The sequence below is a fragment of the Haliotis rufescens genome, unplaced genomic scaffold, assembly GCF_023055435.1.
Source record: "Haliotis rufescens isolate VD_foot unplaced genomic scaffold, xgHalRufe1.0.p SCAF_11, whole genome shotgun sequence".
Lineage (NCBI taxonomy): Eukaryota > Metazoa > Mollusca > Gastropoda > Lepetellida > Haliotidae > Haliotis > Haliotis rufescens.
The window spans coordinates 13,241,278-13,453,018 of record NW_025963791.1 but is presented as its reverse complement, the minus strand read 5'-3'; the positions used below and the strand labels follow the sequence as shown (position 1 = coordinate 13,453,018).

Here is a 211,741-nt window from a genome sequence, read left to right as displayed (position 1 = left end):
ATAAAATTCCACTTAGATAAATATTATAACATGCTAGCCATTTCAGCTTACCAGTGCTAAACGAAGATCACGTGATTCATGCGATGTGTTGGGATTGGCATTTGGTGAGATGTCAACGCATCTGACATTGAATATGATACATCAATTCAATGTAAACATATTCAGTATGAGGCACGTTGTTACTATTAATCCCTATTTTTTAAACCAATAATTAATCTACTGATACCACAAAATGAATAATTGACAGGAAACATTCGATTTTATTATGTAAAGTAATTGTTAATTTCATAAATAGTTACTGATATAAAACATTCGATTCCTAGATATCAATATAGATGAATTTATTGTGATAAACAATGTATTCGGTGATATGTTAATATGTATTTTACAATATTAAAGCGGATTCATAATGCTTGAAAATCTTAAGTATTTTTTGTCACAAATTCCATCTGTCTATATGTTATTAAATCGCAACATATCTTGAAATGTAATGTCAATAATATTCACACATGTACAAATTAAGAAAGAATTCCATACATTTAAATGCGTGATAGACGTGACAGAAAACAATATTGTGTACCAGTAGATTATTTAATATGTAATTTTGCAAGAATTTAATTTTTGATATTACAAAGTAGATTTTAAGATATCAATAAATGCGTTTAGAATTTGTGATATTTTAAAAATGATTTAACAATATGAAAACACAAATTTGTGATATGCTTTAAATTTTGATATCACTTATTAATTTATTTATACCTTAAAAATATATCTGACAACTGTATTTGTGGTATCAGTGAGGGACCGACCACTCGAAAAAAATGTTTGTCCCAGGAAATGCTTGAACAAAATCATGCTTCAGACAATTTAAAAAAGGAACTCCTTGCCACAAATAAAATACATTTTTGCAAGATATTGGTTATTTTTGGTTTGTTTGTTTTTTAAATATTTAGGTAGATAGTTTAATTAAAAAAAGGTCTGGTTTTGCAGCTGAAAACAAATCTAGTGGTCTGTCCACAAGTACATTTATTGGTATCTAAAAAAATTGTTTATGTTAACAATAAATTAATTATATTTAAAAAATCTCACCCGGGTGATTTCAGAGATATCAAGATGAAAGTTACAAATATCCAAGGTTTGATATCAACGAGTCTTGATAGATTTGAATTTGGAAGACATAGGGTACAGATTCTAGTTATCATCCCAGATCTATCTTGCTCCTGTTTCAGTTTATAAACAGTACTAACCAGTGTCTTGAGCGTCAAAACTACAGCTGACCAGCTTCAGTGCAAAAGAGACTATTGGCGTCATATGATTGTGACGCCATCGTAATCGATGATGCCAGAGTGGTCTGCAAAGCACTGTGGTTTAATTTCATTTTAGCGATATCTCACCCAAGCGATGTCTCCTGTGGAAGTTTTGGATGATAAATATCATTCTTCCAACTTATTCTGTTTGTAAACATACAACCAGTTCCTTTAGTGTAAAAACTACAGCTTCAGTGGAAGAAATATTTTTATGTCATTTGATTGTGACGTCATTGTAACAATGACGTCAAAATGGCCTGCAAAGCATTGTGATGCAATTTCATTGACGCGATATCGCCAAGGAGACATCCTTGATCTCACCGAGCGATTATCCTCTGATCCTGTGGAAGACAGTTTTGAATTATAAATGCATTTTACCTTCAGTGCCGATTGCCTGCATGATGTTTAATACATTTTCAGTGCACATTGCATACAATGTGGTCTTGATGTCCATTCTACATGAAAATGAACTTGTCCATTCAGAGTATACTCAAACATAAGAAGAGTGTCACTCATGCATGTAATACATTCATGTGAAAGTAAATCATATTGTCACTTGATCTATTAAAAATATCCAATAATTCTTCGTTTGAAGCCGCGTTTGAAGTGGTGTGTACGTTGAGATGCATATTTTACGAGAGCTCATATATTTTCTAGGGTTAAAAACATACATTTATTACTTCGCTCGCTGCTGGTTCGGTTAGATTACCGAGTGACCCTAAACATATACAATACACAGAAGAAGCCTCACAATACTATAGTCAACATGTCATGTCATAAGGGATTAACTATATTCATGTGAAAACAGCGAGTGTTCTTTAACTTCTTTTGAGTAGTATATATTGTAATCTCTTCTTCTCATATGTTTTGATAACGTTTGGACTTGTTTCACTTGAAGTCTTTTGCGTTTCTTTTCATCTTGAGTACTGTTCCTTTTTTACCGATGAGAATCCAGTGACAAAAATAAAAACAACAGGGACATGTCGTTTATCATGTCTTTTTTTCTCTTTGTTGGGTTTGGATTGGGATGGGGGTCAGGGGGAATCAGGGGAGGGTCACCAACAAATATGGCAGCCTCTAGAGGAGGGTTATAAAACATAATACACTTATTTGTGGAAGGACATAAAGAATGGACAGTTTATATGTGCACTTTGTATTTTCAGATGAGTGTTTTCATGGTAAAAGTGTACAATACATTGGAAGGGTCATACGAAAATATGACAAGCATTAAGGGAGGGTAATTATTTTCAGTACATTAACGCATACAAAACCTGTGAATTACATTCATCTTCACAGATGTTTTGATAACAAGATTGATTAGCAAAATGCATGATGACGTGAGATTCCGATTGGCACTTTGGAACCACCATGAAAACGTCTCTTGAACAAAACAAGCATCTTGAAGGCTGACGTGCTAGACTAACACTTCGTCTTTGAAAACATTTCTTCAAAATAATTGTATTTATTTTATTATTTTTTCAAAAGAGGCCTTCCTCCTCTACTGTTTTGTGTAATCAAGAAACTAGACTTGGCTTAGTTTGATCTAGACTTGCCTTGGCTTTTAGTATAAAAGCAGAGGAGGAAAGGTCCTTTTGAAAAAAAAGCACCAAACAATTATTCCAAAGAAACGTTTTTTTCTATCTCTCTCTCTCTCTCTCTCTCTCTCTCTCTCTCTCTCTCTCTATATATATATATATATATATATATATATATGTCCACAGTGCCCACACAAACACCGCTTTACCCTGACCAAGGTCCGGCAGCGAGTGCAAAAAATCTTGAGAGAAACAAGCTGGCACCGCTCCTTAAATTCTTGAAGCTCGACCATACTCACTGCATACGTTGTTAGTACTCCTTGTGTGCTGCAGGGCTTCTGTTTTCTAACATATAGTTGCTGAAATGAATATATTTGAAAGAAAAAGAAACACTTGTTAATTAATCTTAATATAATATGATAAAAAGAGACAACTATTATAGTCTTGAGTAGGATTATTGGATGTATTTGTTTCAGGGTCTGCATGTACGTATGATTTGTTATTGTTCTCGCACTCAGCAATATTCCAGCTATATGACGGTGGTCTGTAAATAATCGAGTCTGGGCCAGACTATCCAGTGATTAATATCATTCATGAGCATCGATCCACGCAATTGGGATCGATGACTTGCATCAACCATGTCAAGCGAGACTGACCATCCGATCCCGTTAGTCGCCTCTTACGACAAGCATAGTCGCCTTTTACGGCAAGCATGAGTTGCTGTGAAGATCTATTAATTTTTGTATGACAGACCAGGGCTAATAGTTGACACAAAACTAAATATGTAAGCAGTGAAGAATACGGTATTCGGTATATTACTATGTCCATCCTCATGGTTTATTCTCTCTGCAGTGATTTATTGTACGATATACAACTCCCATCCGTCGTTTATTCGTTAAATATAAGAACTCATAATGTGACAAGTTAGTTATCAGGTGATAAGAGAGGATTTTATGCAAGCGTTTATATTGTTGCAAACGTGCAGTGAATAAAAAGTAAAAGATCTAATTATGTCAATACTATTCGGGTAAAACGTAGAAGGAAGGAAGTACATGTATCCTGTTAGTATTTTCATCTTTGTAATATCCGAGAGAACGACATGCGCCATCCGGGATATTGCTCGATATTGGTAACAACATGACTGAACGAAGCTGGGTCACACACATGGAAGACCAGGCCTCCTTTGTGTGTAGCCCACTAACTGGACAAGCATGTCACATTTCTAGAGATCGCCCAACCCTTGATTTCCAAGGGAGGCTGCAATATAATTTACCACTAGGATTTTACATTAAAAATACATATTACATTATTATTTTGTTGAACTATACTGTAGTTGTTACAGTACTATTCATTCACACTTGTCTGGAATGACTCATGATCCTTGTGAAAAGATTCAATAATTTATGCTATATTTCATCCGGGTTCTATTTTATATGCGTGCTTGATCACGTTTACCAGAGCAGACGTGCAAGAACAATATGCTATGTGGATATATGTAAAATTGAAACGGTTGTCCGCCTCGATCTATGCGTGTCATTCGTGCCAGTGAAATATGTGATATAATTTCTGTTGCCCTGGTAAAAGCAAGATCCACGAGGAGCTGGTTAGATATCATGTGATCACACCAGCCAATCGGAGCCGCATACATAAGTCACGTGGACATGACCTTGGACAAAGCCTTGCGCGCCTGTCTGCAGCCTTTACCACACAGGATCTAGTAGTGTTAAAATCATTCGACACAATGGCAGAAGGAGAGGCATACAGTCAGCAGGATTATGCGAATTTTGATGGTCAAAATGGGGACCAGTATGAAGAAAGTTCAGGGGCATATGTACAGGAAAAAATGGAAGGCCAGGAAACAACAGAAGATCAAGGCTCCGGCGATGATGAATCTAAAGACGATGGGAACGAAGACGCAAGGTTCGTTGTTTATTTGATTTGCCGCATTATCAATACCCGAAATTACATTTTAACCAAGTTCGCTTTACTTATGGTGCTGTATTTCGTGTCAGATTCCTTGATCGCATCTTTCTTGCGGTTTTACGAGCGGAGCCGGTCCGATCTCGCTCTAGACAACTGGCGTCCAATATGGCGGCCGGCTTTGCCATGTGCTTTCATTGTCGCAAACCGGTGACCTACTTTTTGAGTTGAATTTGCTAGCAGTAAATGCTAAGTCATGTAGTGCAGCAACAACACTACTGCTGAAAATACAACTCCAGTGAAACGGATTTTTATGAAATAAGGCGGTTACAGATCTACATTTAACATGGCAAATGCAACCACTTCGTTATCGACAAGACTAGGCTATTGCGTTCTAGGCCACCGGGGTTGTTTTTCATGCACATTATGTAAGCGTATTGGTTGGTATGCGCTTTAACAATCGTGGTACACAGTTCCCCAATTGTAAAAGGTTAACCGTACTGGCGACAATGATCTGTTTTGAAACATAATTTTCGTAAAGACATTTTTGCAGCTAGCCTAGAATGTTCCAACTGATGAAGGCCTGCTATCTCTGAATGGGATAGTATGTATCTTGGCCTAATCTCTGAATGGATAAGACTAGGCTTACCTCTTATCTAAGACCTGCTAATAGCTTATTTTCGGTTGTAGCTGTACAGTCATGCCTCAGAATTAAAAAATAATTAGAATGTTCAATAGTAAAATGTTTTTATTTTTTTAAGGGTTATTTGCGTTTCACAGATATGGGGGTGGGATGGGACAAAACCCATCAGTAAACTGGGATATCATATTGTGATCAAGAGTAAGAGTGAAAAAGCTATTTGTGTGCCTTTAAATGCTGGGTAGGGGGCATGGGTGGCCCAGATGTCTAAAGGTGTCGCAATTCGCTGTGCAGAGTTGCGTCCCTTGGGCACCCTAGAAACCTATGATTGTGGGTTTGAATCCCGGGTTGGCCCGACTATGCCCCGAACGTCTCAGACATGTATCTTGGGCTTTCCTCCCACATTAAGCTGGCACGCCGTGGAATACTGCTAAAAGCGGCGTTAAACCCAACTCGCTGTGCTGGATAATAATTCATTGCCTGATCCTTATCTAAGCATAAGTTTCTTAAAAGATATAAGCATACTCTAGATCGTTAACTGGTTCATGTGGAATGCAATGATTCAGTCAGTAACTAACACTTTTGAGTCTACACTAGGTGAACATGGCACTTGTCCCCAAATAAGTTCTTTGAATAAACACAAGCAGTCTGGAACTTAAGCCACTAGTCACAAGCCAAAGTCCCGTAAGATCAACTAACAGTCCCTACATAACGCTAAAATGTACAAAAAGGTATGCTCTACACCAAGATTGGGCTAGTTTACCCTGAGGTGTTTGGCACAGACTATACACTCAGCTAGTTTGAAATGAGATGTGTTCAGAATGACATGATTTAACCAAAGTCTTTAGTCTGAATTTGAAATTTATCATTCTCAAGGATGCCATCCATTCCTGTCATTTGATTGGCTGCCTTGAGCCACATGCTTGAGTTTGGTCAATCCTTATATGTAGATTGCAACAAACAGCTTCATTAGATACCAATTTGTATCCAAATACCCAAAATAGAAAACAATCTTTGGACATGTTACTCATACAAAGCTTCGACGAAAATGGAGGTATTTCCGGGCATCTTATGCTACTGGCCGGAAAGGCACAACTATTGAGAAATGTGTGATGGTAGATTTAAATTAAATTTTTAAAAATGATTTCTGATAAATGGAACAATGACAATAAAAAGGTATGTTGATATTATGAAATCTTTACAATTGCCGAAATTCACCAGTGTTTGCTTCCATGGTACTTAATCTGGTCATTAGGATTATTATTATTTTTGTTAAAAAGAAACTTATAAGATACTAATACTTTTATGTGATTGACATAACTCATATATATATATGAACAGTAGGGTTAGACCTTTCAAATGGTATTTGACATGTGGTTGGAAAAATAATTACAAGTTGATAATTTCCTTGATAAATGTAAGCTTCCTCTTTCACCCGAGTCTATTTGGTGACCAATTTGGTTTTCACTGTTTTAATTTTAGTTTTGGCAGCCATGTAATTTGTGTATACTATGCACCTCCACTATTAGACAGCCTTTCACTTCAGAGGTTATTATTCTCTCAAAGAATGAAGTAGACACATGTGTATACATTTTGTTCCTGTGATAAACCTGTAAATCAGTCAAAAGGTATCCCAGCAAAAATGAAGTAATTTGAATGGAATTATCGGGGGAAATTTAATCTGAAACTATGGTGCTAGGAATAAATTATTCTTAGTTGCGGTCTTCACAATAAATGTTTAAGAAAAAAAACGAGACTTTTATTGGCAATCAACCAATTAGCAATCACAGATTTGATTGATTATCAATAGATCCGAGAGACATGATTATCTATATTAATATGTAAAGCAATAACCAGCACCACTGATGAAACCCCATATTTCTTTGAAAAATTGCAAGTCAAGTTTAGAACTTAACGTTAGCCTGGGGCTACTACCCCCCTAGTGCAAATTTCTGTGGGCTAGTACAAATTACCCAGTAAAGCTTTTGAGTTAAAGTTCTAACTCTGCACATGATGAAAATTTGTTATGTGAATGTGTTTGTCGTGGGCTCCCACATGTTCTGTTTTCAGCTTTTTTTAATACTTTGTTCATGCTCCTAAATTCTTCCAAGTGTGACTGAATTATTCAAGAGGTTCTAATCTTGATTTTTTTCAATATGAGTATGACAGCCATATCTAAGAAACATTTTATGGCAATTGTTTGGCATATTTTTTTAATTACCATGTTGTAATTTGCTATGTGTATAGTTTGGCTTAACATATGTTTGCAATATTTCAAATTTTGTCCATGCACATAAATTCACCAAATGCTTATTTGCCTCTGTACACTTCTGATCCGTCTGAAAATACCAGTCTGAATGAGAACTCAGATGTTTTCTTTAGTATGATAGAACTTGGTGTGTCATCTCTAGGTGTAGAATTTAGGGTTCTGAGTGATCTTTATTAAAGTCAGGTCTAAATGGAATGGTAATTTGTATGATAGTTCTGCTTTATGTTCTTAAAAGGTGTTGGCATGACAAGTTTGTAAGAGTTGGCACACACCACATTTACAGCTAGAAATAATAATTAACAATTATTGGCCGGGCAGTATTGGGTTTTATGCAATATCCGTTTGTTTGGACAATAAAACATGATTGCCCGAATTGTGGTCAATAGTACTTTTATTACATAATTTAAAGTTTTTTCGAATTTCTAGAATAATTGAATCAGATGCCACAAGAAATCGCGAGGTGATGCACAACATGTTATGCATTACGCTCTGGTTGATTGAAAATATTTCTTTGTTTAGTCCATTGGCTTAATCACGCAGGGCAATATCACTTTTGATCACTGCATGGCAGGGTGATACAGCTCAAGCATGATAAGGTTTGGCTGTCTGGTAACTGGGAACACTATTTTGGTAATACATGTATGCTAAGTTTGTACAGTCATTCATCTGTATCATTACCCTAAATTTTAACATATCTTCTGGACATTTTAATGTCAAAGACAGACTGATCTGAGACTATTCTATTGTCAGTTTGTAATATTCACTATTTCTTCTTTTTTTTTCAGAAAAATATTTGTGGGCGGATTGAGTTGGGAAACCACATCAAGTAAGTTACCTGTGGAGGTTTGAAGGCATTAAGTCAATTTTTCATATGTTATAAGCAAGTTGCAAGAAGATTCCTGTACCACATTAACAGTATTTATTTAATATCATAACATCCAATGTTATTTTGTAAAGTGTTATTAACTGTATTCATTAGCATGGACTATATCTTTAAATTATTCTTTTGCAGAGGATTTAAAAGATTATTTTACAAAGTTCGGCGAAGTCGTCAGTTGCACATTGAAGACAGATCTAGAGACAAAACGATCCAGAGGTTTTGGATTTGTTGTGTTCAAGGATATAGATTGTTTAGAAAAGGTAAGTGTCAGCAATTTTGAAAACACATTTTTGGCCACTGTTCAGTAGACAATATGGGCTCTTTTGCGATGGTAACCCACACTAGTGTGATAGTATTAAACAAACTTTAAGGTTTGATAACTAGATTTTATCAATGTTATGGAAATGAATAAAGTATTGTCAAAGTCAGTCATTTTTCTCCCTGTTGCCACTCCAACCAAAGAGAAGTAACTCTAATCTGAAATTTGGCCTGACTTTCCTGACACAATTGTTATTTTAAACTATTTGCGACTTTTGAAACAATTCTGAATACCATCGACAATAAGCCATTTTTACATTCCTATCAAGTACACTTGTAATGCAAACAATTGCAACACATCAGTAGTTCCATATATATCATACCACTCCAACTGTTTAGTAATTTCTGCTCAATTTACTTGTCGCCTGAAATTGTCACTGAGGGTGAGCACTGGCATGTATTTTTCTCCTTATACATAGTTTTCAAGTCTTTAGGATTTTAGTGGTTTTTTTTTTTAAAAAAAAAGCTTAGTCTGGCATTGGAACATTATGGCTCAGACTTGAAACTTGAAAAAGTAAATTTCAATGTACTCTTGCAACAATGTTCTAAAATTCAGATTTAGAAACATTGTGGAAGTTACGTTATTTGTGCAGAGAAAAATTCAGAGCATTGTTGACAGCAACTAGAAATTTTGGATTTGACTTCACATGCAGGTGTTGAGCTAATATGCTTTGGCACTTCTTGAAGGAATTCAATCCTGATTGCAAGTGTATCACCAAGTTGTGGTGTTCTGATTAACATCCAAGATTGATAAATCCTTGTCCAAACAATCAATAGAACATGATATTCCATAATCCAACAAGCAACTTTGACCCCTCTAAACCCTGAGATAGTTTTGTATCTTACTTGAATAACAGAAAAAAATTGAATTAAGTGAGGCCAGGCTAGAGTTTTGAAATTGCAGAAGTATGCGTGTTTGGTGTGATAAAAATAACAAAATTATACTCACAAATGAATTACATTTACTATTTTACAAACCAATTCACAAAACTACAAATATGTTGTTTTTTGTCATAATGATGTGCACAAGTATATTCTGCTTTGCTCCAAGGAGCAGCATGAAGCAGTGTTATTTCATGGATATTTTGTTCTTATTTACTTCTTTTTTTACAGGCACTTATGGAGTCAGAACACAAACTTCATGGGAGAAATATTGACCCAAAGAAAGCAAATCCAAGGGCAAAGGCAAATAAGATATTTGTGGGAAGATTAGATCCAGCAGTTAAAGAGGATGACATCAAAGCATACTTTTCAAAGTTTGGAGAAGTAAGTTCATAATTTGTCTTTCGAAAATAATATCCCATCATAACCCTTGAATTTCTTTGTCATGTCAAGATCCTCAAGGCCCATTACCTGGAAAAGATTGTTCTAACTGAAGAGTATAATGATTACTTATGGATTGGTCTTAGTCATATGCATTAAGGGTGAATGCATTCTTTCTTATTGATTAAGCTATTGCCATGGGCATTTCTTAAAGGTAGCTGGATGCATAGGTCTTGCGGTTTTTAACTTGATACGCATTTTCCCAAACAGAAGGGGGGATGTCTCAAAACCAGAAGTGCTTATAATAGTAGCAAGAAGCACATGACTGAATTGGACTACATTTGAAATTATGGAACGACAAATATGAATATGAATAGATCTGTGAGGTCAGCTGTTACGAGACATGGTTCCTGACACATATTTCTGGTGGGAAGGTATGGGGCATTCCAGCGTTAGAAATTGGCACTAGTCCTATAGTCCTTACTAAACTGCCCGGGGCGGTCGGGTAGCCTAGTGGTTAAAGCGTTCGCTCGTCACGCCGAAGACCCGGGTTCGATTCCCGACATGGGTACAATGTGTGAAGCCCATTTCTGGTGTCCCCCGCCGTGATATTGCTGGAATATTGCTAAAAGCGGCGTAAAACCAAACTCACTCACTCACTACTAAACTGCCCAATGGTAAAGGTATCCTAAGGACTAGTAGAAATTTGCCCATTTTCAGGGTTTTGCTATATGTTATTATAAGGACCAGTGGACAAAAACTGTTTCTAACCCTGCATTCAGAAAAAGGTTTGGATGGACCTGGTTTTGATTTTACCTAAAGTGCAAATGCATTTCTTGTGTTTATTAAAGATGTACGACTAAGAAATAAGTCCCTTTTTTTAACATAGGTTGCAAAATTGGATCTGCCATACGACAAGATCAAAGAACAGAGGAGAGCTTTCTGCTTTGTTGAGTTTGATACAGAAGAGGCCCTTAAGCATTGCTTAGAAACAAATAAACACAAGATCGGAGATCAAGAGGTAAGGGTTCAGAAGAATTACATTCTTATGTCTTAAGTACTTTTTTTTAATAAACAGTCTATTTTCTATTACAGGTAAATGGCAAATTCATCTTAGATCTTCATTTCATCTTTCCTCCCATTGTTCATTAGAATTTAAAAAAAAGGGAAGACAATGGTATCGAGTTCCGGTTGGATGAAAAAGATCAAGTAACAGATTTGCCTTGCCTTCAGTTTTATGTGTAAAGGGTAAGACTGCTGCTTGGCAGTGTGTGTAATAGTAAGTGGTAAAGGCTCAAATAGTGATAGAGGTACCCAAATCTGACGATACCACTAAATGATCCTCGTTTTGTTCCGCTTTCCTGCAGGCGATGGAATTGGTGGGACAAAGGAGCCGAAATATTGCCAGTTGAGGTCTGATTCAGAGAGGTACCTCCGCATGTAACTCTCGCGGCAATGATAAATGTAAACTTGTTAAGCTGATTTTAGTTTACATTTATCGCCAGTTAAATATAGTTTAACCGCCCATCATTTGTGTTAAATTAATTATTTAATTGCATATTTTCCTTAATTTTTCAACAGGCTTCTTGACAGGGAAGTAATCTACAGTTTCATTTGCAGTATATTTGCTGGTTTTCAGGTTTGATAATTCAGTTTAATTTCATCTTTAATGATGGGCTTTTTCATTCCCCATCCCCTTTTGTCTTTAATCCTAACTGGTTAGCTGTGTTGGGGACTTTGGTGTATGTATTTCTTGTAAGCTGTGAGATTCTTTTTCAGGTGGATATCAAGCGTGCAACACCGACTGCTGGCAGGGGCAGAGGAGGCAGAGGCGGCTACGGAGGTGGGTGGGGATTTGGAGGCCGTGGAGGTGGCAGAGGTAGGGGACGATGTGAGCTGCATGGCCTGATGAAATAGTGGCTCCAGTAAAGGCACTACACTTTATCCAGTCATTGTACTCCTTTTCAAACGAAACACTCTAGAAGTCGCAACTTTTTTAATCATCCATTTTTCAGTAGACTTTTTTTCTTAAATACATAGTGTATATGCTATTTTTTTAATTGTTTTCCCCTCTTATAATGAGCAAACTGCTTCAAAATTGTATTTGTCGAGTCTGACAATTGTTTGTTGAAAAACACATTACAAACATTGAACATATGCCTGCAAACATACATATATTTTTTTTAAAGTTGGATAATGTTCCTTATTAAAGTTACATTCTACCTCATACACATAAGAGTACAAAAATGGCATGGGTAAGTGTTGGTACCTGTTTATTTGATGGGCAATTTTGGACCAAATGCATGTTAAATTGAAAGGTAAAGCCAGATCTTTATAAAAATTTGAGGAAATTTTGCATGTGCTGTTTGTGCAAAAAACATTGAAACAAACTGGTTTCTGTTGTGAAATTGTTTGCCATGTCAGGCCATTGTCTGCTCTGTGTCGTGTCTTGCCTTGTCATTGAGTGTCTGAATGTTCCCAATATTTACTTATGCATGGTGCACAATAGGTAAATGTGCTGCCATACAAACAGCTCAGACAAGCCAAACCTGTGGAATGTTTGCAGCATCACTGAATTGAGGCTGAGTATGGTACATTGTATTTTATGTATTTTTGCCTTTGTGATTTTACACCCATTATTGTAATCTAGTTCTTTAGCAAATACAATCAAAGTAAATGATAGTTGTTGTCCTTGCAGTCTGCTTTATTTGAGGCTTGTGAATAGCATTTAGAGGGCCAGCTGGTCCTGACACAAGGACCATCGGAATTCACATTTGTCGTGATGCCCTTGAGCAATTTTTGTTTAACAATATATTGTAGTATTTTGAAAATGTTATGGATCTTCTTGTAAATAACCTGATCTTGTAGGGGCTCGTATGGTGTTTATTGAAAAGTCCTTGTTACTTGCTTAAACAAAGTTGGGTTTTTCTTTGGTCGATAAAGTGAAAAACTTCAACGTGAAAGCAATAATTTTTAAAGTAAAGCTGCTCAGACAGTTAATATGGTGCCAACTACGAGTCCTGTCATTTGATTCCTTCCTTCATGATTGCATTGAATCTTCAGGTGGCTGGGGACAAGGCTGGCATCAGGCCTACAATCAGAACTACAACAACTACAATAACTACTACGGTAGTGGCTATGGTAGTGGCTATGGAGGATACGGTGGCTATGGTGGTTACCAGGGATATGATTACAACCAGGGATATGGCCCATGGGGAGGATATGATCAATATGGTGGATATGGAGGATACGGTGGTAAGTCTAATCTCAGCTTTATTTGAAGCAACGTGTCCAATGATCTGACGGAATCCATGCCATCAATCTGGTAGCCCTGTTTTTGCAACTTTGATTTTAATTTGAGAAACGTTACCTAGAGAAATTTTAACTTCATGTTAATCATGAAATAATGTTAAAGTTCAATTATTTAATAGGAGAATTTGTTTGGTTTGCAGCTTAACATTAAGTGCCACTTCGAATTGTTGAATCTACAGAATTCTGGATTATTTTTTGTGTGTGGAAAGTTCAATGCCCATCTGAATTTTGTCTGGCTACATGGTGGAGGTCATGAGTGAAATTATAAGGAATAGGCATGGTATCATGGCATGTTAGTGTGCTTTTAGACAATGGCAATATGTACCTGTCAGGATACAACTAATACTGCTTAGTGGAGTTGGGGAAATATTGAACTTAATGGATTATCTTTCCTGTGAAATCTACAGTCATGACTAATACATGCAAAACAAATATTAACCCCTGCATATGACACACCTTCATTACAGACATGTTACATCCTCACATACACCAATTGTTCATGTGGATTATATGAATTTTGGTTGAATGTGAATTATTTGCATCCATATGCACTACAATTTTGAATGTATTCTGCCACACTGAGGAATTAGTGTTGTTAAGGTTATCTGCACCTTGGTAGTAATGCTAGTTTTCTGTAATTTTGAAGGTTATGATTACGGAGGCTGGGGCTATAACCAGGACCAAGGTGAGTTGACTGCTGACTGGTTGTAGGTTAGGAGGAGACATGCTCGATTGTTTGACTGCTGTGTTGATAGCCAGCCAGGCACGTGCACTGTCTCAATCCTCAGTTCCATGATGGATCCCGGGGATGCTTCTCTAAAACCCCTTGCTTGTTTGTAGAAACATCTAACACATCTAGGAGCCAGGTTGTGTTATGTATTCATTTTTTTGTTATTTTTCCCCTCGACAGGTTGTGTACAGTGTAGACATTGAATGATCAACTGTAGTTGTCATGTGGTGTTTTGTCACTTTTGTGTTGGTGGATCGGTGTACGAGGAACACTCACCTCTCTCTACATCTATACTACACAGGGTTTACATCTTGTAGTGTCACTTGCATGGTAGTGAATGGGACAGTAGATGTGCACTTGATGTATTCACAAGGTCCAGTGAAAACTCTGATGGGCATTGACACGTCAGTTTGAATCTTTTTGGAACTTCGAAATGCCCAGTCTGGAAAGGTGTTTTGGTTGTTTGACAGTTTATGCACTTTTTGTTGCTTTTGTTCTGTGGCACATTTTTTCAGTTTCTATGTCATAGAGTGCATGCTCCTCTGGTTTTCAACTCCCAAGTTGGTAACACTTCTTGTAAGCAACTCAATACCCTCTGTTTCTTTATCAGGCCAGCAGAGTAACTATGGAAAGGCACCAAAGAGAGGGGGTGGGGGCTACCACCCATACAACCGATCATAAGCCGCATCAAAGTAAAATTCATGGTAGGTCTCTAGAGAAGTCCTAGTTGTTGACATTTGGCTCTAACTTCATTTGACAATGTACATGATGTCTTCAAAAATGATCAAAATTTTAGAGAATGCACCTAGATTTAGCAGCTCACGACGTTCAAAATCCATTTTGAAAATTGACCGTTTGACCAATATGAAGTAAAAGTAAAAGCAGTCTTTTATCTCTTTCACAGGGTCTCTTCAGTCTGCAAAGATGTCATCGTGCTCGTGTGTATCATAAGACAGTCATTCAAGCTTTTTATTTCATTATCACCAATTGTCATGGCCTTGATTATTTTTTTTCTCATTCCATGTATGTGAATAGATTTTACATGTCATCACAAATAAACAAAAACTCAATTTTAAAAAGTAGTTTTGTGATATGTTAATTGACAAAGACTGCTCCCTGTCTGGTAAAACTAACGTGGTTTCTCATCTGAGCTGCTTTCTCTAAGTTATCCAAGCTACGTAAGACCTCAGCTATGTATGGGTGGTATCCTGACTCCCTCTCGTGTCTAGGGTCAGAGTAGTTAATCTTTTTTTCTTGTATATGGGATTCTACAGGCTCTTGATGAGTATCCACATCTTTTCCAATCGACGACTGGGAAATGTTTTACAACAGGAGAGCAGTTTGCAAACTTGGTCTACTGCAGTAAACTTCCTCTGAAGAAAAAGCATGTGGATTTATAGATGCTGTCAAAATTAAAGATCCAGTAGTTACTGCAGTTTTCTTCCATAGACTTGCTTCGTGTCGAAATGGACTCGGGACAGGTGCAGATGACTTCATTCATGGACATTCGGCCTCTGCGCTTTTCAGACGGACTTTCACACAATGTTTATGAGCAGATGTGATTTATTGGACTTAATCCTGCATGTGTAATGGTTTATGGGGTTTCCACTAGTTAATTAAAATAAACGAACAATTTCTGATAAAGTATTAAATGCTGAAGTTGGATCGCCATGATCTTTGTAAAATTTATAAATTAACTTTTGGAAACCCTGACACAAGGAACAAAGCAACATTACCAACATGTTGAACTTGGGAGTTTTCACGTACCTTTTGCATGCATCTTGTGCACAAGCAACATAAAGCAAAACCTTAGCTGAAACAAAAACACAACTTATGGCTCATTCACAGATTTTCAAGCATTACCAAACAATGCTCGATGAGTTCATGCTTGAAATTAGTGTTAAGATACCAGAATTTCTTTTTTAGCTTGCTATGACCAAAGGTTCAAGTAAGCGAAACTTAAGGTGTATCTGTTGTCCATGTCACAGAAAGGAAGTTTTTCTCTGGACTGCCGTATTCGACGTAATAAGCACCCAGGGCTCTTATTAGAATATTATTTTGGTGGAAAAAAAACAGTTGAAGGATCGTTAATTTCATGGTTTATGCTGACAGCCTGAAATGTTAATGTACCACATATATTTTTCCAGAATTTAATTCCCAAAAATAAAGGGTGCATATAACACAAAAGTGCGTATTATACGCGAATAGGGGAAGGCAGGGTCGCTAATTGAGATTGTTTACTAGCCAATATATTGGCAAATCTCGACGTGGGCGCTTATTACGTAGAATACGATACATGTTCTACTAACTGGTTGTTCGTACACTTTAAAATGTCATCTGACATATGTTGGAAAGATATAATCCATTATCAATAGCCAGAAGGCATCTCCAATGCTACAGTTTGCTGGCTTTGTAGAAGCAGTTCATTGTCATTATTTTACAGTCTACAGCTGGTTTAGTGAAGAGTATGCATATAACCTTGCACAATCATTTCATCATACACATTTCATTTAACATTCCATTTTGTCATTTGGAATAACAAACAGTAATACTTTGCTGCACATGTTCTAGATGTATTTCTGCAAACAAGACCATCTGGATTACTTTACATGAACTTGAGTGCTTCTAAGACTGGTTTTGTGTTATTGTGGCTTCTTAAAAGGTGCAAGATGCTTTCTTAACCGCACACATTTGATGTATATTGGAGACTTTATACCTGATAACACTGAAGAGCCGAGACTAGGGCTTCAGCAAGCCATGCTTGTAATAGGCCACCAACAGGATCTGGTGGTAAGGCTTGCTGACTTGGTCGATGCATGTCATGTCACAATGGCATGGATCATTGCTCATTATGTCAATCACTGGATTGTCTGTTCCAGACTTAATTATTTACAGACTGCCGTCGTATAGCTGGAATATTGCTGAGTGCAGTATTTAGCAAAAATCATACCTGATATACCTACCTTTGCCATTTAAGGTCAAGGACACTTGGTATGAGACATAAAAAGGTACACAATAGACATTTATGGTGGGAATTTGAAACTTAATCAAAGGATGGTCAATGTTAATTAGGTGTTGAAAGCCTGCACATTATAACTTTATTTATGATGTGATGAAAAATGACACATGTGAGCTTTTTGGTATCTCGACCAGATTACATTCGTAAAAGGTCATGGTCACTTGTGGTCAGATAAAAAAATAATTCGTAACTCAAAATATAGAAAATGTGCTTTAGGTTTTATAATTTTCTGGAAGCTCATGTTTCCAAACTGGATGCGATGCCATTTTACCAGATACTTATGGCAGCTTGAGGAAGAGAACTACATCAGACAACATTATGTATCACAGATGAATGTAGATAGATGCTCAATTTCCATGTTACTACCAGGGGATGTTAAGTTTTCTACCTGATATTAGTGAGTTTTTATCTCCAAACAAAACTAAGATGCACTGAAAGTATATTCAACTTTTGAAAACTTAGTAATTTAAGAAAGTTTGCCAAAAACACTTTAATTTTCTTTGTATGATTTAAAAACTGTTTTCTCCTAATGACATAATCCCAGTTACCATATTTGCTGTATTTAGCACCCTAATAAGCTCCATTCTGACCAACAATGAGACTAATGTCAATCAAGCTTTGTAAGCACCTGTTACTTGGACAAGTTTACATGACAGTAATTGTCTTGTGCATTATACAATAGAATGGGATGGGTATTATAAATGCAAATGTTGATTTTAAAAAATTCCCTAAAGCAGACGGTTTTATTTGACCATGGACCATGAGACAAATTCATAAACAAAAAATATATTTATATTCAAAAAGCAAACCCTTCATCTTTCTGCAATATTTAACGATTTTTCCACTACAAGGCAAGAACAAGAGAATCTCTGAATACAATGTTTCTACACTCGATCTATCAGTCCAGAACAACTACAAACGATTTATTAACCAAGACAGTGTCTTCTTTTCACTACATGAACTAGTGAACTTTTTTATAACTTTGTTGTTTATTAGATTAATAAGAGAATATAAAGTACAAATGAACTGGTCCGGCGTTTGAGAAGCCAGGCTATTAAAGTACAAATGAACTCTAATAGCCTGGCTTCTTAGAAGCCCCAGACCAAACTAGAACTGAAACTTAGGAAACATAAGATTTGATTATTATATACCATATATGAATACATGAATCAGAATTACTTTGTGAAATGTGAAGTTTGAAATTGATTATCGATAATCCGTACCATACTTAACAGCAACACACATTGCCTGGTAAATTCAGTACATTTGAGCCTTACAGCCTTGTGTAAGGCTATAACCATGTCTCACCCCACTCATGCTCAAACGCCTAAGAGCTGCATATGATATATGTCCTCGGTCAATTGAACCAGATAATGCAAAATGAAAATAGTCCCAGACTATGCCCCTCACAAAAACCTGCTTGCTCTTCTATAAATCAACTGTTTTCAGCCCACCCTGGAACTCTCATGTAAAGTACACTGGTAAATAATTAGCCCAGGTTTTGACAAGTACATGCCCAATTATCCGTAGCAATTTTCTAAACGATTTTCAGTGCACCTGACTGATAAGGCAAGTGTCCCATACATTAAATATTTTTTTTAAAAATCCCTGTCCGGTTACGATGCAAATGCTACTATAATGATAAAACTCTAGTATATCAACAGTTTTTCAGTCAGTTTTTCAGTCAGTTTTTCTCTTTACCCATTATTGCTCAAGGTTGTTCTCTTCCACCTGATCTGATATTTAATTCATGTATGGTCTGTTTGTCAATTGTCTGACTGCCCCAAGTGCTTTTTACAGTAAAAATGGTATGTTAGGCTGCTATTTAGCCAAAAATTTATTCAAATTTGTAATTCTTTGAAGAAAAAAGGGGCTGTCGGGTAGCCTAGTGGTTGAAGCTTTCGCTCATCACGCCGAAGACATGGGTACAACGTGTGAAGCCCATTTGTGGTGTCACCGCCGTGATATGCTGGAATATTGCTAAAAGCGGCGTAAAACCTCACTCACTTAAAGAAAATTGAATTGCATTCTTCATAATCCATTTTGTTGTGCTTATCCTAGATCATTTGGCCATCATAGCTTTGCTACCCCCTGGCATATAATGTGGGGGGATCTAGCGATCAGCCATGTCTGTCCGTCAGTAATCATTTCCTTTTCCAGGGCAGAACTCGAAAACAATTCAGTGTATTTGATCGAAACTTGGCAAATCTATCAGTCACATACTGAAGTGGTGCCTTTTGATAATTTGGGATTTTTCGAATTTATATTTTTTAGAAATTTTATGGAAAAAAGTTTGACATAGACTCCATTGGGGATTGGGATCGTTTCTTGGGCAGAATTCGAAAACCATTCAGTATATTTGATCCGAACTTGAAAGATGTATCAGACACATGCTGAAGTGGTGCCTTTTGCTATTTTTTTAATATTATTTTTTTATATTTTTAATTCTTGATTTCTATTGAAACAATTTGGACTTAGTCTCAAAAGGGTGGGGGTAGGTGTCGTTTCTGTAGCACAACTTGAAAACTGACAGAATTTTCATCCAAACTTGGTACATGTATTAACCAAGGGCTGAAGTAGTTCATTTTGCTATTTAGGAATTTTAACAAAAAATAATTTTTCCTGTTTCCATGGCAACAAGTTTGACTTTGACTCTGTACATAGTGGTGTGTTTGTCTGGACCTTATATCTAAAACTAAAAGGTATTCTTTCTTGAAACTGCACACACAAAGACCAGGTTATCAACTGGTGCCTTTTGCTATTTAGGGATTTTTAGAATTACGATATGTCTGTTTCCATGGCAACAAGTTTGATTTTGACTGACATAGAAATACAAAGTTCTGAATCCCAATTCCAATTCCATAGTATTGTCTTTATAGCCCCAAAACTACTCTTGTATGTGGACAGACAGATTAGAAATTCTCTCATCAACTTGGACTTCAGGTGATTTGCTCTTTCGAACTTGTTGGGGCCGGGGGGAATTTGTCATCCTCTGATGACTCTCGTTTTATTCAGTTTGGAATGTTACAACTGAAAATAGCGGTCCAGTGACATGACACTTTAGTTCATTTTGTAAAACAGTGGTGATATGACCTGTCTTTTTGCATACTGTCTCAGACATAAAATTTCACTCAGTGAAATTCATTGTTAATAGTGCCGTCACTCAAAAAATATCAAGAGAAGATCCATGTGTAACCCAGGAGCATCATTTTGATTAGTTTGGTTTTTTTTGCAAATGAGCTTGAAAAATCTGTGGCTACCCGGTAATTAAGATGGAGATTATATCACTTACTAATCTGAAGTGGCTTATGGGTACTTTTCATAATAGAATGGAGATATGATAACTGGTCAGTAGAGGAGGATATGCAGATGGCATGGTGTGATCATGTGAAGACAAGCCATGCATATTGATGATACATGAAATGTTGATCTTTGATTGAAAGTTCGATCGTAATAAATGAAAGGAAATGATGTGTAGAGATTTCATTTGCAAATTGGTGTACTAGCTTCAGTGCATTGTTAAGATCCACATGAAGTACTAAATTTGATGCCACTTTGCACTGGCTTGTTGATTCAGTCTTCCTGGATTATGTTTTGCTAATAAAATGAAAACAACTTTTGAAGGCAAAAAGTCTTTATTACACAAAGATGGGTCTAATATGGTGAAATTGGATCATAAAGCTCTTTTGGCATTACCATGGTCGGTATGATGGAATTTGGTGCAGATCCACTTCACATTTTCAAATTGGTTCAGAGGCAGGAATATTCCAGAAATGGATTGTCCATCCCACTTTGATGTATCCACTTCATGTCACTATTCTTGATTAATCACAGTATGAACATGTTGCATCATCCAAACATGGAGTTGTGTAAAGATTCCAGCTCATATTCACGTTGCTTGGCTCGGGCCTGGAATGAAAGAGTGTCTGGTATCATGATTGGTGTTCACAAGAAGGGTCAAGAGAAGCACCCCGGGAGAGACCTCAGCTGGTTTATTTCCTGTTGTTCCTAACAGTTGGCATTGACATGAATAGAATAAAGCCATTGTTCTAATATGTTGCTTGTTAATATTTCATGCTGTTGAACCATAATTTATTGTCTGGTACTGTCCAGTGTGCTAGAACTTATTGTTGTGTATGTCTATTGATGTTTGTTTTATTACAAAGTATTTTCTAGGTTACTAAGGGAAGCGTATGCATTGCATCAATATGTTTCTACTCTTGATTGTAGAGTGAGCTATTGTTCACTTCAAAGCTGAAGGTTGACGAGAATGTGTCAAGTATCAACCATGAAGAGTAAGCCTGGCCTACCAGTGAGATTGTGGAAAACCAACCATGTGGACTGACTGTGTTGTCTGGCTCATAGACGTCATCATCCAGACACACCACAGACCTGCCCGTCCGCCTGCTGCAAGCTGCAGCCGACGATGACATGCTAATTCATTTTAAGGTGTTCTGCATCTCTTAACAGTAATTTGAATTCTCAGAACACTTACACATTGATGGCAAATTTAATCATTTGATGACTATGATAATAATAAGAATAATCTTGTTTGCTTTCATTAGCCACTGTATTGTAAAAATGATAACTGAATGTAATTATTGAAAAACATATTACTGTGCCAGTTGTATTATTAATGATGAGATTAAAGGTTCATTCCATATTTAATCTTAAGCAAGGTAATTGTCAGTGGCTCTAGATAGTTTCTTGAATGTCAACAGCTGACTACGCTGTGTGAAATTAACTTGTGGTATGTGGTCAAGGACATGTCTCCACAGAAGTATAGAGCCAACAAGCTACATATACATGCCAGACTCCGGGCAATCGCCTATGGAGAACAAATTGAGCAGCGCTCCTTACATCTGAATGCGCAATGTAGCAACAAGACGATCGCTTCGAGCTGGTTGATAAGCTCAAGCTCTGGAAGTTGGGAAAGTCCCACAGAACCAAACCCACTCTTACCTTGTGCTTCCTGTATTCCTCATAATCGGGGTCATCTGTCGGCAGTTCATGTCGACACACAGGGCAGGAATTAACCTGCAACACAAGGGCAGCATGTGATAATAAACACATCTGTTGAAAATAAATGATTAGAAGCTCGCTCTGTGACCCATCACTGATTGGTTTTTGATTGAAGGTCTACACAGTTTGAAAATACAAAAGAAAATCACAGAATTTTAAAATTTTAAATTTAGTGCCTACTTTATAAAATTGTTCAAAATTTGAATTCAGATTTTAATGTGTAAAGCCTAGCAGTGATGGGTCACATCTAACATTGACAGACATTCTGTTCTCAAATGTTTGTACTGTGTTGTAATTTGTTAAGAGGAATGTTCCAAGGTTCATATTTAACAAACAGTGCACTTTTCAAGGAGTTCAGAAATTAAATTTCAGCTTTCTTTACAGTGAGTACTCTAGTCGGAAATATAGAAACTAAGATATACTTGATATACAGTAATGACGTTTGTGCTTCACTACTTGAAGAAAACTGCTTTTCTTCACAGGGAGTACTCTAGTCGGAAATAACAAGCACATTAACATACAGTAAGGATGCTTTACTAAGCAAAGCTGTTTTAATAATTATTTTGTAATTTGTCATTTATGTAAAAATATCATTAATTTTCTATTGTAGCATATTAGTTTGGTGAAGGTATCACATTACATAAATGCAAATTATGTTAAGTTGTCATTTTTTTGTGTATATTTGTCAGTTAATCATAAAGGGATTTTAAAACAAAGAAATGGTTTTCTACATCTCAACTAAGTAAGATTGTGTTTCCATCAGTAAAGTCAGGCTACAATTAAATCTTAACTAATGTTGGATCTTGTACACACATTCCTGTCATGATTTTGTAATAAAGAACTTGAGTATCTGCAAAATATTGTCTGTTTCATTGGTAATATTGATTGGGGGCGGGCAGTGTTTGAGAGTGAAAATAGTTGGCTGTACCATCTTGAACATGATTAGGTGCCCATGCCTCCAGGTCATGGCAGAGATTTTTGAGGCACTTTAGATTGGTTGGTTTGTTGTTTAACGCCGCACTCAGCAATATTCCAGCTATATGACGGTGGTCTGTAAATAATCGATTCTGGACCAGACAATCCAGTGATTAATATCATGAGCATCCATCCACGCAATTGGGATTGATGACATGCATCAACCAAGTCAGCGAGCCTGACTACCTGGTCCGTTAGTCGTCTGTTACGACAAGCAGTCACCTTTTACGGCAAGCATGGGTTGCTGAAGACCTATTCTACCCCGGATCTTCCATGTCTTGGGCACTTTAGCCATATCCATAAATGATGTTGATTTCATATAAACGGTAAGCTTTATTGTGTCAATTGGCATTTTAGCAGCCATACTTTATTTAGTTACCGCTGCTGACAAGGCATGGATATATTTTATGTAAAGGATAATCAAGGCATCATGCTAAAAAAAAAACGAGGGTATTTCACCAAAAGTCATTTCAGTTTTTTATCCTGACAGTTTAAGAGTTAATCCATGCTGCTTCACTAAAATCCCCAATGTGATGAAAGGGTTTCCGAAATTCAGATCAACAACCCCAGATCGTAGCCTTTACGCAAAGTGTATGGTGCTAAATATGAACAATGTTTATTTCTATATACTGTTTGTGCATATATATATATGGGCAGCACAGAAACATGATGAAAAAAGCAAGGTTTAGTTCGTCATAGCTATAGCACATATAGCTATTGTGACTCAAAGATTAGTCATTTTCGTTTTTAACACAAAATGTACTGTCTCACACACATTTAAAAGATTGTCAATTCAAAATAAAGGTAGGGTAGTTCAGAATACAATTCAAAACAAAGTTGTCATAGAATTGAGCATGAAGCCCCATATTAAACTTACTCTCTGCAGCCAAGGGATGATGCATTTGGAGTGAAACTGATGTTGACATGGCAATGTCTTGGTCTCGTCCTCTTCGTCAAAGTCCGCAAGACACACGGAACACTTCATACACTGAGCTGACAGTAAAGACAAAGGATGTTATTAAAGGCATATTGAACCGACATTCAATTTAGTACAATTCAAAAAAATAATTTCCCTGTGGTTCATGTTTCTGTTTCAACGCCAAATAAAATATACTACTCCAAAGAAGTTAAGGATCACATGATTCTTCATATTACAACAGTTAATCTGTCATGTCAGTAACTTCTCTTGAGTAGTATATTTTCTTGTTTTTCTTGGCTTATGGGCACCATGTTCAGTTTAGTAGGATCACATGATTCTTCATATTACAACAGTTAATCTGTCATGTCAGTAACTTCTCTTGAGTAGTATATTTTCTTGTTTTTCTTGGCTTATGGGCACCATGTTCAGTTTAGTAGTGCTGTGAAAATGAATTCTGCTGAGATTTAGCTGTATTTCCTTTAAAGTGTATTTTAAAGGACAAAAATCCTCCACGTTCCTAACATTCTAGTATACTGCACAGCTGAAAACAAACTGAATGGTGCTGCACCTGCAATATTCCAGCTATATGACGGCAGTCTGAACCAGGCAATCCTGTGACTGATATGAGCAATAATTGGGATATGATGACCTGCATCAACAAATTCAGCGAGCCTGGCCAACCGATCCCATTACTTGCCTCTTCCAACAGGTATAGTCTCCTCTAAGGCAACCATGGGTTGCTGTAGACCTACTCGCAACCTGTAAATCTGTGAAGATCCAGATAGAGCGCCACAAGATGGTCCTTCTTCAACAGTTTATACCTCACAGATATTAATCTGATATTGTATATACCAGTGAAATAATACCACCAAGCTTTTGACAGACATTTCTATATACCAAAACCAAAGGGGAATTTAGTGCCATTATTGCATCTTCTTTTGTCACTTGTCACACTGAATTGGGATGTTTCAAGTGTCCATGGCTGTGATACTGCTGGAAAACAATACCCTCTCACTTCTGTGCTACAACATGCAATTTGGCAGTATTGCAAGAGATTCAAGAAGTTCTAATATGATTTTCTTTATATGATCCTTTTATGGTTACCAGTATTAAATAGCATTTAACCTTTGCATTTTGAAAATTTCTATTCTCTCAAAACGCATTCAAGGATTTGTAAACAAAACTCACTATGATGACATTTGATATCCAAGGTCCTTGGAAAATAATGTCATGTCTAATGTAGACATCATAATTTGTTCAAATTGTGTTGATGTTATTTTTTTTATTGAAAATGGTTTTAAGCATCTTATTCTCCAACACCACAGAAACCTGAAAGTAACACAAATAACAGGACACATTAGAGCCAAAAAATAATCTACCTGCTTGCGTTGGTCCTATAACTTTAGTCGGGAGGTTTTCAACAACTTTCTTAGCGGCTGGTGGAACTTTTCGCTCTCCTCCAAATAGTCTATAACAAATAAAACATGAACTAAATCAAGACATTTACTGATTGTGCCAAATATTACTATTTAGTGTCACGATATCCTTGCCTCACATATTGCTACATATCATAATACTTGAGTCACGATACAATACATATACTACTCAAAAGAACACCCAAAAGACTGTTTGATTGGTTCGATTCAGTGAGTGAGTGAGTTTGATTTTACGCTGTTTTTAGCAATATTCCAGCAATATCACGGCGGGGGACACCAGAAATGGGCTTCACACATTGTACCCATGTCGGGAATCGAACCCGGGTTTTCCAGCGTGACGAACGAATGCTTTAACCACCAGACTACCCGAAAGCCCCTGGTTCGATTCAGATTGGCATCATGTCACTTGGTTTCATGACGTGGACTAAGTAGACCCAAGTAGCTAGCTATCAGGACAGCTGATTGTAAAACTTAGTGATACAGAAACAAATATTTCCACATGGGAAGTCACATCGAGTATAGTATTGTCAGCTGTGAATAGTGATGCATCTTGCATCACTGAATTCTGAAAACCCTACTATTTCCAGTTCAGTCACTTATCTAGGATTCCAAACTAAATCCCATGGAAGGAAAACGTGTTCAAAATTGGGATTGTTTTAAGTTCTTATTTTCTTTAAACATTACGTAGTCACACTATTGTTGCAGTTGATTTTTATCCAGGAATTACCTGGCCATTCTGAACATAATTTAAACAAATAAAACTGACACAAACAACTACAGGTCATTATGCAAAATTATTGAGAAGTTGGAGAAATCACTTGAGAAACTCACAAATTCAAGTAATTTCTCCATTACTAAAATTCAGATGTATTTTTAACAATAATGTAAAACTAAGCATTTATGCCTCCATCTATTTATTGGTCCTGCTATCAGTGAAGCAGAAGACAACTATAAGCAGATAAATCCTAGTTTTTAATGTTGTAATAATAAGTTCGATTGTCCAATAAAGAATAAGAGGCTTTAATGCTTACTTTAACATTACTGCATGGAATGGAATGTTGATATACAATGTTAAAACACCACTGAAATTAAGCAAATATGAACTTTAAAAACCCAATTCTGAATTCTAATTTTCCAGTTATTAGTTTGGAATTAACCACTGTATTCACCTGTTGAAGTCCTCATCTGCAGCGTAGCCCGTGTCAAGCAACAATCTGGAACAAAAGGGATGCAGCTGTTAAATGTTTTCTAACAAAGAAAAATGAAGTTTGTTGTTTAATGCCACACTCAGCAATATTCCTGCTATATGATGGCAGTCTGTAAATTATCGACACTCGACCAGACTATTCAGTGATTGACATCATGAGCGTCCATCTGTGCAGCTGTGACATGATAACATTCAACCAAGTCAGCGAGTCTGACCACCCGATCCTGTTCATCGCCTCTTATGACAAGCATGGGATGATTGAAGAAAAATATGCAATCTGACAGATCTGTTGACCTCCGAGGGAGTTTAAACAGATATGCCAAACTATACACAGCCAGAATTGTAAAGATTTTTCAACAATACTTTCTGTTGAAATAAATACTGGTCTTTTAGCTTTTTCGCCTACAAAGATCTATAAATTGAAATTGGTGTGAATCTTAATCTCATTAAAATCAGATCATTTTCTCTGATACTATAAAATCTGAGGCTTTTTCGCCTACAAAGATCTATAAATTGAAATTGGTGTGAATCTTAATCTCATTAAAATCAGATCATTTTCTCTGATACTATAAAATCTGAGGACATAGAAGGATGCGTCATGTGAACCCTAAACGAACTTTGACTGCTCAATCTAAACGAATGATGCACAGGTTCTGGAGCCAATCAGATGTCAGCTTTCTAGAATGATTTGGCTTCCTCTTTTTATCACTTCAACTGGAAAATTTAATTTGTACAAATGAAATCACAAACAGAACACCAATTTATAGCAACAATAAAACAGGGGTAATAGCTAAAACTGCACCTCAGCAAGACGTCAACCAAGTGAAAATAGATCCTCACCCAAAATGAAAACGGCTACTATTACGAGGCGAAAACGGCACCTTATTTGTTATTTTACTTTGGTTTTTCAAAATAAGCAAAAATTAATTGGGGACATTTCGCTGAGATGCCATTTCAGCCTGCATCCTATGATGGTGCTGCTTTATATTTCTACTTTGTGTTTCTTTTAGATACAGAGATGAGGAGAGGTGAAATGAGTTTTGACATTGTGTTCAAGATTATTGCATTTATATAGCAACATGCATGTATGCATGTGTGTGGCTGCTTGTGCTAGTCCAGACAAATTCTAGTTTTATAGTGCAAGCTGACAGAGACACCATGCTGCAGTTTACCATGGATACCCCCTCAGACACAATAGACTGACTCCAAGCCGACCAGTCCTTGTTTTATACCCTAAATGCCAAGCTGAAGGCAGGGTAACAATAAGTACCAAGGCAAGCTGAAGGCAGGGTAACAACAAGTACCATCATTAAGCATCTTCTGGTATGACACGGCCAGGGATCAACCCACTGATCTTCCACTCTCTGGGAAGGCGCTCTATCCACTAGACCACAGAGCCGGTCTTGAGGCATGCTGGTTTGAATACCAAGAAATTAGAAGCCTCAAAGCTGATGTGACCTCTAATGGAGGTGTCCTCAGATCGTCTTGCAGGGAGGTATCATAACGGGAGGGGAGCACAAGATCTGATTTTATCTGATCTGATCTTCAGTTATTCGGTTTTAGACACAAATCCAAAGCCTAGTAATGGAATTTTAGTAATCTAATTCTCACAATATTATACACATATCAGGATATCTACAACACAACGTTTTGCTTATTACATTTTCATTGACCAATCTGTGGTTATCCCCTACCTGACATTATATGTATCTCATTTCCTACAATTGTTCAGTTCTTAGTCTTCAACACTCAGTCTGATGGGAGTATGGGGTGGCCCAGTGGTGAGAGTCACTTGTCACTCTTAGGACGAGGGTTAGATTCCCAATAGGGAGAAACCTAGTCTGTCATACAAACCCGAAAACAAATATATCAAATACAGCGAAACCTAACCGCGAGCCGCAACCTGCTCTGAAACACTGTTCGAACGTTTGTTGTGCACAACATTAGAAAGATACCTTGCTAAATGAAGAAGATGGTTTGGGCGTTCTCCGTCTCTTAGTGGCTCACAGTCGTGTTCGTCGTAATATGATGCCATTACTTTTGTTTCAGTCACATATACAACTAACGTCTATCTTGTAACGGGACGTAGGTGGTCGGTCTCGCCTAACAGTAACCAGCAGGTGCGTGGATCAGTGATCGTGCAGTTTTAACGGCTGTTGTTTACTTCCGCTAATGTCGCTTAAATCATAAAGAAAAACGAAATGGGATAAACAATTAACATCACATCATTATACACTGTAACGTTGGTAGCAAATTTTCCTAGCAACCCTAGCTATATTTTGACGAAAGAACGATTTCTAAGTATCCACAAAATGCCAAAGTGTACACAAATGATTCGCGTATGATGTAGGGTGGTCAAATGATCCAAGATGGCGGAAAAGCAGGAACCACGGGAAACGTCAAATGTTAAAACGCCTAGTTCTTCCCAGAGGAAAGGTAAAACTGATCAGTTTCCATCTTTATTGATTGGTTATTTTCTTCTCCTTTTGAATGATTATTTAAAATGAATGATATTGCTGACGTTAAACAGTCCAAATACATTTTCGTACCAGTGCCCCAAATTAACCCCTCCCCTCCCAAAAACAAGTTTTTGTGGGGGAACGTAAATGGGATATTTAGGGTTGATTTATGACCAGAAAGATGATAAGATCGATTTGTTCATTTAAACAGACACATGTCCCCACGTTGCAATGACAACAACAGTGTTTTGATCCTTGGGAGTTTCCGGAAACAAGCAGGCGAAGACTAGTTTTGTTTGGTTGACGCTGATAAAGTAGAAACTGAGTTTTTTAAAAATAGGACTACAGTTTCGTATGGGTAAATCATCACGTGTAGTATCGATGGTATCAGTTTGTATTCGTCAAATCTGTAGAATAAACATACAAGTGACATTTATCCGGATTAACAATCCCCATCGGCATCTACACACTGTTTTGTTTTTTTTCCCGGGTGCAGGCACCTCAGCATAACGTCACCGATTTTGTCCGCAAATATCATTGTCATCTTCAATGTCTCCTAGCATTTCACAACACTTGGGAGTAGTGCACTTTACCGGGCGCACTTTTCCAGATCCAATTAGCACTGTAGGGGCTCTCGAACGCGCTTCGCCGGCTCACAGGCTCTGCTAATTAATGCGTTAATCAGCCGACGCTCTACCACTGGACCACAGGCGCTTTCACATGTAATCAGTGCTTGTTTAACGGGTCATTAGAATCCCCATTAACATGCATGTGTAATTCAGTAAACAATGAATTGCGCATGCGTGTGACATGTGAATCCCTAAGAATCCGCTACCTTCTTTTGGCCTTTCTGTGACACTATGTCAAGGGTACTTAGAACTTAATACATGTGATGTTTTCACACTAGGTTTAGTAGTGCCTCCCAGTCAGAGTTGGCGAGTAATTTATTTTCATTTATTTTAGTACCAAGGTAAAAAAAAATTGGTCAGTGGTCAATGCTGTGACCACATGCCAAAACTTAAACAGCACCTGGTCTAGTCACTTTGTGAACACTTGACTTGAACATCAGGATTTGACCAGAGAAGGGAAGACCTTTCAAGTATGTATCAAATCAACTAAGGCTGATAAGAAAGAGAAATGTCAATCTAATTAAAATCAGATCTTAGTTCTCGCTACCGTTAAACAAAGATCTGAGGTCATCCCATTAGGGGTCACGTCAGAACGACCTTTCATCCGACCAATCAGAGCGTTGCTTAGCAGATCATGAAAGTGACAGTCGGAATGTGTTTTCTAATCATGCAACCTAGAAAACGTTAACACGGGTATTCCGAACGACAGTTACGGCCCGTACGACTGATTCTGTTAAAATTATCGTCTATCTCTCTCTTCCTTGGGAGAAACATTTGAACGGAGGAGGCGTTGTACAGTACGTGGGAAGCACTGCCATACAATCGCAACCATATATTAGACATTCCGGAATGTTTGTTTGTTCAGTTTTTAAAACTTTAATCGAGAACTGTGTCAACATTTTTTCAAGCGTTGTCTAAAATGGAAGTCGCCAGGTTGAAAGGAGTGCCGTAGAGCTCGAGAAAGCTGCTTTCTAGTTGGCTGATGTCGACTTCTTGTTAGTCGTTTCAGTGGGATGTCAAGGTTTGCGAAAGGTCGTTCTGACGTGAGCCGTAATGGGATGTCCTCAGATCTTTGTTTAGCGGCAGCGAGAACTTAGATTTGATTTTAATGAGATTGGAGAAATATCAATCCATGACAGTGACATGTCGCTAAAGTTCTCATCATATTGTTGTGTGTTGGCACTCTTGAGTAAATATGGGCAATCGGGTGGCCTTGTGGTTAAAGTGATTGCTTATCATGCCAAAGGCCAGGGTTCAATCTCTCCCCACCCTACCCCCAATGAAAAGCTGTTATGCATTGAGATAGTATGAAATGTATGCTGATTGCTTCATACAGAGATGGATATTGTAAAGGTTAAGACACAGATATACATGTGTAAAGTGTGTTGCAGTTATGCAGCAAGAGAGTGTACAAGATGGCCAAGATGTACCACCTTCAGATGTTGTGAAACTGTGCGAGGAGACATTTCAAAAGACAGCAGAATATCTCAGAGGGGAATTAGAAGGTAAGAGATTTTAGCACTAATTTATTAATCTTCTGAGAATTATATACACCTATAATAAAAATATTTTCTTATTTTCACTGTATAATACTGTGTTAACTAAGCCTGTTACGATTCACCCACGTATTCGGTAAATCAAACTGATCCATTCATGAATTGAATTTGTTATTCGTGGCCACTTACTAAGAATAAAATATTTATGAATATGCAATCATGTGCATTTACAAAAATGTGAAATATCCATAAGAACATATTACATGCATAGATTTCTTCAAAGACAATACCACACTTATAATATTTAATTTGACAGTATTGTAGTCACTGGTCATTGTAGCATTTGAGCAGATACTAGTACCTGGATAAGTGCAGTATATGAATGTATAATATATTAATAATTAACAAACCATGTCAAATATTTCATGTTATTGTTTCACTATATATAACAAATAATAAATCAACTGCTGACTTGTTATTGTATTCGTGATTTAATATTCATATTCGTTACCCTATATTCGTGATATGAAACATATTCGCCTCATAGTGTATTCGTTGCAGCCCTAGTGTTAACATTATGTTGTTATGGACTCCTACTTGGTGGCAGGTATATGTCAGGCTATGTCTACTTGCAGGAACTGTGGAAGACTACAAGCTCCTGGAAAAGATGAACAAAGTTACCATCTGCAAATACTCAGAAATGAAAAACATTGCTGTCAGCATTGGCTCCTCTCTTACAGAGCTTAATGACAAATGTGAGCAGCGTTAGAAATTGGCACTAGTCCTGTAGTCCTGTAAAACTGCCCAATAGTAATGTTATCATTATAAGGACTAGTGGACAAAAACTGTTAGTTTCTAACCCTGGTGTACTATATCTGATTGTGTTGAACACAAAGTATGCCTGAGGGAAATGAATGGATAACATATTCAGTCATTTCTTACTTTCAGTTTGTGGCCACTTCTTATAATGAAAGCCAGGGGCATGGATCCCTCGGTAATCGAATATACATGAATTTTGTGTAAGGAGTTATGTCCCTGGGAGTGCTGTCCATAGATTTTATCTGTCAACACTATACACTGGGCTAGGGAGTGTTGTTCATAGATTTGATCTGTCAACACTATACACTGGGCTAGGGAGTGCTGTTCATAGATTTGATCTGTCAACACTATTCCATCCTCATGGGTTTACACCAGACATCAGGTACACATTATGTACATTATACTGACATGCTGTGATATGACTGAAATACTGTCCAAAATGGTCAATACAGTGAGTCTGATGGGTTAACATGAAGTACTGATGGATGATCATGTATGAATAAAATAATATAATCAAGTATCACTTTCCTTAACATATACAATTTTTTTTTTTTTTCCGCCAATGCAAACTAAAGACATTAGGCTACCGTGAGCATGTAACACCGTCAGTGCCATGTCAACAAATCCGTACTGAAGTATGCAATATAATCCTGTTATTATACTATCTGGTTATAAAAAGTGTTCATTGTATATATGGACTCATGTTTGTAATCTTTTTTATTCAAAACCTCATTTAATATTGTTTACATTAATTCCGGCGAAATCGTGTCAAGTGACTCTCTGTTTACAGCAACCACAGTCAGGTCACCGATAATAATGCCTTGAAATTAGCTTTAGTTGACAGAATGGACACTTTGACTCATTATATGTCATATTTGTTGTAGTTTGAATATTATATTTCAACATTACGTTTTCACAAGTCTGTGGGAAGTCTCAACAGTGACAGTCAAATTGTTCAACTGTTCTAAAGTGCTACTCTTATAGTTATTATTAATTTAAATATATGTGGTAAAGCTGCAACTAAAATAAAACAATAAAGGAATATGTTACTTCTGATAAAATGATAGTTTCAAATGCAATTCTTCTGATCGTTGCATCACAATCCTTTGAAGTTGTCACCAGTGGATTGGTAGAAAATGTGTGTACACGTGATTGCTATTTCCGGCTGAGTTTGACGGAAACCAGACATGGTAATCGTGATTTTGGTATATGAAACGAAAGCTAGCAGAACAGGAAATACATTGAGATGGTAAATCATGTCTACTGATTTTTTATCTCCAATTTCACATTTTTATTGACCAATTTAAGTTTGTTATCACCTGAATTCCTGAAGGGATACGATAATATGATGTAGACTGATAGCGCTTGACCACCCTTGCAAGTCGTGTATACAATAATCAACAACAAAAACACATGTCAGTCTGGCTGCAAATCTATTATTTATATACTTTGTTATGATGTCCGGTCTCACGTTGTAATGTCCATCAAGTACTTTCTCAAAAATATCTGGTTGGCACATTTGAAAATGTCCGCTTTGCACTTTTTCAAATCAGACATTCTGCAATCACAAGACAGGTCCGGCGAACAGACCGATTTCCGGATCCCTGCCCTTACCCTTCGTTGAAGCTGTTTTGCAGGTCCACAAATCTACTGTTGCTTACCAGTATGTTTTTATACCTGTTTCATGTTTTCTGTGGCAGACAAAAGTCTTCAACCCTACCTTGAACAGGTGGATGAGATTGAGGAGAGTGTGGTGGCTCTGGAACAGGCAGCGTACAACCTGGACCAGTACTCAAAAAGACTAGGTAACCACAGACCACATTCACGTAGTTTTGTATAACGCATGTTCAATTACATTAAACTCCAATAGAATGTTTAATGTCACAAGCACTTTACTTTAAAATACATATTCCTCTCTCAGGATACAGTGTTAAGCTGGAAGTAATAAACATTACAAATTTCATTTATCCAAGGGAGATAATTCATGTCTATCAGGTTCGTTGCTCCCCATTGATACAATGTGTGATACCCATTTCTGGTGTCCCCCGTCGTGATATTGCTGGAATATTGTGGTGGACACCCCAACCCACTTACTCCCTACTGAAGCACACCCCGTTCTCTCTGTCTTGTGTTCTGATGTGAGTATGGGGTGGCCCAGTGGTGAGTGTTCTCTCTTGTCACTCACAGGACAAGGGTTTGATTCCCCATAGGGAGAAACCTAGTCTGTCATACAGACCCTCAAACAAATACATCCAACACAGCCCATGCAAGTCTATAATAGTTGGCAAGTCTAGATTATTGCAGTATCTGAAAATGAAGAGAGTGTCTGGGCTCCTTTTTATCATATTTTATCACTATAAATAAACAACTGTTTTTAACTGTAAAATATGTTCATTTCAGAGACTACACGTTAGTCTAAGAGAAACCCAACGTTGGTGTTACTCTCCACAGACTGTATCATCTCAGTGTGCTGTGATAACAAATTGATAAAAGTTGAAAACCCTTCGGCATGCCAAGGAGTCTTACACTTTTGTCAATGAGTGTTGATGTATTTTATATCAAATGACACATTCTAATTCTCATCCAACATTATTCTTCCAACTTTCCGTTTATAAAGACCCAGTGTCATTTGATTGTGACATCATGGTTCCTGGTGACATCAACATGGTCTGCAAAACATGGTGATGCAATTATCATCTCACCCAAGTGATATATCTCCTCACGAACTCGTCACTAAATGGCTGAAATAATGCCGATGTGACGTTAAATTTTAATTCACTCTCTCTCCTCATGAAGCCAGTTTGGGAAGATAAATAGAGATTACTATCGTAAATATCAAACATTTGGAATAAAGATTGTATAATGGCAGCCATTGGTGTCTGTCTACCGAAACACGGCAACACATCATGAACCTATCTGTGCATATTAGGAACATTAGTCAATGTGTTTAGTGAGAAAGAAGGCATTGCATTGATGTTTCGAGCTTGAACGTAATACCTGCTTGGCTACCTCATGTCATCGGGTTATGATACATTGATAAAACTAACCATATATGATAAATAATAATTATAGCATATCGAGCCCGCTAAGAGACCTTGCTTTCCCGCAAAACATCTAACAATATTGACATCTTTTTTGCATTTTTGTTTCATTCTGTCAGTAAATTAATTTGTTTCTTAATGAATAAGCTCAATTTCAAGTAGTTGCCTCTTCATTGTTGTAACCATGACAGATTTTGTTGTCAGTGTTCAACGCTCACATTGCTAAATTGTTGTGATTTATGCTACAGAGGAGAAGTTCAAGGCTTTGGAGAAGAGGTGATCAAGAGTCACCTGGAGGAAGACTGGCGCTGTCTGTTCGTGGTGTCCTGTCATGCAGGTGGACTCTCTGTACAGTAGCAAGGGAGATAACCATGGAGATATCCCGCTTTGTTGACCACAAGATGGACTGATGTGATGAAGATAATTTTGTGCTTTCATCATGTGACTATTTCAGTTGAGCCTTGTATGATAATGTAAACATTTTCTTACACGTTAAGAGGAACAAATATTATGAATTATGTAGGAGTAGCTTGTCGTTTGAAAGTGTTAGTTGTTTTCTTATGATAAGCATGGTGATAGAAAAGCTAACTGCCATTGGATATGTAAATCATGTTTATATGTACATGTGAGTGTGTTCTGTTGTAGGGACAATGTGTTTGTTTATGAATGGTATGTTGTTTTCCAGGAAAACAATACTTTTTAAGAGAGTGACCACATGTTTTCATGCTTGAAAAGTCAGTACATTTAAATCACAGTTCATTAAAGATGAAGCTTGCTTTTTGTTTATGAATTTGATCATAGAAAATTGTGTTTGATTGCCTTAATAAGTGTAGACACACTGTTACATTTGTAATGAGCAATGATTCCTTTCAAGAAAGCTTGTTGTAAATAAGTTTTGTACATCCAACAATCAAGCCAGATAGACACATTAAAAATGTTAAAAAACCACCTTATTCAAAATATAATCGTCAATAAGTCACGACTTGTATGCATTCCATTCTTCTGACTAGGGCTGGGATGGGTAACTCGGGTACTCGGGTCGGGTGGGTACTGAGTAGGACCCGGGGACCCACAGGACTACCCGGACCCGTGGTTAGTCACGTGATATATTGTTTAATGACAAAAGATTATCTAGAACTCTACGGCTACACCATAAGTGACTAATGTTTGCATTTTTTTTTTACTTTGCACACATTCCTTTTGACTTATGAATAAAGATAAAACTTCAGTCAACTTCAGTTTATGCATGACGTGTATCTAAATACATTTTGCGAGGGCTACGGTCAAACTATTCCCAGTCGGACATTTGGACCTATCTCTTGAGACCTCTAGTGGGTACCCGGGTAGGGTCAGATAATAGCGGGGTGGGTACCTGGGTAGTAAATTTGGACTTGTCCCAGCCCTACTTCTGACCCATGTGAATACACACGGCCAATATGTGGTGTAGTTGCTATTTTTAACCAACAAATCAATACACAGCCTGGTTCTAGGGAAAGGGAGGGAGTGCTCAGGCCAATGAATGCAGCTTACTGCACACAAATGGCAATGTTTCTAACTTGTCATGAGCAAAGTGAGCCATAGGCAGTGGTCAGTTTGCACAAAGTTCGGCACAGATAAGGGCTCACTTGACGACTTCTAGTTACGAAACAGCCTCATTTAATTCCTTACAAGAAATAGACATACATCTACTACTACACCAAATAGCGGCCATGTGAATGCACAGGTGATGAGAAAAGTAGTGCATACATATATACCTGTGACATTGATGATGAATGAAATCAGTTTTGTACACAATATTGTAAACTGATACAAAATGAGGGCGTGTGACTGCTGAGGCAGAGGAGTTATGTTGGAGATGAAGTTATCTCTGTCCATCCAAGTGAGACCTGGGCTGATGGAGAAACATTTTGTAAAGTAAGTGATAGCGATTTAACATAAAACTGGTACAATTTAAAACTGTTACTATTGTGCAATATTTTACCATGTTCTCATCCGATATTGAGAAAATAAACATCATTGAAAGATAGTCAAGTGTTTATTTCTTTCCAGGATGGATGCTGAAACAAACCGCCAGTGTGAAGATTCATAGTTTATGTGCCTTTGAATTGTTTGTTTGCTCTTGAATGCCGCACTCAGCAATATTCTAGCTGTATGAGGGGCGGTCGGGTAGCCAAGTGGTTAAAGCGTTCGCTCGTCACGCTGAAGACCCGGGTTTGATTCCCGACATGGGTACAATGTGTGAAGCCCATTTCCGCCGTGATATTGCTGGAATATTGCTAAAAGCAGCGTAAAGCCAAAACTCACTTACTCACTTTAGCTGTATGACGGCAGTCTGTAAATAATCATGTCTGGATCAGACAATCCAGTGATTGAGAACATGAGCATCAATCCACGCTATGGGGATATGATGACACTCATCAACTAAGTTGGCGAGCCTGACCACCTGACTTGATAGTAGCCTCTTACAGCGAGCATGGGTTGCTGAAGATCAATTCTAACCCGGACCTTCACAAGAATGTTTTGAAATACATAATAACCTGTGTACTTATATTGCATAAGCCTCCATTATTACTCCTGTCAATGGATGAGAGTGCACTCAATTTTCATTCCAAGCTCCCTGGGGAGTATACGACCCATGCTGCCTTGTCCAGGCACTAGATGTTTCAAAGTCACATTCCCATCTCATCCTAACGGGTACCCATTTTCACTGATGGACTGTATTTAAACACACACACACACACACACACACACATCAGTATGGTGACACATCACACCCAATTGATAGCTACCTAGTAGGATGACATTGTAATTTGAAGACTTATGCGATCAGTTGACCTGGGTAATTGTGGCATTCTTGTTCACACCGCAAGTTTCAAATGTCATGCATAAGGGTGAGAAACGTTTTTATGACAGGCGATTTATAAAGGCATTCTCTGCATGACAGAGGATGCGCACAGTGACTTACAGTATTACCCATGTCAATGGCTTAGTGTGCATGTACAACCCAAGCTGACTATAAGGGGCATTTCCATCTCATCCTACTGGGTACCCATTAATTGCTTGAACAGAGGCCCAGGTCGTACAGTGTCACTTGCCTCTGTTTCAGTGTGGGTCAGGACTGAACCCTGAAAAAGACTTAGCAATCATGTTTGCCAAACACAGTCACCCATGCACCTTGAGCGTACCCTCCTCCACCTTATTCCCAGAGTTAGGGGACCCGGGAAGATCCAGGGTAGAATAGCTCTTCAGCAACCCATGCTTGCCGTAAAAGGCGACTATGCGTGTCGTAAGAGGCGACTTACGGGATCGGGTGGTCAGGCTTGCTGACTTGGTTGATGCATGTCATCGGTCCCAATTGCGTGGATCGATGCTCATGATGTCAATCACTAGATTGTCTGGTCCAGACTCGATTATTTACAGACCGCCGTCATATAGCTGGAATAATGCTGAGTGCGGTGCAAAACATGTCCCAAAAACGTTTCAATGGTAAAATGCCACTATTTGCCATTATTTCTCCGCATCATTTGAGTCAAGACATGTCTAGACACTGTACAGTTTGTCTTCCATGTCTGCCATATGCATGTTAGAGAAGTAGAGAAGTAAGATGTGAGTTATCAAACTTGTCACCATTGGTCCTTGACAAACCTGACCCTATCTTGTGTACTTGAGTACCTGTCGGAGCCCTACAGAGTTGATCATCAGTGCTGCAAAATGAGAGGTGAAATGGGGTTTAACGTCGCGTCCAAGATTATTGCACTTATATAGCGACGTGCATGTCATGTGTGTGTTTGTGTGGCTGCTTGTACTAGTCCGGACTGATGCCGATTTATAGTGCTAGCTCACTGAGATACCATGCCGCAGTTTAACATGAATACCCCACTCAGACACAGTATACTGACTCCGAGCCGACCAGTCCTTGTTTTAGCTCCTTAATGCCGAGCGCCAGACAGGGTAACAACAAGTACCATCTTTTAACGTCTTTTGGTATGACGCGGTCGTGGAACGAACCCCAGACCTTCCTCTCTCCAGGCGGATGCTCTACCACTAGACCACGGAGGCGGTCCTGCAAAGTGAGAGTAACCAGCAACACGAGAGAGTACCGAGCAACACGCAAGAGATGTTATAATTTTATTCCACCATACACAATCCATCCAAGCGGAGTCTGCACACAGAGACTGAATGCTTCATCAACAACTACTGTAACAATACCACTCTTGAAACAATTCTCACTATACAATACTGTATCCACACAGAAACAAGGCAGGCTAATGAACAGTAGACCAACTCATTCGAGTTGAAAATGTTAACGTTATTTATTGCCAGTGAAGTAAAAATATGTTCTCATACTGCTAAACAAACTTGAGAAACTTGGTGCGTGTTCTGAGACAGTAGGTGTTGTGCATACGATGGAAGAATTCATTTCCATGTGACGTAGGGCATGTGGAGTTCTCTACGTGTATTCGTCAATGTGTCATGACTCGACACATGCGCCGTAGCAGTCGGTGAAAACACAGCAGACTGGCCCACGGGCACACCTTCCACCCTGTTGATGTTAAACACATTCTGCAGATCCACAGATCCAATTGGTGTGTTGTGTTTTTTCTTAACTTTGTTTCTCAGTAGTAAGTGGTCTAAAGTCGAATTAGTTCTACACGAGCAGACTCTAAACACACCACTTCTTATTCAACAACAGTAGTTAATACGTTTAGTCCAACCTATTCCTCCTGAAGCACATTAGTATCTAACTGAACACATATTGTCTTTACTATGTAAACTGGGAACTGACAGATTAATAATGTCTTAATTGATAAAGCTAATAGCAGTAACAACTGATAGACATCCAAATCATTCCCATCAACAATATTTGAAACTTGAACAACAAACTAAAACTTAACACTTCCACATTAGAGGATTGTTTTCATAGTTTGAAAATGACTTGGAAATGAAAAATATCTGAAAATATTATGCATAACAATTAACTATGACTGATGTTCAATTTTAACAAAAGTTGTGCAGAATATTCATTAATCATACAGAAAAGTTGTCTCACAACATATTTAAAATGATAAATATATCAAGCTTGTAATTCTCAATTTGTAACAAAATACAAGAACTAATTAATATCTATCTACGATTATAACAAATTGGCTTAAGGATAAATCACAGATGAAATCAACAAGTTGAAATATATTAAATTCAAAACAAAAAAGATTATTTCCTATAAATATCAACAAGAACATTGCTTTTTATGCTGTTAACAATCTTTATCACTAGCACGTTGTTGTCACTCCCTTCTTCAAACAGCAACAAGTCCATACTGTACAACACTTTCTCTACTGGTAAGTTGAGAATACATTTCAAATACAGATATATATTTCGTAAAATATTTTGCACATTTTGTTGATACCTGACAAATTTTTCATTTAGCCGACTTTCTAGGTCAATATTAAAAGGGGCAAGAAGTAAAATTGTGTCCTGGCACTATAGCTTGTCTTGATATGCGTAGTCAACAAAAATAGACACTAAAAATCTTTTTGCGGTCTGCATTGATGTTAAAATGTTAAAAGATTTCTGCTTAAATATCAAGGACTAAAAGCTAACACGAAATTCTAAGATTTAAACAAAATATGATCTTATCATAGGGGGAAACATACATGCCAAAGTTCAGCTCCCCCAGCCAAATATGCCCTTTGAGAGTATTTAATAGCATAGTAAAGTGAAGGTAAAAACAAATGCCAATTTTCATTAAATTTTTAACAAACTCTGATTTTTCAATATGGCTGCTGTGGCAGATTGGATTTGTACACTTGAACAAATTGGGGTGTCATCATTAGTGGGAAGAAGTACCGGTATGTGTAATTTCAGCTTCATTTGGTCAAGTGGTTTCTGAAATGTTTTGATGGACAACGGACAAACAGGCCCTGACATAAGCTCAAATGACCTCTAGTCAGGGAAACTAAACTGTGGTCTGATGTGTTGGTGGTTAAAATTAATATACCAAAGATATTATTTCCTACATGCCTGTTTATCCTTTTTCAGGTGTTTAAAAAACAGGTAATAACAGTTATAACAGATCTTCCTGCAAAAATTGTGTTAGATAAGTATACAAGATGAACACAATGTTAACTTATTGTTGTGCTTATGTAAAATTTAGAAAAGTCAAATTCAGAAAACAAGGAAAGACAATCACCCTAAGAACATTACTTCACACAGTTATTTGCTAATACCTCTAGTGTGCAATTAAGTGATCAATCTTTGAACCGTCCGGTAAGTGATTTGTGAGAGGCATTAATATCAGCATCTTGCAGTCGGAAAACACAAACCTCATCATGTAAGTGTGGTGGTCCAATAAAACCATGGCCCCCATAACACTTGCTCATGTGTATAGTTAATGTACAAGTTCTTTGCCATCCTGTTGCCAATGTAGACTGCACATGCATAAATCTCACTGAAGTCAGATTATGTACTCCGATACGATACCTCTCTGCGTGAAGTTCTGATAACCCTTCCATAGAAGGTCGTTACATTAGGTGAACTCTGAGTGAACTTTGACCTCCAAATCTAAATGAAGGATGTGTGGGTTTTGAGGTAATCAGATGTCAGCTGCCTGGATCAAGTTCGCTTCAATTCCCTACGACCTTGATTCAGAAATTTCGACTTGTGTTAAGAAAACCAACACAAAACAAAATTATTCCTTCGCTGGTGTAGACACCATGGCACCAGGTCTATAACATATCCACAACAATATCATCAAAATAATCATGCCGCCATTGTTATTCAGACCTGAATGTTTAACTCCATTTTCGATATACAGAAGTCCAACATGTGGGTCTGAATGCTCTACTGACATGTAGAGAATTTAGAAGCCTCAACGTTGTTTGGCAGATTAGAAAGTCAACCTGACTCGACTCAAGGTGTTGTCAGATGTTCATGCAGAGGTATCATATGGGAATATAACATCTAATTTGAATAAGACTGCACATCCTTGATCATTCCACTGGCACAACAGTGCTTTGTCAGGACTGGGCTAGGATGATAGGGGGCACCAAGACAGCGCATCGTATCTTACATATTGCCGATACAAGTCGTGATACACCAACAATCAAACCCAGGATGGCTAAAATTGTCCAGAATAACACATTTCCAGAAAAATAAGTCAGGGATAATTCTCCTTAAAATAAATATAGCCGCTGGTAAGAGGAACAGTCTGGAGTGAGTGAGTACGGTTTTACGCCGCTTTTAGCAATATTCCAGCAATATCACGGCGGGGGACACCAGAAATGGGCTTCGCACATTGTACCCATGTCGGGAATCGAACACAGGTCTTTGGCGTGACGAGCAAACGCTTTAACCACTAGGCTACCCGACTGCCCCTGGAACAGTCTGGAAGATGGCTTTTCTAGAATAACAGAGTTTCACTGTATTGAATTCTTTCAAGGTCTAGATAGATCTTGTTAACATCCTTTATTGGATATACTGCCTAACTTTATGGCCTTGAGCCTGTTTCAAAAAACCATCATAACATTTAGTCAAAAAGCAGAGGTTTGAAAGACTTCAATGGAACTTGTAAGCGCAGCCCTCGTGCACAAGCACTGTCCAGCTTTCACTAAAAAAAATTGTTCTGATAATCCCAAGTTAACAAAGTTTCAGTGCATAATTCTAGATAATTCTGTAATCTTAAATGTTTTAAGTGTTTTTACGTATTGGTCGTACGACGATACAGCCAATGCAGGATGATGTATGGTATCGGCAAGTGTACAGGTCGATGCTGCTGTATCAGTTCCCCGTAGAGGATATATGCATGGATATATATGTCATGTAGCACATGATAACCGTCTTGCATGGAGTAATGATTAATGATGGTAGTAATGGGTGATATACAACATGTGGGATGTAATACACATTCGTGCCGCTCGGTCAGCATAGATTGTTCATTCACCTCAACAAATAAATAGAAACACATGCAGTCCTCTACAGTAGACACTATCATAACACAATCATAATACACGATTATCTCAAACACTTGAGTAAAGGAACCACCCATTTCACATTCTGGGGAGCCTTGAGATCTAAAACAAATTAATTTGTTCAATAATGACTGAATAAAAATAATTTTGCCTATGAATCGTTACCTGGATATGCTGTATGCCCTAAAAGAGAATGTGTTATGGAATTAAAGGGAAGTTGTTGGCTTACCCTTTGAGAAAAAACAAAAATTTGTCTTACAGCAGTGACCGAAACCATTTTGTCTGTAAAACTCCCAGCCCTCACAGATCATAAAATGGTCAGTTCCTTTACTGAACAGAAGAGACTAATTACATTGGTAATTGTTGTACAATTACCGCATACATCTGCTCTGTTATCCCTCATAGGACACTATAAGCTATGTAAGCTATGGTAAGCTATTGTAAGCGATGGTAAGCTATGGTCGCAGTAGACCGGTAGAAAGGCTATCTTTGAGTGGTCCTAAAACACTTCCAGTTCTAATTATTTGTGTCCTGATTTTAGCTTTACTGAAATTCTTGTCAATGGCTGTTTAACTTATGGTCAAGGGTTCTGAACACTTTGAAAAACTATTTGATCACTGATTTTGATCCATTCTCAAGTCAAAGCTCTTACACACTAATCTAGGTAACTCATTATGTGTGATTATGGTTTAATGTCGCTTTTAGCAACATTCCTGCATTATCATGGCCGGGGACACCAGAAATATAGGTCTTCACATATTGCACCCATGTGGGGAATGGAACCCGGGCCTTTGACATGACAAGCAAACGCTTTAACCACTAATCTACCCCACCAACCATGAATCTTTGTAACTTAATATTCATGTACACCTGATGGTGTCTGTTCAACACTAGAGTTGGGGACACACGACCTTTAAGGCAAATACAGACCTGAAATAAGAATTGTATTGGAAAAACTCCAGCAGCTCAACATAATAATGTTTTGAGTCGATTCTAAATATACGATACTAAATACAGCCATCCAATCAAAATTCACTTGTGAGCGTAGTGAGTGCGAGAAAATCTGCGCAAAGTTACTGATAACACAGATGGAAATGGTGACATCATTTCCTAAATGAAGCCATGGTAATGAATGGATCAAGGGCATTAATCATAACAGAATGGATATATAATACCCTGGACAATCGAGGATGGTAACTCTGATGTAGGTGGCATGAACAGTTAGCAGAATGTGAGACAAAACAAACCCTAATGACATAAGAAGGCTTTGCCTGCTAACTCAGCCTTTGATGAATCTTAAAAGAGAAAGTTAAGAATTGTATACAAAGAAAGTGTTATCCCAAACATAGTATTTGCTAAGAATTGTATAATGTGCTAGTTTTTTTTCTGCATGCATTGGCAGCGGTGTCATTTAAAGAGACAGAATTGCACCTTTAAATGATAAGTAGTGTCCACATTATGCAATCCTGACAAGGTGACATCTCAAGATGTTGACAAAATGATGCATGGCTTTGAAAACATGAAGTATTTAAAAGTATCAAAAGTCAAAAAGATGTTATTGTCTAATTAGGTTTATAACTTTTTGTTAAGAAAAATTTGAATGTTGTTTTGGTTTTCTTTATATACTACTGACAAAAAATAGGGGAACATGCACTTTTTCATTTGTTAAACGTCGGGCAACTTGGGATAGTGATGTCTCTTCCTCTTTCGAACCCACAATTTGCCATTTTATTAGTTCATGTCTCGGAGGTATTTTAAGCATGTTCTTAGCTCAACTGCTTCAGTGATGGTGAAATTTCATTGTAATTTGTTGTTGAGTTCAGATGCAACGCCACGGTATTGTAAATGTAACCTAAACGATAAATTAAAATTATTAGTTCCCTTATTTGTTGTCGGTTGTGTAATGCAAAACTCATAACATGAGTCAAAGACCATCTTGATACAATGAAACTGGAAATCCCGAACAGCATATTCACAAGTTTGATATGCAAAACAACATCTCAAAATACCACCTAAAATAAGGTTGACAAATCCCAATGCTATGTGCTGAATGTGGTACATCTTGATTATTCCTTCACTTGAGCAAACTAGAATGTTCGAATGCACGTTCAATGTTAAAAAAAACAACTCATGAATGTACTCTCATGAAATTAATGCATTTTTTTCATGAATATGTGAAACACTGACAACATATATATTTGTGAAACTAAAGCTAGTACATGGCTTTGCCATGCTTTGCAGTGTGAGAGAGGAAGTGGCCACCAAGTGCATAAAATATTACACTGATATTAGTACTGGGCAAATATAAAACATCAAAGCCAGAGAATAACCAGTCTTGGTTATCCGAAACAGATTCTTTTGGGCGTAACAGAACAAACTAAACAAGTCTCCCTCTCAAAGAACCTAACTGACAGGCTGCCCTTCAGAAAATTGTCAAATGCACAGAAACAAGTTTGATAAACATCCACATAAAGATGATCAAGGTCATAGTGAATATAGATATAGCTTATTGAAAACAATATAACATTTTCCTTTAATCATTTGTTAATAAAACATAAACAAAAACAAAATAAATTAAACAAAATTAACATATTACACTATCCATTTTTCAAATATTAACAACTTATAATTGTTTATTTTTCATGTCAATAGATCATTAATATCCTTCAATAAATAACAAATCTAATCTGTTTCATGTCTTTTAGTGTAATTAGTTGCCTGAAAATGCGTAGGAAGCGTAGACATTCTGTTATGACCTTGACCTTGCTTGTGTGGCCTCAGTTTCACTCACATGAATTTTACATGAACACAGAGTGAGGACAGACCTGCTTGCCTGGACAGATGCGTGTCTGTTTGTGAATCACACAATGAGACAAGTCTTTAGGGTATGAGTGCTTGGCTTGACTATATACAGCAAGGTATTATGTCATTATTAACATATGAAGATGACAACACGCAGCCCCTTTGACTGAATACAAATGCATCCCTTGCGTGGACATACTGAACAAAAAACGTCCGGGATCGTGAATATTTTTTGGGATGACCTCACTTCTGTTGTGAAGACTGAGCCAACAATTTCCTAAAAATATTTCCCCCAAAATTCATGATCCCTAACTTTGTTTGCTCATTAAAAAAGATGCCTTAAAATGGTGAAACTAGAACATTTTATGTCTGCAAAGTCAATGCAACAGCACATTAACATTTTGTAAGCCATATCATTTCATTACCAATCAAACAGTATGTATTTTCAACTATTGTAGTGTTGATGTAAAATATGTTAACATCATGTCCAGGCAAGCAGGACATATGATTCATTCAATAAGATGAAGAAATGAAAACATAAGGGGCACATTAGGAGTCGAGTCGCGCCAATTCACTGGTGTATATTCCAATACTCTCCATGTCGTACAGTACAAAGTAGATTTGCTTCAGCGAGCTCGTCATCACTGTCATGAAGTAGTTGCTGATGGCGCGGAGAATGATCTGAGCTGCCGTCTGCTTCGGGAACCCAGCGCTAGGATACAAGAATGAGTACTGTGAGGGGAAAAAGTTTGTCTGTGGTTGGTGAGTGCAGTTGTATTTGCATTGTACATTCATGTGAATCACAGTGAAAAGCTACACCAGACATCTTACTTAAGTGCCATGAACTCTCAATCTCATTAAAATCAGATCTTAGTTCTCGCTTACTTAGCTGTAGTGAGAACTAGGATCTGATTTTAATGAGATTGCATGAACTCTTGGAAAACTGGCAACTCTAATGATGGATGTTAACTTTGGCAGTCCTTATGTTTATTTGTTCATTGTTTAATGCCGCACTCAACAAGTTTCCAGCTAAATGGTGATGGTCTATAAACAATCAAGTCTGAACCAGACAATCTAGTGATTGACATCATGAGAATTCATCTACACAACTGGGATAAGATGACATGCATCAACCAAGTCAGTGAGCCTGACCACCAGATCCCATTAGTCGCCTCTTTACGACAAGCATGAGTTGCTGAAGATCAATTCTAACAATGACATATATTGGAAGCATTTACCACTTTGGTAAAACCTACAAACATTAGCATGGTGCTGACAAACCAAGGATCATAACCTGGGCAAATCTGAGATTCAATCCCATGATTATTGGATCCTGGTATGGCTAAGTGAAGCAACTCCGACAGAATTGCAGAGTCTCAGATGACTGGGTCATACCCCCTACCCCTACAAAATAGCAGTGATGAATTGAGTGTTGAATACATTATCTTAGGGAAATGAAATCATGAGATGTAAAAGTGCAGAATGTAAAACAGTGGAGATGTAATAAAATTTAAAAAAACAGAAATCAAAAACTGTTCAGCTGTGATCAGTCCAAGCATGTCCTAAGGCATCCAAAGTGGCATCAAAACTGTTTCCATTTGTCTTGGAAAGTTTTTGGAGAGGCCATCAACATGGGAAGGTTTTTAGAGAGGCCATCTAATTCAGGATGGGTTGATTGCGGTCGTCATCAGAGAATGTGTTGAAAGAGGTCATAAGAATTGGAAGGCTTTCAGAGGGGCCATCAACATGAGAAGGTTTTGACCAATGAGAGATCAAGATCAGAAGGGCTTCTGAACCAAGTGTTAGTTGCAGTCGTCAGCAGATGAAAGGTCATCACAGTTGGGATACAATTGGGATACTGCATCAACCAAGTCAGCGAGCCCGACCACCCAATTCCTTTAGTCACCTTTTATGACATGGGATGCTTAAGACCTATTCTAAAACTGGATCTTCATGGGTCTCAACAGCAGGTGTTTAGACAGGTGTTAGTGCATGTTGGGTACCAACCCATCAGACGTTGTTCAAACAGGTCATCAACATCAGAAAGGATTGAGAGGTCATCAACACCAGAAGGTGTGGGGCAAGTGTTAGTGCATGTTGGGTGCCAACCTATCAGACGTTGTCCAAACAGGTCATCAACATCAGAAAGGATTGAGAGGTCATCAACACCAGAAGGGGTGGGGAAGGTGTTAGTGCATGTTAAGAACCAACCAAACAGTGTTAACAGTCTATGCTACAGGTATAGGTAACTGATGTGCCTTACCGCCCACTTCCAACAGAGGGGAAGGCCAGACTTTTCAGGTTTTTCTCATCAGCCAAAGTTAGACAGTTCTTGACTGCTTTTTCCAACAATTGCTGTGGGTTATCCATTTTCCATGTGGGGCCGTTACAATGGATAACATACTTTGCTGGGAAGTGGAAGCCTTGGCTGATCATAGCTGAACAAACAAACAACCAAAGTCAATCCATGATAACAACACCACACAGACAGCAGCATCAAGTTCTGCAGCCAACACTGACATTCTCCTGAGAAGCAGAAAGCAATGATGACAATTTCATTTCTGTCTGCTGGTTGCAGAACTAGATGCATTACCTGTGTTAGGTATCTCTAGGTTCATGTACAGACAAATGACAACAGTGGCAAGACAAGCATCTAGATATGCAATTAATAGGCCTTCCTCTTATACATGTTTTTTGCAAAAAGAAATCTCACAAGAAAGATATGGATAGCAACTCCTCGGATGCCCGAAAAACTTTGTTCACAATGAGTTGAAGAAAATGTCCTCTGAATGCTATCACATTAGAAAATGACTTATTTTCATAAATTCTATGAAAATAACTATGATTTGAAGACACTGATATATTCCATGCCTTGAGCATCATCCACTGTTGTGAGCCTGTAACATGACCAGATGAAGCCACTCACTTCCCACTCCCAATGGAAGGTATAGCTAAAGACTTGAGGTTTTTCTCATCAGCGAGAGTTAGAATGTTCTTGACAGCTTTCTCTAGCTGCTGTTGTGAGTTGGAAGAACCCCAAGACGGACTGTTCACATGGACAACATACTTGGCTGGGAAATTACGACCTGGGCACATTGCCGCTGAAATGTATAATGTTATTAAGCTGACAATGGTACTAAATTCACAATTCACACTGAATACCACATGACGTTCATTTAGGTTAGACATTCATCAGCTCCAGAATTGGATTTGCGATATTAAATGTGAACAACAGATAGTAAATTCCCACTTTAACAGAAATATCTCAGTGCTAATGCTATTGCAACTCTAATACTGAACACAAACATAACTGGATGTAGAGTTAAGATCACTTCTACAAAGTCGTCCAAGTCAGCAGAATGGCAAAATGAACCCTCTGATGGGTCATTGGCTTTAACCCCAGGACACCAGTAGACATGCTAACCCCCTACAGTATCAATGGGTCTAACCCAGGTCATGAGGATGACAATAATTACCCCCTGCAGTATCAATGGGTCTAACCCAGGTCACCAGTATGACAATACTAACCCCCTGCAGTATAAGTGGGTCTAACCAATGTCACCAGTATGACAACAATTACCTCCTGCAGTATCAATGGGACTAACCCAGGTCGCCTGTATGACAACAATTACCTCCTGCGGTATCAATGGGTCTAACACAGGTAACCAGTATGACAATTATTACCCCCTGCAGTATCAATGGGTCGAACCCAGGTCACCAGTATGACAATAATTACCTCCTGCAGTATCAATGGGTCGAACCCAGGTCACCAGTATGACAATAATAACCCTCTGCAGTATCAATGGTTCTAACCCAGGTCACCTGTATGACAATACTAACCCCCTGCAGTATCAATGGGTCTAACCCAGGTAACCAGTATGACAATACTAACCCCCTGCAGTATCAATGGGTCTAACCCAGGTCACCAGTATGACAATACTAACCCCCTGCAGTATCAATGGGTCTAACCCAGGTCACCTGTATGACAACAATTACCTCCTGCAGTATCAATGGGTCTAACCCAGGTCACCTGTATGACAACAATTACCCCCTGCAGTATCAATGGGTCTAACCCAGGTCACCTGTATGACAACAATTACCTCCTGCAGTATTCATGGGTCTAACCAAGGTCACCAGTATGTAAACAATTACCTCCTGCAGTATCAATGGGTCTAACCCAGGTCACCAGTATGACAATACTAACCCCCTGCAGTATCAATGGGTCTAACCCAGGTCACCAGTATGACAATACTAACCCTCTGCAGTATCAATGGGTCTAACCCAGGTCACCAGTATGACAATACTAACCCCCTGCAGTATCAATGGGTCTAACCCAGGTCACCAGTATGACAATACTAACCCTCTGCAGTATCAATGGGTCGAACCCAGGTAACCTGTATGACAATACTAACCCCCTGCAGTATCAATGGGTCTAACCCAGGTAACCAGTATGACAACAATTACCTCCTGCAGTATCAATGGGTCTAACCCAGGTAACCAGTATGACAACAATTACCCCCTGCAGTATCAATGGGTCGAACCCAGGTCACCTGTATGACAACAATTACCTCCTGCAGTATCCATGGGTCTAACCCAGGTCACCAGTATGACAATTATTACCCCCTGCAGTATCAATGGGTCTAACCCAGGTCACCTGTATGACAATTATTACCCCCTGCAGTATCAATGGGTCTAACCCAGGTCACCTGTATGACAATAATTACCCCCTGCAGTATCAATGGGTCTAACCCAGGTCACCAGTATGACAATAATTACCTCCTGCAATATCAATGGGTCCGTGCGCTGTTTGAAGGTTGTCGATCTCCTGCCGGAACTCCTTTCCTCCGGCCTTCTCCATTGCCTGACCTGAAGAACAAAGAAGACAGACATTGTATCTAACCCTAGCAGACACCTAATGTGTACAAGACAACAGACACATTTACCTAACCCAAGCATATCTGTATACAACACAACACACATACCACAGATACACGCACACCGACTCCTCTGGAAACTGTAGATAAGCTGTTCTTATAGATAAGCCGAGGTGTTAACTTGGTCCTTGAAATCTGTATCAAAATATTATGAGCGGTAGATAAACCGGACCCCCAACCTAAAACTACGTCTCGTCATGATCTGTCATCGGAAATAGAATATCAACAAGTCCGTATTGAATTACGCAAGTTAACGAGACAATACCAAGGTAATCTTTATCCCTGCATATAAAACAATGCCTAGCATAACAAGAAATATAATCAAAATGGTAAATTATCATGTCTGGTGATGTTTAATCGCAAATTTCACATTTTCATTGACAAAGTTTGTCATAGCGTTGTTCATTCACCTGAAGCAATATGATGTAGTTTTTTTACCAAGCCGACATAAGCCGACCCCTTTCTACAGAATCTTTTTCTGGTCCCAAAAACAACAACGTAGCCACTTAACGAAAGTAACTGTCAAGAATAATTCTCAAATATTTTCTACATAACTTCTGAAGACTAAAATGCAATGATTTGAACAAAATAGGATGTCATCATAATGCAAGACATACATGGCAAAAACCAGCTCCTTCATTTCAGAGAAGTTAATTAGCTTTTTCAAATTGGCTGCCATGGTGGCCGTATTGAAACTTGCATTCAAACCTTTTGAGCAAATTGGGGTGTCACATTTATTAGGTTTCAGCTTCATTGGTTAGGTAGTTTCTGAGAAGATGTTTATGACCTACGATGGACGAACAGGCCATGATATAAGATCGTTTGACTTTCAGGTGAGCTAAAACATCAATGATAGTGAATCTACACAGGCAAGTTGTACTCACCTACTTCCCCGCCCATGTGGTAGGTGGAGTTGGTAGGATGGACGATGGCATCAGCAGTCATCTTCACAATGTCGCCCTGGAGCACAGTCATCTACAAACAGAATTTGTTTGGGGTTTAACGCAACACTCAGCAATATTCCATCTATATGATAGCAGTCTGTAAATAATTTAATCTGGACAATCCAGTGATTGACATTATGAGCAAGTAATGATCCACACCATTAGGGTAAGATGTCATGAAATCAACAAAGGTTCTAAGGCCGAGATCCTGATCCATTCAATGACCTTTTACGACCAGCTTATTTCACTAGGGGCCTATTATAATTGAGAATCCTCACAGGGAATCTGCCATTGTATGCAGATCCCGACACAGCCAAGGGACATAACTATTCACAACCATTTTGGCACCCCAATTGCAGAAAGGAGTTTTAGTAAAACAGAAAGTTTAAGCAATACAGCCAGATGACAAAAGGGTGCTCTAAGACATGACTGCACTCAGTGTATGGAACCACCTACCATACATCTCCTTAGTCAAACAAGGTGCTATGATGCAGTGGACTTGTCTACATACAAGTCTACATCATATTACTACAAATCTTTGGACTTGATAAACTACACGAGTGGATTTCACTGTGGGCCCTACTTTCACTGCAACATCATTGGTTCCATCTTACCTTCTGTCCAAGGAAGAGCTTCTTCTCAGACAAGATGGTGAATCCACTGGCATCGGTGGTGCCGATCTTGGTGTTCGTGCTGTCCCCAGCATTCACCTGTCAAACCATGGGACCAACAGTCAAACATGGATCACTTACCCGTCAATACATATCAAAAACAGTCAAACACTTCATACATTCCGAAAATGATGTCAGCTGTCAAAGACTATTCAACAGCTGTCAATGCTCAAACAATCAATCATTCAACAGATGATACAAACTCTCAAACACTGCATCCTTCAACACATGATATCAAATCCATGAACAAACAACATGAGGTCTCCTCTTTCCCACCTTAAAAGGTGAATATCAAACTTCACAGAAAACCTTTTCAAAAATACCCATGCACTTGAACAAGATGTCATTTCATAATATACCATATAGTGTACATAGCGAATGAGGAAGCATTGAAAAATACTGACCTTGACCTTTCCTCCCTTGACCTTGCTTGGCTTGCCTTTGACTGAGACAACACTAAGTTTCTTTGGTGAAGGTTTCTTCGCCACTTTGGCACTAGAGGAGGGACTTGAGCTGTCAACTACTTTAGCTTTCTTGGGTTTGGGGGGAGCAACAGCAGCAGGTTTGGAGCCCAGGGGAAGAAGGGAGTTGGGGAACTTGTTCCCCTTCTTCCTCCCTATCAACTCGGGAAGTATCTTTGGTAAAACGCCTCCTGAGGCAATGGTGACGTGCTTCAGCAACTGTAAGGAGAGAGTCATTGGGTTACTAAAGTCAGATGAATTAAAGCTAGTCTCACGAAAGTACACTATCGATTGCAACTTGAAACAATCGATACTATTGGTGATAGTTTGTCTAACTATCGATAGTTTTGATGGTTTATTTGTTTGGTACATTAACTTTCTTAAAAAACATAGAAACAACTCCTATGATCATCTAACCTCTGTCGTGCTTTCGTTTGGATTGCACTACTTTGTCTGCTTGATTTAGAGTTACGTCCCTAAGCTACTCGTCGCTAGGCAACATTGACAAGATGGCGGACGCCACATGTCAGTTTTTGTCAACTTTGTTTCCTAATTGATATGTTGAATTGCATTTAGTCATTCAGTGAATGCCAATGTGACAATTAAAGAGTTTGACAGTTTGTATAGTCAAACACCAGTCATTCAATCACATTCATTCACATTGGTACTAAAACACTGCAGTAACCTAAGACTTTACCAGTTCCATAAAGTGAAATTTTGTATTAAAATGTTTTTGAGAGGTTAATTTGAACTTGTTTTCTTCTCATTTCTTGTTTTCTTTACAAATAGTATCAGAAAGTTATAATTATTTTGATGGTGTCAGTCAAAATGCTGAAATATATGCTGCTAAAGCCTGCTATAATTGCAAGTGAAAACTATCGCAATAGTATCGCAATACATAATGTAGTAGGGCCACTATCGCAATAGTATAGCAATAGTTGTTTTAACTATCGCAATAGTCAAAAATGCCTCAATAGTCACCCCTACCCTTATTTAATATGTGCCATATACACATCCTAAAATAGGCTCAAAGCACTACATTATTACCCCTGTCCATGGATCAGCGTGCACTTGATTTCATTCTCAGCTCCCTAGGGAGGATACAACCAAGCTGACTAGTTAGGCTGCAAAGACTAACAGTGACACTTCTCATCCTACTGGGAACCTTCCACCACTGGGTGAACAGAGGCATGTTTTGAACAAACTCACCAGGTGCAATTCTTCATCATTGGCAACTGCCAAGAGAATATGTCGGGGAGTTACCCGCCCTTTCCTGTTGTCCCGTGCTGCATTGCCTGCCAACTCCAGGATTTCAGCTGAAACAGAGATTCCAAGTATATACAGATTACAAAATAGGTGTGTGTGTGTGTGTGTGGTGTGGTGTGGTGTGGTGTGGTGTGGTGTGGTGTGGTGTGGTGTGGTGTGGTTTTGTTAAGGTGTGGTTTGGTGTGGTGTTGTGGTATATGTGTGCGTGTGTGTGTGTGTGTAAGAGAGAAAGAGAGATACCATTTATCTCAGGAAGTTGTCATAAATGCTTGACAGGTTTGAGTGCAGTAATCTGTTTCTTACACACCCTTAACTTGCAATGCTCTAGCAACAAAAATGTTTCTACTATATCAAATAACATTTATTAACACTCTGAACCACTAAAGTTTTGATGCAAACATATGTGAATTCGGCTGAAGCACGAGAAATATTATACTTACAACCAGGAAACCTATCTATCATAATCTGACCCTAGGTCACCACCATGGAGTAGCCGGCCTGGAATTCCATCTCACACATGTTTGGTGGCAGTTATCACAAATGGGTTTCTCACGGGTGTGTAAGAAATACACGGACTTATTCCTGCATGGTGTACAGGGGGGTAGCAGCCCCTACTTGTCAACATCCTAGGTTCCGTCCTGGAGTTACACCTTCATAACTTTGGCTGAAGGGGTCGCTGTCGGTACGAGTACAACAAATATGTACCCAGGGTTTGTTTAAGAGTACAGAAATATACCTAAGCCAAAATCAGAATTTACAGGAAGGTACCCGGTACACTAAACGCGGAGGAGTCCATATTCCTCAACTCAAAACCGAAACCAGTTCATGCTGTAGTTCCGGTTCACCTGATTACGAGAGCATGCTGGACAATGCTGTGCATTGCGGAACATTAGAGTAATGACGTACATCTCTGTGTATGCTCGTATTTTATATTGCACACTTGAATGCATATCATACAACAGTATGACAGTCAAATCCATTTATGGGAAGGAAATACTGAGAGTAAAATATATAACACATACTGCCATGAATTGTTTGATTACTTTGAAGTTAACAGACGTTTCGGTACAGATCCTTATACAGTTGTCAAGCAGGACAGTCTTGCTTGACGTCGCCTTTACAGTATTAAAGAAGTTGTTATCCATAAATTGTGTCTTCTTTGGCACACTGCCAGGTTGAATGTTTACCGCAGTTTGACATCCAAGACGTATCATGCATATGTAAGCGTTCAAGGAACTGGTTAAGCGCATTGCGCAATGCATCCTGCGACGGAATGGTTTCTTCCTAGGATTCCATTATTCTGATTTTGGTTTTGGTACATTTCTGTACACAAATGACCCCTTCACCCAAATTTGGTCCTCTGAGAGCACCACACCTGCTGGTATAGCGGCCATAAAATGTCCCATGATGGGATTCAAACCATGGACCTTCTGATCAGAGGTCAGACACCTTGTCCACATCACTGAAGATGCTAACCCCGCCAGCAAGCTGACAAGGTTAGGATGTCATCTGTTGGATGACTTCACACACTGCTACACAGGCACAATTTAACTTTGACTATCATATCTGCTCATCTACATTCCGAGTATTTATATGCCATTGTTCTTCACAACATGAAGGGCAATGCTGATTAACATTGGCAGAATTTAACATTTAATACACACCTAATATATCTGGACGAGTTGATATTTACTCTCCTTTTATAATTTTGCAATGCTATCACTCATATAACGACATCATAGTTTAGGTTGATATGTTGTACAATCCTGTAGTCATAGATTACACCGAATTGTAAATGTCTGAGAAATTAGTCTTTAATTCCACAATAAGTTTGTTGACGCCACGTTTTGATACACTGTTCAAAACAGCATTGAATTCAGCTCATTCGCTCGTGTTACTTAGATCACTTGCTCAGTCATCCTACTTTGGCCACAATATCGTCTGAAAACATATTGTTCCTGCAAGGTTTAATAAAAGGTCACTTTCATAATCAAACGAAGTTTATTTCTAAATAAATAAATATCATCATACTATTATTGAAATCCAGTGGAAGCCATTCTATCGACTGATAACACGAGCAAAAAGATTCAACTCAATGGTCTAAGGGAGATAACTCACATCTCCACAGGTCATGAGGATGTGTACCACTTTGGTGAAATTGTAATACATTTCAATCAACAAGTATCAATATGTAGTGATTAATAGATTGATAGATGCACGATGGAGGCATACATTATGTCTCAACCGTATTGTAAGATTCATTACTGCACATGCATCAGTGACCAATACAGTGTGCGATATTGTGTGTCCTGTTGCTATTTACCAGTAAGATACTCGATAACGGCAGCCATGTAGACGGGGGCTCCGGCCCCGATACGGAAGTGATGAGTGTCTCGCTTCAAGTAGCGGAGCATTCGGGCAACAGGGAAAAGGACCCCGGATCGAGCTGATCTCGACATTATCTTCTGTTTCTTTTTACCACCACGACCCGACATGTTGTCTGCTAGGCGAACCTCTCGGTGCGATGCTCTCACTATTATTAGCCGATTGTAGGGCTGGCACGGACACAGCTGGGATCTCGGTGCCGTCAGGTGCTCCTACCCCCTCCGAAAAAATCTCTTAAATGCGTATTTCTGTCTTTTGTATTACAAACCAATATCTTATACCAGTAATACTAATGCCCGATATCCCTCATCATTGAAAATTCGCTATCGGAAGCAAAGTTCCTGTTTGTATGTGTACATTAGTATTTTTATTTCCATAAACGAGGAGGAGCGATGTCAAATGTAACAGCCGGTTGCGATTTCTCGGTCACAGAAAGTGGGCGTGTCTCAACATGCACGGGAAGGGAAGTAACTATTAAACACATCAGCTATTTCACAATGAATATTTCAAATGGGTTTCGAAGAGTTACACATAGAATCTACATCTATAAAACTAGATCAACTAAATGACATGTAGTTTTCTTGTCAGCGTACACCTTTACAAACTAACAATTATAAGAGGATACCGTGGAGCAGTAACGGTTTAAAAAAAATTCCTATAACAAATATTTGGTTTGACAAAGAAGAGTCAATGATTTTGGTTACCTTTCCCAAGGTGACAATACATAGACAATTTCCTTGGTATTTTTAAACTAGAAACAATCTCAGTGTAAAAAAATCGCAATGCTGGTTGCCTGGTTGCACTAAGTTTGGATTAACAAATACCAGGTTATGGTGATTTCAAAACAATGTTATCCGAACCGAACAAAACTATTTGATGTACATATATATTTTAGCAATAGGACAATGGTCCTAATTGTGAACACTACCGACAATATTCATTTTACATATTAGTATAGTATTACGTAAACATTGTAGTTTTTGTTTCTAAAAAATGGTATTTTATACATTTCTGGGTCTCAATTTGAAAGTTTTAAAACACGCACGCACACGCACACGCGCGCGAGGACCCCGAGAAGGTGTGTTAAGATTCGGTAGGCAGTGCAGGGGTGCGCCCTCCATTTTTCTAACACACTCAACATTTAGACATTTTAAAGGTGATGAAGTATTAAACTGCCTATTTAAAAAGCCCAGATCCAAGTCTACTATAGAGGAATGAAGAGTATTTTTTAAAGCAAAATCACAAAAATGACCCCCTCCTTTGAAAAAACCCACACGTATCTACGCTAGATGAACACAACTACACATTGATACGTTATGTTTTAACGAATTCACAGTTTTATGTATATGTTTCATTCACTAATTATATACGTATCCATGGCAACCGGTCTAGGACTCTACGAATGTGCTATCAGACACCGAGCGTGACTGTCGTGCATGGATAACAACGAGCATGGATAACATGCTTGTGACGTTGGTTGTTATTACTTTAAAGAATCGGTGTATGGGTCATTTTCAAAATTGGTCCTTTTATGGTGAGTTGAGTAATTCCCACAAAACGACCATTTAGTGTTGAATTCGAAAAAAATATTTGATCACTATATACATTAATATAAAAGTAGTACACGATTGAATCACCTTTTACATAATTTAATCACATTAAAAGTTGTTCAAATAATTCCAAATACAGTAAATTGTCTTGTCAGGGAACTGTGACATCATTTTGAGCTTGCAGTTTTTCCTGTTAAATTTTATAACAGATATGGCTCATATATGATCGTTTCATTATACCTCGTGAATCATCTTGTATTACAGTCTATTTAAGGCATACATGTACAAATGCTTGCCCAAACAAACACTGTCAGTGGTGTAACAAATCATAAATAGCGGAAATAAAAGTAATCACCCTTTGAAAATGGAGAGGAAATTGAATGGTCCCTTCTCCTGGTCACCTCCTGTGCACGAGGAAAAGTAGCAGACGACATGAAAAGCAGGCAGCAGATCTATTGAAAAGAATTTGTAAACTTGCCTTGCAGGATATTTTGTCTGTTGTCTTTAGTGTAATATTGTTATGTATCACATCTTCTCTGATTCAACAGATTTTGTTTTTAGATGAGTAGATCTTGTTCATTTGTTTTCTTGAGCACATGTTTCTCTGCTGAGGCAGCAGTTGTTATTCTATAAGTGCATCAATATTCAAATATTTAATGTTCTCTTTTGGTTTAATGACAAATGCTGTTACACCATTGACCATAACATGATGAATAGTTCAAAATATTATGTAACTGATAAAATAGTTCAATTACGGTTAAATACACGTTTGATTCATTTCAAATATGATCAAGTCCCGAAAGAAAACAAAAATAATTTAAGCATTCAGCGATTTTGTAACTTACTTTGATTGATTTTGTTACACCATTGACACAACTCATGTTCCCACTGACACTTAAGCGATATTTGTTGATGTGGTCCTTCTAATTAAACAAATCTATGTATTTATTGTCATGGTAAATTGTTTGATAGGCATTACTTAGAAGTTGACGGATGACAAGGTAGCCACAATTTATGGATAACAACTTCTTTAATACTGTGAAAAGCGACGTTTCGGTATAGATCCTTCTACCGTTGTCAAGCAATACTGAATGAGGGACATAGTACGGAATATATATAGTAGGTGGAGGATTAACAGTAGCAACAATTGCATACATGAGTGGGAGTGAAGTCTGGGGTTTTACAGACTTTTCTATTATTGAAACACCCACTTATATGCTATATGGCGAGACAGGTCGCCTACCACTCGATATTATTGTTAAAAAACGAGTATTGGCCTTTTGGTGCAACCTGATATTGTCACAAAATGTAAATAAGCTCTCTGTTGTTATGTATAAGAATTTATATAAAAAAAACACTGTAGTAAAAATTTTCATTCACCTTGGTTGTTATATGTCAAAAACATTCTGTATAGCTGTGGTTTAAGTTATGTTTGGCACAATCAGACAGTAAACGGTAAAGAGTTATTATTAAATCTAGTGGAACACAGATTAAAGGACCATTTTCTAAAATTTCGAACAACTAATCATTTTCTACCTGTAGAAACAGGGAAGTGGAAAAATATACCATTTGGAAGACGACTATGTCATTTATGCAATTCCTCTGTGGGAGATGAATACCACTACCTGCTCAAATGTCCATATTTTTATAATGAACGAGAACAATATCTCCAAAAATATTACTATACTTATCCAAACTATTATAAGCTCCAACAGTTAATGACTTGCCCAAAGATTTCAACAGTAAGAAAATTGAGTAAATTTATCCATTGTATATTTAATGCTGTAAACATATATCAACAGCCTCTGTAATATATTTGCTACATATTGTAACTGTACACCATGTACCGCTGTGAGCGGTCTTTTTGGAATAAAGGGTGATGATGATGATAACATTGGTAGGTGTTGACAACAAAGGGATAATGCTGTCACAACACGGTGGACAGAACACATAGGTGGAAGCCAATAAACAGGATAAGTGATTATTGCTTGATGAGTTCATAGTATAGGCGGATGGGATGAAATAGCCTTGATCTCTGTTGATTGATGGCGGCGAATGTGGACTGCTTCTGTTAGTTTTCTTTTAGTGAAATCATGGAGGTTGTTGGCGAGGATTTCCATGATTTCACTAAAAGAAAACTAACATCCTCTAACATTCTCTATTTCATCCCATCCGCCTACTATGAACTCATCAAGCAATAATCACTTATCCACCTATGTATTCTCTGTCCATCGTCTTGTGACAGCATTATCCCCTTGTTGTCAACACCTACCAATGTTATCCCTCTCATGTATGCAATTGTCGTTACTGTTACTCTTCTACTGTTAATCCTCCACCTACTATATATATTCTGTACTATGTCCCTCATTCAGTATTGCTTGACAACGGTATAAGGATCTATACCGAAACGTTGCTTTTCACAGTATTAAAGAAGTTGTTATCCACAAATTGTGTCTACCTTGTCGTCATGGTAAAGCTTTCACAAACTGAAATAAAACATCATAAACATATATGCAAAAAGGTATTTATGATTACCTCACTACACTACTAAGTCCAATGACTTAATTTGTTATGCCATTGATATTATGAAATGTCTAACATACTCTTTTATGAAATGTAAAAAGTAACTGTGATTTAAATATTTTTCATGTATCACAGAAAATGGATTTTAATTATTTTTTGTAAGAAGAACATTAAAACACAATAAAACATATCTTTAATTAGTGTTGCACCAATGACAATTTGACGTCAAATTGTTTCATAGTAACATGAATTCCATTGTTATCAAAATTTAATAATGGGTCTTGGGTGTCACCGAAGTGGTAAACGTCTGAGACCTGCAAGGGGGCACGGGTGGCCCAGTCGTCTAAGGCGCCGCGATTCGCTGTGCAGAGTTGCGTCCCTTGGGCACGCCAGAAACCTATGATTATGGGTTCGAATCCCGGTTCGCCCCAATTATGTTTCTAGGTTTGTCAGCACCATACCCGTGCTCGTGGGTTTCACCGAAGTGGTAAACGTCTGAGACCTGCATCACTTCGGGCTTTCCTCCCACATTAAGCTGACACGCCGTGATATAACTGGAATCCTGTTTAAAGCGGCGTTAAACCCAAATCACTCACTCACTCTGAGACCTGCATTACTTCCACGTTAAGCTGACACTCCATGACATAACTCGAATACTGTTCAAATCGGTGGTAACCCAAACTCACTCACTAACACTCTTCTGTTTCTGTCTGTGTCCACTGGTCTGAGGTAGGTATTGCTGCACTTCTCTTTAAGACGTTGTATTGTTGTCTGCCAATGCGACTCATGGCATGTTTGACGCTGCGTGAAAGGCCTCACAACCGTAGTCATTTATTTTATCTGATTGTGTTAGAGATGTGTTGAGGTCCAGCTGAGTGTCTGGCAGATGTGCCTGAAATTGTCCTTAATACGTTCAAAGTCTTAATCACATCTGTTATGAGTCTATTCTATATGTTTACTGCTCCATATGGGGTGTTGATCTTGGATCACTCACGCCTAGGAATTTTGCAGTACTTTTATAAACAAATCCTATAGTTCTCATTCATACTTGTCGTAAGAGGCGACTAACGGGATCGGGTGGTCAGGCTCGCTGACTTGGTTGGTGCCTGTCATCGATCCCAGTTGCGTGGATCGATGTTCATGATATCAATCACTGGATTGTCTGGTCCAGACTCGATTATTTACAGATCGCCGTCATATAGCTGGCATATTGCTGAGTGCGGCGCAAACAAACATGTAACATTATACGTACACTAAGATCACACCTAGGAATTTTTCAGGCATTCGAATGTTTTTCTATTATGGATAGGTGGTGCAGCATATGTTCTTTCCCCCTGGGTTTGAACAGAACTCCCACGTTTTTTTCAGCTGAGAAGGTGAACCTCCTTTTATATTTTTGCAGGGCTGACTGATTTTAGCGTGTCAGGACCAAGGCTTGATGAATACGATGAAGACCGCCTCCGTGGTCTAGTGGTGGAGCGTCTGCCCGGAGAGCGGAAGGTCGGGTGTTTGATCCCCGGACGCGGCATACCAAAAGACGTTTCAAGGGGTCAAGGATGTTTGCCACTTCAGTGAAACCCATGCTCAAGCGCGGATATGGAAAACAACCGATCATAATCAGGAGCAGTCAATAGGATTCGAACCCACGATCAGCCGAACCCGGTAGCTGGGAAACACAACTCTGTACAGCGAGTTAAGCTTGCGCCTTTGAACATGTTGAAAAACCTTAATCGCAATTGGGGTTAAAGGTCACGTCACGCCACATACATATAGCGTAACGGTTACGAGAAATAAGAACGGGATTATTTACAATATGTTTTGGTGAGGTGAACATGCCGTAACTTTAATCACCGCGTTCCTACAGTTACGAGTGATGTACACACGTATTATATTATAAACGAGAACTATAGAAACATATGGAGAAGTGTGTACGTTAAGAAGAGATGTTTCCAATGTGTACAAAATAAATGAAAAATGTAACAGTCAATATTACCACAGAGTGTCTATATTCCTATCACAATATGCTACACGTGATTTCCAAACTTTACACGCTAATCCTGCACGAGACAAATGGTGCACCTCGAATCACGAATCTATGACGTCACTTGTGATGCGTTCATGAGCGTCTGTGTAGTTCTTCATATATCAACCAAAATGTATGGTATTCGCGTTTCTTTTGGTGAGTAAATATTCACAGACGACTGGCTACAATGGGTTTTTGCTGTACGTATACTGTCACATATGGCCCTCGTAAAGGACGAGGTATAAGAAATTGCCAAAACCTTTAAAAATTGATATGAAAGTTAAGTTCGTATGAACAAGGTTTTGTTTAATACAGTACTTGCCTGTTTAGGCTATGTAACAATACTTAATTACAGATAAGGCTAAATGTGTCGAAAAGGTTGATTTAAGTGTTACTCGGGAAGCACTAGTTAGTTATTTGAACATAGCAAGTCTTTGAACCAAGCACTTTTCTCAGTTGGAAAATGGATTGTTTACTTGTTTTAGACATTCTTACGTATTTGATCATGTCAGAAGTCCAAAAAACTTGCAAGTGTAAGAAAAGAGCGCCCATTGCACGTCATCCATCTACTTGTAAACAGTGTCTATACGTCTGTTTGTCCCTCACATGAATTACACTCTATATGGACAACCCATTGGTAACAGTGAGGGAGTGAGTGAGTTGGGTTTAACGTCACGTCAGATTCATACTAATAATGATCACTGGTTTGTCAGCACCATACTTGCACAACTGCTGGTTGTAAGCGTCACCAAGCTGCATCACTTCGGGCTTTCCTCCCACATAACGCCGTAATGTAACGGAAATACTGTTCAAGAGGAGTATAATCCAACTCACTCACTTGATATATCCGACAGAAGATAATCAGCCGTGAGAGATAAACATATGTAAGTGGTGGCATGTGGTCCTATGTACAGCGCACGGATCACATATGAGGTTTGAGCAACGTTGGTTGCTTGTCCCCTGGGTACAGCACATTTCTAACAACCTGAAAAGTGAGGTGAGGTGAGGTGAAATGGGGTTTAACGTCGCGTCCAAGATAATTGCACTTATATAGCGACGTGCATGTACGTGTGTGTGTTTGTGTGTCTGCTTGTACTAGTCCGGACTGATGCCGATTTATAGTGCTAGCTCACTGAGATACCATGCCGCAGTTTAACACTCAGACACAGTATACTGACTCCGAGCCGACCAGTCCTTGTTTTAGCCCCTTAATGCCGAGCGCCAGACAGGGTAACAACAAGTACCATCTTTTAACGTCTTTTGGTATGACGCGGTCGGAAATCGAACCCCGGACCTTCGCTCTCCGGGCGGACGCTCTACCACAAGACCACGGAGGCGGTCAACCTGAGAAGTGAGGCAAACACTCAGATGATGGCTTTGTTTTAAGAGAAAGTTGTCTTTTATAGGTGAATGAGATGTTTTACAGTTGTTCATGTGATGGGAGAGAAAACTACGAATGTTTCTTAAGCGTCCGAAAAAAAACCCCAACATAATACGGGATAGTTGTATTTTCTAAATTTCCGCTAAACTAGTCACCCCCCCTTGTACCTTAATCTCTACACCTTTTTAAATTAGCTGGTTGACATCATGACACTGCCAAAACATATTTATGTAATGGACCCCATGCACGTATTGTGGACTGTGTGCTGTTGTGTTTCTTCTCAAAAGGTGAGTTGTAATTTTACTGATGGTGTTGCTCCTCAGAAAGAAGGGAACCTCCTGGGTCATCTTGTGGAGTGTCTTCCGCGAGAGGAAGGTCGGTGGTCCGATTCACTGGTCGCGTCATACCAAAAGCTGTTAAAAGTTCCTACTTTTTGTAACCCTGCCTTGGTAAAAAGGACTGGTCGGCACAGACTCAGTATATGTTGTTATGGAGTAGGGTATCCATCATCAACTGTGGTATGCTATCTCAGGGGGCAAGCACCATATAACCGACAACGACAACGACGCCAAAGCAGTACCTCATCCCATTAAACATGGTTGAGAGAATACTGTTCTCACTGTATATCGATATTAGTGAGTGAATGAGTTTGGTTTAACGTGGTTTTGAACAATATTCCAATCATATCACAGAGTACCAGCTTGATGTAGGAAGAAAGCCGGATGAGATGCAGGTCTTAGAAGTTTACCACTTTGGTGAAACCCACAAGCGTGTATGCTGCTGACAACCCCAGAAACATAATTGTGCAAACCGGGATTCAAACCCCCGATCCTAGGTTTCTGGTAAGCCCAAGGGACAGTACAACTCGGGACACCTAGTTTTGCTGCCTAAGACGACTGTGGCACATGGCCTGTTCATCAAAATTCAAGATAATATAACATAATACAGTGCTGAATTAGTACACATAAAAAGATGCTCTCAACAATATGTTTTAACTGGTGTTCTGTTGTTCTGCCTGATCCTTCTATTCCAAGTTAGGTAAGAGGAAGGACATTAACCTACAGTCAACCCTGTCCTGTGTTGTTGTAAGGTGTGACAAGTGGTGAGGTTCTTGTACCACATGTTCCTGTATTTGTTCGATGAACAATTGACTTGCCTTTGCATGTCTTTGTGATGGGTGCTAGTGAGTTAGTATTTAACATCGGCAATATGTGATGGGTGCTAAGACAGGGCAGGAAACATTCACCTTTTTGTGAACAACGGCTATCATCACGTTTTGATGGTTATTCATAAACACATGCTTGTGTTACATTTGGAATTGTACAATGAAGATTTCTTATGATTATGGGGGGCACGGGGGGCCCAGTCTTCTAAGGTGCCGCGATTCGCTGTGCAGAGTTGCGTCCCTTGGGCACGCCAGAAACCTATGATTGTGGGTTCGAATCCAGGTTCGCCCCAATTATGTTTCTAGGTTTGTCAGCACCATACCCGTGCTCGTGGGTTTCACCAAAGTGGTTAAAGTCTGAAACCTGCATCACTTCGGGCTTTCCTCCCACATTAAGCTGACACGCCGCGATACGACTGGAATAATGTTGAAAGTGGAGTTAAACCCAACTCACTCTTATGATTATGGAAAGAGTTTTTCGCTTTTGTTCCAAATGTTGGCATGAAGATGTTTATATCAAAACAGAAAGTACAATGACATTTTCAAATTTTATTATCCAGTATTTACAAGAAATGATTCCTGGTTTTGCATCTCCTCTGATACAAAGTGTATGATGTTTAAAAACAATGTGCATGAATAAAATGTTCAGAGTATAATGAGGAGTGGGCACAAGTTTATGTTGCCATGTGGAATGTCCCCCCACATTCATACAGCACAGCAGTTCGAATATACTGGTTAACAATTTGATGCATAACTTCAGCGTCAGTACTTCATGGGTTTGGAAACACTACGAGCCTCCATCAGCCATGAAAACATCCAGTCTCTTTACAGTGTTGTGGCTATTTTTAACCAACCAATCAAACCACGGCCTGTTTCTAGCGAGAGGGAAAACCAGTGAGTATTAAGATTACATTGACAATATTTATTGTGCAACACCCGATGTATTCACGGTGAAGGAGGATCGCAGTGGCTACAAATCCATGAAGCCTTGATGATGACAACATTCTTGAGGGTGGAAACATTGATGTGACAAAAGGTACATAACGTGTATGATGGTTACAAACACACACATTTGTACTATTGGAATGAACCAATGCTAACACTGTGGAGTGAACATAGTAGACATGAACACATAATAGCTGGAACCGACTAGCTCAGGCTTCCATCTAGAACACAACCTTGCCATTCCAACTTCACCTTGTGATAATGCAGTCAACATATACATAATAGTTTGACTAGGAGGAACGGAAATTGGACAAAGACTGTTCCACTTCACACCAATATGAACCTCATTCTCATTAAAATTAGAGCTAGCACTCCAACACAATACCTATGTGTGAAGATCTGACAAACCCTTCAATGGAGTTCACACCAGGTAAACTTACTAAACTAAGGGTTTAAATTCTCAAAACAAGTTAGCCTTGCATTCTGACCAGCATATCTAATCTCAAAAATGAAATTATTAGGCCAGTTCCAAATGTAAATAATATAGGCCATACATTATATTGTTGTAGATATTTTATACACGCTGTTGTTTCTAAATACCATGGCATCTACACACAAAGGGAGTACATTCTTAATTTCAGATGTATTCTTCACACAAATTCATAGAAGAGGGAGCAAAAGATTTGATTTTGATGAGATTGATATACACCCACACAGTCAACTAAATAACTCCGAACAAGAAGGGGAATAACTCCATTCCATCAACACTGTCAATTTGGGAACTCATGATTGAAATGACCACTTATAAAGATAATAAACTATGACACAGAGTATTTGGTTGCTGCCGAGTGTATTGTTTCCCAACCCCTCCCAACTGTCCTGTCTTATGTAGGGTTGTCAAGTTACAGCCGAGTATGGCTACAATATATTTGGCTACAACTCTGTGCTGTCATCTCCATCCGCTGACACATTTGGATTCCAAACAAGCAAACTCTGTCTTAAGAAACACATTATCAAGCTGAGAAAAAACAGAGAGGCAGGTTGATTTTGCCATCTTGCAAAAGTAGAAACCCAAGTTTTTTTTATTTATTCAGTGTTTTTTGGCCGAAACATATTTTCATCATCGGTCACATCTCAGAAAGGTTGGAGGGTCTTTGAACACCAATCATGTGACAATGATTCCTTATTAAGAGCATATAGGTGTAAAATTATCAAATTGTTTATACCCGAAAATACAGAAATATTGCGGGGTCATTTTAAGTTCACAAAGACATCTAACAAACAAGAATATTTATGAAGAAGGACATATCATGTGACATTTCTCTCACAATTGCATTACAGTATTCACATGTTAATGATTCCAGCCACCTGAAAGAGATTGCTAAGTCTGTTGTTGTTGCTGTGGCGGCTGCTGCTGTGGCTGTTTCCCTGACGACACTGCCCCCATCCTTGTGGGGTCTTGTGATGGATAGTGCACCATATGTCTCATGTGTACCCCTGGGGGTGGCCTGATGGGCATTATACCCGGGGGAGGGGGAGGCATGCGCATACCTGCAACAGTCACAGGGGTTGTTTCATAATGAATGAATGAATGAATGAATGAATGAATGAATGAATGAATGATCGATAATAAAAATAATAATAAAAAAATAATGATAATAATAATAATATCTTTGGATCATATATGTTTATCCTGAGTACTCCCGCTAAAACGAGGGTGTTGTGGCTTCACACAGAAATACACATTGTAAATACTCAGGTGATGGCCTATTTTTTAAGATAAAGTTAGTAAAATCTAAATATTTTTTACATTTGTATACTTATCCTGCATTACTCCTTAATGCATTCACTGCTTACTTACGACAACTAGAAGGACAGCGCTGCGAAGGTCCTGGGTGAAGAAATAAAGTTGTTGTTCTCAAGTCCCAATCAGTGGCCGTCCGTCGCTGTCCTGTGACCTTGATGACACCTAAGGTCATCTTCACATCACTGCCTGTCGCCCAAGCTCTTAGAAAAACATACTTTTGAGGTTTCTGAAGCCAAAGTGGGGAGGCAAGTCTAACGACGGGTGGGCTTTAAGCGTAGTAATGCAGGATAAGTATACAAATGTAAAAAATATTTAGATTTTACTAAATTTTTTACTTATCCTGCATTACTCCTTAATGCATCTGTATCGGACGGTTTGGAGGTGGGTAAACCTTCAGAATACAGAAACCTCAATAATTCACACCCTGCAATACGACACCAGTTGGTCGATTAACCGTGAAGCGGAAAAGTTCAGACAAAAACGCCATTACGGTAGGGTTGTTCAAAAATAAAAAAGATTGAACATAGGAATTAAAGAGAAATTCCCTATACACGCTTAGTAATAAAGAAAATAATAGCTATTCAGCTAATTCTTTACTTACTGCGTCATTGAGCCGTCGCTGACAAACAAGATTGTCTAATATTCTTCCACTGGTGGCGACTGAGTGACTGCACATGGAAGTTGACTGGCTCTGTATAGGGCGAATTCATTATTTGCGTCAGGGGTTGGCAATCTGCAGGATAACAACCAGAGGGCCAAACTTCGAACGTCTTCGACATCCTCGAGAGCCCCAACACGAAGGTTATGACTAACGAAAATATGTGTCGAAACTCCAGAAATATCCTTCCGTGATTATTCCAAAACCACAATTGCCGTGTTGAGCCCTGGTAAGGCTGACACCTTGAGATCTTGAGGGTAATTCGCTCTCGGCGAGTTCCGTTTGATGATCTCGTAGGCCTGAAGGATTACTGCGCGTAACCATAGAGATACATGTATGGTGTTTGCGATTATGCGACTAACTTCTGTCGTGGACGAACCACGCCTTGTCTTGGAGCGTTGAATGAAAACTCGAACTGCTCGCACCGAGCCCAGGAAAACTTCACCATGTATGATTCCCACAATAGTCGATATCGGTGGGATGGTGAAGGAACGGTCGGGTTGGCCTGGTAGTAGATTTTAGCAATAAAATCCCAGCATAACCCTAGATGTCCCGTTCCGTGCGTCCCATGCTCAAAACGGATCCGGGTTGAGTCGATCACATGTAGTTCGCTCACCCGTACCGCCATTGCTAATGCCAAGAGAAACCATTGTTTCCTTGGTGATGTCCAAGCTCCTCACAGCGATAGCACGTTCGCGGAGCTCTCTTTACTATACCGAGAGTGTAACGAAGGTGTCACGCGCTGGGAAGGAGCTTGAAAATGAGGATGCAATGAGGGGCTCGAAGGGGGCCCTCGCAAACCTCAAAGTACCACGTTCAAGTCCCAATCAGGTGGCTGGAACTTGGCCTTCTGATCCTCAAACCTGAATGAGCATAATATGGCCTGTAGTTCCGTGACCTTAATCACATTGTGATTTTCCGGAAACGGCCAACACTAAGATAATTGCAGCCAATTACGTAGTAATGGTGCTACCTTCGAAGTGTTTTGGGTACGCAATGTAGGAGGTATTCCTCTAGGAATTGTGACGCAATCGTAGGGTCTTGATTCTTTTCTTCCCTGTAAAAAGTCTCAAGTGATCCCCACTTGTCATCGTCGTCTCTGGGAGAGTAACGATGAACTAAAGCTATAGCTTTGCTGCCCGTGTCGAAATAACCCTTCGCACTTAAACGCCTTTTAAAGACGAACCATGCGTGCAGACATTGGGTGAGGCAATTTTCTGTTGAGGGTGCATGAGTAGGTTGGACCACTGTGAGAGGGGAAGTGAATCGTTTTAGATTTTTCCGAGCTTGACGAACTACCCTCTCGCCGGTTACCAGGGTGCGACCAAAGGAGAGATCGAGATACCTTGTCTCCTTGATCCCCTGTAGCACCTTGGGAAGTAAAAGTGGTGGCAGAAGAGTGTTAGTTCTTTGCCCTTCCCAAGTGATACTGAACTCGTCCACCGCCCAAGTCTGCGGATCCGGCAACGGGGAGATATACGTCATGAGTTGGTGGCCTAGGCAAGTAATAAACAAGTCAATGTTTGGTTGCCTGAATTCCTGAAGCAGTAACTGGAATGCTTCTGTGAGAAATTTCCACTCGGTGGGAGCCACCCTGTCTGGACGTGATAAAGTATCGGCCCGTATGTTTCTACATCCGGGGATGTGCTGAACTATGAACCTTAGTCACAGCCGATCCACTAGATGGAAGAAATCTGAATGTCCTTAGAAGTGGAGAGTGGGAGTGTGTTGTTCCCCGATTGCACAGGCACCTCACTGCAGTGCTGTTGTCTGTGGATATAGCGAGTCGGGCTAACTGTAGTTGATTCTGCCAATGTGATATAGCCAGAATTAAAGCTTCCAACTCCAAGTTGTTTATGTGCCACTTCCATTGTGCGCCGGGCCATAGCCCTGAGCTTATCTGGTCTTGTAAGTGAAGACTCCACCCTTGAAAGGGGACGTCCACAAACAGGTGTGTATTCGGGGAAAACCCGAATAAACAGACTCCGCAGACATTCAGCGCCACAAATTGAGGCAATGCTCTAGCTTAGTCGGTAGAGTGATGGCGTTGAGTGGATCCTGACTCCTGATGTACGGGTTCAGGAAAAAATTGAATTGGTCGCAGTTGTAAGCGGCCCATGCTAGTTAACTCCTGTGCCGAGGTGATTAACCCTAGCAACACTTGCCACTGGCGAAGTGTGTGTGGTTGGTGTAGAGTAGATGTCAAAAGAAGTAGAAACTTGTGCCATCTGTCCCTCGGATAGGATATCCTGGTCTGTCTTAAACAGGTCTCCTATGAACTGAAGTCAATAGGAAGGAGAATACTCCCGACTTCGCCTCGTTGATTGTCTATCCCCGTTATTGACATGTGTTGATGATACAGTAGATCGCCCTCCATCTACGACTCGAACCAAGTGTTTGTCACGTGTAGATAGTTATTGGCTTCATTACTCCTGTAAATAGCCATAAGTGTCACTGACATGTCAAATGGGAAATACTACCACTGGTAGTGAACCCCAATGAACTGGACCTGAAAAGTCTACGGTTGGGATGGATAGTCGAGACTGATGAAGAATCAAACGTTCGTTGAACACAGAGATTGTGGATCATTTCATCTTGTCTGGGTCCTTCATGAGTACCAGGTATGTGTGAGGATAAAACCCCGGAGTAAAGACTGGGTTGTGAACCCACTCTACAGCTCTTCTTACCAACAGTATGACTATGTTGGATTTTCCCAATCAAACTGTGGTCAACGGTAGGGTTATCTCTACCCTTATACGGACACCATGATATAGTGCGATAAGTACGAAATCGTCCTTGAGACTTGTCTCTGCCACTCCCTTTCTCAGTAAGGGAATGCTGGTCTTCCCTGAGAAACGCGCGTCTAGGCTTATAATTCCCTGACTTGCCAGCCCGCTTGGACTTTCCAAGCTTTTTGGGAATTTGACGTGCGTGTCTGCGATCTGTTCGTTGAACAGGGGAGTAGATGACCAAGGTTGAAGTAATAGACTGCCCTTGAAACCAGCATCTCAGTTGGAAACGCTATAAAGTCTTGGGTGTAACGGTAATCTCCGTCAGAACGGTCTCAAGATGAATTTTCCTGTGGTCAAACTGACGCTGTAGGAAAAACACCATAGTTTGGAAGTGATCTAATCAGATAGGGTTATCCTCTAATAGATTCTGATCCACTGCAAACATTGACGATATTGGTCGCTTAAATCACGGAGCAAATGTGAGTTTTGGAGAAGTCTTCCTCCAATGACCTCGTGGTGTTCCTCTTATTTACCCTGTTATCAGGGGAAGGCGTTACTGACACGAGATGGTCTGCTTCCCAATCGGGTACATGTGCTAAGCTGATCATGTGCCGGTTACGTAACCTGAGTACACTGTAAGCCTTGGGCTAACGTCATTGTAGAGACCTTGATTGGTACGCAGACGCTGCGCTCAGCGCAGGTCTGGAATGTTGGAACAGCGCTAAGCTGATCGTGCGACGTTTGCGTAATAGGAGCGCTTTGGGTAGCAGTCAGACGCTGCGCTCGGCGCAGGTCTATGCTGGATATGTTGGAACAGCGCTAAGCTGATCGTGCGTCACTTGCGTGATAGGAGCGCTTGGGTATCAGTCAGACGCTGCGCTCGGCACAGGTCTATGCTGGATATGTTGGAACAGCGCTAAGCTGATCGTGCGCTGCTTGCGTAATAGAAGTGCTTGGGTTGTAGTCAAGTGCTGCGCTCGGCGCAGATAAATCAGACACAAAGCTCAAAAGTATTGACTGGATCAAGGCTTGCGTCTAATCTACCCCCATCATAGCATCTCGATACGCTGGTGCTGTCGCCGACGTCACAGATTATCATACATGTATCTGGAAGTGTCCGGCGGCTGAAAAAATAGGAGCAGTTACGATACTCACAAAATCCTCCGGTATTGTTGATTTCGGTGGATGGTGTACTTCTGCAATCACAGGCGTCATAATACCTGCCGATAATAACGGTTGGGTGGTAATGACAGAACCATATGTCATTCGCTATTCTGCGATAATGACATTCCTCTCGTCTCACGACGGAATAACTGCAAAATATGATTGGAGTAATCTGCTTTTATATAGTAAACTCGTTGGATTAGAGATTTACACAAAAATTACATTTTGAATTTTGGCGAGCACATCTACGTGCATGCCTATGACGGTGGATAAAGAGCTTTGGGCGATTATTCCACGACAATATGTACACCACGCAAACATAAGTTACGCAATTAACCCATTGAAGAAATGGTACTGAAAGAATGCTGTAGAATTGAACAGTAATCTATCGGCAAAAATACGAATTGCAAGGGTATACAATATTTTTATATACGCAATTCAATGTAAACCAAGGCTATTTACATTTAGAGATTGGAGAGCACATCCGCGCGCAAACCGACCAACGTGGATGATAATCTTTGTAAGGTTTTTTTCCACGACAATTAGTACAATGCTCAAATGTATGTTACGCAATTAAACCCTTGTTGATGAGACAATACTGAAAGAGTGCCGAAGAATTTGAACACTAATCTATCGGCAAATTTATGAGTTGCAAGGGTATACAATATTTTTGTATGCGCAACTCAATGTAAACCAAGGGTATTTATATTTTCATTTAGGGTTTGGAGAGCACATCTGCGCGCAAACCAAACAACGTGGATGATAATCTTTGTAAGATTTTTCCCACGATAATTAGTACCACGCTCAATCATAAGTTACACAATTACGCCATTGTTGATGAGGCGGTACTGGAAGAATGCCATAGAATTGAACAATAATCTATCGGCAAAAACTACGAGTTGCAAGAGTATACAAAGTTCATATACGCAACTCAATGTAAAACCAAAAATACCAACAAAAAACTATTTAATCGCATAAACATAGGTACGCAATAAAAGAATTGTTGATGAAGCGGGACTGGAAGAAAGCCGTAGATTTGATATTAATCTATCGGCAACCATATTTTTAACGAGTTGAAAAAGTATACAACAAGCATTTGTCACAGAGTGACGAAATATCCCCCGCCATATACACTATAGTACCAAATATGAAGACAATCCAGCGATTAGTTCTTGAGATATTGTGGCAACACCGTTTTCCAACTCCAAAAACAGATTTGCCTGCTGTGACCTTGAAAATGGGGTCAAGGTCACCAAATCTGACAGGTGTATGCGGTGTCTGTATATACACTATAGTTCCAAATATGAAGACAATCCAGCGATTAGTTCTTGAGATATCGCAGCAACACCGTTTTCTAACTCCAAAAGCAGATTTGCCTGCTGTGACCTTGAAAATGGGGTCAAGGTCACCAAAACCGACTGGTGTCTGCGGTGTCTGTATATACACCATAGTTCCAAATATGAAGACAATCAAGAGGTTTAGTTCTTGAGATATCGCGGCAACACCGTTTTCCAACTCTAAAAGCAGATTTGCCTGCTGTGACCTTGAAAATTGGATCAAGGTCACCAAAACCGACTGGTGTCTGCGGAGTCTGTATATACACTATAGTTCCAAATATGAAGACAATCCAGTGTTTAGTTCTTGAGATATCGCGGCAACACCGTTTTCTAACTCCAAAAGCAGATTTGCCTGCTGTGACCTTGAAAATGGGGTCAAGGTCACCAAAACCGACTGGTGTCTGCGGTGTCTGTATATACACCATAGTTCCAAATATGAAGACAATCCAGTGTTTAGTTCTTGAGATATCGCGGCAACACCGTTTTCCAACTCTAAAAGCAGATTTGCCTGCTGTGACCTTTAAAATGGGGTCAAGGTCACCAAAACTGACTGGTGTCTGCGGAGTCTGTATATACACCATAGTTCCAAATATGAAGACAATCCAGTGTTTAGTTCTTGAGATATCGCGGCAACACTGTTTTCCAACTCTAAAAGCAGATTTGTCTGCTGTGACCTTGAAAATGGGATCAAGGTCACCAAAACCGACTGGTGTCTGCGGAGTCTGTATATACACCATAGTTCCAAATATGAAGACAATCCAGTGTTTAGTTCTTGAGATATCGCGGCAACACCGTTTTCCAACTCTAAAAGCAGATTTGTCTGCTGTGACCTTGAAAATGGGATCAAGGTCACCAAAACCGACTGGTGTCTGCGGAGTCTGTATATACACCATAGTTCCAAATATGAAGACAATCCAGTGTTTAGTTCTTGAGATATCGCGGCAACAAACAGGTGGGACGTACGGACGGACGGACGTACGGACGGACGTACGGACGGTCGTGAATACTATATCCCCCGCTTCGCGCTTTCGCGCGGCGGGGGATAATAATTTTAGTATACACAACTCACTGTTACGCCAAAGCTAGTAGTATTTAAAAACATAAGAATATGTTATACATACGTAGCTGAGAATTGTAAACAATATGACTACCTTGGCAGGCAAACGATTGTAACAATTCAAAATGGCGGCGAACAACAATATTTTGGCGGGAAAAAAGACGAGAGTCTTTTCACGCCTAATTAATTCACATAAAACTACACAACATGGTGAAAGTAATATGAAAAGAATACATCACCCATCGCAGATCAATTTTTAAGATTGTAGACAAACTGAAGGTCTAAAATTAATCCAAAAGGAGAGCTCCGCTTGGACACGTCCTAGCTGTGCTGCGACAAGCAGTGATGTGAAGATGACCTTAGGTGTCATCAAGGTCACAGGACAGCGACGGACGGCCACTGATTGGGACTTGAGAACAACAACTTTATTTCTTCACCCAGGACCTTCGCAGCGCTGTCCTTCTAGTTGTCGTAAGTAAGCAGTGAATGCATTAAGGAGTAATGCAGGATAAGTAAAAAATTTGTCTTTTATAAGTGAGTGAGATGTTTTACAGTTGTTCTTGTGACAAGGTAGAAAACTACGACTGTTTCTTAAGCGTCCGAAAACCCATAGCACGGGGATAAAAAAAAAAAAGGGTGTAGAAATATAAAAATTGTGAACTTGTCCAAAGGCAAGTAAACATCACTTGTCTGTGATGGGAATAAAGTTTACTTGTCCTGATTACTGACCCAAAGTGGTGTTTTCCCATCACAAAATTGGTCTCTGAACTGCCCCTATTTTTTCATTTCAGTTTTATGACTTCTTGGACCTATATCACGGATATTGGTACTCTGCTCAATTAATCAGATGTGTGCTAAGGTGTGATCAAAATTCTAACACACATGCACTCCGATCAATTGCATTGGTCATACTCACGATGTTTACATTTCTTCAAAGCTATATTTAGTACTTGTTCTGAATATTTCTTCTAAATTTCAAGGTTACCTGCGGGCTACTGAAGCCGATTTTTTGGTCTGTCCAGAAATCTCAGGTAATGAGTTGGGCAATTTGGGCATTGATTTTTCCACACCAATGAATAATATACATGTATCTTGAATGAGCATATCATTACCTAAATAAATAGAAGTTCCATTCAGTTTCTATTTGGTTTCTAATTCTACACATGGAAACATGAGTGAAGGCATCACTATTTAACATCTTCAAGGACTTCTTAAATCATTTTTCAAGGCAAATGGTCTTTTCAAGGAATTAAAGAATCCGAACACAACTCATATATATCACAACTTGACACATTATTCATCAGGGTCAGCAATAAGCATGGCTTAAAATCCTAGTCCAAAGCTGAATATTTTAGCATCAAGAAAGGACCACTAAACCTCAGAGGAATCTGAGTATTTTTTATGTCTAAAGGTGAAATTGTATGGTAATTAAATGGCAAAACCAAAATCAAGCATGTTATAACCCATTTGAAGCCTGATTTACTTCCGGTCTTACCTCCGGGCTTGTTAAGATGAAAATACTCCTCTCCAGTGACAGTTCCTTGTCACTCATATTCATGAGAATTCATATATCAAGAGCATGTGAATGCTTTAAGCATTATACAGCAATATCTATGCAGTCTGTAGATAACCAGCACTGAGCCAGTGGTGGATATAATGTGTCTGAATCCACACTCCACAGATATACAATCAACCAGGTCACACATTACGTCCACCTGGACCTCCGGTCACCTGATGTTAAGCATGGAGGACAGAAGATGTCTTCATGGGTTTTCATGTCGCATTCTAGATTATTTCACTGATATTGCCACGTACATACACGTGTGTGGCTGCGGGTACTAGTCTGGACAACTACAAGTTTTATAGTGCTAGTCCACTGACAAAACCTGCCACAGTTTCACATGGATAACCCCTCAGACGCAGTAGATTCCAAGCTTTTGCTCTCTAGGCAGATGCTCTATCCACTACACCACGAAGACGGTCTCTTCTGGAATCCTGATGGGAAATTATACACGTGTATATCTATGACATGATCCAACCAAGGAGTGATCTAAAGAGTGATTCAAACTCACCCATAGGTGGTGGTCCTCTTGGCATGATGCCAAACGGAGGCATGGGTGGAGGCCCACGGGGCATCATCCCCCTGGGTGGGAGGGGCGGCAGTGCTGGGGGTGGGCCCTGGAGGTTGAAGAAGTTGTTGCCCAGTTCTTCTGGTGGGGGTGGTAGAGCTGTAATATAGAGAGTCTGCATGAAGCATCACAGACATTACCAAACAACAAAAAGAAGTGCCAATTTACAAACTGAAAGAAGCACTTTCTTCAGTGTATACCTATTGCAATAGTGCTGTACCCACACACCGCCCTTATACTTCAGTGTATACCTATTGCAATAGTGCTATACCCACACAGTCCTTATACTTCAGTGTATACCTATTGCAATAGTGCTGTACCCACACACCGCCCTTAAACTTCAGTGTATACTTATTGCAATAGTGCTATACCCACACTGCCCTTATACTTCAGTGTATTCCTATTGCAATAGTGCTCTACCCACACAAACCTTATACTTCAGTATTTACCTATTGCAATAGTGCTGTACCCACACACCTTCCTTATCCTTCAGTGTATAACTATTGATGTAGCAATGCCTGTGCACCTTAGTGTATAACTATTGCTGTAGCACTGCCTGTGCACCTTATTGAATAACTACTGCTTATGTCCACACACCTCCTGGAAGCCCTGGCACTGGTTCCAGCATCTGACCATCGTCCTCCTTCTTGCCGGTCAGTTGTTGCTGGCCCTGTGACCGACCCCACTTAATGTTCAGCCGGCGACCATTAATGATGAGCTTATTAAACGACCTCTCTGCGGCTGTCTCTGATGATGGCCTTTCCGTAAACTGGACAAAAGCACACTGCTGTTTTGCGACCACATTCACAGACCTAATCTCACCAAATTGGTAGAAGTGATCTCTGAAACAAAATTGAAAAATTATGTTAAATACTTTTCATGAAATATATGAAAAAACTGTACACTGTACACTGACATAAAAACTAAATAACCTATTAACTCTAATACGTCCTATTAACTCTAATACTTACTACTATACTGAGATAACAGTGTAAATGCACACTAACATCATGATATACTTATTATCCCATCATGCCTTATTTTGCCATAAAGCATTATCCAAATCCTTCAACATATATATGTTTGTGATCGTCCTGTCCTCTGTGGATTCCAGCTTTGGCATGATGGAGTAGTGGATGTTTTTAATCCTGATTTGTGACAGGGTTACTTCAAACAGAGAAACTGAATCAAGACTTCAGCATTAAAAACCCTGAATCATGCCATAGGTTACTTCAAACAAGGAAACCGAATCAAGACTTCAGCATTAATAACCCTGAATCATGTCATAATTTACTTCAAACAAGGAAACCGAATCAAGACTTCAGCATTAATAACCCTGAATCATGTCATAGGTTACTTCAAGCACAGAAACTGAATATCGACTTCCGCACTTTTACCCCTGAAACGTGACATGGTTACTTCAAACAAGGAAACCGAATAAAGACTTCTGCACTTTTACCCCTGAAACGTGACATGGTTACTTCAAACAAGGAAACCGAATAAAGACTACATGGTTACTTCAAGCACAGAAACTGAATATCGCCTTCTGCACTTTTACCCCTGAAACGTGACACGGTTACTTCAAACAAGGAAACCGAATAAGGACTTCCACATATTTACCCCTGAAACGTGACATGGTTACTTCAAACAAGGAAACCGAATAAAGACTACATGGTTACTTCAAGCACAGAAACCGAATAAGGACTTCCACACTTTTACCCCTGAAACGTGACATGGTTACTTCAAACAAGGAAACCCAATAAGGACTTCCACACTTTTACCTCTGAAACGTGACATGGTTACTTCAAGCACAGAAACTGAATAAAGACTTCCACACTTTTACCCCTGAAACGTGACATGGTTACTTCAAACAAGGAAACCGAATAAAGACTACATGGCTACTTCAAGCACAGAAACCGAATAAGGACTTCCACACTTTTACCCCTGAAACGTGACATGGTTACTTCAAACAAGGAAACCGAATAAGGACTTCCACACTTTTACCTCTGAAACGTGACATGGTTACTTCAAGCACAGAAACTGAATAAAGACTTCCACACTTTTACCCCTGAAACGTGTCATGGTTATTTCAAGCACAGAAACTGAATAAAGACTTCCGCACTTTTACCCCTGAAACGTGACATGGTTATTTCAAGCACAGAAACTGAATAAAGACTTCCGCACTTTTACCCCTGAAACGTGACATGGTTATTTCAAGCACAGAAACTGAATAAAGACTTCCGCACTTTTACCCCTGAAACATGACATGGTTATTTCAAGCACAGAAACTGAATAAAGACTTCCACACTTTTACCCCTGAAACGTGACATGGTTACTTCAAACAAGGAAACCGAATAAGGACTTCCACACTTTTACCTCTGAAACGTGACATGGTTACTTCAAGCACAGAAACTGAATAAAGACTTCCACACTTTTACCCCTGAAACGTGTCATGGTTATTTCAAGCACAGAAACTGAATAAAGACTTCCGCACTTTTACCCCTGAAACGTGACATGGTTATTTCAAGCACAGAAACTGAATAAAGACTTCCGCACTTTTACCCCTGAAACGTGACATGGTTATTTCAAGCACAGAAACTGAATAAAGACTTCCGCACTTTTACCCCTGAAACATGACATGGTTATTTCAAGCACAGAAACTGAATAAAGACTTCCACACTTTTACCCCTGAAACGTGACATGGTTACTTCAAACAAGGAAACCGAATAAAGACTTCCACACTTTTACCCCTGAAACATGACATGGTTATTTCAAGCACAGAAACTGAATAAAGACTTTCGCACTTTTACCCCTGAAACGTGACATGGTTACTTCAAACAAGGAAACCGAATAAGGACTTCCACACTTTTACCTCTGAAACGTGACATGGTTATTTCAAGCACAGAAACTGAATAAAGACTTCCGCACTTTTACCCCTGAAACGTGACATGGTTACTTCAAACAAGGAAACCGAATAAAGACTTCCTCACTTTTACCCCTGAAATGTGACATGGTTACTTCAAACAAAACAAGCAGATGTTCCACTGACCTGAGATCCTGCTCTGTCACCTTGTCTCCAAGGTTACCAACATACAAGGTTGTGATGGTCTTGTCCTCCGGAGCTTCCAGCTTTGGCATGTTGGAATATCTGTTCATCAGCTTGTCCGCCACAGGGTCATTCATGCCGTAGAACCGGTCCTTGATGTTCTGGTCAGCCAGAGGGTCATCTGGATCAGTTGGCTTCTCGTGACTGGGGACACAAGGAACAATGGTCATCATAACTCAACACTGTATTGTTTGATAGGAATTACTTAGAAGTTGACGGATGACAAAGTATCGGTAGACACAATTTATGGATAACAACTTCTTTATTTACTGTGAGGCAACATATCGGTATAGATTCTTATACAGTTGTCCTTGCCTGACAATGGTATAAGGATCTATACCAGAACGGCGCCTTTACAGTAAATAAAGAAGTTGTTATCCATAAATTGTGTCTACTTTATAACTCAACACTGTTCAACACTGGCACCAGAGGCTGCCTTTCCATTTTTCTATAGTTGAATGAACAGATTACTGAGAACTGTAAGCATGGTAAATACAATTGTCTTGCTTCCAAACCTCCTTTATGTGAGGAAAAGTGTGAGCGGTTATAGTTCCAAATCCTTTGTTGATAATTTTTAGATGAACAAACTTTGTCTCCAATGTTGATCTATATTTGACATGATTGAACTAGGAGCTGAATGTGTAGTGGCCTTGAAATCGGCTGTTATAATCCAAGGTAGTTTATTGTGATTAGAAACCCTTTCTTATTCCATCACGACTTAGTATTAGCCTAACATGTGTGAGAACAGCTATTTACTACAAATAAGTTCATTTGGTGTCTTAAAACCTATTGCACATAAAGTATACTATGAGTCTTTCAAATGTCTTAATGTCTTCAATTATTTGTTAATATGCAAATTCTTCATATTTGTTTCATATACTATTTTGTGAATGTATTGGTCCAACTGACCGGTATGGACACTCCTCTCCTCTCTTGCACTCCCCCTTGACCCAGAATGAGCAGATGTGTGGCCTGTTCCTCTTGTAGTAGGGTGTGGTCCTGGCCAGCTTCAGCAGCATGTCGCTCGGCGCCTGGGCCTTCCCTGTAAGTGCCCCCACAGGGTTGGTGCCATCACTGTTGGCAATCTGAACCAAGCCAGAGTAACATTATATCCTCACATACCGTAGTGAGTGAGTGAGTGAGTTGGGTTTAACACCGCTTTTAACAGTAATTCCAGTTGTATTGTGGCATGTCAGCTTAATGTGGGAGAAAAGCTCGAAGTGATGCAGGTCTTAGCGATTACCAGTTCGGTGAAACCCACGAGCACAGGAATGGTGCTGACAATCCGTGTGAACTGGGATTCGAACCAACAATCATAAGTTTCTGGCGTGCCCAAGGGACGCAACTCTGCACAGTGAATCGTGGCGCCTTAGACGACTGGGCCATCTGTGCCCCCTTACATACCATAACACTGAGCATGTGAGTGAGGGAGTGGGGTGGGGAGAAAGGAAGGGGTGACTGAGCTTTGGAGAGAGCAATGAGAGGGTGTCAGTGAGGTTAGGAGGGTGTGAGGTTGGGAGGGAGGATTGGGAGAGGTTAGGAAGGAGGAACAGAAGGAGAGAGGTTGGGAGGGAGGATTGGGAGAGGTTAGGAAGGAGGAACAGAAGGAGAGAGGTTGGGAGGGAGGATTGGGAGAGGTTAGGAAGGAGGAACAGAAGGAGAGAGGTTGGGAGGGAGGGTTGGGAGAGGTTAGGAAGGAGGAACAGGAGAGAGGTTGGGAGGGAGGATTGGGAGAGGTTGGGAGGGAGGAAGGACTGAATGAATGAAGGAATGAGGAAAAAGTATGTGAGAGAATGAACGAGGGATCGAGGGTGCCATGACAGTTGGCAATCTGAACCAAGCAATATAAACATTGTATCCTGACATACCATTATCCTTGGTGAGTGAAGGGGGTGAGTGAGTGAACATATTCAATATTGTTCATTTTATATACATTTTGAATAAGTAGACAAATCAATGGCATCTGAATGACATAAATCAAAATGATAATGCCTCACTTCTCGTTCCATGTTCTGTGTGTAATATTCCTTGTTGACGTCTGACTTGGGCATGTTGTCATAGGCTTTCAGGGCTGCATCTCTAACCTGGACAGGAAGACCTAGAAAAACAGAGATGTTGAAAACAATTTTGGAGATAACCACGGACCATAAATGACCAAAAACCTAATACGACCATCCCTGGTCTTTCCAAGAATCTGTTTGATCACTAGTCCATTTATGACCACTGGGCCATCCGGCACTGTGATAGCTGATCATCATGTTACTGTCTTGTTTACTTATACAAATATACCATAATCCTGTTTTCGATCCCTCAAGTTGTCATTTTCATTTATGTTACTTCAGAAACTTGGGTGAATTTATGTAGATATTGTTGCAAATGTAAATGCAGTTGGTGGAATTCATAGCTTACCTGCGTATGTTCATGATGTTTAAACTAGCTTGGAGGTAGGTACGAGCTGCTAATTACCATGGATCAAAGCATATATGGCAGGCATAATAAAACAGTTAGCTTTGTAAAATAGTTGAATGTGCTAATACTAGACGAAACACAGCAATCTGTGTTTGGTCTTGTATGCTGAACTGAAACTGGTCCATTTATTAGCACTAAAATCTACTGAAAATGATGCCAAAAAGACAATTTGGGGGGGTAGAAGATGCAGAGACTGCTCTAGAGGGAAATGTGCACAACGAAGTACAAGGTGTACGAAGGATTACTGTACCATATTCCAAATCCAGGAGACACGTCTGGCAGACATTCTTTATCTTGCTGCAGGTTTGACAGACTTCTGTCTTTTTGAAGCGCATGCGAGCACCGGGACACCAGCGGAACACAGTGAAGGGTCGGGCACAGATCTTACATTCCTTGCCATACTTTTCCTTGGTCTGTGAGGTGATCATGAAAATAAAACTTAATTTTAGAAACTAGTAAAGTATATATCAAGCCATAAAAATGTATCACATCAGAAGCTTAGTTTCAAAATGACCAGGTCACAAGGTTTTCCCTGGTAGGCAGTAGACAGATAACCAATGCACGGGTATCAGCAACAATGGTGGCATAGTTTGGTCAAGGGAAGAAAACTCTATTAAAATCTGGACATTTATAGAGCTACTCTCAAACAGTTATTTATAACTCTGACATCATATGTCTTTAAAAATAACCTGTATGCTGATGGGAGTGAGTAGGTTGGGTTTAACGCCACTTTGAACAGTATTCAAAATATATCATAGCCAGTAATCTTTTGTTGAAGGAAAACATGAAGAGGCGACCAATGGGATTGGGTGGTCAGACTCGCTGTCTTGGTTGATGCTTGTCATCATAGCGTACATATTGTGTTGACTAATGCTCATAATGTCAATCACTGGATTGTCTGGTCCAGACTTAATTATTTACAGACCTCTGTCATATAGCTGGAATATTGATGAGCACTTGTGTTAAACAACAGGCACTAACTCACTGATGACATGTAGATCCATGATCATTTGTGGCTTTGGTAACGTAGGATTGCTATTGCTTTAAAATCATGCTTGATATTGGCAGGAACAATTAGTTTATTGAACATTCAGATCACATAAATTGTATCATCTCACTAAACAAAATCATAATAAATCATAGCTTACCATTCGAATATAAGGATTGTCCCCAAGACATGTCTGGCACAAGATTGGAAACTCCTACAATGAAAAGCACATGACTTAATGTTTAGACATGTTAAATAATTACAACTTCATAAACAAATTAAAAAAGAGACTTAAACAATAATATAATCTAAAATGTAATTGTCATGACAGCATAATTTCCACAAACACAGTGATAGCTGATCAGCATGTTACTGTCTTGTTTACTTATACAAATGGCTTATCTGTACATAACACCATGAGTAAGGAGTGATTAGATAAGCAAAAGAATACCTGTGTCAGGGCAAACCAATGGATAACCGTGTTAGCCCTCTATAGTGTACAGGTTGGATTCATGATGAGTTTACAATAATCCTGTTTTCGATCCCTCATGTTGTCATTTTCATTTATGTTATTTCAGAAACTTGGATGAATTTATGTAGATATTGTTGCAAATGTAACCTGTGTATGTTCATGATGTCTAAACTAGCTTAGAGGTAGGTACGAGCTGCTAATTACCATGGATTAAAGCACTTATGTAAACAAACATGTCAGCATGCTTGTAACTTTTCTCATTTCAAGTACCGGTTAGAATATACGTCCCCGACAACCTATGCTTGTTGTAACATTGTGTAAGGGGCATAAAATTGGGTGGTCAGACTCGGTGGATTGCATGTCATTGTATCCCAATTGCTAGGATCGATGCCCATGATCTAAATCACTGGATTTTCTGGCCCAGATGCAATTATTACAGACCGTCATGAAGCAGTAATATTGCTGACAAACAAACAATAAATTGATAAATATAAAAATACAGACTTGGTTACTTTTTGAAACCATTACTTTAAACTCACAACTATAACCCTTTGGATAGTTGAGGGTGTTAGAAGGGAAAGGGGATATAATTGGGCTAAGGATAGTGTATTAGTAACATACATCATTAACATACATGGTAACGAAAGAGGTAAGACTTCCTCCTGTACCCTCCCCCCCCCATGAAAATATGCCTGTGTTATGGGTTTTTGGACACTTTCATAGTTTTCTCTCTAATCACATGAACAACTGTAAAACATCTCATTCACGTATAAAATATAACTTTCTCTTATAAACAAGACCCCAGCTAACACACTACGTTTTCACAACGTTGTGGTAAAGTTGTGAATTGGTAACGTAGTGATACAACGTTGTCACAACGTTATTATTACGTCACGGTGCAACGTCGTTTCACAACGTAATAACAACGTTGCATTTTTACGTTGTGAAAACGTTGTTCATCGAATATTTCCCATCGTCTTGTTACATCGTTCCTGAAACGTTGGTGCGACGTCAACTGTCGCCTTAACAACAATTGTATGAACAAAAGTTTTACATACAAATCGACACAATTTCTGCCAAAAACAAGGCAGTAATTCATTATTTACCTATATCTTCGGAATCAGGATTTCCATCTCGTAAATAAACTAAAGTCTGTGTAAACACCTTATTATCACGTCACTCCAACGTTATGTGACAACGTAATCACAACGTAGCAAAAATACGTTGTGGAAACGTTGTGCATCGGGCGCCATGCAACGTTATGATGACAACGTTTCTCATACGTTGGTGCGACGTCAAATAGTCTTCATCGCGAAAAGCGTAAAAACAAAGGTGTTTACTCGAAATAAACTACATTTTGGCAGAAAATTACAATAATGTTAGATTTGGTTTTCACTTTTCAGCAACCCGTGCTTGTCGTAAGAGGCCATTAAACAACAAACAATGACAATAACATTTTCGCCATACATGCATGATTCGCACTTCCATCGTTGTTGAAAGGTTGTGGATTGGTAACGTCGTGATATAACGTTGTAACAACGTTATTTTAACGTCGACCTGCAACGTTATTTCACAACGTAATAACAACGTTGCACATTCACGTGGTGAAAACGTTGTGCATTGGACATCACACAACGTTTTGTAACTACGTTTCTGAAACGTCGGTGAAACGTTATTGAGTTTGCTTCTCGATAGAATAGAATAGAAGGAATAGAACTGCTTTATCAAAATCAACATGAATTTGTCAGAAAACCAAGTTAGTAATGCATTACCTTTCTATATATTCGGCATTTGAATTTTCATCTCTTAATACTAATATTTCGAGAACGTAATTGCGTATATCTGTGACAACGTTACAACAACGTTGCAAATTAACGTTGTGACAACGTTGTGCTTTGGACATTACAGTACTTTTTGTAAATGATGTTTAGGAAACCACTTGTAGATCTACCATCTCTTAGTGTTATTTTTTTTTAAACATATATATCTATTAACGAACTAAATGTTGTCACAAGCAATATTACAGTTAAAAACAATTGGCGCGTATTTTTTGCGGCGTGAGAGCGACTGCAGAAAAGTTTAGCCTGTTGCCTCGTGAAGTGACGTCAGAATGACGTCACATTGTCGCGGAAGATTTGTTGTCACCAGCCATCTTAGCTCAAACTCACTCTGGACATAATATATTACAAGCAAGTGATTGTGCAGCAACTGGAACTGGACAGATGATCTGTGAATTCGATTGAGGTAAGTTAATTTTTCAAAAATAGTCTCCTCTTGTTGATATGTTTCTGTGCATGCAGTGCGTCAAATGATCTAAATGTATCGTATTATTCAGAAGTGTCAGGGTTAAGAATGCAGTTTGCCGGTCATTTTCACTGAGCGTCAGTGTTGATATTAATATGATACACAGAACTTGATGATAGAGGTGAAGGGGCCCAAGAATTTTTTCCATATTATTATTTTATGGATACCAAGGGTAATTGCCAAGGGCAAGCGGTATATTTTTGACCAGAATTCAATCTGGTGGCGTTTTGTGGCCGTCATATTATGTTCGGGTTTCGTTCGTAAGCGTGTAGATTTGTAAATAGGCCTAACTTATGCATCGCCTACTGACCGCACTGACAGTTATCGCCATTTCTTCTGTGTTATTTCTGAAATCATTACTATTTAAAGTTTACATGTACTAATCTTCTGACTTTGATTTTTGTGCAACAATGTGGCTCATCCAGGCCATGGGAAAGGTTAAGTAGATTTCTCTTATACAGCGAAAAGAGGGAATCAAAACAATGGAAGTATTCAGATCGACTCTCTGTAGGCTGCTAGTTATAGCCCTAGTCTAAAGTGATCAATGATGTTATGAAAAAAATCGTATTTTCGGGAAGAGACAGAAACATACTTGATGTTTCCGAAAAGGCCTAATTAGCACTGACTGAAGTAGCCTAAATGTGGATCATCAGGTTGTTGCTGCTGTCTATAAAGTTTATTATAGCAAGGTGCTTATCATGTGTATTTTTATTATTTCCGAAAAAAGAATCAACTCATCATTTTCCGATAACTAGATCTATGTCCGACTCCTTTCTAATGAAAACGAGCAAAAGTAAAACGAGTCTCTCGTCGCGCGCTATAACGGGGTGTTTGCGGTATTGTCCTCTCTGGTGATGATAAGCTAGTCGATAGTCAAAAGTTAAATATCACCATATATTGTCAGTGAGTTGGTCATCGTTTGTTGATTATTAAAGTGAGATAGGTGTAGCCAATGTGCACCAATGAAAAATACAATGGAATTGATAGCAACCATATTCTTTCGGTTTTCGATCTGCATATGTTGCCACGTAGGCTACCATACTACAGAATTATATTTAACGATATTTAACTGTATTAGATATATGTTAATAAACGTAGTGACAAATAAATTTCAATAAATATTTAGAGCTGTTTCAACTTCGTCTGGTATTGTATAAGCTATTGCATTTTGTTTATTTCCCCATGTTTCTAATCTTTGTAAATGTTAGAACATATATAACTATCCTGGCATATTAATATGGAAAATATTAAGGTAGATCTAAGTATTAAAAAAAATCACAGTTTTAATTAGGATAAATACCCCAAAGTGTTAACACTTTTATCACTTATTGGTGGGCCAATTCATAATTCATATTCAACATTCTTGCTTCAAATATGGGAACTATTTATTTTATTTGGCAATATATATTTTTCATTTATGTACATATTTTTCAAATAAGGTTTTAGAAACTTGGCCATGATATTCACTTGAATCACTAGTTTGAGTGTACAGCAGAAAGGTAAAGTTACTGCTTTTGAAAAACTACAGTTGATCTTTTGACTGATAAAACTATTTGCCAATATTACTATCAGTTACATCATACTCTATTAGTCTAAGTAAATGGGATTTATCTATACAGTACTGGTTTATTTAAGAATGTGATACTTTGTGGTTTCTGTTTTTCTTTCAGGTGGAGAAAACAGTATTGTGGGAGCGTATTTGTGTACATATCACTGACAGAAAGGTATGTCTGATTCAATAATATATACAAACATCTTCAAGAATTAAAATTTAGATGATTCTTATTTAATTATACCCACAATCTAAAAGGGCGGGGGTATAAAGTTACACCAATGATTCAGTGCTAAAAGCTTTTCTGCTTATGTATGATCCAAGAGCATCATGGTATTAGTGTCAGCGCCTTCGCACTTTCAGCAGTTTTTAACAGTTTAAAGACTGACATCAGACATCAAAACATTATTTTGGGGAATGCAACCGTTATTTTGTTATGTCAGAAATATGTCCCTTGCCTTGCCATTTTATAACATTTGTGTCATTTTTTATTCAGTTACCAAGGCATAAGGAGAGACTGAGGATACAGTTGAAGATCATCCCTGTGACTTTTCATTTGAGGACTGAAAAGGCTCCCCAGCAACTCAGCCCATGTTCTGACTTGTCATTTAACAAATAAATAAAGGTCACCTCAACCAGAATTCTATTGTCATTTCGTTTACCTAATGGATCTTAGGACATCAGATGCATAGACTATTCTGTTTGTCACAGTGTTGCTCTCAATGCTGAATGTATGGGGTAAGGCCAAGAAAATTTAAATGTTTCAATATGTGCAGGGCTTATTGTTTGATGGTTTTTAATTTGCAAATTCGTGGGAAAATCCAATATCTTTTAATTGTGTTGAAACATTTGTGAACAATTTGCACATAGCCTTGAAAATTGTTTTGGAAAATGAATATTATATTACCAAATTGTACATGTAATTTAAAACATTTAGATTTATATCTTGGCCGTATTTCAAACTCTGCCAAAAGAGAGTGCATTTCATTGACTTGCTGTTTCATGGATAGGGTTAAAGTGAATTCAGTTTGCAGAATGTATTTCTTGGTACCTGATGTCTTAACTAGATTGGTACAAACTTTTCAGGCTGCCTGGGAGGTATTGAGGAATAAAACAGGCGTTAATCTACATGGACATTGCAACAACGTGCTGCAATGCCTGTAGTGTCGCCATATGTAAACAGTATGCGATACCTACGTTGTCGCGACGTAAAAAATGGACGTTGTGACAACGTCTTGATTTGGTTGTATTTTGGTTTACGCACAACGTTGTAGCAACCAATCTGGGAGTCTACAGAATAACGTTGTGACAACGTAACATCACAACGTTGTAGCAACGAAAAGTAAACGTTGTCACAACGTTGTAACAACGTAGAATTGTTGGCTGAGTACGTTGTCGCGACGTTTTGGTTAAACGTTGTAGCAACGTAAAAAATGGACGTTGTGACAACGTCTTGATTTGGTTGTATTTTGGTTTACGCACAACGTTGTAGCAACCAATCTGGGAGTCTACAGAATTACGTTGTGACAACGTAACATCACAACGTTGTAGCAACGAAAAGTCAACGTTGTCACAACGTTGTCACAACGTAGAATTGTTTGCTGGGACATCATCTGAGTTTTTACAATGTCTGTGTTACACCTCCCATTATAGCTCAAGTAATCGCGATAAACATGACAATCCGAAAACGTATGATGTCCGAAAACCTATGATCCGATGATATATATATATCGATAATTAAAAGGATTGAGTGGAAATGTATCCACATATAACTTTGGGAGGCGGTCTTTCCAAGCATCATACATCTCACGAAAAATTATGTATACACAATACATAATCACGATCCTTAGCGATTGTTAGTTTAGCCTGTTAGAGTTATGGTAGAATACCCCAATTCTATCCTTTGGCCTTGCATCCTTGAATGAAAATAGAGGCGAACATATTCTACAGCGGCTCCGGATTCCTGAATCTACGATTAGTTATGTGGTTTAATGTATTTGCATACTGGAGTCTCAGACGGATAGTGTACAACATCATCAGAGAGTTCTCACTGACAAACACTTAGGCAATATCTTTTGGGAATAGTCACTGGGATTAGGACTAGGAAAATACACGCGTGTGTTGAGCTCTCTTTTGCACCTACATTTTTAATCGAATTAGCCGTCACGGACTCTTCATTTAAATAATGAAAGAAACAGAAGCTTTTTTCCGTGTTGTAAAATATCAATGAAATCGTTTTAAATGTGTAAACTCACAGCATCTTCCCAATTTTGACGATTGTACGTATTCGCTCCCTTGGACGTCGCCATTTTTCAGAGGAGCTAACTAAAAGAATGGCAACTTCCGGATGAAACAAATAAAATAATCATATATTATAATATGAGTCCCTGCATACATAATTGATATAGAAATATCCACAAATCTGTTTTAATGACAGACCTTAATTTTTATGTTTTGCTTGTTTCACACAATCAGTTTTAGTTTCCTCGGATTCATAGTTACAAATCACTTTTCGGAAATATTTCCCGTGCCAACTTTTATAAACACCGTCATGAAAACAAAAACAAGTTGAGGAAACCTACTCGCGTTGATACAAATTTCACTTTTTCACTGTTACTTGTGTCGTCCAAGATCGACACATTTGTAACATTCTTAAGTATGTGACAGTATCGGACGTACTCTATTTACAATACCATCTGAATACTTGAAAGTCATTTAAACTGTGTCCACTGGTGAATACATCAGCTGTTCTGTTGCTTATGTCACTGTGATCAGGTAAGCCTCTTCAGGAAACAACACTTCTCATTTCTTAACGTGATCTTCATGCATCATAACATTTGCTAATGCATCCTTTCTTGACTGCCATTTACTCATAATTCAGATGAAACAGTCCATGATAACTCTTAACCCTCTTGAATGCCACATTCGCCCTGATTGAGTTTCTATGGCTTATAGATTTGTCAGCACAACAAAATCGCCTTAGAACTTCTGACATTCAACCCACAGTGATGTAATTGTAATACTGTTCAAAGTGGTGTTAGTGAGTGAGTGGGCTGATCGAAACGCTGGAACAGTGTTCCAGTTATATCACGGTGTGTCAGCTTGATGTGGGTGGAAAGCCCAAATTGATGCAAATCTTAGACGTTTACCACTTTCCTGAGACCTACGAGCATGAGTATGGTGCTGACAAACCTAGAAACATATTCTGGGCGAGCCAGGATTCAAATTCACAATCATAGGTTTCTGGTGTGCAAGGGATGCAACTCTGCACATCGAATTACCCCCCACCCACCCACCTCAACACACACACACACACACACACACACACACACACACACACACACACACACACACACACACACACACACACACACACACACACACAAAGTGGTGTTATATCAAATTAACTCTGACTGATCAGCCCATTGTTTTCTAAGAAAAACAGAAGGTATCATTTTGAATAATCCATCTTCTGTTAAACTAATATTCTTAACAATCAAGCACTAGTGATGCATTAGGGTGTTAAAATTTACCTGGATGGGACCGAATGGCTTTGCAAGGATCAAATATGATGGACTGATTGCTTTACAAGCTAGAATGTCATTGAAGTTTTTGTCCAAAGAAAATCATCTTCCCGAGGCAAAGGGGTTAACTGACTAGAAAAGTCCAGTTTCAACCTTTTGTCAAACTAGGTATTATGGAACAAATGTTATATTTGGGATAACACTTTCTGAGTAAAGTACAGATTCTCACACTTTTTTTGGTTGAGTCCCATCCAGGATTTGAACCCACACCCCAGAGTGAGGCACCTAATTGCCAGCACACAAAGTCAGAAATCTAACCCACTCCCATGGCCGAAAGCTATGAACACACAATGCCATTTAGAAAGTGGTCAAATTTAACTAATGTAATATTTGGGATAACACTTTCTGAGTAAAGTACAGATTCTTATACTTTTTGGGGTTGAGTCCCATCCGGGATTCAAACCCGCACTGCCAGAGTGAGGCACCTAATCGGCACACAAAGTCAGCAATCTAACCCACTCAGCCACTGAGGCTTCCACAAAAATGAATGTCCGACCACTGGTAGTCAAGATCACATACTTTGTGCACCCCTCTGACATGTGTAAATTGGAACGGCATGGGTGGTCCAGTTGTTTCAGATTATGGTTCTTGGTTTGTCAGCACCATACATGATACATGAGATTTACCAAAGTGGTAATTGTCTTCTACCTGCATCACACAATAGTATAACCGATAGGCAGCACTGAAGACTTAAACTCAACTCACTCATTTATGCATAAACATTTCCCCTTTCAGTTTGTGCTGTGGAAACCACTTTTGACTGTATGAAGATGTCAAACAGAGGAGTGCTAAGTCTGCGCTTTAACCAGGACTATGGTATAATCATAAACAATATTTTAATGTGAAGTTTGCAACGATTTGTATGGAGATTGGATATTTTTTTAGGTACAGTTGCAAAACCCAGACATATTTTAATAAAAACTATGAACGTCACTACTTGTATCCTTGTACGCTTTTGTTTATTCCAACTTTTTGTTTAACTGGGTTGTCTGGATTGTATCTTGATGTTATGGTTGCAGAATAAACTGCATTGATTTGAGACTGCGGGTTTGATTAATCCTTGGCAGAATCTAAATATTTTTCACAAAAAACATCTTGTAACATGTATTTTTTGTGGCAGACAGTTTTTTTCTTCTTCAAAAGTCGGAAAATTTATTTTTTTGGAAAAAACTCCAGGTTCTACCTTGTTTTTGATGGTGTAGGCTGTGACGTGTAAATATGTGTTTTGTTTCTGATGCTGTAGGCTGTGACGTGTTAACATGTGTCTGTGTCTTGTTTCTGATGGTGTTGGCTGTGACATGTCAACAAGTGTCTGTGCCTTGTTTGTGATGGTGCAGGCTGTGACGTGTAAACACATGTTCCGTTTCTGAAGCTGTAGGCTATGATGTGTAAACATGGGTCTGTCTTGTTTCTGATGCTATAGACTGTGACATGTAAACATGTGTCTTGTTTGTGATGGTGTAGGCTGTGACATGTAAACATGTGTCTTGTTTCTGTAGCTGTAGGCTCTAACGTGTAAACACATGTTTTGTGTCTGATGCTGTAGGCTGTGATGTGTAAACATGTGTCTTGTGTCTGATGCTGTAGGCTGTGACATGTAAATACATGCTTTGTTTCTGAAGCTCTAGGCTGTAATGTGTAAACATGTGTCTTGTTTCTGATGCTGTAGGCTGTGACCTGTAAACACATGTTTTGTTTCTGAAGCTGTAGGCTGTGACATGTAAACACATGTTTTGATTCTGAGGCTGTAGGCTGTGACATGTAAACCCATGCTTTGATTCTGAGGCTGTAGGCTGTGACATGTAAACACATGTTTTGTTTCTGAAGCTGTAGGCTGTGACATGTAAACACATGCTTTGTTTCTGATGCTGTAGGCTGTGACATGTAAACACATGTTTTGTTTCTGAGGCTGAAGGCTGTGACATGTAAACATGTTTCTCTTTCTTGCAGGATGCTTCACATGTGCCACAGAGTCAGGTCTTCGCATTTACAACGTGGACCCTCTCACCCAGAAGCTGTTCCAAGGTAGGTAACCATAGTAACCCCACACATGAACTATTATTATTACTCTTAGTCTTGCTTTCTGATTGACCAGTGGCTGTAAAAACCCATACATTTTGGTTTGCCGGCTTGTACAGATATCGTTGTGTCATTATGTTGATGTGATGTTACTTGCTTGTCACATCATAATTGATCCTGTTTGCTAGATGGACCTATTTGTCATGCACAGATATTTCACTAAAACTAAGTCTTGCAATGTATGAACTCGTAATGATAAATTCATAACATATATGTGTCACTTGCGGGATGTACAGGTTTTAAGAGCTGAGTGTCACTACCAGGGTGTACAGGTTTTAAGAGCTGAATGTCACTAACTGGGTGTACAGGTTTTAAGACCTGAGTGTCACTAACTGGGTGTACAGGTTTTAAGAGCCGAGTGTCACTAACTGGGTGTACAGGTTTTTAGAGCCGAGTGTCACTAACTGGGTGTGCAGGTTTTTAGAGCCGAGTGTCACTAACTGGGTGTACAGATTTTAAGAACTGAACATTCATGTCTCAATACCCTCACGGTGAACAAGCCCATTCCGCTTGATTAGCTTGCCATGGCAACAATTCTTATGCTGGGTAGGTTACCATGGTTACAGGTAGGCAATGTGCCTATATTATTGTGAGTTAATCCAGATATTGGAACAAAAGATTTACACAAAGAATCAGTTGTATTTACAACATCAGTATAGCTTGTAATTCAGACAATGGTGCTCACATTTACAAGAAGAGATGATAATACAATGCAGATTCAATATCATGTGAAAATGAATGACTGCCCTGAAAGAGTAAAATACCTGCTTCAAAAGAAACTGCAGACAGACTTGAGAAGTAAAATACACAGTCCTGTCAAATAGCGCAAATCACAGCTTATATTCTTAGCTTTTCGTGATATATGGCCTTGACCCAGCATTTCTGGCCCCTTCTTATATCTTCCTTTCACTGATTATATCTGGTCACACAATATTTCAGTTGAAAACTATTATTTTTTTCAAAAGACCTGATGAAATTATCAAAATATACCCAATTCAACAAAATAAATTGTTATTTATTTAACACTAACTTCTTGCTTCTGTAAACCTGATTTTGTAGTGAAATGATTGATGTGAAAGCTGGTAGAGAACACTTTTACTGTTTGTTTCAGGGGTAGAGTGTGTGGGCAGTGTGGCCATGGCGGAGATGCTGTTCAGGACAAATGTCCTGGCTCTTGTTGGTGGGGGAAGTCTTCCCAAGTTTGATGAAAAAGCAGGTTTGTGATTTTCTTTTTTCACAATATTGTGAGGGCTGGTCTGACCTGCTGACGGGAAGTGCATATGTTTCCCTGAAACATGATAGAATCAAGCAAAAGGGAAAAGTGAAAGCAACATTGGGAACACATATTGCCCTAATATTTGCTGTTTAATTAACGAAACGAGTCCCTTATCTTAATGCTGCACTGGTGTTTTTTCACGAGAACATGACAGAAGCCAAGCTACCTTTTGTAGGATCTTATCTTACCTCACCTATAAAATACTTGAATTTTATTGATCAATGACATTTTAATAAATTTCCATGTAACCCCCGACCATGATGTGCAAGTTGAAATTCTATACCCCATCGTCATGGCAACTAACATTTTGCTGATCTCAATAACCTTTGCAATTCAAGCTCTTTTCAGGGAAGTGGTGTTGTGCAGTGTATATTATTTCCTTGTGATAACTTGTAATGAACCCGTACATGCCAACTAAGAGCGGGGATGGTACAAATGACCTTAAATATCTACTGCTTTTTCAGGTGGCTCGTGAAAAGAATCCTTAATAAAAAACATATTTAACAGGAAATAGATGCTTTTTTTCTTCATATTTTATTGTATTGCAACAGAAAGGTAATTATGATCTTTGATACAATGTATCTTCTTGCTCATGACTGGAATGGTGTTCTGACTGAACTAAATGAGTTTATTTCTGTCAGTGCTGGTGTGGGATGAGTCTCAGAAAGACCCAGAACAGAAGATCCTCATGGACGTCACCTTTGCCCAACCTGTTGTTGCAGTCCGATTACAGAGGGACAGGTAGGTTGTGGTAGTCAGATTACAGAGACAGGTAGGTTGTTGCTGTCTGATTACAGAGACAGGTAGGTTGTTGCAGTCAGATTACAGAGACAGGTAGTATGTTGCAGTCTGGTTACAGAGACAGGTAGGTTGTTGCAGTCAGATTACAGAGATAGGTAGTATGTTGCAGTCTGATTACAGAGACAGGTAGGTTGTGGTAGTCAGATTACAGAGACAGGTAGGTTGTTGCAGTCTGATTACAGAGATAGGTAGTATGTTGCAGTCTGATTACAGAGACAGGTAGGTTGTGGTAGTCAGATTACAGAGACAGGTAGGTTGTTGCAGCCTGATTACAGAGATGGGTAGGTAATTGCAGTCAGATTACAGAGATAGGTAGGTTGTTGCAGTCTGATTACAAAGAGACAGGTAGGTTGTTGCAGTCAGATTACAAAGAGACAGGTAGGTTGTTGCAGTCTGATTACAAAGATAGGTAGGATGTTGCAGTCAGATTACAAAGAGATTATTACTTTTTAAGGCAATCCCTAAGACATGCTGAATCACAGAGTGTGGTGAATGGTCGGAGTCCTAAGTTGTGACTGATGTGTTGTGTCTCCTCCAGGTTGATCGTTGCCCTGAGGAACCAGGTCCATGTGTTCTCCTTCCCAAACAACCCACAGAAACTCTACACCTTCGACACCAGGGACAACCCCAGAGGTGGGTTCAATAATATTATAATATGGCATTTCTTGAAGTTAGATGAATTTGTCAAATTCATAAAAGTTATTGCATGTTATACTGCCATCATGTTTTTGAAGAGTAAATCATGTTAATATGCTACCAAACTTTGATACATACGCTTCTATTATTCCATGATAATTAAAATTTGCACTTGTGTGAAACATATGAGTAGACTTATTAAAGGTTGAAGCCCTTGTAGTTGTATGTTGATAGTCAGTTACAGGCAACACCTGATCCCTAGATGACTGTTATACCTGATGTTACCTCTAGTGCCTTGAGGTGTTGTGTTTAGCCCTGCTCATCTAATCTGATTTAAACACATGTATTGTTGTTTTTTTATTGCCTTGTGCAACATCATATAGTGTTTGTTTATGTTTGTGACCAGGATTGGTAGAAGTGAGTCCATTCGGTCGGACGCTGGTGTTCCCAGGCCACAAGTGTGGCAGTGTGCAGGTTGTGGTAAGTAGGTCATTTACCTGTCGTTGGTTGGTTTTTGATGTTTAACTCCGCACTCAGCAATATTCCAGCTTTATGACAGCGGTCTGTAATTAATTGAGTCTGGACCAGACAATCCAGTGATTCATATCATAAGCATCGCTCCACGCATTTGGGATCGATGACATGCATCTACCAAGTCGGCGAGCCTGACCACCCGATCCCGTTAGTCGCCTCTTACGACAAGCATAGTCGCCTTTTACGGCAAGCATGGGTTGCTGAAGACCTATTCTACCCTGGATCTTCAAGGGTCCATTCACCTGTCACTTGTCTGGCATGAGGAGAAGATTTTAGTACTAAAGATTGTGACTCTTCATACTTCACTGGTTAGGATACTCTGTGTTCCTCCGTCACCATTATATACATACTGGGTATTAGGGCTGGGACAGGTAACTCGGGCACTCGGGGAGGGTGGGTCGTGAGTAGGACCCGGGTACCACAGGACTACCCACACCCATGGTTCGTCACATGATATATTGTTTAACGACAAAAACTTACTATACCTCAGTGGTTACACTACAAGTCGCTAATGTTCGCATTTCTTTCTGACGATGCACACATTCCTTTTGACTTGTATATGTTTGAGTAAACATGAACCTTTAGTCAATTTCAGTGTACGCATGATCTGATCGTTTGATACATGTATCTAAATGGTTTTTGCCAGGGCTGCCGTAAAACAATTCCCAGTCAGACATTTTGTTCCCAACTCTTGAGACCTACACTGGGTACCCGGTTAGGATCGGGTAATAGGGGGTCGGGTACCCGGGAAGAATCTGGTAATAGGGGGTCGGGTAGTAAATTTGGACTTGTCCCAGCCCTATGGAGTATGTATGCTTCGGGATGGAGTGTTGACATTTGTCTATTTTAAAAAAGGCTGATGCAATGAGACCATTATTACTCATGGAAGTCACATGGCACCTACTCCAAAGGACCATGCATGAAATCTGGGCGAAACCTACCACTGCCTGCCATTGAGGCCCTGTGTAGAGCAGATGACCACAAGGCTATGACACATGTTGAACACATTGTCAGGAGGAGAAAACATTGCTATCTGTGTGATGTATGCTGAGCGCTCACTGATCTGAGTATAGCACACCATGCTTGACTACACCACAAAGCGGCTCTATATATTCATGGGTGATGTAGGACACAGTACCATATATCGCCGTCTATAAGGTGACCCCATGTATAAGGCGACCCGCCTTTCAAGCCTTCAAAATCATGATTACATGATCAGTTTGCGTACTTCAGTAGGGATTTGTTGACATGGTATTTCCGGTGTTACATGCTCACATTAATGTCTTTGTGATGGGGAAAAACCCCATCAAAACTCTTCAAACCTGTGTATAAGACGACCCCCCCCTTGAAAGCCTCCTAATTCTAGGTACGAAAAACTTGCCTTATACACAGCGGTAAACGGTATATGCAGAATTGATGCTGTAACCAAGATAGATGTAACTATCATAACAAACACGGAAGTCCAATGTTTCACAGTCCTGGGACAATTTCGAGTCTGAATGTTGAAACAGTTGTGGAATTGAGACGTTCTCTCTGTATATAATGAGAATCCAAACCTGCTGGATTGAATAACATCTCATAGTCTGATTTTGCAGACACATTCAGTGGCTTTTGGTTGACTTGGATCATACTGGCAGTGATTGATGAATGTCCAGATCCTACTGTAATTTCAATCGCTATAACAAAGAAATATTTTATTAAAATGGAAACAGTGGAAACTAATGTTATTGTTCATTGGATACAAGTTGTGAATTTTGGAAATAACAAATTGTTATGGTTATACTATAATGTCTGTTGCATGCCTGTCATCTAAGTTTGCTGTGAGTTGTGTCCCTTAGCCCTGCTAGAAACCAACACCATGATTTAACGGAAATACCACTCAAACCGGCGCTAAACTGAATTCACTCCTTTACTGTTCCGTGGCTAGGACCTGGAGATGACGCAGCCTGAACACACCGTGTCCCCCGTCACCATCAACACACATCAGAGTGAGCTGGCCTGTCTCGCACTGGACCAGAAGGGCAAGCTCCTCGCTACAGCTTCACGGAAGGTCAGCATGCATTGCCATCACATCACACTAGGTCAGGACTCAACTTAGGCCAAGCTGTCACATCACACTAAGTCACGACTAAACTAAGGCCAAGCTGTCACATCACACTAGGTCACGACTCAACTAAGGCCAAGCTGTCACATCACACTAGGTCACGACTCAACTAAGGCCAAGCGTTTTGCATTTCTGATACAGATTTCTGGGTGTAAAATACTTGTAAATATGTTGGGGGGAAAATAGGATAAGAAAGGCATTTCAGATTAGTTTTATGTTTCAGAAAATATATCAAACTATACTGCCATGTGACGATCTTGGTTTTGCAAATTAACAGTGTATGCACCTTTTTTTGCATTGGGCAGTGTAACAAAAGTACATTTGAGGTGGCTAGTTTATTCCAATTATGTATTGTAAACTAAAACGAGATATAAATACCATGCTTCCCTAGCTTCTGGAAGTAAACAAGCCTTTTAACGTGATCTCATGCATGCGCGAAAAGAATGATATCTCCTCCTCATTTCTCCGGCTTCCACATTGAACAGGGGAAAAATATATTTGGATGTTTTTGATTACCATCGGCAGTTTTTTACTACAGTTAATTGGTTTATGGACTTCACTTTCCTAGATAGGAATTTGTTTTTGACCTAGGAACGCCTACATAGTCAGTTACTATGTTGGATATTGAAGTCTTACCCCACAGCCAAAATGACGCCAAATGTTCAATTGTTTATTGTTTGTGAAGACGCCCACAGCAATGAGACATCATATGAACCATAATAAATAAACATGACATCATTCATTGTTCACAGTGTGACAATTAGTTTAATGTGACATCGTTCCAAAACTGGGCTGATGTCACCACTTGAGATCAGGACACCCACATGTTTCTACATTATTTTTCAGAAAAAGAGACTAAGAAATTTAAAAGACTCTACTCACATCTAGGAATACCTGATCATCTATCCACTGGAATTAATGTTGGAACTTACAAAACAATTCACTAAGGACAGATAACCTTTAAATCTGTGTAGGCTTATTGTGACTCGTAGTGACTGTAGTTATGAAATATAAATGTATATGTTTCCTCAATACAAGTAATATCCTGATGTTTGTTTGACTGGTATGTGTGATATGTGTTCAGGGGACCCTGATCCGGGTTTTTGACGTAGCTACCAAGAAGCTTGTGGTTGAGCTGCGACGAGGTGCAGACCCAGCAGTCCTCTACTGGTGAGTTGGTCATTGGAAACTGAGGCTCTGTCTTAAATCATCATTTAGTTTATAATGTTTTTGCCAAATCTTTGGGGTTGTGGTCAAATTAAAACTAAAATGTTGGAATCTTTTTAAATTTGAAATAACCATACATGAATTGAAAGAAAGTATGTTTCTTGGAATGACAAGTCAGTGGGTTATTTTTCGTCATCTTCTTCCTATTTTGTTATTGTAATTGAAATTGTGAATGAAAGTAAAATAAAAACTGAATTGGCTAGTAGGAAAAAAAGACTGTTCTTAACTTCATATTTTCCTTTATTTTTCTGACTGAGAGTCGCTGGAACCTTTAACACACTTAAATATGTGCATGTATGTTTATAGCATCTCCTTCAGTGCTGACTCAGCATTCCTGTGTGCTTCAAGTGACAAGGGGACTGTGCACATATTTGCAGTCAAAGACACGAAGCTCAACAGGACATCAACGTGAGTTCAGGCTCTGTTCTGTTTTAACTGAACAAAGCATTAATGTCCGAAAGAGAGAATACCATACAGACACAGACTCAAAACAAGGCTATGGCAGTGACTGGATCCAGGACATTTGGCATGATAGAAAGGAGATGTGATACACTGATAATCAATGATGCCAGTGATACAATAATCTAGAGAAGCCAACATTCTATTGCTGTAATTCTGACAAGGGGTTAAAAGTTCATTTACCCACTTCGGTGAAACCCACGAGCACGGGTATGGTGCTGACAAACCTGGAAACATAATCCGGGCGAACCGGGATTCGAACCCACACTCATAGGTTTCTGGCGTGCCCAAAGGACGCAACTCTTCACAGCGAATAGTGGCGTCTTAGACAACTGGGCCACCAGAGCCCCCTTACCCACTTAGACATAAGTGAGTTCTCTCTGATCTCCTGAGATTCCATTTTGTGATGTTTCAGATTCAAGAAGATGGGTTTCCTTGGTCCCTATGTGGAATCTCAGTGGGGCCTGGCCAGCTTCACAGTTGCTGCGGAGTGTGCCTGTATCTGCGCCTTCGGTTCCTCCAGCTCTGTTATAGGTAGCATCACTGTCCGAAAACACATCTCGTCTGTTGATTATCATTTATTAAACTAGATAGCAATGTTTGTTTGTTTGTTCTTCAACCTTGCTCTCAGCAATATTCCAGCTATATGACAGAGGTTGTAAATAATCAAGTCTGAAGCAGACAATCCAGTGATTGACATCATGAGCAACGATCCATGCAACTGGGAACAATGCCACCCGATCAACCATATCACAGAGTCTGACCACCTGATCCATTAAGTCACCTGTTACAACCAGCATGGGTTGCTGGGGACCATTTGATCAGTTGTTATTAGCATGTCACAAAAATCATTTAAGTTATTATTACAAAGGATTATTAAAAATGTTTATTTCACTAGAACACAAATGATGATGTGACTGGTAATGTAAGCATGTCAATCAAGGAAAAGTTTATAAAAATAAGTGAGTATGGTTTTACACTGCTTTTAGCAATATTCCAGCAATATCACGGCAGGGGACACCGGAAATGGGCTTTACACATTGTACCATATGGGGAATCGAACCCAGGTCTTCGATGTGGCGAGCAAATGCTTTTACCACTAGGCTACCCAGTGAATAAAGAGATAATACTGTGAACCTTAGAGTATTCCACATGAAATATTGGATATTGTGTTATGTCCCTTGATATAAATGTGTATGTGTTCATGTAATAAATGGGATCACATATTTCTATATAGCAGCCTTTAATGGCAGCAGAGTTTACTCTATCCCCCTGCGAAGATCTGGGTTAGAATTGGTTTTCACCAACCCATGCTTATCAGAAGAGGCAACTAACAGGATCGGGTGGTCAGTCTCATTGACTTGCATGATGCATGTCATCGTATCCCAAATGCGTAGATCGATGCTCATCTTGTGGATCACTGGATTGTCTGTACCAGATTTGATTATTGACAGATTGCTGTTATATAGATGGAGTGAGGCATTAAATAACAAACTATTGTACTTATATTGTCTATGAAATTTTTTATTCATTCAACTAATATGTAAACATAGGGTTTAAATTTTTTAATCTTTAAATCAAGATTGTATGGTTTCCATATTTGTGTTAAAGCGTTCGCTCGTCACGCCGAAGACCCGGATTCGATTCCCGACATGGGTACAGTGTGTGAAGCCCATTTCTGGTGTCCCCCGCCGTGATATTGCTGGAATATTGCTAAAAGCGGCGTAAAACCATACTCACTCACTCTTCCTAGTAAGACAACTTAGTTTTGTACAAATGTTATATCTACATGTTGAATGTGATGATTTATCTGCCTTTGTTTATCTTCAGCTGTTTGTGTGGACGGAACATTCCACAAGTACGTGTTTACATCTGATGGCAACTGTAACCGCGAGGCATATGACGTCTACCTCGACATGGGGGAAGATATGGAGTGAAAACATTGGTGCTTCTGTTATAACTGGGGAAATTACACATCGTTACTTCATGTGCAATCAGGGGAGTATGACAAACTATAGAACATAGGCGCTACCATTATAACCCGAGACATTATGCATCTTCATTCTTTGGACTATCAGGAGAATACGACACACAGCACCAGCATTGACCATAACCGACAAGCCAGTCTGCAACTGAGATAGGGGATCTGATGGGTACTTGAGTGCTCCAGCAAGGTTCAGGTTCAGATGGACTAGAGTCCTGCAGGAGTTGTGTACCCTGCCAGGGGAGATAACTCACATTGTCACTTCATAGACACGCATGGAAAAGACATGGCTTGGTATTGAGGAAGATACTTGAATCCCTGTTTTCTAGCAGTCAAGTCCTAGTTCAGATCACTGAACTGATGTCATCAGAGAGAATGATATTTGACTTGCTTTGGCTTAAAAAAGTAAAAGAATTGGTTCTCAGGCAATGACTTTTGAAAATATAGTGTGGGCGGGCGGTGTTTTTTGTTGTTGCTTGTTCAAACTAGTATGTAACCAAATAAACAGTTGTGTACCATCAACCTGGGAAAGGGCCTCCCTACATAAACAAGCACACAAACTCCTATTGTCACCATGACCATAACACGATACGCAGTTAAGCAGTGTGCATGTAAAGGGAAGTAACTGTGTGCTATATTGGATTGCATTGTTTTTAAGTATTAGGATTATTTTATATTTTTGAAAATGGAAATATAAACATGAGGCAGACTTAATGATGATGCTGGCAGTGCCTGAGAACAAAGACTTTTTTTTAGCCTTACTGCCTGATACATTAACACACTATAGGTATTTACAGGCTGACTGTCACTGATGTCTATTTAAAATTGAGCAATTTCATTTATAATATCATAGTCTTTGTGTATTTTTCTGAGAGGCTTCTTGTTACTTTTTTGTCCAATATTATATTCACCTCATTAAATGGCATAGCTTTTTGGTCCCCTCATGGGTACTTACTGTGCATATATCATCTCTGTGTTGATGCTAATAAGCTGAGACATGACCCACATCTGCCACTGTTGGCCTCAACATGGTGGTGCAAGAACAGGCAAACTGCCCTAGCAGTTGGTTTCATTTCACTTTGGGAGGTTGAGTGGTCCATTGGCTTAAGTGTTTGCTGGTCCAGGTTTGATTCCGAAAATGGGTACCATGAACCCCATTTCTGGTGCCCTTCTGCAGTGGTAGAAACTAACAGTTTCAGTCCACCAGTTCTTATAATGGTAACGTAGCAAAACTCTTGAAAAGGGCAAATTTCTACTGGTCCTCATGATATCTTTTGGGCAGTTTGGCAAGGATTGTAGGATTAGCGCCAATTTCTAATGCTGCCTTCTGCCATGATACTGCTAGATTATTGCTAAAAGCAGCTTAAAGCCTCACTCAGTCATAATGCTCCTCAGTGCTGTGTATATAATGTTCTAGCTATATTTCTAGAACTACATCATCAATACTTTTCGGTTTTGTATACACCCTATTCCTCCATTATGATGAAATGAGACTGTATTACTCTCAGATGTCAAAGGAACACTACTTTGTGCATGAACATTGTTTGAACCCTACTATTGCCTGATATTGAAGTGTGTAGAGCAGATGACCACATTTGATGGCAAATGTTGCCTTAAAAATATGTTGCCAATGTAATGAGCACTTAATGGTCATAGTACTAGTTTCCCTCTGGCTAGAACTATGACTATACTGTCAAGCAGCCACATGTATTCCCAGGTGATGGAGGAACGTAGTGTGTATAGATGAACCAACCTACAAACAGTACTGGGAACTATGTGCTGTAGTGAGGAATCGGAGACTGATAGCATAATAATATGTTGCCGCATTTGTTTTTGAGTGAGTGAGAGTGAGTGAGTGAGTGAGTGAGTATGGTTTTATGCTACTTTTAGCAATATCCCAGCAATATTACGGTGGGGGACACCTGAAATGGGCTTCACATATTGTACCCATGTGGGAAATTGAACACAGGCCTTTGGCGTGACGAGCGATTGCTTTAACCACTAGGCTGCCCCACCATCCCCATTTGTTTTGAATGCACATGTAGAAATGGCTCTTCATATACTGTTGTCAAATGTTTTTTATGAAACAACTTTGCATTTGCTGTTTCTCTAGTTAAAGGTTAAAGTTTAGCTGTGACTGTATGTCATAAAGCCAACACTCGTGATACACATTTGATAGCACCCATGGACACGAGTTGAGTTCTGAGATAAAAAGAGTACTGTCCATACACAGCTTTCCTCTGTACCCAGGACTTGGACGCTCTGTATTTATGTGATGGTTTTACAGATGCTTTCTTACCAATCATCAGTAGGTTGAAATAATTTGTGTCGCTGACATTCTACACGTTTATTTGGGATAAAGTTCTTGGATCTGGTTGGTGAAGAAGGAGAAAATAAGTGCTAATTCTGTGCATGATATTTAATATCTACATGGTAACATGTCTTTACCTTGATAGAGAAGGCTGTGTTCTCTTAATAAGGGGCCCGTCGGGTAGCCTAGTGGTTAAAGCGTTCGCTTCTCACGCCTGGTTCGATTCCTGACATGGGTACAGTGTGTGAAGCCCATTACTGGTGTCCCCCGCTGTGATATTGCTGGAATATTGCTAAAAGCGGCGTAAAACCATACTCACTCACTCTATTAATAAGGTGTGTAATGAGTGAGTGTGTTGGGACGGACGCTGCTTTTGGCAATACTCCAGCAATATTGTGGAGGGGACACAAGGAAGAGGCTTCACACATTGAGGAAGGGGTCTAATGCCAAATATGTACAATTCATGTGATCAATCATTATCTAAAAGGTTATGTATCTTAGTTGTAGCTTTTCAGTTTTCTTGTCTATCTAAGATAATGTTTGGGAAAGAAAAGAAATAAACTATTTGTAGTAATTTTCTTGTTTGATTTTAGCTCCGTTTCGTCAAATCCATAAACCATAAAATCACAGGAATGTGAAATTCTGACGTCAACAAAAATGCATGCCTTTGCATGACATATTTTTATAAAGAGTGTTGTGTTTGAGAGTGAAAATTTCATGATTGCATTAGTTTAATCAGAACTTCAGACTCATGTGGTAACTTCTTTGATAGGCATTTAGAAGTTGGAGTACTAAGTACTATGAACAACTTCTTTATTGTAATAAAGAGTGACGTTTCGGTGTAGGTACTAACACTGTTATCAAGCTATTGTCTTGCTTGATAACGGTGTTAGAACCTACACCGAAACACCTTAATTGTAATAAAGAAGTTGTTCATCCATAAATTCTTATCCTTACTCATTACATTAAGAAAGTGTTGCCTAAATTTCAAACAGAGTTGCAAAATATATAATATTGAAAGGCATGGTGTAGATTTGCTCCAGAATGGCTTCAAATACGCCTTACTACAGTCTGTCATGTACAATGCTCTTGGAGGTCAGCATTTTGAGATGTGGTTTTGATATGATGAGAGGAGCACTTTTGTCATGAGCAAGGAAGAGTTGTATGTGATAACTTGGTATTTCACACTGTATCCTGTGATATATGGCCTGTATTGTGATACAAGTTGTACAATACTGAATTTATGTTGTACATATTCCAATAGTACTTCTTGTTAGAATTATAACTTGTTACCTAGAGCATGTATAATTGATGGTGTGTGTTGATGAACTATTGTGCTTGGGCCACACTGGCATTAGAAATGGTCCTGATTATGTAAATGAGATTATTATGAATGAAAGCTTATCTAGGTGGACGGTTAAAGATTTGAATTGTGAATAAAGATAATGAATGTATGTGTGTTCTTTTGTGTTTGTGTATGGCCAGCTGGTCTAAAAGGTGTTATCATACCTCCATGTCAGAATGATGAGATCAGATTGGTTCGCATGATCTTGATAAAATACTGGGAAAGGTATTTCTGAACAGGAGAATAAATCCCTTATACCCCGCCACGAAGAAAACAGGCTGCTTGTGGATTTCTGACTGGGATAATAAATCCCTTATACCCCACTTCAAAGCTAAAGGCTTTTTCTGAGTCATTGAAAGTCATGTGACATAGCACAAGTTAACCTCAATCGAACTAATGTTTTCTATCAATTTTCTGTTTGTTTGAATTCTTTTACAATGGCAGAATGAAACATGTCCGTAAGATAAAATCGATGTGACAGTACCACAAGGTGTACATGCAGTTTTATGAGTCCCCTGTTAGGTTTTATACCATGAGCCTGAGGTGTGAGTATGCAGGATGCATTAGACCACATGTAGCCCTTGTGACATTGCTACAGCTTATATTAGTACAGCCTTACACTCCACTGTAGGGACTGATGAATACATGTCCAGGACAAATATGACGGTGGCTTCTAAATAATTCTGTCTTGAACAGACGAACCAGTGATTGCTATAAAGAGCATTGTTTTTGCTCACCATCAGGATGTGATGACTCAAGCAACCACATCACAGAGTCTGACCACCGGACCACCCTTACAAGCATAGGTTGCTAGGGACCTATTTCAAATATGGAATCCACATGAGCATGTACATAGGTCATATGTGTCATATAGAAGTGTGTCACTTAAGACATACAATACATTACATTACAAATCATATCTATGGTGATACAGGGCATGTAAATCAATTTATTGTATCGTGGGACTTGTATTGGGATACAATGCTGTATCACCGTATCGTTACACCACTGTGAAACACATGAGCACAAGTGTGATGCTGACAAACCAGAAATCAATTTTGGGCTGGAATCTGAACCAAAGATCAGCAGATCCTGTAACATCTAGGGGACTCAAGAAACTAAGCAATTTTGCAGTGCCTTGAACAACTGGAACCTGTGTCCCAAGGAGCATAGTGAAAGACCATTTGTGACGAAACAAATTCAGAAACTAATATAGTTACATTAATTTAATGTTTATTTACAAAGTGAAGTTTGTACATCTTACACACTCCACCAAATACATCTCTCAAACAATCCAGTGTACACAAACAGTTCTTGTGTTGGAGTAGCCTCCAACAAATAACAAATAGAAGGAAATGAAACTAAAAGGAGTCAATCTAATTTTGGACAGCTTAGCAAGGTCAAATGCCAAGTAATGGGAAATACAGATATCACTGCTGTTTGAATTCAGCTGAAGGACATAGTCATCTTAGTGGTAAGCTTCACATTGTTGGTGTAGACTGGGCTAGGGTTCACATTTTGGGTGTAGAGTAACGCTGGGCTAGGGTTCACATTGAGGGTGTAGAGTAACGCTGGGCTAGGGTTCACATTGTGGGTGTAGAGTAACACTGGGCTAGGGTTCACATTGTGGGGACAGGGTTCACATTGAGGGTGTAGAGTAACGCTGGGCTAGGGTTCACATTGTGGGTGTAGAGTAACGCTGGGCTAGGGTTCACATTGTGGGTGTAGAGTAACGCTGGGCTAGGGTTCACATTGTGGGTGTAGAGTAACACTGGGCTAGGGTTCACATTGTGGGTGTAGAGTAACGCTGGGCTAGGGTTCACATTGTGGGTGTAGAGTAACGCTGGGCTAGGGTTCACATTGTGGGTGTAGAGTAACACTGGGCTAGGGTTCACATTGTGGGTGTAGAGTAACGCTGGGCTAGGGTTCACATTGTGGGTGTAGAGTAACACTGGGCTAGGGTTCACATTGTGGGTGTGGAGTAACGCTGGGGTAGGGTTTACATTGAGGGTGTAGAGTAACACTGGGCTAGGGTTTACATTGAGGGTGTAGAGTAACACTGGGCTAGGGTTCACATTGTGGGTGTAGAGTAACGCTGGGCTAGGGTTCACATTGTGGGTGTAGAGTAATACTGGGCTAGGGTTCACATTGTGGGTGTAGAGTAACACTGGGCTAGGGTTCACATTGTGGGTGTAGAGTAACGCTGGGCTAGGGTTCACATTGTGGGTGTGGAGTAACACTGGGCTAGGGTTTACATTGTGGGGACAGGGTTCACATTGAGGGTGTAGAGTAACGCTGGGCTAGGGTTCACATTGTGGGTGTAGAGTAACGCTGGGCTAGGGTTCACATTGTGGGTGTAGAGTAACGCTGGGCTAGGGTTCACATTGTGGGTGTAGAGTAACACTGGGCTAGGGTTCACATTGTGGGTGTAGAGTAACGCTGGGCTAGGGTTCACATTGTGGGTGTAGAGTAACGCTGGGCTAGGGTTCACATTGTGGGTGTAGAGTAACACTGGGCTAGGGTTCACATTGTGGGTGTAGAGTAACGCTGGGCTAGGGTTCACATTGTGGGTGTAGAGTAACACTGGGCTAGGGTTCACATTGTGGGTGTGGAGTAACGCTGGGGTAGGGTTTACATTGAGGGTGTAGAGTAACACTGGGCTAGGGTTTACATTGAGGGTGTAGAGTAACACTGGGCTAGGGTTCACATTGTGGGTGTAGAGTAACGCTGGGCTAGGGTTCACATTGTGGGTGTAGAGTAATACTGGGCTAGGGTTCACATTGTGGGTGTAGAGTAACACTGGGCTAGGGTTCACATTGTGGGTGTGGAGTAACACTGGGCTAGGGTTTACATTGTGGGTGTAGAGTAACACTGGGCTAGGGTTCACATTGTGGGTGTGGAGTAACACTGGGCTAGGGTTCACATTGTGGGTGTAGAGTAACACTGGGCTAGGGTTCACATTGTGGGTGTAGAGTAACGCTGGGCTAGGGTTCACATTGTGGGTGTAGAGTAACGCTGGGCTAGGGTTCACATTGTGGGTGTGGAGTAACACTGGGCTAGGGTTTACATTGAGGGTGTAGAGTAACACTGGGCTAGGGTTCACATTGAGGGTGTAGAGTAACACTTGGGGAGTTTTCACATTGTGGGGGTACAGAAACATTGTTGCGGTGGTTCACAGTGGGGGTAGGGTTCACATTATGTGGTTGGGTTCATATTGTGTGTGTGGGTGGGGTGGGGTGGGGTGGGGTGGGGTGGGGTGGGGTGGGGTGGCAGAGTACTGCTGGGTGGGGTGGCAGAGTACTGCTGGGGGGGGGGGGGGGGTAAAGAGAGATACACATGTGGGGGTAGGGTAGGGTAGGGTTCACACTGAGGGGGTAGATTAAAGCTGTGGGTGTAGAGTTCACATTCACAGAAATCTAGAGCCGTGGTAGCTATTGTGGACCTAACATCACCTTGTTGGTTCATGTACAGATACATGTATTTCATTCACACAACACTGGACAAAATAAAATCAGCAATTCTAGCATCATCGCCGCCCTCCCACCTGTGAGCACAACTAGGAAACAAATTAACGAGTTACACTCACACAGCTACCATCAATAATACAGCAATATATTATGATTTATATATCACAATTTATAGTTCACAATGTTATTGTTTGTAAATGTATAAGTCTCCAGTTGCCCTGCTACAGACATCCCTTCCATCTGGGGAGTTTGTGAATGGTTTATATAACAAAGTGAACACTGCAAGCTAAGTCTATAATACTACATGAGAGAACAGTGTCATCGTCAAGACTTCACGGGCTTGTATACACCAAGTTTCTTAATCACATGTGAATTGAGTTGAATACTTTGCAGCGTAGTGGAGAGACGTACTGGGTCCAGTGGCAGGTAGTACTCGGACCAATGAGCTGTCAGTTTACATCTCATAAAAGTAATCGGACCAATGAGCTGTCAGTTTACATCTCACAAACCATGAGTACACGGACCAATGAGCTGTTAGTTTACATCTCACATACCAAGAGTACACAGGACCAATGAGCTGTCAGTTTACATCTCACAAACCATGAGTACACGGACCAATGAGCTGTCAGTTTACATCTCATAAAAGTAATCGGACCAATGAGCTGTCAGTTTACATCTCACAAACCATGAGTACACGGACCAATGAGCTGTCAGTTTACATCTCACATACCATGTGTACTCGGACCTCTCACAAATGGTAATACTTAATGCTTGACATCATGTTCAACATGGCCATGGTAGGGTTCACACAAGGTTGATGCAGTGTTAGGGCTCCTTTGACTGTTTGTTATATGCAGCCTCATGTCATTAGCAGACTCAAAGTAGACATGTCACCACTACATAGCCCAGAGTATTCATTTATTCAATGGTGGCATGTGGTCCTGTGCACAGCGCACTGATCACAAATCTGGGTTTGTTTAAGTAACGGCGGTACTTGGAAGGGTGACAAACTCGACCCCCGAGAGTTTCTAGGACTTCAGTCCTGCCCCATACATGGTGTAACCTCAGACAAGTGACTCTGTTAAAAAATTCCTCTGTTCATCAGCAGTGAATGGGTACCCGGTAGGATGATACTGTTAACCTTTTAGCGCCTCACAGGCAGCTTGGAATCATACTCCCTAGGGAGCTGAGACATAAATGGACTATTATTATCATTATTCATGGATGATGGAGGAACGTAATGATGTACAAACCAGTGAAGCATTGACGATGCAAGTGTCAGCATCACCATGGATGGCAAACTGTGATGAGACTCACACTGTATCTAAAAGCATTGTGTCCCACTGTTCAGACAGGGGATTATATTACTAAAAAAGGTTATAAACATCTACACAACACCTTTGACATCTCTGTCACTTAAATCCCTCATTATTAACATGCTGTCCAGCAGCCTTGAGAAAAAGCTATTAAAACAAGACTTTGCAGATTTTAGTGCTTGATTTCGTAACACTGCTCTCACTTTTGATTCTAACTTGGCTTCAGACCAATGAAATAGGGCTTTTGAACAAATAAACTCTTATTTGGTTTGGACGAACTGGGATTCTGATTTACATGAACACTGGACATACATAATTCATTAGTGAACATCATACAATCACAGACTGAGTAACACAAAATATCCAGGTCTTTGAAAGGCATTTAGAAGTGATACACACAAGGAAGAGAATTTATGGATGTCAACTTCTTAGTTATTACTGCATCATCTCCATGTTGATGTCACATCAAGTCTTTGAAAGGCAACTTAATAAAGAAGTTGACATCCATAAATTCTGTTCCTTAGATAATATCCAGTACTTCAACCACAATCTCATTAATATCAGACCTTCTACTCCGAAACGATACCTCTCTATATGAAGATTGGACAATCCCTCCACAGAAGGTTGCATCAAAACTTTGACAGTCCAATCGAAAAGAAGTATGCATGAAGTGAGTGAGTGAGTATGGTTTTACGCCGCTTTTAGCAATATTTCAACAATATGACAGCGGGGTACACAGAGAAATGGACTTCACGCATTGTACCCAAGTCAGGATTCGAGCCCGGGTTTTCGGCGTGACGAGCGAACTCTTTAATCACTTGGCTACCCGACCGCCCAGAAGTATGCATGGAATCTTGAGCTGATCTGAAGCCAGCTATATAAAATCATTTGGCTTCATATCTTAACCACCTCAATTTGGAAATTTCGATCAAAACCACATAGAACACAAATATTCTGTCAATAGTACTCCCTTTTGGGTGTAGATGTCATGGTGGTCAGAAATGACAGTTGACTTAATTAGTTGCATTTAGAACTGATCATTTAAGTTCATTTTCAAGATACAAAAATCATATATCCTGGTCTGAAAGCTTTGTTCCCTCACCAAGAATTTAGAAGCCTCAATGGTGATTGGCTGATTACAAAGTTCACCTGATGTCAGTTTCTGTGGAGGGTTTGTCCAATCTTCATGCAGAGAGGTATCATAACACAGTGAAAGATCAGTTTTTAATGACACATTGAGTCATCATCAACACCAGAATGATTAATACGACTAACAAAAATCAAAGTACATCATGTTAATTCTTGTTTTTTCACATTTCTGTTCAGTGAACATTTCCAAAATGTTTTTGGGCGACAAAATTCACAAAATGTATTTTGGGGGTCTTTTTTGTTCAACCTTTATCAAAATACTTAAGATCTAGGAAATAAGAAAACATATCTGGTTATTGATGAAAAATACATTTTACAGCTTGAATAAATAAACAAGAATTCAAAAGCAGCATCTGGTCTACATATACATATATTATTGCCTGACTCCCACACAGGAAACACAGTCACACAAACATTCACATGGACAGAGTAATGATCCCCGTGATCCACCATCTCATGGACAGTTTTCATCACTCTATATAAAATGAATCTATTTACAGATGTCTAATACAAATAATCAGTACACATACAAGCTTGAATATAAGTCAATTCTTTTTCACCCTCACAGTAAAGAAATAAGTGACACGTATTGTGCTGTTGATAGAAAATCGATTGAAATGAAGTGATGCCATAAAATTGTGTCGTTTAACACAACATTTACATGTACAATCTAACCTGTACATTCTTGATAGTATTTACATAATAAACATGTATTGTATATACATCAAGATAAATAAAAACACCAGGCCAAAGCAAGCTAAGAATTTGCCAAGATTTGGTTTCATGCTTACAAATCATGAAAGTAATTGGGCGTTCCACTCCGTGCTTGAGGCGTCATAGCCATTTATGTCATCGGAGTAACAACTATCTCAACCAAATGTGACATTGGGGAATACTAGTACCATCTCATGACTACCTCCCCAACAAATGATGTGGGTGCCACAAAAACGCCTGCAGTTTCCCTCAAAATCTTATAAAAATGATTTTTTTCTTCATATTTTACAATTCTAAAACCACACTGACCTTAGACAGTTAAAACTGCAGTTCCTATTGAAATGCACCATAGTGATTGAGGAGCTGGTATCTTCATTCAGTAGATTTGTAAGTTTTTAAAATCTAAGATCAAGCTTAACATCTTTCCCAATTACTTTGAACAGATGGCAGCCAAGAATATCAGTGGCACAAATATGACCTAGTTCACATTATCAATTTACTCCAAGTGTGATTCAAGACATCAAAAGTTGGTTATAACTTGTTTTGGCCTGTTCAGGGTGGCCCAACCTGGCAGGACAGAGTGGAGAATGAGGTATCACCATGACCACTGCCATCGCCCCCTTGTAGGGCCCGTCTCTCACACAACAGGGATGAGGAAGCAATGACGGATAAATCACGATGTCATTCTAATTGTACAAACAACATCTTAATAGAAAGGTGTCATTTAAAATTAAAACCAATAAAAAATCAGGAGACCCTGATGTAACAACTGCTTCCTGACAACCTGTAGTAGGACAAGGATAATGAAGGCTTGGACTCTCCCACTGTTGTTTATAACTTTTAATGGATGAGTGAGTGAGTATGGTTTAACACCGCTTTTAGCAATATTCCAGCAATATCACGACGGGAGACACCAGAAATAGGCTTCACACATTGTAACCATGTCGGGAATCGAACCCGTGTTTTCAGCGAGACGAGCCAACGCTTTAACCACTAGGCTACCCGACCGCCCCTTTAATGGATGAAGTGACTGAATCCAACAATTAATTAAAAACAGCTGGGTTGTCATGCATATTTCTCATGTAAGTCTTCTTGCTTTGCAGCACCACCATGCCATTGTCAAACCATTTCATGAAAGAAAACAATAACAAACAATTAAGTGAATGTCAGGATTAGACATGGTCACTAGTCTTGAGAATCAGGAACATCCAAAAGACTGACCTGTTTTCTCCCTACATCTAGATATTTTACACAAACAACTTGTCAAAGTGAGATGAGGAAAAGGTGGATGTAAACCATAGTTGGTGTCCTGAATTTGTGTTTAACACGGGTATTGAGATGTGTATTTTTCCAAGTATGTTTTTTTCTGGAGTATTGTGTGCACCCAAGAATAATATGCTAATAACAGTCATAAGCTTTATCTATCTGCCGGTATAAACAAAGCCTTTCATAGACGGTGATGCAATAGACTATAGACAATTCCAAATGAAGTACCTTTGCGGGCAAATTTGGGAAAAACGGAAATTCTGTTAGAAAATGTGAATTATTTAAAGGTTGTACTTTCTCAATTTCAGGGGTATTTTTAACATTACATTAATGCCCTAATGTTCGATTCAGCATAACATCCTGTTGAACCCAGCTGTCACACTGTCATCTGACTGACATTAGCTTCAGACATAGGCTGAATATCAGCCTCAAAACAGGTCCAGATAAATCACTGTCTTGCCACATGATGACCCAAGTTGGAGTCCCTCTATCTACACAATATCCACTGGCCACTGACACAAGATGGTGCCTCCCGGAGAAAGGCACTAAATACATGTCACCACAATCTTTACAATTGCGGCAACACCACAAATCAACTCAGGATGTTTAACAAAACTTACAGTCGAAATAGGTCTACTTACGTAACTTAAAAATTGAAGAAATTTGAATGAAGATCAGGCCAACAAGTACCTCAATATCCTCATGAGAGAGGAAATACAGATTCATGCCTGCAAAGTGCAGGTATTGGCATTTCACTGTCAACAGGCAACTGTCATCTCACACGATATTCCACCTGAAGTTCATGGCAACGTTAATAGCATAGATGTGTGTTGAGGGATGGCAATGTGTGCCCCCATGTTGGAGGCTGACCCTGCCAGGTTGAGATGTCGGGGGTTCCTATCCGGTTGTCTCACAATCAAGAGTACAGCCTCTGAAGCTGATCACAAGATGGGGTCTGGTAGTCCTGGGCACGCTGATACAACTTGGCATCTCCGTAATTACGTGCTTTCCATAACAGATTTTCCTCTGAAATTAATAACGAACAAAATAAAGTGCTGTGCAATGATATGACTGGCTTATGATGAAAATAGAAACATGTTTGTTCATTTTCTCTTTCTTATTTATAAATGATATCAGAGGTTACAAGTTTTAAAAACTTGTTCACACAAATACAGATCTTTGCTGAGTGAGTGAGTGAATTGGGTTTAACGCCGCTTTTAACAGTATTCCAGGTATATCGCTGTGTGTCAGCTTAATGTGGGAGGAAAGCCCGAAGTGATGCAGGTCTCAGACGTTTACCACTTCGGTGAAACCCACGAACACGGGTATGGTGCTAACAAACCTAGAAACATAATTGGGGCTAACCGGGATTCGAACCCACAATCATAGGTTTCTGGCATGCCCAAGGGACACAACTCTGCACAGCGATTCGTGGCGCCTTAGACGACTGGGCCACCAGTGCCCCCCTTTGCTGAGCAACATGAGTACAAATACACCACAATATTGTCAATGTCAAAAGGAATAACGCAGCACTTACTATAACTCCGCTCCCGCCAACAGTTTCCTCGTAGTTGCCCTATGTATTCTTCCTCCACATTTCTCTCTATCCGACGCATCTCACCTTTATATTCTGGTCGGAAATCCTCTTTTACATAATAAGGGATTTTTAGATTGTATGTTTTCCGTTCTACAGAATATTTACTGAAACAAATAAGAGAATAAAGATAAAGGGTTGAATGATAAAGAGATTGACAAATCCTGGTGGAAAGATATTTAGTCATGGTTCATTCAATAAGAAGAAAAGAGAGAAAAGTCTGGCCTAAGTTTGTGTTAACAAGGTTCACTGTGAACTTGTAATTGTTTCTATTTATTTATTCCCACTAAGACAAAATGCATGCTGTCGTGTGACTCACTCTGTCCGGTGCATGCTGAACACAGGGTCACTGACGAAGAAGCTGCTGAGGATAGAGAGGAAGATGAGCAACAAGATGGGCGTCAGTTGCAGGAACAGGGTGTAGCCACTCTGAAACATAAGTTACCATGGTTACAGCAAAACTGGTCAGCTGGGCCTCACAGGAAATGCATTTAGTGAAGTGAGTGAGTGAGTATGGTTTTACACCGCTTTTAGCAATATTCCAGCAATATCACGGTGGGTGACACCTGAAACGGGCTTCACACATTGTACCCATGTCGGGAATCGAACCCAAAACTTCGGCTTGATGAGCAAACGCTTTAACCACTAGGCTACCCGACCGCCCTTCAGTGAAGTGAGCTGAAAAGTGTGGCCTATGAACAGCCACTTAAACTCGACTGAAGGGATTGATCAATACTTTCATTACACAATGATGTATGAAGGGAATCCTTCTACAACTTAAGCACTAAATCATTGTCAATACTTCAGAGTTTGCATACACTATGATCCTCCATCACACATTATAATTTATAGACAGCCTCATTTCAAAACTGGACTCAAAATAGATCCACATCACTACTACACAGCATATCGGCTCTATGTTTTCATAGTTGATGGAGGTACTTAGTGTAACAAACCTGTAAAGTTATGATTATGCAACAGAGTGTATAGCAGCTTGTATATGTTCAACTGTTGGTCAGATGCACCTCTGTGTAATAGTATGAACACCAGTTTATGATGTTGAGGCACAATGACACACCATCATCCACGACACACTGTGTGACATTGTGATACTCTCATAAGTTCATTTCAACCTTGAACTAGTATCAGGTGCCCTTTAGCAAACAGGTCGGAGCTAGCAGTAAATCATGCTCACTGTCCAAGACACGTGAGGTAAAGTGCAATGCGTAATATTATTGCACTTATATTGCAACATGTGTGTGTATGTGGCTGCTTGTACTAGAATACCCCACTCAGACACAGTATACTGACTCTGAGCTAACCAGTGCTGTTTTAGCCCCTTAATGCCGTGAGCAGGCAGGGTAACAACAAGTACATCTTTTAACATCTTTTGGCGTGACACAGCCAGGGATCGAACCCATGACCTTCCACTCTCTGGGCAGACGCTCTACCACTACACAACAGGGACAGTCTTTTCTTCTCACGCTTGGTACTGTGTTTAAATGGACTGCAATTTGCTGTTGAGTTGAGTCCCTTTGGCACGACAGAAACCTATGACTGTGGGTTCAAATCCTGGTTTGCCCCAATTATGTTTCTAGGTTTGTCAGCACCATAACCGTGCTTGTGGCTTTCACCAAAGTGGCAAACGTCTGAGACCTGCATCACTTTATGCTTTCCTCACACATTAAGCTGACACAGTCCTTGTTTTATGCGGAGTGCCAGGCAGGTTAACAACAAGTACCATCTTTAATGTGTGCCATGAGGCAGGGGGTTGAACCACCGACCCTCCGCTCTCCGGACAAATGCTCTATACACTAGACCACGGAGGAGGTCTGATACACATATTGAAAATGGAAACAAGACACATCTCAACTTTTACTTACCTCTGACTGTGTGTCCCTTGAATAGAAGTTGTGTGTGTGGTGTGCGTGTCGATTCCGCCGGTAGTGTGTGGTGCCTGGGGGACAGAATGCATAATTTATTATTCACCATCATCCACCTACTTTTACCTGCTGATGCCTACGTATAACTATATTGTGCTAAATATATTTTTTGATCTCCACACATTTAACATCATATATAATACCGTATTCGACGTAATAAGCGCCCCGCTCTAGTAAGCGCCCACAGCGATATTTGATAATATATATTATAATATATATAAGTGAACAATCCCAATTAGCACCCCTTCCGATTGATCAATGTACACAAGGCTTATATATTCGTGTATAATATGCACGCGTGTGTTATATGCACCCTTAATTATGGTCAATAAAATTCTGGAAAAATATATCTGTTGTATTTATATATGTTGAAATTTATCTTTCAACTCTGTTTTTTCGATCAAAATAATATTCTAATAAGCGCTCCCTGTTTCTAATTTTGAGAGTGCCCTGGGCGCTTATTACGTCGAATACGGTAAAGCATTTTATATTTAATTTTACCTGAGTTGTTTACTTATCCACTTTATAAGTGATGAGTTGAAAATGTTACATTGCGATCAAGATTATTCCACTTATATAGCAACATGTGTGCGGCTGTTTGTACCAGTTAGTTGCTTTTCGATTTTACAGTGCTAACCTACGAAGCTACCACCATAACCACAGATTTAACATGGAGAGTTACATATTCAGAATACAGACTAGCGACAATCCTGACTGTAAATACCACAGAATGTACCAAACAGTTACATCACTCACCTGATGAAGGAAATCCCCCGCCAAAGAACATGTTGAAGAGCTCCTCGGGTGATATGTCACCTGAAAAGGTCAAAGTTTCCTTCAAATGAAATTCAAGTATTTGTGCAGGATCTGTAAACATGGTGACACAGTCACTACCACCAGTGCCCAACTAGTGAAAATCCGGGCGGACTCGCATTTCTTTTCACTGAATCGACATTACATATAGCACAAGTTTAACATGAGTGGTAGACTAGTCAACTACAGGTGTCTACCCCTTGGTAATGGACACCGTCTAGGTTCCAAACCCACAACAACAGATTGACACCTTCATTTAGTATATAGAATTGGAACAAGATTGTCAAATATACAAGTAAAATAAATGACCTTTTCCTTGTTGAGTGGTGATAAACCGATATGATCACTCCTGAGAGTTGTGACATCACATATTGACACTGACAAGTTCAAGGCCAATTAGCATCACTGAAGGTCAGGGTCAGTGCCACATGATGGCTCAAAGAGACCTCTAAATATTGGTTGAAGAAACTTGCCACTTGATAATTGCCAGTTGTCTAGCCTGCTTGTGTGTTCCTGAACATTTTCGGGCAATTTTATTATCTGTTTCTTCCGTTCTCTATTGATGACACATGCTGAATATTTATAAAGTGGTTAATCAGATGTTTGAAAATGGTGGCTGTTCTCATGTCAATACCAGTATTGGACTGCTGTGCAGTGTAATTTCATAGAGTTTCTTTGGTATTACATACCATTCCATTATATCATACCATTCATTACCTTTGAATATATACGATTCATTACATTTGATTACCTCTGACTACATATGACTGTATACCATCTACACCCCTCGTGAAAATATCAATTCTATCATTACCACTAGATGAGATGAACAGTGTATTCGATAACCAGCATTAAATATCCTCTATTTATTACCTACGAGACCAAACACATCGGGGTTCATAAAAATTGTATGTGCCCTAGGGTCATATCACGTCATGAGACAACAGTGTAATGTTTCCGTCATCCGACGGCATTGTTGACATCATTCAAATCTTAGTGCGATGTGAGCTGGGAATGACGTCACACTAGAAACGATGTCATAGCTGAAGACTGGTTACGTCATTCGACAAATTGTGGTTCCGCTGCTGTTGCAACGTGCTGTCCTTAAGGAAAAGACTAAAATTTGTCTCTGTATGCCGACATCTTCTTCGGTAATAAATAAATAATTGTGTTCGTGTTCATGTCATACTAAGGTTACAATACTTGTGCCTAAATTCCGGTATTTAGACACTCGGATCGTAAACATAGACATGAATACTCATATATTATCCTCAGCAACAACTGAACATCACATCAACAAGTGGTGATGAAGCTGCAATATTACCTTCGTAGCCGCCATGTGAGTAGTCCGAGTGTGCGTGGCTGTGCGAGGTGTCTGTTTCAGGACCGTACACATCATACTTCTTCCTCTTAGATGGGTCACTCAGTACACTAAATGCATTGCCAATGGCTGCAAGAAAAAACCGTTGCAATAAACGAAGAATCATCTGTTCTTACAAGACGTTTTGCATCTCCAGCAAAATGTACATGTGCCTTAGGGCTGGGACGAGTCCAAATTTACTACCCGGGTACCCAACCCCCTATTACCCGACCCTACCCGGGTACCCACTGTAGGTCTCAAAAGTTGGGAACACAATGTCTAAATGGGAACAGTTTAACTGTAGCCCTGGCAAAAACTGTTCAGATACATGTATGAAACCAGAGACCATATAATAGATATATGGTCTCTTATGAAACGATCAAATCAGGCGTACACTGAAGTTGACTGAAGCTTTATCTTTACTCAAACAGGAATGTGTGTATCATCATAAGGAACTGGGAACATTAGCGACTTGTCGAGTAACCACTGAGCTCTAGTGAGTTTTTGTCATTAAACAATATACAATGTGATTATTGATTAACCACGGATCCGGGTAGTACTGTGGGTACCCGGGTCCTACTCAGGACCCACCTGACCCGAGTTACCTGTCCCAGCCCTAATGTGCATAATGATCAGTGAGTTTTGTTTTACACTGCTTTTAGCAATATTACAGCGGAGGACACCAGAAATGGGCTTCACACATTGTACATGTTGTACCCATGACGGAAACCCATGACTTCGCCATCACAAGCGGCGAATTTACCACAAGATTATCCCACTGCCCCAGTGACAAACATGACCAACAGCAGAATGAATGCCAACAGAGAAACAGTATCTGACTCTGAAACAGTCATTTATGCTGTACAGTGAACAAGTGAATCAGAATTATATCTGTAAATTCGGTTATTTGTATCCTGGAGATAAATAATGTCTAAGAAAGGCTGTTTGCACAAGCATGGTTTGAGACCCATTCTGCCCCTGCTTCCCCATAGGACTTGTCATGCACTGTACTTACCCTTGAAAGCTTCTGTGGCTCCAGGGGCCTTGTTTTTGTCTGGGTGCATCTGCAAAGCCAGCTTTCTGTAAGCTTTCTTCAGATCTGTCTCAGTGGCCTCCTTACTCACTCCCAGGATCTCGTAGTAGTCCTTGCATTTCTTTATCCTTAAGGAGAGACACGAAGACTATGTCATTAGTAGGGCTGTGTATTGGCAAAAATAAATCGTATTGCAATATACTGTGATACAGGTATCTGTATTGTAACATGGGAGCCACATACTACAGTAAATATTACGACGTCAGAGACAGCATGGTCAGTCTGCCTTTTGAAGTCATGGATACAGGGGACATAACAATGTGACAGAAAAATTATTTCTTATCAATCAATTTGGAAGGCAAACATCATGTGTAAATTTTAGGTTCAAGGATACAAATAATAACCATGATAATGAAACTTGTTACATTTTTTACCCAATAAACTACAACACAGAACAAATATTGCAATATGTATCCCTTAAAAAGTGCATTGCAGCATACCGGTAAACCAATGTACTTGTTAAATAAAAACACATTCTGTCCTTAACAATATATATAAAAAAGATACTGCTGCAATTTATTTCTTTAATGTATATCTTCAGAATACTACAAAACATTGTACAAAAACTATGCAGTAATATATGTGTATGCAGTAACATATACAGAAATACCATGTATATCCTGGTAGTCTGGTATTCCAGCTACATCATGTCAGGCCAGGCATATCAGAGGGTGATAGCATGAGCAATGGATCCACACCGTCAGGGGTGAGATGACACACAGGTCACACATTGTTACCACTCGATCCTCATTTAAGTATGCTTTTTCCAAGAATGGTGTACTAAGGACCTATTTATGTATAGAAACAAACCAACTTAGAATAACCAGTGTATAATGAAGCCAATTCTGAAATCTTCAGTAAGGGCAGTTAACGTTATCTTTCATTGGAGCTCACTGACCTTTTGACTAGCTGGAGCTGTTCTTGTGTGTAGTCAGCTGGTTCATTTTCTTTGTTTTCTACCTTTTCCTTCTGATCAGAACCACCCCTTGGTCTCTGACGCATGCCCTCTGCATTCTTTGGTGGGGGTTCTCCCCCTCTACTCCCATCATTGTTTTGTAAATCATTTAGCAGAACTGAAATGTAATGAAATGAACAAATCATAAATAAGTATTTGCTTGTTTTCATTCAATAACATTTATTTTTCTAAACTCTCAAGGTATTACTTGAATCAAGTGTTTCTTCTCATGTTTTGAAAGCGCATAACACTCGATAAATCTTTTTTTACACCATAGATCATAAACAACTACAATTCTAATATGTTTTTAAACTCTGAAACGTGCTGTGTTGATCGTGTTAGGTAGGCAGAGCATGTATACTGTTTTGTTGGTCATCTACCCCCTACAACTCCACCTCGGTTAAACCGCTGATCGTCTATAACGCTCATCAATCATTTGGACCTCGAAGATAGCGCTGTACATGCTGTAGCGAGGGATCACTGTATAATTTTGAAAGTGCATCAGTATTAGGTATTGATAATTTATTTTTGTCAAAGCACCCAATTATGGATCGAGACTTTCAGTATCTTGTAAGTGGAAGTGTTCATTGACTCAGTAAAGTTGTTCTTCATCAAGTGTTTGCAGCATTAGGTAATCTAAAAGATGATAAACAGTTACACACGCATTTCTCAAATTCAAAATGGCTTCTTATAAAAATCTCAGAAGGTTGTTATGATCCCTATGAAATAATGTTCCAAACGCTTATCGGCGTTAGAACAGATTTCCAACATTGGATATATTCAATATGCATTTGTGGCTTATTGTAAACTTCATTGAATTCAGCTCCTTTAGACATAAAAAAACATCTCATTCATACTGAATACTGACATACTCATACAGAAAAGCATGTTCAGCCATGATGAGGATTATGTTGAGTTTTACCCAAGTTCTAATTGACTTGTACATGTTACTTTGAACATAATAAAACTTCAAGATTAGATACCAAGGTGGTTATCAATTGGAGAGACCCGGCAAAGTACTATCTCCATAGTTTAAGTTTATGCCCCTAGTCAAATGAGAAAACAGAATGACAATTGTTCAAAGCTATAACATATAATATGCTCCTCGACAAGACAGCTGGAAAAGACCGAAAGCCATGTAATGTAAATCAGCTGATAATGATGTGGTCTTTGGTTACAGTTCACTGGCCTGGATCTAGCCGGTTAACATTGAAAACTGAGGCAAGAAAAGTTTAAACGTAGAGCAATGCGATTCAATGATTGGAAAGACACAACAAGGACATTTTTTAAGCATGTACTGCTTAAACGTGCCCGATATCCTGTCAATAAGGCTAAACCCGGACTATGGGAAAATTAGGTTGCTCTGCGAAAATTGGGAAAACCAACAGTTCCAAATCACCTCAGATCGCATGATCAGTGGCGATTGTGAAGTTACCTTTAGCTTTTTCAAGTGGGTAGAGTCGTAAGGCTTTGTTCAGAAATTTAATAGCTTTCTCATTTTCACCAACAGCGATGTATTTTTGTGCGATGTTGACACACCGTATACTTTCATCCTTATTCCCGTCCATCTTGGATAAATGTGTCACGTAGATCTAAAAGACGCGATCTCTGATTGGCTGTATGGTTTCTCACCGGAAAGTAGTTTTGGTTAACTAAAACAACTTGAAGATAGTTGAATACTGCAAAAAATATTTGAATATTGCTTGGGTTATTAATAAATAGGAAACGAATCCAACATCTAAGGATCATGCTTTAAATTTCAATGATGATAATTTATTAAAAAGTTAGAGATGTAATGATAATAGCCAATGAAAACGGAGAATACATGAAATAGTGCTGACGATACAAAAGGGAAATAACTCTAAATGACTATATTTGTAGAAGTGTCTGTAAAATGCGTCAGTGCATGGACTCCTCCAGTCAGCTCTCACTGCAGACATAGACCATGTGTTGAGTTTAATTGTGGCGCTGTTTTCATCCATTTTGATTGATTCTAATGCGGATAAGAAAATTATAAGAAATAAGTATAATACTGCCATTTACACATTTTGATAAAACATAAACCATAAAGAATATTAATGCATAAACATATGTATTGAAAGAATACAAATAATATTACGAAAAAGGGGAAATATAAATGTCGACCGCATGTTTTCGTAGGCACATTTTATGTGACGAGTGTATAACAATTAATAGTAACCAAATATTTAGACTATATTGTGACATATATGGACATTTACACTTTACCGTTCAACGTGTTAAAACCATTTTGTTTTAGATCTGTGCTGTTACAAATGCGAATACTGAGACCGCCATTCCTTGTGGGTATCTGCTTAAGGTGTCATTTAGCCAGTTTCAGATTCGTGGTGTTTGGCAGCTGATAATTTGGTTAAATATACTGAAAACCCAACGCTTGAAATAATTGGTGAGCTGAAGTAGTGGCGCGTTGTCCGTCGTTAAACGACATCTCCACTGAAATACAAGGCCGACCGAGCTGAAACGATGTATGAATGATCCCAGGTAAGGTGGCACTGAACGTCGATCACAGAATTCTGATCCGATTTTAAACATGATTTTGGTATCGTAGAAAATTATTTTGAAATGATAACAGACATGAATACCGGTATCTTGGACACTTACTTTGAAAATAACAAAAAAACACATGGTATGACATAACATATATGCTTCATTGAATGTACTACGAAGGTTTGAATCTGTTCAGATGTCTGCACGTGAGCAGTCTACGGGTCATCAGCTCGGCGGCGAAAAAGTGAGTGCATATGGTTTTACGCCGCTTTCAGCAATGTTACAGCAATGTCACGGCGGGGGACACCAACAATGGCCTTCACACGTTGTACCCATGTGGGTTTGTTTTGTTTTATGCATAATAGTCTCTCGTAATTCCGCATGGAATCGCTCAACTTTTTTTTAAGAACGTATGTGTATATTTTTATGTATCAAATGTTGAGGTTATCGCTAAGATTTGGCCTTATCATACCAAGTTCACTTATGAGTCCAATGGTGGATTTGATAAATTTATGAAAATGTGAACAAAAATGTGCTACAAAAATGAAAGAAAACCACCTTATTGTTTCCTTTGTAACATAAAAAAACACAAAAACCCCCCACATTCACGCAATTTTGTAATTTTATTACAAAACTGTTTCACGATGTCCTTCGTAAGGTGACAGCTCTACTGACATTTCTTACATAAACACTACTATACTCTATGAGAGCACAAGGGGGCACGGTTGGCCAAGTCGTCTAAGGCGCCGCGATTCGCTGTGCAGAACACGCCAGAAACCTATGATTGTGGGTTCGAATCCCGGTTCCCCCGATTACGTTTCTAGGTTTGTCAGCACCATACCCGTGCTCGTGGGTTTCACCGAAGTAGTAAACGTCTGGGACCTGCATCACTTTGGGCTTTCCTCCCACATAAGGCTGACACACCGTGATATAACTGGAATAATGTTAAAAGCGGCGCTAAACCCAACTCACTTTGAGAGCACAAACTTCGCGCTTATATGGGTATTATGTTCTTGAAGCGTATGTAAAATATAACACATCAAGTTAGTTTAAGCGCCCCTTTTCCCAACTCAATACATAATAGTCGAAACTTTCGATCCCATCATGTGTTTCTTGTTTAACGTCGCTCTCAACACTATGCCAGATAAAAGATGTCGGCCCCTTAAACAATGACGTCTTGACCCGACAAACATGTGCTTAATATTATGAGCAACGCTCCACGCCGTCGAGGTACGATGACCTTCCATCAATCAAGTCACCGATCCTGGACACCGAGCAATTAAGTCATACGACATAGCAAATGTTCCTGGGGACCAATTTTAATCCGGAATCCCCACACCCTATATGACCTTATACACACACTGCCGTATGCAACAGTAGTCGCGACAATAATATCACCATTCGAAAGTCAAAAGTCAATGATTGTATTTTCATTTATTATACATTTTCAACATATGACACACACCAGTGAGTTTGGGTTTATACGCCAGACTCGGACCTGTTGTCAATCCAATATTTTGAACACTTGTAACATCTGTATTTATACAAATTGTAATCAAATCCATACTGTCTGCATAAGCATATTTTCTTTCCAAGTTGTCCCAATGTCACCATGACAGTATGATCGGGAGCCCAACAGAAACCGGATACGATTTATTCTAAAACAAACAACCACTGTCGGTAGTATATGAGTATAAGTTATGAATAAGTTCATATACATAACATACACGACGTCTTATATTCATAAATTACATCATATAATAAGGTATACATTCCCAAAAGGGACACGCCATGGGTCAAGATATTGTTCCAATTCCAGGGTTTTACACCTATAAACATGTGGTAATGTTCTGTAAAAAAATAGTTTGTTTCAGAAAATACTGGAAACACGTTTTTAGCCTAAAATTTTACAGACGTTCCCATGGTTTATGGACGGAGGGATAACATAAATAATGTGTACGAGATAATGGTTGACATGTAATTTCCATATTCCTATTAGTATGACTATATGTATCGTGCCTGGCATGTAATACATTTGTAATGACTTTCGTTGCTGTAGATTTCTTTCATTCAATTAAGTATAATTCTATCCTTGGTAGTTTTACCGTCATATTGTATTGAATTCAGCGATGTGCTGTGTGCGGGTCCGACAGTTTGATATTATGTTCTGTCTCTTACCCAAATTCCAGACCTCCCCTAAGTTCAAGTATATAACACAAACACACACAGGCAGACACAGACACGCACAGAGACACAGACGGACACAGGCAGGCAGTCACAAACACAGACACAGAGAGACAGACACAGCACAGCACAGCACAGCACAGCACACACACACACACACACACACACACACACACACACACACACACACACACACACACACACACACACACGAGAACACACACACACACACACACACACACACACACACACACGAGAACACAGGCACAGACACACACATACACAGACACACACACGAACACAGGCAGACAGACACAAACACAGCACAACACACACACGCACACGCACGCACGCACGCACGCACGCACGCACGCACACCCACCCACATTCGCGACCACTCATTCCCGGTCCCACATATTCGAGAACACCCCCACCCCCTGCCGTTGATATGCCCGTGTCCCCAGCACCCAACTCAATGTTACAATGCGTGACCCTGCTGATTGCGTGCCTCTGTACCCCGACCGTTGTTCATACAATCAACCACTGATTTGACTGGTTTGACTGGCCAAGATTCAGTTATTTACTGGTCGTCCTGATAGAGCTGGAACATTATTACAAACTGCATGCAACAAACCATTCGCGCTCTGACACATTTGATAACGCCTCCCTGTTCTACATCATTATTTTACTGTCCTGAGATTTAACATGAACTTCATATAGAACGTTTTTCGTTAAATTATGTCAATGTGACCAGACATTTTGCCATTACCCTAGATGCTTTTTGTGGATCTGACCTTTTACCAGCCTTGACTTGTTAAATAAATGAAACAAAATCTAAAAAGGGTTACGTTAATTATAGAGTATGAAAAGCTGGTGTGTACGCTTCAGTTGGGGACAGACAGGTGAGATGTGATAGGTGTATGTTGGCGCTGTTCACGCAGACATTCGACAGCCGGTATTAAACTGCTGGTTTACAAGAAATAAAGGGATTAAGTTTTAGGCAAAGCATTCACTTCGAATATCCTAACGATAACATACTAAACAATACAGACTGTTCACGTAATAATGGAACACACGATCAGGTTATTCATAATATGTATGAACCAGAGGGCTTCTGATGAAAAAAGAAACAGTAACTCAGTGGTGTTGGTGGTTGTCACGGACGCGATTCTGTCTAGCGACTGTGCTATGTATAGGATTAATAAAGCAGCGTGCATGCATTCAATTCAACGTGGCTTTCATTTGCTTTCTTGTCGAGTTCCCCCCTTTATTTCGCAGTTACAAGTGGCATGGGTTTTGTAGGAATATTCAATTGCTTTCGGTGTCAAATATATTTGAAGTAATATTTATGCAAATCTCAACATGCAGAGACAGGGATACTATTCCAGCCCAGCTTGTGGTATATACGTTTTGTGAGTGCACTGACGACTTAAAAACTAATTGGCATTGCACGCTGAACTGAAACTGCTTCCCGCTGAGACCGAGAGTTTTCAGGGCATCTGTGAAGGAATGCCATTATTTACTGCCAGAATCCAGGTAATGAGACGCTCCCTACCTGTTATTACCATTCACAGACAGGTGTATATTATAATACGCTGGCCTCCCAATTTACTGTTAACACGTCTGGGGTGTCGCAGGGACCCCCGAATCACGACCGCGCTGCACGGCGCCGGAGGTTGTGTGGGGCGACTGAGGTAGCTGCAGATTAGCGTTCGGGGGGCCTGGGGAGGGGCGTTATAGCTGGAATTGAGATCAGGTCGTGGGAACACTTGCTGCGGGGGGACTTTCTACCTGTGACACAATGACACGTTTATAGTTGTAACTCAACCGCACGAACTCCAGTCAGCGAGATCTTTGAAATAGTATGCAGGGACATTTTGAGTAGCAAGTGGCGATTCGATTGAAAGGTAGACCCTTTAACAAGAAAAAAATCACACGAGTATTTTCCCTGTGTTCTGTATATCCTATTCCCTACACGCAGACAATGATATAAAAGACTGGTTCGACTACAGCTGATGAGGACAGTCACCTTGCTCCTCTTTTGTCGGGACGTTTGACTTGAGGCTACATTGGGTAGTTTAGACGCGCATCCCGTTGTGAGGATTTTACAATCAAGGGATGCCCGAATCCAAGATCCTTTTATCTCCATCAATGTAATTGACTTTTCACACAGATGGCGTCAATACAAATTGAGCGTACTTGTACAAATGAGTGTACTTGACCATTGAGAATTGAATGTTCAGGGTAATTCTGAAAATTAATGTAGTTGGATGTATGCATGGCGATTTATTGCCGGTTTGAATACCATAAAACTGGTATGCCCAAAAACACTTTCACACCACTGTGCCCCATTGCTGTTGAGAACATATGGGAAACTGCGGTTTGTCTATTGATGTTGGAATATATTAATTCTGTATCAATCGGTTCAGTCACATAAAAGTATCAAATGTATATTTGACTATGGTGTTCTATTGAACCTCCATGGGTTAGCCTGCTTTTAGAGTCAGTTTCCCATCTCTTTACATCCTATTTATAAATATATCGGTAAATACGGGGCCGAAATATATTGAATAGAACTACCACATACATGTATATAATGTACTGGCGGCTTTTATATGATTTACCACGGCAAACCTCAAGGTGTTTTCTGTAAAGAACATCAACAAAACGGGACAGCGCGATGCAGAAGGTGGCTGCTGACTCACTGTTATGAGCAAACATACGTCGGGCATGTTTAACAAACAAATTAACTAGGACAGATTGTTTTTGTAACCTTAGACACTGTACTATGATGGCTATAGCCAGTCACCAAAACACACCAAACAATGCATTGTGTACTTGGGTCATCGTCTGGGTGGCAAGCAGAATTTGACGACTTAAAGTCCCAGTTCCATACACAAAATACAATCTCATGTGATTAACACGGGAAAAAACGTTAGAAATGGACACTGCAGTTATCTGAAGTATTCATATTAACGGAGAACTAGCAATCTTTTAACACTGCTTATGTCTTGGCAAGAATTAGACTAAAATAGTACAACAATTTTTATTCTAAAGGTTATTAGAAAGCCTTTCATGCTTGCTGATAGTCACAGTATCAAGTACAGAACCACACACGTATGATGAGTGAACAGCGCCTTTTGAGGAACTTGTATGAGTTTGTGTATGAGCAGGAGCGTGTCCGAGGGATGGTTGTCAAACACTTTCATAGTTATAGACTATATTACTGTTGTTATTTCTTATCTTCTCAAAATTTTATCTTTCTTCACGTATATTATACTTGCAAATACATCGAAGTTTAATTAAAACAATTAATCATTGTGGAAAAGGTTCAAGGTTCTAATGTCCTTGATTATCCAGCGTATTATATCTCCATCTAATTATGTTAAATACCCAGGACCCGTTCGCCATCATAGTTTCGTTTCGAGTCCGATTCGAGAGACACGATGCTATAAATAGCCATCCAATCAAATGTCACCTTTGAGCGAAAAACATGTTGTGTGAAGTTGGAGATGAGAGATAGCGATATTGACGTCAACATCATTAAAGTCAGATCTTAGTTCTCGCTACCGCTAAAGTTAATAAGTTCAATAAGATTGCATTGACGTTAATGCTAAAACGATGCTAAAGTGTGCTGAATTGGTCCAGAGTATTCCAGGTCATGACGGAATGGCTGTAGGATTCATTGGGGATTCAAGGATGGAAAATGGAAAAACGTCCCCATTAAGAATATCTCATTGTTGTAACATAACTCCCTGTTGTGTTGACTCCTGATAGTTCCCTGGGCTTCGGCCGTGCCCCCAGTAAAACATATGTTACATGTGGTGTGTCAGCGGGCAGGTGACTTCGAAATGTGACTGATACAGTGATAGGATGAGATAGCAATGTTACTGTTAACCTTCTAGCACCTCGCAAAGCAACTTGGGTTGTATACTCCCCAGAGAGCTAAGAATGATGCTACTACTATTACTACTGCTACTTCTACTACTACTACTACTACTGGAACAGACATGTATGTTTATTAAGACTCAGTGTATGTTCACACAGTCTCATCACAATACAGGGGGCATACATGCAAATTTAACCAACCCCAGACACGATGTCACGTCACCCGGAGGTTTAAATGCGCTCACATGATAAATATACAGGCATATGTATATAGACCCACATATAAATCTGTATACATATACATGTATGTAAAAGACATACACAATTTCGGTATCAGACAAATTATATTGGTTATAAACACTTCACAGACATTGTTACGTTGGTCGATTTTAACCTTATGTCACAAGAACATCAGATAATACATACTTAACTCATTCATAAATATATACATTAAATGTTTAAATGAATTCCAAAAAAAAACAAATATAAATGTTCATACATATACATAATCTCAAGCCTTCATGAATCACACTTATGTTCAGGCCTATCTAAATGTCCAGGTCAGATTCCGTCCCTTCCCGTACATGTGACAACACGTTCTGTATGGACAGACCCGTGAAGATCCGGGTTAGTATGTCTTCAGCTAACCCAGGAAGCGTCTATGCATGTCGAAAAAGGCGACTGACGGGATCGGGTGGTCAGGCTTGCTGACTTGGTTGATGCTTATCATCGTATCCCAATTGCGTAGATCGATGTTCATGATGTTAGTCACTGGATTGTCTGGTCCAGAATAGATTATTTAGCAACCGCCGTCGTGTAGCTGGAATATTGCTGTGTGCTTCGTTAAACAACCCGAATTTGTCTTTTTAGACCAGTCCAGGGTACAAGACTAGTGTAAATCATATTTCAGAGTTTGTAGCTAATCCTGCTTGAACGAGACACACAAATGCTTACTATGATTATATGTATACTATTTTCTGTCAGTTTTATTTAGTTTTAATTGTAGCAAAATTGAAACAATGAGAATTGGTACTGAATAAAAGCCCTTAAACGCCACAAGTCAAGGACTGCCATCATTGTTTTTTTTCTTGTCCTCAGCACAATGTAGTATTCTTTGGCCAGCAGAAGAGTGAATGTCGGAGACTGCTGTCTGTGTACTCGACGGAAGAGAAGACCCCCCCCCCCCCCCCATCCCATCCCATCCCATCCTATAATTGTCATAAGAGCCGTCTGAAGAGGCTTGGGCTGTCTGGCTTGTGACTTGGTTAATCACATGACGTCGTAACCCGATGCTCATGCTTTCAAGGACTTGCTTGTGTGTTCCAGACCCGATAATATACAGGCTGTCGTGAAACACCTGGTCTATTACCGGCTGCGGTGTCAAACATTCACTCACCATAATTCGCAACGGTATACATGTATGATATCGCACTCTTACAGATCATTGTAAAATTGTTTATAGGTAGGTGATATGAAAGCGCCGACATGTTCTGTTAATGTCAAAGATCGTTTCCAAAAGCAGCTTCCCCTGAGTCAAATAACACGTGTGAGTCTTATAACCTTTAGAGGATTGTAACACAGACACAAACGATTGACCATTTCTGCTGTGATGCATAAAACGGGTATCTGCATCCGGAACCTCCAGCCATTGAAGTACTGCGCGTCTGCCCTCTCATAGGAAACGCCGTCGTCTCGCAGCCGGTGCCCGCGGCTGCGCAGTGGAAGTACACATGAAGCGGAAGGAGTGGACAGTCGGACCGGACGTTCCTCTGTGATCTTCAAGATAACGCCAGGGGGAGCGGCTGAATGTTCGATGGGAACTGACCAAAGACCTTTAGATGTTCGTCCATTGAAGCTTTGATTTTTTAAGATTGATCTAATTCCACTGGACGAATGTTTTAGCCATTCAACACACTTGTATTTTAAATTATTGCGTATCGAAGTGTAAATTAAATTAGTACAACAGCAAATATAGTCCCATTTGGGTTTGAAGGTGTATCGGTAGCATTTAACGTGCAGGATATAGATTTGTAATCTTAAGGTCACTAAAAATATCAAGGTGTGTGTCATAAAAAATAATAGAGAGTGAGTTAGAATCGGCAATATTTCAGTCAAATAGCGACGAGGATGAAAAATAATAAACATGTTTTTGGGAGGGTCATGCGCTTGTATTTTTTAGGGAGGGTCATGAAGAGATGTACACGGACATGTGGGTGAGGAGGGGCGGGGGTGTCATCCAAACATATGACAAGCATTCGGGGAGGGTAATAATACATGGCCGGTTCCTAAAAATGCAACGGACTTGGGAGTACTCATTATCAACCGTTAGCTGTTGTTATAGATCTTTGAAAGTTAAGGGTGCGTTAGGGTTAATTAGCGTGTCATCTTAATGCCGAAATACATCCCAAAGTGGTGTAGTACTGATACGTCCCAAATACTACTTTTGGTAAAACACACGAGCTATCTTTGGATACTAGTATGTCTACTGAAGCGTATGGCCAAGCCACAGGGTGGGATCTCCCTATTTAACAAGAGAGGCCATATTGCAATCCAGTGTCACCTGGGTCTCAAGAGGACATGTACGATATACTCAGTTTATGGAACACGCGAGCCGTAATCTATCTCCAGTTTAATTGGTCAGTTAAGTCTGACCTTGTTTCTAACTGGTTGGACCTGTTCTACGCGTTCTCTCAGTGTCCCTCGTATTTTTATCACGGGTTCATCTCAATCTTGGCCTTAAACCCTAGCAATTTCAATCTTCAAGGAGCGTCCTGTCGCCGTCCCGTAAAAAGTAAAGGGGGCGTGCAATTACCTCGGCACGTGTCACTCTGGGCCGGACGGTGACCACAACGCTGCTCAACACAATTTACTATGTGTGGCGCCATCTACACGGAGGTCACGGGGTCGCGAGGGTCAGGTACACAGCACGTTCTGACGGTGAGTTTGAAGTGCTGCGCGTTACGTCAGGTTCGCGTCCTACGGTCGACGGCCTAAATCCTAGGGAAGTGTCGCTTTATTGTGTGAGCCTCCGCCGCAACATGAGACGTACGGAGGACAACGTCAAATTCAAGTAGATACTGGTCGCAGGAATTTTTATCAAGCGGCGTCAATCTTTGATGAACGCGATACAGCTTCTGTCTCGATTCTTGTGAAAAGTATCATGAGACAGAAATATTTGACTTTGTAGTGTTTAGTATGACCGTGCCATGTGATCTTAATTGTTTGTTTGTTTGTTGTTTAACGCCGCACTCAGACATATTCCAGCTCAACATCAACCAAGTCAGCGAGCCTGACCACCCGATCCCCTTAGTTGCCTTTTACGACAAGCATAGTGGCTTTTACAGCATGTCTTAATTGACATCTGCATGAATTAAGAGTCATTTTAAGGGGCCATTTGAGATCTAATTAAACAGTGCCAGCGGTATTGCTACCTGGGGAACCCTTTTACCCCCCAACACATAATAACATTGTTTGGTGAAGATATAATTATTTACAGGCCATCGCATCCTCGATGATACAGTGTCTTATATATCTCGGTTCTATAGTAACATCCATTTGCCATCGTATTTTCGTGTTCAGCCTGACAATTGCAAGGGTGAGTGGTCGAGTTAGTGAGTGAGTAAGTTCGGATTTAACGCCGCTCTGAACAGTGTCTGTTATATTACGGGGTGACATGCAGCTTCGTTTGAGGGAAGAGGGGTTGGGTTGGTGGGTGGGGTGAGGGGGTTGGGGGCAACTGACGTTGGTCGTAGATGTTTGACTCTTCGGTTAGTTGGTTAGTGCAGGGAGACCACGGATAATAATCGGGGCAGGATTCTAACCCTCAGCCAGCGGATCCTGGCAGCTAAGGGGGGGGGGCAACGCTGCACTGCGAGATTTTCCACTAGGCACACAGAAGTGGTAACCATTAAACACAGTGGGTGATAGAAGGTGTACTGCGGCTCGCTATGGGACACGCGTCAGTGAACTAGTTATATTGTTAAAGATATATACTTGTCATGCTGCTCAGTCGAGAAATGAAATTCACTTTTTAAACCATTCATTGCATGAAATGTCTTCAGCTAATGTGTGTCGGCAATCCTGAATAAGAGATATAGGTTTGTATGCCCTGTCAAACTATATACTCACAGTCTTTTATTGATTGACCTGTCTTGACATTTAAATTGAAATTTCATGTCATATACAGACACGTTTGAATAAAGCTCTCGTGACTCCATAGAAATATGTATAATTTGCGCGTGCGGCGCATGCGTTTGTGGGTTGTTTTGCAGTTGTGACGAAAGTTCACGGAGTGTGGCGGGCATGCAGGACAGGGCGTAAGAAGACTACGCCCTCCTCTACAAAGATGCTCGAGTAAATGCATGTGTATTTTGTCAATCCAATAAATGTTAAGTCACTCAGTATTAAACAGGTTACATCATTCCATGAAGATAGGGGTCTGATTTACTGTCATACAAGTGTACGATGCATGACGTGTTTAGAATTAGAGGTTTGGAGTTTGAATAAGATCGCTGAATCATGTTCTACTATACGCGTAAATTGTAAAGCTTTGATGCTCGTATGCAGTTACGTTTGATTACTCGAGATATAAACTGGTCTGATCTTCACTGAGGTGGTACAAGTATGATGAATGTGTAATGGGTCTATTGTTAATGTCCGCCATAGATGTTCCATCGTGGGGAATCCGGGTCAGATCAGGTCCCCAGTGACTCATGCTGGTCTCCCTGTGGGTATTCTTCCGGGTCAGAACAGGTCCCCAGTACCACATGCTAGTCTCCCTGTGGGGATTCAAGGTCAGAATAGGTCCCCAGTATCCATGCTTGTCTCCTTGTGGGGATTCCAGGTCGCAACAGGTCCCCAGTACCACATGCTAGTCTCCGTTTGGGGATTCCAGGTCGGAACAGGTCCCCAGTACCACATGCTTGTCTCCTTGTGGGGATTCCAGGTCGGAACAGGTCCCCAGTACCACATGCTTGTCTCCTTGTGGGGATTCCAGGTCGGAACAGGTCCCCAGTACCACATGCTTGTCTCCCTGTGGGGATTCAAGGTCGGAACAGGTCCCCAGTACCACATGCTAGTCTCCTTGTGGGGATTCCAGGTCGGAATAGGTCCCCAGTACTACATGCTAGTCTCCTTGTGGGGATTCCAGGTCGGAACAGGTCCCCAGTACCACATGCTAGTCTCCGTTTGGGGATTCCAGGTCGGAACAGGTCCCCAGTACCACATGCTTGTCTCCTTGTGGGGATTCCAGGTCGGAACAGGTCCCCAGTACCGCATGCTTGTCTCCTTGTGGGGATTCCAGGTCGCAACAGGTCCCCAGTACCACATGCTAGTCTCCGTTTGGGGATTCCAGGTCGGAACAGGTCCCCAGTACCACATGCTTGTCTCCTTGTGGGGATTCCAGGTCGGAAATGGTCCCCAGTACCACATGCTTGTCTCCTTGTGGGGATTCCAGGTCGGAACAGGTCCCCAGTACCACATGCTAGTCTCCGTTTGGGGATTCCAGGTCGGAACAGGTCCCCAGTACCACATGCTTGTCTCCTTGTGGGGATTCCAGGTCGGAACAGGTCCCCAGTACCACATGCTTGTCTCCTTGTGGGGATTCCAGGTCGGAACAGGTCCCCAGTACCACATGCTTGTCTCCTTGTGGGGATTCCAGGTCGGAACAGGTCCCCAGTACCACATGCTTGTCTCCCTGTGGGGATTCAAGGTCGGAATAGGTCCCCAGTACCACATGCTAGTCTCCTTGTGGGGATTCAAGGTCGGAATAGGTCCCCAGTACTACATGCTAGTCTCCTTGTGGGGATTCCAGGTCGGAACAGGTCCCCAGTACCACATGCTAGTCTCCGTTTGGGGATTCCAGGTCGGAACAGGTCCCCAGTACCACATGCTTGTCTCCTTGTGGGGATTCCAGGTCGGAACAGGTCCCCAGTACCACATGCTAGTCTCCTTGTGGGGATTCAAGGTCGGAACAGGTCCCCAGTACCACATGCTAGTCTCCTTGTGGGGATTCCAGGTCGGAAATGGTCCCCAGTATCCATGCTTGTCTCCCTGTGGGGATTCCAGGTCGGAAATGGTCCCCAGTATCCATGCTTGTCTCCCTGTGGGGATTCAAGGTCGGAACAGGTCCCCAGTGCCACATGCTTGTCTCCCTGTGGGGATTCAAGGTCAGAATAGGTCCCCAGTACCACATGCTTGTCTCCTTGTGGGGATTCAAGGTCAGAATAGGTCCCCAGTACCACATGCTTGTCTCCTTGTGGGGATTCAAGGTCGGAACAGGTCCCCAGTACCACATGCTTGTCTCCCTGTGGGGATTCAAGGTCAGAACAGGTCCCCAGTACCACATGCTTGTCTCCCTGTGGGGATTCAAGGTCGGAATAGGTCCCCAGTACCACATGCTTGTCTCCTTGTGGGGATTCAAGGTCGGAACAGGTCCCCAGTACCACATGCTTGTCTCCCTGTGGGGATTCAAGGTCAGAACAGGTCCCCAGTACCACATGCTTGTCTCCCTGTGGGGATTCAAGGTCGGAACAGGTCCCCAGTACCACATGCTTGTCTCCCTGTGGGGATTCAAGGTCAGAACAGGTCCCCAGTACCACATGCTTGTCTCCCTGTGGGGATTCAAGGTCAGAATAGGTCCCCAGTACCACATGCTTGTCTCCCTGTGGGGATTCAAGGTCAGAATAGGTCCCCAGTACCACATGCTTGTCTCCCTGTGGGGATTCCAGGTCGGAACAGGTCCCCAGTACCACATGCTTGTCTCCCTGTGGGGATTCCAGGTCAGAACAGGTCCCCAGTACACCATGCTTGTCTCCCTGTGGGGATTCTTCCGGGTCAGAACAGGTCAACAGTACACCATGCTTGTCTCCCTGTGCGATTCCGGGTCAGAACAGGTCCCCAGGGTCGACTATAGCTAATGAGGATCGGTTGGTTATTATGTGTGACATCTGTACTGCTTCCTGCATTTTTTACTTGATTTTTTGTATACAGGGAAAGCCATTAAAATAAGAGTTGTCTTGCTTACCAATCCCAATTTCCAGTCGAAATAAAAATATGTTAAACCATTTGTGCACGTGACACATAAATAAACATTTTATTACAGTAGTAGATTTCTGGAAAGTCAATATATGTACGGGTCATATTCACTTATACAAACACAGGTTATGTTGAGTGTTATGTATTGAAAAAAACGACGAAAAAAACCAACAAAAAAGTACAGATACAGCGCAGGAACAGATGAGTGTAACTATCAGAGTAAATTGTTGGGAAAAAGGAAGTATACACACAAAAGAAACAAACAAGAAATGGTTATATTTTGTTGACGTATTTAATACGGGTATCATAGGCGATATTACATGCATCATATCAATGATTATCTCACAACCAGTCTCGTGCACACAAAACGTCTCACAGGAACCCCCGGGGTCGCAAATCCACAGTATACGGTTATAAGCGGAGTGAAGCGTGAATGTACAAGTGTATTCTCTCTCTTGCCCGGCAGTTTGTATCAGTTAAGCTGTTATTTTACTACAACTGCTACCTATAGTCTATATAGTATATAAGACACACCTGAGTAATCAGCTCATTGAGGAAGTCCTGCGTCCCCAGGTATAGCGTGACGCCCAGTAACAACAAACAACCCATCCACAAGCCGGGCCCATTGTCAGAGGTGTCAAAAAGAAAGTGTAAGTAAATACAATGTAAACAAGAGTTTATTAGAGACATGAAGATCGCCCCACAACAATGGCTGGCCAGACCTTGTGATGCTTATAGAAACGCTTGGGTACTGAACACTGCAGCTGATTGTATTAAGGTAGACAAACAAAACTTAGAATAGATCAATACCTTGAGAAGACGTGTTTGTTTTATTTCACCAAAACCTAAATCTTACAGATGCTTCTAAGTCTCAGTTAAAACATGGCACAGGTATGAGTTTATTATCGGTCTAGCGTGACATGAAAGTAGTCCCGGTATGGATCAGCGACAAGTAGCGTAAGTAGTCGTAGCTTACTGAGTACTGATATGTTTAATTTGATTTTAGTTTAAACGCACAAAATGATTATTTGTAAACATGGAGTTTAAAAATCCTACTACGAGTTAGTTAAGTAGTTTTTTCTGCTCCAGGTATTAACATCGGAACTTAAAATTTGAGGTGACCAGGGACCGTATTTATCAAACAATTTAGTTCATTTCAAGTTCACGGGGATGATTAATCTTGGTCCACAGCAAGTGCAGAATAAGGAATGAGCGAAACGTATAGAAATCGTTACGAAGGTAGTGAAATGTGTTCGTATCAATGATAAACTGTTTATTTCAACACATGCATTTTGTTTACTTTACAACGCTTAATGTACTGGTATGGCGTTCGTGTGTCGAAAAGGCTAATTTGAGCGGTTTTCGGAACCGTTTTTCATTTGATAAACTGTTTATGTAACTTGAAGTTGGGGAAGCGCCACTACAATATCTCTACGGTTAAGTGTACTTGAGTGTTGACCACAGTTTTGACATATTTACCAATATACGAACACAATACATCACATCACATCAGTCTGTGATGATCAAACAGCGTTTGTTATCTTCATCAAATACACGAAGTCGCCATACAATGCACAGACCACTCTCAAGACTCTCCCCGCTCGCACGTAATCCCCAAGTTTGACAGCTTATGACAGGGCCGTGCAGGTAGAACCGTCGTTATCTACTGCAAACAGAGATGGTAGGAGAAATACTCACGTCGTTGTGTGACCAGCTTGAAGGGTCGTGAGGGAAGGGGTAGGTAGGGGTGGGGACACCACTGCTGTATCAGGCTGCAAGATACATAAACTACCGGGCAAAAGAAAGTACACTCTTGAAACCTTAATTTGGCCAAAATATTACAATCGCTATCAAAACATACTGAAACAGTTGACGAAACACTGTCAAAGCAAGGTCCAAAACACAACTATGATACTCGTATCAAATACATCACTATCGAATGGTCATTTCTTGTTGGTTTCCTTTTAGCCAGCATCAGACATGGGTGTATACTTTCTTTTGCCCGGCAGTTTATATATACTAGTAGTAGAACAGCCTACACCATACCCCGTGTCCCCAGTTACCATATCAGAAGTGACTTTCATGAGATATAAATGCCCTGGCTATATCTCACACTGTTGTCGCCCCACTGTATACTACGTACAGGGTAGATTGACCCATAAATCTCTACTAAGATACACTTCGGTCGATTTGGCTGAAAAAAAATCATGAACATGATGTCATTTGTGAATGTATATGTCCCTTTAAGGGGTAAAGGCTCGGGCAAATTGACAAGTTCCAGACAGTTTAATTCTTTTTCTTATAATAATAATAATAATAATAATAATAATAATAATAATAATAACTTAAAAACTGGATTTACAAAAAAATATATACAAACTTTAACAAAACGTTACTTGGCTGAAAACGAAATGGCACAACACCGCGAAGCGAATTCGCACTTTAAAAATATATGTCCGCTTAGAATCTGGCATAACTTGTGTTTCTGTGTATATCTACGTTGACCATACAGCAACTTTGATGGGTTAGGGTTTAAAAGTATACACCAGTTTGACGCGTTTAAATAAAGTAATATCGTAATCATTTTCATCTATTATAAATAAAAATGTATTCATGGAAGAAATATTTGAGGGCGTTTTGTTCTACAGGTCAATTGATTCCTCACGTCCTTAATAATGGCTTGCCCCTATAACATTATAACAGTTGCAGGTCGATGACCCGTCTCGTTGAATGACCAAAATAATAGGTTCGTCAAAGGTAACAAAAACAGAAACCTTTACGGCTATTTGGAAACGTCCTGCAGAGACAGTTATAAAACTAGAAACCTTTATGAAATCATTAACCGAGGTCGTTGAAGTCGGTAATTACTGTCAAATTAGAGTAATCGTTACTATGGTAACGTCATTAAACCACCCGAAATGGTCGTTTTCAGCCCAGCCTTTGTTATGGTGGAGTTAAAACACACGGACTCTGCTGTTTACTAAGGGTAGCGGGTCGCGTGATTGACATTTAAACGGTTTTGTGAATGAATGAATCGTTTGGAACTTTACAACCGACCAAACTGCTACTTTTCTTTATTTTTGTATTCTATAAGCGTAATCAGTCTTTACTCGTAATATTTGTGTAGGAACCATGTACGGGAGATGTAAGGTTGTAAACCTATAGCCGCTCAGCTAGGGCTGCATTTAATGACGGATAATCCCAGTGTCAATATTTACTTTACTGACTATAAGGGAGAAAGTTTGTAGGACTTATCCAGCTGTACGTTTTGAAGTTTACCGCTTTTAGTTCTAACGTAAACAGAAAACAAATGGTGCATACAGTTTTTCAATCGATTTATCTTCGGTCTAAACCACACATCAACATTACCGTTCGAGGTGGTTACCCAGCTCGGGTAATTGTGCATTAGGTCAAGGCGATGTGGATTCAACTTTGAATTATGATATTTTTAAATATTTTTTATGCATGCTTAATGAACGCTTCACTTTGAATGTCACGCTGCCAAAGAACGACCTGCGTAATGTTTTGTACTCTGGCAATGACACAGTGACATACACATTTTTAAAATATTTATTTAACAAAGCTTTTCTTGCGATTATTAAACGTTTTCGATAAGCAATTTATATACACATAATGCTGTGCGGTTATAAAAGCATGGCAAACAGAAAGCGGACATCTGTCCATATGTTAGGTAATGCGACTGTCCCATCGAGTTACAAATTATCATTCTGCTAAACTGGTTTCTGTGTTATCTACAAGTAGTTAAAATTTAAAATATAATTTTGCTTTTACTTATTGTCTTTCAATTAATCCACTGTTACTAACCTTTGAAAAAATCATTTTTAATGGAATTCCATTTTGAAATTTAAAAAAATTATTTATGTTTTAAGAATTCATAGTAGATGGTTTATATACAGGGATCGATGGAAAGTTTAAGTGAATGAACCCATTTTACAATTAAATCGATCTTTTGTAAAAGCACTTAAAGTATCGTTAAGCCTAACGATTCTCTGTTACAACTAACAGCAAGGGGATTGTTGTATTTCCAAGCCAGGCCTGCCATCAAAACCTATAAAGCATCAATCAAAGCGTCCACTGGGGTATACGAGAGGAAATGCGTTTCCTGTGGCCGGTTAAAGCTGTGTGCCCGTCACGCAAATGTCGGTATAGTAGTGTGTGCTCCGTCAATGGAGGCGCACCTTGGCCTAATCACCGCCGCCACCTGATAACGGGATCTCCCGCTCAGGTGAGAGTATCAAAGTGACACTTCTACAGCTGTTTTGATATGGTGCGTTTGGATAAAATACAGTTAGCAAAAACATCTGTGATGTGCATATAGGATGTTCGCAAATGCATCCCAGCGCAAACTGAAGCTTTAGGGCGCACTAAGTTGCCAAACAACACACAATACCTTTCTACTACGTCACGTATTGTTCCCCACCGTGAGTCATGTAGGAATCCTTCCGCGCTCATTTGCATAGCCCCTGATGGCGCTAGTAGGGCTTGTTGATTAGCGGACGACATCAAACAGCCACAACAAGTGGGAAACTTCGGCAACTTTCGCGAGAGTGGATATTACTGTGTTTTGTGTTTCGTGGAAAAATTGGGTAAGTTGTGTTTTTGTTATTTAAGTGTATTTCATAAGCGCTACCTGCACGTGGGAAGCGGTGTTTTGCATGGGACGTAAGGAGAGCCGACGATGGACGTAGTGCGATGCCAGGTAGTCGGAACGCCCTCCCAGGTGAATTACAACGACTGGCGTTCGAATCGCTTATCAACTACGGTATTTCTGCAAAATTTTATATTTCAATGTATTTGAAAGTTTAGGGGGGACAACGTGTTTCTCAAGTGTGTTATGTTTACGGGTCATTGTTTACGTATAGTATTCAGGACCGGGACTACCTTTAGCCCGTGAAGCCAGGTAGGCAGATCCAGGTAGATGCCAGATCCCTATAGTCCGTATCGCAAAACCTGAACACACTACTGTACAATATTTTGTTTTGAAATGCTGCTTTTCAGTGATGTATTGACTTAATTAGGCTTTGCATCGAATGTTTTTATGCTATAATCTTATACCATTGAACGCGCTCACTCGGATCGGAAAGTGAAGCTTGCAGTGCAGAATAATAGGCCTATTTGTTTAGAAGGAATACACAACTTCTACTACGCGTCTTTTGCGATTGTACTATTTTTCCATCAAACAATTTTGTGAACATTTACTTTGATTTTGTTTATATGCATATTATTTAAAAGAAAAAAACTTGCTGGTTAGTATATCTGTATTTTTTAGTAACATTTGTTTACTCATTGTGTTGTTGACTCTGAATAAAAGCAGGGGACTATACTTTCTTTTTCAGTTAAAACAACTTTTTGTAAGCTAGTGATGCTAGTAAAAGTCATCTCAAAATCGGATATCGTGTACCTTGCAGTAAAAAGTTCCATGACTAGTTCATCATTTTAGGACAGAATCAGCAAATATTACGAAATCAGGATCGATGGGTAATTCTTCTAAAAAATGAAACTATTCATGCAATTAGGAACATCATAAAAGTAACTGTACATGTTGTATTTCAGTATATTTTATTTTGGTTTAGTTAGATATTTTTTATGTTCAATTTGGGACAAAGATTAAAACATCTGCCGTGTCAAGCATGTTAACTTACATTCTAGATTCATAATTTTGAATGTACTCACATTTATCATTCAGTGTCACAATTAACTTCCATCTCGTTTCTTACATCTTTCAAAGGTTATATAACTTATAAAACCACCTACTTACGTTATAGTACCCTTTATAGTACTGTCTTAACCCTGTGATATCAACAGTGTGATATGGAATTACTTCCTTAAGTTGATAAATCCAGGTACAACCTGTCAAAAAGTTGCCCCCTTGTGCATGTTGTGAAGACAGCCCGATAACAAGTCTTTGCAAGGCATTTAGAAGTGATACACACACGGAAGAGAATTTATGGATGACAACTTCTTTATTATGATGAACACGTTTTGGAGTATATTACTTACTCCTTCGTCAGGTTATAAATGCTATGAAGCAGAGAACATCCGTATGTACCTGGAAGAACAACAAATGTAAAAAGATAACAAAGGTGTAAACTTAACGGGGGAGGGGGGTCAACAGATAATTGGTGCTGATAGGTGATTAGCAATGGGCAAAAGGAAGCCTGATTACAGGTAAATAATGAAGGATGAATGTGACTTCCCCATGGGATTCCCACCTACATATCCTCATCAGCCATTCTGCTCATCAACTCTCACAAATCCCAAAGAGAGGAACATACACCCAGGTGTTTAGTCTCACCGGACTGCTACCCAAGTGCAAAGGGACATCACGATCTGGTTAATTAGACGGATGTATGGTATAGCTACCCAGTCAGCTGGATAGTGTGTGTAACAGTGGCAAGTTAGGGCATGTGCTGTATAACTCATAACACCTCTCTATTGTATTGCATTGTAACACATTGGGGAACATTGTTGAAACATTTCTTTACCAAAACTGCATTGCAAATTAGACAAGGATTATTGATCTGTGGGAGACTTGGCCCCTTGTATTCATCTGATGGTAATTTATGTAAATAGAGGAGACAGGTTTTTGTTAGTTTTTTGTTTCTTTTGACAGCTTTTTGATATTTCCTTCATCTTAATGTAAGAAATGTAAATTTTGGTACAACAGGTGGTAGACAGCTTGAGATGTTTAATGATGCAACAAGTTCCCTTGATCATGATAGTTTGTTGATGTGTTAAAATTGTTTATAATGGTTTTAGAATGTGTATGGGTAGTACTCATGAACCAGTCTTGCTGTAGAATGTTTTTATGGAAAACACTATACTCAAAGTCAAACACAGAAATAAATGAAAAATAACATTGACAACAGATTCTACTTATGGCTGAGAAAAAGAGTACATGAATATCAGATACAAGGCTCTTCTATTGGAAGCTGCATATCAAATTTCATGTTAATTGTAGAAAAAAGTAAATTGTTGGAAATCATGGAAAATGGGAACGTTGACAAACGTCCTTATCAAGATGGAAATCCCATTTTGTGTGACTACTCTCCAGGGGGTATTACGTGCAGGTGTGCTAGTTGATAGGAGCAGTGAGATCTGCATTGGGTCCTATTTTGTGTCTCAAGTTTACTTCTGTTCTTTGCTGGAGAATTCAGTAAGAAATTGGCACGACCAAGACACACGTGATCGTAGGATTGGCCAACTCAAACTGTGGCTTTCGTGTTTGTCAGTCTAGAAGGCAGATTGTGTTCAAAAGATCATGTGCATGAGCAGGGTGGCTCATATTTTCATGCATAGAGTTCAAAGTAAACTTGTTGTATTTATTCATGATTTAAGTACGTAGTGTAGTTGTCTTGAGCAGGTTAGCAGAAATCATACATATTCCATCCCGATCTTGCTGTACAGAGGCATGGCTGGGGAATCCACTTCCAGCTTGGGATGCCAATTACAGAATATTTTACAGCTTGAATACACTCTGTTTATGAGTTACAAAACAGGACTTTTTGCCAAAATTCGTGCATTTCTTGATCTAAATTTTGCTATAAAGCCCTGTGTTATGCTGATGTTGCAGGATGACAGGTGTCAAGCAATTATAAAACCTATGTTTTGAAAGATGCAGAGTGTCTACAGTACATGGTTTTGATGATTGGTTCTTAATCAGTTCCACAGCTATCTACCCCTTACTCTTAATCAATATCAAACAAGCAGCGGTTAATGGTGTCTTTACAACAGTGATAAAACCATCGCATCTAAGATGCTTTGGTCAGTATAAACTGATGATGGAGAAGGGCGGCAGCTAATAGCCTTACTCTCCAAATTCTCAAAGGAATTAAACTATCCAAAACCGAAGAGATCTAAGAAATCAACCACAGCATGGGCATTGAATTACCTAATATTCTTGAGGGCCCCAAAGTTCTCTTTCAAAAGTTGATAAATACTGATGTTGAAGTTCTTGAGCTTTATTTTCGCATGTTTGCCAAATTATACAACTTTTAGTGTTCAGTTTTATGTTTGATCTGTCATGTGCTGTCATGAAATATTTGTGTATGTGCTGGAATAACCAAAAAAACAATGATTATGAAGAAATAAATATGTTTATGTTTTGAATCCTGATGTAAGGCCTTGTGTGTGACAAGCCCAGTGGTACAAACCTCTCACTGTCAGAGCTGTGATAATGAAAAGATTTATTACTACAAAACATAGCCAGGGTATGAAGAAATATTGTTTACACAAATGTGTGACTGATCTCACTATGTGCTTTTGTGTTGTACAAAAAGCTTGAAATACACTTGCGTGATCTGGCGATTGGGGTTGTTTGTAGATTTGGATATTTTGACATGAAGGGCCTCAGTATGTAAACAAAGCTACCTGACACGCACTAATGTGATATGGAATATAATTCTGCCCTGGTCCGACTTGGCCCCTTGCCCACACAATTGTCAACACAGGGTTCTCACATGTAGAACGTTTGACCAGTGTCACTCCAAAGGGGATTGTCAGTAGCCAGAGCTTAGCATGTTTGTAACAGCCCAAACACAAACCCAATACAAGATAGCTAAATTGAAACTTTTTCTTCTGTGACATTGATAAGGCTAGATCTTGTCAAGACATGCTATCCTCTCTTATCGTTGAAGATTTATGGATTGTATACCCTCTTACGTGGTGATTTCAGGAGGATTAGGTAGTGCAGGCTTCTCGGACACACTCTAATAAGTGGGTTGAAAGGCAGCTAAGTATGATTACTATCAACCAGGGTCTCTGTAATATTACAAGCCTTGCAGCTGTAGAAGCTACAGTTTGTTTAGAACTAATTGTGCCCTAATGACATACACTTAATCAATTCCCATTGTCTTCTTCAAACAGCTTCTTGTTTGTTTTGCCTTTCATGACAACTATCATTCTATTCTCTAAACATGATTGATTGAAACAAAACCCTTTGATAATTCAACAGTACTTTTTGTAAAGTAATGTGAAATGTGAAAAACGGGATTGCATGAAAGCTATACCTGAAATTTTTTGCTTTTGTTTGTTCTTTTGATGAGAAAAGATATTTCTGTAGTTGAATGACAGTTGGTAGGTTAAATGTTTACATCATTCAGACGAACCTCTGCCCCTGTCCACCATCATGATTGAACAAACATTTTTTTAGGTTTTACAATGTATGGGGTCAAATTTAATGTTAATGCTGGCACATACAGTGAAACCATATTTGCCATGGGAGATTCACTAAAGATATATGAAAGATTTGGGTGTTCTTTAACAACTGTTTAACTTTTCTTGAGTAGTATATAAACACAAAAGAAATTAACATAGAAAAGTAACATATTTGTTGAACCACAATTTAGTCAATCCCGACATTTTCACCAGGAATGGCACCATCTGTATCATGATTTCATTGTATACCTAAGTAATGGGTATGTTCTGTCTATGAATCATGGCCCAGGTACGTGACGGCCGTCTTCACAATAAGGTCTTAAGAGTTGGTAGAGCGAGAAGCATCAGTCGGGGATGTAGCGTGTGCGTACTAGGCCTCCTATGTAGGCCAGAGCTGCTGCTTCACTTCTCCTGATCTCACTCTGTTGGGACATGATGATGCAGATTCTGTCAGACTATTACCTGATAATTCCAGTAATTTACATCATAACTACACAGGTGACACCTGTTGACGACCACGTTTACCTGGATAATGATACACAAAAGTGTGTATGGTGGATGATTTGAGTCCATTCTGTTGTTGTCCTAGACTTCAGGTAGGACGGTAACAGTAAACTTGCAAAGCTTAACTTAAGTATTTGAATTATGACTGCTTTTGAAAGTTGTCTGTCATCTTATATGACTAATAATTCAATATGAAACTTCTTTTTTTAAAGTAAACATGGGTATTATTTTTCATTGGGTACTTATGGGTACAAGGGTGAGTCATGATGTTTAGATTTATAACGTAAACAGTACACCTGTAAACATAGTAAATGGTCACCAGCTACTCGAGGTCTGCTGTACTCTACATGTGACTTTACCCCTTAATCTGTTAGGTCCAGGTAAATATTTCCTTTTTTATGCAAGACGTTAAACCACATATTTTGAATTTGTTGATGGAGATATCATCTCTGGAGAATAGTATGTAATTAATCACAATCTCAGGTGACCTGCACATCACCTGATCAATTGGCAGTAATGACAAGACCGCCAACTAATTAACGATGTGTCATACCTGTCAGGGAGGGTATGTTAGTCCAGTCTTAATCCCCTGGGAGGAATTTTCAGTGTAGGTAATTACAAACTGACTATTCAGGATAATTGTCATTCCAGCTTTTCCATTGGTCAAACTACCTGTGGCTGCCATTTTGTTAATCACCGTTATTGATTTAACATCAGTATAATACACATACACAAGATTCTTGTCATAGCTGGGATAATCTTGACATGCATCAACGTCCAACTGGAGAGTACTGATCAATAAATGAGCACTGTCTTTTTCATTCGTCTAATTATATGGTATGGAGCCATTTTCATTTTCGTTGCTCAACACTGATTTTAAATATATTTTGTTCCATTGATATGCCAAAGAAAAAGACAATAATCATAGTCGGTTTCGGAACAAGTTATTTGTATTCACAAGGGACGTGTGTGAATTGTCATTTCGAGAAAAGTATATAGTATGTATAGATTTAAGTATGTTGCGTACTATGACTAATATGACTGTTTATTCTTAGTGTGGTAATTCCAGTAGAGAGGAGATAAGAGGGACAAGGGCGGGACACATTTTTTTAAGTTATGAGTAATCAGAATTATCAGTTAATATACTAAACAAAAAAAATCTATGTCATACAATTGATAAGGTTTTCAAAATTTGAAGTCATAAGATGATGAAGGAACTTATCATTTGCTTATAAAACTGGTTCCATAGATAAATTGTTTATCTTGCATGCCTCATAGGCTTACATCATGTGTTGTCAGGTGATGGTTGTCAGCATGGAGTGCATCTGATAAGGGAGATAGCCTTGACAGCCAGTATCACACTACAGATCGATGCTATGGTGTATTTTATCAGCACTGATGATACGTTGCCATGGTTATTTGACTAATGCTTACATATACTGCTTATGTAATACTAATTGTGTGCCCTGACCAGACAAAATATATACCAGAGATCAGCCGTAAGGACAGGTTTGTTGGTTGAATTTGTGTGCTTTTTTATAGGTTTAGTGTGGCTTGCAAAACTGGATATTCAACAAATATGTTTGAATTGTTTGTATGGAGTAACAATGATAAGGACAGGAGTTTTACTTTAAAAAATTAATTTCTCTTTTCTCCGTCAGTTTCACATTGTGTGGAGTAAGTCAGGTTTCTGAAGAATATCTGAAGTTTTCTTTTCTAGCCGTGCTAGCAGTGTTAGATCTGTCCTATTATTTTGTAATGAGACACTTATGAAAGCCTTGCTGTTTATGGGATACTTTAGGTGACAAATCAGAGATGAAATTGGGAAAAATGTTTTTAGGGTTGAATACCGTGATACTCAATTGTTGACTGTTGGGTTGTAACTTGACGATTCTTTGTTCAGCGTGTATGATATAGTATGCAGTGTATATCATAGCCATGGGGAGTATTAAAGTGTATATCATAGCCACGGTGAGTGTGACAGTGCACCTTTGTACACTGGTCCCCATACCAACCCACGCTTGACATGTCTACGCTACACCAATCCCATCACGTCACTGTGTGTCACAGAGTTGTGGGTGGAGCCTTTCTATATGGCTTGACAAATATACCTGTGGAGGGCTTTAGAGAAGTGAAGTACATTGTGTGCAGATAGGTATTTTTTTATATACCTACATCTATGTTAGACCTGAACTATCAGCTGACTGTTTCTCAGGATTCCTGATCCGGGTCTTTTCAGCTAGTTTAGATGAGATTCAATTGAGAGGTTAGTTCGTACTTGGGCATTAAACTGTCATTGTGATATTTTTAGAACCATTTTGACAGGCACGCGTAGGGCGTCATGACCTTGGTGCATTCATTGTTGTATAGGAGCATGATGCACCTGTATCATGCCTGTATGGACAGAGAACGTCAACATGTCTGTATGACAGTGATGATGCATATTTCCCTTTCAAGGTGATAACTTGCTTGTGGAAGTTTGGGTGGTGATAATGACCTACTTGATTTGATCAGGTCTTGCTCCACTGGTTCTGCACCAGGTCAACAGTCATGCTTGAATGAACTTGAAAGGGACTTCAGGTGTATTCTTCCACCTGGCTAGCTCATGGTTGGCTGGGCAGTGTTTAGTCATGGCAGCTTGTCTTAAAGTTCTGTTTAAGAATGCTCGTGCCAACTGAAAGAAATGTTAAATAATTCTTCGCTAGGTACAAAGTATAAAAAATATATTGTCATTAGACCAATTATAAAATGGCTGAACACACACAGTATTCAGCATAAAAACTGATATTTCCAAGCTTTTATTGTTGGAAACAGGAATTGATAAATACGTTTAGCAATTCAAAGCTCTTATCCAGTAATGTTTAAGTTTGTACAAAAAGACAGACATTAATAATATTTTGTTGAAGTTGAGACTCAATGCTTCATATAGCATTCCTTGTATCATGGAAGAACATATGTTGCCATAGAAATATGTGTTTTTGTAAAATTGGAGAATGATCCTGCTGAGTAGTATAGAGATGGAAAGGAAAGATAAGAGTTAGAAGAAATAATGTAGCTGGTCATATGCAGGTGACAACATCACATGCTGAGCTCAGGTTCTGTGGCTATCAGAGCTCCCCTTGCTTTGCCCCATGCTTGAGATATCAGTTATGGGGACTGTTAGCGATACCTGCACATGGTTACCTGGATATTATCACACAATCTCTCACCTGGCCTGGCGTATTGTTGTCGTGCTAGTACAACCGTCTTCCTCGGATAGTATTGCATGGTGCCAACGCCATGAATAAATGAGCTATTGATTTATTGAGATTATTTTTGAGCATTTGGTTTGATAAAGTGTGATGGAAATAGAATGAGGTAGTTAAAGCAGGATAGAACATTTACTTTTGAAATAGGCTGGTCACTTAAAGGTATTGATTTTCTTCATATTTGTGTTTTGTTATAACCACACTAATTAATAAAAGATGTTTGTACATTTTCTATTGGTTTGATACTTTTTTCTTCTTTCCATGTTTTCAAGTTATGTTTTAAAATCTTGTTTTTCTCCTCTTTCAGATTGATATGGATTTGACGTAAGCACGCATCTTCTAATTCTATCCAAAATGACAACCATTGCTGATGACTTGGAGAGTTATCTCCCCGCCAACTGCCCGAACCCCTACTATGACACATGGGACAGACACAACAGCATTGCATTCTCCAAGACCAAGGGTTTGCGCAATGCACCTGGAGAAAACAACTGCTTTCTCAACAGTGCTGTGCAGGTGAGCTTCAGTATAATTTTCTCTGTTATCAATTGTTAGACAGCCAATGTCTCTTTCTGAAACCTAGCTTTAATGCATGTTATTTTTTTCAGTATTACTTTTAGTTTTCCTCAACTGATTCATATCATTATCCATTTTCAGTTCTATTAAAAATGGGATTTATGCTTACGAAATATATTTTGATATCTATGATATGATTACCTTAATGATGTTATTATTTGCATTTTGTTTGTTAATTAGTCAATGCACAAATTTTATCTCTGCTGAATGGAACCATTTTTCGCCTCAGAATTATGCTCTTGTAATGCTCCTAGCTGCTTGTATATGCAGTATCTCTCCTAGAGATTTGTTGGAACAGTCAGACAAACTCATGGCGGTGCAGTGGTGGTTGAGAACGTGGATGCCGCCGTGACCTAGCTTTTGTGAGGGCCAAAGTTAATATTTATCCAAGGGCTGACTCTGAACATCAGGATTTACACATTGACACAGTGGAGACCTGGATCAAGTCCGCAGACATCACAGACTTTTTCATAGCGACTTATTCTTTGTCCGAACCTCTGTGTTGCCAGAGCAGGTTATCACAGTTCTGTCATCACAGGGCTGCCTCTTCTGCGCCATCGCTACTTGGGTTATGTTAAGTTGGGATTTACATGTTTTATGAAAATTGTTCGCATCTGGACATGTGTAATTCTGTTTGAATAAGGGGTTCTTCCGTTCATTGGATAATATTTTTTATGTATGCCAATACAGAAATGTATTCCATTCCCGATTATCATTTGTATGTGTGTTTTCTATTTCCATACTCATTATTATGAAACATGGGACGACAGAGTTATGAAATGGTTTATGAAGTTGGTGTTAAGCAGTAATTCCTTAAATATCCTCAAATACTCGACATATACCGTTTCCTATTCTGCGTCTTATCACCACCACAGCATGGCTTTGTTTATCTGGGGCTGCATGATAAAGTTGGCACATACACACCTTAAGTCAAGCAGGCACTCATCTTGGCTCCATTGTTGTTCTGTGGTCAGAGACAATAGGTAATTAAATCCTTTGTTTAGAAGAGGAATTGGCCCTGGGCTCTTTCCAAATCCTGTCTGTGATAGTGGAAGTCTTCTGCAAGATAAGGCTCGCAATTACTGGCATGCCCTGTCGGAGGTAGCTGATACAAACTGGCCTAAGCCTATATATACTACTCAACTTTTGATAGGGACAGAGAAGGCAAAGGTACAGGTCCTTCACCATTGTCAAGCAAGTCCATTATATAATAATGAACAGTTGGTGTATCATGTAGTAATAGCTATATCCATATCAAATTTTGGAATATATTATTTGGTTGAATGATTTTTAGTGAAATAACACCTGTGCTGATTTGCCGTTAAAAATCAACTTTGTACTTGTAGACAGTTGTTATGGATTATTTTTATGAAATAAAAGATTGAATAAAAGTTCTTTAAAAAGTTCCAAAGTTTTTGGTGTAAAATGGGAATCCTTTGTAAAAATGTAATATTAATTTTAGACAATTAATTTTATCACACAATCATTGTAACCCTGGCCTCTGCTCTTTATTAGAAATGCCATGAGATAACAGTGATAACACCCTACTAGCCATATGACCCCATGTTATCTCCCTACAGAACCTAGGAGACCCAACTGTCTGTACACATTTCTAGTGGTAATTCTAGCCTTTATGTAAGATACATGCTCTGGTTGTAATGCTAATTCCCTCCTCAATGTGCTGCCACACTCTATAAAGCATTCACCTACATTGTCCCTGGCTCAGTGAGTCACCCACAAGTTGTGCTCCCCACTCCCCCAGGTCACTTTATGACCATCAGCTAAACCTTCAGAATCCATTTGTCACGGATTTGTAGCCCCATAAAGTAGAAATTGTACCTCCCTGAAGCATGTTGACAACATACCTACACTTCACCTACCTCCTGGAAAGATATTAACACCCAAATGGTCAGTCTTAAACATGCTAAATGGACTAATGGCCGTCCATTGGGCTGTATGTTTTATGAACATGGACCTACAGAGGGCCTGTATTTGGGTGACACCTCGATAAGGTATCACTCGAACGATACTGGAGAAACCTTACAACAATATGTCACTGTTTTTCCTTATACTTTCTTAAGATTTCTGTAATGCTAGCTATGGTTTCATGGTAGACTGAATTTAGAATGGTTTTTTTAATGTATTTACGAATGTATGACTTGCTTTCAGCAAATTATAAGTCCCACTTCTTATTCTAGTAAATAACATATAGTTGTGCTGAGGTAGTCTGAGTGATGCAGCATGTGCTTTCTTAAGATTGGTTGGTTGGTTGTTTAACGCCGCACTCAGCAATATTCCAGTTATATGACGGCGGTCTGTAAATAATCGAGTCTGGACCAGACAATCCAGTGATTGACTTAAGCGAGCCAGACCACCAAATCCCGTTAGTCGCCTTTTACGACAAGCATAGTCACCTTTTACGGCAAGCATGGGTTGCTGAAGACCTATTCTACCCTGGAATCTTCACGGGTCGCTTACTTAAGAGGAACATAGAGGGTTATGTACACACTTAACATCTTTATGATGAAAGGACACAGAAGGTTACCTGGTTTAATGAAGGTTGTTGCCATGACAACCGCAAAGTAAAACCATTATTCCAGTAAACCAGAAAACACAAATGAGATAAGCAGATACTGAATAAAGGCCGCATCTAAAATCTTTTCCAGAACCTCTTAATCAGATTTATTCAGATAAGAATCTTTTTGCTCAGATGATATACTATGGTGAGTGTAATTTACATTGATAGGAAATAAACGATTACAGCCTGACTATGGTTTTAGAAGATAACAGTTGCCATAAGCCGATTCATGCTAGAGAAGCAGTGTTTAGTATATCCACTTATGACTGACATATGAATAAGATACGACAACACCAGTCAGGAGCTCTGGCATCAGCATATTTTATTCATGTAAGTGTCTGTTGGCTTTAATATCAGGGCATTGGACCCGTGAATTATTCACACTAAACACCAAGGCAATAGCTCCCCTGTGATCTCCTCATTGTGCTTCTGTTTCTTAATGGCTCATCTACAGATTGGTGTTTCTACTAACAGATCACCTTACATGTACATGGGTCAGGTCTTCCGAACTTTCACTTTTTATGTTAAATCTTTTTGCTTTCATTTAGTTGACATAATACAGGGATTGACATGGCTACTAGTCCATTAGTCAGAGACTACAAAAAAAACACCCTAAGGGACTAGTTTTCTCCCAAATTCCAAGTACCGGTATTTCACATAAACCACACGTCCGAACTGAGCTGTAGACTAGTTTGATGTGGCCAATGGTGTCTACCACTGTACTAATTTGGATAGGTAAAGTTACGTTGTGGGTTTTGTATAACATTAACAGTGAAAGGTTTTGTTGCAATTAATAGTATGAAAAAGTCATCTGAGCTATCATCATCATTTAGTTTTTATGTTATAAAAGGAACAATTATAACAGCAATGATCATAAGCATGATAAGGGACTTGGTAGATTATTAGACATGCACTTAAAAAAAGAAATATGAAATATTTAAAGTTGATTACATTTTCTAAAAAGAAAGAGTAAGAACTAAAATAAGAAAAAGACTGCATGTCAATAGATGACAAACAATACCTTGATTTTAGCTGTATTTCCTTCTTAGTGAACCATATTTTTAATCAATTTTAACATGAAGAAAAACAATATTATTAGGCACTTTAAAGTTTTTCTCATTCAACAGTTTGGGACAAAAAAGAAATTAAGGTGAATAAGCAAAATCTTCATGTACTGGTATAATGTATTCTCTGAGTTCGAGGCATTCTGTCTGATTGCAAAAATGGCCCGAGGCTTGAGTTCAGACATGGACATACGCAAGTTTGTAAGCTTCAAACAGTAGTGTGAGTTTGAGTTTTAATGTTTGCCTTGTGAGCTGTTTTGTTTCCCTTATCCTGTTGCACATGAAGTAGTCACATGTGACCTTCAGCTGTAAGTAAACAAGGGCAACCATTAGGTATGGCGGCAACCTTTGGATCTTGTGGCAACTGTGGATGATTATGTCAGGTCAACACAAACCAGGACAAAACGTATGCATGCATTGATGATTGTACTGCAAGCTGTTACAGTGATGTAGTATGACGTACATACACCGTATACACCAACTGGGACACGAAGCATGCACCAAGCAGATGGCGTGCATACTATTGTCCTCAAAACTGTTTGTAGTTCAGGACGTGTTTTTGCAGCCTGTTATTAACTAAAGCAAGAAGCAAAAAGTTTGGAGGTTGTAATAATAGGTGATTACAATGATTCCGGGGATTAAACAATTTAGCATTGATGTTTGGCAACATTGCACCATCACATGGAAACATGGCCAGGGTAGTGGTTATTGTGGCAGTATTTTAACTCTAATAATATAGTCGATACCTTTATGAAAGGAAGACATGGTATTTTGTTGTGTAATTATGTGAAGGCATGTATAAAGAATTCCAAGTCATTGTGAGCAATTGTTGAGCAATTATAGCCATTGTATGGTTCAAGAGATGGGCTTGGTTTTTAAAGTAGTGGGTGGTAACATGCTTCTTGCTGCAGTAATTTAATGATTCTTAGTATTTCATTAGGGTCGTCTTTCGTCATCCATGTGTGAAATATCTGCAAACTAGTGTAAACGTGTCGGTAAAGTCAATTTGCTAAGAAATGTTTGTATCAGAAAATTAATCCTGACGGTTGAATTACACTCCTGTAAGCTGGTAAGAGAAACTTTTATTTTAACAACTTGTGTGGTCCCCCGCCTTGATATTGCTGGGATATTGTTATAAGAAGCATATAACCATGCTATGCCATATATTTCATTTCAACATTATGAAGTTCAGTTCGGTTGATATCACCATCCATAGGTGTTTACATTGTGAAATTTATTCCTGTCATGACTGCTGCAATGTGTGAGATGACCCTTCAATAGTGGCTGGACTATCCATCACTTCAGGCATTTACATCAACATGACCTGCACCAGGACGTCTCCTGGTCATTTCACTCTGTCATAATCTGCCAACATGGTTGTTGACTTTGGCTTGTCTACAGCCCATGAGCCATGTTTACTGGGGAATCAGCCGTCCATCTGTCAGCCGTATCACATGTTGCTGGACACAGGTGGCAGATACGCTATGTTGCGTCTGCTCCTCCTCTGCGTCTGCTCCTCTCGTGGATCATTGTTTGCTTCACCTTTCAAGTATTGAATACAGTTTGAAATGGGGCCAGCATAACTGTGGTGTCAATGTCATGTCACATTTCTGTTGATTTATCAGCTGAATTCAGTATTTTCATTTTCATTTTGGATGACGAATAGTTGGAGGTTCCTTTGTTGGATATGATTGCTTATGTCCACAGTTGTCATCTTGAATGGGGTGTCATGGTGTTTATGTTGTCAGAAAACATACATGAACGAGTCAGCATTCATATTTGTCTCAATTCGTTTGTTGTCTGAATAATGTGGTTTCTTTCTCTGCTGGATGGTTGCTGTCCTTATTTTGGGTTGCCATGGTTACAACATGGTGTCAGGTTGAATTAAAGTTGGTCTAACTTATGACAGTATTCAATAAGTTGTCATTTCAGTGTCGGTGTAGGTGTACATGGTTCTCTTGGCATTGTTACTGTTAGGTTTAAGCCATCCATCTTTCGTGTCAAGTTGGAGTGTTGCTGATGGGGGCCCTACTCGGGTTACCTGACCTCACAGTGGTCACTGTATGTCAGGTGTGTCTCAGGTGTGTCGTTGTTCCACATCGGTGGACACGTTGGCGTGTCATGATTCAGGTTTCGGGCATTGTTATGTCTGGCGAAGTACCTGTCTCTCGTGTGCAAGGGTCGTCTGACTAGCATCAACGCTAAACACCATCACTGCCACAATGGACACATCTGCTCCTTGCACTGAGGCACTGATTTACCTGTGCAAGTCCTGGCTTGATTAATGAACAAGTATTGACACTGACCTGGTCAGTCAAGCTTGTCAGGTACAGCGCAAGCAGATGGTCACACGACTGACCATTGTCTGAAATATCAATTGTTATGGTTTTGGCCTAGGATTTAACGTGTATTGCTTCTTTAGAAGTCAATTTTCTGGAGGATCAATATGCCATGTTATGCATGTGCAATCAGAAATTCACAGCTTCTTATCCAAATTTTGAGTTTGTTGCTGTGGTGTAGTGTGTTGAAACCAGAGCTCCCAATAATAGAAGGCTTATCAGCACCTCTTTACTGCCACAATTATCTGACTGACCCCTCCATGGTAAGCCTGGGCTTTGTCATGTTGCACTAAGGCAAGCAATCATGGCAGTCATGGACCCAGCTATGACATTTTGACATGAAGGTCATGCTCCAGTGCAACAATTTAATAGCAAAACTTTAAGCTGTCAAGACCTACAAATTTGGCTTGTTGTAGTTAACATGTAAGTCATTCAGGGTATGATGATGAATATTGCAGTTTTATCATTTTCTTTTTTTAGTTCGAGAGGAAAACTAACTATGTGTTAAACATCGGTCCAGGTGAAAAAGAAAATGTGAAATAAAATTATGTTGAATTTACTGTGAACTATGGAACAAAATTACCGACCAGACCAACCCGTAAATTTTATTGCAATTATTAAATCAGGTTATACCTGTAAACATGGTAAACACATGTAATTTTTCCATATTTCAACAAATTCAAAATGGAAATTAGAAAATAATTCTCTTCCATGTCTTGCCAATTATCACAGCTGAAACACAGCTTGGGGAATTAATGTAACCAAATGTCAAAAAATAACATCAGGATTAATTTGATACACTCCATTTTAAGCTATATAAAGCAATAAATTTCTTCAAACTTTTGACATTTGATTACCTGTCAAAACACTTTCAATGATAAGTAAACACGAAAGGTACAGGTCCAGCCAATTTTATTATTACAGGGCACGTTTCTTAGGCTGGATAATAATCTGAACAAGAAAACCAATCACATGTCATTTGAAATTCCCGTATTTACCCTCCCCTTTCTCACAAAATGAGAAGAGGTTTTACTGGGCAGGTATTATTCTTTTGAAAAGGCCTATCCCCACGCCCACTGTGGCCACAGCATAAAGGCCAGGACTGACCAAGCACCTGCTAATTACAATAGCCCCAGGCCATTGGTGTATGGTTACGGTTATCTCCCCCTGGTCCATTGTCCAGCTGGGGTTGCAAGATGGAGGTCACTTTCAAGGAAATCCAGCTATTGTCCTGCACACGTGTCTTTGTTGTCACCTGTTACACTTAATTTCTCTGAATATTGTTACCTTCCTGTGATTGATTAAAAACACTCTTTGGTCTGAACCTGAGATAGTCATGCCTTGGTCACCTTTGAAGAACAGCATGTAGTTTTTAACAGTGTATGAAGTCTGATAAAGACTTTAATTGAATCAAATTCTCAATTCTTTCTATTATTAACATAGTCTGTAGGGATATTCGTGGCTGATTGCAAGGTGATTTTTACAATATTTAGTTAGGTGGTAAGGAAATTAATGATGCAGTTTGAAAGATTAATTGTGCAGACAGGCGACAGTTTAATCTGCTTGACAGTGCTTGGGAGGAGTAAATAATGCATGGTTCACAGTTTGGTACGGTTTGAAGCATACAGATCAATTTCCACACTTTTGTGAATTGAAATTTGCCGTTATTGCTAACATTATATAGTCTTCTGGAGGTTGTTATTTGTTTAATAAAACTTTACATTGTTAGTCAGGGAGGTGTTAGTTTCAGTTATTCTGGACCACTGTAAATAATGGACACCTCTCACATGTTCCACATGAATGTATAGCTAGTGTTGCATCTTGGGTAGAGCCACTGATCTGAGTCCCACTGCTGAATCCCTCAACCGTGACACTGACTCAGTCGGCCATTTTGTCTTTGCTCCAGGGATAAACTACCTTTGTTAAATACCTCCACAGTGGCTGGACTGGTTGTTCCACTTCATTCACTTGCAGACGCCTTCAAACACTCCATTGTTCTTGCTTCAAAGTGCCGGCAAGATTTAAAAAATAAAATTGCAAGCTTCTGCTTTCCATCTGTCAGTAATTTGAGGAGTCTAAGATGAAATAAAAAGACAGCGTCAATATTGGCGTTTTTGACCCTCAGCATCTGCAGTTTAAGTGGCCAAAAAAGTTCAATAAAATAGTGCAGAAAGCTTGAAACTACACTGAACCTTTCAAGAAACTGCTTAGCTGAGTGTCATTGTGGCCTCCTTAGATTTATAATTGTCATTACATCTTCAATACTGTCGTGAATGTTGGTTGGCATTATGAAAGACTGTTGTGTTCCAAGTGGAGTTATGCCCTCCACCACTTGTTGGAGGCATTACACAACTGAGCAAGTGTTTGAATCGAGCAGTAAAAAAATTGATTTAGGTGTTTGCACACACTGACATTAAAGATTTCGTTTGAATACCTTTTGGTGCTATCTAACGATTGTGTTTCCTATTAATCATTGATGGTTTGTGATGCAGAATGAATCATGATTCAAATTCTCCATATGCTTTCATTTTATACCTGTACCTTTATGAATTACCTGAACACGAACAATGCAGGTAATCCCAAGTTTCAGATATGATAACACAGAGGGTTGAATCTCAGTATTTAATTTGACACTAATTATGCACTTTGATGGAACTCCTGAGCAGATCTGTCTGTGGCTTGTGTGCAGGTAATTTAGCAATGTCTCGAGCAATATAATCAGGTAATAGTGTATCCCTTTGTCTGCTCTCAGGCAGTGCGAGGTGAACCCCAGTTGGGTCATTGATTGACGCTTGTTAGGAAATACAATAAGACGCATTGTCAGGTATTGTCAGTGCAGTGTGCACAGATCAATGACTATAAATAGCCGGCTTTGAAGAGCATCTTTGTTTGTCTGGTTGCCTTGCCAACTGGGCGCCATAAGGGGCTGACCGTAGGTGGGGATTTCCTATGATATTATTTAGTAAGTGAAGATGTATTAATCATTGGCCATTCTGGGGACAGTGAGTCAGCTGTTACTGTGTTGCCAGTTCTCTTATTAATTGTCTATTGAAAATGACGTTTTCGGGATTTCCTATAATGCGTATAAAGACTCTCTTATGTGGATCTGAACGGTTTCCATGGCAACAGGAAAATAGACAATGGAAAGTTCTAGAGAATTACAAAGAAATATATAGCAGTGCAGTTAATGTTTTACCTCTATGAAAATATTATTGTTAATTGAAGCATATTTTCTTCAACATTGCAGATATATGTTTTAGGTGTGTTAATAAATTTGTGTACAGGTATGATAGATTATTTTTGAACAAAACATGAAACTGCTAATTAGAATTGTAGATTAGGAGGGAGGACGTTCTTTGTTGTTGTCATGAGATTGATTTCCATATCGTGAAACAGCTGTTATAGGATAAATATTAAATATTAATGTTTATTGCTGAGTATAGAGGATGGTGACACGTGCTGCTTACGAACCTGTCTGTTTAGTCATCATTATCATCTTGTCCCATATGTTCTTTGCTTGGACTTTCTTGACAACTTTCAATGATTAATTGAATGTAAAATTGATGTTGTGGAAATTGTAGAAGTTGGTAGTTTCAGTGAGGAAAATGTAATTTTTGTCAGTTTCTGTTGAATGATAGCAACTGTAGTATTTGCAGGTTAAGGATTAGTCACGAGGAACCATTTTTAAACCACAATTTCCAGAAATGTTTAGATATTTATAACATTATCTCAGGCATGATACAATAGTTTGATGTTTGTATTTTCTAAAATTGATCATTTTACCTAAATAATTCTAAATTGCGATGTGTAGATGTACATGTTTTCATCAAGAATGATATAAAATCAAGATGATTTAAGTCAAATTTGCAACAGCTTTTTGCCAGATGAAATTTATCACCCTGTACTTAATAATACAGTGCCGGCAGAATTAGTGGAAAAAATTGTATAGCTATTGAAAGTAGTGGTCAGGTTGATTGTATCAGGTATAAAGAACTTGTCATGACTACTGCCATACCAGGAGTGTGTGTTCTGCTGCTAGGAGAAGCATAGAGGTGTCGCTGTAATGAAAAGAGTTGTGCTTTTAGAAGGAAGTTCATCCAGTGACTAGTCCCACACAACAATTGCAACATTGGCAAATTACTGATTAGGACCTGACCGCACCCAAAGGCAACGAAGAAGTTGCCCTTTTATTGTGTGTTTCAAGTGTATGTGTCAGCTTGCTGCCCTCTTGATCGTGCTGCTAAGGTGCGGATTAAGTACAAGTCCTCACATCCGCTGGTTGTAAAAAAGTGATATAATGTAACCTCACAAACGGTTGAATAAAAATGCAAATCAGCAATATTTTGGCAGCCAAAGTTATGTATATAATTATTGCAACTCGATTGGCTGTGTTGTGCGATTTTCTTGAAGCACATTAAAGTATATCATGTCTGTAATTAAAGAAAAAGGTTTTTGGTTAATGGCCTTGTTTGTTGTATTATGTGAAGACAGCACTTCTTTTATTACATTTCCTTACTATGATGAAAGTTGCTTTGATTGGCTAGTTATCTTAATACATCCTCTTCCTAATCCCAAGTTTATCATTAAACACAGTTAATTATAGAACAAGGAAACCCATCAAGCTTGCGCTTACCCAACAAAACACGATTCACCACTAAATCCTCATGTGATATCACTGTTCAGTATTTTATTTCCCTGTTAATATCACCTATTTACAAATTATGGCCAGTTCACCCCCAGGTTTAGAACTTCTATCTTGTGCAAATGTTAAGGAGTGTAGTTACGGTAACATTGTTTCACCTGTGAATCCACATTGACAATGTGTAATAAGTAGCATGCCAATAATGTATTCATACCACATGTACAGTGAATTTCATCATGCCTGAAATAAGTTGTTTTTGACTCTTGAGACTCTCTACAGTGTTTGAATGTAGTGGAGTGTTCCTTGTGGACCCCTGGCCGACCATTGTTACTATGTCTGTGTTTCTGTTGCAGGTGTTCTGGCACTTGGATGTGTTTCGCCGTAGCTACCGATGCCTCACAGGCCACGTCTGCATGGGCAACTCCTGTATATTCTGTGCACTGAAGGTAAGCCTTTCCACTTTCCACTAACAACTCAACAAGGGTAGGCTGTATATACTGGTATAAACTTCCTCCAGAGAACAGCCTTTATTATCTACTGGGAGTGTTGCGAGTAGGTTAAAAATAACATTTGTTAGTTTAATACAGTTGATGTAGCACTCAAAGTATAAGCAATTCGTGAAAAAAACCATGTTACCCAAAACCAGAAAATACAATTTCCACTTTAGATGTCCACAGAAAGCGAAGTCTTTGGCGGCAGTCGGTAAATAATTAAGTCTGGACCAGACAATCCAGTAATTGACCTCATGAGCATCAATCTACACCATTGGGATACAATGACATGCATCAACCAAGTCAGGAGTCTGACCACCCAATCCTGTTAGTCGCCACCTACGACAAGCATAGTCGCCTTTTACAGCAAGCATGGGTTGTTGAAGACATATACTAAGCCAGATCTTCACGGTTCAGGAGTGAAGTAACGTGAAGAACATACTTTGGTGGCCTGGAACCAAGTTATAAATTGGCTTGAAGTAAAAATAACGCATAATGACATGGATGAGACAATGACATGGTCTATGTGGGGATCTACTACAGACTGGACTAGTATTTATAGCATGTGATGAGCGGTGTTGCTATGTTGTACATGGAAAGCCTACCTTTGTCCAGGTCCCCTGATTATTGGGATTGCTAAGATAGCGTACAAAGAATCTAATCAGGTGTGATATATTTCACATTAACCTTTCTATTTTTAATGCCTCTGCAATTTTACAATCGAGTAGCTACATAGACAGGCATGTGTCTCTACCTACTAGTGCATGAACTGGGCCTGTCCTTGTTGTTTTCATGAGGACGGCAATGAGCATAAACGTCTCGTGGGGATACTGGTGACTGAACATCACAACACGGCCTGAATGCTCTAATGGCGTCCCACTGAGATCGGATTGACCTGCTTATGATAGAAAAATAAAGGGCACAGCTCAAATTGTTATTGTTTGAGTATGGGGAATTACCTTGATAACTTGGTAATTGCATAGAAAGAAATTAGATATTCGTTCCTGTTCATTAAATGATTTGAAAGAGAATATGTTTCCTGAATTGATTATTCCGAAATGGTTCAGACACCTGTCAACTTGAAAGGTTTATCGTGTTGTTAACTGTGTAGGAACATAAAAACCAAATGTTATTTGTTGTTGCTTGATGTAAAGACATTAATCATTTATTATTTATAATGCTAATATTAAATGATTTATCATTGCTAGCACATATCTAACCAATGACAGATTTTTTAAATTTTCTTTCATTCAATCATTGTAGGCATCCTCATGTTCTTTTATTGATAAACTTACGCTGTCCATACAGAAAAAGAATTATACAACAAGAAAAGAGCTAAATTAAATTAAGTTTTCCAATTTCGAAGATCTGTATCAGTATGATGACAAAGGGTATTTGAAAATTCAAAAAAGATTCTCTTTGTAACTATTGATACATGTCAGGTAAACTATTTGGTTGCTTCTCAGATATTTGCATTATCTGATGACAAGGTGATGTTTCTATGTACACGTTCAGGCAAATGTGTCCCCTTCCAACGCTAATGTAGCTGTTCGTGTTCTCTTACCTGCAAGGCGGCTAGGTCGTTGATGCTATTATATGATATTTGATCTACACGTGTCTGGATTGGGCCCACTTGTCTCTTGGCAAGAGGACAGCAATCAATAAATAATAAGCTCCTCTACTGTTAGTGCAACTCGGCAATCAATACGACATCGTCATATGCTCTGGTGGTTTCCGTGTATTGATGTCGCCGTTTTCCTGACAAATAGTGAACAGGGGAAGCTGGTGCTGGTTGAACCACTAGTCTAATTTGTTTTCCAAACAGTTTAATCCTGGAAGGAACTCATCCATCTTTTTTTAACTGTCAAGTTAAACAAACCTTCGGCAAGGTGGAAATGGAGACCCATGTATTTGTGATGCCTTCGCTGATCAGTGTTTAGACCTGTGATGGATGGAGTTGAACTCTCCAGCCAACACCTGTGGTTTACTAAGGGAGCAACAAGATTTAACGTGTTAAAGAAACTTTATAAAATTTACAAAAACAACTTTGCTCTTTACTTGCAATAGAAAAAAATTCACAATTACTGCCATTTATACCACTCAAAAGAAGTTATACAACACCCAATAGTTTCAAATGACTATGGTAAGACATTTTCTAGTCATATGAGACAACTGGGTGTTCTTCAACATCTTTTGAGTAGTATATGTTGTTTTCATCAGTTAGTGTGATCAGTAGGGGCAGTGGGGTAAACTACTGGATAGAACTAGGATAGTGTTGGAATATTGGTAAATATAACCTTAACACATGCTTTACTCACTCATTCACACATCAGTTCATAGGATCCATTTTTTGGTCATATTAATTTGGGAAAATCTGATTTCTATTCGTCTTCTTTTAATTTCTATAAATCTAAAAAATATTTGTTCACACACTTCATTGTCTTTGTTCCTCAAGCAGTAACTAACACCTCCATGTCGGTGTTCACACATAGTTATGAATAGTGAATGTTATTCTCCAATACTTCAAATGGCGTGCATACCAGCCATAGCTAGTATTTTGGCAGACTTGAATTATCTGTTACACAGCACACACAGTGTTTATTATTAATGAGTGACATTTAGGCTCCGGGGAGAAGAGATAACTTGTAGATTAGCATGATTAGATATGCCGATGTGTTGCTTGAATAGCTCAAATTAGTTCAATTGAGAGGTTTGGCTGTGAAACAAACAGGACAAATGTGCAAAAGAATTTCAGTGTTTGGATGTTTATGACTTTGTTTTTTTTTCAAATTCATAAGCTTTTCCTATGAACTAAGAATAATAATCTTGAGTTCTTGTTGTATTTGGAAATGGTAAGAAATTCATGATTGATTCAATCATCCCAACTGATCAATCATCAAAATAATAATATTCGCATTTTAAAAAAACACTAGATCACACTGAACAAAAACAAGCAAGTAATTGCTTCATATCTTTATGTGAAAATAGACACTGGTCGCAAATTCTTCTCCGAGTAGTAAGCAGTAAGTTTTGATTAAGCCTTCTCAGGATAACATACTGTCTGAAACGGGGCAAAATGACCAAAACCCCACTACTGTATTTACTGTGGCGCTTCAATGTATAGATTGTTTGATATATTTTTCTCATAACATTTTCAGGTAATATTCACACAGCTACAGTACAGTGATCAGACATCCCTCCACCCAGATGCGCTCCGCAAGGCGTTGGCGGAAACATTCGCCAACCAGCAGCGCTTTCAGCTGGGTCACATGGACGATGCTGCAGAGTGCTTCGTAAGTAGAATTTGTCCAAATAATAGCCAGTTTGCTATGAATGACAGCCTAAACTGTGACATGACGGCTACTCATTGTCGTAATATGTGTACCCCGTTGACTGTCGGTGAGTCTTGAAGCTGTTTCACATGACAATCTGACAAGAGACTAGGGTCAGGAAATTAGCCTACTTTCATCATCAGGTAGTCTTAAAGGTTAAAAAGGCCCAGAAACCAGATACACCCCAAAATCCCATGCAAGCGCATGCTTTTTTGGCAAGTCTTGATTTCTGAAAATTATGAAATTCTCTCTGATCTTTTCTATACTACTCAAAAGAAGTTAAAGAACACCTGGCTCTTTCATATTCTGTGATTTCTGTGATGGTGTAATCTTCTGAGTAGTATAGTATGTTTTAAGATACATTTCAACAAATTCCTTTCCTCTATATTGTCGTTTTCAGTCAGTTGTATATTTCAGTCAATATATGGATGCATTGCACATGTTGTTCATTTCATGTTTTACTTCTGAAAGCAACTTAGTAGTTTAGTTTATGAAAATACAAAGCACAATTTATTTCATAATTATTAGCTACGTGGACTTTGACTACTATGCAATACTAGGAAACGAGGAGGCAAAACAGCCATTGTATAGAGATATCATGGTAGAAGTACTGATTGTGTATATTTATATTTAATTCCCACTATTTAATGGATACTCATTATATCCTCTATGTGCAACTGAGTACAGTGTTTAAGTGATAAAAAAGTCAATGTTTCATCTTGTTGCGTGCCATGCTGCTGTATAATGAATGATGATGGGTAATGTGGTCTTATAACGAAGGGGCACCTGTTGAGATAATGATTAAGTTCCTTGGTACTAGGAAGTTAGATGCTCTGCATCAATATTGATTATGACCCAGGGGGCATTGTAGAACACTTGGTTGTTCCATCAGGTATTTTTCAAATTATTTATTCAATTATACGTTCATTTTTGTGACAATTTGGAATAAGAAAATAAGAGAATCGTGATCATGCAAGATCCTAATAAAATTGATTAGAGTTTTACCTTGAATTAATCATTTGCTGTAGTGCATGTGTGAGGTAGCATACAATTTAAAATTTAAAATTGTTAACCATTGCTAAAGGGACATAAAATAAAGAAAACAAAGTTTCATTGTATTCGGATTGTGTCATTCAGATGTGCATATGTATTTGGTTACCATTGTTGGGTGTAGTTTTACTGTGCTCATTCCCAGCACAGAACACACATTGTATCCACCTCTGTGGGATCACTACCATTGGCCGGATGTATATACAGTGAATGATTAAAGGATGGTTATTTTAAGTTTGACATGGATTATACAAGAAACAGTACCCGGGTACATGTAAAAAACACATTGGTAAAGCTCATGAAAGGCCACAGTAGGCAGGAGAGACACAGAAGACTGTCAGAATAATGTGTCATGTACCTCAGAGCTCAGTACTATACGCTAGCCTAACAAGTGCACCTACAGGTGTGTCTATACACATGTCTCCAAACACTAAACATGTGTTATGTACTGACTTCAGGGTGTAGTGCAGTGACCCACTCATAGTCACACACATTGTGCACACTGGACCACACACAATCTCACATGACAAATGATGGTACTCCCTATTTGACCCTTTATAAAAGATAGGCAAGTTCACTACATTCAGTGGCGTTTAAGTGCCACTCAGAGCACACTGACACATTTGCATGACAATCCTAATGGAATGTAATCACAACAACATCAAAACATTTACACAGAAATACTCGGTAGAGAAATGTACCACTTTTCTGCCAGTGCAAGTTAACCTCAGCGTTTACACAAACACAGGTTCGCAGACTGCACCATGTTTTTTACTCCACCGCGACACTTGTACATCAAGTCATGTGACCTGGAACATTGAGGTGTATTTATCGTACACATTCCGCCAGTCAGGAGAGGCTGGTGGGGTAAATACGGCCTTTGTCACGGTCAGTTTGTCCCTGTGAAAGCCAAACGTCACGACACTCAACCGCTACATCTCTCACCCAAACCATTTGCCCTTTACAGGCTTTGCCTGAGGTAAACGGATCAATATTAGGACAGGTATTTACTCTGCAATTTTTGTGCCATAACCACAACACACCAAAATCATATGCATTGTTGTTGAGAATTGAGGGAATATTTGATCAGACCTTAGGCTTCAATGAGGGGGATTCAGAGATACAATGTCACTGTTTGACTGTGGGATTTTTTGAAAATTTTGTATTACAAGATGGGAAAATAAGAACATTTCATCCTCAGCATCTGATGGCAAATAATGCTTCTACAAACTTTTCAAGATTAATTTTCTTTAGAACTCAGAAATTATGAAACAAAGAATTCATTGTGACTAAATTAAGTCACAAAGAATTCTTTGTTTCACAATTTCTGTAAAATAAATGAATAAAATAATATATGCAAAAAGAAGAAAATTTATTGCACGAATCTCCCACTCAGGACAGGACACCTGTTACAATAGTTACTTGTTACTGTTACTTGTTACAGTAGTCACCTTGCACATATAATAACAGATTATATTTTATGTATTTATGGCAGTGTAACTATAGATATGTTTATGTTCTTTCACTGAACTGAATAACTTCAACACTAAGGACATGCATGATTTTTTGACAATATATGTCACAGTTACTTGAACTTGGAGCTAGTATACTGTAATAGGCATTTGTGCTTGGTTGTCATAGTTGCTCATGCCCAAGTTAACCTGTGTTTGTAACAGACAGTAATGACTGATAGCTTTTCCCCAGTTAACCCTCTTTCTGTGAAGGACAGTACTATCTAACATCATAGACTGATTGTTATTCACCAAGATAACCAACATGGCTTTGTATTTTCTGCAGGAGAACATCCTCCGCCGCATCCACCTCCACATTGCCAACGACCACAGCGAGGATGACTGCACAGCCCCCCACTGTCTACCACACCAGAAGTTTTCCATGTCGGTCTGCGACCAGGTGAGTGGCGCCATCTACCAGACAGTAATGACACAGTTCAGGCAGCTGTGATGATGCCATGGCATCCACCCTATTAATTTTTCAATATTCAGTCTTTGATGTGCTGTAATATTTTTGATTTTTAACCAATAGGGTTCAAAACAAGGACCAATAACTGTCATACTTACTCCTGAAAAAACTTCATATACTTAGTCAATGGTTGCTGATGACGTCACTCATACAATAAACAGGTCACCATCCTTTGAGTCGTGTAGTCACTTTGTCCTTTTTCTTATATTGATCATCACATAGTAAGGAACGACCTGTGGAGAGATGGGTTAGAATAGGTCTTCAGCAACACATGCTGACGACTATGCATGTTGTAAGAGGTGACTTACGGGATGGGGTTGTCAGGCTCACAAACTTGGTTGATGTCATCGTATCCCAATTGCATAGATAGATCCTCATGATATCAATCACTGGATTGTCCAGACTCGATAATTTACAGACAGCCAACATATAGTTGGAATGTTGCTGAGTGCGGCATTAAATAACAAAAAACCCAAACAGTTAGGAAAACAACATTTTTATTCATTTTGTATTTGATTTTAATTCTTATATGAGTCAATTGGCCATGACTTATTAGCTTGTGTGTTGGGGAGGGAGGTGGACTGAGATCATTGTGATTATCCTCAGCATGGAACTGTCAAAGCTGTCAGGGGAGACTAATTGGTCATTTTTCAATATTTCTTGTCAAATGTCGCCGTGAGCCATCCCCATTGATCAACTTTGCCATCAATAAAGTTGACAGATGGAAAGGCCTGGGGCCATTGGGTACAACCCATAATGCCCATTGCTGCAGTAGTTTCTTCTGTGTAATTAATATTGATTTACCTAAATTGATTTCATATTACATACACAGATGTATCCATCAACAAAATAGCCCAGCAACAGCTTGCCATAAAACACTCACAAAGTTGCATTGGCAGTGATTTGTCTTTGTGTTTTGCTTGGTATTTTTTTCACTTCTGTGAGCATATGATTGCATGATAAATATGATGTCAGTTTGATCATTGGAATGACCTTTATGTAGATTATTGATTCTATGTAATTTATTTTTGTAAAGGATGCTCGCTTTGGCCATGGGAGGGAACTTTATATTTTTTATTTGCTTTTTGGTGAGGAATTATTTACATGTAGGGATGGTTGGGTGGGTGAGTGGTTATAGCTCACTCTCTCTATGCAGTAGACTCACGTTTGATTCCCATTGAGGATTGGTTCATGGGGTCTGCTGGCCTAAAACATTAAAATTTCATTTCCTCAATGAATAAGCACACAATAGCTTTGCAGGAAAAAGGCTTTAAAAACTAGCTTAAAGAACACCACACAGATTGCAACACATTCAGATTGCATTTTGTAGAACAAAATAATAATCTGAAATGTCTTTGTGTTCTTTTTCCCAATTGGCAGACCAGGATTTCTCACAAAAACATCTGAGATTTTCATCCTGATTTACTGAATCACTCTGTCTGACAATTTAATGTTGCCATTTACAGATTGTGTGCCCATGTGGAGCCAGTTCCAAGCCACACAACTTCCAGGAGATGGTGCATTATGTGACTGCAAATAATCTTGTGTAAGTACCATAGTTTTACCTTAGTACTTACTTCATACTGAACTGTGTTTACCTTGTCATTGATACACTTCAACTTGGTACTTCATTCACCATCATATTGAAAACACTGATGTAATTAAGATTTTTTTAAGATCTTTGTAAGATCTTTAGAATGTCGTGTTCTCATTCTGCTTTGATTTTATTTTGTATTACTTCTTAAATATGAATTTACATTAATTACTTGGGTATACAAATTGGTGTCATTGTGGGTGTGCCTTTTTTCCAGGAATATCTCCACACAGTTGTTGTGTAAGATGGATCTCCACCTCACTAATAATGTTTATCTTGATGATATAGGTCCCAGGCTCGCCTGATGCAGAAGAGCGGTGATGTACTCCACCCAGACAGGTTCGGTCTTCTACTGCGAAGCGCTGTTGCCATGGGCGATATTCGTGCATGCCCTGTAAGTATATATCATAGCAAACACATTATATTAATCATTTCTAACATAACACCAGGATAGTACAATTAACTTAGGAACTATTGTCAGCGTTATCTTGATGAGTTATTTTTCTGTGTTACAGGGTAACTGTGGGAAAAGTGTCCAGATTCGAAGAACGTTAAGGAGCTGCCCTGATGTTGGTGAGTCTGGCTGAAGCATCTTCCTTTGCTACAATCCTAAACTTGCTCACATTATTTCTGAGTTCATATTGAAGCCATTGGCCACTTGCAGTCTTAGCCTGTCAAGAAAGGAGTGATTATTGTATGTATCCTCTTTATAAGGTTTTATATTATGTTTTTGAAGAGTTTCATATTAATGAAACTATGTTTATACAATTTCAGTGAGTGTTGGACTAGTTTGGGACTCTGACCATCCAAGCATCGAAATGACAACTGAGGTAGCCAGAAACATTGGAACAACGATCATGTTGCAAGATGTAAGTGGATTCTGATAGTCAAACTTCCAGTGTCATAATATCAACTAATTTTTGTTGTAATGTGTTGTGTGAAGTTATTGTAACATGACACTGATTCTGTGTGCAGGTGTTCCATTCTGTGCTGTTGGACATGAAGTCCCTTCCCAAGCTGCATCTGGTCGGTGTAGTGTGTTACTACGGCAAGCATTATTCCACCTTCGTGTTCCACAGCAAGCTCAAAGTGTGGATCTACTTTGACGACGCAACAGTCAAGGAGGTATGGTATAAATCCATTATCACCATGATTATTCAGTGAACATATGTTCACTAGGTAATAAAACATGCTCTGTTTGTAATATCTGATGCAGTGATACAATAAACATGATTGTTTTCTGTTTGCCAGATTGGTCCCAACTGGAGCCATGTTGTGGACAAGTGCATGCGAGGGCGCTACCAGCCCTTGTTGCTGCTGTATGCCAACCCTGCTGCCACTCCTGTACCCGTGGAGACGGCAATGAAGAAAAGGACCATGGCCGAGGGATACTCCTGTCCTGCATGTAAGTACCTATTTGATAGACACCCTGTAGAATTCCTGTCACAATACATAAGCAGTGCCTCTTAGATGGTTGGGGGCGGTCGGGTAGCCTAGTGGTTAAAGCGTTAGTTCATCACGCCGAAGACCTGGGTTCGATTCCCGACAAGGGCACAATGTGTGAAGCCCATTTCTGGTGTCCCCCGCCGTGATATTGCTGGAATATTGCTAAAAGCGGCGTAAAAGCATACTCACTCACTCACTCACTCACTCTTAGATGGTTGGTGGTTGGTGGTCATCTGTCTGATTTTATGTGTCCATTAATCTAGTAACCCCATGGGGGTTCCGAGTTAGAATGGGATCCCAGCAACCTAAGACCAGTGACTTGGGTTGATAGCATGTCCTCATACCTCAATGTCCCCCGCCGTGATATTGCTTGAATATTGCTAAAAGCGGTGTTAAACCAAACTCACTCACTCACTCACTCATACCTCAATGGCATGCCTGGTCTAGTCTCAATTATTTACAGGCTGCCATCATGTAGTTGGAATATGAGTGTGGCGTAAAACAATGTAGAAACAAATTAACCTGATATCGTGGATCACTGCTTATGGCTTTCTCAAATATTTATTGTCTTATAATTTGGCCTGACTTTGGTGGCTTTAACATGAAACAGCATTGACATTCTTACTGATGAGACCAGATCATTTCTCTGTACAAGTGTAATGAGCAGAGACAAATTACTTTCCTAGTGATGATAATAGGAAATGTCATGTTTTAGATTTTGATTATTCATGTACAACGTTTTCTCTTTTTTTCAACAGCCTCATACGAGGATAGTGACAGCGGTTTGGACAGGACACATGAAAGCATTAAGAGCATGCCTACTAGAAGGTCAAGGACACCCAATCCTGACCAACATGCGAACACTGATACAGGCAGAAGGGCTGTGACTCCCGGACCAGAGAACTGGCAAAATGATGCACCTCGACCATCTGCCAAGCAGATTCAAGCTGAACATAAACGCCAGCCAAGTTTCTTGTATGCCATGTCAGGAAAGCCTATAACCAACAATGCTCAGCCGATGGTGAATGGCAGCTACCATCCAGAGAGGGATATTCTGTATGGCGGGCAGTCGTCGGGAGACCTCCACACTCTTCAGGAGGATGGTAATGATAACTACACTCTGTCAACAAAGGACCCATACAGACGACCATCTCTCAACTTCGATCCAACCAACTTGCCTGTCACACAGGCCATGGTAAGAGGGAATGAAGCCCATAGGAAGGAGAGTTTCAAGAAGGGAAAGGAGAGAGTCCGCAGTGATGTCGTCAGGTATCAAGTCTCCCCAACAAGTCAGCCAAATTCTGTGGAATATCCCATGGCTTATCAAAACACCATGTCAAATGGAGAGGACTCCGTCAGCATTAACTCGGACATTGTCAGCCCAAACCAGCACCGAGTTGTGCGTCCAAAACCGTCTGCTCATACCTATGAGAATATTGACAACATGTCGCACAGCCCAGTCCAGTCTGGTCTTGCAACACTGCCCAGAAAGAAGAAGCTAGTGACGGCAGAACAATATCGATCAGAATCGGAAATCAATGTCCTTAACAGACAGAACTCAATGGGGAACCTCCACATCAAAGACCATGTTAACAAGCCACTGAACAAAAAGGCAGTGCCTATACCTGTGTCGATGCCCGTCATACCTAACATGGCCAACGTCAGGCAGGAGGGTCAACACGGAGGAGATTGTGTAGATGGTGGTCCGGCTAGCCGAAGAGCAGCCCCTCTACCACCAGGGCAACCTCAACGACCAGCTCCTCCAGTGCCCAACCATGACAAGCAAGGTTCATCCAGCAAGACACCAGATGGCAAGAAAACCAAGACCAAGAAGTCTGCCAAAAGTGGCGAAAAGAGAAAGAACAAGAAGAACAAAGATGGAGATTTTGTGGACGATCCAATCATGTATATTGAGCGGAGTATGGTTGAGAACATCCTGAAGCACCAAGGGGTCCAGAGACAGGGGTCTTCTGTCAGTAATGCAAGTTACACCAGTGGCAGCAGCATTGAGTCGGACAGTATGATGGGTAGACTTCTAGCAAGCCGGAATGCTGAGGGGAAGAAGGCCTTGAGTGTGGAGATTCCATTTGACAATGTGTCCATAGGATCATACAAAGATTCTGGGTATGGCAGCAGTGATCGGAACAGCTCCAGCTCAACTGGAAGTGAAACTGTTAATCCTTACTCCGTGTACTTCCTTTCTAGAGGTATGATAGTTCCCAATACCATCAATAACCATCACCCAATGTACGATCGCTCTCACAGCTTGAAGTCCAGTTCCAGTCCTGATAGTCTTCAAGATAACCAGATGTCAGATGTCCACAAGCAGGGTCCTCAACCTGTGAATGGACACATCGGACATGATCAACATCATCAGAAGCATGATCAACTGCATGGCCGGCAGGTTCTGCATCCCATCAAGGAGAGGAGTTTTGAGGACACACTCAGGTCATCACCTGCTCCTTTCCAGGAAGCTCCCAAAACTGTGGTTGAGGTGCGACGTCCTGGACAGCCACAGTCGTCCCCCAGCCCAGCTCCATCCCCGCCTGAACCAATAACCGTCACTGTGCAGAGGGAAGGTGAGCGTCAATGATATCAATAAAATCCAATAATAATAATAGTATTAATAACCACATTTCCTTTATTGATGTGGCTGCCATAATAAAGCCAGTGACCATATTGAATGTATAATTCTTACAGCTTCTGTTTCTGGCACACATATTTGGATCTGATAATAAAATGAAATGAGAAAATGGTTACTGCTATGGTTTTCAAACTTATATGTTTCTATTACACTTCCAAATGCGTATCAGAGACTTGTATAAATGTTCATGATTGCCCTACTCTGTATTCTGTTTGACCTGACCTGTATGCTTACCCTATGGTCCTGTGTGTTTCAGCTGCTGCTGGCAATGATGGGTTCCTGATGCTATGCCGCAAGTCAGATGATCTGATGGACCAGTGCATTCTGTCTGAGACTGATGGGAAGCTAGAGGAAGCTCAGCGCTTCTGTGAAGGCGCTACCGGTGAGCAGCATAATCTGCATACAAATGATTTTCACGCTTGATATATATTTTTAATAATGTTAATTTGAAGGAACAGCTGGTCGATAAATGATGTTATTTTTAGTTCTGTTTGTCACGACAGTCGATATTCATATTGACAGTAGCTAGAGGTGACAATATATTACATGTCATTGTCAATGAACTTCTTTTTTTGTCTAGTAGACCTTTTTATGAATAATGAATTCATTCTTCTATATTAATATTTTTATCAGTGGTTTGAAGTGACTAAAATAGTAATAAAAGCTCATAGCATCTTGGGGAAAGTTTGTATAATACATGTCTACTTTTTTAAAGGTTGTCTGCGTGAAGCTATGAATCAGAAAAATATCACCCACCAGTCGCTAGTCTATGCACAAAGGAAGCATAACGCATGCCTCCTGAAGGCAAGAAGTCTCACACTCCGCATGAACACACGGGCCATGCAGGACAGGTCCACTGACTCACAATACAACAGCAGGTATGTGGGAGTTGTTGCCCTTGCTTCAGACTTTTCAAACACTCAAGAATGTATAGGGTATTTCAGTAAATGTTCTTATAGCATTAATTATCCAGTGTCCATTCTTTGTTAATGGGAATTTTGATAGTCTAGTGGTTTAAGTGTTGGCCAAAGACCCTGGTTTGATTCCCCACATGGGTAAAATGTGTCAAGCTCAACTTTGGCGTCTTCCACCATGATATTGAGTATTGCTGCAAACTGCATGAAACCAAACTCATTTAAATCAGTTAGTAATTAGCACAAAACAAACACACGAATGAAGCCAACAAGTTTTCCTTAGCCAAAATATTATGTAATGATGTGCCAAATGCAGTTTTTTATTTACCTTGTATTGTGCTTCTAGGTTGACTGTGAACAGCAGTGACTCAGACACATCAAGTCAAGATGGTGGTTCGGTTAGGAGTAGCAGTTCCAGAGACAGACTTCAGAAGTGTGCTGCAGGCTCTGTGGGCTCTAGTTCCTCATCTCAGATTCAGCCTAATAAGGCTCACTTACGAACTGATAGTGGGTTGTCGCACCATGAAAGACAGGGTAGCAGTTCCTCCCAGCATCATCGGCAGAGCAGCTCCTCCACGCTTGTGGACAACCTACAGAAGGAGCCCCGGGAGGATGTGTATTCTCATCATGCAGTGACTCGGTCCAACTCTGATCAGTTCAACCACAATCATACAATGGTTCATTCTCACACAGACAGTAATCTCTCCACAAAGTCATCTTCCTCTCATGCTTCAAGTCAATTTTCTGGATCTCAAGAAAATAACATAGACATTTATGCGACCCTTCCCAGGAGGAAGAACAAAAAGCCAGTAGATCCTAAACCCAAAGACGCAGATGTGTACCAGTCATATCTCAATAAGCAGAAATCATTAAATTCCAACCTGAATGTCGACCACATGCGGACATCCTCTGGTTCCAGTACACCCAATTCAATGGATGGGCGTGAATCTGATTCCGGAAGCTCCACGGGACGAACTAGCAAACTTAGCCAGTCAGAGATAAGGGATCTTCTGGAGAGGAAGTACATGAGAAGACAACAAGAACAGATCTCCCAGAGGTTTTCTAATCCTCAGCGAGATGGATCGTCTTCACAGACTGTTAATGGAACACAGAGCTATCCATATCAACAACAGCTACACCAACAGCACCAGCAACAAGCAGCAGCAACGTCTGCAGCTCATCCCCGTCCTGCCCAGGAAGTGAGGAACAAGCCAGTGACAAGCCAGTCATCAGAGGTTGGTAGAAGCCAGAGACCTATGTGTCCTGCACACCTGAAGCCGGCTGACAGGTCCGGACAGTACACTGTCTTGAGGCAGTCTGGACCAGGTTTACAGCAAACAACCAACAAACCAAGTGTTCCACAAAAGGGTGTATCACTGAGTACTTCGAGAGGTCCTCCCAATGGATTGCCACCGAAACCTACGTCGTCGTACGGCAGCCAATACCTGAATGTGCCGCAGCATCAGGGACGGCCGCTGGAACGAAGCGCCTCACAGCCTGACTGTCAGAAACTTGTAGATTCCTCGCTCGCTAGTAACCCAGGTACTTTACTAACTGACCCACAATGCCTGTCTCATAGCAAGAACATTGGTCCTATTTTACAACATTTGTCCCCATTCTTTTGAAACCAAGTAAAGGCTGTCTTTGACACAAACTGTTTCATGTATTTTCATCTGTCCCTAATGGAATTTCATTAAACCCTTTGCATGAAACCTGCATCTCATTTGGCCTTCAGACAATGTTCTTGCTAGTACTTGAAATATCTGTGTGATAGGGAATGTGATAACATCTTCAGATTAATCCTACTTTGTTTCGTCCTGTGATGTCCAATCCAACAACATCCTCGATTATCCAGGGTATTGTATCTTCAATCACTATGGAGACCAATGGGCCCAGGGTGTATATTGTAATAGAATGGAGGTATAATTCCCTGGAAAGTCGAGGATGCTTTCACAATAGTTTATTAATGACTTCTCTTAACCATATTAACACTTTCTGAAAGCGGTGATACTGGCTTTCCTAGCTAATACTTTCTTGTCTTAACATTAACCTCTGTAGACGAAGCTTAGGCAGAATGTCTGTCTGTTCATTAACTCTCCACCATAGAGAGGCAGCAGTCCTGTCTCCGCGAACATCTTCTGCCGCTCTTGTGTCATTCCCAGTATTCAAGTGTTACTGTGCTTGCTTCTCCAGGTGGGCGTGGTCCCAGTAATTCCCGGGGGCGGGGGGATGTCCATCCTCCCTCCTCATGGTCGGGACAACTGTCTACTATGCGCCAAAATTCGGCTGTAAGTATTGTGTCCCGATAGATGGGTCACCGGTTACCTCCCTTGGTTTTGCATGTTGTCTTGTGTGTAATGCATGGTGTCTGATTCTGGATTTCATTGGCCGTATTTCAACCTTCCTTGATTTGATTCCATTAATATTTTTTTACATTCAATTTGTTTGGTTGAATGTTAGAATAGAAATAAATACTAAAAATGCATGTTTGATGTTCTCTTTTTTTATTGCAATCTGCTGTTTTCAGTTTTTGCTAAGGTCTGTTGAGTAGCATGAAAAGTTGCATGTTTTTGTCAGTACATCAGCTTCTTAAAAATTATTTCATTGTTTTGTACCACTTTTTGTCTAAATATTGGATCTTTTAGAAGCTATGCACATTTTAATACTTGTCATTAATCTGTGTGACCTATGGCAGACCTTATTCTGCTATATCTTTGAAAAACACTGATAACAATTTTGACTGTTGTAATCCCTTCATCATACTAAGAACAGAATATCTTTTGATGCTGATAGTAACATTCAGTGCATGTCTCCATCATGCTTTTCTCCCTGATTTTCCCCACCAATGTGTTGTATGTAAACTAACTGCTGTAGTCATTAACCACTGTAGCAAGCACTAACACTCATCACAAGTTTCTGACCATCAAGCTGTGAGTGAAGGGACCTCTCTTATACTCACAATCTTTCAAGCACATTGTCACAAATGTGTACAAGCAATCATAACTTGTTTTTTTGCTCCCGGGTTCCTGTTTGTCCATGTGAATTATTACCCTTTAAGTTGTGGATTGTTACCATGGTTACCCCTTTTATTGGTGAATAGTTATTTCTTGAATATAAAAGGCATTTTAAATTAAGTGAACAAGAGCTCTTTGTAAGCAATCACTTCATGTGATTCATGATGGTTGCTTTTTTGTTGGTGAAAATGGGACACAATCATATGCAACTTTTGAGATGACATACATCATGTAGAATCATGTTGCCACCTTTCTAATAACATTTTAGACAATAATTCCTATGCTTTAATAGCTTGCAATGCTTAAATGTTGTCCTTGACCTCCTTTGCAATTCCTGTGAGAACCTCCCAAAATAATCCAAAATATTAATGGTCCACTAATGATCAAACATCTTAAAGACCCATGTGTGTTTCTTTGTGTTAACATTGCCCGATATTGTATTTCAGAGCCAGCCCGACTTGCGAAGTAACCAGCTGTTGATTAATGATGCTTCTTATTGTGGTAGTGATAACTCAAGCGAGTTAGACGACGTAAAACCCAACGTTAGTGTCCGCGCTTTAGCATCCCGCTTCGAGACTGTGAATGTTGAACCCCAGACCCGCAGACACCCTGTCCGAAAACAGAACTCTGATGTAGGGTACATTGGCCAGCGACAGAGAAGCAAGTCAGAGTCAAACTCCTCTGTCAAAAAACCCAAGTCTGTGTTGAAGAACAAGAAAGCAAAGAACAACTGGCCAAGAAAATCTGTGACATTTTGTGAAGACATTGCACGTGTGGCAAATATTGAAAACTCACACCTTGGTTATGAGTCTGCTACTGAGATGTCAACGCCAAGGTTACGTGTTGATGATAGGGCATATTACAGTGACGACGAAGATAGATATAGCCACAAACCAGGGTACTCCGACTCGGAGGTAGAAGACATGGACAGTTCTAACAGTGATGAGAGTCCCCCGGTTGGGGTGCCTGGAGACCAGTTGTGTCATTTGTGCAGCAAGAGATGTGTTGTAGTCGGCAGCCAGTTCTGTGTTAACTGCCAGTTCTACATGAGTCGTATGATGCCCAACAGTCAATAATCTGTCCATTGTATATCAGTCGTATCCCTCAGGCAGAGCATTTCTTTAACCCTTTCTTCCGTTTATTAGTAGAATAAGAACATTGAGACATACATTTTATACATTTTTTATCAATGCTAGTTTCTTGGCATTGTAGGGCATGGTAAACAGCATTTTCAAAACTTTATATTATCAAAATTTTATTTCTCAGGAATTAAAAGCATTATGTCATCATTCATCATTGAATACTTTTGCCATTTTTTTTACAGTACAGAGAAAGGGTTAATGAATCTGAATCTATTTCGTCCAGTGGCATTGATGCCAAGTGATGCCTTGTCCAATCTGTCCATTGATACTATGCACTACTACGCTGTTATTGATGCTGTGCTATGCACTCCTTGTTGCAGGGGATGTACCGGAGCTGCCTTTTGTAATTCCCTATATATTTGTAAAAATGGTCTTTGGGATATTCTTTTTGGATTTTGGGAGTTTGATGTCAGCTTTTTCTGTTGCTGATATGTAAATGTATATGTTGCATATTTTCACTCATGTGATGGGGTTTGGACTCGATATGAAGAGAACAAATGATATTATTATTAAGTGTTGTCTAAATTCTTTGTTTGGTTTAACCAAAGATATGAACAGTATGCATGTAAATTGTATAGATTGCTGGCACAGTTTTATGCCAAGCTTAAGTAAATTGTAAAGATGTTTGTGGAATTGTTTAGTGTGTGTAAAACACAATGATGTAAATACATGACTGTTGTGAATATATGATGCCTTGACATGATCAGTGAGGTACGGAGCAGGGTTATATGTGTATGGGGCGATAACACACGTATTACGCTTCATTTGACTGCATACTTTCAAATATCTTCCAACATATCATCAGCATCAGACAACTGCCATTTCTCCTCATTTTGCTGAATGTGGTATTGAGTATTATATCTGATACATGCGTGATACGGTGATGTCGCCCCACACAGCAAGATGTTAATGTACAGACCGAGATGTACTTAAACATCTAGTCAGCACCTCGTGTACAGCACTGTCTCATTATCACTTTTTATATTTTTATGAAAAATATACAACAGTGCTGGTAACATTGTTGAAGATTTTTGTAATATCTCATATCATATTTTCCTTATGCTTTTTTCAGCCTGTTAAGACGACACTCAACACATTGGATCATTGTTCCCTAAGGCAGCATTCTTTTGGGGCTAATGCATGACCTGTTTATTTATTGTCAGAAATATGTATACCAAATTTCATATCAGTCAGTTTTACCCTTCCATACCATGTTATATATTTATCCTATAAATAATCATAGGATTTATATCTTTGGCACATAAATTTATGATTTTTAAGAAAGTGTGTTAAGAATATTGATTATAATTGAATTATTTTTTTTAATGAAATATTGAATAACCTCATAAAAGATATTTTTTGTTTCATCTTTCTTCCTATTTATGTCTGTGTTAGTAATATATAATTGTCATTTATTAACCCTTCCATTAGCTAATTCTCATGTTTATGCAGTATCTAAAGTAGATGTGAGCATTGGTCAGTGTAAGAGTTAATTGAAGATGACATTTGATTTTTAGGAGTGAAAGGTTTATTGTTTAACCACCTACGTATCCTTTTCTGATTTTCGCTTTCGAGACTTGATGAAAAGGAGCACACAATATGCTATGCCCAGACACTGGTCATAAATAGTGATGGTTAAAGAATTAATCTTTTCTACCAACAAAAAGATTTGATTTTTTGTGTAAGACAAATAAGTTTTCTGGGATTATAATAAGTTATGTTTATCATATCAGCAAGTTGTTTGTTGAATTAGAATGTTTATTTTTGTAACAAAGTTTGTTGCCAGGAATGTGTGTAATTCTGCACAAAAAAGTATCACATCCAGCTTGCTTGTCCTCAGAGAGCTTTACTTAGATATTGCTTTAAGTGTAAAATGAAACAAAATGCTGTATTCTTTGGAAAATAGATTTCTAACCTGGAAACCTAGCACAGTGTTTAGATGCTGTTTCTTTGGTATTTACTGCCATAGTATGTGGTTAGAGTAATGAATAAACACTTTGTTGGGGATGGTGATATAAAACATGGAATTGGTGATTTCTCTGATGGAAATGCACACAGTAACATATCAAAATACTTTTTATTCCATGGCCATTGTGTTCGTGGGTGACATTCCAGAAACATCAGATAACATGTACATGACCATTGATGACATCAACCACAGGCTTATATCATGAAACAATATGAATAAAATAGTTTACAGAAATATAATACATGCATTGTTTTCATTTTCCTGAACAAGTTGGTCACTGTTTACAAATGGGTGTGATTTCCAGTGTTAAACCCTTACTTGGACATAAGATGAACAGGTACCATTGTTGAGAGGGAGATAGAGAGGTTGGTCACCAGATGCACTAGAACCACTACTGGGTGACATGGACAGAGGGTCATCTCATAGACCTGCAAGGTTGGGCATCGGATGAGCAGGTGCCATTGTTGAGAGGCAAATAGAGAGGTTGGTCACCAGATGCACAAGAACCACTACTGTATGGTGTGTGTAGGTTGTTATCAGATGCACTAGAACCACTGTTGGGTGGTGTGTGTTGGTTGTCATCAGATGCGCTAGAATCACTGTTGGGTGGCATGAACAGAAGATTGGTCATCAGATGCACTAGAACCACTATTGGGTGGCATGAACAGAGGGTTGGTCACCAGATGCACTAGAACCACTGTTGGGTGGCATGGACAGAAGATTGGTCATCAGATGCACTAGAACCACTATTGGGTGGCATGCACAGAGGGTTATCTCATAGACCTGCAAGGTTGGGCATCGGATGAGCAGGTGCCATTGTTGAGAGGCAAATAGAGAGGTTGGTCACCAGATGCACTAGAACCACTATTGGGTGACATGGACAGAAGGTTGGTCATCAGATGCACTAGAACCACTGTTGGGTGGTGTGTGTAGGTTATTCATCAGATGCACTAGAATCACTGTTAGGTGGCATGGACAGAAAGTTGATCATCAGATGCACTAGAACCACTGTTGGGTGGTGTGTGTAGGTTATTCATCAGATGCACTAGAATCACTGTTGGGTGGCATGGACAGAAGGTTGGTCATCAGATGCACTAGAACCACTGTTGGGTGACATGTACAGAGGGTCATCTCATAGACCTGCAATGTTGGTCATCAGATGCACTAGAACCACTATTGGGTGGCATGGACAGAAGGTTGGTCATCAGATGCACTAGAACCACTATTGGGTGGCATGGACAGAAGGTTGGTCATCAGATGCACTAGAACCACTATTGGGTGGCATGGACAGAAGGTTGGTCACCAGATGCACTAGAACCACTGTTGGGTGGCATGGACAGAAGGTTGATCATCAGATGCACTAGAATCACTATTGGGTGGCATGGACAGAAGGTTGATCATCAGATGCACTAGAATCACTATTGGGTGGTGTGTGTAGGTTATTCATCAGATGCACTAGAATCACTGTTGGGTGGCATGGACAGAAGGTTGATCATCAGATGCACTAGAACCACTATTGGGGTGTGTGTGTTGGTTGGTCATCAGATGCACTAGAACCACTATTGGGTGGTGTGTGTTGGTTGTCATCAGATGCGGTAGAACCCTCGTCATATTGCTTTAAGATGGTTAAACAGTGTAAGTCTGTTTGATCATTACAAAGCAGGCAATCCATGTTTACTTAAGGTCTCTTACGTAGGATGACAGGAGCAGACATCTCAGTCCCTGAATAGCTCTTCTCATGGCTGCAAAGCTGCTGATTTGAGCCAAGTGATGTTCACACAGAATAGCCACAGTCATAACACATGAACCTATATTGTAATAACCACTTAACAAACGGCAATATTTATTCAATAAACATGTTGCATGGATGGCTAGTCAATCGTCTAAAGCAACGCTACTCACATTGCAGAGATGTTCCTTGTAAGCCTGCCTGAAACCTATGATCGTGGGTTCAAATCCCAGACTTCCCTCATTATATTCCTTGGTTTGTCAACACTGTACCCGCTATATGCCCGTGCTCGTCGATTTCATGGGTGGTAAACGTTTAAGACCTGCATCGCGCCAGGCTTCCCCAACGTTGATCTGGAACGCCATAAACGAATCATACCAACAAATCGAGCCCTAAGTGGGTTCCCTTAAAAAAATGCGAGTAGTCGATATGGCCCTAAACCCGGCTAGAGAATACAATATATCAGAGACTACCGACAAACGTACTGCCAGGGCCAACCAAAAACCTTGGGATTAAAACCTCCGCTCGTCACTCCTAAAACCCGGGTTCGATTCCCATATGTGTGCATCACTATATTGTCTGAATCCCATTCTAAGTGTCCCATAGTGATATTGATAAAATGTTGAAGGGGCGTATAAAAAACATACTCGCTCCCTCTGTTTAAATAATAATTGTCTTTGTTTCGTGACTGGACTTACGTATTTCTACGTAATAATTAAAACTTTGATTACGGGAAATACCGTCCGTCTACTTGTGATATATGGTTACAACCGGAAGAGACTGCATAGTTTTGTTATGACTCGGGGGAGGATGACGCTTTGTTGGAGGTGATAAGCGTTTGTGGTGAACTAGCGAGGAGGATTGTCAGTCACCAGCAACACCATACCACGGAAGCATCCTACGTAACGCCAGTCTACGAGCCTAGTCTATTAGCGCTGCCCCTTGCCTCGTGATGCAATCATGCGAACAAGGAACAGCATTTTGGGAAAGTGGTGTGAATATAAAAATATAAACATTAATGGCAATAACTTAATGATCATACAATAAATCACGACAGAAATTAACACAAGTATAAAATCGCACTTTCCAAAAAGTTAACGATTCTACAAAGATTGATTCTATTGTAATACATAGATAGAAAAGGAAACAGTTGAAAGACTGTTTCGCAGAATGATTCTGTATGGTACCTGTGTTGTTTTTGCATATTTTGAACAATACCAGCTCGTTCATATCTAAATATTAGATGGATTAATATTGGACACGTATATTTCAGTTGGCTGACCGAACCCAGTGTACATACACACTGAACACGCGTCCCGAGTATCCACGGAATGTAAAGTATGTCATAGGTATTCTCAGTTGTCTCAGTTGTCATTCCTTCATATACACCTAACTATGAAGACGTTTACCTAATACAATGTTCAAGGCGTGTGTAGGTCTCCAGCAACTATAATAGAGTGAGTGAGTGAGTGAGTGTGTGAGCGTGTGAGTGTGAGTATGAGTGTGAGTGAGTGAGTGAGTGAGTGAGTGTGAGTGTGAGTGAGTGAGTGAGTGAGTGAGTGAGTGAGTGGGTGAGTGAGTGAGTGAGTGAGTGTGAGCGAGTGAGTGTGTGAGTGAGTGAGTGTGTGAGTGTTTGAGTGTGAGTGAGTGTGTGAGTGTTTGAGTGCGAGTGTGTTAGTGAGTGAGTGAGTGAGTGTGTGAGTGAGTGAGTGACTGTGTGAGTGTTTGAGTGTGAGTGTGTGAGTGAGTGAGTGAGTGAGTGAGTAAAATGGGCTTCACACATTGTACCATGTGGGGAATCGAACCCTGGTCTTCGGTGTGACGAGCCAACGCTTTAACCACTAGGACACCCCACCGCCCGAAGAAGAAGAAGAAGAAGAGAAGAAGAAGTTTATTCGGCATCAAAGGTCAAAACATAAGACTAAACGTTTGCACATGGACAGGTGTGACAAATGTTATATTTTCTCAATAAAATATACAAGTTACACCATACAGGTAGATACATTCTTTATACATCTTTAGCAATATCTTTAATGAGCTTAACATTTGTTGTTGTTGTTAATAGTTACTTGAATTGTGTTCGTGGTGGATACGTGTAACAGCAACTAGAGATTACAGTTTTCTGTTTTATTGTCGTAAGAGACGACCAAATTATGCGGGTTCGCCGGTCAGGCATGTTGACTTGGTAGATTGTATGTCATCGTACCCCAATCGCGTGGATCGATGCTAGTGGTGTTAATCACAGGACTGTTTGAACCAGATTCGAGTATTTACAAACCGCTGTCATACAGCTGGAATATTGTTGAGTGCGGCGTTAAAAACAAACAAATCAATGAGTAGAGTCTTCATTTGAGTAATCGTTCTTAGGACCAATAAACACTCCTATTTAAAGAGTGTCATGTATCCCAGTTGACTACATTCCTTTCAAAGTAATGTCAGCACAATGTGTGGTTATTGTTTATTCGTTTATCTCAGTTTTCACGGACTTTGCTACCAGTCGTTGATCATGTGATCTTTGCACCACCAGTCAGATCACTCGTAGAAGCTCCGCCCACTTGAGTGCGGTAGTAGAACAGAACAGAACAGAAGTTTATTACTCATGAATCACGTATTGTGATATAGAGCATACAATATACATATTTATATTTACAGACGTGTATCAGTGTGCATAAACATAAAGTAATTACAAACATAGTATATACAGTAATTGAATTATTACTTAAAAAGTTGTAAACCATCCTTTAAGTATTTCGCCAGCTTTATAACAAGAGGTTTGTAGGAGCAAACCATAAGCTGGTTAAATTTTTCAATAGTGGGATACTTACAATAATAACTCGGGAGATATTTATTTCTTAATTCATGAAGTGATGGACATTGTAGAAGAAAGTGGAAGAAAGTGGAATTCGCAGTGGGTAGTGGGTAGTCACAACCGCAGATGCCCCTTTAACGAATTATATAACACCCCCATATATTGTGTAGATGTAAGTGTTTGAACAGCACGCCGATGAAAGGTAATATTTTGGATAAATGAATAACTTTGCAGCAAACTCTGGGATTGTGGTACAACCGAGAATAATTGTGACAAAATAATGTAGATTTATGGGCCGCTTCTTTGACTTATGTTTGTTGCCTACGTTCAGAATAAATCTTTACTTTGCGAACAATCATCGTCAACACTTCTTTGGTTTGAATGCACTACATTCCTCCATCGACCGTAAATGGCTGATGTAACGTGTAGCAGCAGTGCGTAGAACCTTGTAGATGGCTGCAAGATACACTATCGCTTAGTCTCTGAAAATATTTTATTTCAGTAGAAACAAGCAACGTCCTACATTTAAAGTGAAAAGGAGCCCCAGCGAGAAGAGAATTTCAGCCTGAACTGTGGGAAATCTAGACTTGTTTCATTCGGGGGAAAATACTATGGTTCATGGAATGTGAGATAGACTACCTACAAGGCTGTGGAACATGATGCATGATAAACATCGCCGATGTAATCTGAGCGCTCATTGGTCTGAGCACTCGCTGTTTGCCCTCTCGCTGTCACCAGGCTATGTGTGGCTTGATTCCTTGATTACAAATAGCGACCATACTGCAAAGTGGCCGTATGTATTCACGGGTGACGGGTGACCGTCGTGTAACACAAACTCGTGAAGTACTAACGATGCGCGAACAGCTTACAATACACGCGATTGTTCTGTAATCTCTTCTTCATCACTAGCTTTGTGCTTTTGGGAATTTCAATTGATAAAGTATTAAATGATGCAATATATTTTTAATAATGACTGATTATAATTATGACGATATATAACAGACTAGGCACATAAGAAAGTGTGCTTATGATAAAGCCATATGCAGAATTCCTGTCGTTTCTATAGCATGTCTTGACAGATTAACCACTCTTCACAACTGTACATTTGTACACCAGATCAAGGAAATTTGATGCCACGCTACTTTGCGTATTTATTAAGTAGCATCTCAATGTTCTTTCCTTCCTGGTGGGAAATGGAAGTAAGTAGATATGTAGAACATGTATGGGGCCCATCTGAAGCCCAATTAAACACCATGGTCATAGTTTTGCCCTATCTTTTGCACTGCATCCTGCATTTACCATAGTGAGTGAGTAAGTGAGTTTAACGCAGCTTTGAACAGCATTCCAGTAATATATCACGGCGAATCGCTGTGCTGTACGAGGAAGCCCGAAGTGATGCCGACTTTACTAATGATGATGATTGATAACGAGGGTTGTGGCGTCACACAGACATTGTAAAAACTCAGATGTAGCTTGATTTTAAGATAAAGTTGTTCTTTATAAGTGAGTGAGATGTTTTACGGTTGTTCTTGTGATTAGAGAGAAAAATACGAATGTTTCTTAAGCGTCCGGAAACCCATAACACGGGGGTACATTTATCAAATGATACGCTGTATGATCGAGGATGCACTTTCCCTCTCACAATGGATTCTTTTTATTCACCCTCACTTACAAAGTAAAGGCTAATTTAAGCAACCTACAGTCTCCCTTTGAGAGAATGTATTTGATATATCAATTCCATTTTACCTAGTAATATTTGTCTGTTTTGATACCATCTCCAAAAGTAAATTATTAGTACATAGACACTTAAAGTTAGAGACCAGGTCATGGAATATGCATATTATGTCTGGCGTGGCTTGGCTCCCAAAGCATAATTTTGGTACATGTATATGTAACAATCAATGTATAAAATGGCAATTTACAAAACGCCAAAAATATTTCTGTCATTTTATTTTTTTTCCATTTATTTTATTATGATAACGAAATTCATTCATGTTTATGCTCTTTTTCATCAACCAGTGACTGAAAATGATAGGATTAAAAGATTACGAAAGTCTATGTATAATTTATAAAAGCAAATTGGTTTCTAATCGTTGCATAATTAGTCTATCGTGATAATTTTAGGCCCTTTTGAAATCCTTAATATCTTTTAGTCAGTGTGACGGGAATTTTGGGAAAAAAATTATAATGACTGAGATAATGTTAGCGTTTTGTAAATTGTCAAAGTGAAAATTTACACATTGACTGATTTTACACATTCACTGTAACCAGAGACCATATAAATCTCTGCTGTAACATATACACGTAAGTCCATAGCATATGATGTCTGGCATGGCTTAGTGCGAGAGTATAATGATCTTGTTGAAGCTTAGAACTTTTGCCCTTGTTAGTGTTTTTTATTTTCAATTTTTAACGTATCGACTCCACATCTTATATATTTTCTTTCTCATAAGACAAACAACATGCTGCGAAACGGTTATTCCAAACAGAAAACAGAATGCGCCTCTTTCCAATTATTGGTGGCGGTATGCAAAACGGTCGTCGATCAAGAGTTACCACCCTTTGATGAAAAGTCAGTGATGTTTTCAAGAATGTGCTGTGTTTGACACCGGTGCCCTCCCGGTGTCATACGTGCAGTTGGCTCATTGTACATACATTTTGGATAACGGTAAACATAAGCACACACATTTTGGTCTCAGCCCTGTTTGATCTCTCCAACACAACAACCCTGAAGCATTTGTCTGTAATATGGCAGAGTTCGTAATATTTGAATATATTTTTACCATAACATCCAAGATATGTAGACCTAGACATTCCCTGTGACAATGGAGCAATATTAATCGGTTCTTTTTGTTTTAGTTAAAACTTAATTATATATAAATGTGTTTACTTACACTCCTACTTTACTATTTATATTTTTAACCAGATGATAAATTAGGGCTACATATGAGAGTTAGATCCCCAAACAAAACGAGGGTAAACAGTAAACAGGGAATTAGGTTATCGAGTTGTTCCCTATTTTCAAGCCTCAACCTAATCTGCTAATCTTCTACTAAACTGGTAAATATGCAAATGAAAATAGTTTATCATGTTTTAGGATATTTTCTCAATGAAAGTTCAACATCTCATGCCGTAGGTTTATCTAAATGTGTAGAATTGTCCAATATGAAACAGAAGAAAACATATGAATGTACTGTGTAAGATGTGACGATGTGACACAAGGAACTCTTGGTAGGAGAGTGATTGGCTTCATATGACCGAGGCATTTATATTGTAATTTACTTGTAGGTTTTGATAAACGCTGGCTTCAAATCTAATCAAGCTGTCTATTGTTTTCGTTTCAGAATTGAATTGGGCATGTGACGTCAGACTTGGAAATTATGTCATGCAATATTTAAAAACACACAGAACTGCTGACATACTGTTCCTTTCATCATCACCTTGTGTTAAACTTGAACCCACTCTGTCACTGCGACTGTCACTGCCCATCAGAATTTTGCATGTCTTTTATAAAGCAAAATGCCAGATGAGTTTACAAAAACTGCCTGGATTTCATAAATAACTATTCTGTCTACTAAACACTGGCAGTCCTAGAAGATTACATCATCTCAAACACATCTTGTTCATACATGTTATATGCAAAACAAATTTTTTATGTATATAATTCTGTCAAGTAATGATTACCATACTTATGCAGAGACAATGTCTCTGTTCACTGACAAAACAGTACTTTTAAACTAACTATGACAAGACCAGACTGGAAATGGATCCTGACACTGTCCACCTTTAAATAGCAAGCTTTGTTTGTTTGTTTGTTTGTTTGACGCCACAGTCAGCAATATTCCAGCTGTACGACGGTGGTCTGTAAATAATCGAGTCTGGACCAGACAATCTATTGACTGACATCATGAGCATCGATCTTCGCGAATGGGATACGATGACATGGATCAACCAAGTCAGCGAGCCTGACCACACAATCTCGTTAAGTCGCCTCTTTTGACAAACATAGCTGCCTTTTAAGTCAAGCGTGGGTTACTGAAGACCTATTCTAACCCGGATCTTTACAGGTCAAATAGCAAGCAATCAGTCTGAGACTTCAGTCACTTGGCCATTGCTGTAGTCTAATGAAATTTTGTTTGGTCTTGCACACTGAGTTAATAAAACTACAATCAATGATGCCAATAGACAATTTTGGGCTACAAGACATTCAAAAGTATGCTTGTATCTGATGATCAGTGCACTGTTTGGGACATGCAAAGGGCCTGCAGTGATGTTCAACCTGGCATGTGCTGTTACCAAACTCCATTGTTTACAACATGCCCCAGGCTATGCTTGCCCAGGATATGTCCCCCGTCCTCCAAAACAGGAACTGACTAATCCCCAATATATTGTCCGCAGCTTGACATGTGTCCAGATACCTATAATTCAGTGTCACATTATTAAACTGATTGTTTACTGCTAGCTGTTACTCATGTGTAACGATATTGTGTATGATTATTCAGATAATAAGAGTACTTCAGCATGTTCATTCCTTGACATTCAGGAACCATACTCTTGCTACCCATGGGAACTGTAATGAGGCAAGGATCTATAATTTGTAAGTTATTTCTTTCTGTAAATGAACCTCCACACTGGGCGATCATGTAGAACTAGAACACCTCAGCAAGTAGGAAGTCAGCATCCTGGGCTGCTAATCCATGTGCAACCTGAATCATCTTGATACTTTCAACATGGGTTTAACGAGGTGATCCAGGCAGAGAATTGAAAAAAAGAGAATTGTTTTGAAGATCCTATTTTCTTTAGTTCAGAGTTATTTTAACATTGTTTTCAGCATGTAACCAACAACAAAATCTCTCTCTTTATTTATCTTGTAATCAGTGACATGCAGTTGTTTTGCATAGATAAAACATCAGGTATAATCTGCTGATAATGTTTTGCATAGATAAAACATCAGTTATGATCTGCTGATAATGTTTTACATAGATAAAACATCAGGTATAATCTGCTGATAATGTTTTGAATTGGGAACTTGACAGATACTAGATACCGTATTCGATGTAATAAGCGCCCTGCTCTAATAAGCGTCCACGGCGACATTTGCTAATATAATAGCTAGTGAACAATCCCACTTAGCAGCTCTTCTGATTGATCAATGTACACAAGACATATTTATTCATGTATAATACGCACTCGTGTGCTATATGCACCCTTAATTATGGGCAACTTAATTCTGGAAACTATATATCTGCCATGTATAATACACACAGACTTTTCTTTTGTATCATTTCAGGCTGTCAGCATAAACCACAAAATTTACAATCTTTCAACTTCTATATTCTAATAAGGGCCCCCTATTTCTAATTTCGAGATCGCCCTGGGCGCTTATTATGTCAAATACAGTAGTTGCTGTCAACATGGTCAACCAGAGCCAAATATTATGTAATGGAGGAATCATGAGAATTTGTTGATTTAACTTCTGGTATCAACTGATTCGACTGATTTCTCATGACGTAAACCATGTTATTTCTTGCCCGTGGAGAGATCACCCGTTTAATAAACATACAGCTGTATTACACATTGTGTAATACCAAAACGCGTGCTTATGTACTCTCGGAACACGTTTCACGAACAAATATTGAAAGCTCTCAACATCCCTTGGCTTATTCAACGACATTGCGTGTGGAGATGATAGATCACTGAGAGGAGCCTATGCACACTCGATGACCCCAGCAGCCTTGTTGCTAGGTTGACGTCACATGGCATTGTTTCGCCGAAGGATCTTGCAACAAAATTCCACAAATTACGTCATCGGGTATTGTGACGTGATTGTAAACTTTGAGGTGTAAGGCCCCGTTCCACAAGGCAATCGTACGGTAGCGCAACGACAGTCATTGGTCTAAGTTAAAGTATATGAGTTGCGATAACCTTAACGCTACGATAATTTTGTGGAACGGACGCCTGAATTCTAAAGGTGGACCGTTGGATGGTATTAAATTCATACGTTTCAACTTTTGACGTATTTGAAGTATTACTGTGTTAAACTCAGTTGGATTATGCCGTGGATCATGTAGGTGTCAGCCTATTCACACTCAACAGTATAATTCTAAAAACGTTATAAATGGCCAGTAATAAATAAAATACTAAACTCGCTCCCGTGTAAAACCAGTTTTATGAAACCCGTGAATAGTTGTGGTATCTGACTCGCTTTCGCTTGTCAGATACCAGAACTATTCACGCGTTTCATAAAATTAGTATTACACGGGAGCTCGTTTAGTATTCTATATTTATGGTTGATGTGTAACTTCTCTATAATTTTTCGTAATGAGCTTTAGTTGCATCAAATTTTACTTGTTAAAATGCATGTTCAGAATGGCCAGTGAATTTCTGACTCAGAATCAAATGCAACAACACTAACATGAGGTCACCATAATGCTTTAAAATGTGAATGCCTAGCTACATCCCTGATATTGAGGAATCGGTAAATCGTTGTCTTCAATCATTGTCCACAAACACATCAACCCTAAAGCCCAACTCTGGCTTTTCACTTTGTAATGTTGAGCTCATATGGGGAATGTCTTTCAGAAAGACCGATGTCATGATCACCATGCGTCGGTCCTTGTGTTCGCGGCTAAAGAAATTGACCTTCCGATCCTTCCTCCTCCTCATCCTCCTCACGACAGTCATCATCAACGAGTTCCTCGTGCACAGGATACAGAGCTGGAGATGGCCTGCTATGCCGCACCCATACAAGTATACAATCTTACCACTCGGCTAGACGAGGGCTGCGGGTGTATTGAACTAAACTACTCCACTTTCATAGGGATAATCAGATAATGTCATTCTATTTAAATATACACTGGACAGATCTTAGTTCTCGCGACCCCTGAAGATCCGGGGTAGAATGGTTCTTCAGCAACCAATGCCTGCCGTAAAAGGCGATTATGCTTGTCGTAAGATGCGATCAGGTGCTCAGGCTTGCTGACTTATTGATGCATGTCATTGTATCCCAATTGCGTGGATCGATGCTCATGATGTCAATCACTGGATTGTCTGGTCCAGACTCGATTATTTATAGACTGCCGTCATATAGCTGGAATATTGCTGAGAGCGTTAAACAACAAAAAAACAAAACAACAACAAACAAACATAGTTCTCGCTAGACAAATCTTTGTTTGGCAGTAGCGATAACTAAGATCTGATTGTAATGAAATTGAGTTTTGTATGTCATGGGAAATAAAACTATCCCAATAAAAAAGTTGAGTAGTACATGTACGTTAAATGTATCCTGTTTATGTATGGTTTAGATATTCAAATCCTATTGTGTAAGCAACCGATACCAGCAAACTTGCAGGTTCATGGTAACCCCTCTGTCACTTGATGTGTCAAGGATATTCCTTTATCTTGTTTTGCACTTTCTTCATCATCATTTTTGTCTCAGTTTAATACCATACTTCATCAATCTCATTAAAATCAGATCTTAGTTCTCGCTACCGCTTAACAAAAGCATTGTGTAGTGAGAACTAAGATCTGATTTGAATGAGATTGGTACTTCATGAAATTTGATTTAGTTGCTTTTGCAGATACAGTTAAACCATAATTGCTGTATGTTTATGTCAATTTGTGAAGTGGCCGATGAGATTTAATCTAGATTTGTTTTTCAGGGACTCTGAGGAAGAGATGAGGATCTTGTTTGTGTCAGACCCTCAGATTGTAGGGTACCAGGATGAGGCTCGGTTTCCCATAGGGTCCATCACAAGATGGGACTCGGACAGGTGAGGTGCAGCAGATGATGATGATGTATAGTGTCAGTGGTAACCTGTATTGTATTACACAGTAAGCTCCCACAGTGGTCAACAGAAGTTCACCGTTCCAACAGAGTTTACCTCGTATCTGTCCGTGATTGTAAAAGAGTAAAAATTGGCTTCTTGATCCTGTTTTTTGGCCATTTTTTGTTCGACCAAAAATACATTTCATTTTCATATATCAACAACGGCATTAAACTAAAATAATAAGACTCAAATTCAATTATTTACAGTCTTCCATGAAAGTCATGTCTGTCTTTCCTTGAATATTCTTTGTCTAAGTGCCAGACATTGTCAGTGTCATAAAATTAAAAAAAAAAAATTTTCAAACGGACTTTTCTCAGATAGACATAAGTCAAACCATGTGACAACTTAGGTAGAATTATATCTTTAAAAGCCCTCATTTCTGAGGTGTCCATATTTGTCACATTTTTATATATTTTTAGCACAAAATGCGACATCAACATGCAGAGTGTGACTTATGATGCATCAATTATGAAAATACAATGTATTGTGTAAACAATAAGACCTAAACAGTTTCAGAAATTGGCACTCGTCCTGCAGTCCTTGCCAAACTGCCCAGTAGTTAAGGTATCATAAGGACTAGTAGAAATTTGCCATGGGTTTGCAATATATTATCAAAATAAGGACTAGTGGACTAAAATGTTAGTTTCTATCACTGCTAAATCTATCCCTGTCTACCCGGAATGTTACTTTGGACATTCATCCAACATCAAACTAACATGCGATACAAAGTGTAACATTGGTCGTCCACATGGTCCAGACCTTGTTAGTCTTTAATCTCTGACTCCTGGATGTATAATGTGAGGAATGTATTTATATAATTTGTATAAAGTTGGGGAGTGCAATATAACTGGTATACCAATATATTGTAGTACGTCTGTTGGCAATACACATATCGCAAAACAGCCTTGTGTATTGATATTTTCCAATACAGTCACAGAAGAATTAAGATATGATTATATAAATTATATCTACAATCTTGAGGCATTTGGATGGACTGTGTTCCTATCTAAACAATGTAAACAGCACACGCTTCACGCTGTTTACATTAACATTCCAAATTGATGACATAATACGTAGTCTTGTTTATCCAGACTACACATTTTGCAATATGAAGTCTGGATTATTGAATTAAGAAGTACCATTTGAACAGTACAAGTATATATAATTTGGGCCCTAATGCTTATTGCAATATGTATCACAATACAGCTCTCCGTATTGCTACATGCCAACCCTAATATAAAGGGAGATACCCCCAGCATATAATGTGGGAGGATATAGTCGATTCCTCATCTGTCCGTCCATAATCATTTCGTTTCCGGAGCGTAACTTGAAAACTGTTCAATATCTTTCATCAAAACTTGGCTGATATATCAAACAGATCCTGAAGTGGTGCCTGTTGCTATTTGGGAAATTTTTCTTTTTCTCGATTTTAATGGAAACAATTCATTCTTGGTCATTAAAGGTAGCATGAATTTCGTTTCCGGAGCACAACTAAAAACCGTTTAGTATCTTTCAACAAATCTTGGCAGACATATCAAACAGATCCTGAAGTGGTGCCTTTTGCTATTTGGGTATTTTTGATATTTTAATTCTTCTTGATTTCCATGGAAACAATTCAGACTCAAAAGATTGGGGGTAGGTGTTGTTTCCGTAGTAAAACTTGAAAACTGTGAAGGACTTTTCATCCAAACCTGGTACATTTATTAACCAAGGGCTGAAGTGGTGCCTTTTGCTATTAAGAAATTAAAAAATATATAAAAAAATTCATGTTTCCATGGCAACAAGCTCGACTTTGACTCTGTTTATAGTGGTGTGTTTGTCCGGACCATATCTCAAAACTGATAGGTCCTCATTCTTGAAACTGTGCACACACAAATACCAGGTTGTCAACTGGTGCCTGTTGCTATTGAGGGACTTTCAGAATTTATATTTTTTTTGTTTTCATGGCAACAAGTTTGATTTTGACTGTTCATAGCGGTGTGTACCTGACATAAATATATAAAGTTCCAAATCCCAATTCCATAGTATTGTTTTGATAGCTCAAAAACTACTGTTGTATACGGACAGACAGATTAGATAGAAATTCTCTCATCAAGCTGGACTTAATAGTCAGGGGGTTTGTTCTTTCGGGTTTGTGGGGTCCGGGTGGACTTGTCATCATCTGATGCCTCTTGTTGATCTGGGAATTTGTTTTGTAGAAGGTCCAGATTTACAGGGTTTGTGGGGGCCGGGGGGGACTTGTCAGCATCTGATGACTCTTGTTCATCTGGGAATTTGTTTTGTGGAAGGTCCAGGTTTACAGGGTAAGGGAAATGCTGCCAGTGCAGCCCCTCATTGAGATGTTGTAATGTACTGCTGCTGATGTTGTACTGGGATGTACCTGCAGCTACCTCAGTCGGACGTTCTCCCTGGCGTTCAGCTACACCCAGCCGGACGTCGTGGTGTTCCTCGGGGACCTCATGGATGAGGGTAGTCGGGCAACACCCACGGAGTACGAGATGTACATGGACAGACTTGAGAGTATCTTCTACCCAGTCCGATATGCCAAGGTGAGTCCTCTACATACACAGAGAACTGGAAAAATATGATTTCCGATTTGTTTACCTCTTTACGAGTTAGTTCTTCAGAAAAAAGTGATGTTTCTTCTGATTAGATGATTTAATTTAATGTCCCGACCCTATGTTGTTTTCATTGGTACTGTTCATGACAAAACAAAGTGCACACATAAAAATATTTGCCAAACGAAACATTAAGCTACCTATATTTTAAAAGATGAAACATAATTAGAACCTCGATATTATCAGTATCAGCTTCTCAGAGACAATCTTAATTCAAAATTCATTTTACCCTTTTATGGTTATCATTCAAAGGGAGATAGTTCAAATTAAGAAAACCATATACTGTGTGGCCATAGCTTGATGTTCAGCTGGAAGTAGAATGCATATTTAATATGTTTTAGTTTTGTGTATATAATGTTGCAAACTGAAGTTTATTGATTCATATTTCATGTTTACAGAAGATGTTTGTTCCTGGAGACAATGACATTGGAGGAGAAGGCAGGGACTTCAGAAGTCTGTTCAAGATAGCCCGATTTGAACACCATTTTGAAAACATTACTGGGATAGAGCGAGTGGGATTCATAGACTTTATCAAGGTACGCCAGCTTGATAGAGATTACGACCCATGAAGATCCAGGGTAGAACAGGTCTTCAGCAACCCATGCTTGCCGTAATAGGCGACTATGCTTGTCGTAAGAGGCGACTAATGGGGTCAGGTGGTCAGGCTTCCTGACTTGGCTGATGCATGTCATCGTATTACAATTGTGTGGAATAATGCTGAGTGCGGTGTTAAACAAACAAACAAACAAACAAACAAACAAACAAATAATGCAGATTACCACACATGTTCCTGATGTTTGTCAACTTCTGGAATGTCTGACAAGTGAACGTCATCAGCATCATATGTTCAACTAGATTCATGTCTAACATTTCAAACCTGATGTTGTTGGTTTAGATAAATTTTAATATAAAAATAATAAAACAGGCTGCGCTAATCAAAGTTACAGCTATATATGGCAGGCTGTAAAAAATCGAGTGTGGACCAGATAATAATCCAGTGAGCGACATTGAGTGTCGATCTATGCAATTGGAATACAATTACATGCTTCAGCTGCGTCACCGATCCCGTTAGTGGCCTCTTAGGACAGGCATTGGTTGCTGAAGACCAATTCTAACCTGGATCATCACAGGGCAACTCCTCAGTTATGTACTCAAGTGTGAAAGTCTATGTTTATACCCTAATTATGGAATTATTCATTGTCAGTACAACACGGGCTTGCTAACAATACAAATTGGTTATGTGTATTCATAGGTGATTGAGGAACTTAGTGTAAAGAAACTGGCGAAGTGTTGAGGATGAGAGTTATTTGGAAATGAAATATGTTAAATCTAGTTTGCTCTTGTTGTTATGAAAGAAATTTTGTTGAATGAACCTGTCACTGCTCTGTCCAGTTGGACTTGCGATTCAACCGTGACATGCCATCCGAACAACACAAGCTTTTGGAGAGGCTAAAGAAACACTTCACAGCTCCGCTGCGCATCATCATCAACCATGAGACGATGCTGCCCAAACTGAAGTCATTCATCTATCCAGTGAGTTGGAAGGAAACATCCAGATTTACAAATCAAGATTAGATTTAGTTAAGCTGAAATGCATCCCAAGTGAGCTGATGGTATGATGCATCTGTTTGTTGTCTTTCTGTCTGTCTGTCTGTTGTCTTTCTGTCTGTCTGTTGTCTTTCTGTCTGTCTGTTGTCTGGTTGGTCTTCTTCTCTGAACCGGTGGAAAGGATGAAACTTCTGGTGGATGTCTGGCATAATTTTTGACTCGGGTTCATGGAGTTAAAACCCAGATTCACGTTTTTATAATTTTATTTTTTTTTAGATTTAAATAAATAAAATGTAATTGTCTAAGAAACCATGACAGATTTCACTATACATGAACAAGATTATTTAATGTGAATTTTTGGCACCATTTGCTGCGTATTCCTGAGAAGCGACTTTCTGTGTATGTATTGTTTACTCCGATGCAAGCAGTTCAGTGTATCATCATGATAATGAGAATACACAATGGTGAGTAATTTATGTGCTTTATCAATAAATATGAGTTTCAGAGTGAGAGAGTAAGTTTTGAACAGCATTACAGTAGGGCTTGGATGAGTAACACGGGTACTCGGGTTGGGTGGGTACTGAGAAGGACCCGGGTACCCACAGGACTGCGCGGTCCCTTGGTTAGTCACGTGATATATTGTTTAATGACAAAAATTATCTAGAACTCTATGGTTACACTACAAGTCACTAATGTTCAGATTTCTTTCTGACTATGCCCCCATTCCTTCTGACCTCTATAGGTTTGAATAAAGATAAAACTTCAGTCAACTTCCGTGTATGTATGACCAGAAGATTTTATATGTGTATCTAAATACATTTTGAAAGGGATATGGTCAAACTATTCCCGATCGGACATTTTGTACCTATCTCTTGAGACCTACAGCGGGTCCCTGGGTAGGGTCAGGTGATAGGGGGCCTGGTAGTAAATTTGGACTCGTCCCAGCCCTACATTCCAGTCATATTATGGCGTGTCAGGTTTATGTTGGAGAAATTCCTGAAGTGATGCAGGTATCAGATATTTACCACTTTGGTGGAACCAGCAATCACAGGTATGGTGCTGACAAACCTAGAGACATGATCAGGGCGATTCGAACCTATGATCAACCTTTCCTGGCACTCCTAAGGGATACAACTCTGCACTCTGTGTCCCCTAAGATGACTGGGTGTCTGTGCTCTCATCAGTTTCAAAAGACATATCACGTGATATACATGTACTTTTTAAGAGATCCTATGTTCTGTTTTGACGTTGACCTGGTGCCATAGTAAAACATTGTTAACTTGATTGTTAGATAATGTAACATGGCCTCAGCAGATACTACTGACTCATGTCGGCACACCATCTCTTTCTAGTGAGTGAGTGAGTGAGTGAGTGAGTGAGTGAGTGAGTATTGTTTTATGCTGCTTGTAGCAATATTCAAGGAAAATCGTGGCGGGGGATGCCATAAATGGGATTCACACATTGTGCCCATGTGGAGAACTGAACCCTGGTCTCCACCGAACGCTTTAGGCTACCCCCGATCTGTATCTAACAACGGTAACTTTATATATTGCCTATGGTTGTGAGGACTTCATGTGACAATGTCTCAGTGTGATTCCATCTTAATTATAAAGATGTTGTGAGTGCTTGCCTGTTTTACCCTGTCATTGTGCTTCAGATACTAATGGAAGTGCAGCCTCATCTCCTGATGTCCGGACACTGGCATGAGGTCAGTCTTGATCCATTATTGATTTTGTTGTTTGTTTGCTTGTTTGTTACGTCATGCCACACTCATCAATATTCCAGCTATATGATAGCAACCTCAAAATTATCGAATCTGAACCAGACAGACCAGTGATTGACATTATGAGATATGATTCACGCCGTCTGGCTATGATGACATGCTGACAACCAAATCCAGTCTGACCACTCAATTCCTTAAGTCGTTCCTTAAGTCGTTCCTTACGACCAGCATAGATTGCTGGGCACCTGTGCTAACCCAGAATACCCATTGGTTCTTGGGAACAGGAGCTTTCCGATCTTCTATATCAGCTAAAATCATAAACACTTGGTCCTATAAGTCCACAGTAAAACACCTAATATAAAGACCACCTGTTTCTGCTTTGGGCCCAAAATATATCTGCCCCCCTGGGTAGAAAGGTTTTCACTCTTATCTTATTCACTCTTATTTATCTTTCATTTATAAATAACACATATCTGATCATTGATGATTCTTGTCAAATCTTTTGAACTCAGTGTGTCTGAAAATAACTTCTGATTTGTATGTGTGTTTTACCAGGCTCGTCACTTTGTGTGTGAAGACTGTTTGTCCAACAATGGTGACATGGGACACTGGCCAGTGCACCAGCGAGACCTAACTGACATCGACTCCTACCAGGACATCGATCTCAACAAGCCGCTGGCGGTCAATGAAATCATGGTCCCTACGTGCAGCTACAGGATGGGGGAGAAGGACATGGGGTACGGGGTTGGTCTTCTAGGTGAGTGGGTCTTTGTGGCTGATAGCTGTCTGGGCTGTGTGTGAGCAGATGGTTTCAGTGTAGGAGGACATGGGGTCGGTCTTCTAGGTGAGAGGGTCTTTGTGGCTGATAGCTGTCTAGGCTGTGTGTGAGCAGGTGGTTTCAGTGTAGGAGGACATGGGGTACGGGTCGGTCTTCTAGGTGAGTGGGTCTTTGTGGCTGATAGTTGTCTAGGCTGTGTGTGAGCAGATGGTTTCAGCGTAGGAGGACATGGGGTCGGTCTTCTAGGTGAGAGGGTCTTTGTGGCTGATAGCTGTCTAGGCTGTGTGTGAGCAGGTGGTTTCAGTGTTGGAGAACATGGTGTACGGGGTCGGTATACACCGAAATACACTTAAAGTTTATGAAGTCTTTAAATGGTCCTAGGTTTCGTTACAGTAACTTAGCTGCGAACCGTGATATGTTCATACCAGATGCCATCTTGTTTCCAAGTCAATATTGATCATGTGACACGTCAATATTGATCTTGTGACGAGTCAATATTTGAGGTCAGTGTCGGCCCCATGATTTCAGGGTCACCATTTAAATGTATTGTTTTGTCACGTGTCACGAATTAATCAATGGAATTGCAAGATTCTTCATAGAGGTATAACAATGTGTAGCACTGCTGAGGGCCTATTCGAGTTGGAAGTCATTGTTATACCTCTATTAAGAATCTTGCATTTCCATTGGTTAATTTGTACCATGTTACTAAACAAATCACGTCGAAGTAGAGCCCCAAATCATGTGACCGCCACTGACCTTGAATGTTGACTTGTCACATGATGAATATTGGCTCTCGTCTGCTAGAAAACACGATGGTGTGTGGACGTAACAGGTTGATAGGCTTCATAAACTTTAAAGTGAATTTTGGTACAACAAATCAAATGACTACATACTCTTGATGAGGTCAATATGCAGACTGGGTCTGGTCAGACCACTTCAGGGTCCGGTACTCAGGTACCGGTACTTGTTTTCGCATATTGACCTTGTCAAGAGTACTTATTTGTATATCATATTGTATTTTATTGAATTGCAAAATGTATCTGTTTTCAGATCCAGAGGGCCATATGCAGTACACAGTGTTATGGCTTCCCAACCGATACCACCAGCTCTATGCTTACCTGGTTGTCTTGGTGCTGGTCGCCATTCTCTTCATCTCCTGTTCCATCATGCAGTTGCTACGGCAACAACAACAGCCACGCTACCCCAGGTAGCATCACAGCCAGTGTTTTGCGTCCCTCCCGTACGTCCATCCAACCAGAACCTCCAGCTGTACACTGGGCTGGGAAGATATGCTGGTCTTTTTGAAGTGTCACAACGTGTTTGTAAATTGTTTGTAACAGATTGCTGTTACAAATACGTATGAATGACCCATAATGCACTCTCCTACCCAGAGTTCCTTGCAGTCAGCCTAGTACCTCTCCCACAGGCCAGCAAGATGTTATGATTTGTCACATCTTACACAGTCCATTTATGCACATGTTGTTCATTTGTTTTAATTTTGGCCAGTCTGCACATTTAGATAAACATATTTGTTTATCATTCATATATGTTTAACTTTCATTGAGATAATAACCTAAAATGTGAAAAACTATTATTTGTTGCACGGCTTCCACATGCTGTCTTCGAAGTCCTATAGAGAGCAAGTGGTACCGTCACTTTATGTGTAAAGATGTATTGTCGTACTCCTCACTGATGCAGTTGTTGTAGCATGTTTATAATTATGCAAAACAGTATGTAAAGCAAACACAAAGACTTGCATCAGGCCAGTCTGCTCTCATTACAGAAAAAGCATGTTTGTTTCCTAACAAGAGAAAGACTGGTGACGTGATATGCAAATTAGCTTGTGGCAGTGGTGTAATGCTAAGTCACCACTGCGCCTGAGTGTGCCCATTTCCTTAACATAAACATTGCCATGGTTTTCCAGATTAAGTATTACTCTTTAATAATCCTCTGAGTTCGGCACTGTTAGGGTACACTTGAGTACTCTGATTTCCCTATACAGAGAGGTACCTGGAGTACTTTTGTGTAGTATCTGTGATACAGCGCTTTCATAGTGTTGTCTTTTTGCTTAAAGTGGAGTAAAACTCTCTCACATCCTCATGTCAATTCAGTAGGTTTCATTTTATTAGGAGAATGTTCTGTTTGATGAAGATTGTATAGATTACACATAAACACTTGACATCTGGTTGTATGGACTGTTGTACACACAAACACTTGACATCTGGTTGTATGGACTGTTGAACACACAAACACTTGACGTCTGGTTGTATGGACTATTGTACACACAAACACTTAACGTTTGGTTGTCGTTTATTGTACACACAAACACTTGACGTCTGGTTGTATCGACTGTTGTACACACAAACACTTGACACCTGGTTGTATTGACTCTGGTTGTATGGACTGTTGTACACACAAACACTTGACATCTGGTTGTATGGACTGTTGAACACACAAACACTTGACGTCTGGTTGTATGGACTATTGTACACACAAACACTTAACGTTTGGTTGTCGTTTATTGTACACACAAACACTTGACGTCTGGTTGTATCGACTGTTGTACACACAAACACTTGACGTCTGGTTGTATGGACTATTGTACACACAAACACTTAACGTTTGGTTGTCGTTTATTGTACACACAAACACTTGACGTCTGGTTGTATCGACTATTGTACACACAAACACTTGACGTCTGGTTGTATCGACTATTGTACACACAAACACTTGACGTCTGGTTGTATCGACTGTTGTACACACAAACACTTGACGTCTGGTTGTATCGACTGTTGTACACACAAACACTTGACGTCTGGTTGTAACGACTGTTGTACACACAAACACTTGACGTCTGGTTGTATCGACTATTGTACACACAAACACTTGACACCTGGTTGTATCGTTTATTGTACACACAAACACTTGTATGGACTGTTGTACACACAAACACTTGACGTTTGGTTGTATGGACTATTGTACACACAAACACTTGACACCTGGTTGTATCGTTTATTGTACACACAAACACTTGTATGGACTGTTGTACACACAAACACTTGACGTCTGGTTGTATCGACTATTGTACACACAAACACTTGACACCTGGTTGTATCGTTTATTGTACACACAAACACTTGTATGGACTGTTGTACACACAAACACTTGACGTTTGGTTGTATGGACTATTGTACACACAAACACTTGACGTTTGGTTGTCGTTTATTGTACACACAGACACTTGACGTCTGGTTGTATCGACTGTTGTACATATAAACACTTGATGTCTGGTTGTATCGACTATTGTACACACAAACACTTGACATTTGGTTGTATCGACTATTGTACACACAAACACTTGACGTCTGGTTGTATCGACTGTTGTACACACAAACACTTGACATCTGGTTGTATAGACTGTTGTACACACAAACACTTGACGTCTGGTTGTATTGACTATTGTACACACAAACACTTGACATTTGGTTGTATAGACTGTTGTACACACAAACACTTGACGTCTGGTTGTATCGACTATTGTACACACAAACACTTGATGTCTGGTTGTATCTACTATTGTACTCACAAACACTTGACGTCTGGTTGTATGGACTGTTGTACACACAAACACTTGACGTCTGGTTGTATCGACTATTGTACACACAAACACTTGACACCTGGTTGTATCGTTTATTGTACACACAAACACTTGTATGGACTGTTGTACACACAAACACTTGACGTTTGGTTGTATGGACTATTGTACACACAAACACTTGACGTCTGGTTGTATCGACTGTTGAACACACAAACACTTGACATTTGGTTGTATCGACTGTTGTACACACAAACACTTGACGTCTGGTTGTATCGACTATTGTACACACAAACACTTGATGTCTGGTTGTATCTACTATTGTACTCACAAACACTTGACGTCTGGTTGTATCGACTGTTGTACACACAAACACTTGACACCTGGTTGTATCGACTATTGTACACACAAACACTTGTATGGACTGTTGTACACACAAACACTTGACGTCTGGTTGTATGGACTATTGTACACACAAACACTTGACGTTTGGTTGTCGTTTATTGTACACACAAACACTTGACGTCTGGTTGTATCGACTGTTGTACACACAAACACTTGACACCTGGTTGTATCGACTATTGTACACACAAACACTTGTATGGACTGTTGTACACACAAACACTAAACGTCTGGTTGTATGGACTATTGTACACACAAACACTTGACGTTTGGTTGTCGTTTATTGTACACACAAACACTTGACGTCTGGTTGTATCGACTGTTGTACACACAAACACTTGATGTCTGGTTGTATCGACTATTGTACACACAAACACTTGTATGGACTGTTGTACACACAAAAACTTGTCACCTTGTTGTATTGACTATTGTACACACAAACACTTGACGTCTTGTTGTATCGACTGTTGTACACACAAACACTTGACGTCTGGTTGTATGGACTTTCTGTGTAGCTAGCTAAAGATCTGTTGTAGTGTGGAAGGAAGTCTTCTACAATTGTTTGTTATCTTAGAACGGGCATTATACCCATAGGAAGTATGTATTAGTACATCTTTACATGCATTAATATGATCAGGAGTATAATAATTGTACTTGAGAAGTGTTGTTATGTGAATGTTTTTTTATATGTAACATTTATCAGACTGCAAATGTCATAACCAATAACATTTTTGTACTTCAGTACACTTTTATGCCATTATAGTACAGTTTATGTACATTTCACACTTTCCCGTATAATATGAGAGTTGTGTAAATATCAAATGAAAACAGCTTTGTTTTTCGCAATATGTCCCTACCAATGGCAGTCCAGTATTTGAATGTCATACTCTACAATATACTGTTTACATGCTGTATGTATGATGGTAAAGATGTCAGCTTGTTGTATTACCTACACTGTTCAATGATCTTTGATCTCATTGACAAGCCATGATACCTTGTGTAGTATGAACAAATATATCACCACATATTATGCACTCTGAGTAGCTTATGAGGGTATTATGCTCCTTGTTTGGCCTAAGCAGGATGTCTTCCTACCAAATAGGTGCACTTTCCTAATAACCTGGGCCACATTTTTATCCAATCAGCGCCTCACTTCATCCCAAACTGGGCCCTACTACACCCAAATAAGGCCTCACTGCATCCTAGATGGGGCCCCATTCAACCCAAACAGGGCCCCACTGCATCGTAGACAGGGCCCCTGTCAACCCAAACAGGGCCCCACTGCATTGTAGACAGGGCCCCTGTCAGCGCAAACAGGGCCCCACTGCATTCTAAACAGGGCCCCACTGCATCCTAGACAGGGCCCACTGCATCCTAGACAGGGCCCCTAGGCATCCTAAACAGGACCCCACTGCATCCTAGACAGGGCCCCACTGCATCCTGGACAGGGCCCCACTGCAATTCTAAACAGGGCCCCACTGCATTCTAGACAGGGTCCCACTGCATCCTAGACAGGGCCCCACTGCATCCTGGACAGGGCCCCACTGCAATTCTAAACAGGGCCCCAATGCATTCTAAACAGGGTCCCACTGCATCCTAGACAGGGCCCCACTGCATCCCAGACAGGGCCCCACTGCATCCTAAACAGGACCCTATTCAACTCAAAAGGTTTCCTCCATCCAAAAAAACCCAACCCCAACCCACCAGGGCTCCATCCACAGAGAGCTTTGTGTGCCAACTGACTTGATGCAGAGGTAGGTATCCTACAACTTCTAAGAAATGGACCACCTCCGTGGTCTAGTGGTAGAGCGTCCGCCCGGAGAGCGGAAGGTCCGGGGTTCGATTCCCGGCCGCGTCATACCAAAAGACGTTAAAAGATGGTACTTGTTGTTACCCTGTCTGGCGCTCGGCATTAAGGGGCTAAAACAAGGACTGGTCGGCTCGGAGTCAGTATACTGTGTCTGAGTGGGATATTCGTGTTAAACTGCGGCATGGTATCTCAGTGAGCTAGCACTATAAATCGGCATCAGTCCGGACTAGTACAAGCAGCCAAACAAACACACACACGTACATGCATGTCGCTATATAAGTGCAATAATCTTGGACGCGACGTTAAACCCCATTTCACCTCACCTCACCTCTAAGAAATGCTTATCAAACAATTCAGGCTTAGAAAGGACAAGACAAACTATTGTTGGGAAGATGCATCTAGAGTAGTAGCAGGCCAGTACACTTGGAAGCACTTACTGTAGCTGCTTGTATTGTGTGTCTGAATGTGATATTGCTGTCACGACGTATGTGCAGTGTTCTAGTCAATACATGTATAGGGATCTATCTCATTGTATATCACGATTTCATTGTAGCAATCATTTATTAATGTTGATACTAAGTTACGCACAGCCACAGAAACATTTACATTTGTTAAGATTATATACCATATACATGTATATGTATACTATAAATATTAATAGTACCATTTTCGATGTAATAAGCACCCCGCTCTAATAAGCGCCCATGGCAATATTTGCTAATGTATTGGCTTGTGAACAATCTTAATTACCGGTAGCACCCCTTCCGATTGATCAATGTACACAAGACTTATTTATTCGTGTATAATACGCACTCGTGTGTTATATGCACCCTTAATTATAGGCAATTAAATCCTGGAAAAATATATCTGTCGTATATAAACATTTCAGGCTGTCAGCATAAACCACAAAATTTAGATCTTTCAACTCTAATATAAGATCCCCCTATTTCTAATTTTGAGAGCGCCCTAGGCACTTATTACGTCGAATATGGTATATGTTTCTGAATGAAACAGGTCACTTATAATATGTAAACAATATGAAATGAGTTAATAGCCCTATCAGAAACTGTATGCATTTTATTCACCCTATATTCAAGAGTGAGTGAGTGAGTTGGTTTTAACGCCGCTTTTAACAGTATTCCAGTTATATCACGGCGTGTCAGCTTAATGTGGGAGGAAAGCCCGAAGTGATGCAGGTCTCAGAGGTTTACCACTTCGGTGAAACCCACGAGCACGGGTATGGTGCTGACAAACCTAGAAACATAATTGGGGCGAACCGGGATTCGAACCCACAATCATAGGTTTCTGGCGTGACCAAGGGACGCAACTCTGCACAGCTAATCGCGGCGCCTTAGACGACTGGGCCACCGGTGCCCCCCCTATATTCAAGAAGTGAAGTGCCAAATGCAAATAATTGTACATGCCTACGCAATATGATCAAAATTGTCTTGGCTGACTTGTGATGTAATAGGCAGTAGACCTGCTGGTTCTTGATGTAGTTCCAGGTAAGACTTAGCATTTGAATAATGTTTCGTCTGTTCAGTTAGAAGATCGCCACAGAGCATGATGATCTACAATCTTGTACTATATTGAAAATGTACTTAATCAAATATTACTGAAAAAATTATTAGTGGCGTTTGTTAGATTTTTGTACTTAAAATTCTTGTCACTTTCAAAAGGCTTGTATAAGCTGGTTTCCAATACTGACAGATAACATTTTTTGACACAGATGTTTGTAAGAAATGGTGAATAGTACATATAAAAATATTTATTCCAACAGAAACCTATGATTGTGGGTTTGAATCCAGGTTCACCCCGATTGTTTCAAGGTTTTGTCAGCACCATACCTATGCTCATGGGTTTCACAAAAGTAGAAAACGTCTGAGACATGCATCACATCGGATTTCCCCCGCCATCAAGCTGACATGCCATGATATAACTGGAATACTGTTCAAAGCAGCGTTAAAACTCAACTTTCAGAATACATTTCCTATGCGAGAAAACATGGATTCTTACATAAGTTTTGTAAAATCATCGTGACACACATGCGAGTGTAATCGGTAATTAGAAAAGGGCACTGATCAGGATCATCGTTGCTAAAAGAACCCACAATTGTCTAAAGATGTCAACAATCTTCAGCTATGACGTCGTTTCCAGTGCGACGTCATTCTGACCTTACGTCACAATATGATTCTAATGCCGTCACCAATGCCGTCCGGATTATGTAAACAATACACGGGTGTGCATGAAGTGATATTTGTACAAGTGCACATAAACTTTTTATGAACTCTGATATTTCTAATTTAAAAAATTTGTTAACTGGCCATGTTTGATGTTGAGAAAAGTAATTTACTGTCACTCCACATTTCAGAGACAAAAATGTATGTGTTGAAGCGCGGACTGAAACAATGGTCTGCTAGAAGATTAAATGGCTGGTCCCATCCCTTGTGTCCATACAGTGTGTGATTGTCTAACTTTCATGTATTTTAGAGCACCTTTACACTGTTAAAAACGTTTTAAAATAGTTTTATGATAATTTTAAGTTGACTTTTCTGTGAATTATACATTGTTTATTTGCAAGGTGATGATACCTCTTTGTCACTTTAATAAACATAACAACTGATCAATATGTTTGTGTTCTTGTCAAGTCCAAAACGCTTTCAACCATTTCCGGGGAAGGGGGGGTCCAGTCGTCTAAGACGCAATTTGCTGTGGAAAATTATGTCCTTTGGGCACACCAGAAATCTGTGATTGTGGGTTTGAATCCCGGTTTACCTTGAATATGTTTCTAGGTTTGTCAGCGCCATACCTATCCTTTTCGGTTTTACCCAAATTGATAAACATCTGGAACCTGCATCACTTCTGTCTTTCCTAGGGGCTCGGGTGGCCCAGTCGTCTAAGGCGCCTTGATTCGCTGTGCAGAGTTGCGTCCCTTGGGCACGCCAGAAACCTATGATTGTGGGTTCGAATCCCGGTTCGCCCCCGGTTATGTTTCCAGGTTTGTCAGCACCATACCCATGCTCGTGGGTTTCACCGAAGGGGTAAACGTCTGAGACCTGCATTACTTTGGGCTTTCCTCCCACATTAAGCTGGCACGCCGCGATATAACTGGAAAACTGTTAAAAGTGGTGTTAAACCAAACTCACTAACTCTGGCTTTCCTCATACATGAAGCTGACACTCTGTGATAAAACAGGATCAAATCGGCGTTAACCGAACTCACTCTCAACCATTTACACACATTTGAAAATAACAAGTGAACATACATACCAGATATGTTTATTTGAAATGTGCATCTGTTATTGCAAAACGAGCATGGTCATTCAGAGGTCTGAGGGACTGTATTTCACAGTGCAGAATTGTCCACTAGCCATTCCATGTTCCTTTGATTGTGCTTTCAAAGCAGTTATTTACAACAATGTTATAAGTTGTAGTAGTATCACGAGGAGTACATGTTGATTTTATGCAACCTACATTAGATTTAAAATCTAACGAGGGACGCATAAAACCACATAAACCCCGAGTGATACTACTACAACAAATTTATCTTACCGACATGTTTTGATCTTACATTGTAAAAGAATTAAAACAAATTCAAATTTGATAGAAAACAGCTGTTCAGTTGAGCTGAGGTTAACCTGTGCTGTGTCATGGACTTTCATTGACATGGAAAAGTGTACAGCATTTGGCTTCGAAGTGGGGTATAAGGGATTTATTATCCCGTCAGAAATCCACATGCAGCCTGTTTTATTCGTGGCGGGGTATAAGGGATTTATTCTCCTGCTGAGAATTTCTTTTCATTCCTAGCCGTGGTATATAGTATTTTGTCAAAATCACATGAATCAATCAGATTTCATCATTCTGACATGGAGGTATGATAATAATCCTTGTTTGCTAACACCTATATTGTTTTGGGTTTCACAAAAGTGATACAAATCTATGACCTGCTTATCCCCGGGGGGACCCTGGGTTAGAATAAGTCCCTATGCCATTCATGAGGTGATTTAAGAGATCTGGTGGTCAGGCTCGGTGACTGTTGATGCATGTTATCGTATCCCAATAGCATAGATCGATGATGATGATGTCATTCACTGAATTGCCTGGTCCAGACTTGATTATTTACAGACCACCATTATATAGCTGTAATATTGCTGAGTGTGGTGTTAAACAAGTGACAAAAAGTAAAATTGTTAGATTTTATTATTGAAAGTTTCTTCAGCTGTGGAATACAAAATACTCAACTGACCAAGCTGACCACCAGTAAATGTAGACACATCTCAAGTTCAGTCAACTCATGATAACTCAACTAACACGTCTAATGGCTTTGTTGTTGATGGTCCAGGGCAGTCTGAGATCACAAGCCATGGAAAGGAGCTGATGGACCAAGGATGGACCAAATCTTCTGACCTTTATTGGTTTGAATAAAGATAAAACTTCAGTCAACTTCAGTGTTTGCATGACCAGATCGTTTTATATGTGTATCTGTATACATTATGCCAGGACTATGGCCAAACTATTCCCAATCGGACATTTTGTACTCAACTCTTGAGACCTACAGCAGGTACCCGGGTAGGGTCGGGTAATAGGGGGATGGGTACCTGGGTAGTAAATTTGGACTTGTCCCAGCCCTACAGAGTACTCACTGGCTTCAAAACTTCCAAATGAGTTGTACACCTTGTTGTTGTGAACCCTATTTACCATTGGTGGATGTTATGTGTAGAACCTAGAAGCTGTCTGCAACACTGTGGCACATGCTGCATGAGAAGTGTTGTTAATGTCATCTGAGGGTTCCTTGGTCGAAACACTCGCTGGTTTTCTTTTTTGCTGAACCAGGCGGTCACCAGTTCCTTGGTTACAAATAGCACCTACACTGGAAGAACATAGTGTATGGGGCTGGGACGAGTCCAAATTTACTACCCAGGTACCAACCCCACTATCACCTGACCCTACCTAGGTATCCGCTACAGGTCTCAAGAGTTTGGAACAAAATATCAGATTGGGAATAGTTTGACAGTAGCCCTGGCAAAATGTATTTACATACACATATAATACAATCTGGTCATGCAAACACTGAAATTGACTGAAGTTTTATCTTTATTCAAACCTATACATGTCAGAAGGAATGGGTGCATAGTTAGGAAGCAATGCAGACATTAGTGACTTGTAATGTAACCATAGAGTTCTAGATAATTTTTGTCATTAAACAAAATATCACGTGACTAACCACGGGTCTGGGTAGTCCTGTGGGTACCCGGGTCCTATTCAGTACCCACCCGACCCGAGTACCCGAGTACCAGCCCTAATTGTGTATATGCACCACTAAAGTGTTGATGATGAACAACAAGATATATGACTATTTACGCTTGTTTGACAAAGATACTGGCAGTGTTTGAAATACAAAAGAATAGCAGGCTGCCATCAGGACCCACAGACTTACGAGGCGCAGGCCTTAACTTAACTGACCCGTGAAGATCCGGGGTAGAATAGGTCTTCAGCAACCCATGCTTGCCGTAAAAGGCGACTATGCTTGTCGTAAAAGGCGACTAACGGGATCGGGTGGTCAGGC

The 211,741-nt window shown here is 39.6% G+C and overlaps 9 protein-coding genes across 18 annotated transcripts; 4 read left to right on the top strand and 5 right to left on the bottom strand.

Annotated features, from left to right (window-relative positions):
• Positions 1-4,492: 4,492 nt before the first annotated feature.
• Positions 4,493-37,222, top strand: LOC124141180 (heterogeneous nuclear ribonucleoprotein D-like). The gene is made up of 14 exons (XM_046509117.2): positions 4,493-4,762; positions 8,457-8,497; positions 8,684-8,811; positions 9,983-10,135; positions 11,022-11,153; positions 11,912-11,975; positions 13,196-13,387; positions 14,091-14,129; positions 14,785-14,852; positions 29,116-29,188; positions 31,232-31,345; positions 31,972-32,091; positions 33,856-33,960; positions 35,445-37,222. The coding sequence occupies exons 1-14, from the start codon at positions 4,584-4,586 to the stop codon at positions 35,474-35,476; spliced, it is 1,440 nt and encodes a 479-aa protein (XP_046365073.1). The 5' UTR covers positions 4,493-4,583; the 3' UTR covers positions 35,477-37,222.
• On the bottom strand, positions 20,810-28,941 carry LOC124141118 (E3 ubiquitin-protein ligase RNF181-like). The gene is made up of 6 exons (XM_046509016.2): positions 28,708-28,941; positions 26,715-26,759; positions 25,489-25,577; positions 24,068-24,183; positions 22,156-22,230; positions 20,810-21,102 (listed from the first exon to the last, which is right to left on the bottom strand). Exons 1-6 carry the CDS (start codon positions 28,785-28,787, stop codon positions 21,043-21,045), a joined length of 465 nt encoding a protein of 154 aa, XP_046364972.2. The 5' UTR covers positions 28,788-28,941; the 3' UTR covers positions 20,810-21,042.
• Positions 37,223-39,311: 2,089 nt separating the features above from the next.
• Positions 39,312-56,822, bottom strand: LOC124141119 (core histone macro-H2A.1-like). Of its 2 annotated transcripts, none has more exons than XM_046509017.2 (8): positions 56,565-56,822; positions 54,185-54,291; positions 52,919-53,194; positions 52,458-52,553; positions 51,784-51,874; positions 50,742-50,831; positions 48,892-49,066; positions 39,312-46,677 (listed from the first exon to the last, which is right to left on the bottom strand). In XM_046509017.2, exons 1-8 carry the CDS (start codon positions 56,734-56,736, stop codon positions 46,515-46,517), a joined length of 1,170 nt encoding a protein of 389 aa, XP_046364973.1. In that variant the 5' UTR covers positions 56,737-56,822; the 3' UTR covers positions 39,312-46,514. The 2 variants fall into 2 exon arrangements, with proteins under 2 accessions (XP_046364973.1, XP_046364974.1); XM_046509018.2 differs by lacking the exon at positions 48,892-49,066 and adding an exon at positions 48,229-48,403.
• An 8,980-nt stretch (positions 56,823-65,802) lies between these two features.
• On the bottom strand, positions 65,803-90,321 carry LOC124141120 (pre-mRNA-splicing factor RBM22-like). The gene is made up of 9 exons (XM_046509019.2): positions 90,244-90,321; positions 83,821-83,874; positions 82,923-83,085; positions 82,201-82,301; positions 81,113-81,288; positions 80,147-80,347; positions 77,695-77,939; positions 77,041-77,196; positions 65,803-67,764 (listed from the first exon to the last, which is right to left on the bottom strand). The coding sequence occupies exons 1-9, from the start codon at positions 90,295-90,297 to the stop codon at positions 67,595-67,597; spliced, it is 1,320 nt and encodes a 439-aa protein (XP_046364975.1). The 5' UTR covers positions 90,298-90,321; the 3' UTR covers positions 65,803-67,594.
• A 217-nt stretch (positions 90,322-90,538) lies between these two features.
• Positions 90,539-103,196, top strand: LOC124141121 (WD repeat domain phosphoinositide-interacting protein 4-like). Its single transcript, XM_046509020.2, has 12 exons — positions 90,539-90,763; positions 92,308-92,388; positions 93,523-93,597; positions 94,763-94,867; positions 95,569-95,668; positions 96,267-96,361; positions 96,771-96,844; positions 98,826-98,948; positions 100,087-100,172; positions 100,536-100,637; positions 101,104-101,222; positions 102,519-103,196. Exons 2-12 carry the CDS (start codon positions 92,337-92,339, stop codon positions 102,623-102,625), a joined length of 1,038 nt encoding a protein of 345 aa, XP_046364976.1. The 5' UTR covers positions 90,539-90,763; positions 92,308-92,336; the 3' UTR covers positions 102,626-103,196.
• Positions 103,197-107,544: 4,348 nt separating this feature from the next.
• LOC125377975 (protein mono-ADP-ribosyltransferase PARP4-like) lies at positions 107,545-109,562 on the bottom strand. 5 transcript variants are annotated; one of them, XM_048392262.1, is made up of 3 exons: positions 108,604-109,562; positions 108,008-108,547; positions 107,545-107,951 (listed from the first exon to the last, which is right to left on the bottom strand). In XM_048392262.1, exons 1-3 carry the CDS (start codon positions 109,486-109,488, stop codon positions 107,775-107,777), a joined length of 1,602 nt encoding a protein of 533 aa, XP_048248219.1. In that variant the 5' UTR covers positions 109,489-109,562; the 3' UTR covers positions 107,545-107,774. The 5 variants fall into 5 exon arrangements, with proteins under 5 accessions (XP_048248219.1, XP_048248221.1, XP_048248220.1 ...); XM_048392264.1 differs by having other exon boundaries at positions 108,296-108,547; XM_048392263.1 differs by having other exon boundaries at positions 108,008-108,511.
• A 2,351-nt stretch (positions 109,563-111,913) lies between these two features.
• On the bottom strand, positions 111,914-123,572 carry LOC124141122 (dnaJ homolog subfamily B member 14-like). The gene is made up of 9 exons (XM_046509021.2): positions 123,434-123,572; positions 121,942-122,116; positions 120,966-121,111; positions 119,915-120,040; positions 118,534-118,593; positions 117,718-117,791; positions 116,154-116,263; positions 115,778-115,941; positions 111,914-115,266 (listed from the first exon to the last, which is right to left on the bottom strand). Exons 1-9 carry the CDS (start codon positions 123,564-123,566, stop codon positions 115,157-115,159), a joined length of 1,098 nt encoding a protein of 365 aa, XP_046364977.1. The 5' UTR covers positions 123,567-123,572; the 3' UTR covers positions 111,914-115,156.
• Positions 123,573-138,156: 14,584 nt separating this feature from the next.
• Positions 138,157-181,574, top strand: LOC124141125. 5 transcript variants are annotated; one of them, XM_046509024.2, is made up of 17 exons: positions 138,157-138,281; positions 150,868-151,076; positions 162,113-162,205; positions 165,409-165,543; positions 168,430-168,543; positions 170,079-170,158; positions 170,495-170,600; positions 170,722-170,779; positions 170,981-171,075; positions 171,182-171,331; positions 171,458-171,611; positions 172,411-174,231; positions 174,553-174,678; positions 175,012-175,174; positions 175,557-176,752; positions 177,404-177,498; positions 178,671-181,574. In XM_046509024.2, the coding sequence occupies exons 2-17, from the start codon at positions 150,915-150,917 to the stop codon at positions 179,298-179,300; spliced, it is 5,178 nt and encodes a 1,725-aa protein (XP_046364980.2). In that variant the 5' UTR covers positions 138,157-138,281; positions 150,868-150,914; the 3' UTR covers positions 179,301-181,574. The 5 variants fall into 5 exon arrangements, with proteins under 5 accessions (XP_046364980.2, XP_046364979.2, XP_046364983.2 ...); XM_046509023.2 differs by lacking the exon at positions 138,157-138,281 and adding an exon at positions 142,085-142,238; XM_048392261.1 differs by lacking the exon at positions 138,157-138,281 and adding an exon at positions 142,396-142,414.
• Positions 181,575-188,433: 6,859 nt separating this feature from the next.
• Positions 188,434-201,936, top strand: LOC124141127. The gene is made up of 9 exons (XM_046509029.2): positions 188,434-188,541; positions 192,456-192,623; positions 193,535-193,645; positions 196,089-196,251; positions 196,719-196,856; positions 197,713-197,853; positions 199,526-199,576; positions 200,147-200,348; positions 201,420-201,936. Exons 2-9 carry the CDS (start codon positions 192,469-192,471, stop codon positions 201,578-201,580), a joined length of 1,122 nt encoding a protein of 373 aa, XP_046364985.1. The 5' UTR covers positions 188,434-188,541; positions 192,456-192,468; the 3' UTR covers positions 201,581-201,936.
• Positions 201,937-211,741: the final 9,805 nt, after the last annotated feature.

What these genes read in the sequence shown, in the direction of transcription:
- LOC124141180 (XM_046509117.2), top strand. Translation starts at nt 4,584, where the DNA reads ATGGCAGAAGGAGAGGCATACAGTCAGCAGGATTATGCGAATTTTGAT. An exon ending in TGGATATGGAGGATACGGTG is followed by an intron (nt 13,388 to 14,090) that starts GTAAGTCTAATC and finishes GTAATTTTGAAG; the next exon opens with GTTATGATTACGGAGGCTGG. An exon ending in TACAGAGCTTAATGACAAAT is followed by an intron (nt 32,092 to 33,855) that starts GTGAGCAGCGTT and finishes TTTCTGTGGCAG; the next exon opens with ACAAAAGTCTTCAACCCTAC.
- LOC124141118 (XM_046509016.2), bottom strand. Translation starts at nt 28,787, where the DNA reads ATGGCATCATATTACGACGAACACGACTGTGAGCCACTAAGAGACGGA. An exon ending in GCAGATGAGGACTTCAACAG is followed by an intron (nt 25,578 to 26,714) that starts GTGAATACAGTG and finishes TATTTGTTATAG; the next exon opens with ACTATTTGGAGGAGAGCGAA. An exon ending in AGGAATACAGGAAGCACAAG is followed by an intron (nt 21,103 to 22,155) that starts GTAAGAGTGGGT and finishes CTTTCATTCCAG; the next exon opens with GCCCGAGCCAAGCAACGTGA.
- LOC124141119 (XM_046509017.2), bottom strand. Translation starts at nt 56,736, where the DNA reads ATGTCGGGTCGTGGTGGTAAAAAGAAACAGAAGATAATGTCGAGATCA. An exon ending in CCACATGGGCGGGGAAGTAG is followed by an intron (nt 50,832 to 51,783) that starts GTGAGTACAACT and finishes TTTGTTCTTCAG; the next exon opens with GTCAGGCAATGGAGAAGGCC. An exon ending in ACCCATTGATATTGCAGGAG is followed by an intron (nt 49,067 to 50,741) that starts GTAATTATTGTC and finishes TATACATTTCAG; the next exon opens with CGGCAATGTGCCCAGGTCGT.
- LOC124141120 (XM_046509019.2), bottom strand. Translation starts at nt 90,297, where the DNA reads ATGGCGACGTCCAAGGGAGCGAATACGTACAATCGTCAAAATTGGGAA. An exon ending in ACAATCCTTATATTCGAATG is followed by an intron (nt 83,086 to 83,820) that starts GTAAGCTATGAT and finishes ATCACCTCACAG; the next exon opens with ACCAAGGAAAAGTATGGCAA. An exon ending in GGAGAGGAGTGTCCATACCG is followed by an intron (nt 80,348 to 81,112) that starts GTCAGTTGGACC and finishes TTGTGTCCCCAG; the next exon opens with TCACGAGAAGCCAACTGATC.
- LOC124141121 (XM_046509020.2), top strand. Translation starts at nt 92,337, where the DNA reads ATGAAGATGTCAAACAGAGGAGTGCTAAGTCTGCGCTTTAACCAGGAC. An exon ending in CACCAGGGACAACCCCAGAG is followed by an intron (nt 96,362 to 96,770) that starts GTGGGTTCAATA and finishes GTTTGTGACCAG; the next exon opens with GATTGGTAGAAGTGAGTCCA. An exon ending in GACCCAGCAGTCCTCTACTG is followed by an intron (nt 100,173 to 100,535) that starts GTGAGTTGGTCA and finishes GTATGTTTATAG; the next exon opens with CATCTCCTTCAGTGCTGACT.
- LOC125377975 (XM_048392262.1), bottom strand. Translation starts at nt 109,488, where the DNA reads ATGTTTCTGTACCCCCACAATGTGAAAACTCCCCAAGTGTTACTCTAC. An exon ending in CGTTACTCTACACCCTCAAT is followed by an intron (nt 108,548 to 108,603) that starts GTGAACCCTGTC and finishes CACACCCACAAT; the next exon opens with GTGAACCCTAGCCCAGCGTT. An exon ending in CGTTACTCTACACCCACAAT is followed by an intron (nt 107,952 to 108,007) that starts GTGAACCCTAGC and finishes TGTCCCCACAAT; the next exon opens with GTGAACCCTAGCCCAGTGTT.
- LOC124141122 (XM_046509021.2), bottom strand. Translation starts at nt 123,566, where the DNA reads ATGGACGGGAATAAGGATGAAAGTATACGGTGTGTCAACATCGCACAA. An exon ending in CCCACTTGAAAAAGCTAAAG is followed by an intron (nt 122,117 to 123,433) that starts GTAACTTCACAA and finishes ATTACATTTCAG; the next exon opens with TTCTGCTAAATGATTTACAA. An exon ending in AGCCACAGAAGCTTTCAAGG is followed by an intron (nt 120,041 to 120,965) that starts GTAAGTACAGTG and finishes TTTTTCTTGCAG; the next exon opens with CCATTGGCAATGCATTTAGT.
- LOC124141125 (XM_046509024.2), top strand. Translation starts at nt 150,915, where the DNA reads ATGACAACCATTGCTGATGACTTGGAGAGTTATCTCCCCGCCAACTGC. An exon ending in AAGGAGCTGCCCTGATGTTG is followed by an intron (nt 170,780 to 170,980) that starts GTGAGTCTGGCT and finishes ATACAATTTCAG; the next exon opens with TGAGTGTTGGACTAGTTTGG. An exon ending in CTTCTGTGAAGGCGCTACCG is followed by an intron (nt 174,679 to 175,011) that starts GTGAGCAGCATA and finishes ACTTTTTTAAAG; the next exon opens with GTTGTCTGCGTGAAGCTATG.
- LOC124141127 (XM_046509029.2), top strand. Translation starts at nt 192,469, where the DNA reads ATGATCACCATGCGTCGGTCCTTGTGTTCGCGGCTAAAGAAATTGACC. An exon ending in GCTATGCCGCACCCATACAA is followed by an intron (nt 192,624 to 193,534) that starts GTATACAATCTT and finishes TTTGTTTTTCAG; the next exon opens with GGACTCTGAGGAAGAGATGA. An exon ending in GATTCATAGACTTTATCAAG is followed by an intron (nt 196,857 to 197,712) that starts GTACGCCAGCTT and finishes TGCTCTGTCCAG; the next exon opens with TTGGACTTGCGATTCAACCG.